Consider the following 278296-nt stretch of genomic DNA (forward strand, 5'->3'; position numbering starts at 1 on the left):
GTCCCCCCTCAGGGGATCCACCTGAGCGCCCCCATGAGCCCAGTGAGGCAGTATCTCCTCCCTTTGGGTTGCCGCCTATGGACCGGCCGCTGCAACGGCTGCCCACCACGGTGAATTCTAGGTTCTAAGAGGCAGAGTTCCCCGAGGAGAGGAGGGAAGAGAAAGGGAGGTGGGAGGAGGTGGGAAAGGGAGGAGAGGATCCTCCTCGCACTCCGCCCTGCCCCGCCTGAACTGCCCCGCGCGCACTGCCTGCGCTAACTGCCCAGCCGGTCCCGTTAGCGCGTCCTCTTGGCGGCGACCCTGGGTGGCAGCGCTCCCTAGGGCTTGCTTTTATAGCGCCAAGGGGTGGGTGGGCTGCCGTCACCCCTGGCTCCGCCCTCAGCACGTCAGCGCCCGCGGCGGCACAAGCACAGCTCTTGCCTGCTTGGGGTGGGGGTTGAGGCTGCGGCTCTGACCAAGCGGCTCTGTATCGCGTTATTGGGGGGGGGGGGGGGGGGGTTAGGGGTTGGCTCCGTCCGTCTCCCTGCCAGGAGCCCTCGCTGCAGCCGGTCCGTGCGAGGTCCTCGTTGAAATGGCCAATATATATTCTTATATTCTAATTTAGCAAGTTTCCCAACTTGCCCAAAACTTAGATCTTGCCTAGAAACAGGGATATTACCTCTAACACAGAGCCATAGAAACCCTGGTAAAAAAAGTAATAAAAAAAAATGATTTCTTGTACTGCGTCAGTAGAGGACAGGCTTTGCTTACATTAAAGATACCTGGGATCTATGTAGGTGGTATAGACCTGTATATATATTATATAGACTTGTATATTTTTATGTATATATATATATATATATATATATATTTCCTGGCTGCTCAACTAGCCTGAGAAGCGAATTTAACGAGATCCAGTGTTACATGTCAACCAGGAAAGCAGTTAAGAGACCTGAGGCTGGCTTAAGCTCAGGCTGCTCCGTAGAAGCCGTATCCCCTTGTACGCCGGCCTCTCCCCAGCATTCACACCAGGCACAGATGGGTGGCAACGATTTATTAGTTAGGCAAAGACAGTCTGGGCTCCCCCGGCGGGGCGGTGCGCGCTGCCAGGCACTGTGATCATCTTCGGTCGTGAAATTTTCGGCTGTGAGCGCCGCTTGCAGGGAGAATGGTACTTCTAGCTGGCTTGACAGGCATTATGTATGAGTTAGGCATCATATAATAAATGACAGCTTATTATTAACCGCAATTAAATTGTCGTCTATGCATTGTTTCTGCTCAGAGGGTGAAGAGGCGCTGGCCCTTTAAGGAGGGGGCGGGATCTAGCCTGGCGGGGAGCCGGAAGTCGGCGGCGGAAGCGGCGGAGCGGTGTCCGTGTGCGCGCTGTTGCCGTTGCTGGCCGCAGCAGCGGGGCGCGGGGGCGCCTGGCGGGGCGGAGCCATTGGATCAGGGGAGTGTGTCCGCCCTCCCCTCCCCTCCCCTCCCCTCCCCTCCCGGCCGGGCCGGGCCGGGCCGGGCCGGGCCGGGCCGGGCCCGGCCCATCCCGTCCGTCGGCCGAGACAGGTGGGACAGCGCGGCCCGGCCCCGGCCCCGGCGGTTCATTTGTTGTATGAAACCCGCGGCCTCTGTGCTGCAGCCCAACAGTCGCGGAGCGCTTTGTGGTTTTGCGAGGAGCTTTGAGCTGAGGGTGGAGCTGTGGGGTGCAGCCCTGGAAAGGGCTGCGGAGAGGTTCTAGGGAGTTGTAGGCTGTCTGAAGGCAGTACGCAGTGCTGCTTTGGGGTGTGCACAGGAATGGGCGTTAAGGGCTTGGGGGAAAGCCTGTGCCCTGTGAAACTTTAGCGTTTCTGGTACAAGCTTGCTTGCACCTGACCTAGTTGGTTTTGGGATCACAACTTTGGACTGGGAGGGCCGTAGAACTACAGAAACAGGGAGGCCAGAGTGCCTCATTCAGAGTACAAATTGCCCCTCAGGTACTCAACTCCCTTTTAAAAATGAGGAGGAAATGAGAAGTTTGCAATGTGTACGAGAGGTGGTAGCACAGTTTCTGAATCTGCTCAGAGAACCCCAGAGAATACCTCCATATCTCAAAGGTGCTAAGGGTCGTCTATTAAGAAGAGAGATTAATCATGTCTCTAAGGCACCTGGGCTGGAAGGAGAGTCTATGAACACTGCAAAGTGACATCAAAATAAAGCCAGTTGTGTCTTTAGTGTGATGGACTGAATAATCTCTTAAGCTGTCTTCCATCTGTAGGCATCTGTGAATCAAAAAATTGGATTTGTGTCCTAGTAGTTTGTTATACCAGTGTGACTCCTAGAAAACATACTGAGTGTGACTCATGTAATCATTTAGGTTTTGAAAAGACCTCTAAGATTATCTAGACCAACCTTTAATCTAGCATTGCCAAGCCCACCACTAAACCATGTCCCAAAGCACTACATCTGTGCATTTTTTGAAGACCTCCAGGGATGGTGACTCAACTGCTTCCATGGCAGCCTGTTCTAATGCTTCACAACCCTTTCAGTGAAGAAATTTTTCCTAATATCCAACCTAAACCTCCCTTGGCGCAACTTGAGGCCATTTCCTCTTGTTTTATAACATGGTGCTTGGGAGAAGAGACCGATCCTCAGTACTCACATATTTGTGCATTAGTTAAGATTTTTCCATTAGTACTTTTCCCTGCTCTGATTTTACCAATATAACACCTTGGAGGGACTGGTAGACGTATGCAAATGCGAAGATACCATATGTTGATTAATTTCCCTTGACTGGTCTAGTTCGCAAGGTGTACTGATACGAACGCAATTTTGTGACCATAACTAATGCTACATGAAGGTGTTACAATACTTTAGCTATGTCCTTATAATTAAAGTGATAAGAAATTAAATATATGTAAACAGAACTTAAGTCCTTCATGCTCCAAGATGGAATGTCAAATACATTGTTTTCCTCATGCATTAATTTCTGAGGTAAAGGGAGAAATTTGCTGGGCAAAGTAGCTGTTATAACAGAAGGATTACTTTATATCTCATCTCAAATACGGTAAGGATGTACATCTCTACAAATAAGGCAGAGTTGCATCATCAAGAACACTGGAGAATCCCCTGAAACTTCTACTCTGCACAGATAGAGCAACCTGGGGTTGCTTGGAGGTGTTCTGACTGAAGAAGGTTTTTATTTGATGGCAATAGTAGGAAAAGATTTCAGTTATCAACCTGACTTGGAATGGAGACTTGCTCCGCAGACTTGTTGAGGCACTAAACAGAAATAGTCTATACATTACCTTTGCGCTGGCCTTTTTGCTAAAGGAGAGTGTTAGCTGGCACAAAAATCAATGAACCAAAAAAGCTGAAATAAATGAACCAAAAAAGGCTGAAATTTTTTTTTTTTTTTTAACCCCCTCAACCAGTATAAATCATGAGTGGGGCAGTGATTGTTTTGTAATGTTCCTTTCCTCGATGCTTGTTGAAAAGAACCCTTTTTACCTATTCTTTCTGTTTTTTCCTTTTTATTGGCCAGCTGAACCATGAAACATGCTGCCTCGAATAAGGTCATCTTCTAACTACCTAATAATTCCCTGCTAAGCCTTCTTTCCCCTCCTATTACTTTTGTCATAATTTTTCTATTTCTCAGTTGTTACTAATTAAACACAGGTGTATGCATATGTGCGAAAAGGAAATGTGCGTTTAAATCTGTAACATAAACTTCACAGCATGCTTAAGTGGTATCTGTAGCTGTATCTGATACTTTTACAAACTCTTGACGTAAACATATGGCTTATAAAATTTCTATCAAGACACCATCAACTTTGCTACTTAACTAGCTCTACTCTGCAGTTCAAACTCTTCTCCTGGACCTCAGTGAGGTCTTAAGCCCCATTTACTTGTTGAACAAAGAGATCTGAAGGCAAAGAAAAGCTACTTAAATATTTATGGCTCATTGAGGTTGCTGCCAATTGTCATTGGATTTTTGAGCCTCTAGGGCAGCAAGACACAACTACCCTGATTTTGCACATCTGTTCTCCTTGCATATGACCCAGTAGGAGCAGACCATTCTGTTGTGGTGAATTCTAAGATCCGTGCACCTTCATCCACCGTGAGATTTGTCAGTGTGAAAAACCTGCCTCCTTCCTGTTTCACCTGTGATGAACAGAGCAGGAAATTTGTCCAAAAGAACTTCTGGAGGGGAAGAGCATAAGCGCGCATGCTTGGCTGACAGGCTGTGCAAAATACAGAACACACACACACAAAAAAAAACCAGACTGTCTATGGTAAAAGATGTCTCCCACTGTCTGATAACAAATATCATTTCTCTGTGTCTACAGAAAATCATGGAAGTGAGCCTTGATGTTTATTTAGTGAGAGTATCAGGTATTGAAAGAAACAAGTTCAGCCTTAGCTTCTGTACGTGTTTTTAGGCAAAGTAATCCAAGTAATGGTTGGAAGCAAAGTCTTTCAGAGAAGAGCAAAGGGACTAACTGGAAAACATGGTAAAAATTCATGGTGGTAGTGCCTGGCTGATTTCATGTTATTTCATATCGCTACATGTCAGGAAAAGAATTTACTACATGCATAAGTGAGGAAGGCTTGAAGCTGCCAGCTCATTTCTGAAGCTCTGATTTGCACTGTAATTGGAAAAAAAAGGAAGTTTTAGAGCTCCCACCAAGTACCCTGGAAAAGAAAACTTTCTAAGGGTTAAGTGGGAGTGGGCTTCATAGGGGACATCTCTCACTTTGTTGTTTTTTCTAATGCTTGCTGTTCACAACAGCTGGGACAACAAAACTCGAGGAATGCACCTCTCAGGGGAAGAGGATGTGCTTACAAGAAGGTGGGGGGGGGCTACGTGCATGAGAGTGTTGTGCATATAGTGGGGTCAGGACTTCATTCTGTATTCTCAAACTTTCTTGAAGCAGGCAGTATGTACCCCGTACCACCCCACCCCAACGGTTCTGTGTTTTCTTTTTAAAGGTTTTGCTTTTCTCCGTCACGAAGTCCTCACCTCATCGTCAGTCCTAACAAACAGAGAGCATCAGCTACATTTTACTGGAAAGAATTCTCTTCCCGTGGTATGTTAATGTGAACATTTTGCTGGTCACAGGAAAGCTGGCGCTGGCTGTCACAGTAAGGACACTGCAGCATGCAACCCCATGTAGTAGGGGATATTTCCTTCCAGTACCAACTTGGCTTTCTGCAGAGAGATAAATCACTGAAGCTATATTTAATTCTTTCAGGATTATGTCAAGTTGCAGTGTCTTATTTCCCAATACAGTTCCCTTCTCCTGCATTTCCACCAAATCTTAGTGCTCCTATTTTAGGCTATGTAGGAAAGTGTTGCACTAAGTTTAGATTATGCTTAACCATGCTGATACTTTCACTGGTACATGTGTGGCCCACTGTAACTTTTCTTAAAGGACAACTTAAAGGGAAGCATCATCACATATATTAGTAGAGCCTTACTACCTTCTTCTTCTTCCCCACTATGGATATTAATCTAACAAAGCTGTAATTGGGAGCAGCAGTTTGGAGGGAGGACAAAATCAGTTCAGGACTGGGTAGCCTATGGCTGTAGCATGCTTACTTATTCTGGTTACACCAGAAGGGAGATTTAATGAAATCAGACCTCAGGTCTGTTTTCCCTCTTTTGGCAAGGAATAGCTGTGATCCAGAAGTGGTGTTATATTAATTGTGTTCACCTCATTGTTTGGGTGTCCTATGTTACCTCGTCTCCACTAAGTCCCTGTAACTGCTGTGAGAAGAGAAACAAATTTCCTTGTCCTTCCTTTAATTAATTTCTAGGCCATTTTACTTATAGAATGGTTAGCATGGATGATAATGATGTGTGATAAGATTTGCACTCTGCTTAGGAAAGCCAGTTGGGAGAGTAGAAGAAAGAGTAGTGAGGGGAATTGAGCAAAAGAACAGAAGAGACCATAGATAATTTCAGGGCCCAAGGAGGGGAAGGAAAGGAAGAACTAATGACCCTGCAGTTCTCCCTCTTCAAGGTTGTTCTGCCACACAACAGAGGTCCACCACTCGCTGTGCTTCTGCAGACAGACATGGAGAGATGGCTTCTACCATGCGTGCTTGGGCAACTTGCCTTTATTTTATTCTAATTCACTCTCACTGCACAATCCACTTAGTGGGGCTTTTACATCTGAGTCACTTGTAACAGCTGGTTTGCTGAAAAAGGAATCCCCAGCAGCTACTAGCAGCAGTACAGCCAAGCAGCAGGGCTGTACAGTTCCAATGTGTCCACTAGAGGACAGTGGTATATACCCGATAATTGGTGCCGTGTTGCAGCATTCCTGAGTGAAGCTGTTAAATTCTCACCTAATTTGAAATTCTTTATTAAATGCGGTCTAATTCAGAGCTGGCTGGCTGCTATGTTCCAGTAAGGAGTAGTTGGGCCAGTTGTGTCGTGTTTCTTTTTTTTTGTTTAAGTGATGGTTTCTCAGCTTTGTTAAATCATGCATTTTATTAATAGGTGCCTTTTTGAGATTAATCTTATGTTCCTAAAACCTTTTTACATTAGGAATATTTTTGATTTGCTTGTCTATATTATTCCTTTCTTTCCTCTGACACACTTCCCTGTTCAAGCACTTCTCTCCAAGTGTTTAGAAAACATGCTTTCATATCTCTGGCCACCTCCAGGGCGAGCCCTATAATGTAGCCCCTGGCAGGGCTGTTTATCCTGCTGCCACAGGGAGCCCAGGCTAGCTGTCATTAAACAGCAGGGCTTGGGGCCTGCTAGAGGGAAGCCTGTGTCCTTCTGTGACATCAGTTCCTTCAGAGCAGAGGGAGCATAGCAGTACCAACACCAACCTCCTGGCCTGAAGGGAGAAGTTGCTGCAACAAGTCAAGGCTTAATTCAGTCAAGTGATCTTTGGGAGAGGTAATAAGAGTAGAAGTTCCAAATGGCCATGCTTGGTGAAATTGCATTCCTGGGCTAATTCCTTACCCTGAGCCCAAGGTAAGTCAACTCAGGAAGAGCAGGGAGGCAGCCAACAGGTGACCTAAACATGCCTTCAGGGCAATAACATGAAAGAACTAGGGGGAGAGAGCTGTTCACGCGGGGATTAACTAGCAGTAAGAAGGTTCTGCTGCTTCATCTGTTAGCTGGGCAATTGGGCTATAGATGATTTTTCTGAAGGAGGTGAGTGTATTCTTGGTGCTGAAGTGTATTTAAATTTATATCATGCCAAATGCTTCAGAATAACTTGGCATCAACCAGGCTATGAATTCAGTGGCTCCTAGCCTTCCAGCAGAGAGCACTCCTTCCCATTGAGGGTCAAGCTGTGAATATTTTAATAGGTCACCATCATCAACACTGGATATGGCAGGAAAATCTTGGCAGGAAGAAGAAACGGGTTTAATTGGAGAGGATTAAAGGTGTGTCAGTGTTGGTTTTATTTGACATCCCTTCCGACCAAAGTCTGTGTTTGTAAGCAGTTTGTTTCTTGCATAATTACTCTAGTTTATTGGTGATTCAGAAATACACAAGTCTCCTGTGGAGTATTAAGGGAGGCTTTAACCTTTGCATTGTAAAGACTTGTGCTAACGAGGTTTCAAGCAAAGAAAATCAGATTACTTATCTGTGCTGCTACTTTGCCACTGACCCTGACAATTTGGTGGTGATTTATTACTTCTGGCATGCCTTCCAGGCCTGTTAGCAGAATGCTCCAAGCAGAACTGCCCTGAAGTTTTTAGGAGTCCCTAGAGAACCGGACTGGGAGCCATTTCCTCCATCCATAGGATATCGTATATCAGTCACAGCATGGAGAAACACTGTTACAGCACTGCTGTCTAACCTGCACCTTTCTTTTACTGTAACTATTTCCTCAGTATGGCATTCAAATCTGTGTGCTTTACCTTTTGCCATGACACGTTGGCCAACCTCATGCGTCCTGCAGCATCCTGGGCTTGACTTGGCAGGTTTCTGCCGAGCATGCTAGTTCAGTGTTTGCTTCGTAATCAAGCGTGTGTGGGTAGCTGTTGTTCTTTTCAGAAGAGCTGTGCATGTGCTTCAAGTAAGTATGTGTTTAAGTACCTTGTGGCTTACAGCCAAAATGTCAAACCCTTGGCAGAATTTGGTTCTAAACAAGCTGTTCTTGAAGATTTTTTCGGTACATCCCAAACAGCTAGACATGTGACACGTTACTGGGACAACATGCTTCTTCAAAAATTCCCAAAGAAAACAGAAACATTTGGTGCCATTACTAGCAAAGATTCGAGTCACTTGAGGTCACAAATTTACCTGTCATGATTATAACAGGATTAGCGTCCTTGACTTTTACCTCCTCAAGAGATCCTTCATCCTGTAATTGGTATATACTTGTTGTCTGTCAGTGTCTGTCTATCTTGACTGTGGTTTTATCCCAGAATTGCTTTTGTGCATTTGTTGTCTGACATAAAAATACGGTTCTTTAATTGCAGATGAGCTTTTTGGAAGTACCAGAAGTTTTTTGTGAGTAGGATTTTTCTGCTTGCTGGTTTAGACTGAAGCTGTGAAGCACATGCATAAACTAAAAGTTTATTACATGTCATTAAAATTCTTTCTTCAGAAGGAGAATGGCTTTACTTTGTTATATAGCAAACTTTTCTTCCAAGTGGGAGCATTCACCCTGAAATCTTTGTGTGTTAATTTCACACCTTGAGTTAGTGACCTTAACTTTCCTAAGTGCTGCTGTGTAGACAAGCTCTCAGGACAAATGCCGTTCCCAATGAAATAAAACTTGGTACAGCTGTTACTAGTGACTTACAAGCTTGAAGTAAAATGGAAAGCGTCATAAATTCATCTGTGCCTTGCAGGCAGGATCATATGCTTTTCAATTGGCATAGCCAAAAATCTGTTTGTACATAGATATCATTCCTTCCCAGTGGTAGTCAGTGAATAGATTCTCTTCTACATTCCAGTGGTCTATAAGAGAGCAGGTGTCTCTGTATCCAACACACTTCAGCTCTGAAGCCAGGGCTGTTCTTTTGACTTGGAATAAGGACACATTCATTCCAAAGTCTGTGATACGAACTGCTATAAATATCCTTTTTTGTTTTTGTTTTTCTTAGCGTTTTGCTTTATTTTAACAAAACGATCACTGTGATGGTGTTCTCTATTTAATTCAAAAAACTTTCCATATTCTACCTCTATAGGGTTAATTATTTCCTCTTTAAAAAAAAAAAAGTCCAAAAATTGCATAGTGTGCTAGACTGAATTTCATTCAGACAGGTCTATGTCTTGGTATTGCTACTGACTGCCAACAAAAAAGGTAACTTTAGGTATGTTTGTGGGGCTTATGTTTTAAACCTAAAATGTAAGGGTCAAAAAGCAGGCTTCTTATTTGAATTTGTATAGTTTGAAGAATCACAGTTTTAATATACAGGGAGAAATATGTTATTATGTACACACTTTATATCTAACTGAAAAATCTGAAAGCACTTAGTTAAATTTTCTCCACATCCCTATGAGGTAGGTAAAATACATAATATCCAAGGTTTACATCACTTTGCAAAAAATGTAGTTGCCTTAGGTATTCAAGAGTTGTGTTTATTTATGAACCTAGTACCCAGCCCCATTTGTGTTACATTTGAAGAACTCCCTGTATCACAGAAATGCCAGGAATGGCAGTGGAAAGGCTGGTGGTAAAGGAATGACAAGGTAAGGGAGATTATTCACAAAGTTAAGTTTCAGGATTTAACTGGGTAGGACTTTATGAATTAAGTGTCTGTTATGAAGCCTCTGTAACCTCTGAGGATCTTGGGGCTCCCTGTTCTTCTGGAATATTACATGACAAGTAGTCACAGCTCTACTTCACCTTGCCCCCAAATCACCTTAGCAGCATATGTCTCTAAGGATTCAGTTTCACCACATAGGGTGAGCAGAAATAGCAGCTTACTGTCATTGAAAGGGGGAAATACAGGTCCCTCATCTCAGCCCTCCCCTTCTGGCAGTGTAGTTGTGCTTCTTATCTTCTACTACTGCTAGCAGTTGTTGGATTCCTCTGCAAGCCAATTTATCACACAGCAGGAAAAAAAAAAGGCATTGAGGGAAAAAAAAGGGTAGCTCTCTTATTTTTGACTACATTAGTAACTGGTGTGTTACAGTAAGTGAAACCATAGACTGAAGTATTTGATGCCAGGTATCAGCTGCCCACTCTGTATGTTTCAGGGTATTTCAAGTCCTGTCCTGTAGAGTGAATGCCCATTAGTTGGGTGTTCAGGTCAGGGTGTTCAGGTCAGGGTGTGTTAGGTGTGCTTTTGGAGCACATATTTCATGTGAGCTCTGTCTGAAACTGTCCGGTTTGTGTGCTTTAAGACTGCTCTGTGATGCAGACCAAGTGGGGGCAGTCAGGCAATTAATTCCCAAAGAACACCCCTGACCTAAGCTGAAATATAAATAGAGACACAGCCTTAGTGAACTGAATCAGCTCTGCAGGGGAAGGGTATGTATGGAAAGCTAAGAAGAGGGGGAATGACCTTCTGTCCTTAGGCAGCAGGGAGCTGGATGTCAGCTCAGCTGTGAGCATGGACAGTGTAACTGCTCAGATACTGTCCAAATCTGACTTCATAGCATCCACTTTTTGAACAGCTTGATGCCGGTGCTGATTCACTTGAAAAAAGATGAGAGGTTTATAGCTGAAAGCTGTATGCTGTGCAAGGCATGAGGGCATTAGCTAAAACTTGACTTTTCTTACTAGCTGCAGGGTGAAAGTGTCCATGCAAGATAATGGTGCAGGTGACCAAAGATACCTGATTTGCAAGCAAGTGAACATGTTTCATTCATGGATAGGTGCAAGTTTTGGTCACGGACGTGGTTAGCTGTGTTTGATCTGATCATGCATACACAAAAAAGTCAGTCCTAAAAGAATACGTGCCACACCACACTTTTTGAAAACTGCACAGTGTGACTCTCAGATAGTGGAATCAGTGAAGGCTAAGCTCCCAAATGGAAATCCATGGCCAAGATTTTAAACAAGTAGTATCATAAACACCAAAGCTGATGAAGCACAGCTTCTGATGTTTTCTGCCTCGTATTGATAAATACACCTTTGTAGTGGGTGACCGAAATCTTTCAGTCATCTCATTTCAATCTCTCATTTATAGAAATATACGGGTATCTTCAATGAAGGTAAAGCAGAGTCTCCTTCTTCTGCCTATTTTCATAAAAGGTATAGGACCCAAACATTTTTGAGAGTACCTTCTCCACTGTCCTGTGTGGTTTGAATGGGCCAGTATTCTACCTAGATACAGGGGGATTACACAGAGAATCAGTAGGGTTGGAAAAGACCTCCAAGATCATCTGGTTCAATCACCACCCTACCACCAATGTCACCCACTGAACCATGTCCCTAAGCACCAGGTCCAACCTTTCCTTGAACACCCCCAGGGACGGTGACTCCACCACCTCCCTGGGCAACCCGTCCCAGTGCCTGACTGCTCTTTCTGAGAAGAAATGTCTCCTCATTTCCAACCTGAACCTCCCCTGGCACAAGGCCTCCCCTGGCCTTGAGGCCATTCCCTCTAGTCCTATCACTAGTTACCTGTGAGAAGAGACTGACCCCCAGTTCCCCACACCTTCCTTTCAGGTAGTTGTAGACAGCAATGAGGTCTCCCCTGAGCCTCCTCTTCTCCAGACTGAACAACCCCACTTCCCTCAGCCGCTCCTCACAGGACTTGTGTTCCAGGCCCTTCACCAGATTGAAGTTCTAAGTGAATAGGTGAACTTTTATATTTAGACTCCTACTCTGTAATTTCTAAGCCTGTCTGAGGAATTTAGAAATTTAACTGGGACATAGGAAACCAACTTAGTTTGGGAGAAAAGATGTATTAACAAGGGTTTAAAATAGTCAATTTTCTGTTTAGTTGCAGGCATGTACTGCATTTTGGAGCTGTAAGATTTTTGCTTTTCTCGTAGGTGACTTAAAGATGGATTCTCCCAAAGAACCTCAGCCTACAGGAGAGTTCAAATGTCAGCTATGTGGCTTAACAGTTCCATACACGTACTATGGGCAGAAACCACCAAACACACGCTCTATCGAGTAAGTACAGTCTTTCACATTACAGACTTCATTTATGCTATGGGCATCAGAAGCCTTGTGCTGCGGAGTGATGTGCAATGTGTGAACCCAGTAATATGCCATACTGACCCTGAATAGGAGGTTTAGTACTTAGTAACCTCTTTTTTTCCAAAGGAAAAAAACAAAATAAAATTTACAGCATTGACAGCAAGGACAAATACCAACTTTATGATCCTGCTTCAGCGCCATGCAAAGATTTGTATTTAATGTATTTCCTAACCCTGCTGGCCACCCTACGATTTACCTGTGCCATAATTTACTTACTAGAATAATGTTGACTGTGTCAGCACAGCATTTCTGGAAATCACCCTTTCCTCGTGGCCATGTCATCTGGGCAAAACATAAACACTGTATGAATTAAATATGTATGGTAAATACAGTTTTTAAGAGCTGTTTGGCATGTGGAGTTTTGAACAGCAACGCTTTCTTGCATGAATTAGACAATTATTTGTCAGATTGTATGACATTAAAGAGTGGCAATTTAGTACATAGCTACATTTTAGGAGATTCAAGCCTTTTTCATCTCTGCCAAGTAGGGATAGGTTGACCAGAAAAAATGCAGTTACTACTTTGTCTGCAGACATCAAACTCTCCACAGAACAAAACAGCTTTAAATATGTGAGCAGCTCTGTTGAGGCCATCCCAGTCAACAAACCCATCAGGCAAACATGGTCAGGAACTCACTGGAACTGGAAGTCAGGCATGTACTCACCCCACTCAGTGTTTCACCCCACTAAGACTGCTCGCTTTTTTACAAAATGGAAACAGCTGTTGGTCACCACCTAGCTGGGCTGAGATCAGATGTGTTATCCTTAAGCAAATGTATTTTTATCATTCCAAATCCCATCGTGCTACTGTTTTTCCCCTCTTCCACTCAGAATAGCAATGGACCCCCTTTGATCAGGTCCTTTCATGGTGTGAATCAAAGCTGAACATGAACCTTAACTTTAAGTTATCCAAGCTCAGTTTTAGCATCTCGGCTTTATTTGAATTGCTGGGATTCAAAAAGCAAAAGAATAATGCTGAAGCATAACATTTTTGTATGTACATCGAAGAAATAGCTTTGCATTTTATCTTTATTGACTTATTTTCTGGTCCACTCATGAGGCCTAATTGCAGTGCTGCAGGAAACATATGCCAAACCTGAAGACTTGTAAAATGGCCTGGACTCTGCACTGATGATAACTAGATTAAGACTGAATCTTGCAAGGGGAGCTTTGTAAAGATAATCCAGTCTTTGTACACTAGAAGACTTGTTGAGAAAGTGATCTGCCATGTAAAGATCCCTGATCCTTCCTAACAGTGGAAGGCTTAAGCCCTGCCACTTTTTCTTTGAGTGGAGGGAAAAGGAGAAAGGAATGCACTTACAGATGCACGTGTACATACATGTGTGTGTGTACGTAGGCAATTAAAAGGTAGTATGAGTTAACAGAATACCTTTTAAATATATATTGTACTCCACATTACTACAGAATCCAAGCTTGATGCAAGAATAAGCCAGCCTTGCAGGGTGCCCTGTGCAGACAGACACCCAACAGATTTCTGCAGTGTTTTGCCTGGAGCTCCCAGGAAGAATAATGCCTTAGTCTTTCCCAAGCAGGTTGCCAAATTATTAATAAATGTGCTCCCTTGTTACCCTGAAGCAAACAGTACAGTCTCTGACATAAAGTAAGAATATTTCAGATCATTGTAATGTTCTGTGCTAGTAGGTCCTGCTAGCAAGAGGTGGGAACCATAGCTTTACAGCACCAACATAATTAAGAGCAGTAAAAGCTCTTTTTATTTTATACTCAGATGCAGACAGCTTCAGAAGAGAAATCCTACTTAAAGTTGTGCAATTGAGATGATAACTTGACATGGTACTGAATCCTTTGAAGGAGTGCCTGTCATAAAAATGGACTATAAGGAATACGTGAAGGTGAAACATCAAAAAAAACAAACCAACAACAAAACTAATAAGGCAATGTTGAGATTATCACCAGTTACCCTAATTCTGGAAGATATAAATTGCTGTATTATAGGACTGAAGGCAGTCACAGTGCTGATTGTGAAGTGGAAGGGAGTTGCATAGCTGCTACATTGCCTTGTGCAACACCAGGCCGTGCAAATCAAGAAGAGAGGGCTACCACCTTTTCAGCCTCCCCAGCTGCCTCCTTTCAACTCTTCCCATACTGCGAGATCTACCTTTAAAAACATGACATTCTTCTCTTATAGGCTTTTGGAAGACTGCTATGTCATGAAGGATCCTTTCACACCTGCCAAAGAAAAAATCCTCATCCTTGGGTCTCTGTGCAGTTTGTGTGGCCGATCAGTGTGCGTAGGTACAGTAAGTAGCAATCAAAACAAGCTTCTTCAATCACTTTTTGTTCCAGCACTGGTGATCTATCAGAGAAAGAGCAAGCAACAAAAACCCAGAGAGACTATTTTTAAGGCAGCCTAATTGTATGTTCTTGTTGATTCCCCCAAATAGAGCTTTTTGTATAAAATAGAAATGATCAGCAAATTTAAGTGCGCCATTTACAGAAGAGCACAGTCTAGCTTCACAAAAACAGTTCATGCTCTTTCTACTTTATTAGCACATGAAAATGAAGGGGAGTTCACATATTTCTTCAAGACCTTTAGGTTCCTTCTTAGAGTATATCGTACTATACCAATGGTAGATTTTTCTTCCTTAAAGGGGTTATAAACACCCATGGATTATTAGGTTTGCATTCACAACACAGGGTTGCCATCCAATTTGCAAAAGCGTGGATGTAGAAAGTGAGCAGGGAGGATAGTTGTGCAATGCTAGGATAGCTCTCTGAAGAAGAATGAATTTGAATAGCAGCCGGTAGGCAACCTTAAGCTATGGAATCTGAGTGCAGTCCAGAAAGGTGGTGTAAAATTACAGTTGTCTTAATAACTTCTCTTCAATGCCAAACTGGTCCCTTTGTTTGCTGTGAGTTCAAAGCAAAAATGAAGACAAGTTGTTACACAGTTATCAGTGTCTGGAGGCTGTACTGTGCTTCTTTGAGGCAGCCAATGAATTGGGAAAACTCAAGGTTCCACTCTTTTCCCTCATCAAGCCAGTTCTGTGGCTGAAAGAGACTTAGGACTCGTGCAATAGCCAGATGCATGTGTGATTCAACCCATGAGGACATGTCATCGGATTGTTTACTTGGACAACAGCATGCGTTTGTTCAACCAGACACCACTGTGTCAGCACAGATAGCAGCCAGATCCTGGCCTTCTCTACCAAAGTGGTTGTTCTTAACCTGGAGCAATGTGCTTAAATCACATGTGCCTTGGTGTCAGCTAACGTGTCATCTTTAGCAATTTTCAAATACAACCTTTTCAGCCCATTCTCTGGCTGCAGTTGCTAGGGGCCAGCTTCAGTGACATGATACTTGATGAAAGTAGTTGGCAGCATGAGTTTAAAACAAACAAAACAACAACAAAAAATCAGATGTGCACTTTGTAAAGGTGTGGAATTTTTTTTTATGGTTTCTGGGGGCCAGTTATAATTGGATGAAGGTAGGATGAAGAACACCTCTGACTTGATCAGAGCAAGAGGTGAGATGGTACGGACAACTGAGACAGTTCATATGCCAATGCCTGCCAATTTCTGTGTTCGGGCTAGTGGAAATTCTCTTGAGCAAAAAACAAAGGGTCAAATTACACTGACAAAATTTAGAGGGTTAGACAGACACAGCTGAAGAAAATTGGCACTCTTGAACAAGTTTAGGTGTTAACCTAACTTGCAGGGAGGTAGTACTAAGGATAGATTTGGTCCGCTGCACTAAGGAGAGCGTGCAATAGTACCTTTCTCCTGATCAGGTTTGTTTCCCTTTTCTGAAGTCACTTCTGTCATTTAAATGAATGAAAATCACCAAAAGGTCAGATTAGAGTTTGCAACTGAGACTTGTTTTTCTTTCTGGAACTACCTGAGGATTCCTGTGGGAATCAGATGAAGCCCCAGTGCTTTCTGGTTTTTGATAGCTGGGTCAAGTTTCCAGAGGCAACAAGCTTAGGGCAGTTGTGTGCGTGTGCACTGTGTGGAGGCAAAGCTGGTATGTGAACAAGATCTTCCTAGTGCCAATGTCCCTGTCTTGGCTGGTAGCTGCCTCACTCCCACACACAGCCAGAGGAGGAGCAAACATACAGGCAAGTACAGCTAGCCAGATAGTTTGGGCTTGTGAGGTTGATTCCTGCCGTAACAAGTCAGGTTTATCCCTCCTTTTTAGCAGCATGGAATTAGTATCTCAGGCACATTTGGGGCAAACTTGAGCTCATTTCGCTATTTGCATTCCCAAATTAAGGGTGTTGACTTTATGAAGGATTTAACAGATATTTTCAAGTCTGACAATTAAATCTGTCAGAAGTTCTGAGTTTCAGCCTCAGTATCTTCCCACACAGTGTGCCTTTTCTGAATGAAGGTGGGCCTTTTTCTTTTAAAAGATTTATTAAAACTTTCAGTTAATCTAGGGCATGACTGTATGGAGGACATTAGCAGTGAGCCAGTAAAAGTCTCTTTTAATATTTTTGGCATTCTTGCCTATTTCGGTTATGGTAGAAATATGTTGGTCATTTATTTGTTGTACCTGAGTCTTCGAGATTCCCCTGATGGTATCACTCAAGGCAAAACCTTGATTGTAAATTATTGAAAATAAATTCCTTACCAAACTGGCCAGGCCAGATAGTGATTCATGCATACAACTATGGTTTCAAAATCTATTTAGCAGTGCTGCTTAGGTAACATTGAAAGAGATCTGCATAAATGATAATTAATGCTTTAAACACCCACACCAAAGTAGGTAAACGCATACTATTCCTCTTTCATGTAGGGAAGATTAGAGTGCAGGGAAGTAAAAACTTTCCAAGGCAGTAGAAAGAGCCAAAGTCAGAATAATATCTCTGTGGGCTGTTTTTAGCTCCTTTTTGTGCTCGACCCAAGTACATCAACTCAGCCTTACCCTGAGCGTTTCCATAATGTTTTAACATAGGAATTAAAGTTAACGAAAATCGTTCTTTCTTGGGCCTCTGTTGCAAAGAAGCTGGACCAGTATGATGGAAAGCTTTCAGTGACAGATTGCTGTGATTTTTATGTTAATTCAAAATATTAGTAGGCTAACACGTGGTAAAAGTAAGACTTTTCTGACTATAGATTTGGCAAAGGGCTGGGATTAAATTTGCTAGCTTTTATATCAAAGGAGGCTGATCAGATTTTAGGCTTTTCTTGAGACGCTCTGTGCTATCTGAAGGGTCTTCCCTTACCGTTTCCATGTCAAAGTAACTCAAGACTTAGCAACTGTTCTGCATAATGGTCATAAGCTCACTTCAAATATTCTCTGAAGTTTCACCAAGTTCACTTACTTCAATCAGCTTGCAGCACCCATCACCCTGCTGAACCAATCTTTAGCATAATGTATTGGTAAGTGTATTTGGTCCAAGTGGAATAATTCTAATGATTATCTGTAATGTCTTAAAACATGCCAAAAATATAAAAAGGAGGATAATAAAAATACTGGTAAAAGTCCTTAGAAAGGTCAAGTGCCCTTTTCCTGTTTCAGAAAAGGGGAGAGGAAATGATACAACCTGCCCATATTAGTCATTTAAAACAGCTTTTTCTTTTTCTTGCAAAACTTACTTAACAGAGGTTTTAAACACCTAAAAGAAGTGGCTTTTAGAGAAGAAATATAGAAAGGGAGCAAATTTCATCCCTTGTTGCTCACCACAGCAGAAGCTGAGTAAACACTGATCCTGGACATGGTTGTAGGTATTAAATGATAAATGTAACACTACAGCTACTTTCCACTCAACTTTCAGTCACGTAAGGTCAGTCCTAGACACGGTTAGGCACAACCTTTCCTTTACATTAGAGTTTCCTTTACAAGTGTGGTTAAGATAATACCCCTATATATATATATAACTTTGAGATACGATCCTTGTGAAAGCAGGAATAAACTCTGGCAGTCAGCTTTGGCAGCTCAGTTTTGCCTGCACTGGACTATTAAGTTTGTAATGAAAATGCTCCCTCTTGCCTTGGTTGCAGAAGAGGTAAAACACATTAAAGAATTAAAGAGCTATCCAACTAAGGGCAGAGTCCTATCAGGATAATGATCAAAGAAGGGCTTGAGTATACGCAGTAAGTGTAATTAATCGGGCTTTAAAACAACAGGTAGCCTGAATTAGCCCATTACCGAGAGAGGAGGGGAGGATTAAAGGGGTGTGGACCCAGCATCCAGATGTGTATGGTTCATAGTGATAGTTTTGCATGAGTCCCATAGGTGGAAATCAGCATAAGTTGGCAACTCATTTCAGCTAAAAGACTGCAAGATGAGTGCCTGTATATCCGTGAGTGGCTGGGTCTTAACATATCAGTTTCCCATCTGCAGAGAGGGGGAAAAGCCTCTCCTCTCCTTTGCCACTGCTGAGCAGTAGCCTGTGGTGCAGTCTATCACTATGGAGCCATGAACTTAACTTGGGGGCAGGGGGAGCCAAATGCCATATTGTAACACAAACAACAATAGTAGGACTAACTTAAAGTCTAATCTTCCCTTTTTAATCGGCAGCTTAAAGTATTAAGGATACCAAGAGACAAAAAACAGTAGGCTGTGGAGGTTGGGCGACTGAAATCCGGCCTCAGACCATTCAGAGCGCTTTTTTGGAGACTGAGGTCTCACACTGCTGTGAATATGAAGGAGCCTGGCAGCCAGTGCAGAAAAGGACAATAGGTGAAGAGAAGTTGTTCCTCAGGACTGAAAGTCACAAAGAGACAGGGTGATTGTGATTTTGTTATAATCACGTGTTGCCTGCTGCTGAAGTGCAGGTAGAGGCGTGGGAAACAAAAGTGAGACCAGAAATGCGGAAAGATCCAAGCCAAGTCCCCAGAGAAAGACCAGACACAAATGACCATGGCAAGAGGAAAACTTTGCTATTTAGGCAAAACCCATGGAATCCATTACTCCCAAAAAGATGTCCTGATCCATCTGATGTCTTTATGCATAAAACCCCACGAATAAATCCATCAGCATCACCAGCCCAAGCTTACCCGTTATTCCTATTTGGAATTTAGTGATCGGCACAACAGAACCATGTGCAGGACAAAGAAATAACACTGTAATAAACTTCTCCTCCGGTTGTCCAAACTCTGCACTGCAAATAGATCAAAATATTCCAGCAATTTTACTTGTATAACTGTAGCATCTGGTTAGAGCTAACTGCATGAAAAATAAATTTGGGGTCTGTAACACTTGCTAACCAAATCGAATGTTAACTATGCCAGATCACAGTGTCACAGTGTTTGCCCTTAGGCCATTTTGTGGAAATTGGTGAGGAAGAACTTTCTGAGACTTTAAGTCTCAAATGCCAGTGCAGGAAGTCAAAAGATCCTCCCAGTAAGGAGAAATCTCAAAAAGCTAAATGAAGATTTAGCTTTAGAAGAATCTCTTACTCCCAGAAAGATGTTATGATCCATCTGAACTGATGTCTTTATTCTTGTTTAACTCTCCAGGGATAATCCATCAGCAACAGCAGCTCCCGCTAACCCATTAAATCCTGTTCAGAATTTAGTGATCACTCCTGGAGAATCATGGATGATGGCTGAAGGAAAAGCCAGTTGTAAGGAAATGAGTAACTGTTTTCTATAGTAGTAAGCTGATGAAGGTCACTTCTTTAAAATGAACAACGTGATAGTTCATTTGGTTAGCAATTGTTACAGTCCACTTTTTTATTTATCACACAGTTAGCTCTAACCAGATGTTAGAATTACTGAAAAGGAAGGAGCAAAATTGCTTTGTTCTTTAACCTAGAAGAATAATTTAATTCAGAAGAAGAATTCTAAATACAAACGTGGTTTAATGAGATTGGAATTTAAGCAGTTCCATTTTGTGTACCACTAACAATACCTTTTTTTTTTTTTTTAAACAGGAGTGTAGTCTGTTCTATTCCAAAAGGTTCTGTCTCCCCTGTGTGAATGAAAACCTACAGTCTTTTCCTTTGGAAATACAAGAAGATATGGATAAAAGAAAGTCCCAGCAAAAATCCTTCCCTGGTAAAAATATGGATACAAGAACTTAAATACTGAAGGACAAGAGAGAGAGACAGTTCTTTGGCTTAGCTTTCTGCTCTCTCCTTTTTAAGACTATCATGTTGCTCCTTTTAAAGAAGTGACCTTTATCAGCTCACTACTACAGAAAACAGTGACATATTTCCTTACAGCTGGCTTGGCTTCAAGCATCATCATGCAGCAGTTGCAGCACCAGCAGTAACACCTTAAGGTGTTGAAAAGTTAGAAAGGCAGACAAGCCTGTTGTCACATGTCAAATGCATGTAGTAAAAAACTAAACAGTGTTAAAGTATAGGAACTATGTCCAAATTTCTCATTTGTTATTTTACTGTTTTGTATTGTTCTTGACACTCCTACAGTGTTATGAAAAATCAGAGAGATTTATCCATTTGGTATATATAATTTGGTATATGTCCAAGAAAGTTAATATATACCAAGTGTTAACCTGACAATGCTAGCTTGGTAAGATTACAGTAGGAAATGAATTCAAAGCTTTATTTTTAAGTCTAAAATAAAACTGTTGGGAGAAAATGTCATAGATACCCACAGAAATACCTAGATTCAGGATCCTAATCTCAGTAGTATCACAGCATTAAGACTTCTGAGGGTGAGAGCATTTATAATGTAATAAAAAAATTTTAAATGTGATGCAAGTCTGCAGTCACTTTATACTCAATCTTCCAGCCCATGTCTGCACAGCAATAGGAGATGTTAAGGACCCTTACTACGTCTAGCTTAATCTGGAAATAGAAAGGTTCAGCTCCTAAGTTCAATTCTTTCCTAAACTGGGCAATTGAACAGCTACAGTAGGGATCTGAGGAACAGTTTCAGTCAAAAGAAGAAAAGAAAAAAGCATTAAAAAATTGTTAGGGAAAAAGCAATTTGTTTAGTTTAAATATTAGTTTCATGATTACCTGTGTTGACATTGACTTAATTACAAGGAAAATTTAAATTTAAAACTGTGTATCTGTTAAAAAGCAATCAACATAATGAGATATTTTAAGTTCTTTAAGACTTTCTAATGTCTTAAAATCCTTCATTCTCTTTTTACTGAGCCCAGGATATTGGTTTCCCCTGTTGGAGACTGGAATTTCTTGCAGTTAGTAAGAGTAGCAACGATGGACCTGTTAGTACATTTTTCAAGCTCTGGTTGCTTTAAGACATAAAAAACATGTGCATCATTAATTACCTAAAAAAGTTACATGTTAGAACTTAGTATTTCAGAGCCCTTTCTGTATTATTCTTTCAAAGAAAGTGATATAAAACTTGTTTAAAATGAATGGTATTAAACTTCAGTTTCATGTTAGACACCCCTCCTCCCCACTTTAAAAGTTGTAGTGTATCCTCTTTGTACAAATAACAGAGGCATATCCTATGCTCAAATCAGAATTCTGAAGAGTGAGGTGCTATAAATGGAATCATATTGCCTTTCCATCTTAAAATTGTAGGCATAAGCTGACAAAAACCAACATACTTACGTGAAATCATATCATGTGTTTATACCGGCAAATGGCTTTCTCAAACATTATCTAAGTGTTTATTTCCTTTATTTCACAATGTTTGCAACAGGTTGTATTTTAACTCTCAGCCTGAAAGTAGGTTTTAAAAGCTTGGCTAGAGCAGTTCACACCTCAGTAAGAATGTGCCTTTGGGTAGTATGGCGTGCAGGCATGCCACAGGCCTGGAAGGTGTACCCACTGTGTGCTGCGAAGGCTCTCTCTGGTCTCTGAGCTGTTTTCCCTCCCATTTAACCTTCTCCGTGCCTTTTAAGGAAAGTGCAATTAACTCATTTATTCATAATTATTATCTTTGCAATCACAATCTAAGAATCATTTAAATCCCTCAGAAATTACTCTACCTTTAAGTACTTAAGTTCAGCTGGAGGGAGGAGTAGAATCCGTATTAAAGGGGGCAAAAATCTGAAACTACACAATCTTTGATTTGGCCCTGTACACCTAGTTTGTTTAAGTACAGTACAACAGAAAATGCTACGTTAAGGATACCTCTGCTTCACAGTTACCTGGTTACACACACCTTTTAGGTGAAGAAAAACTTACTTCCAAGCAAGTACCACAAAATGGTGCAGTAGCCCAGATTTGTCAGATAAGTTGTCATCTGTGGTCCACGCATTAGGGAAAGAAGGCTGACCTACATATAATTCGGTAAAGGGTTATTACCTGTGCCCAACTATTAAAACTTGTGTATTCTGCATTCTAATATTCCCAACTGAACACGGGCATTATGGTCTCTCTATCATAATGTTTTAGTATGTATGTAATTTTACAGACCAAATGCCGTCATGTCTAAACTTACCAGCTATGAGGCCCTCTTTTCAAAATATGCAGAGCCTTTACAACTTGGTTTTATCAGGTTCCCCGAGTACTTTCTGCTGCTGAAAACCAGACCCTCAATGCTCCAACACACAGCTGATAAAAGAAAAAAAAAGTGATTCTTCACCCTCTACTGTAATTTTTCTTACCAATTCAGTAAATCCCCAGATTCTTGAAGGAAACAATGCATATATATTACATACATGTTCCTAACTTAAAGGAGTGTCTAACAGTTAATTTGCAAACATCAACACTTTAAAGACAGAATGATATTTGAAACATCTTTAAAGACCCTTGCAATACCCACATCTTATTTTATAGCAAATGTATATAGTATTTTTTTTTTTAAATACTTGATGGTAACCCCCCAAAATTTGGCACCGTGCCCACCAAAGCTTGATTTATCCGCTCTTGCTCACTACTAAAATTGCATGATTACTCCCTGGTATAAAGTTAAGCAGCTAAGTGTTTTCTGAAGGAGGGCCTTTATATCAAATTAAGGCAAAATCATTAGAATTCGTAATTACACTGGAAGCACACAAAACACCCATTCATGCCACTGGTATTCTCACAAGAAGAACGATGGGAGGGAGAAGTGAACCTGGGAGGATTCCCCAGGTCCGCCACCACCCAGCACTCCCCAGGTTCTGATTCTCCAAATATTTATACAAGCTATCAGTTGAGAACCTAAGTGGTTGTACATGAGTTCAGAACAGACTACTTGCTTGTTCATAAAAGCTATTCATGTGTGCATGTTCATCAAAAGAGGGATTCAGTTAAGACATGGCCACAGCTTTGGATAAAGTACAAGAGGCAGCCAGCAGAGGGTAACAATGATGTTTGTGTCAAAACCACACCACCACCACGAGTTATTTTCCTGGAAATAAAAGATTGGCACGTGTCATTAATATCATTTTAAAAATACTTTATTTTTTTAAACCATTAAGGCAAAAACATATTTCAAAGTAACTGTGTTTACATTCAGTCTTACAGGATGACATTTTTCTTTTTAAAGCACATAGGTTCCTACCAGTCTCTATACAAACACTGACTCCAACCTCTTATTTTTTAAGGAGAAGTGAAAAAAAAATCAGAATGTAAAAAAGAAGAAAAATGTTTAGTTCAAGTTTTTTCATTCTCGATCAGTAGGCTGGTAACATTTGAGAATCCATTATCATATTTAGCTATATGTAATTTTTACATACACAAGTGAGTGACTGTCTTTCCTACAAATCCCTGTGAGACCAGGGCTTCCATTCTTTCTTGAAAATGTCATTTGCATTGCTCTGACAGAAAGAAACTTGGGAACTCGGCTTGAATTAGTGGTATTTTACTGGAAACATGCATTCCATGAGAATTAGGTTTGACTACTCCCTGCAAGAACTGTCTGCTCTTTAAAACAAAACACACCCAAAAACTCCTATAAAAATAAAAAAGGTGGCTGGAAACAATGATTTTTTTTCTTTAATATCAATATCTTGATTGATATAAATAAACACTTGTTAGCTCTACTTATCAGAGTTTGGCAACACTAACCAAAATGTGCTTTTTTTGTGTCATATCAGATAACAGACAATTTAAGACATGATAAAGTGTTTTAACATCATGATGTAATTAAACTGTTGTTATATTCCTAAAGAAAGAGCAATTGTAAAAATTGTGAAATAGCAGGAGCAATATGAAATGCAGCTCATCTGAGAAGCTGATAAACCAGATGTCAAACAGTAAAAAGGGGTGTTCTTGTTAAAAGCTGTAACACTAAAACTTTGATTAGCTTTGTTATTACTAAAGAAATAACTAAAGCCATAAATGTTTGTCCACTTCTGAAATGAGAGGAAAATATTTGTGGATACATGGCTTCACACATCCCGCCATCCCACAGGATTCGTTTGTCTAGGGAGCAGGGTGAATGACTCAGAAGCAGCTTCCTCCCCTTCTCTGCACCACAGGACGCACATCATCAGTCTGCTCAGTGAAGAGCTGCCCAAGGGAGCTCGTGGTGAGCACCCGCACACAGCATCACTAACAGCCCTCAACGGTGCAGCAGTACTAAGAAGGAGGGCATGGAATCATAGAACAAGGGCAAAGGCACTGTGTTTTCATGAAGGCAATCCCTACACTAGCCAGCTATTATGTGGCAAAACATACCTGTAGTATGCGAATGTGCAGAGGTAGTAAGTCTGGATGTGAACAGCACTCGGCGTGGTTATTTGCATATGAATCACCGAGCAGTTTTGCTAATCTTACAATTCCTGCTGCACATCAATATTGAATGTTTACACTCCTACACAGTGGGAGGAGAATACACTATTTGCATGTTGCCAGTATTTTGGTTGGTTAATATTTTCCACCACCATTTTTTTTTCTTTCAGGGGTAAAGAATGCCATAAAACTTTTTGCATTGATTATGCTCTTTTCTTCCATAACAGGGATTACTGTACATGCATACCCAACCTGAGAAAATACACCAAAATACTTAAAAATGGCTTTAAGTACCTTACACCTGATCTTGCGGTCCAGTCCTTATTTAAAGCCGAGCCTGTAATGAGCTTAATCTCTTTTGTGCATGTAGCCTATCCCTCAAATTTCAGCTCATCTGAAATTGAGGTCCCTGCAGTAGAAATTCTGTTTTCAAACATCCTTGCAGAGGAATCTGACAAGATAGCACTAATACAATCAAGAAGATCAAGGGAAAGATGGAAAGGAAAAAAAAACAGCTTCAGAAGCTGAAAAAGCTTTAAGAACTGTAAGCACTTTAGGGAAAACAGAAGAGGAATACCCTTGCCCAGGACAGGCTTAGTTAACAGTGAATTTAGATCACATATTTGCAATGTAAAGTGATATATCTGATGGTACCTTTTACAGGTTGTGTTTTTTCCATTGCTGCTTAAGAAATTCAGAAAAGTAGCTGTAGGTTACCACAAGAAAGTTCAGTAGAGCTTTAAAAAATTTGACAAAAACATCGTAATAGACAACATACCTGCATGATCACGCTGACCAAGTAAAAATTTCAAGCTGCAGCAATTTGGGAAATACAATTTTATCTATTAAAAATAAGGTACAGTAAGTATAAATCATTGCAGGAACATTCCTGGTACATTTTGCTCCTACACCAGGATTCATTAGCGGGAGCACTGGAGGCACGTATTGTCACACCTGAATCACAGGACACAGAATACCCAAAGGCTCTGAATTCATCTCTACTTAAAACTGTAAAGGGAACACTCCTATTGAAATACCATTATTGGCTTTCCTGTGTTTTATTTTGCACTGCCAAATTACTTTTTAAAAACACATCTATAAGAACTGCAGATCAACCTCCATGCAGATAAAAGGAAATAATTATCAATATACATTGTTATTTCTAGTAAAATTTCTCAGAGAAAAAAATTTCTCAGAAAATAACAATAATGCAGTACTTAGAGAATCTACCTCTTTTTAGTTCTTTTCAGTCTTTTGAGGAAAATAAACTACTATACTGTGCTGTAAAGCAAAGATGAACTTATTTATCTTTACTGTTGGTGAACTTGAGTTAAAACATTGATAATATTAACTCTGTTTTGAAATTAGAGCTCTTCCTAACCTAGACTTACTTCTATTAAGATGAAATAAAACGAAGTCTGTGTTCTATGTGAAAGTACATTTTAAAATTTGGTTACAATTATCAATACCAATAATTGGTAAGTTGCAGAATTTCTGATACTTCACAAATGATAGAGGAATAAAGACTACACGGGAATAAACAGCTGTTTGTCTTTGACTTCAGGCCCACCATCCTTACCCATAAAAGTAAATCTTTCCTCACTGTACGAAACGGTTCACAAGATAAAGTACGAAACACATATTTAAATTAAATAATTTACATATTTTTCTTAAAGCACCTCTGTAATATAATTTAGTGAAAGTTTATACCTTGCAATTATATTCTGTTATTTTACAAATTGAAACATGAAGAAACAGTATTACATTAAATTAAAATATCCCACAGTACATAATATTATCAATACTCTTAGATCAAACCCACATATAATTTAAATCTCTAGTAAGAGGATAGCAAAGCTGATTCAATCTAGACTAAAAAAAACAAAAAGGCAACTTATTATCAAGAAAGCACTTGAGATATAAGCAAGTATCAGATACCATACTACACCTTACATATCAACACTTACTAAAGGATTAGGGTTTTCAGGGAAGGACCATTATTTATAAGAACTTATGCTTAAGTAATATCTCAACAGATGCAAATGCATTTGTTAAATGCAGTTGCAGATTTTCAACTAAGTAACATGGTTGCTTTTAAGGAGAGACAGAGCTGAAATTGTTCCTCTTCAGACAGAGTAGAGGCAGCTATGGTGTAACCTCCAGTTTCTCTGTCATAGATGCTAACTTGTCCAGGCTTTCCATTAGAAATAAGGAGGAAATTCAAATTTAATATTATGTGACCCAGCTCTCGTGATAAGTAAATCTCCAAAGCTTTAGCAGTTTGAATAAACAAACAAATGTTTAGATGCTTATTATAAGCTCTTTGATTTGCAAACTTGTGCTAGCTCTCTCATGAGAACGGACTTAGTGCAACTGCTGGTATTTCCTAAATCTGTGCAGTCCAGAAATAAAGCTAAAATATGCTCTTTGGCAACACTTCAGCTTTCTAGCAGCTGGCTAGAACCAAAGCACAAAGGCACATGGAAATGGCAATTAAATTAAAAAAAAAAAAAAAAAAAGAAAAGAAAAATTCTTTAAATGCCAAGAAAGATTCAATTTCTGTAAGTGGAAAGCATTCCTGCCTATTGCCAGACAATTAGTTTTTTAAAATGAAAGTGGACATCTGAAATTTAACAGGTACAATGTAATTTTTTTTTTTTTAAGGACAGCTGTGCACAGAAAATAGCACACCTTTAAACAAAATATTAGAGATGTAAAAATGAATATTAGATTTCCCTAATGTTTGACACAAATTGTTTTGTTTGTTTGTTTTCCCTCCCCTCTATCAAAGTACCTCTTGCATCCCAATAAAGCAAAAAAACAAACAACCCTAAAAATTGAATAGGTTGTAGGTTTGTTGAAAACGTTAAGTTGTACCATTGCTCCCTAGGATTTTTCTCTATCCACTTGTGGTCTCTTTTTCTAAGCTGTTTGTGGGTACCTGGTGCCTAACCAGGGCTCTTCAGTGCTCTGATATTAAAATAACTTAGTGTAGGTATGAATCTGATCAAAACTATACATAACAAGCCAGTAAGCCTTTAACAAATCTTTATCCTAAAATCTGATCATTTTATTTCCCTCCATAGATTAAAATATTAGACAATCTCTAAAAGGTGGAGATGCTGAAGGCTCCTCAGTAATACATCTAAAACTTGGCAGACTCCAAAATTCCAGAAAATGAACACAAATGGAGTCATTGTTGACATCTGGTTGGCAAATGCCTACTGCAGTCATGTACAGAAGTAGCCGATGTGTACTTTGTTAGTACGCTTTATTAGATGTGTAATGTTGCAATTAAGAACTTCTTTTGTACATTAACACTCAGGAAGTGAATTGTCTGCTCTGTGTCATTCTTCGAAGATACTGTGGATATGTGCACACTGCAACCCTGCAGACAGCGGAATTTATCCAGAATTTTAGGCTACATTAACATTTCATTCATATTTCTGTAATTCACAATGTGTTCTTTCCATATGTTTAAAGGTCCATGATTTAATTTAAAACAGAAATCAAATGCCGTTGTCCAAGGGATTATTAAAAATATGCATGCTTTTTTAAATAATAAAAAAAAAGAAAATGCATCCAGAATAGGAAAAACACAAATTACTCACTTTCCTAAAGCGTATGGTGGGATCCTTTTACAGAGCAGCTGCATTATGCTTTCTACTGAACAATGCTGTTTTCAATTCTTCATAATTTTGCCAAAGTTAAGTATTCATTATTAAATTTTCCATGTTTTTGAAAAGTTTCAGTAAAGTGTTTTAGCCAATTTTGAAAACAAGAACAGAGAAAATACATTTTGTCTGCAGTGATTGTGTCTGTTTGTTTGTTTGTTTTTAATGAGAAACTTCAGTACATGCAAACAATGGAACAGCACTTTCAAATTTGTGTTTTGCCCACATCTGAGTTTTGGGGAAAAAAATGCAGCTTGCATTTAAGACTCAGCTTAAGACAGTTTGCTATTAGTCTCCAAAGTTAGAATTTAGACTGCCATCAGCTGCGCTGAGTGTGCTAAGCACTGCACTACACACTTCCTATAGATGGATGCCATGCCACATGTACAGATCCTTAGTATGCCATTGTGACATTTTGACACTTTTTTTTTTTTTACTGGAGTAAGCAGTAGAGCATATCCATGGCCTAAAGCCCACAGCCCATAGTAAGGCAAGGCTGAATTGAAGAATCAAGCAGCATCATTGCTAAAATCCTCTTGTTGTTTCTGAGGGCATACTGTATGTTGCTGCAAGACAGACAACAACACATTTCTCATCCACTGTTTCCTGGTAAGACAAACAAACTTCTCTTGATTAAGTGTTAGAAGTACTTGTAACATAATGCTTATAAGACCCAGCTGGGGAGAGCAGAAGGTAGTTGACAGGGAAGGTGAGGGAGTTTTGTGCATATGCATCTATTGCTCCTATCCTGCCTTAGATGGTCACCAAATGTAAGGCTGATGCTTTAGTATTTCACACTAAGACCTGTGCTAATGGCCATCACCTAGATAAAGAACAAATTATTTTCAAATCTGTAATTTGACCAGTCAGTGTTTAGCCATGCCAGTGGGCCTTTAAAAAACAAATGTCGTGACAAAAATAAGCCTCATTTTATGATGCTCTCACTTTATCCAACTAACTTATTTGTTTCAGTAAAGGTTTAAGATTCTGAAGTCTTCGAACATGCTACAATAAAACAAGCACAATGTGTTCTCCTGTGCAACTGAAAGCTTAACTATTGTGAAAATACTAAGATTGGCTTCTGATTATTTTGTGTTATGAAACTGAGAGTAAAATAAGGGAATAATAAAAGGAAATTACCAGTATTATGTAGGAATTTATGTAGAAATACCAGGAAATTACCAATAAAAAGGAAATTAAAAAATGTCAAGAAAAAGAAATAGTACAGTGCTTTACATGCAACTAGTATTTGCTTTCACATTTTGTGCATTAATCTCTGATAAAGGACCCTGTAAATACCGAAGTCAAGCAGTTTCCTTTTGGCTTATGTTGCATCAAGAATAAGTACTCTTGTAAAACCACCATATGCCCTCAGGTACTCTCGACTGTACTCTCTTTCATATTACACAATTAACAAACTCCACTCTTGGTAATACCGTCACCTCATCCACTATGGTTGTAAGGACAAGGACAAAACTTGGTGAAATAATCTAGCTATTACCTGTATGGACAAGGCCTATGGAAGAATAGAAATATATCTGAGAGGATAACTGAAAAAAGAAAAAACATAATAGTGTACTCATCAGAAAAGTAAACAAGTTCCAAAGATTTTATACTGCCAAAATACAGGACAAGAAAGAAAGTGCTTTTCTTATATAATCTTTTCTTCAGAAATGATCACTGAAAAGCTATCACTGTACTGGAGTACTGTGCAGTTGAAATTATTTATTTCTGTACTAGGATCAGATTTTTTAGTCTCTCCAAAACTCAGATTAATTCAAAATTGTAACTTTAAGCCAAAACTGCATCTTGAGCTACTACAAGTTCTCCAAAATACACATAGTATGACATATTTTTCCCCAAGGACATTTTTGTATTTCCTTAAAACCCTTTCCAGACAAGGGTTCCTTTGCTTATCACATTTACTCTTCAAGAAACATCTGAACGGAGCATATCTGTTGTACTTTAGATACCACTTAGGATTTTATTTAATTTCTCAAAAGTACTTCTTTTCAACATGCCAATCCCAAGGTACACCAATGTCATACTATGAAGCTCTACTGCACTTCATGAAATTCAAACAGTGGCACATCAAAGTCTTTCAAAATTTTTAGAAGTGTATATGCAATAATAGCAAACCATTTGATACACCTAGACTGACTGCCTTTAAGAAAAATCATTAGTTGGTTCTCAGTAATTACCGTTAGCCAAGAATGTGTAATCTTCATGTATATATAGCTGGAAAGAATTTGCTGAATTTGTTATTTTAACTCTAAATGACTAAGCCAAGAGGAAATATATGTATTTTTTTTTCATTTCTGTTACTTAGCATTCTGATTTATTATACAAATATGAATTCCTTACCAATCTTCAGATTTCCAAATAAAAGAACCGCTGCAAGACACTTCATGAGCATTATAATCAGTGTTTTTCTGCAGAACTCTTTCAAAAGAGAAAAGAACCCAAACCAAAAGTGTAGCACTCCAGTTACCTAGCTTTTAAACTGTTCACGCACTGAACTGAGTGATCAGCCGATAACTGAGTAGTTTTGCTCCCATCTATTATTAATATTGCTGTTGTCTTTAAATATTGTGGAAAAAATACTAAAAATCCTTAATACATATCCCTGTAGATTTCCTGTAGTAAAGGGTGTAAATGTGCATCAGATTCAGTCTTCTTGATTATCTGAACAAGTTGAGCATGTTCTGTGACAAGTTGTCGGAGGTCAGCCATTTTTTGAAGAAGTTTTGGGAAGAGGAAGGTATCATCAGGATGGTTGGTTTGCAAATGAAGTTTCAGTACGTGCACAATGCTCTCTTGCATTTTTTCAATGTGTCCTACGTTTACAAGACCAGGACGATCTATTCTCAAAACAAACAGAAAAATACATGTCATAATTTTAAAAATATTCTTTATTATATGCTACTTCAAAGATTCTATGTTGTAGGCTACAGTGTAAATTTACATTATACACTAAGGGCAATGAAAATATTCTCATTAATTTCAACATGTTTGAAACAGGCTCAAAGTAAATCTTTATTACAGTAATAATAGTAATAGAAAAGTAGTCTGTTGTTACCCCTCAGGACAGATTGTTTTCAATGCCCACAGTTACTTGAGGAGAGAGTTCATAGTACTAAATACAACCCATGCTACAAAAGCAAGGAAAAGAAACATAAAACACCCTCCACCCTGGAAATGAACAATCAGCAAGAGTCAAAGATGAGCAAAGCTATAACCTGCATCTGCCTCCAATCTCTTTACAAACTGTTTTTCTGCCCATTTTGTAGATAAAAATACTGTGTTCTACCCAGTCCTAAACTCATAAAAAATCTGCCAAGCCCCAAACAAAAACACACCATCACACTTCACGTTCCATTTTTAAAAATGCAGAGTAATTAGACCCCTCTGTAACTTGAAAATTTGCTGCCTTGAAGAACAAATACGTAATGCTTACCTCCACAGCAAATGATGGCAGCGACAAAAAGGGATATATCGCTATCATCCAATTCCAGTGCATTGAATTTCATTGCAAAATCAAATTTTGGCTCCATTATATCACAGAATGGCTTTCTCAGACTTTTCAGGAACTCCCGTGTTATAAAACCATTTCCATAGGCTACCAGCATCCCATCCTTGTTCATTACAGATGCTAACATAGCAAAGATGGCTTCATAAACTCCGTATTTCAACAGCGTCACTTGATCATTCAAGTCAAGACTGGAGAAGCCAGGGATAGATTTGGCAAATTCAGTAAGTTCTGTGACAGTCTCTACAGAAGTACACTGGCAGCAGTGGAAGATTCGAACTTCTGCTTCCTTATTCTGAATTCCATTGGCTACCAGTTTTGCCACAAGGGTCTTCTCTGCCATGCACAAGGTATCCATATCGTGTATAACAAATGGCTACAGAGAAAACAGTATTAATTCATTGACAAAATCAAAGCTATTAATCATTGGTTTCCTAAACAACTGAATTTTGATGAACCTTATAAGTTTCATACTAATCAGTTTTCATCTATCAATAAACTTTGAGTTTTCATATTTCTGCATAAAGAGAAACCACACATTACTGAACTACAAAATGCAATGTGTTAGATCAAGTCTGCCCTGCAAATGACTCAGCAAAAAACAAAATGTAAATATGCATGACATATTCGCAATGAATATCCAGAAGTACTGTGTGTAGTATATATATATATCCATCTCAGAGTAAGACCCAGAAGGTTCTCAAAAGACGTGTATTACCTTCTCCAGAAGTCCAGGTTATTCTTCCTACTTTCCTATAAATTCCTAAACTAACTACACTTGATGCACATCATGATGCTTTCCTGAAGTATCCTAAGGGGAATACAGACAATCATTCGAATATAGGACAGCATGTTTACACAAGAACGTGACTCATCTATTACTCAGATTTTCATAGACTAGGTCTCAGCTGTTCTTCCACATAAATTCAGCTCACCTTTCTAGCTACTGTTAGAGCTAAGTCATCTTTAAACCCAGATCCCACTAGAATGTCAGACAACACTAAATTTCAGTCTTGATCACCATCTTTTCCATAAATAAAAACCCCTCTATTTAAAAAAGGTACGTGCATTACAATATGATGAGCTGGTCTCTTAAAAGCATCACATAAAGAAGCGTTCCCACTTTCTTAAGAATCAACCAGAACTCAAAAATATTTTGATATATATCTGAAGAGCAGTAATCAAAACAAAACAAAGGACTATTTATGAAAGAAAAACAAAGAAGCAAACAAACAAAACAAACAAACAAACAAACAAAAAACAACAATGCTTCCCAGTCTATCAAAGTCATGGCAATTGGCCTTGAACATAAATGTTATCTCCTTAAATGCTAAGCAAAGTACCATCCCTGTGCTGTTTTGCTTGTCTCAGATTTTTTTGTATTCCTTTATAAATAGAATTCACTTATTTTACTTAGAAAACCGTAAAACATTAATTTTTCCCTACAGTCCACTGAACCACTTTGAATGTTGTATACTTTTTCAAGTGCTTAGAACAATTCCATCACATTTCTGTACTTAGTACAGAACTTTTTATGTGCAGGTGGATATGTGAGAAAAGCAGCAGAACAATCAAACACCACTTTTTGAACTTTGTTAGATGTAATCTGTCATGTAAATTCTTTTGGAATTTATCATCATTTCAATATGCAGAAAACAGGTAATGCCAAGGTCTTGGGATCCAAATTTAAAAAGGACATCTCGTCATCATGAAAAATGCTAGTTTGTTCTGAGATGAGTTATAGTGATGCCAAGAATTAGTATTCTCTGAAATGAAATGTTAATGCATAGTTCAGAAACAGGTGGATTATTAATTACCAACAACCCCCTCAAAATTTGTTTTTCTTAAAAGATTTTTTTTCCCAGAAGAGATGATGAAATAGCTGAAAAACTCTCTCCTTTTTCCTGAAGATTGAAGAATAAAGGAACACCCTGTTTGCAATATATTAGCTCTGATTCCTCATCAATTTTTACTTGTAAATTCAATAGGATACATGCGAGCCACTATTACCTGGTTAATCAGATGACTATAATCTGAGAGCCATTACATCAACTTCATCCCATAAATACAAACACAAAAATTAAGATGTAGAGATCTAGGATCCCTGCATGTATATTAAATATTGCAATTTATGATTCTGACGTGGTAGCAAGCTTGAAAAGGGCTATGTGGAGATAGCTACTTGGTAAGGTGTTAAAGCATGGTATTTACTGTAGGCTTATGTCAGCTTGTACCCCCAAAAAGGTTTATGGCTTATGGTTGTTCTTAATTTTTAAGCACCTCATCAACCCAGAGAAAAAGACTGGCATTATTCATGTGTTTCTCTTTTAATATAGAAGCTTGTATGCTTGTCTAGACTAGACTATAATAGGCCAAATTCTGTAATTTCGAAGACAGGTTGCTTACAATTTTCATAATGCTTATTCCCAGAGTTACACAATTTTTATTATGTTATACTTAAAATATCTTCCCCCCCAGATTCATCCTGAAAGTAAGACTCCTATTTTACCACTGATTTTATCTTCTCTATATGATAAATCACAATAGAATTAAAGAAATTGTAGCTAAAGTGAAACAAGTCAGTCCTTACAATCTTGTGTGCTACAGAACAAAAAGCAGTTGATAGCAGAACCTAGACCAAGTTCTTCATTGTCCAATGTTGATTTCCTTGCTGTATTCAATCATTTCTAGGAAAGTTATGCATATTGTCAAAACAGTGTGGCTCACAGTTAAATCTCAAAGATGTTGTGCAACTGGTGAGTAAATATTGCATAATACATATTAATTAGTAATGACCAAAGTACTATAAGTAAAAATTCATAGAGAACATGTAACATATAACAGTTTGTTATATGAGAACATATAACAGTTTGTTATAAAATCTTGGATAAATTATCCTGTAAGAAAAATAAATGGTACAGCATACATGTCATCAGAAACTTGTTTGCTTCTCCTTTTCAAAATAACCATACATTTAAGACCAGGAAGGCTGCATGAGGAAGTGGGAAGAACTGTTAACAAAGAATTACAAACTCAAGTTCTCTTTCCTCTCCTACCATTTATACTGCTGTGATTAGAACAAGAGTCATTCAGAGCTTCTGTACGCCCTAGAAGATAACAGTATTTATCCTGGTATCTGTGGCTGAAAAGCATTTGAATTATTTTTTTCCCCGACTTTCACACTAGGAAATTAAATCTGAACCATTTTCCCCCACCCATAGCAAGAGGTATTCACATTCTGTTTCTTGATTAAGAACTAAATTTATTTCCCTTATCTCTCTACTATAATTTAAGGTTCCTAAAACTTTTTATTGTTCTTATAGTGGCTAAAAGCAATTACATTTACTACAGGTATTCTTTTTTGTATATTTCATTTCCATATTAGCATGTTATTTATTTTCTGAAAGATTTGCTTACAAGTTTAACAAATCATTGTACCACCTTACGTGCTTTCCAGCTTTACTTTAAAGTTACAGCAAAAGTACTTACTGGATTGTTATTAGTTTTCCCTGCAAGGATGACTCTGGCTTTAACCTTGTTCATATTGAAGTTTTTCAGGTAAGCATCATGAATTCTTTTAGCAAGTGATTTAAGATCTGCCATTTCTGAATCTTCAATATAACTTTCACCTGTTAGAATTTCTGCCTTCAACTTGGCCTTCTCAGACCTTGGCATTCGTCCAAAACGTATTGCTGATAGGAAGACATAATTGTAAAACAAACATGTTATACAAAAACCTATACCTTTTTCCATTGCTGAATAGAGCAGTAAGATTTTCCATCTAGAAAAACTGAGGTAGAAGTAGCAGACTTACTATGATAAATTCATGAGTGAAGTAGTCTTATCCTTTCCAACACAGACAGTGACTGAGACCCAACTAATGAAACCTGACTCATCAGGTTAGTGTACTACACTGAAAGTAATCAGACATTTCAAAACAAAATCTGGTATCTGCAATGATGTAGAATGCATGCCTTTTTCCTTCTACACTACCTAAGTAGTTGTATCTTTTTCTCTCCTCTTTGTGTTCTGCAATGCCCAACATGAAACTCAAAGCCCACCATGGGAATTCTAAAAAACTAAGTGAGGAAAGTTGTGTCAGGAGCTTAGCAGAGGGCACACACACTGACTGGAGAGATCACAGAATCAGAATTGTAGGGGTTGGAAGGGACCTCGAAAGATCATCAGGTCCAACCCCCCTGCCAAAGCAGGTTCCTTAGAGCAGGCTGCTCAGGTAGGCATCCAGATGGGCTTTGAATATCTCCAGAGAAGGAGACTTCACAACCTCCCTGGGCAGCCTGTTCCAGTGCTCTGTCAAAAGATGCCTGGGGGAACTCTGCAGGGAGCAGTGCAGGGAGGTAGGCCCAAATTTCAGTGCTGATTTTGAAATGGCTACGGCATTCAGTTCTTTAGGCACTGGATGTTCAGTTCAGTGTATCTGTACTGACTGGAGAGAACAAAACAGACCAGAAACTCTCATTTATGCACAAAGGTTATAGTCAGCAAAATCTCCTCCCAGACCCAGAATCAATAGATTAACTCTTCAAAACTGGAGAGGATGAGAATAGAGTTTGAATATGCAATCCAGTCATTAGTACATCCTTTTGAAAGGCAGATGTGAGTTTGAAACCCCACTGGACATGGTGGTCCTCCCATTTCTTGGGCCAGTGCTCTTGCCATTTAGCACTAAAATAGGCATGTCCACATGCTTCTTCAGTTTCATCTTAAAACTAAAATAACTCCATTTTATAGAGGGGCCTACCCTCTGATAGTAAGCAAGGTTTTGAGAATGCTAATAAAGCTGGTTACTCTTGCCTATTTCAGCGGCTAACCACTGGGAGGACAGAACCTCACTGCTTTGACTGAGCAATTCCAAGCCCGTGCAGAATTAGTGCTTCAACATGCCTAAGGAATCTTCTTATGACACAAGAGGTGATCTGCAGTGCAGTTTTGGACTTTAATGCAAGTCCTTCTGTGGATGGCCTGCTCTGAATCTGGCCATGGGTCTATCGGAAGAGTGGAAGAATATCTTCCCTAAACCGAAACTTAGAGGATAGAGGTCATAGGTGTAAATCTAGTTAAGGTTCTTTTCCTGAGAAGCACTGTCTACAAGTTAGCAGTCTTCTCATTCCCTTCAGCCTCCTATATGTTTTCTCCAGTGAAACTGCTGCTTCCTTCAGCTAGAGCACAGGTGCCCACAGTGCTTTAATAGCATGAAACAGCTTCAACTGAACACTAATCCCTGGCATCCAACACAGCTCCCTACTCAGTTCCTGCCCCTGAGATGTTACTTTGCTAGCTGGCACACTCTTCCCAAGTCTGTTGCTTCAGTAAGGTTATTACCAGTCCTGAATGCGACTCTCCAAATGCACTTTAATCTCAGTCAAGGCTGTGCACACAGGAACCAGGCTTCCCCCAGAACCAGAAAGTCAACTTTCCCAATGTCTCTTGCTAGGACTCTAGACTATGCTGCCATAGGCGGCTTTCCCAACCGGGTCCCCACCCCAACTATCTTGACTGCAATGTTTCCTCAGGAAGTTCGTCTCCCAGCCCCCAGCTTTTCATGTAGCCCAGCAACCTACTCCCAAATTGCACCTGCTCCCAAGTTCAGCCTTGACACCATAAGACTTACGCAGGGAAAGCAAACTGCTGTCATCCAACTACAATACGCTTTCTCGTGGGTTGGCCTCTCCCAGCTTTATCTTCTTTCTTCTCCCCTCTTTACCAAAGTTGCTTAGCAAGCTACATACTGTGCATAAAACTGCCTTGTGGGGGTAATATTGGCATGTAAGCCAGAGTTAAGCCATTAACACAAACAATAATCTAATTCTTAAACTGTATATCTAAATGCTCTGAATTTTTACCATTCCATTTAACAAGCAACGTACTTCTAACTCCTGCCCCACAGTCAGCACACAGTCAGCCCTCCCCCCAACACTCCCTGAACCATCTGCCCAAGAGCTGTTGCACTGTAATCTGCAAAATAATTAAGTCTGGTTTCCTACAGATTTCTTTCCCGTGTCATGCCCTCCCACAATGAGCTAGTTCTCCTGCTCCTCTAAAACTCCCCCAGCCAGAACTCTTCCAGTATTGGAACTTGCTTCAATGGCACCAATGGTGTCAAAGTTCTGGGTGAAAAAAAAAACAAACAACTACATTAACAATAATATGGACAAATGAACATTCAACACAATTGTGTAAAATTCACAAGAGTAGATTTAGCAGCTGTTTATCAATTACTTCTACTAGACATTAGGGAAATTGGTGTTGTCCCTCCACCCCCTCCAATCTATACCGTAAAAATCTGAGGTTCAACTCATACAAATAAGCATAAAAGTTATCCAAGTGTCTGCTTCCAGGAGCAGATCCTGGGTAGGAACAAGCAAATTATTAATGGCACTCTTACCTACCATTATGTGACATTCCAACTGAAAGGCACTTTTGAAAACGACAGTATTGGCACTTATTACGATTTTTTTTCTGAATTTTGCAGTTGCGATCACATTTATCGTAGATAAGTTTTAATCGAATTGTTCTCCTAAAAAAACCCTATAAGAAGTTTGAGAAGACAATATGTCATGTTAAAGAGTTGTGGCTACTAAACTTTATCATACATGTGATTTTTTAATTGTTTAGTGATATCAGTAGGAAAGCAATATGCAAAGCATAATCTGTCCGAAAGTAAGAATCTCCCACTCTACGTGGTGAAGTGGTGTGTCTGAAGGCATATACAGAACGGAAAACAAGATAGCAGGAAGTAGCTTTCAGCTCTTATTCTTGGAAGAGAACTAAGACCCCAGAGTACCAGAGTAAATTTGCTTTTAAGGATTAAGTAAAACAGTCACATCCTGGTTTTGCATACATTTTCTGTGTCCTCCGACAGAAGCAACCTTAATCTTTCATATGTGTAAGTTACACAAATGCAGAGATTTAACACATCTCTTCTCTATTCAGGAAACGTGAGGGGTATTAAAATGCAGCACAGTGTGTAGAAAGAGCCAAGGACACAAAAATGGGCATTACAGAAAAGGCTATACCTCAGCAGATCTTACCGTGATGTCTTGATACTGCAATGTAATACTAGTCTCATGCTAAGAAGTAATTAAAGGGTTAGCAAAGCTTTTTAAAGTCATTGCAACATTTTGCTTCACATGACATAGTAACAGATGTCATTTAGGCTCTGGGGCTTTCTGGCCACATCTGATTATGAACTGGCTCTCCATCTCTTCAAAGGCAAGTAGAGTTTCTAGGATTAATTTATAAGATTTATATTTGAATTATCACCTTCTGACATGGAGCGTGAGAGAAAAATATACACGTATAAAATTAATTCTCTTATCAGACATAATTCTAAAAAAAAAAAAGAAAAAGAAAAACTAACACATTAGAAGTAAAATAAAAGAATCTTTTAATTCCTGGGCCATATCACCCCCAAAATTATACATTAATGATAACATTACTTTGCCCCGCAGATATGCACTGGCTCCAAAACTACAAGAGGTACAATACTAAGTGATTTAAGCAGAATGGGGTGGAGATGAAATATTTGGGATTTGTTAGTGTTACAATGGAAATGTAGCAGGCTCGCATGCTTCTCACGGCTATACTCCCAACACAAATAAAACACTAGTGGAGCAAGTAGGCTTTGATTTTTGGTCACAGTTTAGTGTTTTAAGTTGTTTTAGTGTTTAACTAACTAGTTCCACAAAAGTAGCATTAAAATTGTCATTGTGCATTGCCTCTGCTTGATGAAGGTCTGGTATTGAGTTACGGTAGCCAGTTATGGTATCTGAACAAATTATTTCTCAAAAAAGATCACAGATATGTTTATCATTGAAATAATTTTAATGGCTAGAATTATATTAAACATTTATGAAACAAATGCTTATCTCCATATAACCCTGCAAATAAAGCAACATGATTTAGGCTCTTAAAAAGAAAATTACGACTGTACCTTACAACCTTCACAAGCATGTACTCCGTAATGGTAGCCTGAGGCTTTATCCCCACAAATTCTACATTCAATGTTTAATGCTCCACTGGGTGATTCATCTATGCTACCTGGAGCTGTGGCAAAATTAATGGATGAAGGACTGGATGCTGGTGAAAGGGTGTCTAAAAGAAAAAGGAACACTTCATAAATACTATACTAAACCCACAACAACAAAAAAAGAGCTTATTTTAAAAAATAATCGTGAGTCAGCAGTGAATAATCATAGCCATTAAGTGAATTTGGCATTAAGTGTTTGAAAATAATTCATATTTATATTAACATACAAACACATACAAAATACAAGGCATATCCTGCTAATTTTGATGAGATACAATGTCGACAGACAAAAAGCCTTACTAAGAAAGAAAGAGAAAATCAAGGTTTTTTGGACTTTCCCACATCTAATTTTTTACTTTGGATTTTTCAATTTGTTCTCAGTTTGATGTGAATATCAAATTGTTTAATCCCAAAACTTAAAATAAGTAACTAAGTATTCAAAGAATTTTTCATTTAAACCAAGGAAAATTTCATAAATATAAAAATACACATGTAACTGTCTTCAGGAATAACTAATTTGAAACCAAGAAACAATATTCAACATGTATCTACTACTCAAGACAAACAGTAAAAAAAATGAAAAAAAAAAATCTACATCAACAACAGAGACCTCCCCCATGGCTTCAAGTCTGTATCACAATATCCATTGAACCTGTCACTCACTCTTTCCAGAAAGGTTATTAAGAGCTCATCTCGCTGTTACCATCTCTTCTGCCAGCATTCAGAATGAGATCTATTACTATAGCATGACAAGAGATGTATTTGTAGCTCAAGCTGAATTAGTCCAGCGCTTGAAGACACACTTAAAAGTTCCGCTGACTGAAAAGCTATCATAGTTTTAAATGATCATCTAAACTGAGAATTAAAAGGCAGTTAAACACATCATTTTTCTAAAGAAAAGATTTTATCAAGTGAAAATATACTCCTTCACATCAGTAAAAAGGCTAAACAAATATTAAAAGGAAGGTAAGAAGAGTGTCTACTTCTAAAATAACCAGGCAATAAGTCTTGCTCAAATATTTTACCTTTTGAGTATAATGGGAAAATAATTTCTGGATTGCTATGCAATGAATGAAACAAACTCTCAATTTTACTACTAGATAACACGTTACAGAACCAACACCTTCCAACTTCAATTATTTCAATTAATATTTCCACCTTGTTTGAAGAAAATATTTTCTGAGGCCAGAATTTCTTTTATCTTCCATCTTGCAACTTGCACCACAAGACTTCAGCAAATTAATGGGTGTGTTATTTTAACAGAAAGATTAAGAAACACTTATGAATGTAGGTCAGCAAGTATTACATTGGAAAAAAAAACTTGGCATAGAATTCAGAGTCTTCATTGCCAGCACTGCCAAGCCCACAGGCAGTCATCAACAACAGCCTAAAACCCAGGATTTTTTTAAAGTATGATTTTCATTTCTTTTTACTTGTCTTATGGAATTTGAGCCTTAAACATTGTCATTTTCCATCTTCTGTAACAGCAAAACTAGGAGTTTTTGCAATGAACACTGAATACTGAAAATAAGAAGCTGATACTAGAAACTGATCCAAATTATCATAGGACTTGTACACATATACACACAAATAATTAAAAAAAAATCATACCACAGAAGAACTGTATTATAAAGCCAGTACATATAAACTTTTCCTGTATGAGGCATATCTCTAGCTGTGAAAGTCTGCAACCAAAAGGGACCCAAACCATATTCTAACAAGCATTTCTTTGGGCAAGAGTGCCAAGGGACAGCTCTCCTTTCTTCCAAAATTTACACTATTCATTTCAACCACTTGTAGCACAGAGGTGCACCTCAGTTTTATTGGTGCAATTTTTGTAAAGTAAAATAGTGATCTAGTGATCTCAGCCTAAGAATTAATTTACAGTAAAAAAATAAAAACACACAAAAGCAAAAACAAAACAATGCAAAACAACTAGAAGGTTAATCATAAACTTAATCTTAAAATGGTTGTACTGCTAAAAGGTTTGTAAAACCACAAATTCAGAAAGAATATCTTATTGATGTTATTGCAGTGCCCCACAACATTTCAACAATTTCCATTTTGAACCTTCAAAACAAATCTCACACAATGAAAGATCTTTTGACTAATGACTATGTACTATATAGCACTCTCAGATTAGTTAATTTTATCAGGGTAGAAACCATTAGTTGAATAATGCTACTCTTGAGAAGGGAGAGAAAACAGCAAGTTAAAAACACCAGTACATTAAAATATACTGGAATTCTGGGTGCACTTGCAGGAGCTTGATTATAAATATATTTTTGACTGATATTTCATAGTACATTTCAAATACTTGTGATTTAAAGAAACTAAAGAAATGGTATGTTTTAGTGCAATATCGTTACATCCTATATGACTAAAATACGTAACTTCTTTTCTAGAAATAGCGATTTTAAGAGTTATTTTGAAAAAGAAAACATTGATACTAATGATAACTTAAAAACCAGCAAGTTTATGTTACAATCTAATAAAGTAATTTTAGCCTTAAATATATTAAGATGAAGCTATTATCAGTTTATATATTTTTAGTGTCATTTAGTCATAAACAACAATTATTACATTGAAAAAAAAAAAAGCTTCTATAAATACATAATAATAGGAATGAAAAACAAGTTTCCTGGTAACCAAAAACTCTCTTACCTGTTATGACTGATCCGTCAGATCCTGGACCATTCCCCAGTGACTGGAACTCTGTTAAACTTAAAGCTCCAGAGCTATCATCACCTAGAGACTGAGAAATGTCTTGAATATTCTCCATCTCTTGTAGAAACTCTCCAGATAAAGGGCTACCTATATCATCCTCCTCCAAGGGAGTAAGCGGATAGAGCTGGTTTTCAGTGTCCACCATTTTGGTCAAGTAGAGCTGTCACTTAAACTTCTTTACACTGTTGGGAAAAAAAAAAAAGTCCTGTGCTTATAAATTCAGAATACATATATTTATATTCGATTCTGTTACACACAGAATATTGAATACACGAACTCTAATCTGATAATGAAATATTATACAATATTCTGTTTCTCCAGAAGCTTTATGCAACATGAATCATTGACAGGACAGGAAAAAAAGTCCAAAAAATATTTCAATATGATGAAAAGATATGACGAGATCAATGTATAGGTTGTTGTTTTTTCTCCTTTGCTGTTGAAGGTTACAAATTATGTTTCTATAGCATGCATTATGCACTTCCCACCAAATTTCACAGAAAAATAAGTATCAATATGATTACATATTATGTGAGAGCAGTCTTTTCTCACTTCATCTAACAAGTTTAGATATGTTGATTTGGTCCTCTGTTCTCATCTCTTAGATTTATTTGATAGGTCTTATGACACTGCAGAGAACAAAATACTGCCTTATACTATAATCTTTATAGAAGCAGGTAAAACTAATGGTTTTTGACCTACTTAGGTCAATGAACTTAACACCTTCATCACGAATGCTCCAGCATATGCAATCCAACATATCTATAATTCCTAGAGTTAGATTTATTTCCCACAGTGAAATGTTTTCAAAGCTGCCTTCCAAACTTGCCACCAGTGTAATCAACTTTAAGTAACGGTACAGATTCTTAAGAAAATTAAGTAGTTATTTCAACTAATAAATGTGCCGTAGAATGTTGCTGCTGCTGCCAAGACATACTGCTAAAAGAAACTAATTTTTTGCACTAACTGCTGTGTTATACTCCGCACACGTACAGACACGTCTTAATGCAGCATTGACCATTCAATGAATACACACTGGCTTGCAGGGAAGCTTTGACTGTTACTGTGGTTACTACTCAACGCTGAGCTTCGCAAAGAGTCATGTGTATACTGCAGTTGATCGTGGAGCTTGAATTTGCCAATAACTGGCTATATGGGGATATGCCAATACTGATTTTTCAATAAAAAGTACTAGGTTATGATAAAAACAAGTGAACAAACAGAAAACCCAACCTTCCTTGATGTTATTTAAAGTTTTATATAGAGCTAGTCTGGCTTCTATGACACTAAATGCTTTATATTAAGAAATCAATCCTTGTATCTGATAATTTTTAAATGACAGATTCATCCTATGAAAATTGGGTATTTATTCTGGTTAAAAAGTTTTTTTTTTTTTTTTTTTCTAAATAATTGCCCAAAAGATGACATCTATGAGTGATACAAAGAACTATTGCTTTACATACTAATGACAAAAGACAGCTGTCACTTGTATTTGGTTATATAAAAAACTTAAAAGGATTTAGACTAGCAAGATACCTGCCATCAAGCCTTTTCTCCCTAGACTGATGGCAAAAGTCTGCCTCCAATTATATCTGCACAGATGTAACTGAGGACAGAATGATCTGCTCTATGGAAGACTAAGAGTTACGCTTGCAACAACCTGCAAGGTACACACAGTTTTTAAGAGATTTATTTTCCAAGTGTACTTAGCAATGTGCTCTTTCCGCTATTTCATGGAAAACCAATGGTTCATATATATATCATTGCTATGGTGTTTTCCAATGTGTTCATTACATGATGTTAAAGCAAAACAAAAAAAAATAAATCTGTATAGCATAATAAGGCTTTCTATCCCACAATCTGGATCTTTCATAGCATTGACCAGCCAATCGATGTTATTTAAAATATATACACTAGTCTTCTCTAAATTTTCCTCTGATTTTAAGCCTACCCATTTTTTTAATATTTATACCCAAGGTCTATACTAGTACAGCCTATGTACCATTATGCATCACTCATTTTAGCCAAGTGAATGTTAACCCCTCAGGTACAAGAAGAAATTGAAATTGTATTGTAATCATAAACTCTGGTGATTAAAACAAAGCAATATGTTCTATATATCCTTCTTACAGCTCTATGCACCATTTTACCTGTTTTTCATAGAATCCTTAAGGTTGGAAAAGACCTCCAAGATCATCTGGTCCAACCATCCCCCAGCCACCAATATTACCCGCGGTAATGAATTCCTATTTGTAAACTATATTCAGGCTCCCTGAAGAAAAAAGTTATTTGAAACAGGATAGCTTTAACTAGAAATGGAAAAATAATTTGACTATAAAGAGGATTTTCTTGGCAATAAGTGCCTCTTAAATATCTGTTTTTGGCAAAATCCACTTTAAACAAAGTGTTATCAGGTTGCATGATGAACTACAGAGGAATATTGAAATAACAACAAAACATCTCTTTTAAATCAGTGTCTGGTAGTTACATTAATTTAAACATTCAAAAATTAGCAAAGAAGCAGTAGGAAATACAAATGTGTTTTGTATCACAAGGTAGCAAATAATATCTAGGAGACTAATAGGAATTTATCCATGATTTGTAAACCCAGTTACAACACTGTATGTCACTATTGATTTTACTCGGATATGCCACATTGCTACTCTATCACTATACACAGCTCAGTGTATTTAGAAATAACAGGTAAATTAACTATCCAATTTGATATATTAAGTACTCAGTAGGATATTGCCAGCACTGTACTAGAATATTTATCAGCAATGCAAGGATTTTCATCTGTATCTCAACCTCAAGAACATCCAAGAAACTGTGATTGTGATAATTATTTTGGAACACGACATTATACTGGAAAACTGAATCAGAATAACTCCTTCCACATAGAGTACTGAACTGTAATTGATATCCATTATAGTCACTACATGAATTCCATAATTTGAGACTATTTAGTAAAATCAGTTTCAAATATCTCTTTCTTTTAAAGCTCAACGGTTGTCCTGTCTCCAAGAACTACCTTTGTTTCTCTTATAAATCCTACTGGCTTGTGACATGACAAAATATTAACAAATATCTACATTTGATACTCATAAGGCTGACAGAAGACTCAAAATTAAAATCACTCCAACATACATGACCATAGTTATTTCTGGAAAAAAAAAAAAAAAAAGGCTCAGAAATTGTATGAATGATGACACTAAATAAAACACTCCCTAGCCTAACATTAGCCTAACATTTTAGGAGCATATGGTCACACATCAAAAGAAAATGCCACAGATTATTGTGCAAATTGATTATCTGACAAAGATTTTATTGCTAAACCATCTGCATGGATTCAGACCAATGCTTCCAATCTCATGAAGACTTAAGCTGCAAAATAACTTTGGAGATGCAAAGGCTGTTACAAAGCACTACTTTGACAAAGTAAGAAAAAGAAGCAACAGCAAACATTTCTGGTTAACATTGTTTGTTATTCTCTGCCAGTACCTTTAACTGTGAATATATTTCTACAATTTCTCTCTTGAGGCAGCATGAACCATCTCCATAAAACCTGGAACTAACTCTGCAGTTTGCTGTTAGTTATCTAGCACTGTCCAAATCTGGTGCCACCAGCATTTATTACACATCTTACTCTCCCCAGATTTAACTGGAAGATGTCAGACTTCAGTGGAGAAACAAGAAATCACTTATGCATTTATTTGTGAAACCAAAGTTAAATTACTATCGCTGTAAATTGTTTTGAGGGAAAGGAGTAAAAAAAACAAACCTTGATGTATATCATTTTTATAATGGTAGCTGAGAATACTAGCAACTGTTCTCTGGCAATCCAAAGTGGACTACCAAATTTGTCTCCCTAAGGAGCCATCAATAGAAAAAGGAAGAAAGGAATGGCAGAGATTATGATCAGCACTGCTCCTCCAGTGTGCTGAGTGTAACGGCATTGCTCATGGCACAGAAACATGATGTTCCTCTGTGGACGTGTAGCAAGAGTATCCCAGTATCGCTGGGGAAGTTTCAGGAAGCACCAGGCTCTGGGTAGCCAGCCCGGTGTTACTTGAAGCTACCTGCTGAATCACACCCGCCTCTACAAGCGCAACCTCTTAGTCCAGCACAAGTATTTTTAAAAGATTAAGTGAACACTGAAGTTCACCTTTCAATAAAGTAGGCCTTATTTGACAAGAAAGCAATGAAAAGACTTGATAGCTGAACTCTGAACATGGCAACAGCGTTTTCAACAGCACAATCAGTTTTGTCCAAATTGCGTCATACTTCTCCACATTTGCAGTAAATATTTAAAATTCACCAGACTGTTTAGCTGAATTTATATAACAGCTCAACAGCTAGTAAAATATAAATCAAGTAGTTTTTGTTTTTAACTATTAAATGACATACCCTTTTGTACTTTCAAACACTACCAGTAAATTACAGCTGCTTAATCATTATGGCTCATGTCAATGGTTAACTAGCTACTTTAGTGAGCACAGCTCTTACATAACCATTTCTGAAGACAAAACATACTAACCTTTCCATTACTGAAAAAAAAATATATATTTTTTTTTATCTTTTTTTTCAGAAGCACAGAAACAAGACATTAATGTAAACCACCTAGTATTCATGCAATGAACTCCTTGCATTTTGTCTTCTCTGTACTTGTGCATGTTTATACATGCATATGCTTTCATTGGCAGCTTTCACTTAATACGCATTGATACAGTTCATATGAAAATAAAACCTCCGCAGTAAAAAGAGTAATGAGTACAAAGTTTATTTAAATAACATTCTCAGAGAGTACTTTGCTTTACAAGAAAAGCTTTACATGTTACAAGAGTAGTTGGAGGTAGCTGCAGTGTCCACTCACATGCCTGTATAAGTCAACATTTCTTCTTATTCTGAAGACTTCAGAAAAATCCTGTGCTTGGGACATTGTCAGAGGATTTTCTCAGTGTCCCATACAATATTCTAGTCTCCATGCCACCTTTCCTACACCCGCATGCAAACACACATAAAGGAAACTGAAAACAAGAAAGACTGACATAGAAAAATGAGAACACTGTTTCACATAATTATTGTTTTAAAGATAAACAGATTTTACTGGTGCTCTCTCACAGTCTATTATCTCTGCAATATGCCTGCTTTTTGAATAAGTCCCCTTCTCCCACCACAACATTGCAAATAACCAATGAGTAACTTACCTATAAACTTGAGGCAGGTTTTAAAGAAATCACAGGCAGATTATCAAAGAAAAATGCCTATTCATGTAACAATCAGTAATTTGCTTCATTTTGGAAAGGGATGGTGGGAGACTAAACCCCTGGCTGTTTCACATTTAATACTTGCCAAACTAAGGATAATCCCTGTAAGGAGACAGATCTTTGAGATGCAAAGGTCTCTGAGAAACAGTAACAAAGTCTGGATTTACTGCATAAACAAATTGATCGTTTAAAGGGCTTGCTTGCAAATATCAAGGTTAAAGTTGAAACAATCATTACCTTCAGGTCACTGAGAATGTTGTAGCTGAATACAGAACATTTAGAACTAGCGGGTATAGTAGATGCTTTTAGAAAACTTAGGTGAATAGGAAGACAACAAATAAATAAGCTGAAGGATATTTCCAATATCCTGCTTCAACACATAAAAATCATCAACTGAAAATAAATTTTGGCACCTGAAAGTATTAAGTCCCACCTCCTATCTGGGAAAGGATGTATGTTTTCTCCTTTATCCTCTGACATTTAATAGTTTTGATACTTTGTAACCATCCACACCAGTAATATTTTGTATTTTCCATAGCATTAAGAACATAAGACAATTTACAACAAATGAAAATTTTTCATGTGCCACCTCTTCATCAAGGCTGCCATTTGCACGCGCGCATGTGCACACACACAGAGAAACTATGTTTTTTTCCCTTTTATACAGTTGTACTCCAAGATATCACACACAACTTACAAGCATCCTTGCCTTTAAATTAAATCAAAATTCACATACTTTAATTTTCAAAAATAATACTAAAATTGCAAAGTTAAGCTCTTATAAGTTACAAAATAAAAAAGTCTATCCAACCTCAGGTTTTTTAGGCACAGTAACAGAATGTACTTATATACTGCACAGTGTTCTTTCCCCAAATCATTACCCTTACAACTGGGCAATGTATTAAGCAGAAGTGGAATTATACAGCTCATAGGACAACACAGTCTATATTAGTCTGCAGCATTAAAAAAAAAAGCTGTTAATTTGTTGGTCAATCAAAAGGGAAAAATTGTTTGCTTAGGAAAAGTGGGAGAAAAGAAAATCCTCCTTCTCTGATCTGTAAGTATACTTGTAGAACTGAAGAAACAGTAGAGAGTTCTTGAAGGAGGAGCAGAGGCCACAGAGACAAGTCTACTGGCTTACAGAAGTGGGAAGCACGATGAGTTTTACTTTCCTCCCCTGAAAACACTTCTGTAATTGCACCAGGAGATGCAGAGATAACACACTTCTAATCTTACATGGGAAGTGTTGTTGAAGCTCTGACACACTTCAAATATTTTGCTGATTGATACTAAAAGTGGTAAAAACAATATGGGAGTATTTGTTTGTTTTTGTATTACTCAGCCAAACCCGAGCAGAACTTACTGAGCCAGGCAGCAGTGTTTCTTTGGTCCCAGGATTTTCTGTCCTGCTGAATTTTAAAAGACGTGATCCAAAAAGAGAGAGGAAAGGCAAGATTTTCTTACTGAAAATTAGCAATCTTTATCAACTTTTCCATACAAGTAATTTGCCAACACCAGAAGCAAACACTTGTAAAGACAGGACTAAAACAGATGAATTAACATGCTGCACAAGCGAGTCAACAGTAAGAAGATGCACACAAGCAGTGCTGACTAATGACAGGTTAGGTGTGAACAAAACCACATGAGCAACTGACTGCACATTACATTAAGCAGAAGCATTCTTTAACTAGATGTACTCTATCAGGCTGTCAGGGAAATACACAATACTTCTATGGTGCAGCACCAGCTATTAGCCCACCACGACTGGAAAAAATTTACTGATAAAGCCAACATGACTTATTTAGGCAAAGTGTTGAGATTTTAAAATTAAATCTATTTTGTGACATATGCAGATCAGAAGTTTTCCAACTCTGTAGCAAGGTACAACAATGTTGCCAGAAACTCTTATCATGCAATATACATGATATTTGGCATGCAGATGCAGGTTCCCACCAGTTAAAAAAAAAATAAATAAAAATCCTCAGTTCTTAACATGTAACCATATTGTTATTCAGTTATTTTTACTTTGAAATAGTAAGGAAATGTCTTAAGACATTTCTATAATGTCTTTAAAGTTTTATAGTTTAAAACTATAAAACAACATTTACATAACAGTGCTACAAATCCACACTTTTCCTGGTACAAACCACTTAAAAAATAAGAATATATATAAGGAGATATTAAAATAAGCAACACCTCTAATTTGGCAAAAAGAGTATTACCAACAGTAAAACATAACAGGATACAAACTCTGTAAAGAAAACTAACAAGGGTTGTCAAACAGGTAGCCATACTAAACATGAAAGATTCCTTACCTAATATCCAAGTGCATAGGAGCCACAATGCAGAATATTAATAGAAGTTTAAGGCTCTAGGAACATCTGTTTAACATTTATGTCCCTCTGTTTAACATTTATGTCCCTCCCAAGCAAAAATCTAAAGCCTCAACCTGTACGATTATAAAAACACTCAGTTAAAGGCAAAACATTCAAAGTCATCCTGGACCGCTAAATAAAATACTACCATATCTCCTTATAAAAGAGAACTTTGAATCACTTATAAGTGCAGTATATACAGAGGCACAGTTCAAAATTTAGCATTTGCAGCAATATCATAACCTTTAAAGACCAAAAAGCCTAAAATACCTATGGAAAAAATTCCTTAACACTGCTCAGCTATTAAAATTTGGGCAGACCCTATACAGAAAGAGGCAGGAAAAAAGTGACTAATCAGCAAGGCTGGTGGGGGGGGGTAGGCAGATTGAAAAAATACAGAGGCCAATGACATAATCCTTAGTGGTCACTATACAACTACTTTGCATTTACTGAGCCAGCTTCAATCCCTGTTGGCATCTCCCTGTAGCTTCTTTCCAAGATTTAGTGGCAAAGGGCAGAAGCTACTTCATGGGTCCTGCCTCTCTGAAGTGGAATCTCATTGCCTAGAATATATTAGAGAAGGATAAATGTCTTTGAACAGGGCAACTCATCTCCCTTTTTAATGCAACATTTCTGCTTTAAAACCATTTAGCAGCTTTCTGTACCTTCATGTTTATATATTCATTATTTCCTCAGATTTTTTAAGTTATGTAACACATTCATTTTATATAAAGTAGTTGCAACAATTTTTTGGTTTTGTCAAGATTGCTATTCAAGAAGTGACTAGTAACAGAACAGCAACAGCACTGTCCAGGAGGTAATTAAACTATTTCTTCCAAATTGAATACCCTCTCACAGGACAGAAGCAATTACTAAGGGAGAAATAAAAATACAAAGCAGGAATTAATTTTCAGCAAACAGGCATCTCACCTCACGTCAAGCACCTCACTTACACATCTGAGTAATGCAGAACTCAATGGACTTTCCAGAGTGTGACTGGTCTTTGAGACCACAATTACAAATTTAAAAGCAGGACTTTTCAACCAGATCACTTCCCCGATTCAGTTCACTGCAAAGCCTTACAAATATTTGTGCTGGCTCAACACAGGGAGGAGAAAAAGCAGTTGGGGAGAGGGACACATGTGCTGCACAGCCAACAAATGTATTTGTGGATGTGCAGACTGAATCCTCTCCGAAGAATCCAATGACTGTATCAACAGTCTAGGCTTCTAAATTAGGCTCTTGCATTGCCTGAAGTAAAGAAGCCCTGCCACTTAAGTGGCTGTTGGGAGCAGAAAATTGCTCTACAGATCAGACAGCCTCTGTATTAGACTAAGCAGTATCATCTTTTGATATGGCCATAGGACTTCCCTATAGGCTGGGGAGCTCATGCACATCCCAGTTATTCATCATTCTTCCAACAGTAAAAATCTCTCAGAAATCCAGTAAATGGAAGATACAGGCATTTACTCTCAGCTGAAACAACAACACTCCAGGCCTCCCACTCCTGAAGAAGAAAAAAAAAAAAAAAAGAAAAAAAGAATAGTTCCAGTGCTAGAAACTCTGAAAGATGTAATCTAGCTCAAAGAAAAAATAAAATAACATCTTATCAAATGGCTTCCTAACGGGAAATTTTAAATTCAACAAGCCCCTCAAGAACAGGGGAAATAGGAACTCAGTTGAGAACACTTTACATTTACATATATGACACCTACACTGACTAAATATTAGACCAGGAAATACATTTCATCTGAATTTTGTATTTGATCCACAACATTAGCCTAGTCAACCTCTAGCAGACAGATCTTGACTTATACTGTACAGAAATACCACAGCTCCAAGTTATCAGTATGATGAGATCTGAAGTCTGTCTTTAAATTAGCCACTGCTAACCCCTTGAACAACAGGAGCCAGATTTGACTTTGTCAGCAACAGGACATAAAGGTTTTGCAACTTTGTCTTCAGGCTCCAGAGACAAGACTTACAGGTCTATCACCTCAAGGTCTATCACATTTATCTGAAGCCATACTTGTTTTCTTCCACATAAATGGACATCAGATATATCAAATATGACAGTACTCAAATTTGCACCAAGGTCCTTCTGATAAAACAAAAATTCCATTTTTCTTAGTTCATTTCTTTAAAGAACGGAGATTGTGTTGTTGCTTGAACTGACACAAAGCTCAAACAGATTCACATCTGCATTTTTATATGGAATACCAACATGACATTCAGAGATTTTGCTTTGTTTTTTCCTCCTCTAAATGTGAATTTTCGTATCCAAAAGGTGAATACCTCACTCATTTCTGTAACTGGGAATACAAAGATCAGACTTTACTTTTCATCCCTAGTGAAGGCTAAGCAGAAACTTATATCAGAAGTAGCTATATGCCAAAGTAAAGCATTTAAATCTCTCTTTTAAATCTATGTCTGCTGAATCCTTTAAATTCTTCTAAGACTTGACTAGTCATGAATTCAGTACAAGTCAACAAACTACAGAATATTATATCAGGACTATTGGTAAGCAAGACTGTTAACCTTCACTTTACTATTTTCTTCAAAAAGTGCTTTGATGGGGTCTTTGCTTTAGTTTTTAATTGCAGTACAACCCAGTCTGATCTATAGATAATTCCTGACTCTAAAACAGGTAAGTACCAGCAAAGTCATAAGGGGGAAACTTTGTGGAAAAATCTTTCGTCTTCCTTTGACTTTTGCTGTCAAGATGCCCAGAAATCCTGAAAAAATGGCAATTTGTGATTTTTTGCCTTTCTCTATTTATCCTGGTTCTGGTTCCACTTTTACAGAAAATAATGAGCACTGACACATAGTTGAGAATTGACTACATGCTTAAAATTATAGAATAGGCATACTATAATTAACATGACATTAAAAAAACAAAAAACAGCCTAGACAACAGTATGTGGGAAGTTCATTCAATTTGCCATGAAAGCAATTATTCAGATTGGAATTAATAACATCCCATATTTTTGAGGCTTCAATACAGACATAAGTATATTTTATTAATACAAGAATCAAAAAAACAACAGGAATGTGCTTCAAGAAACCCACTGCAACATCTTAGTAATCACTATGTTACAGAGAACGTGGTGTTCTCTGATACGTGCTCTCTTTCAAGTCCCCACAACTACTTCTTACAGCTCATCACAGTTTCTAATAAAACCCCCACTTCACTGTTATATATACATCTATGCTTGCAGCACACTCTACCTTTTTTTCTTTTCCTCTCTCCAGACAATCACTGGCTTTGCTCTTTATTCAATGCTGTTTCAGTGTCCATGTCTCTTCAGGTCCCTGTTATATTCTACTCAAATTATTCCATACTTGAACGAGATTCAAATGATTATACATGTTAATCATAGCAGTCATAGCAATTTGCGCTTCAAGCTTTAACAGATTCTAAATCATTCATTGACAGCATCTTGTAGGCAATGCAGCTAAAATAATTTAGTGTTTTGCACAAAGGTGCTTTTTGTGTTTGCTGAACATGTGAAGACCATGACTACTGAGAACCAAAGATACGACACATCATTTAAGAGGCCATTTTTTGTACATGTACATTCAAATCTAGGATTAGATTTATGATTGATATTTGAACCAATGCAAGGTCACATTCAGACAAACATAACGTTTATGTATTTGCTATTTGATCCAAGACCAAGGTCACGTTCATACAAATGTGTCATTTGAGTACTTGCTATATTTTTATTACCACGTTAATGAACTCAAAGCTCTTTTACTTTGCCCATCTGTCCCCAAACTCCTTATTCATTTTTGGAAGTCATCTGGCTTTTTTAAGTTTTGCATTACTGTCCAAACATCTGACAAGCTAACTACCTAAGCCAGTATTTTGAATCAGTTAACAGCTAGGAACACCTGGACTTCCCAAGTCAGTGTGCTCAAACTGAGGGTACACCTACTTGCATAGTATGTCCAGAATTAAGAGAAGTTAAAAAAAAAAAAAAAAGTCTTATGAACTGCATGAACATATTAGATGTCATAAAACCATTATCGATGCTCTTTTCTAAAAATAGTATGTAAAAGTAAGTTTTAGTGGTTAAGTCAAAGTTGGTTCCTATGTGTACAGCATTTACCAACAGCCTACACATCTGTCTTAACATGCTGCTCACTGGGAAACAAGATCATTGAGACTAAATTGAAATGTTGTAATTGTTCCCTTACATGCATGAGTAATGCATCTCAGATTATGCAAAGTGACTTCTCTACAATTTTCTAACCATACCCTGACATTCTACAGAGATTTCCTTTGTTGAAGGATAAAGATATCTGAGGGTAAAAGGCAAATACAAATTGCATTTTAATGTGGTGACTAAATGATTATCTACAATATAATCAAATTTTGAGTAAATAAAATGTAAGTCTATTGCTAAGTTTCCTGCAGAATATATTTTTATTACATATGGTAAAAATAAACTTCAGAGGGTGAAACACTAAAGACATCTGTGCAAACAATATTGTCCATTAAAATTATAATCTGATACATATAGAAGAAGTGCCAGGCAGGTTTTTTGGTCATTTTCCATTAAACATATTGATGATGCTGTTACATAAACACCTATAACTCAGAAATTTTACTTGTTCCTGTGCTTGATTTAAAAAAAAAAAAATCACAACAAATCATTGTCCTATTCAAAAGGACATCATAACTTTTACAAGCAAAGATGTCTAGCAGCTCTTACTAACAAATGTGAGACTTTAGACAGACTATATTTATAAAAAGAAATAAAAAATCAATTGCCGTTAACTTATGGAATCAAGCAAAGACTTAGATGATTTAGTGAGAAACAATTCCTAAACCTCCAATAACATTGCAACAATCTTTAGGGTTCATGTATATGCATGGATGTCTTAAAATGTGTTCTTATAAAGTCGGATAAAAGAATTGTATTTGTTTTATCTCCTCAGACCCTTATGTGTGGTAGCAATTGGTATATATTGTCAATAATTTCTTCCTGGCAGGACTGGTAATAACATACTCTAAGAATTCTTGGTGTCTTGTAAATAGAAATACCTGCCTTAAGTATAAGTTCATAGTAAAACAAAGGCTGAGAAATAGTTAACTCATCATTTGTTTTGTGAGCATACTTATTATTCCTGTATGATTTCATCCTTGCTTATTCTTCAAAGCAAAGCAATGTTCCTACAACAAAAATACTTCAACTGAACACAAATGCTAGGCCTCAAATTCTGCAACACAATCTACAATACTTTAAGGATACCAAGTAGTTTTGTTACTTCGTAAAGAGATTTTTGAAGTTGTATATAACTGAGTTTAAACAACGTAATAAAAACGTGACAGCATTACGTTGTGACAGTAACTAAATATGGAAGGTAGAATTCATATTGGTATTCACTGTCAGTAACATTAAAACAGTGGAAAAGGGGTAACTGCTGTTAGAAGAAATAAGACACCTTAATTTCTATTGATTTGCTTCCCAAGACCTAACATTTTCATACCATTGCAACCCCACGTCATCCTATCGTGACTCCCTGATCTTTCCCTTCCTCACAATACTTCCCTCTCCCCACACGTCCCTGAACTACTGACTGGGCAAACAGTGTGCACACGCTGTAAGCTGGCTCAGAGCTGCATGTTGCAACCAGTGTTCCTGTGCTGATTGGCAATTAACAGGCCAAATAGAACAGAGAATTGTTGAATTCTTATTGCGTCATTTCCTCAGCTGGGTCAATAATGTGTTTTCCCTCCTTCTGTCAAGTTACCAACTTCCAAAAAAAATATGCGACTCCAATACCTTTGAAACCACCACTCCTCTGTCAAATTTGGCAAGACTTGCAGGTTCAAAGTTATTGGAAGAGGAAGGCAGACCGTACTGCATATACCTGACTTTTTGAAGTAGTAAGACTAAAGGAGATGAGAAAGTAATTCTGAAGACAGTTATCAATACATCAGTTTATGAGCATAACTCTTCTTTTGCACTTACTAAGGTTTGTAGAATACACAAATGGATGCCTGAAGTTATGTTAGTACTTGAAGTATTCTTCTAGGTTTCCAGGATCCCTCACTTTGACTCCTAATTGCATACTTTATTAAGAAAAAGACAATTGGCTGTCCTTGAAATAGTGGTTAAATATTCACTTTGGCTGAGGACTTCTGACCTGTAGGCAAAAATAGTAGTTCTTACGGAGATTCTAATGGCAACATCTTTCCTGAATAAAGAAAAGAGCTATTGTCTTAGAACAATACTTTTTAATCGAGAGAGAGAGATGGATTCAATTAAAATTACTCAATGCAGACAGGTGAAAGATGGTTTGGATTTTCTAGAATATTGGTTTAAGATCATTCCTTTTATCACTGAGATTATGCAAAGCTTCACTTGAATCTTCACTGTCCTTCAACCACAACCTGGGACCTGCAATCCCCCTTCTTTAGGAGCACCTAGTCAGATAAAACTTCTCCACCTGGTGAATTCCCAAATTTTGCAATTCTGATTTCATTACACAAGCCCCATCCTCAAAAATCAAAACAAAAAAAAAAAACAAACACGACTTTGTATCTGTATGTGTAAATACAATAGCTCTCCTACTTATGACCAGCATTCCTTTAAAAGGTACATGAAGCCCTTCAGTTTCCTCTTTTCATCTACTGCTTAAACTTCCATCTAGGGTTGGTCTCCTTGTTTTGGCCTGGGACAAAAGCAAAGTTACTTTGATATCTAATGCTGCAACTTCTGATTCAGAGATCAACAACAAGAAAAATCTTTTTTGCCTCAAGTATACATCCTTTTCAGTTTCCAGCACTCTCCCCATCCCCAAATCTCAGGTTTCAGTTTTTGGCTTTACCCCAGCATGCTCAGCTTCAATAGTCTTTCAGCTGTCTTATCCTTCTCTTTCATAAGCTGTGTCAACCCACCCTCAAATCACCTCCTTCATCCCCTCGGGTCCTCTAGTCTTCTATCTCAGCTCCTCTAGTATCTGCACAGCTGCACTCTTCTCACCATCTGCAACCCCCTGCATGATTCATCATCAAACGTAACAGACCATGATTATTCACTATTTAAAAAGCTACAGTGGAATTTACATCTGTTTCTGGAAGAGATTCAAGAAGCCTGAATTCGCCTTCTTAGTGGAAAAGAACACCACTGTGCATTTTCTGTGGTTTTATTTCACTGATAAACTTCATTCCCCTGCCCAGACAGACTAGCAAAGCGTATTTGATAACCTAAATTCAGCTTAGTAAGATTTACATCCAATAAAAGAGACTGACCTTCAGACAAGTTATTACAGATTAAGGTTCTTTCTTCTGGAAATTAATTAAGTAATCCCAATGAGGTAGCTTTTGTACTCTTCTACCAGTAGACTAACGCCTTCTATAAACAGCACCTGGAATTGCTTGGTTTACTTATTCTTCAGTGTATTACAATTTTACTCATTCCTTCAGAGTATTTTTTACATGCTCTCATTGCTCAATGATTACATTTAAATAATAAAAAAAACTGCTAAAAATAAACTAAGTTTGATTTAATGGCGTGCCACAACTCAGAGCACCCAGAGTGGAATGTGAATCAAAATTCTTTCACTTTTTGTTGTTGTTGTCAAGAAAAAGGTCTTCAGTTTTGTTCCAATAATTTAGAAATTCCTACCACAAGAAGCTTTTCTGCATGATAAATATATCACGCAGAAACAAAGTTTACATTGAATTAACATTGCAGACTGGAATCCTAGCAATAGGTATGAATGCAATGAATCTACATCTTTTGGCAAATGGACATCAAGTACTTGTGCTTCCAAGCTACTGACATGTCAGAGGATATACTTGGTTCACATGACTTCACAGTTCTAAATCAGGTCACTTGCTACAGTATAGAGATCACAAGCCTCACACTCCTGCATGATCAAAAACATCAAAATATAACCAATTATTTTCCTGACATCTAAGCTCTCTGCTCATCCTTCACATGATGTAAAGGGTATCTACTCACTGGTTTAACAGCACTGTATTAACAATAGTATCACCACTGCTGCCTGCCTGCTACTCCACCTCTCCTCCCCACTTTTTTTTTTTTTTTAAACCAAGGAAGAAACTGAATTACAGCAAGGTGGGAAAAAAAAGACAAAAACAACCAACAGACCAACGAAACAGTCAGGACAAGAAATTTTGTTTACAGAGTCCCACATATACTTTCATATATCAGTTTGAATTTAATTTGTAAGACATTTTAGCTGACAGAACAGAACTTTGAGAAAGCAGTTACAAGGGGGACAGCACTCACAGCCCTCTGCAGAGCCACACAGAAGTTTCGGGTTGCAAAATCAAGTTGCATTAAGGGTACAGCCAGCTTAAGTAACTAATAGCTCCATGACATCAAAAGGATATCCCTGCCATAGCTCTGATATTGTCAGTCCTGCGCCTTCGCTTTCCCCTCTTCATTTCCAGCCACGCAGCTCCAGCCTACCTTTGGGCTGGCTCCCACACTGTCTGACCTCTCTGGCCACATCTATAAGAGTAAATAAACCAGGGTCAGAGCTCAGGCTTGAGCCATATGTGTTAGCGTTCTCTCTGACACCATTTTGGCCCACATCAGCTTGGTATTCTCCCAGCCAAAGACCTGGTTAAGGAAACAGCTATCTGTTCTGGGAGGAAGGCTGCTAGGTGTGTGCGGTATTGCCACTTCGCTCTGGGTCCAGAGAACAATCCCCAGCATATTTTATTACCTAGTATAGACACAGACTCAGTGAAACAATCCGGCTCATTAAACTGGTAGAAACATAACACAAGAAAAATGTAAATAGCTTGAGATAGCTGAACGGACTCACTGAAGGGCAGCAAAAAGGAAGGAAGGCTGGCATCCACGTGGCTGGCAGGAAAGGAAAGAAGCACAAAGAGAGAGCATGCCTGATCTTTAACAACAGTTGCTGGATCAGATCAGGCCATGATGTGCAACCACACCTCTCACTGCAAGCCTCGTATTTGCAGAGCTATCAGCAACAACACAGAGAGGGGACAGCTGATTCTGTTTTTTTCATACCCACATATCAGGTAGAAGAGAAATAAAATGAGCGATTGCTGCAAACTAAACAATTCTATCTTCTTCAAGGATAATCACTGTTGAATTTCAACAGGATTTATAATCTTGAGAAAATGCAATTCCCTGTAACAGTTAGAATTATGGCAGCTCAGTACACTGAAAATCAGGTGCTCAAAACATACATTTAAAAGCTGAGAATTTGGCAGCTGTTTGAAAACATTGGCCTGTTTATGTACAGCCACATCTCTATGGAAGCACAGTACACAAAAAGTACAGCTGCTGTTTTTTTCAAAGCAGTATTCTGAGCTGCAAACTATTCTCGTCCCTTAGCTACATGTTTTCTAAAGCTGCTACCTGACTTGTTTCTAGTCAGTCTGGCCTGTGTAACTCCACACAGCAGTCTTTTGTTCCACGGTGGATAAGAATAATAACAAATAAAATATTAAAAAATATTTTCAGAGGTAAGAAACAGTTCAAAATTCTTACATGCTCTTCTCTCTGGGCAGCTACATGCAATACGAGTACACACACTGCACCATTTTTAAGTTTCAGGTATATACAGCTTAACAGTATAACTACGTTTTATGCCACTGAGCAAAATTTCCAATAACCACCGTGTCAGAAACTACCACAGATAGAACGTTCTCCTGTTTACATAGCTCTCTCCTAGTGAAACTGCATCCATACAGCATCTTCCATTTACAACAAATCTGCCTAGGAAAACCCAGTAATACAGCAAACGTACTCCAAACTGAATGTTTACCTACTGGCTAAGAAAAAGATTTGAAAAGTCACATTTAACCATTTCCAACTTTGCTGACTAAACATGACTGTCCGGTATTCTGTGCATACCTGTGCTGGTTTTTTTTCCATTTTTTTGTAGGACTACTAACATTCATCATTAATCTAATTCTAGCCTCCATGAGAAACATATTTTTAAGCTGGCAATGTGTAGCTCCTGTTGTCTTCCCCTGAAAACTGCCAACAAGCCCACAATACTCACTATGACCCGTGGGCTGCAACACATGAGAGTGGGTGAATTTGTGGACTGCTGTAATGGAGCATTCCTCAGCCCCATTGCAAAGAATGCCAGCAAGCACTGCCTGGCAATAAATCCAGGAGTCTTGAAACCAGCCATTCTTGACAAAACACTCATCTTCTCCCTCTTTCCACCCTCAAATCTAAGTTGTTTTATACTATATTTTTCAATTTAACTACTCCAGTTAATATTTTTCATACATGTTGAATAAACACATGAGGAGGCTCTGTTTTCTTTTATATGAGCCTGCACTATGACTCTAATGCCATGCACTTAATAACATCCTTGCTGAAGCAGTAACACTAACAGGCAAATGGAAAGTATCAACAGTAATTGAAGTCTTCACTTTCAAAGAGATTTTGCTAGTAGACAAAAGTTCTTACCATCTGAACACTCACGTTATGGTTTAAATTCAACAGTTTCTTCTGTGAATTGCTGTATCAGTAATTTCTAGTAAATAATTAAAATGAAACAGGCATGTACAGTCTTATTTATGTAACAAAAAAAGAACTGCAATACAAGTCTACATGCAGATATTAGAAATTTTTCAGACGGTAGAGCTGTGTTGGATGTGTAGATATAACCATTAAGACAGTAAGCCCTGCATCAAAACCTTGATAGAATAGTTTGAAATGATCCTTTTTTCTTTTTGGTTAAAACTAAATAACATTAGGATAGACCGTGATAATGTTTTTCCATGCAAAATACATCATACTCCAAGCTACTCAACAGTAAATGCTCTCACCTCCAGGATTTCATACACATTTGGATGAACAATAATTTACTCAGCCAGCAATTTACTTGCACACTGAACATCAGCTCTGGTTTCCTTTTACATACTTACCAACAAACTGGACTATTGAAATATGAAAATAGTGGACTAACTTGCTTTCACATGCATGTCAGCTGGAACAAAATGCCAAAAAACCTTACAACTTCAGTAGCTGCTAAGTGCCTAGTAGCAACTCTGAGTTTCTCAAGGCAGATGTATCTTTGACCAGGTTTCTTTCACCATTTGGAAAGTTTAAGTGAATAATTTTTTAGTTTATAAATACATAAATAAATAAAACCATATGATTGTATATCAACATTTCTAGAGAGGGATAGGTAATTTGCCAAATGCTTGCAAATACTCCTCATATTGTTAGTGTTTCCACATGTATGAGACAACTTGAACTTAAAACAATAAATTTAATGAATGTAGTACTGCAACAAACTATCCTGTTTGCTTGTTCTCATCTTTCAATCTGCAACGTACAAAAAAAAAAAAAAGCTCATGCTTACAGCACTTTAAAACACAGCAAGCAACCACACAAACCAGTGATGTAACAACTTAAGCCTTTATCAGGATTAGAATTACCAGTGAATTGTATTTTACAATTTGTATCCATCTGTGCAAAAGAAGCCCTTTGCTGGACACAGAAATTATACTTCCCAGATATTTAAAAGACACATGCAATGCACTTATAAATAAATACTGTTTCATAAGCAGAAACCATTAGAACTGGTATGAGGAAGCAGAATCACATTTGGCAACATCTCAATGCAACATACAATCTGGTCACACAACAATCTGCTTATATCCATTTAGTGTTTTAAAAACATGCCAGATATTATGCTTTTAAGAGAGAGAGATTTTAGTTTCTAACAATCACTTTTATTTTGAGTATAGAGATGATTTAGAGCCTCATCTTACAGGATAAGTACCTTTTCACTCAGTGTCTATTCAGCATTTTACAGACCTGTTCCTGTGAGATGCTGAACACTCTTGAACACTTTTAAAAACTTAAAAATATTAAGAATTCATCTAATTAAGAATTCTACTGGGTAGCGCCTTTACACAACTTACTTCTATGTAAACGTCCAACATAGCAACAGACACTACAACATAAGGAAATATTGCTTACACTGTTTTCCTGATTGTGCCACCTTTCGTGTCACCTACTTGTTTGTACATCTTGCTCAGATTTCTTTCCTTGTCAGTTGACTACATATTAATCACTCTTTACAGAAACTGTACCTCAGATTTTTTTCTTCTCTAGTTGTTCAAAAATATTGCCAAGGTAATTCTCAGTCCATGTATTTACTCACCACTTCACGCAGCATCTTGCAAGGTTGAAACCGAAGCTCTTTTCCATAATATGTTCCCTTTCCATTTCACGTGCACATTGGCGATAACGAGGGTCTCTTCATTAATAAAAAAGTGCCAACATTCTTTCTTTAAAATAAAAAAATAAACAGTCAACAAATTTTCCCATAGGTTACTAATCTAACTTTATAGTGATACCATATAATGTACTGCTTTTTTATATTCATGTCTCTTCAGAAAAAAACAACACTGTCACTTCACTTGAGATAAACCTGTTTTGTTTTTTTTTTTAAATGGCTGAGGTTGTAAATACAACACTTAGTTTTACAGAAGGACTACACTGACATCTAGCTAACTAGGCTCTGTGACAGGTACATGCCAATATCATTCCAAGCTTTTTTCTTCATGCTAAAAAAATAATAATAATAAAATAAAAAGCCCTCAGTTAAGACCACTTCAGTCAAAGCCCTGTGGTATTTTAATTATTTGTTATAAAACAAAATACTTTTACCCCTAAGAAGAGTTCTCACGGAAGTCAAAGTATTTATGTAGACAGACTGTTATGGATCCTGAGGTACACACACACGTCCCACAAGATGTCTTTGGGGTGTGGTTGGTACTTGAAAGGCCAATTGCACAGGGAGAGATTTTATTGTTACATACTTTACAAGGCCCGTATTGAAAAAAAAAAAAAAGCACATACATAGCTATATAAAAATAAATACTGCTTTGATTAAGTTGACTCCCCAGTCCACTCAACTCAAAAACAAACAAGTTAAATTTAGGGAGATTTTGCAAGAGCAGACAGATTAAATTAAAAATGTTAAAATTCATGAATGCTGTAAGAATGTTTGCATTTATAATAGATACAAATTCAACTTCGTTTATTCTCCCAGACAAGTAAGGCATTCTCTTCTTCATCTCATAACAAATATTCCAGTTGCAAGAGAAACAACTAGGAACTGAAATCACAGCAGGTAAGCCAAGGCAACATAAACAAGAAAAAAGCCCTATTTGCAATTTTGAAGAAAGCACTTCTTCTGAAAACTGAGAATTAAAAAAAAAATTACTTTGCCCTCCTTGACCACTTCAGGTAAAGAGCGAACACTGTAATCCAATTTCTAGAACAAGATGAATATCCTAGGCCACTTATCCTACTGTGCTGTAGGACACAATCTTCTCTAATGTTTTTGTAACACTCAACACAAAATATTAAAAACATAATGACACTAAATCACAACAGAAATGCAACCCCTATTCTTTGCTTTAAGTTTCATAATTCCCTGTGAGAGGACTACAGTTTTGAGGGGCATGAACAGAAAATGAAGACATTAAAAAAGCAACAACAACAAAACTGAACTGCAAGTGAGAAAAAGGCTTTCAGGACGTACAAGATTATCACAGGCAAGCAAAACCCTCTATGCTGCCTGAGTGTACAGGATGAGAGTCAATACAAGGCATCAGCAGATTGATAAGAACTTTTTTTTGGACTATGTCAAGTGCTCCTTCCAAACATGGGAAAAGCAAGAGAGCATGCTGGCCACGCAGTTGTACAAACCTCTGATAAGGTCTGGGCACACACTCATCCTTCTGAAACAATACCTTGTGCTACTTAAAATCCAACAAGTTGCCACGAAAAGTAACTGAGAGCCAAGGGCTGCTGGATGGACAGCTAATGCCAACTAACAAAGGTTATGATACTGGTTTAGCTTAGCGTAGGCTTGTGACCACATCACATGAACCACCACTGCCATCAGTTTCAGCATGAGACCAGGTATCTTCAGTGTTAGGGCAGCAATTCAGAGTTTATAAAGGAAACGCTTTTCAGTTTTGCTACCTGCAAAGATCACGTGAATCACAGCCCTACGATCTGTGTTCGATGCTATTAGGAAAGTCAGTGCATGTTCTATAACACAAGTACAGCTTGATTAAACCTTTCTGTCCCAGCAAAACTTATGCAATGTCTTTATTTGTGAAGTACTACTAAGGCATCCAATGCCACCGAAGTGCCAAACATCTTTAGTCCGGACAATCCTGGCTGACGATGCCTGTACTCATACGGCTTTCACCTGAGAGCTTAGGAGCAGCTACTCGTGCGAGTGAGACTGTGCTAATCTTAATATGAATACACAAGGCAAGACCTTGTAACACTCCTTTCCGTTTCTGTTTGAACATTATCTTTTCCACCTGCTTTACGGATGGCAAGCGGACAGCCTGGTAGGGACCATCAGGAACACGCACGTTTTGCTTGTCAAAACGCAGAAGTCGATACAGGGGGAGCTCCCATAGACTCACTCCTTGCTCCACAGGTATCCTGCTCTCCTCCAGCCAACTGATCATGAAAAAAGCACACCCTGACCAGCCAAGCCAAGGCAACCTCCAAGTGCAAATCCTCCATCTGGTTCCCAAACAGGACAGGCAATTCAAACGCACCACACCGAGGCGACAGGACAGCAGCAAGCTGGCACCTTGTGCAGCAGAAGAACATCATCTTCCATCTCTCCATTCCCTGAGCCCCAGCATCCTGACATCTCCCTGAAGTTTCTAGAATTGCTTTTTGGACTAGAAACACAAGCCTCGAACACCAGGGATGCGCCTGCTTGCCCTTGGACCCCCAGGATGCAGCCCAGCAGCAGAACATGGCAGTAACGTGAAGTAAAACCAAACTAAACCAAACCAAACCAATCAAAACCCAACCAACCCAAACCAAACCCATCCACAAAATCACAGGATCATAGGATCCCAGTATGGCCAGGGTTGGAAGGGACCTCTGAAGGTCACCCAGTCCAACCCCTCACCGAGCAGGATCACCTAGAGCACACTGCGCAGGATGGCACCCAGGCAGGTCTTGAATATCTCCAGAGAAGGAGACTCCACAGCCTCTCTGGGCAACCTGTGCCAGTGCTCTGTCACCCTCACTGTAAAGAAGTGTCCCCTCATATCTAAACTAAACCAATCCAAACTCAACCAAACTGATCAAACCTGCCCAAACCAACTCTCAAAAAACCAAACCAAATTAAACCAAACCAACCCAAACTAAACGAAACAAACCAAGCCAAACTCCCCCAAAACAAACCAAATTGAACCAAACCAACCCAAACTAAACCAAACCATCCCAAACGAAATGAAACCAAACCAAACTAAATCAAACCATCCCATACCAATCCAAACAAAAGTAAACCATCCCAACCCAACCCAAACTAACCCAAACCATCCCAAGCCAATCCAAACTAAACCAACACAAGTTAAACCAACCCAATCCAAATTGAACCAAACCAAATTAAACCCAAGCAACCCAAACTAACTCAACTCAGACCAGACCAGACCAGCCCAAGCCCACCCCCCGCCCCCGCCCCCGGCCGGGAGCCCCCCGCCGCCCCTTACCGTGCTCAGGCCCTGCCCGCAGCCGCCCGTGGAGGCGCTGCCACCGCCCGCGGCCGCTGGGCGCCCATGGGCGCGGGGGGCGGGGCCCGGCCGCGATCGCGGCACCTCCCAACGGCTGCTGCCCGAGGGAGGGAGGGGGGCTGGGGGCTGAGGGCAGGGCGCGGCGGCGCCGCGTCCCGCGCCCGGTCGGCGGCGGGGTGACAGGTACCGGAAGTGAGGTCGCGGCACACACCTCCCGCCGCGGCCGCGCGCCATTGGCTGGGCGCGGGGAGGGGAGAGCGGCGCGGGCGGGCGCGGCGCGGGCGACACGGTGTGCCGCCCCCCGGCACCGGCACCGGCACCGCCGCGGCCGCGGCTGCGGCCCCTGCCCCCTGCCCCCTGCCCGTGCTCACCGAGCCGGGCGGGAGCGCGGCGCCGAAGCTCCCCGTCAAGGGCAGATAAAGGCCGGCGGCGCGGGGGGCGAAGGCGGCCGTGTGGGGGCGAAGTCTGCGCTCGCCGCCCGCCTATACCCGCTCGCCCGAGCTGCTTGTGGCGCGGGGGGGCCCGGCGGGACCCCCACATCAGCGCCAGGTCCCCGAGGCCTTCTCTGGCCTGAGAGGGAGAAAAAGGGGGGCTGCTTCGGGGCGCCGCCGGGGCAGGACTCCTCTGGGGACGTCGGCGGTGCCTGGGCCCCCAGGGAGGGCGAGGAGGGCCCGCGAGGGGCTTGGTGTTCTGGGAGTTAATCCCAGGCAGCACTTAGTACACCTCCCCTCCTAAGTGAAACCCCAAGCAAAGCTCTGTGAGGGCCTTTGATTTCTTGAATCTTGTAAATCTTCAAAAGGTAACGCAAGCCACAAGCGCTGTGGTTTGGCTTTTTATCCCCCTTCTGCTCTTTCACTGCTCCATGCATACTGCGTTTCTCGATTATCCTCATAATTGTTGTGGTTATCACTACAGAAAAAAAATCACTAGATTACTTTTTAATAGTAAATTACATTTTTACTTTCATGTTCTCACTCATTACTGACTGTAGTAGCCAAGGACAGGGATGTCAGGTGGAGAGAACACGGCCTGTTCCATACATTTCCAATGGGAAGTTCATTTACTTGTATCACACATGCACACGGGGTTTCTGCTTATTTTTACTGCATGGAATCACACTTTATGATAGCTCAGAAAACAGAAACAGGACCAGAAGGGAAGGAAAGAGAGCTCTGCACTGAAGACACCCTACTTCAGCAAACACCATAGATCGTTAAGGTTGGAAGAGACCTCCAATATCATCTGGGCCATCTTCAGTTCCGTACATTTCTCAGCCACTAGGTTAAGCACTTGAACCTGGATGCTGGAGCATTCATTACAGAAACAGCAATGAAAAGAGGGTGGACAACAACCCAGAAGGCATGCCTCAGTGAAAAGCAGCAAAAGGCACTATTAACAGCAGAAAACTGAAGTTAAGGAAAGCTGACACATTTATAGTAAGTTAAGGCTTCTTCAAAGTGGTTTTGGTCACAGCCTGACTTCTCAACCAGTCGTGCTGCTCCAAGTTCCATCCCAAACCAGGCCAACGCCCAATGCTGCAAGAATCAGCTGGTTTAGAAAGTTAATTCCTAATTTTAACACCTACATATTTCCTCACAATGTGTGAGTAAGAGAGCTGAGCTGATAACGAGAATCAGGGACTATAAAAGATCTTATCCGAGCAGATGAGCTTTGCATTGTTTGCTTTTGTTTCTGTTTGTCCCTCCTGCCCCTACCTTCCCCCATCCCCCCAATATATCCAAACATAATGAGCTTCTGTACAATTACAAATATATATTGTTTAGATTGGGTACTTGATCAGCTCTTAAAAACAGAACTCTTTCCCCTTTTGTTCTGTTAAGGAAGCTGTGGAGAGTGAGGACACTAAGTATCTACATTGAACTAGCTTTAGGTGGTCTGTTCACATGGATGGGACTACTACTGGTCTTGGAGATGACAAGCACTAAGGTGAAATTCTCAAAAAGAAAGAAAGAAATCTTCATCTCGTACTGGGTCACACATTAATGTGATCCCCAATTCAGTAAAACTATGAAAATATTTATTGAAATTTAAAATGATCTGTGGGCCATTTTTTGTTGACAAACTACAGGTTCCCCACCCCATCCTTACTGACAGTCAAGCTCACAGCAGCCTCCATCTGCAGCACAGTCAGTGAAGAGGACCACGATATCCAAGACATGGAGGAGAACTCAGCCCTACACTGGAAATGTTTTCCTTTCAATAAGTTGTGTATGTTTTGTCCATGAAAATGGCTGGTGTTGCAGAACATACCTGCGGTAAAGAAGGAAAATGTATCCCACATTTCAAGTATTATCCAGGAGAGCAGATCGATTCCTTTGGTGCTGAAAGTGATTTTTGTGTGTACCTTGCTGATAGGATTGCATAAATCCGTATCGCAGTTTGAATCTTAATAACATACTAAATATCATAAACACCCATTAGCTATTTAAATGTGCAAGCTTTTAGAAATCTGAAATTAGATTATTTACCAGGCTTTTAGATGGAATAAGCTTTAATTACTGTTATATTCTATTAATATGCAATAACCATATTGGTGTTGCCTAACAGATTGACAGTTGTGAAACAAGCAGTCAGACTTGTGCAGTAGCTGATTTTCCATCTTTTCAGCATCCAGCTGGTTTTGTCAGAGGTCCTCACTGTCACACACAGCATTTCTGTAATAAAATGTTTTCATTTGTAAAACAAAAATGCCTTTTTGGTTGTAAAACAACAGGCAGGGAGTCTTGTAACAGCTATGTGGAAGGAGATGAGCAGATTCAGTCAGACCGTGGATCAGAATTTTGGGAAAGGGACGAGAACAGCAAAAGCTCGTTGTGCCTTCACCACCTCCTCCAGTTCCTGGTGACATGCAGGAAGTGGGCTGCCCCTGCGCTCAAATATTTGCTGTGGTTTCTCTTGCTGATCCAACGATAGGAATTTTAACAGACAATGTGCCTCAGTTTTGCTGTGTCATCACGAAAGACTTGACTTTCATAACAAGGTCAGGATGAGAAGTAAAATGGGGCCTTCCCGTTTAGATATTTATCTGAACAGAAAAACAGCATATCCAGCATTTCATAAGGTGGAATAGCACATACGTGGTTCAGTTTCTCTTTATATGACTACCAAAGTTTTACTGAACTACCGTTTACTCAATGGAAATTATTTTAATACTACTGAATTATTATTCTTAAAATAAGTGGCCAGACTCTCACAAGAACAAGCTTCATGAACAGAAGTCCCTACCAAGTATATAAAAACTTTTGAGTGTAATTTAAGACTTTCTATGCATATTTTTGTGCAGGCTGAATCCTGCCCCTTTGTGATCAGTCAGAATAGCTCAAAGACAAAAGTCCCAAGTGATGATGAATGGAAGATGATGCCGTGGTTTCTTTCAGTTAAATACATGGCTTATATGCATATATGGTAGGCAGATTACTGTTAAAAGAGCAGTTCTCTCTCCAGATCAACCCACTTAAACAAGCAAATGAACTGTTGAAACAGAGGAGAGCTGTGACATGCCCATCCTGACCTTTTCTGCTGAAGCCCTGTCCCAGCATAGCAGTTGTTTTACTGAAAGGTCTGTGCTGCTGGGTTTTGTTGCTGTTTTAGAGCACGCTGGTTGGTTTTAGATGCAGGTCTCTGGGCTGGATTAGAACAAAGTTCTATGAGAGGTAAATTAACAGGTTTAAGATAAATCATCTCAGGCTCACGTGCCTCATTTTAATATGACAGGTTCTGAAGAGAACCAGGGTGCAGGTTACAGGTTTACACAAGTCTAATTTTCCACAAGACTCTCTAGATATTGGATTATTTTTTAGCCTGAGCTAAGGCTTAATTTTTCAACAAAATAAGGGATTAAAGTTGTTATTTATATTTAATTTTCATTATGGATGTTTACCATGCCGTATCATCAATGTAAAGTGTGGACCCAGCCATTCAAATCATCTGTATCCATATTTGAAAGTGACTTTACCATTACCACTTATTTACTGGTGAAATATTTCATTATTTGTCAGAGTCTCAAGATCAGACATTCCAGATGTCAGTACATCTCTTCTGATGAGAAAATTGTGGAATTACCTTTTTTTTTTTTTAACATGATAGTTCTCCCATCATTATAACTGTAACTATTTCATTTCTCCATTTTAATGGAAAAAAGTTGTTTTTTTGAAGAAAAGCTGTTAGTGGTGAGCAAGCACCTCTCTTACAGTAACAAAGGATGCACACATTAAGGGTAAATGGAAAGAGAGGAGATAAACAGCCCCCTCCATGGTCTTCCTGAGGGAAAGCTCACACTTGACCCTTCTGCAGGGGAACCATAGGGGAAAGTATCAGCTTGAAAACAGTGTATGGGAGAAAACAATTACTCCTAACACTCAGCTGTTCTGTTCCTTCCCAAATCCACCCTACAATGTCATCTGAATCCCTTCTTCGTCCAGTGTAAGACTCCTTTTCTATGCATTTCGGTTTCATTTGACAATTTATTATCAGATTCAGCAGGCCTAAGCAGATTGAATACTATTTGAAGGTTTCCTGTTTCAAAGACAGTGTTTCTTTTCCTCTCCAGGCTTCTCACTTCTTCCAGCTTTTGCTCTGTTCTTTCAGTGTAGTCTTTGCTACCTCTTTTTCTCCAGTCTCTGTTTCACATTCAATGTTTTATCTGTCATGCTGAGATTCTCTTCTTGGGTGACATCTTTAAAATCTCTCTGTCATCACCACCGTAACTGTGATTCATATCTTATTCATTACTTGATTGTTGCAACATCTTTTTTTGGCCTCCATTCTTCCCACTCTCCAGTTAAAGCTATTCTTTACTGTCCCTCTCAAGCCTCTTTAGCATTTGCACCAGCTCTGTACCCCTTTCTGATGGCTGCATCCAATTCTCAACCCTTCTTTCCCATAAGACCATGTGTACTGCCTGCTGTCCTTTAATAATCATGCTAAAATCTACACTTTTCCTGAAGAGCAAGACAAAACACAGAAGCAAGAAAGAATGCATGGTGGAATTTGCTTCTCAATACAATTACTAGCAACTTATACCTAGTTTTGTTTAAAAAGTGTACTGCATTCATTTATATACCTCTGCAGCATGTGTGTATGCCCTTGCATGCCTAGATTAGTGTACACCCCAAGTGGTAAATTCTCCCAGCATACTTCAGTCAATACTTATTTATTCTCGTCTGGCTTTATTTGTAGCCTTAATCTAAGGTTCAATAGTTTCTATGCCTTTGCTCATGTATTATGCAGAGTTCAGGAAGGAATTACCATGTAAATGTCAGCTTTCCGTGATCTCAGCTCTTTGCAAGTAATTCAGTCCAGACACAGAAATTAGAACTGAACTTGGAAGTTATGTTTGCCTCCATACTAACTACATACACTTCATTCTTCACGCACCAAAGGTATAAATACATTTATTTAGCAAGCAGATGCTGTGATTTTAAAAGCTGTGTTATTGCCAGAGCACCCAAGGAGACTCAGTGTGAATCATGTGTACTTATGTTTGTTTAGGTGCAAAGTCCAGTGACTTGGCTTAAGCTCCTTTTGAAGGTGAGTTTAAAGCTAAGCTCCTGGATTTTTTTGTTTTGTTATTTAACTGAGGCAATTAAAGGGAAAGTACAGGTTGCATGCTGCTTTGAGATTGGCAGCACGTGGCAAGCAGGTTGAAAACACACCAGGCATTACTAGGACTTCCTATCCACTGCAGTGCATTTTCCAGAGCCCATCTAAACCACACTTTTACACTGCTCCAAGAACCTTAATGCAAGAGGTTTCTCTTCCTAGTCATTTCAAGTGTATCCTATCAAGTAAAAAATTTGAGTTTGGGTGCTAGGGTGTGTGAATCTGAGACTTACTCAAAGCAATTAGCTGAGTAACTATTCAGCTTAAATTGTTTTCCTACCTTGTTTTCAGGCCATGACTAACTCTCACCATGCTACACCCATCTTTTCCAGCATTCATGACTGATATTTTGAGCATATGCTAGAAGAACATTTTATGAAGAACAATCATATATTTCATTTTGGGGCCCTTTGCTCAATTATTACATATCTACTAGGTAGATTTTTAAGCAAAAGAAGCATACGTGCAGTTGGGCTGATGCTTTTCAGGTGCCACTTCTTGCTTCACACTTAAATTGTCCACGTCCTCATTCAGATATTTCTCACCGTTCTTTAAATTGGTCAGCTTTGTCATGTGAATATCATAATTAATTCCCAAATAGATTTTTGAAAGCAAGACAGTACTTCCAAAATTGCTTAAAATGTTTGACAAAATAATTTGCAAACATTCAGGGCAGGCTCATCTGAGGCCAGCAGCAGAAAGACCATAGTTTTCTGATATTGTGGCCTAAGGAACATCCCAGCACTGAATTCTACCTTTTCTTATCCTCATGCAATGCTGCATCACCCTTCCATTTTCCCACCGTCTCTTTGCTGGGCCATGCTGTGAACCAGATCAGGAGGCCTGGTCAGCTGAAAAATAATTTTTAAAAGCTGCAGGAAATAAAAATAATTTCCTGACCTAACTCCTGGCACATCCCCCATGTACCGGAGAGGTGTCATGCTGCGATGAAGGAATGCCAACTGATTCCTTCCATCTGTGGTACCTCTGAAACCTGCCTGGCACCAAACCACGGTCAGGCCTGACCAGAGAAACAGAGGAGAAGACAGCAGCGGGTAAGCTGAGGAATCAGGAAAGAGAGAAAAGAGCTTGTTTTGTTAGAAGGTGGCTACTGGGAATCCTGAAAAAGAAGGTGATTCTCAAATGGATGAAGAACAAAACCAGTAGAAGTCTGTAGGACCAGCACATAGGGTTGTCCTCTTTACTTGGATGTGAAGAATGTAAACAGCAGCAGGAGCTGTGATGTTCAAACCCTCTGAACTTAGAAACCAGGAAAGGAATTATTTCAGCAACACCAAAGCATCAACTGCTAACACTATATTTATCCAAACCGTAATGAACAACTTTAAATAAGAAGAGCTTATGGAGCCGTGTTTAGCTGGAAGATCTGTGTGGGAGAGGGGTGGATACCTTTGGACTTTGTTAATAATTAAGTGGAGGAGTGTGCTAAAGCCTATGGAATGGATAGTATGGCAGTAAAAATACAATGACTCACTGGTCTGAGGTTAGCAAACAGACAGAAGTAAACAATATCGCACATGACAGATCCTTGTGCAGCTAGACCTGTCTCTCTTTAGTGAAACCGTGTCTGAAACGCTTCCTTCACTTCTGGAAACCCTGTGGAAATAATCTGATACTGAACCTGAAAGAAATAAAAACTGTTGCATTCAGAGTTGGATTCAAATCTAGTGCAGGCTTTTTTTTTTTTTTTCGGTAATAATCCCTAAGGTAATATCTTGCCTGTTAAAAAAAAATACACAAAGAAACCTTATTTTCTCAGATCACTTAGCTCCAAATGCAGTGAGTGCCAGGATAAAAATCTGGATATATAGTTTAAAAAAGGCAACAGCAAAGCATTCTGTGAGCTGCAGGCCTTTCTAATCTGCTTTTCTATATATTAGTGTCACCAGATGCTCAGTTTTTCACTGAATTGTTTTAGGGGGTCTCTCCTATTTTTTAATTGTTATTAATTCTTACCTATATTAATATAATTATCTCCCTTTCACCTTCTGTTCATGCCTTGAGGTAACACTCAGTCCACTGCTACACTTGACTATAGGAACTGGCAGACCAAATTCATCCCATTAGTATGCAAAGGAGCAAATATTCAGAAGTCATTCTCCTATCAGCTACTTGCTGCTTGCAGAGTTTACGTGCAGTTCTTATTGGGGTTCCCTATTTTGACAACCATAGCTGGAGACCCCAGAGGTTCCCAAGCCACTGGGAAGCATCAAGAATGGGACATGACAAGTGCCATTCTACAAGAAACAAACTAAGTACAAGAAGCAGAATACAAGAGCATTTAATTAGAGACTTTGCATAGATTTCACATCTTTTTTAAGTCATGCTACCCAATTGCAGTTTCTTCGATTACCTAATCCATCTGCATGTATGCCTGCAAATATTTGCTAAAGAACTCAAAATATTTGCTGTTTATCCTGGGGGGCAGTACTACAAATACTTGTTTGATGTCCAGACTAGGATTTTCAAATGTATCAGCTAACTCAATATACCTTTAATTTATTTCCAATTAATCTAGAAAGAAAAAAATCTCTCTTCTGTATTCCTACCCTGTATGTCTCTTTTTGAAATGTTTACTGTCTAGGAGTTTACCTGTTGAAGATATGCAAAAGAAAAAGTGCCCTGGCAGTCTCATACATGTCAACAGGTCTGTCATCTTAAAAAAAAAAAAAAAAAAAAAGCCTTTAATGCAATATACCAATATACTTGCAGTGAGCTCCCTGCAGCACTGAGAAAATGGGGTGAAGACAAGGCACTGTTATGTTATCATAGGGTAAATGAGGCTAAGATTAACCAAGGGTGTGAGTGTGCTGACTTCACCTAATTGCGTGGCAGTAGAATTACCAGTGCTGTCTCTCCACTTAAGATTTTACAGTTAGATTAGCTATTACATATTACTGTGCTCTAAGACAAGTGCTTTGGTGTAAATAAAAACAAACAAGAACCTTTTTTTGATCCAAGAAAACTCTCATTTCAACACAGAGTAAAAATTCATTTTTTTCTTTTAAAGCGCCATGCCATAGCTTAATTTTAAGAGGGGAAACTGAGTCACGGAATCACAGAACAGCCGGGGTGGGAAGGGACCTCTGGAGGTCATCTGGCCCAGTCTCCTGCAGGGCCACCTCGAGAAGGCTGCACAGGACTGTGTCCAGACAGATTTGTAATTATCTCCAATGAGGGAGGCCCCAAAACAATTCCTCAAACCAAGGTGTCTCAGGCTCCAGAACTGTACTTTATGGCTATTAGGGCACCAGAGCAGTCTTTTGGAATAATGCCAACGTTGCCACTCAGCATTACTGAAAATAGAAAATCCCATTCCCTCCTCTTACTCTTCCTTCAGACCTATAGCTCTGCCATTTACCTTCTTTGGGCTTTGGTGGTTTTCAGCCCCCTTAGTGAATCAAAATTTGCTTCACTAAACTGGCAAAAAGTAATTTTCTGTAGGTTAGTGAGTTGGGCTGATTCATCCAGGAGGCAGCTAATACCAGAGCAGGCCCACAGAAGAGGAGAGGTCCTCAGGACCAGGCAAGAGGACACCAGATCCTCCCTGTCACAGCTGTAAGATATTACATCAGTTCAGATGTTTGTTAAACCACACCTTGGAGGAAGGTGGTAAAGGCCACTCATTGGGGATGTTTAAAAGTAGATCAAGGAGTGGTTAAAATCACTGTTGGGTGGCTTGGTTTCTGATACAACCAAGATCAGTTTTATTCCTCTTTTCTTCCCCCTTGTCTCCAAACCCCTTGACTGGGGCAACACCCCCTTTAGCAAACACCCAGTGTCCTTTCCTGTCCTCTTTAGATGCCCTTTTTAAAGCCCTTTTTATTTTGTAATTTTTGTTTTCTTTTTTATTAGTGTTTTCCATTGACTACCATCAACATAATTATACCAGAGTTCTTGCTCCTGTTAGCCTAAGCAACCATGCCAGTTTGGGGGGGCAAAAATGTTACACTTAACTCAGTTTTGTAGAGTGTTGTCTGTCTATCTTTAGTTTTGCCAAAGCAAAAGAGTCCAAGACACCTTAATAGCTTCCATTTGCACCTAGCTGGAGAAAAGACAATGATCTGAATTGGTCATTATCCCATGGTCAGTCCCCTGAATCATATACAGGAAAATTAATGTCATTAAGTAATAAAACTGAACTATACATTTAAAAAATGTTTGAGTCAAACACTGGAATCAAAGTATTCTTAATCCAAAAGCAATTAAATTCTGATTAAAAATAAAAGATTAATACAACAGTGAATTTTAAAAATCTGTGCAGTTCCTCGAGGAGCAGAGTTGGAACAACCAACCTCTTTTCATTATTTTTTTTTCTGTTTCTACCTCTTATGTTCACCTTTTTTTTCACTCCAGAAATAGAAACTTTACAGCTGGTATATATATTACACTAATGATGCTTTGATTTAGAAATATACCTACAGATGTTAAATTAATCTAGACAGATTTTATTTACCTTTGAGACCTAACTACAGTGTTTTCTTTTGGAAGGTATTCACATTTTATTTGGCTCTGTGGTTCATGAAAGTCTATCTGTCCCTGCATAAATTATGGTTGATTTCATGTTTTTCTCAGACCATGTCCATACATTTGAAAGATGTATATTATCTACCTAAGGATGTACTTCAACATCTGTTTTTAATTTAGTTGCTAATCTGGTGGCCCTGCTTTTTTCTTCTGTAAAAAAATTTAATGTCAAATGGGCCCAAGCCTATCAATTCTGTTCTCTAAATAGCCTCCAGTTATAGCTACTCCATGGTGAAAGGACAAACCATACATTAAAAGAGAAGTTTGATAATACAAATATATGAAAATCCACCCTGAATGTTTGCTGTGTCTGTTTGCAGCTCTCTGAACATGTGTGGCTGGACTCTATACAGCTCCAATGTGAAACACCAGGCTGTACCCAGAGCAGCCTGTACCAGATACCAGGTTTCTGATAAGCTCCTGGATACCAAAGATTATTGGACAAATATGTTTCATACAGTAGTGTACTATTAGTAGTGTACAGAGGGATATGGCCAACCTCTTTTCAGTGGTTTGTGGGGATAGGACAAGGGGTAACGGCCGCAAGATAGAGCACAGGAAGTTCTGCACCAACATGCGAAAGAACTTCTTCACAGTGAGGGTGACGGAGCACTGGAACAGGCTACCCAGGGAGGTTGTAGAGTCTCCTTCTCTGGAGATATTCAAGGTCCATCTGGACGCCTACCTGGGCAGCCTGCTGTAAGGAACCTGCTCTGTCAGGGGGGTTGGACCCGATGATCTTTCGAGGTCCCTTCCAACCCCTTCAATTCTGTGATTCTGTGATTCTGTGTTATTATATTGTTTTTTCCATTCCTGGTCACAAGTCATCATAGGGCTAGAAAAAATTTGATAATTCAATTCCAAGGCTTTGTGGTGCTTCAGCAAAATTAAAACTTACTTTTAAAATATTCATGTACCTTAACAAAAAAAAAAAAAAAGAGCAACAACAACAAAACGCTCTTTTTCCCCCACTGGATTAATCACTCAGAGCAATGTGCTAAATACACTGAGCTGTTCTTTGGGGGATCATGAGGATCAAGCCTCAGTTCTTGGCAGGCAAGTCCCTCATGCCATGCATGCTGCAACTCACCATTGTTATTTTTTATTCACAGCAGGAGAGCAGAATGCTCTACAGCAAGTAAAGGGATATCTCCTCCCCTAGGAGCTTATGCTATAGCAGGAGATAACACCCAGGAGGAGTGGGGGAACATGAGGGTCAAATTAAAGGTCATGATGAAAGCTTGACATGGCATGTATATTTGGCTAATACTGCTTTGAACTTCACATGCTCCATCAATTTTTATGGGTGCTATTCAGACTGGGGCTCAGCAATGGGCAGCTGGCATAAGGAAGGGGAAATGAACGTACTGCTGAGGTGTACCAGATGCAGAGACACTGTGGAAGAAACAGAGACTTTCATACTGTATGTTGTTGGCAGTGGAGAATTTTGAGTGGAGCCAGGAGACAGAAGGACACTGTAGACATTTTAGCCCTTTAGTCTCCACAACCTGTCCACCTCATGCCCCATGGGGACTTGGGCAAAATGACAGGGTTTTCTCTCTCTCTCTTTTTTTTTTTTTTGAGGGGGGGGGCTGTTCTGTGATTGTGTTGTGATTATTTTTGCCTTGCTGGAGTCACCGGTGTAGAAGAGATACAAACCCAGAAAATTAGTGGAAAAAAAAAAAAAAAAAAAGAGAAAAAAGAAAAACCCACAAACAAATAAACAGGAAAAATATATTCTCATCTTCCTCCAATATCATTACCAAAAAGTATCAGTGGTCAACAAGGTAAAAATATAGCCTGTAAGAGAGCTAATAAGAGGTCAGTTTTCATGCAGATTGTGTAACAAAGTCATAATCCCTGTCTCAGGAGTAACATGTATGGATGCATATATTTCTTGTATATACTCACCTTTTATTGATATGCCTCCAAAAATCTGTGTCAGAACTTAGAGAGATTAAGACAGAAGCAGAGAATACATAACACATCGCCTTATACTAACCTGAGAAGGTAGTATTAAATGTAAAAAAAACACCTTGCTTTTCAGGAAAAAAAGGATAATACCTAACAAACAAAAACACCTTTTGTTCACATCAGGCAGAACACAGCCTCAGATCTCACATGAGATGGTGCTGATCCTAAGGGATCAATTGGCATGTCTTTTTGGTCCTTCAGCACAAATGGAAATTACACCTAAAGCACAGCAAAAGAAATTTGTAGTATCATGCTGTAAGCACATTGATACACTCTCTACAATATCTAGCAAATGCCCTAAACAGGAGCTCTGAATGCTCTGTTAATTACAATACAGAGCTTCTCTTTACCTAATATTCACAAAGCTATACCTTCTGTTGTTTTTCAGAAGCTCACTACTTTTTGCTGTGCCTCTTTCCAGATGTGTTTGTCGTGCTTATCTATCTCACAGACTGAGTTTAACTGTAGTGTAAAAGCTGCAGCTCTTTCATATTTTTAATTTATATTACTGTTTTCTTTGCTCTGGCACCACAAATGAAGTTTCTTTTTGCAAGGTTTGTAGTACAGAAATAAAACTGACTTTCTCTTCCTCACTGCTCTTATGATTGAATGCAGAGATGTTGGTGGTGTCAAGAAACAAACTGCCAGGATAAGCATATCTCACTATAATAGTTCAGCATATACCAACATGCTTCTGAACAACAACAACAAAAAAAATCACTAATTAAAAAAGTAGTAAAAACCACACACAATACAAATTGCAGGGATTCCAGGCCCAGTGATAAATCGGGGAATTTGATATAACGAGTGATATTTTAGAATGACTTTCAAACATTTGAGAGAATTACATGACCATTTAGCAAGCACTGTCTGCACCAAATGAAGATCAGTGCATACCTAAATTATACCCAGATTTACTGGAAAGTAGACCATCACTTTTAGATTTAATAGAACCAGCTTCCTATCATTTAAAAATATTTCTCCTGTTCGTGTTACAGGATGACAAGAATACAAATAGGTGATTTCCCTTAAACTTTTTTTTTTTTCTAATAAGAATATATTGTCTCTACAAATAACAAAGTATACCTGCCCCAGAAATTATTTAAACCTAAAAAGAGATATTTTCTGTTTAAATTACTCTCTGGTAGGAATAAAACATTGCATTCCCTCTTCTGAGGATGTTCTCAGATGCAGACAAGGCAGGATCTGAGCAAATCAGTCATCAAAACCACTCAAGTAAACCCTAAATCCAGTTTTAGCATACCATAAGGTATGCTCTGTGAATAGTTTCACATTACCAACAGCTGGCTTAAAATAGTAACAGGACAATTGTGCCATCCTCGAAAATAATGATCCTATCAGAATAAAAATATTTGCATGAAGTAAATGGACATTGCATAACTGTGAACTTTTGTACCGGTGATTATGTTGCATCAAGCCATGTTAAAAACGAAGTAGAGATACTGGAAAAAAAATGGGCATACAACGGCTTGTATACTTTTTCTGATGTTTATAAGAATATCCATTTGTCCATTTGTCCTTTGAACAAAGACAAAAGGACTTTTACTACAAAACCAAACTAAAACAAAACAGAACCAAATAAGCTTGCAGCACCAATTCTTCCTTATTCCTAGTCCATTGGACTGATACTCAGAGCTTTGCAATTTTTATTACTTCACCAGAAATCATCTAGCAGAAAGTTCTGCAGCAGAAAGAGCAGCAATCCATTTTGGATATTGTTTGAGGTTTTCATATTGGGCCAAATTCTAAAAGACATTCTGAACCTATGGTGCACTCCGAGTTGTAACCCTTAACAAAAATTAAGCATCTCTCCATGTTGAGGACAGGGGAGACTGACACACGCCAACACACATAACCTTGGGGTACAGTCTCCCCATGTGCAGACCCTGAAGTTGGAGCCACGTGAATTTGATGTCTTGATTCATCTTCTGCAATTAAAAAAACATCCTTACATTCCTTTCCTTCCCTCTGCTCACTTGGAAACTGTTTTTTTTTTTTTTGTTTGTTTGTTTTTGTTTTATGAAAAATGTTTAAAACATCTCTAACAAAAGTCATAATTCACCTGTGGATGTGATTAATTTTACAGCTGGCTCTGAGGCTTACTGATTTCAGAGAACTGTGAAATACTGAAGCTCTCTAAATGTCCATTGTATTGTTCCATTTGAAAGCATAGTTCTGTGTAAAGCTAAAAAAGAAAAAACAGGCTTTCTTATACATTCAGTGCAGAATGAAATAATCGCAGTGAACCTTTCTGCAATAAAATAAAGTACTACTTTTTCTCCCACTGTAAAATACTAGCAAAAGCACAGGAATTCTTTTACCAAATGAAAAAAAAAAAGTTTTAAAATACAATCAGGTAACTTAGAAGGGTCTTGAGCCATCAGGGGAAATGGACAGAAGTGCATGTTCAGCTGTGTCATGAAGGTTAACAGCATGGTTACAGGTTTACCCTTTAACTAGCGGCAACCTGACTGATCTGTCACAGCTCCCACTGAACTCCAGATCAGCCCTGGGGTCAGAGTGATCCTCTGATGAAGATTTTTAAAACTACATGATGGTACCAGGTTTACAAAGAGATTCTGAAGTGGCCTGCATTTCTAATAAGAAAAGATTTATATATATATATATATATATATATATATATATATATATATATAAATTAATATATATTAATTATTGATTAATATATATTAATCAAAAATGATAACGTTTGGTTTAATTGCTGGCCTATGGCTTTACACCGTAATGTCAGTCTTATTGTTCTGGAGCTCAATTCTCTATTAATCAAAAAGAACATAAATCAGGAGAAATTCTAGGAAAGAGAAAAGGGTAACTCCTTGGAGAAGACAGCAAGGCCCTCTGCAAGGTGATTGCTAGGTCTCTAATCCATTACTGTGTTTATCCAATGATAACAAAGTTGTATCTCTTTCAAATTTGGAATCAGCACACTTTGAGTTATTCAGTGGTAAAATTTATACATCCCTCACCCTGTTGGGAAGCCAAAACATTGCACCAAAGATCCCCTGGAGCTTTGGGTGGAGGTACAAGGCTGGGTTGCAAATTAACATAATGTGTTTCAAGCACACCTGAAAAATAATTTTAAAATGCAGTGATGACAATGGATGAATGGCTGCATTCAGGGACATGGCTAATGACAGCTGTTCCTGGCAGAAACCTCTGTGAGAGAATTTACTGCATGCTGACAGAGAGTAAAAGAAAGAGTAAGCTTAGAAAATTGTCTCTGTTCGTGCAGTCTACATGAGGTAGTCTTCATATTGGGTGGGATACATTTTAAAGTGAAGCCGAATTCTCTCCAAAGTTTCCTGAGAAAATTTATGAAAATGAAAAGTGTCCCCAGTGACAAGCTACTAAAACCAGAAATTTGAAGTGCTGCGATACCTGGAACTGCTCAGAACACATTCAAAGAGCTATGTCAAGATGGCCTACAGATCTCATTTTACTACGGCACGTTTTCTGACAAAATGTGGAACCCAACATTTTACTTAACAAGGAAAGGATAGCAGAGATGATTTTTGTCTCTCTATAGAGAGCAAAAAAACAATGCTCTTGCTTAGATCTATATAATAGGGACGTGTCATGGAAATAGTTTCATGGAAGAGTTAGTTAAGTGAGAAGTATACTTTTGGTGAGCTGATGTGGTCCTTTAAGAAACACCATTAATCAGTTGGATGTCCTCTGCATGTGTTCGCAAATGACTGTGTGTTTACTAAATCCCTGTTGCACAGGCTATCGTATGCCATTGGTCTGTAGATGGCATTGTCATAAGATTATTTAACGACGTTCATAGGGAAACACGTGATGTTGGGAGAGAAATAGCACAGGTGGAATTCTCGAGAGCTAGATTGCAATTGTGGTGGTCACGCCCTCTTGCTGTTTTAGTTAATTGAATTAATTAATGTGTTATTTTAATAAATTAACTTCTTGATATTTCTTTGGCACTTCTGAGCCTAAAAATTATATTATTGTCCTGTATAAAAACATATGTGCATCTCCTGCAGTCTGGGAAAGACCAAACTCAATAAACTATGTTCTTTGTATTTTTAACCTTGTCTAAATGCAAGGAACATGAGTATCTGCCACCAAAAGAGAAGCACATTCATCTACTTTGGGCTGGCACGAATTACTACAAAAAACTGCCATACACGATTCAAAAAGTACAAATACTGCATCTAACAATTATTTTCATTACCATTACTAACATGAAAGCTATAATTTCTCTATTATGTCTAGTATATCAATAACTCACATTAATGCACTTATCTTCTTCACCTGTTTGGAAATTCCCTCTTCATACATAGCAAACTACAGCACATCTCACAAAATTTTATCAAGTGGCATTTCCAGGGAGACTGCTAAAATACTTAATAGTCCAGATTGGCTTGTGTTTTTTTGTTGGTGGTGGGTTTTTTTTGTTTGTTTGTTTGTTGGTCTGTGGCTTTTTGTTTGTTTGGTTGGTTTTTGTTTTTAGGACATCAGACTGAGACATGAATTACACAGCAACACTGGCTTTCAATGGAAATCAAACTACATTTTTTAATAAAAAATTCTAACTAAACAGTTGTAAGTGTTCTGCTTTCTAAATGGTGTAATTCACTGTTGCCTTTATATTTGCGTTGTAAATATATAAGAAAAAGAACAATTTTAACCAGTTTGCAGTAATTTTATTTTCCAAATATATAGTGCTAATGCTTATTAATGACAATAAAGATAATGATAAACATCTGACCTCTAGTGGCAGCTTTCTCAGAATATGCTTTAAATATGAGAAAGAAGTGAAGGAGTTTAAAAGGGGAAAATGGTTAAAAAATAAGCTGGAATTGTGAAAGGTAGCCTGAACTTTCATAAGTTGCTTTACTAGTTTTTGTCTAAATATCTTTGCCATCAAGATCACAGTTCGGAATCCAGGATAGTATTGCTTCTGAAGCTTTTATTCTTGAATCTTCTGAGTTGATTACTTCATTTAAGAAATGTGTAAACGATTTTCCAAAAAGAGGTTTTCCAAAAGAAATATAGCAACATTCTAGTAAGTTTTATAACTTCACATAGAAAGTTTTTAGTAAGTTTCTTGAGCTGGTTGATTCTCCCCTCCACGCACGCACAATTATTCAACAAGTGCATTTGGATCCTCACTAGACTTCATTCCTTCTCCCCAACTGACACATAACATTTTCGCAGTGAAAACACATGCTTAACTATCAGCACTCTGTACATCAAAATTTGTATTCCTGTTGGACTAAAAATACAGTAACTATTCCATAAACAAAGGTCATAGCCTTCCTAATTGTGTGGCTAATCTAAATATTAATCCCCTCAATGAGAACCAACAGTGTTGTTTTAACCCCTGCAGGATTAAATTTAAAGCACTAGTTTGCATCACTACAATACAAACTTTCTCCTAAGTCAAAAACATTAACTACAATCTAAATATACTTTTCCTTACAGCTTCACGAAGGCTTCAGGCCAGTGAAACAGTCTTGTTAATGTGATGATGACAAATCTGCAGACCGGCTGGAGCAATGTCAGATTCAAAGGTTCATTATTTTTAGAGTTCGAGTTAGAATAACTTATGCTTATTTCCTGAAGCCAGAATGAAAACTGAGTTATGTAAGACTCAAATCATTTTGTACATTAAAAACAAGTTGGTACAGCCATATGAAGATATGATTTCTGTAAAAACAGCCATGGTAGCAAATGTTGTAGCCCATTTAAATGATTAGTTATGACAAAATAGAGATAAGTTTATGTTTTTCTTATGGTTGACAAGCACTGATTTGAAAAAGGTGTAGACTAAGACTAAATTGTTTAATTTTAATGTTTCTCAACAACAACAAAAAAAGTTAAATTATCATAGTTATGTTTAAAAATATTTTTATGCTTGATCCACTTATATATTTTCTATTTAATAGAAAAAGTTGTGTAACATTTTTAATTTAGAAGCCTCTGAGAAACAGATTTTGTTCTGTCTGCTGAGACTAGTTCAAAATCTCCTTCCTTATCTTCAAGGTACTTTGGCAGAAGCCCAAGATATCCAATGGCTTGTCCTACACAAGATGTCAAAGTGAATTAACAGAAAAGATGTGAATTTAAAGTGAATATAACTAGTGCACATATAATTCCTCTATGGACACTCATTTAGGAGTCAGCTGGCCGTAATTACCTTAACTTAATTCACGCTCAGAATGAATTAAACTGAAATAAAGTGATGGTTTTTCAACATGGGAGAGACATTGTACAATAAGGTCAGTGTAAATTCACAATTCATCAGCTACTTTGCTTTGACTTCCCTTGTGGAAATATAGCATGCCCTCAAGGTGCCTTTGTATGAGATAACTTAAATTTTTTTAGGAAAAAAATAAAATAAAATGGAAGCTATATATGGAAGTGTAGGCTGATTGATAGCAGGTGCAGAAGTGATTGTATTTCAGTGGTTCTACATGTAGAAGGAAGGTCGTCATCTATCATCTGTTCAATTGAAGTCTCTCTACCATTTGGGGACCATAATGGCACTTTCTACACTGCAGGGTACAGTATGAACTAGAAAAAGCTATTTGAGGCGAAAGCATTTTTGGTGTTTCTATAGCAGGGGGTCAGGCAGCAGATGAATACATGTACCTGGGGTACCATAAATTCATATCTTCGTTTAGGAGTGTAGAGAAGACTTAACAATTTTTGAATGAAAACATACAAAAGTGGTTACATGCTTTAAATTCACACCATTAGCTAGCTTGGTTTAACTTTACTGAGCATTTTGGCATTAATTTTCCCCTAAATGATTTCCCACATTTCTTTATTCATTAGATTTAATGGCATTTTTTTCTGTTAGCATAAGCAAACCAATACAATAAGGAATATGGAGAAATATTCCTACTTGCAGTACTCTATTTAAATTTAATCAACCTAGTCAGGCAGCCTCTGACAGTTATGAAACATCCCTGGCCCTATTCATTCAGCCATTTCTGTTCATTTTTCCAGGCACAGCAAGTTTGCACTGTAGCATTCCTTGTCAGATTTGGAGCCCTTCCAATACCTGATGAGCATAGTAACAGTGCTCCCATTCACATATTACAGCCTGCCAGTTCTATCTAATTTTAGTTAAGTTGCTATTTATAGTTATATTGCTGTGTTTTCTCTTGTGAAGGTCTTGCAACTGCTCGGCACAGAGGGAATATATTTTTGTTCTATTTGGCACTCAAAAAGTTCACAGTTGTAAGTTACCTAAGTCCAAAATACTCTGCCATCCTCCCAAAGTAACAGTGATGCTCCATGTAATGATTTACACCAAAAAATTTACACAACCCTATAGTTGCCCATATAGAAGTCAGATAGTACAAAATCAAAGTCTTTGTTAATATTATTATATGCAAAAAGGTTTCAAGGTCCAAAGAACAGGGGACAGGGGTAAAAGGAGAATGAATGTATTGAGCATTTATGCTCTAGCATGAACTGATATTCCTGTGAAGATACATACATGCTTATGTACACACATATATATATGGGAAATTGAGAGACAAATGAGAGACAATCAACATTTCAGTGCATTTTATCTTGCAGCAAAACGTGTATGAAAAGTGAGCACTTTGCAACTATTTAATTTAGAAATATGATATTTAAATCAGTCTAGTGCTCTGAAGTAGTATAATGATCCTTGGGCAAATACAAGTTGGCCTCTTCTGGTGAAACACTTAATTACATTTTTTAGTAATTGGTAATTGGTTCACAGTTTTGTTGACCTGAGAGAAAAGTAGTTGAAAAATTAACTTTCATTTTGGAAGTTGAAATTTGGGTTCTTTTCATCCTGGAATTTCAAAATAAATTCGGGCTTTGGTAGGGGGAAGTTTGGGTCACAGAATTTCAGTCCAGATTGGAATGTTTAAGAGTCAGAATACCCAAAGCTAGTCATTTTTAATCTTGTTTTGTCTCTCATATTGGCAATATATACCTCCTTTATTTCTAAGTAGTATTGTAGGGGTTATTTAGTGTTTTTCTGATATCCTATCTGGCTTACAGAGAATACATACTCTGATGATGCCTCGTTCTTGCTCCAATAGTCATGAAAGCCTAAAAGCTGGAACAGATACAGCCATGCGAGTCCTAAAAAGTCAGAACATAATCTTAGTACTCAACTACCTTAATTGTCTTTTGAGTCCTAGACAATATGTTTATCACAACAAGAAAAGGGCATCGGACGAACATGGATTTTGATTGAGCTGAAATTCATATTCAGTCTGACTGGAATTATTCTGATGTTGAGCTGAACTGGAATTTAGGAACTACAGAAAAGTAGTTGGAGAAAGAAATAGTGCCATAATTCTGTGGATAACATGATTCAGAGGACAAAGAATAATTTTTCCTCTATTAACTTGTAGCTGACTGCTCCACTGGATGAAGTCCATATTCACCAATCCAGAGGTCACACAGCTACAGAGAATTGCCACGACTTCAACTTTTGGAGGCAGAAACTTGCTTTAGCTGTGTAGTTACATCAGTAAGACTGTGTTTCTCTCTCCCTCCCTTCCACCTCCTCCAGCTGAACACAGATGGTCCAGAAAAGCAACTAGTTTAGATGTTACTGCAGATATAAGCTGCAGTGTTGCCTAATGAGAATTACAGGTAGAGCTGTAACAGAGCTTTAAAAGGGCCCTATATTAACAAATATTTATATTAGTTTGAGTGTGATTTATGGCAGATGAAGATGTTCCTTGTGTGTAACTGGCAGGATAATATTGAGAAACCTTTGCAGATGCAGGTGTGTCTGTTTTATTTGAGGGGATGTAGAAAGAGGAGACACAGCAAAGAGAGGCAATGGCTTCAGCTGAGAGCCGGGAGCCTGGAGGGCTTCAAGCTCTGGTGTCACTGCCAGACCCTAACATCTGCATGGTGGGTAAAGCGTGTTTATGTGCTTTTGGACAACCCGTGGCTGGCATCGTAGCTATGTCTCACTGAAGTCCTCAAAACCTTACATGGGACTGTTCTGCCAGATGTCGACCGCACACCCCTTGCAGCCTGGCACAACAGCTGGGCCCTCACACTGCAGCTGGACCATGGCTGAGGATCTTTTGGCAAACCCACCCATCCTTTCAGCCCACGCACCAGGAAGCAGATGCCTGCTCTCAAGTCTGCTCCCAAGGCACACACGCTGCTTTTTCCCCTTCTACCTCCTTGCAACAGAAGACAGACCTTTTCTATAATCCAAGCAATATGTTTTTTTCAACAGGCTTATTTCCTAATGCTTTGATTTAGACACTTCTGGGAACCTACTCAAAGTATAGCTTTTGCCCCCCCTCAAACCAACAATTTACATTGAGACTCATTCTTACGTCACAGGCTGTCATGTCTCCCTCCTTGCACCACATCAAGCCATCTTGTTTGCTTGTCCTGCATTACTTAGTGGTGCCTACTAAGCAAATTAATTATACTCTTCTTCCTATTTGCATTACCCGACTTTACTTGAAAAAGCTAACACATTATTGCTGTTCATGCAACTTTTACTTTCTTTCACGTTTTCTTGGGACCCATGGAGTTATTATGCTATTTTTCATCGTTAGATTCAGGCCCAAGTGATTTCCCTTCATAAATGCTTCTAAATAAGCTAATCCATCACCACCTGTTGCTCTGCACTGGATTTTCTGTTCATTGTGAGCAGCCACTGCAGCTGCTCCTGCCGCCATCCAGTGGCTCGGGATGGATTTTGCAAGCACATGAGCACGTCTCCATCTTCTTTCTCGGATATTATCTGGCATCTCATCCTCTATTCATCCCAGGCCTTTAGGGTACTGATGAGCTTGATTACAGTAACTTTATAGAACAATTCTTAAATAATCGACCAGATCAAAATTGGTTGTATTTTTTTTTCCTATATTTGTGGCAGTTGCACTGCTGGCAAGATTTCTTTTGTGGTTTTTACCTGTGCACTGCAGTAAGACACTTTCAAGAAGCCCATTCTGTGAATTCCTAAGGATCACAGATACCATGCTTGTGGGAGCTACCCAGCCTCAAGCAGAAAAATTTATTGCCACTCTTGGCAATAAAAAGTATGGTACACACTGCTGGTACTAAACAAATGACCACAGAAGTTTATGACATGACAAAAAATAACTGTAATGCCTACAAGGTATTCAAGATCCTGCTCCTGCACAGAGCATTGCTAAAGATCACAACAGCAAGATGGCTAGTTCAACAGACTAGACGCTGGATGTGTTGCTTGGAAATCTGGGATTTTTGTTCTCCCTGTGCAGCATTTCTCATTCCAGTCTGCACATGTATATTTGACCTAACAGGCACACTACATGCCGATCTGCAGCCCTTTCTTTGTGCTGAAGCCTCTCTTTCCCATCTTGCTCACTCTTTTTTCTCTTCTTGAAAGCACATTGTCTTTTTAGACTAGGAGAACATCAGTTCTGTAATATTTTTCACAACCAAACTCATTATGCATTTTTTTTATGAGCATCTAACTGAAGCTTTTAAGATTTCATGCTGCGTAATTCATATGTGAATAAACTCTTCCCTTGAAATGTTAAAATTAAACCAAGAAGCTTACTGCTTACATCAAAGCCAATACAAATAGGCCTACACTGGGGACTGAAGTAAGCAGCTCTGCAACTCAGATCTTAGGGGGAAAGGAACAGAAAATTGAAACAGAAATAATCAGAAGTGCCAAAAGGGAAAGTAACTCTTCTTTCAAAGAGCAGCTTTATATTTAGGCAGTAACACTTGCTGCAAAAGAGTTGAGAAACTTTGTATAAAGGCACTATTGTACATGGAAAATATGTTAAATTCATATGAAGTGAAGAAGGAAGACGTTAAGACATTCATATTTGGGGATTGCAAGACACGATAACTAAGTTTCAATGCTTTTCTTTACAATTCCTATTGCTTCTTTACTGATTTTTGTAGATAATATTCCCTAGAATTTCAGGCATCTCAGTTTCTGTCTTTGCTAGGAAGCTTCACGTGCATATCCCAGAATCTCAGGTAAGACTAGCAGATGACTCTCAAAACCAGTTTCCTAGTGTTTGGAAGTTGAAGCCCTCATTTTATATTTCTGATGCCCTTGTAGGTGTCATACATCCACATCCTTGCTGTGACTGCTGATGACCTTGTCGGATTTTTCTCTAGCCTCTCTTCAGATCCACTTTATTTCAATGTGATGTATTAAACCAGTATTTCATTTTCCATCCTTGCCATCTTCATACGCTCACTGACAATTTTGACAGCACTGGAACATTATCTTTTTCAGCTTCTATGTTTCTTTTCTAGTCCTATTTGCCATTTCCCCCATATTTACTTCAATCTTCATTGGATATTTACACCTGCAAGTCAGTAACAGGGCTTCTAAAATTTCTTTTCCCTTGACTCTTTTTTCTGTGACACCCTCTTGCACACTAGGAACATAAAAGCTTTAACAGCTGTTGAATATTGAATTGCAGGAGATCCTTCTGGCTCTCACTTGGCTTGCAGAATCTCACACGCTTGAGAGTTCAAATACTGTTCTAGACAAACTTTTAGTTTCAAGACCATTTCAAACGGAGTTGTTTTAAGCTAATGTATACTCTGTTCATTAGATGGTGTCCTGTCGACTAAGAATAATTCATGTTTCGAAAAAATCAAAATGGATTGATCAGACTCATCTTCAGACTTCCTCCAGCATCAGATTTCTACCTCCCGACTAAAGTGACTTTTTCCACTACTAGTTCACCTTGCAGTCCTCCTAACAAATTATTTTTCCAACTTGATCATGTTGCATATATGCAATCTCACATTTTTGTCACCTCTTGAGTCATTCCCTATGTCCTTGCTTCCTCCTCCTTTTATTTTCCATTTTCAGGATTCGCCCCTCCTTTAGGAGAAAATGGACAAACATCATTATATTGGCTTTCAGCCTTATCTTTGCTTGCAGTACTTCTAGCCCACTAAACATTTGATTTCAACATCAGGATGGACAAATTTCAGGGTATTAATTACAAATACTAGTCCATTAGTGCATATCCAGACTTTATTCTGGTTTTCAGTAACTACTGTAGTTAGTTAATGCAGACATAAAAATAAAGACCAGTGCAACTTTAGTACATTGACTTTATTGTTCAATCAAAAAGTAAAAAATGTAAGAAGAGACAGGTAGAATTTTTCCCCAAAAATTTCCTTAGTTTTTGTATTTTAAACATCCTACTGTGCTTTGAATATTTGGATTGTATTATTATGCAGTTTGAATTCATTTTCCTCTTTTTTACCCTCCATGTCACTCTAACCGTGGCAAGACAACTGCCATGACTAAGATGAAACAGGCAAAATAAGTAAGATGAAAAAGACAAAATTTGGTTTAAGGCCTATGTTTTGATGAAGTAACTACTGTTCAGTGGTGTTTTTTATTGTTGTTTGTTTGTTTGTTTTGAGGTCTCACCTTTGTTCTAGTTTCTTGCAAAAGGCATGAGTTGAGCTGTGGTTCTGAACTTGTCTTTGTACACAAAGAATTTAATTCCGTGTTTCCAAGCTAAGTTTTAGATGTTTTAAGAACTGCAAGGTGATCTCTTTTAATCTCTTTTTCCATAAATTCTTGGTTTTGCTATTCCATATGAAAGCAAATTTGAAGCACAGCTAAAGCAAAATTCTGTAACTGCAGGCTGTATCTTCTGTTGTTTTGATTTGTGTATCTTTACTGCTGAAGACAGAGCTTCAGTTAATGCATACAAATTTTAGTGTTTTTTGTTGTTGTTGTTGTTTTAATTTTTTAAAAGCCTCCCTTTAGTGCAAAATGTGGTAGACTCTTTCAGTCTAACAGTAGCTGATTGGGATATCCTTAACTCAGTAAGCTTCTGGAGGTCTCTTAAAACATCCATGAATGAGAGATCTGTCTTTACTGATCCAGCCAGGTGCACATTGGCAACAAATGCATCACTGTATCTCCTCAAGAATGCAAGAAAAGTTTTGGCTATGAAGACTTCATGGTTCACTTTTATTTAGCAATGCAACGATAGATCGCATGCCAGCCAAAACACCATATGGATATAAATCTACAAAGACCACTATAAATAAAACAAGAGGAAGAGATTAATTTTTGTTCAAAGTTATAAGGCTTTGTGGTTTGGTCCCCAGTATAAATGAACTCTAATTCTTTGAGAGCTAGTTATTTGAGAACTAACCGTGTGTTTCATATAGTGTGAAAAGCTGTTTTGCCTCTGGAATATTGCTTTAATACACTTTATTCCAGAACTGTAGTGTCACGTATATTTTTAGATATTTTTAATTTCTGAGGAACAAGTGCTGAGAAAGCAAAGCCAACTAAGCCTCATTTTATTCCCAAGTCCCATAACAGTTGTCATCCTCCACCTTTTCTGTGTTTGGAAAAATTAGCATCAAAGTCTGTTCAAAGTCAGACAAACCACCAGTGTCTGAGATGGAGTCAGGCACAAGCGGATCTCAGCTGCACATTCTGATAAAAAAGGTGTGCTAGAGCTCTTGTTGTGTTTGCATGGGCGGCTGTCATGAAATCCCTTGCTACTGTCCTTCTTAGCAGGACCAGCAGCAACATCAATAATGTTGGAAGTCTGCTTTGGAGCTTCAGTGTCAACTGCATAAGCACTAAGACTAGCGTTTAACTAAACGCGATTTGTCAAGAAAATGTCCTTTCTTTATTATGCTGCCTGTTAGTCTTGTCTCATCCAAAATATTTTTAACATGGACATTTTCACGCGAATTTGTCGGGGTGGGGGGTGGGGGGGGGAGAAGGGTCTGCATTTGTTCAGTGAAACAGGAACTTTGTGTGTTTTGATGAAATGCCTCAAAATAGTGTTTCCACCAAAGGAATAGATTTTATGTAAACTGAAGAATTATGCATGTTGTTTGTCAATCCACATGAACATACTAACAGATCAGCCAATGTATTTATAGCTCTACCCAGGATTTCTTAGGCTGTACCTGGAACTTAATGTCCAGTTTTGGCCCTTAGCTCAAGAGAGACATTGGAAAAATGGAGAAGGTCCAGCTGAGGGTCACCAAGACGTTCAGAGGCTTGGAGAACTTGGGATACAAAGAAAAGTTAAAGGAATTGGATTTGTTCGGTCTGGAGAAGAAAAGGCTCAGGATGGATCTAATCAGTGCCTTGCAATACCCACAGAAGGTAGTGGTAGAAAAGATGGAGATGCTCACTTCAAAAGTATAGCGAGTGGCAGGATAAGAGGCTGTGGGCACAACTTGCTTTAGGGGAAACTCCTTCAATATAAGAAAAAGAGTAATTCTTCAGCCTGAGAACAACTGAGCATCATAACAGGCTTCCCAGAGAGGTTCTGGGTCCTTTCTCACTGAAAATATTCAAGACTTCGCTTGACAGTGCCCTGGATAACCTAATCTAAGTCCCTGTTTTCAACAGCAGTTTTTAACAGGTCCAGAGGTCCCACCTAACTCAGATTTCCCCATCAATCTGCAAAGCAGACATGGGATCTGCAGTGCCACATCCAGCAAACAACCAGAGCACACGGGGAAGGGGAGAAGGGGTAAGCTCAGGCCAAAGTGTGTGCAGAGCTAGGAAGAACTTAGGACACAAATCAACAAGGAACTGCATGTCATTAAACATTTATAGAACAGCTTGTCAAACATGGCTAGTATGAGCAGAGCTTGTCTGGAGCTAAAGCATCAGTGAGACATTTCCTCAAAACTTCTAAGCTTACTTATAGCTAAAATATAATACATTGCACTAGTGTTGTCATACCCATTAATTGCCAAATGTAGTTCCTCCTGAAAGTTCAGGGATGTCTGGCTATTTAGAGCACAGGAAAATGTTGCTGAGTCTTTGATTGGCTAATTTAAGCCATTTGGCTAATTTAAGCCAAATAACAGCTGATACACTAGGCATGTAAAACAATGGGAGATCAATGCACTTAGTTAACAGGATGTCTTTATGTAGTGTGCACAGAGAATCACTGGATAGTATTATCTGAGAGGCTTCTTAAGTGAAATTGAATTCTAAATCATCCACTGTCTCCAGGAAGAGACCTCTATATATTTCAGATGCAAGAGTGAGAGATTGCGTCAGCAGATTTATATATCAGAGAATCATAGAATCATAAAATATCCCGAGTTGGAAGGGACCCATAAGGATCATCAAGTCCAACTCCTGGCATCACACAGGTCTGCCCAAAAGTTTAGACCATGTGACTAAGTGCACAGTCCAATCTCTTCTTAAATTCAGACAGGCTTGGTGCAGTGACTACTTCACTGGGGAGCCTGTTCCAGTGTGCGACCACCCTCTCGGTGAAGAACCTCTTCCTGATGTCCAGCCTAAACTTCCCCTGCCTCAGCTTCACACCGTTCCTGCGAGTCCTATCACTGGTGATAACGGAGAATAGGTCACCTGCCTCTCCACTCCCCCTCGCGAGGAAGTTGTAGACTGCGATGAGGTCCCCCCTCAGCCTCCTCTTCTCCAGGCTGAACAGGCCCAGTGACCTCAGCCGCTCCTCATATGTCTTCCCCTCTAGGCCCTTCACCATCTTCGTCGCCCTCCTCTGGACACTCCCCAACACTTTAATGTCCTTTTTGTACTGTGGTGCCCAGAACTGCACACAGTACTCGAGGTGAGGCCGCACCAGCGCAGAGTAGAGCGGGACAATCACTTCCCTCGACCGACTAGCAATGCCGTGCTTGATGCACCCCAGGATGCAGTTGGCCCTCCTGGCTGCCAGGGCACACTGCTGGCTCATATTCAACTTGCTGTCAACCACAACCCCCAGATCCCTCTCTGCAGGGCTGCTCTCTAGCGTCTCGTCGCCCAGTCTGTACGTATAGCCAGGCTTGCCCCGTCCCAGGTGCAGGACCCAGCACTTGCTTTTGTTAAACTTCATGTGGCTGGTGATCGCCCAGCTCTCCAATCTGTCCAGATCTCTCTGCAAGGCCTTTCCACCCTCATCCGAGTCCACAACTCCTCCAAGTTTGGTGTCGTCGGCAAATTTGCCCAAAACACCTTCTAGTCCTACATCCAAATCATTTATAAAAACATTGAAGAGGACTGGCCCTGAAATGGAGCCTTGAGAGACCCCACTAGTGACCATCCGCCATCCTGATGTGGCCCCATTTACCACAACCCTTTGAGCCCTGCCCATCAGCCAATTGCTCACCCATCGCATGATGTTTTTGTTTAGCTGTATGCTGGACATTTTGTCCAGTAGGATCCTATGGGAAACCGTGTCAAAAGCTTTGCTGAAGTCCAAAAAGATCACATCAGCTGCTTTCCCTTGGTCGACTAGATGGGTGATCTTATCATAAAAAGAAATCAAATTTGTTAGGCAGGACCTACCCCTCATGAACCCATGTTGGCTGGGACCAATGACTGCATTGTCCCCCAGGTGCGCTTCAATAACTTCAGGGATCATCCTGTCCATAATTTTACCAGGCACTGACGTGAGACTGACAGGCCTGTAATTGCTAGGGTCTTCTTTCTTACCCTTCTTGAAAAAATTGGCACCTTCTTGAAAATTGGCACAACATTTGCCAGCTTCCAGTCCAATGGGACCTCACCAGATTCCCAAGATCGTTGAAAAATAATTGAGTGTATATATATATATACACGCACATATATATAATATATGTCAGTTTGCTTTTAATTAAACTTTGTGCTCAGCTCTGGAGCCTGCAGCATTTATTGCAGCTGGGAAATTGTGGTTTACTACAGCCCCTGGTTGACATTAAGTACACTATAGAGCCAGAAGAGTGTTTACAGGCCTCCATTATTGATTCATGGGTATTTTCTGCTTGTAGCTATGAAGTAGAAAACTAAAGCTATATTTAGGAGATGGGTTTTTGTTATTGTTGTTGTTTTTTTCCACATATAGAAGCCTGATCTAGAACTGCCACCAAAAGAAAAATGATCATTTTCAAAGTTTAGAACTGACCAGTAATTTATTTCATTACTTCAGCAGCAGCATGGTCTATATTAGAATCTTTTGTTTTACAGGAAACAAAAGGCTGCATTCATTTGAAACTTTTATGTGATCAGCAACACCAGGAATAAAAGGTTCACACACTCCCCTTTATCCCCCACCACTCCCCTAGTCACTGATAATTAACCTGTATCTGTCAGTTGTCACAATGTATTTTGGCCATACTAAAAATCTTCAGGTTTTGTGTCTCTAAATTTACAGCAAGTTTTGGCATATAAGCAAAGAACATTATCCCTATACTACAGATAAAGACATCATGAGCCCCTTTCTATGGTGGTGCAGTATTTTGACCTTTCTTTATTGAAATATGCATAACAGGCCAGCAAGAAGTGCTACTGCAATACAGTTTAAGCTATGACTTTGTACTTCCATTCTATTATAAAATCTAAGGTATGTATCCCACTGGAACAGCTATAATTGAGCACACAAATCAAGTGCAAGGACAAGAGGGTCCTGACAGAAAGAACAGAATCAGAGGAACAGCCTCATGACTCTTGCATAAACTGAGCACCTTATTTTTTAAAGGCACTGAAGCTTAATGCAAAAGTAACTAACTTTCACCCTTCACAAAATCTACTATGAAGTTGAGATGGCTTTCAACTGTAAGTCTACTTCCTGTCCAAAGTGGGAATGCCCCCACAGTTGCAGTAGCTTTGAGATTTATCTTCACCATGTTCATCTTTACAATCTTCTTTTCAAGCCAAGTCACTATTGCAAAACAAGCATGTCAAAGGGAAAACAATCTAAACAAAAGCAAGTTCAATAGTGCTTCTTGAAGAAGCTCATTTGAGCTAGTGCTCCTACCATGAGAGACACCTTTGACAACTTTTAACTAAAGTGAAAAAGCCATTTCACAAAATTAGGCTCTGCCCCTCCAAGGATCTATCCCGAGCTGAGACAGGAGTGCTACACCTGCTGTGGTCATCCACATACTTCTCTCGCTCATACTGTTCTTTGAGCTGCTGCTGTAGGCCTGCCAAGGGCACCATGGTACACTTAATAGAAAAGATCTCCACTGCTTAACCTCAACAGGCTGGGAAGAAGCATCTCTTTTTGATCATTTTGAACCTGGCATTCCCTAGGTCTCTTACCGCATAAGGCAGGACACTGTTGTTCCCTGCTTTCTCCACATCAACAATAATCAAAGACTAAGCCAACTGAAACTCCACTTAGAAAATACATAGGATCTTCAGATGAGGTAAGTCATCATAACATTGAAAAAACAGGAGATAGCATGTTCAGATTGTGAGAGGTTTGGGCATATGTTATATTTGTAATATAGTATATTCACAATACACAATCAGTATATTCAATGCCTGCTGCAGTGTTAATATTTGCAAAATCTATTGTTCTTGACATCATGATACACAGCATATACTGTGAGGAAACAAGCATAAGAAAATTAAGTAATCATTTGGAAAAAAAAGAGCTGGGGAACATAAGAATCCCAAGAGGGCACACATCTCCCCTTCCTACAAAGTTACATCACTCACCATTCTTTCAATGCTATTCTGGAGGAGACCATGCATCTCATGAGAAGACCTGAGCCACGACCTTCAAAGGCAAAGCCCAGGCTTCAAGGCTCTGCACAAAAGGATAAAAAAAAATGCCAAAAAGAATTACCAAAAAGCATCCAAGGCCTGGCCTATTTTGACTTTCCTTGCTTTAGGAAGAGCTTGCAGCATGATGTATCTGAGAATTAGAGACTGTTGCTCTGGAAGCTTGGAAGAGCAGATGCCCATTTGGATTGCTGGGTCCCTTTCAAAAACCAAGTGCCATAGGATCCTTGCTATAGCCCTAGACTAAGCAGAAGGGAGACAAATTTCATTCCTCAGATAGAGAAATAATGATAATAAATCTTTGATCGAGAGGGAGCTGTCCTATTAACAGAGAATGATGCTGTAGCTGGAGGGGATTATGACACTCACCTAGGAGGAAAAAAGCTCCTGTTCCTGGCTTCTGTTCTGAGGCCAGGGCCTCATCAGTAGGTGTTGGCTCAGGAGTCATTTGTTGGCTGTAATTACACCTTTCTTCCCGCTTTGCCAGCTGTTTCACTTTGCATCTTGACACAGAGTGTTCAGTGCAGGCTGTGGTCCTGCAGGTGACTCCATGCAGCTCTGCCCTTGTGCACGTGTCCTCGTGTGTGTGCTGCTCAGACTCACATTATCCATCTATACATTAAGAACAGTGCCTGCCTTTTTTCTATATGTTACTGTTTTCGTATAATTTATGACTACATGTAAAAAGTACTATAAAAGAAAATCACAGCTTTATTTTCCTTGTCACACCATCATATTGAGGAAATCAGGCATAGCTTTTGCTTCACTTCTCTGTGAAAGTCTATCACAATTTTTTTCCTTCAGCATCAAAAGCAGAGCTTTGCAGGACATGGTTAACGTAGAAAAACACAGGTAGGTGACGGAGTACAAGATGGCACTCATACTGTGAGATTCCTGCTTTCCTTGATGCTATGCATCTTTCTGGCACTCTGTGTGTAAATTGATTTAATTCACCAATGATATTTTGGGATTTCCTATGTGTGCTAAATCATAATAAAAGTCATCTGCTGATGGCAAAGCCTCTCAGCTCACCAGACTGCAGATTCCTCCCCATCTGTTGGCTAGGGCTGTCCAAGACAGCTGAAATCCACTTGAGATTGAAAAGGTGTGAGCAGTAAATAAAGGGAAATCCTGGATCACCACAGAGCGTTCAGCTCCCACACTTTGACCTCCCTTGGTCCCTTCTATGTTTTGTTAAGATCATATTTCTTCATGCACTGCTTGGCTTAAAAGCCACCATAAATCTGTGGCGTGTAGCAAGAATAACAGAGAAGGCACCGTGTAATACAAGGGGCTATAACTCCATCCGAGGCGCTCAGGAGCAGTCATAAATCAGCAAAGCAAAGCTTCATCTGGAGAAGTGGGCTGGAGGCTGGGGTGAGAGCAGTCTCCATCCTCCCCCTACCCTTTGCCCACCTGTGGTGGCCCCCAGCTGCTGGAGAGCGCCCACCTGCAGTGGCCTGGCCTTTCTGCTGCAAAGCAAGGAGCATCTCAGGGGAAAAAGAATAAATGAAATCACAGTTAAATGGAGTTCAGGGAAAGGGGTGAATTACAAGTGTGATGGTGGAGGTAGAGTAGTGAAAGAACAGGTATGTAGGAGGGACATGGACAGGCAGATGCCTGGAAGAGTTGTAGGGATTACCTGTGACATACATGAGGCAAGAGAAAAGAGGCCAGGTAAAAAGGCCTAAAAGGGATTAAAGGCATTTCTTACCACTCTTAGTTTCCTAGTATTTCTCTTAAAGTGGTGGTTTCCATGAAGTAATATCCTTTCAAAGTTGTTTGTCATCATGGTTGTGATTTTCAGTCATTTATGTTTTCTCTCTTTCTCCCTTTCTCTCTTTTGAGATGGGCTTTGCCATGTCCAGTTTGCTGACTGGAACTCATGTAAGCTTCAGTTGAAGTCACAGATGTACCTTGTTTGTTTAATTCTCCTCCAGCCTCAACTATATGAAATCAACTACCTAAAATTAAATAATTTTATTATTTGAAAGAATATTTGTCATATAGGGTTATCCTTGAAAGGAAGAAAAAAAATTAGAAAAATGTGCACATCTTCTAACAAAGTATTCATTCAATGTTTTTAATTTCTTTATAGGATTTTATTCTAAAAAAAAAAAAAAAAGAAAAAAGAAGAACTAATCAAATAGGCATGTGTAACATATAGGCAATAAATAGTCATATAAGCTATGACCTGATCATTAATTCTTTTCCTTACAAGGGGGAGTGGAGGGGCAGGCACCAACCCATTCTCTTTAGCGACCAGTGATAGGACTCAAGGGAATGGTGTCAAGCTGCAGCAGGGGAGGTTCAGGCTGAACATCAGGAAGAGGTTCTTCACTGAGAAGGTTGTAGTGCACTGGAGCAGGCTCCCCAGTGAAGCAGTCATGGCACCAAGCCTGTAGGAGTTCAAGTAGCGTTTGAACTGTGCACTTAAGTCATATGGTCTGAATTTTTGGGTGGACCTGTGTGGAGCCAGGAGTTGGACTCGATGATCCTTAAGGGCCCCTTGCAACTTGGGATATTCTATGATTCTATGATTCTATGTTTACATACACTCAGCATGGTGAAGCTTCGAAAAGACCCACCCAAGGCCAGGCAAGACCAGGGTAGCCACGGCCTAGGCATTGCCACCAGCAGCCAGATGGTGTTTGGTAAGGAGCTTTCTGCTTCTGGGCCTGCCCGCTTGGTATATTTAGGGACTAGGCTGTAGGCAGCCTCATGAGCAGACTGCTGTAAAAGCTGATAATGCAAACTTCTGGGTGGCATCTTCCTTCTTCTTCTTCTTCCTCCCCTACAAAAAAAAATTGTAACCTCAACACAACTCCCCGTAATCTTCTCCCACATCAGTAACAGTGGAATGCCATGCTGGCCTTCTCATCCTCTCCCTCAGTTGATCCCTCCCAGACTCATCAGGACAGCAGAGGAAAGACCTCATGAGGTGAGTTAAATTAGAAATTGCAAGTAGTAAACGACCAACACATTCTGCTTGTTTTTTTTTTTTTTCTTTTTTTTTTTTCTGTTTTCTTTCTTTAGTGATAGAAAGCACAGTCTGGGGTTAATCAGAACCAAAAACAAACAAAACAACCGGCCAAAAAAGGTTTCTAGGGTTCTTCAGGCCTGGCCAACAGAGATAAAAGTGCATTAAATATTGTTGAAAAATTGCACCTCATTCTGTTACTAACTTTGGTGGAAAACTGCTGAATGAGACCTGCCACTGCTTAACACGAGTGCTGTACTCAGTGGGCAACAGCAGGCTGAAGCAAACTCCAGCCCCTGCTCTCTTCAAGTACTCTGACGTGCTTACCTCTTGGCATTACCTGCACAAACTAAGTCATCGTGTGCTTTGGCTCACATACAGTCAAACCGCTTCTTTTCTTCCCGCTGCAGATGTTCGGCACAGTTAAAGTAGCTGTACACAGGAACACATGATCATCAGTTGAGGGCATTTTTCTTCTGCAGCTATTGTAGCTTAATGTTAGCAACAACTGTTCCTTATTTTGTGTTCACTTATTTACCCAAAGTAATGTAGATGCAGCTCCCCCATTAGAAACTTGGAAATAGCTTGAATAACAGACACAGTACCATATTGTGGATAATACAATCTCCTTTTCTTTGCTTTAATATGGAAAGTCTTTTAAGTGTGGGAACTTTCTAAAGAAGATTATTCTCATTCTATTTTTGCTCATATTTTAATAAAATTTGGGAATGATCATTTTTTTTATTACCTTTTCTGTCACTTGGTACAATGTGACAGAAATGAATGTCTAAGACTTAATATATTCAGAAGTTTTCTTTTTGCTATGACAGAAGATCTTAAAACTTAAACTTTGGAAAAAATACTGAACTGCAGAGGGGAATGAAGTGGAAACTAATTTGTCAATTCAAATTTCAAAACATTTCTGAGTTTTGATGAGAAGAGGAAATAAGAGTTTAATCTCTAAATTCTGGACCATTGACCATTAAATTTTACCTGTGGTAAATGGAAAAAAGAGAAAAAGAAAATATAACTGCAGGACATGTTGAAACTTGAGGGGAAAATGATTTTTTTTTACATTCTACCTTGTGTCATATGCCTAACTGTAGTGGAGGTCACTGTGATGTGACAGTAAGCCAAACCTAAACAAAAATGGGACCTCTGGGATTCCCTACCCGATTTTCAAATAGTTGCTTCTGGAACACCATTTAGCAAGTTCACAGGGTAGCTTTTTAGCAGATGTAAAAGACACAGTACCAAACTCGGGTGAAATGCAGAGAGGAGTGTGTGAATGCAGCCACATAGGAGTCATCTGCTCAGGAAGGACTATGAAGGCTGAGATAAGGTTGGAACCCGCCATGCCCTGGGGTGCAGCAAATGGGGGTTTTCTCTTCACAGTTGCACAAGAAGTGAGATGTTTTCATCACCAAAAGCGAGTCGGTTGAAAAACCTGTCTGGCAGTGTGAAAAAAAAAAAAAGAAAAAAAAAGACTAAGCTGCCATTTTCACAAAAGCTAAATGCCAGTTGCCTTCTGTGAGAGCAGGAATGATTTTATTTTCAGTTTAGATGTTTACATTGAGAATGTACAAAAGGCACTTTTATTTGTGTCACTCCTAATTGCATCAAGTATTTCTCTCTTCCAAGTGTTAATTAAAAACATGTGCTAATATGCAAACTGCTGCACACTTTCAGTTGATTGAGAGACCTTTTTAACACACTAATGCCTTTGTTTGTGTTATAAAATCTCACTTGGGCTCCTCAAGGACGGAAATATTATTGTTTACATTTGAATATGCAAGCTGGACAGGGAAAATCTCTAGTAAGAGCCTCAGGCCCTGGCTGGAATACAAAAATAAGCCACATCAGGCAACTTGGTTACAACTTGGTTGTCTCTTAACCTGGTTACTCATATGGTTTTGATTTGTGTTGGAGACTGGGCATAAACAGTATTCCACAACCAGACAAAAGTCTTATTATGATCAAATGCTGAGCATGACTGTTAATCATTATTGTTAATTGTAAAACAATTAAAAGTGCTAAAGTGACTTAGGAGCACAGATCTATTTGAAAATCAATGTACTTTTGGCCTAGTTTTTTTGATGCTGTTGTCCTGCTCTTTCAGCACTGCTGGCACAGGTTTTTTTTGGTAAGATCTGGACATCCAAGTCACTGAGTACCATACCCTTGCAGACATCTTCAAATCTGCTATCCACTGTAGTGTGCTAATGGAAGTTACCTTCATGGATTAACTAGAGCCACACTTATCAGAGCCATGCCAGGGCAGCTTTAAAATACGTTATTAATCCTCCCGTCTTTCAAATTTTGTATGCTGCTCTTAGGACAGGCCTAATTTTTTATTTTTATTTTTTCCCACTGATTCCACTTGCTGCATCTGCACTGCAGCCACAAAGACTTCTGCAGCTCAGTTGCCCACAGCTCACATCTCTCTGAAAAGCACATGGTGTGGGCGGTATCTAGCCCAGCAGCTCTCCTTCCTTGGCATCGCCCCCTGTGAAACACCGGCACAGCATGGTGAGAACAAGGCAGGCAGGCACAACCAAGCACTCCAGCCTCACTGCGGGCAGCTGTACTACCCATGAGCCTGGGCTGGAGGAGCTGGGCTGTGCTACAGCCCAAACCTGGCCACTGCGGGTTCCAGCACTATAGAAGACAGTGGCATTTGGGTGCAATCAGGGTCTATGGGCTGTGCTCGGAGGCCATGCAAGCACATCCTGGGTGTTGCTGGCAGACACCCCTCTCTGCCAAGAAGAGGCATGCCTGCCTTGATGGCAGTGCAGTGGTACCAAAGGACTGGCTGACAGTTGTAAGCAGGCACGCTCCTGGAGCTTATGCACGTGGTTAAATGGCCTTTTTCAGTGTTGTCTACTCCAACAGTGCAACTCTTGTTTTGCAGTATGTTGTGTCATAGTGAATCTGTATCAACACTGACTGGTGTACCAGCTATGGTTTTACTGCATTTTTGGATCCTCTCCCAGTATAAATCCCCCTTGTAATTTGCTCTTTCAGTGGACCTCCCAGTTAACTATTTCTGTGTTCAAGGCTTTTGTCTTCTCCAGAGTGGCTCCAGAGGAACAGCCCCACAGCGGGCACCTCATGGTACCTATGCACTGTAGCAGCACAGATTTTTGCAAGTGTGGCAGGTAGCACAGACTTTTGCTAGAGTTACCCAGCTTCTCTAAAAACATTTACATTTGTTTTAGTCTTTTAGCCAATGGAGTCAAAATTTTCATGCTGGGCATCCATTTTTAGAGAATAAGGAGGTTTGCACATGTTAAAACAAAACTCAAAAACTTACCTGCCTTGTGGAAGAAGTGTAAGGTTCCACACATACTTGCAGCAGAGATCTAAAATTTGTAAATGGTGGCCTTGATGGCAGGGAGCTGGTTGATGTTTATGTTGTATATATGTGTACTTTCTCCTGGGCAGAGAAGGGGAACAAACAACTGAAATCCTGGCCTCACAGAAAATTCTGTGCCCACTGCTTTTCGCTTAGTCTGTTATAACCAAATGCACAGGCTTTGTTCTAGCAAGAAATACTCAGCCTCTCTTCATTTAATGCTGTTGTTGGACTAAAAAACAATGTTTAAGCAGACACATTATAAAATTGCATGCTACGTAGCTCATGATCATGTGCTTTCCTCACACCTACTGAGTCTGCACAACAGAACAGTGCATGACCTCAAAAAAAAACACAAACCAAACCAAACCAACCAACCAAAACAACCCCACCCCCCCCCAAAAAAAAAAAAAAAAGCTGACTTGAATTTAAAAAAAACACAACACTTTCCATAACAATTCCAGCCCAGGCTACTAATGTTTTGGTACAACCTTTTTCTGTATACAACTCTGGAAAATATTTGGCACCACAGAGTTGTTCTTCCAAGTTTCTATTGCTGTTCCCATTAGCTGTAATGACACCTACTGCTAAGGACAAACCTGATTAACTGCAGGCTTGCACACTGCTAAATATAGGCACATGTTTTTGCATTTACTGTAGATCCCAGTGAAGAGAACGCTATGGATTTTTTTGGCCCTTTGTTTTAATGGGATTGCCAGGATGACTAGAATCTGAAAACTCACAGCTCATTACCAAGAATGAAATGCTGACCCAGACAGAGACGGAAGATTTTAAAATGACTTCAGAGACAAGATCTAAAAGGCTGTTGTAGAATGTGGAGAGTACTTTCCCTCTTTTCACCTCTTTCTCCAGTACAGAACGTTTGCTATGTATTTACTGAATGTAAAACTAAGCTAGAAATTTCCAGGCAGTTTTGCATCTTGGAGAGGAGCAGGATGTTTTAAGCTACACACAGTGCAATCACTACTCACGCTCATCTAAGATGTTTATGCTGCAGCTGTGAGTCTGAATTTTCAGCAGAAGAGTTCAGGATCTGCAACGCATGTCCTGGAGCCCTTGAACATGGCCAGCATGGTAAGTATCCTTACAGCAGTTTTAAATTAAGAGATCCTCTTTAAACAGCAAGAAGAAAAGAGAAGATTAAAACCAGCCTCAGTATTGCCTATTCTCCTACGTTTTTCAGACACGTAGTAATTTTTCCTCGTCTACCAACTGCATTTATTCCTATGAACAAGAGTCAAATAACATTCCTAGCCATTTATTAAAGGTATTAACAAATGGCCCTGTTTTGAAGTGTTGAGTGACCTCAAAAACCTTCCGAGTCCAGATATGTGTGATATTTTTGGATGAGAGAAGTAATAAAATACCCAGTTTTGCTGCTGAATGTAACATCAGGGTTTTTTTTTTTTTTCTCACCATGGATGTCTGAGCTTGCCTACGTATAGGTATGAGGGTAATGCTTTTTATGTGAGCAAGGCTTTCTTTTGTATAGCATGTGAGATAGGAATAAAGGATTACAACTAACTTAAATTTTCATTCCTCTTTACAGTAATCAGATGCTGTATAATCAAAATATACACAAATGGCTCTACATAACCAGCTTGATACCCCTGATCTTAAGGTAACCTTAAGTTTTACATGATTTGTATTTCCTGATACATTTTGCACGTGGAAGAATGATTTCAGTGCCTACAACTGAAACCAGCACCTTGTTGCTATATCCCCTTTTCTTCCAGAGATTTTTTTTTTTGGGTGTGTAAGACTATAGTTTGTATTCTCAAAACATCTTTATTGGATCTAATATTTTCTGTCCATGGTTTTCCAGGTGCAATTTGTTCCTTTTAGATAGTCAATGAATTCTCTTTTGGGACCATTTCAATGTCATGAAATGAGACTGCCTATGAGCAGCTGAGGGTAAAAAATCAATGTCTGTTTTTTTTTTTTTTTAATCTGGTCCTTGATTTTCATTGTTATAGCTTTTTATTTGTAATACAAAGCTGATCTGTTGAAGAGTGTTGTGTGAGTTAATCTGCTATTATTTGTGAAACATTGGAAGATTCCTGGGAGGGAGGGAGGGTTGAACAAGAACAGTGCTCTGCTAGTAAAATTTCTTGGACTCAAACTAAGATGTCAAGGAAACACGAACATCTTGAATGCAAGTTCACAGCATTTTTGGAATCATTTCCCACGATAACTTCATTCCACTGAAATGAACCAGAAACGAAACAGATTAAGGACAGACAAACTTTGGAATAAGCAAAATTTCTTTAATTCATTTTTTTCCCAATAGTTTAAAAAAGATCATTATTTTGCAGGCAGTTATTAAAAACAAAGCAAGACATGAAAATTAGAGCTATTAGGGACAGGGCAACAACAATTGTATGTAGACTTACTGTGCTGGTCACAGAAGTCTACTTCAGCCCTTGAATTTCTGTGAATTAAGACACTGATGTTATGCTGCTTATCAGGGAAGGCAGTAGGTTGTATAGTTATCTCCTGATTGGGGCAAAATCACTACCCTGAAACCACACAACCTACTACCTCATCCTGTTAAGAGCATCAAGTGGATCTTCTGAAGAATACTAGCATTTCATCATTTGCAAGTAAGATTTCCTGAACACCTTCTATCCCACGTGTATCTTAGTCTTAAAAAGACCATAATTATGTCCTGTCAACCCTTCCTCTGTGTTCTTCCTGGAAGTTCATCAGAATTGGTCGGGTGACTCCACAGACAGAAGAACTGCAGTGGAAAGCACATGCCCTCCCAAGTTAGCATTATGTAATATAAAAGTAAGTTAAATCAGTGTTCAATAACTGATTTTAAAAATCTCTTTACTTAGGATTTTGCTAAAGTTAGTTAAGAGACTTAGGGTCTTTTTACTTAGCATTTACTGGTTCCAGGGCAGAACATGAGCAACTGGAAGACATCCTCTTTGTTTTATTATCCAAGTCATCACTTAGTTTGTCAAACAGCGTATGCAAAGTGGATTTAAATAACTTCTCAATCAAAATTGGCATTTTCCATTGAGTATAAACACAAATGCCACAAAGTAATGAAGAAATGGGTCAGCTTTTTCCAAACAGCCACTCTCAAGAGCATGCTGGCAGTTGGAGAAAGCTGAGCATGAGCAAACCCATAGTAGACTGGGTTGTACCTCTGTGCCCTGTCACTTACACACCTCCTCTGAGAAGATGACAAAAAGGAAATTACTTTTGAATCTAAATGGCAGATCCAGGAATTTAAACAATATAAGGACGTTTGTGTTCTTTCATAACCCTGCTATAAGAACCAAATTCAACGTGTAGTCAGAGCCAGAGAATGTTACAATTGAAATATATTTACTTTGCCTTTTGAAGACATATCCAGCGATGATATCACAGCCACTTCAGGAAAGACAGTAGATTGTATAGTTATCTGACAGGCAGGGCATAACCCTAAAACTATACAACCTACTACCTCACCCCAAAGGACAGTCAGACTCTGATCAGACGAAAGACAAACTATATTCCCAGACAGCTGGATGACTTGGTGACAACCTAGAAGACAGAAAACTCTGGAGATAAATATTAACAGCGTACAGTCTGAAACAGTTTGCTACATACCAGCTGACATTTTGCTTAATGAGCTCTAGTTTCACATTTGAAATGTTTAATAGATTTGCAACTTGTGAAGTCATGTCAGTGACAAGACACACAAGGGGAAAGAGGATACAGCATTCATTTTTAATAAATGCACTTTTGTACTTCCAGCTCTGACATGACTGCATCTTATCAAACCAGTTTTGTCACTTTAAGAAAGGCATTGCAATGACTTAGAAAGTGGATGCTGATTTAGAGGGATTGTTTAACACTGCCTTCTAGATATTCCTCTATTACCCTAATGGGGAACAGCTGAGTTTCTCTGACTGACTTTCCCAAGTTCTGCATGGGTAAATCCATAAGACTGAATCAAGAATTTGTCCAGACTGTGAGAAAATGTTAAGGCTTACTTAAGCAACATGCTACTCCTCAAAGGACAGTAACCCAGCTCTGAATCAATGGCCAAACTAAACATACACTACTGTACTACACAGACTTTAGTTAACATGACTAGCAAAATTGCCACTATAGTATAATCTACTTTAATCTCACAACTATGCTAGAGTTTGAGCAGCTTGTTATTGCCTGCCGTCTGGTTTGATGTACCACAACACATCCCATTGAGGGAAAATCCAAAGAAGTGAAAAGAACCGTTATACCAGTCCATATTGTAATATAAATACTGCTTTAATAAATAAGCAGACTTTCAAAGCAAATACCCCAACTTCACAAGCTAACTTAGTCTTTGTTAACGGTAAGCTAAAGAAAGCAATAAATAATACACACAGAAACTAAAGCCATGCTTCACTATGAAGCAGATCTCACCCCAAAGGAGGCAGTTCACGTTTCAGGGCAACTGAAGTGATCTTTCACTGCTCTTAGCATAATCGATATGGGAACCTAAAAAGAGAGCAGCAAGAGAAAATGCATGTATCAACTTCATTTCTGTGCATACTAAAATAATTATAAGGTGAGTGACAGCAAGTGAAAAAGCAGAGAGCAGCTTCTCTGTACATTTTCTCAAAGACAACCATGCACAGCACCAGCTTTCTCTTTCACTTGTTACTACCCCAATCATACCACAGCCCGGGGGCACCCCCAATTTGAAAGAGACAGGCAAGAGACAAAGCACAGTGAAAAAAAGAAAAGGTATTTTTTTTAGATTGACTCAAATGTTAAGAGCACTGCAGAGACAGGCAGAGGTATTAGCTACTTCACCTTCAAGGAACAAGAGAATGCAAATGCCTAACCAAATTAGAGAGCAATGTGTTAATCTATAAAAAGCAATGTTACACTGACAACTTCAAAGATCACTTCACTGTAGTGGACTGTGACCACACGTAGAAAGAGGTTACTGATTGCTCCAAGCTGTACATGTTGCATATTTGTGGCACAAAACAGGAACGGTGCAACCTTGACTTCTCTGAGACCACTGCATGAGAGGGAATACTGTACAACCCCAGATTTTGCAACTTATAACATCGATGCCCTTGCAGGCCAAAGCAAATATTCATTAAAATATTCTTTGTATGTTATATAAAAAAGTGTAGCTGGAGAGATTTCAGCATCTCTTTAGCATAAACTGGTAACAACTAGTAACAAAGCTTTCTCTAACCTCAATTGACGATAGTCATTTGGAAACCTCTGCAGCAGAAAGCATGACAGTTTTCTCTATACACTTAAGTGTTTTAAATACCTGCATTTTCTGAGTGCCAGCTTTTGGGTAAAGTCAATTACTCTCTGAATAATCACTTGAAAAATAATAAAAAAAACTCCCCTGTGCCTGTTTTTTGTTTAAAAACAAGCATCTTCTTTATGTGCACAGCCAGAGATCTCAGTATTTTTCCTAGGAGCCTAGAATTTGTATTGGAGCCTTTTCTAAAATTCTGTGCAGAAGTTGGTAAATTTTAGAAACGCTGGGTGTGTACCTGTGTACTATGCAGTCACCTCACAGAAAGGGCTTTAGTTTAAAACAAACCCTATGCTTATATAAATATAAACCAGCACATAATAATTGGAGGAAAGCTGTGTACTGTGTGATTTACTTCAAAGTGAGACTTTTGGATAAGCATTTGTTTTAGAGTGAAAGAAGAAAAACAGCGTAATACTTCAGTGTAACTGCTCTTTATGCTGGATGGTCCAGTGAAAACAGTTCAAAGAACTAATTTCTGGCATTAAAAATGATGTGTTTACAGCATTGAAAAGCTCAGCCTACCCCACAGACCCAAACACTTCCAACCACCAGAAATTTCAGATGAAGATCCTTGCAGCTGATTCCAGTGACTCCAAGAGACAGACGTGAAAATACAGACCCAAACAATGGTAAAATTTTGGAAAACCTGATATGTTTTAATGATTTATACTGCCTGTCTATCTTTCACTCATGGGTGCAATGTCAGTTGGGAGATTGAAAAATGTTCATCCTTTTGAAAAAATTGTGAGCTTTTAAGAAACATTTCAAAAAAATTCACTTATCTTCTAGTGAATGCAGCTAAGCTTTTGATAATGATGTTTAAGATTCTTCTCCATACCTGAAGTTCTGACATAATGTTGCCTTAATGTATATTCTTCCACAAAAAAGGGAATAATTTGTTACTTCATAGATACTGAGATAATTATTTGTAAAGTAATATAAACCTTGTGTAGTTCTATTTTCTGTAAGATCAGTTATTATGGGCATTAGTAGTTTAAAGTATTCATTAGCAAACAAAAATGGAAAAGAATGTGCTTTATCCAACATTTAAAATTAATTATTCTCCTGCTCTCACAAGCTGCTCATTAACTTATTTTAATTGACTAGATCACCAAACAAGGATGAACTTTAAAATACCTAATGAAAGAAAAGTGCATGTTCACTTTCTTTCTATGAAGAAGACATGCATACAAAATAACTATCTGGCAAGAGTTATGTTTCTAGTTTAACAACTGCTTAATACTAGGAAAAATATGACATTTCCATATTCTAACTCTCACTGCTCAGTGAAAAATGTCTTGGAGCAGATGTTAATAAATATCTCAGCAGTCACTTTTAAAAAGGCACAGAGCCAACTCTGCTATTTTTATGATGTAATAGGAAAGATGACAGTTTTAGAGTTGGCTTGTTATATAATTAAAAGCCATAATAATTAACAGACTTTTAGGACAACACAGAACAAGCATTCTGCAATTTCAGAGCACCTTCCACCCCAAAACTCAGAACGATTTACAAATGCAAAACTTCACTAGGATCCCGGGGGGGAGGTAAATGCCCCAGGTGTGTGCTTGAGGAAGTGCACGTTGACTGCACTGGGGAAATGCACGGCTCAAAGGCAAGCCACAAGGTAGGGACATTCCCCAGCAAGGTTAAGGGTCTGGATGCAGGCCAGATCAGCGCTTTCCTGCTTGCTTCCATAGAACGAATATCTTCTGGCTTCCAAAGTGGTGTAGCCACCACTCTGTTCCTGCAGACTATTTGTTCACTATTATAGATGTCACAAACTTTTGCTGTTAAGAGTGGTTGTGGGGTAGATGGCTGAGGTTCTGCTGTGGTAGATGCTGAGACCAATGGTTGTGGGGTAGATGGCTGAGGTTCTGCTGTGGTAGATGCTGAGACCAAGGGAATCTTTCTGACTGAATCCAATAGACTCTGTGCAGGAAATTAAGCTGACACATCATCATGTCAGCTAGGGCTGTGACAGAGCAGTACCATCGCAGGTAACTTTTCTGAAGATTTCAGACAGAAACCAACAGGTGGAGGGAAGGATACAGTTTCCTAGGATCCACATATGACGAACTTCACACACAGTATTTCCAAATGCATTTTTAAGTAAATATAACATACATAATGCTTTCATATTGCTTGCATCCTTCAAGAAGTATTTTACAAACACAGATTCTGAGAATCTGTGACTCCTTGGAAATATGATGTATATGGTAATTTAACTCATTACTGAAATAAAGTTGCTTCTAAGATGGCAAACAACAGCTCTTTCACTGATTTTGAAACTTTACTGTAATTTAATAATCACAGAATCATAGACTCATAGAATGGTTTGGGTTAGAAGGGACCTTAAAGATCACCCAGTTCCAACCCTGCTGCCATGGGCAGGGATGCCACCCAGCAGATGAGGTTGCCCAGGGTCTCATCCAACCTCTGTTGCTGGAGGCCCCAGAGCTGGCTGCGGCACTCCAGGTGGGGCCTCACAAGGCAGAGCACAGGGGGACAATCCCCTCCCTCAACCTGCTGCTGGCTGCCCCTCTGTTGCTGCAGCGCAGGGTGCAGTTGGCCTTCTGGGCTGCAAGCACGCACTGCTGGCTCATGCCGAGCTTTTGGTCCACCAGAACCCTCAAGTCCTCTCGGCAGGGCTGCTCTCAATGAGTTCTTCTCCCAGTCTGTCCTCATGTCTGGGATTGCCCCTACCCAGGTGCAGCACCTTGCACTTGGCCTTGCTGAACCTCATTAGGTTCATGTGGGCCCACTTCTCAAGCTTGTCCAGGTCCCTTTGGATGGCATCCCTTCCTTCTCTTGTATTGACTGCACCACTCAGCTTGGTGTCACCTGCAAACTTGCTGAGGTGACTCAATCCCACTGTCTATGTTGTTGATAAAGATATTCACAGAATCACAGAATATTCAACAGTATCAGTCCCAGGACAGACCCCTGAGGGACACAGCTTGTCACCAGCCTTCACCTGGACACAGAGCCATTGTCCTTAATAAATTAAGACAGATTCTGCTGGAACTTCAGACAGGCACAATAGGAAATACTCAAAGCATCAAGTCTCTACAGCCTCCTTCTACATTCAGTTGTTTTTTTAAAATTTGTTTCAGTTAGGCCCTGCTCTCTGTAGTTCTCTGTACAAGCGTTTGTCTTTCTCAGCTGGCTACAGAAGAACATTAGCCTCCATACACTAAGTTCTTAATATCCGTAACTAGGCATTAGTATAGCGAAGCTATGACTACGAGACCAAACTTAGCTTTCTCTACCTTTTTGAGAATATCCAAATGGGTGATCAGCTCTGGTTATGATGGTTGTTCAGTAGTGAGGTTACTTGGTACTACAGTGTACAAGTGCGCTCTTCTGGTTTCTACAAACCCTGTTCACAGTTTTGCTCTGGAACAATCTCTTTGAAATCATCAGAAGACTTTTTAAAAGAAAAAATACTCAGTGGGCTTGGGGAGCAATTCATACACTGTTGAAATCAACAGTATGCTTTCACATGATCTCAGTGGCTTTGAAAATAGTCCTGATGATCCACTACAGCACAGATTATAAAAGCACAGATATTGAAGGTAACATTTCTGGATCCTCAGAAAACGTTCACATCATAATAGAATTTAGGAGCAACTGACTGCTTGTATTGAGTAGAAATTCCATTAAAATCAGTTATGTAATTGTTGTCCACCTTTGTTTACCTTCATTAATACACAGAACAGTATAGGTACTGTAATATGGTTCTATCTATTACATAATTTTACAAAGTCACAGAAACCATTGTCTTTATCAAACTCTTTGGAAATATTTGGCAAAAAGGAGCAGTCATGAAATGAAACAGAACTCTGTGGCTACATGTCTCTGAGCTCTGTAGTAACTTACTAGGTTCCTAAAATCTTGAACACTTTATGTATGGAAAAAAATGGCAACAGCATGTAAAAAAATACAAATGTAAATAATTCCATCTGACACATTGTATCTACTACAGACCTGCACAAGAGATTCCTTACTCTTACCTGGACCCTTCCTAAATTCAATGAAATTCCTCCATAGAAATGAATGCTCATGTAACATGTTTCAGAAAAGGTTTACAACACTGTACAAAAATGGGACATGCTTAGTAATTGCTACTGTAATATACTGAATGGGTGTATAGGAATCTGGCTAGCACTAAAGACAAGGAGCTGGTGCTGGGTGTACATCACAGGAGTTCTGCACCTTCACAGACATCTTCTATACATGTTTAAAATGCATTTCATAGCGTTAGTGCTGTAAAACGTCTTGAATGTTAAAAAGATGCTTCAAGGGGGAATGTAGTAGGAAAAAGACAGTTTTCCATCAAAATAACACCTTATTTTTCTAGGATGTTTGATCTTTTCTTCTGTTTATGCAAACTGAAGCACCTAGACTGCCATATATTTTACTTTTCTATAGCATTTATTTCTGAGTTTTGCTTATATAATACTCCAAATGCTAAAAAACTATATAAGTTAGTATTCATGAGACTGATGAAAACTCTCAGCATTTCTCAAAGCTTCCACAAAAAAAGAAATTAAACCAGGGCTAATCACCAGCTACTTTGTACGTTGCACTTGTATTCTTCAGCAAATAAAAATTTAAGGAGATACTTTTTTTTTTTAATATATAAAATAAACTCCATAAGGAAAGCAGAACTGTTTAGTGTATTACGAGCTATTTGCTTTGTACAACTTAAATATTTACCCTTGATGTTTTCCTAGCATAATCTTTCTGTCTGCTCACTTACCAGCCGATTTGCTGTGCTAGCTCTGGTGGGCTTTCTGCCCAGCCTAAGATGGCTGCCAGGCGTGACACGGACAGCTGCAGGAGCAGCAGCAGCAGCAGGAACTCACGGTTACCAGATCCCAATGCCCAGAAATCAGGGTGAGGCCAGCAGCCAGGGGAGATGAAACCTGTGTAGAAAGGGCAAATCCACCAAGGGCAAGTGAGACACGTCTTATGAAAAACAAATGTTACAGGTATTCTTCACCTCTTAGCAGGCATAAAAGCAGAAAAGCAAGGGAGGATTATCTGGGAGATGAGTATCTGCAGTAAGAGGAGGTGAAGCTGTGACAAATTAGGGATTGCTTCTTGTTAAGAAAAGAGCTAAGAAAGCATGTCCGTTTTATTTTCTCGTCAGAGATGGCTAAGAATAAAAGGTGCAAATAACACCTTTCTTACAGTAAGCATTTCCTAAACATTCATAATGAATCTCCGTGCTCTATATCAGATTGAATTCATGCAGATGGCACAAAAATGAAATATTAATTACTCCCCTTCCCCCAAATATTCGCTTATTTCAGGATGTTGAATATTGGACCTTTTTTTTTGAAAGAGCTGAACTCCCATAAGTCAGCTGACATCACCTGGATTTACTTAACATCTTTGAATATAAAATCTGATACTTAAACTGAGCACCCTTATCTTTGATTTTACATGTAATACCCAGTTCTTCAAAAATGCATCTTTCCCACTTCCCCTTGAGCCCTGTGAAAATAAAAAATCCAACAGGGCACAATCACTGATGCAGGGAACAGTCAGGATCAGCATTTTCCAACCCATCTTGCTACATACTTGGCCATCCCACAAGCAACTATTTGAATAATGTTTCCAAGCATTTTCTGATGGAAAACAAAAAAAAAAAAAAAAACAACCAAAAAACAAAAACAAACGCTCACTACATAGAGAATCTTAAATAAGCTATATGCTTTTAAGACAACCAGACTTGGCTTTTTTAATAGTTGCAATTCACATAGTGACACACCTAACCTATGTGCTACCACTGATAGGAAGCTTTATTAATTGCAGTCCCATACATAAGTTAGGTAAATAACATCAACCAGAGTCACAAGAAATTGTCAAAACAATATTAACTTGATGTCCTCTTGAAAACCGCCATCCCCGATCTCAACCTGCAAATTCCTTTCTTGGGAAAGCTCAATTTTCACTGTCAGAAGGATTTATATGCTTGGAATTATTTTCCTTTTTAAAACATGCAATAAACCAGTACATGCAAGTTCTGTCTTAATTAAGCATCAAGAGTGAATGTCAGACAGAATATGTTCTAAGCCTCAACAAAACTAAAATTCATTTTACAGAAATGCAGCTGCACTAATAACTCTGGTTGGTAGAAAAAATGTCTTTTGCTTTTTGCCCCACAACACTTCCATTTTAAATTTTAGCCCTTAGTGAGATCAGGCAGCTGACAAGTAGGACTGAGAAAGTTAGTAGACTGGGACCCAGGACTAGATCAGTCATCTGAATAACCCAGCACTGTGTGAATTTAGCCTAAAATTCTATATTTACATCAATGCACACTTACAGTTACTATCAGCACAAACACAATAAAGTTACTTGACTGCTAATAAAGAGTAAATTTTGTATTATGGCAGACAAACAAAATCTGTTCCATTTGCCATGATTACTTTAGACCTGTAGCATTTGGAATTATGAGTAGCATTATGTGAAAAACTGGCATATAATCAACAACTTATGTATTATGTTTTAAAACACTGTTAAAAGTTTAAAATTAATTTCCAGCTCAGAACAGTGTTCTGAGGTCTTGACTGTATGTTGGCTTGAGCCATTGGGCTTGGTTCAACCCAACAGTCACGAAGCCAAAGCCTGGAAGTTTACATACATTAACACAGAGAAAATACTTGTGCAGTCTGCAACTCTGGTTCACATCCTGCCTTTCATCCCCTTCCTCTGCCTTCCTTTTGGAGCCTGAAGTGTGCCCTACATGTTTCATGTCTACAGCTCCCAGGGACCTCAATGAATTTACCGCTAACACCACTGGTAACTACTGAGACGCATTTTTCCTTTTAGCTACTGTTTTTCTTTGGTTACCAGCAGATGACCTCTATGTACAGTAACAGCTTTGTTACTCTTTGATATTGTGACAAGTTGCGTTATGATTAAAAAAAGGTACACAGGTGGGTTTTGTCATGACTCTTCTGTTTCTGCTCTGATCCATTATTTTCCACTCAGAGTACTCCAAGCTGTGGGTATGACAAAGCAAAGAAGGCTTACATGTACTCTCACTGCACAACTTAATGAGATTACCGGTCTCATTAGCCATCCAACAAGAAGACTAGTCCATGACCCAGATCAGGTTTACATAATACAAGCCTTCAAAAAGTGAGGGAGAAATCACCAAAAAATGCTGTTCATTACCAGGGCACAATTTCACCATCACTCTCATGCTGCAGCACTCATTCAGAGGCCATGAGACCAGGTGTGCCACACTGTGACGGCCTGCAGCACCACTACCTTCAAGCACGGGCAGGATGAGGCTGAGTGCCAGGGAGGCAGCTCTTGCAGATGTGTGTGCTGAGAGAGCCGAAGAGGTGCACAGTGTTCGGAGTGCCCTGGGGTAGCGCGGCAGACACCAATATGGCACTTGTTTGCACGAGCGCTCTTCATGAATTGCAGGCAAGGAGCTCGGATAGCCAGACACACAGCGCTCACTGTTTTCAGCTCCCTCTGTGCAATCTTTTGTTTTCTCAGGTGACTGGGGCTCTCAACAGATTTACTCCTGTCTAAGTCTTTTTACTTGAGACTAAAGCTTTCACTAGTTAAACACTCATTAATGGACTCAAACCACGGCTTCAGGTGGTGGAGAGTAAGCAGATCTTTGCCAGCGTTCAATGATGTGTTAGATCCTTTGTGTCCATTATTCATGATGCTGTTGCTACAGGCTCGAATTTTACATAAACGAAAGTCACAAGAGAAATGTTACGATAAGCAACTGTGAAGAGTACAGGAAAAGAACACCACATCAGCTGGTATTAAAGACACAGTTTAGTATTACATTTTCTGATTTTGAAGCCTCTTAGGAGCAGAAATATTAAACATTTTCTCTGAAGAGTGACAAGCTAAAACCTAAAATCTTGAAGATGGTCTTTAAAATCAATTTCTTTATGCCCTCTGCACAACTCAATTCAAATTCCCCAAATATGAAAAATGCATAATCTCACAAATTCATGTACCTTGCATTCCTTTTAGCAACTTTTTAAGAACTAAAATTGTATCCTAGCTATCATGTAAGCTATTGTCCTGCATCTGCACTGGGACACCGGAAGATTTCAGAATTAAAAACCTGTTGGGCAAGTAGTATATTATACCTTCTGTGAAGTTAGAAACATGCTCACTGACAGTATCAACCCACCAATACAGCAAGCAGACTTGAGGCCACTGTCTACAAACACATCAATTCCCCTCCCTTTATCAACATAGAAGATAGAGTCATATGAAAATACCTGCCTTCCTATCTCACAGCTTTTGTAGCAAATACATGGGACAGTAATTCAACATCTTCCTGTTGGAGAAATGACTTTGAAACAAGCTTCAGGCTCAGAATCCATGACATGTAAATTAACATATACTTCATAAGATATATCTTGTGAAAGTAGGTCATGTGTTTAAGGCATTTCTAGACTGTTTCTTGATGGAAATATTCTAAATATATTATTGTGTTTATAGAACAATATTTTAATTATTTATCACATTTCATTCTCTAAGAACAGAAAAGGAATTGGATTTCTAATAGTCCTCATAAGGTAATAAGTCTAAGTACTTCTTTGTAACCTTTTATAAATTTATATGACATACGTTCAATCCCTAAGAGAACAGCATATTTGAAGCACAACACAAAAAAGTTGATGGAGTAGAAAAGGCTGATGTGTGAAGACCACACACTGCACATGTACAGATTCTGACTAAACGATATCATTAAAATTTCAAATGTTGGGATTCATGGAATTTCCTCAAACTGGTGCCGTGTATCTGTTCACCTAGTTATGAACAAGTCATTACAGGAGCAAAGTTAAAGAAAAAAATTAAAAAGGAGAAAGAGAGAAAGCAAGAAAGAAATAGAGTCTACGTGTTTGTAATGTGAATTGAGTTTTCAGGCCAGAACGTATATCAAGACAATCTAAAAAAAACAAACACAACAACAACAACAACAACAACAACAGGAAGGAAATTCAAATCGGCACTACTATCAATATATCCACTAGGTGTCACAAAATAATCATACAACCAGATGAAAAGCAATTATACGTAAAATGCGTCAGTGTACTACATCAATGAAGTGCTACTTTGAAATGAAATCTGTTATAAGAGCAGATGCAGGAAAATGTCATGAATCTCATGAATATACATACTGTCAGGAGTGTATGGGAACCTGAGCCATGATACACAAAAGCTGTTGCTAACCACGTTGCATGTCACGTAACGGATTCACATACAAGCATATAAATGCTCCATTAAAAAAATCTTAAATCATAAAAGCAGCATTACCAGTTCTCAGAATCACAAGTCTTATGTTACTTTTTTTTTTAATGCTACAGCTAATGGACTAATGTATTATGTCAGATTCTCTACAAGTATGTGGAATTCCCTCATGGCTATAGGGAAAACGTTTCAAAGAAACAAGTTCTGAAGGCTTGTCAAATAAGAATCAAAAAAATGTTGTTAATATTACTATAAAATCACAACAAATGCTAAACAGTGGAATTGGGTGTAACATACTAATAGACATTTCTTAGATCTCTACTTTTCTTATGGAAGGGTATATTATGAAGATGAATTCAGAAGATTGTAGAAGAATTACCAAATCGAGAAATTAACCTCTACACTGGAGGTATTTTGTTGTTTTTAAACATTCCTGGATCATTCTAACTTCATAATCATGCGTGCACCTGCACTCATCCAAAATACTGACTGCCTTGAAGGATCACACCCAGACTGCTGAAACAGGCACTTTCGTTTCCCAAATGGTTCTACAGTTGCAGTAACTTCTTACAGTTGCACAAAATTTTTATGGGCCATATAGACTGGCAGCATGAATTTATCACCATCCATACTCGCACATATTGCACCCAATTAAAAAATTGTAGTCAATACTATATGCAACATTATAAAGTACAATAGGTAAGAGTAGGAAACACACCCTTGACGTTTTTTATCATATGAACATACCAACAAGGCTACATACACTATGCTGACAAGTGCCATTTTAAAAAGACAGTCTAAGCAATGTTAAAAACTCTTTGCCCTCTTCCAGTAGTCCAAGTCTGCTATATCACTCTTGTTTTAGTACAAGTTATGACAGAATTCAAGAACCATAGAATAATTCAGCTTTGAAGGGACCTCTGGAAGCATCTAGTCCAACCTTCTACTCAAAGCAGGTCTAATTAGATCTGGTTTCTAAGGTCTGTATTCAACTGAGTCTTAGACATCTCCAAGGATGGAGATCCAATAACCAATCTGGGCTCCTGTCCCCATGTTTGACCACTCTTTGGTAAAAAGTTTTTCTTTATATCTGACTAGAATTTTTCATGTTCCAACTTGCGTCCATTAGCCCTCATTCTATTACTGTGCACCTTTCAGAAGAGTCTGGCATCATCTCCTTACCCGGCAATTAATCAGATATTTGTAGGCAGCAATAGGTCTCCCATTTGCCATTTCTTCTCCAGCCTGGGCAGACACAGCTCTCTCAGCTTCTCCTTGTTCACCATGTGCTCCAGCCCTGGTCAGCCTGGTGGCCCTCCACTGAACTCACGCTATGATGGTTGGCATCTAGTACTAGGGAGCCCAAAACTGGAGACAATACTCTAAATGGAGACTCATGAGTGCTAGAAAGTGGAGAGGATCGCTTCTCTAGAACTGCTGACTATAGTCTTGCTATTGCAGCTCTGGATGCAAGAAACCCCAGATACTTTTCTACAAAACTGCTTCCTACACAGGTGACCCCCAGCCTGTATCATTATTGTCTCACTGATGGCAGTATATACACCACTTCTCAAATTATCAAGATTACTTTTATTTATCTATCTAGTTATATATTTTTAAATTTGAAAGACCATCCTATCCTAGGCCTCTCTTGGCCTTGAAGTACCATGAGTAAAACAGCTTAGGAATGTGAATGTATAGCAAATATATGTCCTATTACCTTAGCTTTTAATGCTATACATCTAAAACCCTTCATATGGCTGGAACACTACTCCTAGGAAGACAGGCTGAGAATTCGGGTTGTTCAGCCTGGAGAAGAGAAGGCTCCGGGCAGACCTTATAGTAGTCTTCCAGTACCTAAAGGGGGCCTACAGGAAAGCAACTCTGTCAGAGAGCGTAATGATAGGGCAAGGGGTAATGGCTTTAAGAAGGTAGATTTATATCAGATATAGGGCAGAAATTCTTTACTCTGAAGGTGGCGAGGTGGCACAGGCTGCCCAGAGAAGCTGTGGATGTCCCATCCCTAGAAGTGCTCAAGGCCACACTGAATGGGGCTTTGAGCAACCAGGTCTAGTGGGAGGTGTCCCTGCCCATGGCAGGGGGGTTGGAATTAGATGGTCTTTAAGATCCCTTCTAACCCAAACCATTTTATGATAGTACTGCTAGAACAGTGTTTCCACTCAAATCTTAAAGAAGCTTTAGTTTATGACAAGCTAAGTCTCAACAGCAGCATAAAAAAACTTACTTTTGCATAGGACTGGCTTGTAAATGCACATGGTTCAGTGGTCCTACCCTTGTGCATCAGTATTTCACTTACAATGGAATAATTTTAAATTAAATCAAGAACTATAATCATATTTTACTATCATTTACTTCTTTATATCCTCTGCCACTAGAAATAACCTTGAAAAAAACATCCAGCCCCAACTGTACTATTCTGGGAAAGTTTAGATTTAGATGAGAACATTTAAGCTTGTAACTACATGATTTTTTTTAAGCTTAATTCAATATGAGTAACTGGTTCAACTTGGTTTCTGCTCATTAAAGAGCAGTTGGAAGGAACTGGTTAATCATTGTTTGCCATCTTCTTTAGAGAATCAACACTACAGACTCTTCTTTGCAGCCAACGTAAAACCACAATGCACAAAGAGAGCAAAAGGAAAATACTGTTTTCAGCTACATTTTTTTTCAGTGCACACTAAAATGGTAAATATTTTGTGGTTAACCCCCTCTCAGTCTCTGACAGCACTTTCCTCTGGATGGTGGTCTCTGTGGTACATATCACATCATTTAGCAGTCACTATAAAGGTATAGCAGTCGTGCTGTGGAGAACCATTAGTGGTCTGCTCAGTAACAGCTTACTCATGGACAGCTAACCTATTAAACCACAAGGCCACCTTTCAGAAGGAGGTCAAAAGGCTGCAAGCCACATAGAAGATGCCACCTGTGAACTTTGCTGCAATACACATTGTTAGAACACAAATTTGGAAAAATATTAGCAACGTTAGTAGTTTCAGCTTTTTGGCCATTTCTTTACTAGTAAACTGCTCATGTGCACTCCCCATCAGATTTCCTGGCCAAAAGCCCCTTTCTCTCAGTTCTTTCAGTTTTGCAGTTATCTCAGGTAAGCTCTGAATTCTCTAAAACTGTCCAGGCTATTTTATCAACACCAGCTCTAAGTTCTTCTAATCATAAAGGCCAAGACTTAAAATGCTGTATGAGTTAGGAAAATCTAAAAGAACTTGCCTCCTCACAGAGAAAGAGAAAATGGAAGAATAAAATTGGTGACTATCCATGCTACCTTCTGACTTATCTTCCCCAGCTGGTAGGACTGACAAGGGCTATGTCATAAAGAGGGAAGCAAGTTGCCATTTTTAGACTGATTTTGGAATCTGCAGTCTTCCACAAAAAATGTAATTGTTTTGAAATGAGGAAAAATATATGTGAATGATGTAAAAATATTCCACTTAAACATAGAAAGATTGCTGGGAAAAGACACTTCATAAATTGAAGTTTTATTAGAATACACACTGCTAACAAGTGGTAAAAATATCAGAAGAAATGCTGAGCATGAGGAAATCAACACTGCTAGACTCACACCCCTATCAAAGATTTAATACTGGGGGCCATAAGTCAGGTTATTAAAGTCTTTTTTCAAGAATGATTAAAGATCATTTTAGTAACATCAGCACGGAACCCTGGCTCAAACGATCTTAATATTGAGAGTGCTAAAGATTGCAGTCTTCTAGCAGAAAATAAAAGTGCGTTCCTCTAGGCCTTCTTGCAAATACGGAACTCACAGCACATTCAATCATTAGAAAGGCCTGTCAGTGGAAATATTTTTCCTTTAAAAATTCTCATAAAAAGAACACTGGGAAATGTTCCTCCTGACTTCCTCTTTCTCAAGCCATAAACTTTAATCATCCTCTTTCTCTTAGCTGATCTCCTGAGATATATAAAAACTGCAGAGACCTGCTCTTACAGATTTCTGAGACCTGCCAGTGTTTTGTAATTTGGGACAACTGGTACCGACAGAGATCTTAAAAGGCGATCATCCAGTAAGCCTTTGGAGACTTCAGGGCTCAGGACCCAGTATTATTTAATGTGCACTAGGGGATTTTCAAGAGAGCACTATTGGGAGTCCCCCTCTATTACAGCTTGTAGCAAGACAAAGGAAGGTTTAATGAGGACTGTTCACAGAAGAGATGTATGGTCTTCTAAGAATTTAGAAAAAAGTCTTCAGAATGGGGAAAAGAGTAAGGTGGGAGGAAGATATTCAGAAACTTGAGAGAGCTGTATTCATTTCACAACTGTACAACAAATTTTCTTCATCCTCTTGTGCAAATAACCTGATAAGGATTTTAGAAAAATGGTAGTACTCCTGTGTTCAGATGCTTCAGTAACTAGTTAGACTTTCAAAGGCAAACTACAAACCAGCTGTTGGTCTACCTGGAAATGTTACAAGATGAGCTGATCCATGCTGAATGCTTTTAAGTATCCAGCTTAGACTGTCCAGGCTATACATCTTAAAATATTCACATCTGTGTTTCACTTCCACACCTGTAAAATATTATGTCCCTACCTTTATGAACTGAGGAGAACAAATTCGTAATGTCCATGAACCAGCTTCAAGAATCTTCAGTGATAAGATCACATCAGTGTGTAGACTGATGGGGAGAACCTGTTTCCTGGGGACCCACATCCTACTTCTGGCTTTGAACTGTAATTCTATAAACCTTGAAAGCACAATCTTGACATGCAACGGTAGGATATGTTGTAAACTCTGCAGGGAGTCTAGCCTCTGGGCCAGCCACAGGAATGAGGCAGACACTTTTCACAGCTTTCTTTAAGTGAGAAAAGTGTCCCCTCCCACATGCGTCTGTGTTGAGTTCAACTGTTCACTGTGCATGTTGCTATTATACTGTATCTTATTATAAAGCAGAGGCATTTAGATCAAGATCTGATTTGTCTTCCTAAACTCAGCAATGCTCTTTGACAGCAACAGGATACTCAATCAAACAATTCAAATCCTTGTTTTGAGAGATTAAGATTCTATGTCTATATGGACATCCTAAACTATCTTTAAACTTCTAAAAATGTCTTAAAATTCCCTGCATCGACCTATAAAGGTCTGTAGCTTGCTTAAAACCTAACTAAAAGATTTGGGCTTGCGTGCTTTAGGAATAATGTATCAATTTTCAAGACCAAAGTCCTAGTACTCCAGATCACCCTGGGAACTTAAAAGTAGCATTCTAACAGAAGGAACACAGCATTTATTGAACACGTTTTTCCAGAGCCATGTGGAAACACTTTAATTCACTGCCCATAATGGTGATATTGGCACAGGTGGTGACCTGAAACACCTGCAAAAATCCTCTTTCATGCCTCAGCTGGATCCAGCAGAGGCTGCAAGTAAAAGGCCATGCCAATAGGAGTTTAACACCCGCTGACTCCACATTCTGCAGCCATTTTTTTCTGAGATATTGTTATATTTGTTAAGTTTGATTTAAAAGGCCCATCAGGAAGACCTTTCAACAGCTTTCTGCAGACATGTATGAGTAAAAGGAAATCAGATTATTAATGCTAGAATATTATCCTTAAACCAGGCAGGAATCAGGCACACTAAAACATAAGTTACATATTTTCAACCTTAATCTATGACAAGACACAGCTATATAGGGCTGCACTCTTGTAGACAACTCAAGGCACACATAAGAAGTCCATACTCGGATATTTTCTTATGGATAGATCCATGTGAACGTCTTTGGTTGATGATCATATATTTTATATATATTTCCCATTAAAAATAACAGCCATTTCTGTAGCATTCAACTCATTATCCATGCTCTCTACATCACCACATCAACATTTTATTTGAAGTATTAGTGATAGCATCCCATCAAAATTTAATAGCAACTGTCTACAGCTGAAGCATATTAACTCTTGCTTTCACCCGTGGTATGATTTATTTTTCTCCTTTTAAAATGCTAATGATATTAAAAATAAAGTACCTTTCTACAGCATGACTCAGAAATGCATAATATTCTTTTCTTCAACTCATGGTAAAGGAAACAGGTACAAGCAAAGGCAAAAGAATTCTCTATTCTAGTCTATAGCTTTATACCGAAATCTTAAGTGTCAAATGAACAGGGCTTTTAGGGAAATGTCAACAACTGTAACAGTTACATAAGATACAGTCAGAAAAATATTTTGCAAAGAAAAATGACAGTTTCTTTCACATGAGAAGATGATTTATACTTCAGTTTTAGAATGCAAGCAGTCAACATGTGACCTGACATTTGCTAAAGGAATTAAAGAAACGTTCAGCAAGATTACAAAAGGAAAAGCATTAATCATCCTACATCAGCAGTTCCTCTTTGTACTAGGGAAAGATCTCAGCATTAAGCAAATAAATAAATAAATAAATAAATAAAAATATATAAAAAAATAGAGAGGTCACAATAACAGATCTCCCTTTTGGCATTTTGTACTAACTTGCTCAATTTATGAAGGCCATCTGGTGCTGTTTATGCTGGCCTTTTTTGCATTGTGTCTTATTTTGTTCTTTATGGATGAGCATGATTCACAGTTCACATTAACTGTGTGTTTTAAGTTACTCTGCAAGAGAGTATGACTGTTAAAGCTGTGCGTAAAGAATGCATAACTGTTGATGTACACGCTCCACACCTGAAAGAATATGGTGAAAAGAACAACAAATGGGATTATTTTGGATGTCCAAATAAGAAAGACAGCAGGTCAGGTGAGCTGGCTTAGATTGCTAGCTCTATTATATACTTCCTGTATGACTTGAAATGATTACATGAGCCCTTTGGGGCTTAGTTTTATCACTTGTCAAATCAAGTTCATAATTCCCTATCTCACAGTGATACTGTAAGGCTTGTTCATTAATGGGTTCAATTCAATGCTGGGCAGATGGTCAATACAAATTTTATGCATCACTGAAGTACCATTTAACCTCAGATCTTAAGTAGCATATAGCCTTTTGCCAGCCTCTTAGCAGCCACTGTATAAATATTATATATTCACATTACTGAAAATATTTGAGGGATATGAGTTGTCAGTAGTGCTGATTTTGCATTCCTCAAGTTACAAATCTGCAGAACAACAAATGTAAGAGAACACACTCTTTAAAAGCAGTGCAAAACATGTGCTAGCACGTCTCTTTGTAGTGGTTATATACAGAAGAAAAGAGGAAATTGTGTAACTCCTGCACTGAGTGTCAAAGTGCAGTGATTTAAATGAATCCATAAAATGATTATTTTAAATAATCCTGAAAGCCTCAGGAATGACCATTGATAGTATCTGGAAGGATTTTATTCTGGTGTTGGGAGAAGGGTTGTTTTTCCTGGCCTCTGCCAAAAACACAATTCATGGATGTGACTGCCTCTTACCTCTAGAAATACAGCTACAATTCAACACAGTAATGACTTTAAAGATGTATCTTAAAGATACTTATAAAGATATATGCTTACTCTGGCAATCAAACAAAAGAAAAAAGTTATTTTCAAAACACCTTTTTCAAGGTTTCAGAGGACTATTTTTAAACTTTATTGCCAGAATTAATCTACCATGAAGACCTACATGCCGGCAAGAAATAACCTCCAGTGTGATTGCTACACACACCTTGTCATTTCCTTTGCATAGGTGACCAATCTTCACATCTTTCCTCTTCTAGCTTGGTTAGCGTTCATCTTACAACTTGGTTCCCCAGTAAGTCATTCTCTGTTTCAAAAAGGAAGAAAGAAAAAAAATGAAATATGTATGTTATCATTATGAGGGGAAAAAGTGAGAAACTGACATACAGATATTAAATGCAGGCCTTCCAAAGCCTTTTCTATATTCAAAGAACGTGCCTCAGTACAAGGCTGGTATCCCACTTCAAACTTATTTTGAAAGCCTTAATCGAGGGTAAGTGAGGTATTAATGGCACTTTGTAGATGGATGACTTTACCCTCAGGGAAGCACTATGAGTTAAGATTACCGAGACTATTCAATTTAGCTGCTACTAACCTTGAAAGCTTCAAGTAAAATAGCATCCCTTACTTTTACAGCCAGGTGATTTTAAAGAAAAGTTATCAGATACAATTTTTTCAACCTTTACTCCTGAATATTGGACTTGTTAGCAATCATTTGAAATTACTATGCCTACTGGTAGTAGAAAGATTAACTGTGCTCTGACTAATCAACCAGGCAAGGACATCAATACATCAGGTATAAATTAGTTATAACATGTAGTATTCAGTAGCTTAGTCTCAGTAGTGAGTGATACTAGTATTTTCTGGATAATGCATTTATATAATTAATACCTTTGAAAATACTTTGTAATCATACTTAAATACAGAAACCACTAATTACACATAAAAATACATATAATATAGTGAAATAACAATCTTTGTTTTCTTGTATTGTGATAGTGATAGCACTACTAGGAATGTGACACAACACTAGATAAATTATTCAAGGTCATCCCCAAAGAAGTGATGCTATGATTGTTCTCTGCCTGTTCACCAGATTGCATTCTAATTCTATTCACTTATTATTGATTCCTGTTTTCTTCAGCTAATTCTGCCACTTTTTTGAAGAAAGGTTACTTTTACCCACAATGTCCTTAAAATTTGTATACATACAACAGCCCACCAAATCTCCTTGAAAACTGATTTTTCTCCAAAGAGAGATTGGAATCCTCCCATTTTGGCATTTCTCTGCCTATGACCACCATAATATGCAAGTGCCTCACAACTCCTGCTGCACGTTACCCTCACAATTTCACAGCAGAAAAATTATTGTCTTTGCTCATGGAATAAGAAGATGAAGAGAGAGAAAGGACGTACCTCATCTAACTTTAAGCACTTAACTGTCTAATTTAAGAGGATAGAATTGTATATCATGTCAGTTGGTACAGGGTCCAGGGCAAAATCTGTAGTACATGTCTAACATAGGTAACCTGAATCAACCCCTTAGGAGTCTCTCTCTTTTTCTGTCTTCATACCAGCAGCTTAGGAGCTTAGGAACAGCAATTACCTATACATGCACCTAAGCTGTATCTAAACTCAAGTCAATATACCCTTCACTGCAAGGCAAAGAGCTAAGTCCCCTAATGACTTTATCACAGAATTACAGAATCACAGAATTGTAGGGGATTGAAAGGGACCTCGAAAGATCATCAGGTCCAACCCCCCTGACAAAGCAGGTTCCTTAGAGCAGGCTGCCCAGATAGGCGTCCAGACGGGCCTTGAATATTTCCAGGGGAGACTCCACAACCTCCCTGGGCAGCCCGTTCCAGTGCTCCATCACCCTCACTGTGAGGAAGTTCTTTCGCATGTTGGTGCGGAACTTCCTGTGCTCTATCTTTTGGCCATTACCCCTTGTCCTATCCCCACAAACCACTGAAAAGAGGTTGGCCAAATCCCTCTGTCTCCCACACCTCAGGTATTTATACACATTGACGAGATCCCCTCTCAGTCTTCTTTTCTCCAGGCTGAACAGACCCAGGTCTCTCAGCCTTTCCTCATAGGGAAGATGTTCCAGGCCCCATATCATCTTTGTGGCCCTCCACTGGACTCTTTCCAGGAGATCCCTGTCTTTTTTGTACCGGGGAGCCCAAAACTGGACACAGTACTCCAGGTGAAGCCTGACCAGGGCAGAGTAGAGGGGGAGGATCACCTCCCTTGACCTGCTGGCCATGCTCCTTTTAATGCACACCAGGATCCCATTGGCCCTCCTGGCCACCAGGGCACACTGCTGGCTCATGGTCAACCTGTCGTCCACCAGGACCCCCAGGTCCTTCTCCTCAGAGCTCCTCTCCAGCAGGTCGTCCCCCAGCCTGTACTGATACATGCGGTTGTTCCTTCCCAGGTGCAGGACTCTACACTTGCTCTTATTAAACCTCATTTGGTTTCTTCCTGCCCAGCTCTCCAGCTGGTCCAGGTCTCGCTGAATGGCAGCACAGCTTCCTGGTGTGTCAGCCACTCCTCCCAGCTTTACGTCATCAGTGTACTTGCTGAGGGCAGACACTATTCCCTCATCAAGGTTGTTGATGAAGATGCTGAACAAGACCAGACCCAGCACCGACCCCTGGGGAACACTGCTAGTCACAGGTCTCCAGCTGGACTCTGTGCCACCCATCACCACCCTCTGAGCTCGGCCAGTCAGCCAGCTCTCAACCCACCTTACTGTCCACTCATCTATCCCACACTTTTTCAGGTTTGCTAGCAGGATGTCGTGGGAGACAGTATCGAAAGCCTTGCTAAAGTCAAGGTAGACGACATCCACTGCTCTCCCCCCATCTACTCAGCTGGTGATGCCATCATAGAAGGCAACGAGGTTGGTCGAGCACGACTTCCCCTTGGTGAATCCATGTTGACTACTCCTCATAACCTTCTTCTCTTCCAGTTGCTTGGAGATGGCATCCAGAACAAGCTGTTCCAACACCTTTCCAGGGACAGAGGTGAGACTGACTGGCCTGTAGTTTCCCAGATCCTCCTTCTTGCCCTTCTTGAAGACCAGAGTGACATTGGCTATCCTCCAGTCTTCAGGCACCTCTCCTGTTCTCCAGGACCTTTCAAAGATGATAGAGAGCGGTTCGGCGATCACCTCTGCCAACTCCCTTAGCACACGTGGATGCATCCCATCGGGACCCATGGATTTGTGTGCGTTGAGCCCACACAGATGCTCCCAAACCACTCTCTCGTCAACCAGGGAGGAGCCCTCCATTTCCCAAGACCCCTTCTCCTCCCTCCAGGGTCCAGGAGTCCCAGGGGGGAGACCTTGAAGCAAAGACTGAAGCAAAGAAAGCATTCAGTATCTCCACCTTCTCGGCGTCTCCCGTTACCAGGACACCCACCCCCCTTAAGCATCCTAAAGATTAAGTTTGAGTTACCCACTGTCAGATACCTGGTCATGGAATGAAATATCAAGGCATCAGATTTCTCCGTACAATCTGCAGGGAGAGCTAAGGACTTCAGATTGGCATCCCCATTGTGGATATTAGACAGGTTTTCACACCAATGTCTATTCACTGTTCCAATCCTCTCTTTCCATGAAGATATCAATCATGTTAATGCTATGTTTCTATAATTTTTTTTTTTTTGCTTTTTGCATTATGTCCCACACTAATTTTCAATTTTATTTTGACCTGTATCATTATTACTCTTTCATTCCACAGTTTACCTTTATATGTCTCTCAAATTTTTCCTTTGGTAAGATTTTTATCTCTTTTATTGCTGCTTCCATAGTTCACCTAAGTACTAAAATAGTCTGGCTTATTTTTGTCAAAGCCAACATCATAGCAATGCTTAATTTTGCTTTTGTGATCAGAGATCAGCTCCTCTTCTTCTACTCTTTTGGTGACATAATACTTTGCTCTCTATTTAACTTACTCTGAAATGTGCTAGTACATCTGTGTGCCATTCTGCACAGCTGAAATAATTTATTTAAATTGTCACTCGGTTTATTAATAAAGAAGAAAAATGCATACATATATTTTTCCTTAAAAGAGAATACAGATACTATACAAAATGTATATGATATAGTCCTTACCCTCAGTCAAACCATAGAGCAAATGGGAACCCACAGACAGCAAACAGTCCAGACACAAGGTGGGACAGAAATACTGCAGATAAAGAAATGCTTCAAACTTGACTGCCTTAAAGCTTTATAAAGAGTATGTGTTGATATAGTGCCATGCTGAGATTTTATAGACGTGGTTTGCAGACTGTTCCATTATTACAGTACACTATAATCTTGCAGATGTTTAGACATGAAGAACTTAGTCATGTCAGTATTTTCATGACTGGGTCTTAAATTCGTTCTTGAGAGAGTTAATAAGAAACCACCTCACTCCTATATTCATAATCAAAGAGCAGCAGTTGCCAGACATTTCTTTTCTTGAAGCATGAGAACGTACAACAAGAAACACCATATTAAACTTCTGTCTGTTTTATGATAAAGCATTAAGTCTATGCTTCAAGGCCTTCAAGGACTTACTTATATATGCAATTCAAATTAAACGTTTCTATGTATTGTTCTGAATTGGGACATTACTGAACATCAGATATATTGCTCCCTGATCAAAAAATACTATGTTCTTTAGCAAGAACTGTATTACCCTTGCGAGTAAAAGCAAAAAAGAGAAGGCAAACAGCAGGAGTGTACAGTATTCGAGATAGTAAAGTGATACAGCCTGAGAGCCAGGAAACTCACAATAATGCGTATCTGGAAAAGAGAGTAAAATTGATTGTCCTTTGTACTTAATATCTGCACAAGGAGGTAGTTAAGCTACTCTACCGTTATTTTCACCTGAAGTCCCAGAGCTGCTGGTGGTTCCTCACTAATCCAAAGCACCAAAAAAGGGTGCTGAACACAACCTCATGGATTAGTGGCTGACAGTGGAAATCAGTGTACCTGTTTTAGCTTAAACTGAGAATATTTTTGAAGGTCATTGGGATAAGCCATCCTTTTAACATGGCAGATTTCAATAATGTGAGCTTCTGGCTTCCCTGCTGTGCCCAAACTTTTACATTTCCTGTCTTTTGTTTTTGTTTATTATGTGCTTAAATCCATATTTTAAAAATATCTGGGCTAATTTATCAGTTTGGTCACAAAGAGGTATTTTTAATAGTAGCTTATAGAAAAAGAAAAAAAGACTAAAATATTAGGGGGAGGGAAGGATTGTGTACAATCTGAAATACTGTGGATTTTATGTATGATGTAAAGAACAGTTTTTCTTTTTTAACTCTGCAAGGTTAATCCATACTTTCTTGATAACTGCTACTGTTTGTAACAAGGCATATGGCAAAAAAGAAGAAGAAAGCATCGTGCATGTTCAATATATTATAGAAATTAAGCCTGATGGTGGCCATTTTGTTCAGTTAATTAGCAAATTAAAGATGGCTAGTTTGTTCACAACAGCCTGAAATAGCAACCTACACCCAGAATAGGAACCCAGCAAAATGTGAGTCAGGAGAACAAAAACGCCATTGGATAATTGTACATATTGTAGTGAGTATAAAGTTTTAAAAATAAGTTTATATCCTTGACCCTGATGTGAACAGTTGCTTTAAAAGTCTACTTTAGGAGTATATGTTTTTTAAAACAGAAGAAGAAAATGCTCTGGTTTGTGACTTGAAGCATAGCTAGTCCATTTCAATGGACACATGCAGGTACATCAGAACATGCAGATACATGCAGAGCCACACTCAGCTCCTCCTTTTTAGTTCATGGTTTTGTTTATGTACTTTTCACGAATAATGATGGAAGTGCAATACGAAATGCCAAATATGTTGTATAACTAACACATACTGTCCACTAAAATGGAAAAGCCACAGTTCACAGCACAGTATTGGAAGATGTTCATTAATGGACAGAAAGGAGAGAGTATCTTTGCAATTGATTAAAAACAAACAACAACAACAAAACAAACAAACAAACAAAACACCACCACAAGACTGACCAGAACACCATTGTTATTTCTTTTTGTCTTCTTGAAGAGTAGCTTCCAAGCTTTTTTTTTTTTTTTTTGAGGACTTGACACCAAGAACAGAAAGTTTCAATTTACATTACCTCTCAGCTTACTTTCAGAAAGCAGAACTCCATTTCTTCACTTTTACTTGAATTATATCCTCCATGCAGCAGAACAATACTGAGCAGCAATTTAAAGTGAGCAGACTATTGCATTTCACAACTTTCACAGGTTCTTCTTTTCCCTTCTCCTTCTCCCTGTACGGGCCAGACTCCTGACTCACCTATTTTGAGGAATTTTAGAATTTTTCCTCTCCCATATCCAAGGCTCCCTGTGTATGCTACCTGATTAATGAACTGAAAATACTTGCTTTTCTAAAGTAGAAAATGCTAAGATTGATATGAACAACAAATTTGTACAAAGAACGTGCTCTGAGTGGTTCTCTTTAGGGAAATTTTTCTTTTCAGAAACATACAATGTCAACATAGCTTGTAGCAACTGGGTTTCAATTTAATCTAATACATCACATGAAAGTTTCACAGAGTCGCAGTTTGTTGATTATCTTCCCATAGAAAAACTCTTGCTTCAAATAAATAACTACTATTAAGAATATTAAAATTCTATTAAAAAGAAATTCCTGAACTTATACAACTAATAACACTCATGTAAAAGGATCAAAATGCTCATTTCTGTTTCATGTGGACTAAAGAATTTGTTCACTGAGACCAACTGTGGTTCACTTAACCAACAACCTAACCACAACTGGAAGTACAGATCTGCATTACCAATTACAAAGATGTTACCCCTACTGTCATGACCAGAATGGAGTTTATTGCTCTAAAATGGTTTACTAATACTTGCTATTTTGCGATAGGAGTCTGAGTAAACAAAAAGTGATTTGAGCTCTAAATGAGCCATTTGGTGACCTCAGTGTCAGGTTTCTGGATCTTATACTTTTGTTATTTAACTTTATGGAACATTATTCAGCTTTCAAGAAAAGCAAGGGTGATCTCCTAAATATATCTTGGGAAACTGTAACCCATTTCTAGTTAACCTGTTCAAGATAATCTCAGTGGAAGTAAGAAAATGTCTGAAAAGCAGAAAAGAGCGTTTGTGGTCAAATGCAGTCACATGACTGACATTTCAGATATGAACCCTACTAAAATGCAGTAGACAATACTCAAGTAGGACCTCCATGAAGTGGCACTGCTAATTCCATTTTAGGAAAGTGCTGGCTATGAATCTTTTTTGGAGTAAGCACTCTGATATTTGCTCAAAGACATAATGGGTGTGGTGACAGCTATAAGCTGCTTCCTATGCCTGTTAGCTCTACGGTCTGACGAAAAGTGTGCAACCTTACTAAAACACTTCACAAAAGGAAAATTTTTGTGACATACCATCCCTTCTATCAACAACAAAAAAAATGCTTCCACAGTCAAAGTCCACAAAACACCCAGAAATACTAAAAGAATTCCTGTACCTTGAGTACTGTGTTCAGTTCTGGGCCCCTCAATACAAGAAGGACATGGAGGTGCTGGAGCGTGTCCAGAGAAGGGCAACATAACTGGTGAGGGGTCTGGAGAACAAGTCTTAAGAGGAGCAGCTGAAGGAACTGGGGTTGTTTAGCCCAGAGAGGAGGAGGCTCAGGGGCAACGTTATCGCTCTCTACAGGTACCTTAAAGGAGGCTGTGGCGAGGTGAGGATTGGCCTATTCTCCCATGTGCTTGGTGACAGGATGAGGGAGAATGGGCTAAAATTGCACCAGGGGAGGTTTACGTTGGATATTAGGAAGAACTTCTTTACTGAAAGGGTTGTTAGGCATCGGAATAGGCTGCCCAGGGAAGTGGCTGAGTCACCATCCCTGGAGTTCTTTAGAAGACATTTAGATGTAGAGCTTAGCGATATGGTTTAGTGGAGGACTTGTTAGTGTTAGGTCAGAGGTTGGACTAATGATCTTGGAGGTCTCTTCCAACCTAGATGATTCTGTGATTCTGTGAAGAATGGGTCTTATTCTGACATAAAAAGGAAATAATCAAGACAAATCAAAACCATTACGTAAAGAAGCAGGTTACTAAAAATAATTAAGACAGTTATTGACTGTATTTGAGCAATCTTCTATTTACTGTCATTGAAGATGAAAGCTCATACAATTAGATCATTTGCAAACGGCTGGGATGTGTGGACTTAACCCCAGACACATTTAGCGTTTGACAAGACGCACTGTGCAGATCCATAGGCTAAAATAAGTTTTTAGCATAAGAATCCACTGGCCAATGGCAACTATAGACCAAGATGATTTCTAATATGCAGTGTGACTAACTTGAATAACCACACCACTTCTGCCTGTTTATTGCATATACATACAACTTTTAGTTTATCATACATATGCATTTCATACCACTTTTAATTTATGCTAACCACTGCTAGAAACATGTCAGTAGACCAGACAGACCTTTGGTCCATTCCAGACTGGGAATTTTTAAGTACTTAGGATTTTTAACTGAGGATACTGTGCTTCCCAAAATTGTGCTTAATATAAATGCATATCAAAATTGCCAGATATCTCTCAGGCTGTAATAATTCACAATCAACTACTGCAACGGAATACAAGCAAGACCATCACTGCAGATGGAGAAATGCTAAAACTGAAGTACAGGTAATTCAGTTCCTATAGTGCCTCTCTGATTCACCACAGAGCACATTTCACAGCAGAAATTGGTAGCCATCAATATCTAGTGCTAGGATTCATGCCCTATTGAAATTTTCTACAGAAAAGGCTTTGGAAACAAAAATAAAACAGACATTATCAAGTGTGCATTGTGAAAACAATTATGAAAAGTGTGAATGCAATAGCAGATGTGCCTGCTTACAGAAATGTCATTCTACACACGGTGTAACAAGGAGCCACACAACCACCAGAAGCGTGTCCCCTGTGACCAACCCCTGTGTGGCTAGGAGTGACTTGCTGGCTCCTGGGTGCGAGTACCAGAGCATCACTGTTTTGCAGCATCTTTGGATCTGCCTGGGGGACCACCATGCTTTCCTCAAGAGCTGTGTGAAGCAAACTTATTGCTCCTTTTGCAAAATATGGCAAGGACCTATCAGAGGTATTGACACAACTGATTCCCTGTGCACTGGTTGGGAAAACCAAGCTAGGCAGCCAGTGGGAACATGGCTCAGTGGGTTTTCTAAGGCTTTGTTCCTATGCTGAATCAGCAGTTGTATCTTATACCACTTTTGATCTTTTTTTTTTTTTTGGTCTTTAACAAAGAAGATATGTAACTTCTTGAGTTAAAGCCCTATTCTGGAATGTGCTGAACAAATAGTTCATAAAGAGGAAAAGTTCAGCTTACAGTAATTTTGCTGTCAAATGATTTTTTAGAACTCAGAGCCAAAACAGGTAACAGCCCTAAGGAAGTGCTGCATTTTTCAAAGAATTTAACTCTAAGAGGAGTTAAACTCCATACACAAAAAGGAGAGTTAGGGTTTGGGGATGAAGTTTTGGGAGCAGACTTTTGCCAATCAAATAAAAATTTCCCACGTTTGTCAACGCAATTTCCTTCATCGATACCTGATAAAGGAGTAGTTAAAGAAATGTATACTTAATGAGGCTAATTCTGTATTACAAAGTCTGGCTTAGTCAATCTTTCAAACTATCTAACTTGAAAAATAGTGTTTGGCAAAGTCCACTGACATCTGCCACAACTTTATTTAGCCTTCTGCATTCCCTGGAGGTACTGCATACGAGTTGCTCTGCAGTACCACACTGGAGCAACTGCAGACAGAAGGGAATGTAGACAGACATGCAAAGTGTTTAAAATAGGAAACACAGGCTCTGTGCTGGAGGCTAGCAAAACAGGTGTATATATATTGGGAGCTTACATTAATGAGGCTTCTGTTACACATGCACAAGGCTGCTGGCAGCCTTTTCAGAAGTAGATGGGTATTTTGGTTAAAGTCAGACAGAGTAACCTCATAGTAACCTCTAGTCTGGCTCACAGTCACTAGGGAGGATTCTAAAGGACTGTCCCTTGGTGCTGTATTGATTAGATTTCTTCCCATAATACATCCAGTGTTTTTGCTTAACAAACCTTACTGACAATTGAATCAAGAATAAAGAGTGAGGGGGGAAATAAAAGCTGATCTCCATGTGAAAACGGGCCATAAAATTAACAAGGTTCTCAACATGGAGTAATTCTGTCTGCTTTATTGTGGTCAGAAAATCAGAGCCAGTAAAATAAAACGCAAGCAAGCAAGGAGGAAAAAGCAAGCTAAAAAAATCCAGAATCCATGCAATGTCAAAGTTCAGCATTTAAACACATAATACCCAAGAAATCTAAAAACTTAACTTTCCCTACTATCATTTAAATGTTTCCTTGTCCACATACTGTACATGCATCATTTTTGTATACCAGTTATGTTGTCAAATGCACATCTTCCACAATCTTTTATGGTGCTGTGGAAAAGTTAAAATACAAATTTCCTAATTTCCATGTCTTGCAGCATCAACAGTGCACAGAGAAAGCACCTTCATCAAAACAAACAAAAATGCCACACATATTTAAATAAAATGTGGATGATAAGCTGGGACACAGCAAGTCTGCAGTGGAGTAATTTTTCTTCTAAGAACATTAGTACTTATATATGCTAGGGTATGATAATCCCTCACACCCAGAACACACTCTAATTGAGATGCTGGATACTGCAGGTGCACAGCTGTCCACTGGATGGACACTGACTTATTTCAGAGAAAGCTGACTGAACCTGTCCAGTAGGAGACATCTTGAATACACAATACTTTAATCACCACTGTAAACAGACTTTCACAGAACTTTTTCAAGTGAACGAGAATTTGTAAATGCAAAGATTCAGCACAGAAGTCTCTCAGACTTGCTGAATTCTTCAGTAACATTTTAGTCTTTTGCTTTCTGCAGCATGCTAATCTGACTCCTCCAAAGAGAGCTGATATTGTCTGTACAAAAGGTTAGGCTACTAGGAAACCAGGAACCTGCAAGGTTTGTTTGTGGCTTACCAACAATTTTTCCTAGAATGATCCTTAGCTGCTAAAAAAAGAAACCAAACCCCAAATCATCATCATTGGAAACACAGCTACAACACTGAATGTTGTAAATAAGCAGCCCATTCATTTAAGAAGGGAACACCGTATTCCATCACTAATGAATCATCTAAGCTGTGAATAAAAGTACAACACTCACCTACTTGGTAATTCATGGAAGAAAGAATATGATCTTTCTAATGTAAACATAACCTACTACAAAGTATTAAAGTAGGAAGGATGAATAGGATTGTCATGACTTCAACTATCCACAACGCATGAAGAATGATGAAGCAAGTAAATGAGGTATTTTATAATATCTAGAGTAAGATAGGAACATAATACATAGGATCGACTCAATAAGGCATAAGAAAATACACAAAGAAATCATTTATATCTTCTCTAATACGAAAAGTGCTCTCAGAACGATCTGTTATCCAGAAGCAATCCATATAGATAGGAAGACTGGTACAGCATACACAATAATTTTTGAAGTTTTATAGCTGTATCTGGATACCAGACCAGATCAAAATTCTATCTACTCAAGCTACAGACATTATTATAACTGGGACCTGATGAAGTAGAAGCTAAAAAAATGCTTCTTGCTACATGAAAACAGGTGTCTAATATCAAGGGGAAACAATGGTAATGGCTGGCATTTGTTCGGGGTTTTCTCCCTGAGATTTTTTAAATTAACGATTTCGGTAAAGTAATGCTGAGAAGCAAATAATCAGACAAAAAAATACCCAATTAAAAAATCATCACCACAGGAAACCTAACACAGCCAATGCAGAATGTTAGCAAGCTTTTTTACTTCTGGAAACATAGTCACTGCAATTTTTACAATTTTGTTTAAAAAACTGATGTGATCATCTCTGACCCTTTGACATTAACTATGGCAAAGGAATGAAAGCTAGCCATTCACCTGGCACTGGCTTACATTCCTAGCCACTGCTGATCTGTAGAGACCTGCTGAGTGTCCAAACACTGTGCAAGCTAATTGCTTGCAAAATCCTGGCAAAAACTTGCACTCTACATTCAAAAGGGGAAAGTTCTTACTTAACTTAAAAACAAAACAAAACAAAACAACAACAACAACAAAAAACAATCAATTACAAAATAAACCCAAGCGTCTTCATAAAAAAAAAAAATAATTTTGTGGAAGTTCTTTGTGTGTTTTGGAGCTTCAGACAATTGTTTAGTAAATATATTTTGCACAAACAGGACTTTGAATATTCAAATACAACTCAAACTTTTGAGTGTCATGCACCTTCATATCCAGCATCTCAGAAAACGCTCAGAAAAAAATCAGGACATTTGATTGACACTCCACCATGACAGGCTGTCCTCTACCACTCATGCAAGCAAAGCATGGAACTGTATGATGAATATCAGAACATATATTAACAGTATACCCTAGTATACCCCAGTCTTTCATTTATGCCATAGGTATTTTGGTATGATGAACTAAAAACATACAATTTTAGATTTATCTGACATACAAAGGTACAATCACATACAAAAGCATAATGAGCATCAAAACCAGCAAAAATAAAGTATTTCTGCAAACATCTGAGAAAGACATTTTCATATGGAAACACAGACTGTGAAATTTTGCAGGGAATCTACACAGTTTTTCATCCTTTCTGCTGCCCTGTCAGTTAGGGTAAGAAACTGTAGGCCTTTCTCTTCCTGCTTTGGGCAGAATAATAGTCAACAGTCCTTAGATTATCTAATGGACCTCAGCTGAGAGACCCAAACCCAGAGTTATCTACCTGTTCAGCTACCGTATGCATTGTTCTGTATGCATGCTCTGTTAAGAGTATATCATTTCTATTAATTCAGAACGGGCATATTCTGGCCAGCATTGTCCTCTGAAGTTTGTATGTGCTCCCACGTGCCATGAGGGTAACAAAAACGACAGTGCAAGTCCCACTTACATTTCAGTTTGTCAACAAAGAATACAGTTTGCGACATTATATTAATGAGAAGGAGGCAAGTCACAGAACATGTGGATAACTCACCCTTGAACACTTCAGCCACTGTGCAGACAGAAAGCCTGCATTCCCTTTTTGAGTGCCTGCCTACGAGCCACACTCTTGGTGGCTTACACACAGTAATGTGATGTAGTAGAGTTCAACTAAAAATAGATGGCAACAAAGTTCTGCCAAAAGAGGTGTCTGCTCTGGCTCGTTCCACCAGCAAATGGTGTTTGCAAAAACTATGTGTGGAACCCTGTATGGCTGCTTTCCAGATGTCAACATAGCAGACACATCTCAAGGAAGCAGAAGAACATGCTTGCTGCCTTTTAAAATGAAACATGCAATGGGAATGGATCGAGTGGATCCAGTCCCTTGCTGCCATAGACAAACAAGAAATACAGGCCCTCATTATTGCTACTTAAAAAAATTCTTCTGAGATACTGCCTGAGATATGAATTTTCAAAGCGGGAAATATTTTAAATAAGTCTTGGCATCAATTATCATATTCTGCTTGCTGGGACAGCTGTCCCTAGGAAGGATGACTTTATATGTAGAAATCATGAAAAATTACAGTTATAAAATCATAAGGCTAAGAAGTACTGTCATAAGCTGCCTTGCAGTTCCAAGGTGGCTATTTTGAATTAATGGAAAAAACACTTATTAATCCCCTAAGGAAGCTAATTTGAGACACTGCATAAAAAATGGCCTTCTGTAAGAGGAAAGCAAACCTTACTAACTCCTAGTTATACCTTCAGAGAATTGACTAGAAATCCAGATGTCTTATCTCTGTAACCTATGATCTGATTCCAGATCATTCATTCCTTTGTCGCTAACTTCACCTCAAGTGAACTTGCTTTGCACTGAGTTATTTTTTGTTATATAAATACCTATTTGTGGAAAATACTGTTCAGCTGAAACCTGAAATCTCTTTCAGAATTTCCCCCTTTACTGAAGAGGTAACAGAAATGCTTGAAATTAATTCATAATTCATGTGAGATGATTTTGGGCAGAGAGCGACTCAGAAGTTCTCAGACATTATGACTAGAATAAGGGGGAAGACACAGGTGTGCAGAAGTGCACAGGCATTTAAAGGAAGGTTTTAATGGAATTCAGGCACTCAAGTTAAAGAATGAGACCTGCAGAAGCTTGGAAGCCCTTTCCATACTTGGAACACCAAAGATGCTCCAAGTTTTGGACTCTTCTTTTACCTGCACAACCAGATCTACCACTATCCTGCAACCTAAGCCAATAAAGGATTCACAAACTGGGCAGCCTTGTGCCTGAGTCCGCAGAGAGGCTTGATCCAAACTACATGCGTTTGTTGTCCTTACTATTCATTGACAGCAGTGGGTTCAACACATCTTTCTTCAAAATCTAACATCAACACATTTTGACCTTCAGTGCAGTATTTAGGTGAGTACACCAGGACTGCAACATATAATGGATAAAACTCTCAAAGAAGGAGTATTTCATACATACAGAAAAAAATACCAAATGAAAAAAAATCAGAAATCAATATAAAATTTGACTCAAGTGCCACCAGATTTCCATTCTGTTCAACACAGACAATGAACAAAGACTAAAACAGTGGCAGACAAAAAACAGAGTGAGTTTGTGAAATGGAAGCTGGCTGAGATGCATGTGGAACATGTAAATGAAAACACTGGTAACAGTTGCTACCAACTCTTTTGTCATAATTGTATATAGTTAACTTTACTTAAGAAACTCCCCATAGTGACTGTGCAAAGCACACTACAGCCCTGACTTTGATTTAAGAAAAAAACCCACACCAACAAAACAGAGCAGCAATGGTAACTGTAAATGAGAAAAAGGCATATCATCTACATATCTTCTCTGCCTATGAGTGCTCTTCAGAAACAAACAAACAACAACAACAACAACAAAGAAAAACCCAAACCTGAAGAAGTACTCTCCTAGAGTACTTAAGAGAGAACTAATACAGACTGGCAATAACTTCTGCAGACATAGAGGCCTGCTGGCATGGAGAACTCTTGGCATGACAAGAACCTGAAGAGACAATGGAAAAATGAAGGATGGTCCAGCACAATGGTCCTATCAGTTCGATGACTGAAAACATCATTGTCTCTTGCTGATAGTTAAAAAACACAAAGCCTTTGATCAATACATTGGGTGAGGCTCAGTCTCAGAAAGTGAGTGACCGAAGAAAAGGCTCACTTTTGAGAGAAGCCACACGTGAGCAAAAATGTAGATAATACGCTTATATAAGTATGCTCTCATTGTAGTTGGTTATTCTCTGAATATGGGGCTGATACTTTTACATTCAAGTATTTAAAAATCCTCCCAGTTAATACACCACTAACATGACTGAGTCATGTAGTTCACATTTTTATCGCTAACAGTGATAGGTGATTTGGAGTGCATGGGAGGAACTTCAACCTAACTTATAAGCACTAATGATATGGAAGCATTAATCCTTATTTTGCACGTGAAGTACATATGCATAATCGAATACTGTGCTTTTGTGTGTATCACTGAGGCAGAGGCAGAAACTGAACTTAAATTACCTACAATCTCTATTACATCCATATGAACAACTTTCTGAAAGAGCATGGTAGACATAGGAAGTTGTCTTGAGAAAAAAAATGGAAAGAAGCAATTTTCAGTGTAATCCTCATAAAAGAAAGTCAAGCATCTGAATGTACCTCCTGCCCTACAAGCCAACGACAAAACCCAAGAAAGCCCAGCATATGCAGTTTTTCTAGAGAGATCTTCAGTCAGTCTGTGACCACATTCCTTACACGGCAACTGGTCTTGTTTGGAGGACTTAGTCACTATTATGTAATTCCAGATATTTCTTGCAGCTTTGAGATTTTACTGTACATATATGGGTGAGGAAGAAAGGAAGAATGATTCTATAGAAGCAGTTTCACATGCTTTATTTTCACTACTGTACACACTGCTTTCTGAGATGTTTGGCACTAAGGGCACAATGTATTAAAATGATTGATTGATTACATTTTAAAAATAGAAGTACTATTCTGATACTGGGATTAACTATTATCATTAAGATATGGCAGAATTTTAAACAGCTTTGAATATACACCCTACTGTGAATGTAAAGAGTCCTTCCCCATCCCTCCTTGCCCATGTTCTACACACAAAATGGAGTTTTTCATACAGGAAGCATGTAAATTCTGTTAACTGCACTCCTCACACAGTTAGCACCCTGTCCATAGGACCACAGTAACAATTCCATAGTATCCTTTCAATTTCCGTAGTGCATTTTCAGTTTGCTTTCAGCAAACTTGGAACCTCCCTTCCTCCCCTTTTTCTGAACATTATATGTTGCTCTATGGGAGAAGCTTAATGATAGCGATTTTGAAGGTCCTTATTTTTAAACATCCTATATATTCTAGATCAAATCTCTGTTATTGAAGGGGCTGTGAAAAATATTCAGAACAAATGGCATGATTTGGTGGCCTAGTGCAATGCAAGCAGGTTCTGATTCAGAGCCGGGTTAGTGACTGCAGCTACAGGGAGATCCTGCCAGCAGCACGTTCATGCCAATAGAAAAGAACAGTTGATGGCATCTACCCAAGGTCAGCTCCTCAAATTCGGGAGCTGGTCTTCTTCCAGACACTGTAAAGTCGCTTGTTTAAATGCAGCCAGTCGGCAACAATTAAGCGTCTAAATAAAACATGCAGATTTTGTACTCCTTTTGAAATCTCCTCCATGCCATGCTGTTTATTTTCTATTTCGCACAGTCTTCATTATCCAACAATCAGGCTACAAAATGGTGGTCAGAGTGAGGCAGACATTTTGTAACTGTCTCATTAAAAGCTAAACGCAACAATGGAAAAGCACTGAATGAAAAGAAGAAATTTGAGGAGCCAAAAGGAGCATGTAACATTACAGCTACTGAGCTTTTAAGCAGATCCTTTATCTTACTTTGCAGTAAAGTTGAAACAAAGCCACACTGAGATGCAACCCAACCATATTTAAGCCCCATGCAGGTAAAATATAGTCTAGCATGGCCCTTTTTTATCTTGAGTAGAGCTTTTCACCTATCGAAGCAAAGGCTCTTCTGTGTCCCTATCTACTGTGTACCATATGGATTCAAGACCACCCATTGACAGTGACTCAGTTGCTATAATCCTAACCACATTCTTCCCTTGAAAGTCCAGACACTAATGTTTTCTATTACAGCTCCAGGAACTTTAAAATGCTCAGCATAGCTTTTAAAGCATTTTCACCAAAACCAGCAAATGAACATTTAAAGGGAATCTACCTCTGTCTCTGCAGATAACTTTTCATTCTAATGTGTAATAAGCTAGGAATAGCAAAAGCAAAAGAAGGTAATACCATAGCGAATGAAAGCAAAAAAAATCCAAAATTTAATAAGCACCTTCCTTTTTTTTTTTTTTTTTTTTTTAAATTGTGTGCCTACCAGACTGTTCCTAGAAGTATTAGTGACTGATGCATCCTAGGAAACGAATATGCAAATCTTTAGGAAAAAACTGCAGAGCACATGCAACTTATTAAAGATTTAGGTACCTGCCAAATTTTAGGTTTAAAGATTCAGACATTTAGACATTTTTATACTGCTCCCTAAGGAAAAGAAACAACCCAACCCAACCCAACAACAAAAAACTCAAACTACAACTTTTAACAAAAAAAACTATGTTTTTGTCATCCTTCTATAAATCAAACATGGTTGAGGGGATTTTGCTTACATTTTTTCATGATAGAAAACAAGCAGACTGGACTAATGTTATGTTTGAAAATGGGGATATAGTTTAAAAAACACTCAAATTATATAACAAAAAGTTGTTATTCATTTTAGTGTATTTCTGACTTTGATGTATCTGTAATAGATGACAAAAAGAGCAGGTAAGGCATAACTACAGAGGCTTGCCAACATCACAGGCATTATACAGGTATATTGACATTAGAAGAGGCTAGGCTAAAGCAATATATCTATGTTTCTGCTTCTCTTTTCTTACAAAGACTTGCACTCCGGCATAACACTTGATATTAAACAAACCAAGTCACGAAGCAGGCAAGGAAGGAGGTCAACTGAATGGGAAGATATGGCCAGCACTCAAAAGCCACAAGTTAGGTCACCATATCTGGGATGCAGGCAGCAGAGTGAACCAGCTACCTGGATGAATAAATAAATAGTCTGGGGAGGCATATTTTGAAACATTGTCCCTTGGTGGTAAACAGGAGGAAGCTGGTGTGCCTGGCTGCATTGAAAGAAAACTACTCTGAACCCCCAGAGACAGGGAGGTAACATGTTCTCAGAAAAATGAAGAATTTGGCCTACAGTTTACATATGACTGTGACAAATCTACCAGTAACACTGTGTCTCTCTGTGCCTTTACATGTCAGAAATTTCCAACCTACACTGAACCTTCCCTTACAAGTAAGTAAGAGATAAAGCAAGTAAAAGGAGATTTGTTTGGGCTGGCTAGACCTGTAGTGTATGTAAGAGGACAGAAAGAGAATTATTACTGCAGTCTGTACCCTCAGCCAAGCCAGAGCCATCCGGGACGGGCATAAGTGCAATGCTGTTAACATGTGGTGGAGGTCCCACTCCAAACGGTGCTGCAGTCAGCCCTGTGAGAGATGCGTCTGAAGAGCCCAGCTGCTACACAACCCCCTCAGCACTCCAGTGAAGGCTGAGTCTTACAACACAATATAGCTCTCTGTGTTTTATGAGAGATGTTATTTCCCTGAGACATTTATTTTGCAGCGTCCCGTATCTTTGCAGTGGGGCCAGCAATCTGCCATACTGCTGGGACAACAGGTGGGACAGCTCTTTCAAAATTTGAACAAACCTGCCAAAATAAGGATGGCTGCCAAGCTTAGTACACACATGCTATGTTCAAAGGTTATGAACCATCTCTAAACCCATTGCTTTAAAAGCTACATGAATTACAGTTGTGCTTTATTTTTCTTACAAAACCCCAAAATCATGGAAAGAATTCTGAGTTTTGTTACAAGCTTGAAAACAGGCCAAAGTTCATGAAGAAGTTCCCTAAGGGTTGTGATCCTTCAGAGGATCTGAAATGAGAGAAAAAAGCTCCGAGTTAACATAAGGTTTCACACTGGAAGTGTGGGAAACTCGTGGTTTCACAAGATTTCCTTGCAAAGCCAGGTGAAGTTCAGTGGTTTCTGTGATATTTCAGAAAGAGTGTCTGGGTTCCTTTGAACTTGAGACTCAAAGCAGAATCCAGCAGCTGCAAACTTAAACACAGCAAGACAAAGATTAAGAAAAAAATGTTTGCATGAGCTACTGGGAAATAAATACACTGAGTTTCACCTGTTGACATTCAGAAAACCAGAAGTCTCCACACCCCACCGTTCAACTTTTGTTTAAATAAAAACATTAGGGAGGTATGATGGAGGCACAGTTGTATTACACTTTTGACTTACCTAAGTGAGGAATGTGTGGGTAGACTGTAGAGTCCTTGTTAACTTCCCTGCTTGCTCCTGTTTTTGCAATTACTTACATATTTCTAGAAATTATACAGTGCCATCCCCACAGGAAAACCTGATGTACTGCAGCCTACACCGAAGCTACCAAGGCTTACTTTCAGCAGTCAGGAGGGCATGAAAGAGAAGTTGGTGTTAGCCCTTAAATTTGGACAACTGTTAAAAAGGCAAAACAATTGCATGGGTTTAAGGTTTGAAGCAGTATTTATCGTAAAACAGCACTTTTCAGTTGTCTCCTCTGTAAATGCAAGTTTTCAAGGCTGATGAAACAAGTACTTTCAGCATTTCCGTGAGGTATATCTTATCAGTTCCTGACAGTGTGAATCTCTGTGATACTTGGTGTCAGTTAGCCAGCTGATGCTGAACTTTGCACAGCCCCAGTTTTCTGGTCACAGTAAAGAGCAGGCTGTAAGCCAGAGGGAAATGAGTGTGGAAGAATACCATTTGCATTGTGACCAGTGGTGTAAAGCCATATAACCTATCAGCTTTGGTTTGTTGTACATTAGAATAGGAATAATCATATACTGTAAAGTATTTATGGTATATTTTGAAAGGGTTTTTCTTACTAGTACTGTACTTACTAGTACAGGAAGATCTTACAGTTGTAAGAGAAAAACAGAAAATGAATTTAGGCATGCAGAAAAAAAAAGAAAAGTAAGGGACTTAAAGTGGAAAAATGAAAGGTAAAATATGAAAGGAAAAGAGAAATTATTGTGGACAGATGAGAATAGAGACTGAAAAATGACAGGCAAAAATTAGGACTGCAGATCAGAAATCATACTGAAAATCAAGTAATAGGGATAAAAATATTAAGGATGTTAATTGCAATATGTCATATTTCTTTGACACATCTTTTTAAGTGTAGTAAATGTTTTCAGCAGAAAAGAAATACTAATATTGTTTAAATTTGATTTTACTCTTAAATCACTAGAGAAAGAAAAAAATCCTAATTTTGTCAGCATTGTTTTGGGCTTTGGGGTTCCACTTCTTTGGTGAACTATTCCTTAATCACTTGTAAATGCTGGAAATCATATATGCTGATACTATAAAAACATCCCCCTCCAAGCCCTCCCTAGTCTCCAATTATCCTTTAACACAGCTGAGTTGTGAGAAAATTAAATATTTGTTAAAAAGTGCTTCAAACTGACAAGCTCAGGGTCACTACAGCATTCTCCCTCATGCTGTAGTTGCTGCCTATCTGACTGCCTATAAGTTTTGGAGAAGGGCATAGAAGTATTTTGCAGACAACCACAAAGTATCTTGTCTGGCTTTTTAGTATGTAGTTCTGCATTCATTTTTGATAAATCTGTTTCCTAATGGAGGAGCTTAATTGTTATATAGGCCAGAGAGAGCGAAACTGATACAACTGTGAGTATACAAGTGCTGTAATTTTGACTATGAACCTGGATAATATTCAAGTTGTAAAAATAATCTGGAATAAAATGAACTATAAAACCAAACCGTAGTGTGCCTCCTTGTTCGTTTAAAAAATAGTGGATTTATCACTATGACTGAATGTATCTCTCTATATACTTCCTCTTCATCATTTATGTAAGACCTGTTGCCGTGACAATTAAAAGCATTGTTTTAATAAAGCAATGTCCCGCTATATTTTATACTGTAGGTTCCTGTGACAAAGAAATCTACTCTCCAACTCCAAAGATACAAAATACAACACAAAAAGAAACCAAGAAGTAAAAAACAAAAGAACCCTGCACAGTGAATGAATTTTGCATGGAAGTGGTATGTCTAGTCCACAACTCCAAACACAAGCTTACTGCTTATTATAAGCTTTATTACCAACACCTACTACATCCATAACTACATTGTGTCCCCATGTTAAACTAGTCAAAATCGTGTCTATTAATTGAACTCCAATAAAATATGCATAACACAATGCACAATACAAGTGTTGTAATGCTACAGTCTTAAACACTAAGAGCTCTATACCTACTGTGAACAAGGCATCAGTTAAACTCTGATCTGAGGTAGTGATGAAAACTTTGTGAAGTGCCAAGGCAGAGCTGATCCTGAACATCTGACCAAACAGCTTTCAAACAAGACTACACAGATGAGCTAAAGGAGATGGGGTTTTGCAGGAAGAGGTCCTCATAGTTTAAGAAGGAATCCTAAAGTTTACTCACAGTTACAGAGGCATAGCAATGTATTGGTCAGTGACAAAAAACAAAGCCTGGTGGGAAATTATGAGAAGGAAAATGTGAACATCTTGTTCACTAGCTCACTAGAGCTAACTTTCCAAATTCTCCATGCATGTTGGCATTCTTCAGATAGAGACTTTTGTGTGCTTTGTGCTGGCCTGTAGTAACTGCTACCTATTCTACAAAGTTACACAGTCCACTAACAGTTAACAGAAAATTTACAAAAGAGAACAACCACACATTGTCGACGGAGATGAAACTAAATATCCCAACAGACATTCCTGTTCATATGACGTTCTAGCCAACAGGCTTCCTCAGATACACCAGTGATAACAATACAGCTACTTTTATTATTAATGCTAATTCAGTGGGAATTTAATGGAATAAATAGTTCAAATTACCAATTTCTTTTAGGAATTTTGGGATGGCAGCAGTAGCATCTGTCTCTCTGTAGAGCAACAACCGACAGCTTAAACTTCTTAACAGACAGCTTAAACTAAAGAGGTTTGCCTCTGCAATGTTAGGCATCACATTACTAACCTAGAGCTAGGTAATCATTCTCCTGCCAGCCTTAATGAGTTTAACAACCTGAGTGGCCTTCAAACTAGCAAGCATGGCCACTAATAGCAGCAGCACAGCCACTGCAGCATGGTGTTTGCAAGGGACTGGCTTATCTGTCTTAGAAGCTGATCCCTTGCACTGCCACATGCAGACAGTTTCTGGAACCCAGACTGGCCAGCCAGAAGCTGGTAAGTTTTGCTAAGACGCATTTTTGGCACAGACTTCAACCTAGTTCTTACTTGTGTGACAGTGACTACACTGGAAAACAGAGCTTGGACTACCAGAATGATTTGATTAGCAGCACAGCATGACTGGATTAGCAGCTGATGCACTGTGTTAACTCAAGTTTGAAGTCTCTCGCCACTTCTCTATTGCATTACCAATTTAAACATCAGTAGCACTTGTTCTTCCAAACAGGCTTCCGAAGCCGAAGGACTAGCTGACTCAAGTGAAAAGCACCACTTGACAAAACTGGAGGTTTTTGTGGGTGACTGACAATTAGTTACCAGTAATATTTGAATTGGGTCTCTAGTTAACACTTCAGTGAAGACTGATCCTTCAGATCAGGATTTATCCTGAGACTACATATGCAGACTCTGTGTAAGATTTTTAATGTTCCTTTTTTCCCCATAAAATATTTATTTTCTGAACTACTTTTATGAATGTGTAATTAACACCATGTTTCTAAGTTTACAAAAGAGGCTGCTTTTAAAGATATTTTGAAGGATACATTTTGCATAAACTATTCCATATATGTTTTTTTTTTTACTTTTAAAAGGTTCTTTCTCATACATTACACATTTCTGAGTAGGAATCACATACAGATTACCTAGGTTAGAATCCTTACTTGCAGGAATTTTATGTTCCAAATTTCAGTATTTTATTCCTTCGCAACAGTGAAAGAGTTAATCTCACATCTAAATGGGCGTTTGCTCTTAATAAGAAAGCATTAAAGCAAGCCAACAATAATAAGCTAAATGAAGGCCATTCTTTTGCCTTCTGTCAATATTTTCATAGCGATAAATAGATCAAACACAAGATATTTTTTAAGGCTCTTATTTTTTCCCTCTTTGTAAATCATAAATGCTTTGGTATAGTTAATTTCAAAATGAGTTCCCTGTGGATTTGGGTAACACGATGGATTAAAAACCTTCCCAAACCCTGTTACATCTTAGATGGAAAAGTACACAAAATGTTCTTGTGCTATTTCCCTCCACTCATTTGCTAGCTTGTTCCTCTTTCCCCCACACCTAAAAGAACCAAGGTGTCTGCATGAATCAAAATAGTTCCATAGTCCTGTCCTGAGACTTCAAAATGCTGTAATACATTTTTCTAAGTAAACAAAAGATTTTAGACTATATTCAGAGAAAAGTATTCCAGTGCTAAAGTATTTTCTATACCACACAGATATAGCTAGCATATTCATGTGGGAAGAGGAAGAAAATTCACTCCTGCCATATAAACTCAGGCCTTGAAAAGTACCATGAATACCTGCATTTTGTGACAGTCTGCACAAGCACTACTTGGTGTTTGTGGGGAGAAAGGCTTGAAATGTTCCTGAAGACCCAACAGCCTGTTACTCTTGAACCTCTACTAGATTTAAACCACCTTTCTAAGCAAGGTCAGAAGCTTCTGACCCCTGAGCAGCATTCATAAGACATGACTAACTTTTCCACGCAACCGCATAAAGACCAACAGCTTCCCGGCCAGACTTCGAAAAAGATCCCTCTTGCCTGTCAGAGGGATTTATTTAGTGGACTTGAACGTCCTTTCTCCTGTCCTTCTCTTCTTACTAGTTGGTTGTACACCACTGGAGAGCTTCTGAATGATCGGTACAGCCCTTAACAACAGGGAGCTGGGAATGGCTTTAACATGTGGCCACAAGCCTTCCGATAATGCAGTAGGTTAGGGGTTGTTTTTTCCCCCATCGTATCTGTTTAATGATAAGTTCTCCTGGAAAAGGCTTTTGTATGAACATGAACTCTGGTCCAATTGCAGACGGAAGTGAAGGCAGCAGTGGCAGCGGCAGCGATGAGACAGCCCAGAGGTCTCCTGGATGGGGTTACTGCCATGGCTGCAATCCAGAGGGCGGGCCTGCCTCCTCCCTCATGCAACTGCATCAGAGAACAGAGCTTTAAAACTAGAAGTAAAAGCGGCTGGAAAAGGTTTCTGCTTTATAAGCCGCCGACTCCTCCAGCTGGCCCTGGGCAGCAGCAATGCCCACCAGCATGAGAAGGCCCTGGGATTGCCACTTCCCTGCGTGATGTGAGTCTCACCCAACTCTCGTCCGAGGTGAAAGTGAATCCTCGGGAAACTTTGCAAGAGAGATAAGAATAGAAACAAATCACAGGCAAATGGCGCCCTAAGATCTAATGAATTTCTTTGGAAACAGTGACATGCAGTGTGAGCATAAAGTAATGCTAAGTCTCCGAGAAACAAAAGCTCCAAAAGCTTATGAATTCCAGCTTTAGGAAGGATGCAGTTTTGGTTATTTACCATGTATGTGAAACAATTGAAGTGGCTTTTTTGCTGTGTTTATTTTGGAACTGGCTATTTTTAAGGTCGCAGTCCCTGCTAAGGGAGGAAACTGTATCTCTAGGGTATTGGGAATTAAACAGAGGAAAGAAAAAGGCACAGAGAAAGTAGCTGCCTTACACAGAGAGCTCAAATGCTTTGTTTCCTTCCTTGTTCAGCCTGTAGTCAAAAAAGAACTTTACAGTAAACACTGACTCATGCTTTTTATAAAACAAATGTAATCCTGAGTTTCACAGGAATTCTGTTTTAACTTTTTCCCTCCCGGAATCCCTTCTGATAAACTGCAGTATAAAGGGACATTACCACTTGTCAAGCAGCTTTTACAACTTCAGAGGTTAGGCTTACCACTCTCCTCTGTAGTGCATACTGTAATGGGACCTCTGTCAAGCCAAAATTTTGTGCAGTATTTTGCTTTGGAGATACAAATGAGGAGGTGTGGAGAAGGCAGCAAATGTTTTCGGAGTCTTGAAAAAGCAGATTTTGAGACAGAAATCAGCTATTGCAGAGGACACACACTGCACTGACACCAAAGACTTCTGTGCCAGGAACCAGAGGAAACCAGTGCTGAAGGAATGGTGCAAGAGAGAAAGGGAGCAAGAGAATGGAGAGGATGTGAGGACAACCAAGGCACCTGCACTGTAAATAAGTGCAGAACTTATTACTCTTATTAGCCTGCAGTCTGCTCTGTCTGTGCTTGAGAAGGTCACAAAAGATGTTACCACAGCAAAGCTACGCTGCATGGCTGACAAAAGGAATTCACTCTGGAGTCTTTGGTGTTAAATAATGCAAAGCAGGATCAATGCCAGCAGCTATACAAAAATAAGCTTCATAATTGCTCATTTGCAAAATACCAATGTTATTTATTTAAGCAACTATGACCTTTTTGATGCAGTAGTAATGTAATGATTGTGTGTGGGTGTCAGAAGAACATCATGACAATACAATGTTAATATCTTAGATCAGGAGTTGCCCAATTTATTTTTGCTGGGGTAGCACCCCTATAGAAACAGAACTACAGCTTTACCTCACTGTACTACAGAGTAGTACTTACTGTGCTACTACAGCTGTACCTCACTGAGGCAGGGTTTACAGCTGTTTTCAGTTCTGTCCCAGGCTCTGCATTTGCACTGGATGCAATTCTCATATGTCTTTTTCTCATGTGTGAACCATGAGAAATACACCAATATTTTGGGAATTCTCTTATCTAGCCTCTATTCTTCTAGTTGCAACCCAGATTATGGTGCATGTCGGGTATGTTCTTTCAACTGCACTGCCAAGAAGCATAATTTTATGGTGCACAAGACGTCTTCCATGCTTCTATTTAGGCAGGTAAAGCACATACAGGGAAGGAAACACATGCACACAACAGTCCAGAGGACAACTAATGTCAACTAGAATAGGTTATGGAACAGTGTGACCAGAACAAAATCAGAAAGGCTAGAAAGTGTAGGAAGACACTTCCATGTCTGGTACACCAACAGACATCATCTGTTCTCCATTGCTTTTACAAAAATGTCATCAGTAAGATGTAATGATTAATGGAAAGTCTGTACTTGCTACTTGGGCCCAATGGGGGTAAAGAACACCAAGAAACTGCAGCAATTATCAAAATGGGAAATGAAAAGAAACTCTGGAAAAGGGTGGGGTGGGTAGATCCTTGTACAAGAGTTCTACAGAGTGGAAAAGTAAGGAAGAATTTATCCAGATGATTTTCAGACAGGGTTATTTTGCTTCAGAAACAGGGCTATCTCATTCTCAAGCATTATAGTAAGAAACTATCTATGTATACTCAATTTATCTTTAGGTGATTGCTGTATGTCCATATGCAGGCTGACTTGAGTACAGTACATACCTGTACCCTACTTTCCAGTGACATATAAAAGTTAAACAGCTTTTTCTTTTAATCACCTGTGTATACATGTTCTGCTATAAACATTAATGTAAGTTTGTAAAAATACAGATCAGAACTGACTGCTACTGGTGTAAAGGGAAACCATGTGACCTCTCAATCCCCTTTAAACACATTAGTAGGCTTTAATAAAGTCAAGCAACATTGTTAGATATATTAGCACAACTAAACAATCCTTAAGGTGTAAAGGAACTTGTGCATGATAGTATAAGAGTATTAGTAAATTTAAGAACTAATAGTATTACAAACCATATGGCTACCACATTAAAAATCAACCTTTTTAAGAGTTCAGGAAGGAGCTTAAAAGCCTGTGAAGCATATTTAGATAGTGAAGACCTAAGAATTAGGTGTGTGTTGTGGGAATAGCTTTATTTCAATTTTGCTGTATAGTAGTCAATACATAGGTCTAAAGTGAATGAGAAACTCCTTAAGCAGATGATATTATTCAATGGAGTTTGAATATGAAAATATTCCTTCTAAGATATAGAGTAATGTAGGCTGGCCAAGAAAGATATTGTAACAGAAATATGCAAATAATTAATTCTGAAAGAATGTGGAAGCTGCATAAATATGAAAAGCACTGTGTTACGCTTAAACAAAATCATAATGCAATGCTGAGGGGCTGTTAAGTTTTCTAGAAGTTTAGGCTTTGGCTAGATGTTCTAACTAAGCATACCTTGCAGGAATACGCCATTTTTCATTCGCCACCTATCTGAAAGCATAAACACTTTCCAAAAAGTGAATAGCCTACTATGTTTTTATCAATGTTTCTTAAAAGTATGCTTTAACTACAAGGCATTAGAAAAACAATCTGCTCATGTGAAAGATCATTTTCTCAACTTCTTAATGGACTTAGGTGACTGACTTACCAATGCTTCTCTTTGGAGTCATGCTACTTCTCAGTCTCCCTTGTTAGCTTTGACACTGTATTTGGAATAGACAATGGTAAGCAGATTCTGGTTTGCGTCTTATCAGTGGACCTAAAATAAATAAAATTATTTTGTTCAGAATTATTTTTATTCTCCATGCTTCCAGGAACATAAGCACTGTCAAACTTCAGCAGTGACATATTTGAAAATCTCACTGGGATACCGAAGACAACATCCCAAGCAACATCAGAAGTCAGTTCCAAATGAGTCTATACATGATGGAACTAAGCAGATTTTAAAGGAACTAAGGCAATTTTAAAATAAGGTCTCATCTACAAAAGCTTTTTAACCATAACACTTAGAGCTCAGCTTACTTCCAGGAGTAAGTCTGAAGCTCAGTTAATTTTCTTGTTAGACGTGCTTTCAGTGACATAGTGTTAAAAACATGACCATTGCTTAAAAAAAAAAAAAAAAGGAAAAATATCAATTTCTGAGTTTCAGATTGTGACTATTCCAAAAACTATCCCTCATTCCACATTTTTTATTTATGAACAGCATGGCTCATGCACTTTCACACCGACCAGCATACTTTAATAAAAGCAAAAAGCTTTGTTTTTTTGTGTCTGAATCAGTAAGCATGCAAGGCAGCAACCCTAAGTGTCAATCTACTTATGCAGTATGGTCTTGATTTGATATCTTAATAATTCGATCCACTGTTTTTAAATAAATCAAAAAAGAGAACATATAGAGTTGGTAATCAAATCACGAATCCCCTTCTCTGCACAGCAATATTGGACTCTGTAAAAAGAATAAAATATTCTGATGATCCCTTCAACAAGTATGTAATTTACACATTCTATTTTTCATCATCAACTGTTTTCTTAGTTGCTAGAATATCTGGCACAAGTATGTGAAGTAAAGAAATCCTGTTGCATTGCATGCAAGAAACTAGATTGTGGAAAAAAAAAATCACCTAACTTCTACAGTATGCTTTGTTACCTAGGAACAATCCCAAACTACCTCTCAGAACTGTTCAAAGGTTCTATCGTAACTGCTTGGTGCATTTAATGTTAGATCACTGAGCTGCAAAATCAAATCATAGAGACAAAAATGTTTGCTATGTTTGTAATTACTCCAAACATCCCAATACCAAAAACAAAAATACACCTTCTTCCTCTGCTAGAAAGTTGTTGTGAATGTAGTTTTAGCTTCAGAGAACCAGGACTGCTCTTGGTAAGTAAGGACACATTATAGTACTAGTCTTTTCTGTCATCCTCAGATCTGTAAACTTGTTAGGAAGAAAAGAAACAATAAACCTTCCTTCAAGAAAGACCTAGTGCCAAAATCTACACTGAAAAAAATATCTAACAATCTTCTGTACAGATTAAGTTATATTCAGGACATGATATCCTCCTTTTTCTGTGACTGAACTCTCACCTTATACCTCTTTAGAATGTTACACGGAAATACGTTTTCTCATTCTTCCTGTGTGAGAGCTGTTAAAAAAAAACCTGCTGCTAACAGAAGCAGCAGCAAATCCAACAGTGAAAAAGCCTGTAAATGTCATTGCTAAAATATTTTTTAATTAACAAGCAAAGCACACCCATGATGGAATGTGATTTGTGTTTTACTACTTTTAAAACTTCACAACTTACTAATTTCAAATAATGATGTGCTTACCATTTTGCTAAGGAATTACAGCTTTTTAACATATCATCATCTAGCTCTAGTTGCTGAATTATTCACATGTTCTTTCAACCTTTCCCAAGGTATGGCTCATAAAAAAATAATCTGATGGAGTTTGTTATCTTAAAGGAAAAGGTTTAAATAGCACTACAGCAACAAAACATAATAACTGCATTCATATTTCTTTTTCTCTTATTTCCTTGTTTCTAAAGACATGAAGTAGTATTAATACTCTAAATAGCAGCTGCTGTTATTATTCACCAGAACACCTGAAAAAAATGTCCTGATGCACCTTATAATGTATTAAAATTCACAATTAGTTTGAATATGTCCTTCACGTTAAAGGGAGTATACCAGGATCCTGAGTCCTAAGATATAATTTATGACACAGTTTTCATTAAGTACCTGCTGCTGCAGGTACTGAATAGGTAAAATATTTGTTATTGCTCAAAGTACTGCAGTGAAAACACGCATATGAATTTAAAAATCACACGAGGTTATGTATGTATCTAACTACATCTGTCTCATTCAGACAGAGATTTTTGTATATTCCTTGCCTAGACTCTGGTAGTTACCTACGAACAGTTATGGTTCGGCTACAAAAACCAAAACTCACTGCAGGGTGCTTTACTGTGATTTGATTTTTAAGGGAGGAGTAAGTAGTCTTACTAATGACATTTTCCAGAAACTGCTTCTGATACATTCTTTCCCTCCCAAAAATCATTTTTACGATTATCAGTACAAATTGGGCTCTCAAGAATAGACTGTTTTCTTAAACATACAATGTGAAGTTGAACAAATCAAAGTCTCATAAATTTTCTTCATACATTTTTTTCACAATGGATTCATAAGTATTTCTGTAAATCTATATTCTAAACATTATCTTTAATGAACAGTATTTTAAAAAGATACTGTAAAATAAAAATAAATAACAACTTTCTAAATTATAAATAATAAATTAAAAAGAGAACCGATACTTAGCATCCACCATCAAGCCTATCACCTCTAACTGCTCTGTTTCTATAAGGAAATTATAGTTTTATGCCACCAGTACTGAGAACCCAATATGAGCCTGATCCTTCGTACCTAAAATGCCTTGCCTTTTCTTGAGAATCTCAAAGCCAGCTTTGTTATGGTTATCACCTTCACCTGCCATATGTGTCCTGCAACCCCTTAAGTACAACAACTTCTTGCTTTTCCTAAAAAAGGGGGTGCTGGTGTTTACACTGTATTTTGCATGCCTACAAACAGCAAGTGCTCATTGCACAGATTAAACAGGTCTTCTCCAACTGTAATCATAATGTACATTTTGCAATGCTGCTGGAGATTTCTTTCTGCTTCACTCATTTACATCACAATCCATTATAACCAACGTACACTTATCTGTGCACATAAATATCCATAAAATACGGATATCCTCTGAAATACAAGTTAAGGAACTGTTGTTGGTGACAGTCCGCTCTTTTGTCTGTGCATTACTAGCAGAAGAACAGCAATGCTTAATGAATTTCAATCAGGAATTAACAAGAGGAATGAAAAGTATTTTATGTATTTCCCTTTTTTTCATATGTGTAACTAAATCATGTGTGTCTTCTTGGTATTCATGCAGACACGTTTTCATGGAGTTATAAATAATCACTGAGACTGTCATCACAAAAAGAAGTGAGTAGAGAGCAAACACATAAAAAGCCTTAATGTTTTTGTTTATTTATACACTGTATTTCACTGTACTTTTCCTATCATAAGTCAACCAGCTAGGCACTGCTGAAAGAAACCTTGTTCAATACCAGCAAGAAAAGAAAAGATGCCTTGAAATTATTCTCTCAAAGAAACTAAAAGCAAACCAAAACAGAGCATAATATTCAAATGACATTATATTAGAAATGATATTCCAGAATTTACCAGCTGGGGGGAAACGGCAAGTTAAGCATATCCTTTTAGCTCTTCCATTTTGTTAATTTTTCACTAGCACATCTACCTAATATGAGACTTAAAGTGAATTCCAGTTTAATTTCTCCCTAGACTGTTCTGGAGACATCCTATTTAAATATGTTCTCATTTTCTTCATGTCATGTTATGTGTTTCTTCCCTGGGAGTGCAGTGTGTTGTCTTGAGAGGGTAATGCAGGTAACATTTAATATGTAATATGTAATTGTACAATAGTAGTAGCATTTATCAACTCTCAATTCCACTGGCTCTATTAATTCTCACAGACTATACCCATATAACTGAGGCCACATACTCTGAGACTCTGAAACGCTGCTAACCATTTTTAACTCCAAGCAGCAGAGACGGAGAACGAACTCAAGAGCAGTCAAATTGCACAAAGACAAATGACTACAAGAAGTCTGTGTCCTGGTTCCAAGATCCACCCTTAGCATTTTCTCTCATCCTCCCCAAAATACAGTGTTTGTATAACCGCTAAGGACCAAGAAAAAAAGCAAAATATCCATTAAATACACTGGAGTTTCCCTTCCAGTGACATTTAATGTTTCAGTTGTAATTTTGCACAGAACATTCATTAATTCAACAGCAAAACAATAGAAGAATCACAAAGTGTAAGAGAAAATCTTGAATTTCTATTGTCTTTGTATGCTTTGGTGTTAAAAAAATCCTCTGAGTACACACTTACTAGACACTAACAGACCCTTATCTAGTTCCAGGGATGTAGATGAAATATGTAAACTAAATGATATATCAACTAATATGCACTACTAAATGCAGGTAGAAATCCAGGAAAATTCAGTTAACAAAAAGATCGCCCTCTGCTTTCTCCTAGCTAGTGGTAAACACTGCTTTACACAATATTGTTACATTTTCCAGAATATTACACTGAATTTAGCAACTGCTTTAACTGCATTCTGTATTCTAACTAATATTATTTCAGCAAGTGTCACTGAAGTAGTGCAATGCAAATTGAACTTTCATTCTCGATTGTACTTCTACATTCTCCTAAACTGTACCCCTGCCATGAAAAGTACAATGCAAATGATAAATTCAATAAACTCTGTACTGTTCACCACTCACACGACACAGGAATGACTCGAAAAGGTTAGGCATATGACTAAAATTATGCATGTGAGTGGTCCTCCACATCTCATAGAAGCAAGTCACCAGAAAGCCATTGAACCCTGGCCAAGAGAAAAATGAAAGTCCTTGCAACTAGTGTATCTGTTGCCCAAATCCAGTTTCAATTCCACCGCCAAGAAAAGCGAGCTGTGCTTGCCTACGTGCTGGTCTGTACAGAAGAGCTTAGAAAACTATGTCCTCCTGGCCTCTGTATCCCTCAGAGGCTGCTGAGACTCTTCCACTCTGCCTACTACATGCCTGGTGAGAGATCTGTGGCCCAAGGAGGAAACAGAATGAGTTCTATGGCAGGTGGCTCAGAGAGCAAGTTCATACACGCTGGGCAGAAATCTGGCCTTTCTAAAAACCTAGGAGGATCTTAGTATCCACTCCTCTTGGGGAATGTGTTTAGCAGGTACAAACTGAGAGAGTTTCTAAACTACTCCTTTAAACAAAAGCTAATCCACTGGCATGTGCCAGGTTTGGCGACTTCGTACTCTCAAGTTAAACAGCTTACCTGAGCCCTGACACCCAACGAAAAGACTCAAGAAAGACTTCCTGTAGTTGGACGCGTTTTCTTCCGATATTAACACATTAGCTCTCGAATACTGCAACGTGAATGAACATCTGAAAATAGTATGGCTTTGTGAAAATGGTATGTCTGCATTTTACACATTTTTACTTTAATTATCTAAGCAGAAAGAAGATTAAGTATCTAAATTTAGAAGTTTAAATTCATTAGATTTGTAAATTTATTTATCTAAGCAGAAAAAAATCAGCAACATAAAAATAATTAAGAATATTTTCAATAATCAAAGTGAGAGTAACTAACAGTAAGTGGGAAAGGGAAAATTTGTATTTTAATATGCAATATTAATATAATACCTGCTTAGGATGGTATTTGAGAGTTCACATAAATATTTCAACATTCTAAATTGCACCTTCTCTGAACTATATCATACTCACATTTATTATCTTTATCATTTTCATTAGAACAGAAAGCTAGTAAATATACATTCAATTTCAATATCCTTAAAGTAATAACAGAGCTGTACCTTTGCCTTCACCCTCTGTCCATCTCTGCAGTGCCCAGTACTATTTTCATCAGCAAATGATTCCCTTAAGCTATAAATGCACAGTAAGATACATAACTGGCTGCATGACTGAAATGGCTTCCGGAAGGAGGATGCAAAATCTGAACTGTCACCTCCAACTCTGTTTCTCAGTGACACCGAGGCAGAGTTCCACAAATAGCTGGGAAGTTAAATTAAGAGGTTGTGTGATGTCCTGCCAGGGTCTTTACTAGGCCTCTAGAGTACAAAGGTTATATACTATTTATTTATAGAGAAGGATGATACTGTACAAACCATTTGAGGTTTTAGTAAGCTTCAGCTTCTAACCTAAGTGGTGCTGTGATTCTGTGCAATAATGCAACGTACACTACTACATTTTCAAAAATGGTATTAAAGTACACCTATGACTGAAAGGTGTCCTCTTTAGCTAATGTATGATCTTGATTCAAGAAAAAAAAAAGAGACATATGCTTAAATCTCCCTCAATTTGTACAGAGCTTACCTTGTATTATGGTTTAAAAGAAATTTATAGGAGACTTCCATCTCTTTCATACAGTTAGACTGAGCAGAGCCGAGATTAGTATTACCTCTACATGTTTGTGCAATGCTTAGCACAGCTATATAGTTTTTCTCCAGACATAAAATGACTTACTCTTCTGCATTCACAAAGCACACTGATTGAGATGTTCTAAGTATAAACAACATGAGCCCACCCTCCTCAGTAGTAACATATATGACTTTATAATTCAAAAGTTGGTAAGATTTGATTCTCACGCCAGTTCTGCCATCCAGTAACTGCAGCCGCTTGGTCATAGCACTCCTGCTTTGCCTCTGTTCTCCTGGGACAGGGTAGCAGAGTGCTAATGTTTGCTAGACAGCTGTTGTGTGGCTTAATTATCTCCACAAAGGAAAACAGAATTACTGCAAATTGTTGTTCAGTGACTTGAAATGCATGCAATGTCTGTCAATAATATCAGCAAATCAATCGGTATTTTGAGTACATACAAATACAGGCTGTTCTCTAAAAAATAAACACCGTTTTTCCCTTTTTAGTTAAAGAAGGATCTAAGTAGACTTAAGTCATGCGGTGAACCCTGCTTCTCCTCCCACTCTTCGCAAATAACCAGGCTGGAAAACTAAAGCATATTGTGCCTCTCCCTCCAGACACTGTTTTTATTTTAACATTAGTGACTTTCAAACCTGACAGAGCCTTTAATAAGACATAATAGGAAAGCTGAATGTCAGTCCCAAGAGTCAGAAAAACACTCCATTTTAACCTGTCTGAAATGCAGCAAACTGCTTCAAGAAAGAAAATGAACAGACAGAAGTACATAAATATTCTGGGTTAAGATACTTTTATTGTATCTGTTCAGACCTTGAGTATACATGAGACATATATGCTCACTAGAAGATATATAAAGACACTGGTTTTAGAAGTTTGTATTAGAGATTTTTTGTGTAGGTTGCATTAATTGTGATAATAAAGAGTATTTTAACAATTCAACTTTGAAATAAACTCATTTCCTCTCTTATTTGAAAATAATACAGCTATTAGTGATCTTCCTTGTACAACAAATCTGGTCATTTCTGGCCCTAACCAAACTCACAATCATGTTTTTCATGGTGTCTTTTTACAGTGCCTTGATGGGCAGTAGCATTTTCTGAATCTATCGATCCTCACAGTTTCCTTCTGATTTCCCCTCAACAGGAACACATCGTAGGAATAATAATCCCCATCTTTTACCTCTCCTGGCATCTTTAGCTACTTTTGACATTTCTTTTGATGGTTTCCATCTTTCACTGCCAACAATGTACCTGCTCATGGCATTTTCTTACATTTTTTCTCCAGTTGTTTTTTTTTTTCCTTTCCATCTTTATGATAGTTTTCTATTCCTTCTGAGGTGTTTCCTTTCCCTTTACTGTTTGCTTCTTAAAAAACACACAACCAAAACCCCAGAAACTTGTATTGTTTAAAAATATGGGATTGAGTGTCTAGGTTCATTTCCTGCATTGAAGCATAGTTTTTGTGTTACCTGAGGAAATTTAATTGCAGGCAGATATTTCAGTGCTAAAAGCCCACCGCTGATGTCAGACTTTCAAGAGCTCTCAGCATTAACTTCTTCCAGCTTCAAATCTTATGATCAGACAGCGCCAATAGAGCTGAGCATTTTTGAAAGTTCAGCCTTTCGTTCTGCTGTCTAAATAGGATTTCAAATTTTTTGACACTCTGGTCCTAATCTTTCAGTGTTCCAGTATGCCGTATGAAAATAAAAACCGGTATTTGCCTTGTCCCAAGCTTTATCTTTGCATGAAAGGAATTTAGGATACAGATGATCAAATATTGTACTACACACAGCTTGTCTTGAGTTTCAGCCTGGAACTCTACTATAAGACTCATTTAAGAATACCACAGTTACATAATGTAATGTCATATGTTCTATTTACTATAATAATTTGCCAAAAAGAAGGCATTTGACATTTAAGACAGTTCAGTTTCAGTGCACTAAAACTTGTAAAGTCTGTTTGCATTAAGAAACCTTCTCAAAATGAAAAAAAAAAGGAGAAACTCCCATAGCCAGACAGACTTTACAGTGATTTAGTTAAAATCAGCCTCTCAATGTCATGATTTTGTAAGGATGTGTGTTTGGCTGGTCATTTGGTTTTGCAGGAGATATCTGAGCAGTCTGAAAAACCATATGAGTAAATAGTAATTTTAATACTTTGCTCTTTACACTGCTTTGCATTCAATGCTCTTAATAAGTTTCACAAACACAGCAAAGAGACATTCTTTTTATTTAGCAGAAGATGCCACAAAGGGGTGACTGCGTCTGAGAACAGAGAGCAGCTCTGGCAGTTGCAGCCTGCTCATTTCAAGCTCTGCACTATGCCCATTCTGAAGGACAGATAAACCTGCTCACTCATTCTTATCCATAACCTAAGAGTTCATTGATGGACAGAGGCAACATCGTTACACAGATTCTAATGTTATGCGCCAAAGAGCTTAAGAACAGTCTAACCTTAAACATGCCTTGTGACTTTTGGCAACGTCCTAACTCACTATCCATGAATATGTCTATAAAACATCTGCTTTACAAGGAAAGAGAAGCTACCACCAACATCTTAGAAAGTGGAAAAACTGTTAATTTAAAAGTCTCTCAGATCTTTGTCTACTTAAGTAGTTTTTAAGCATTTATTAGCACGTCCCAGGGAAATCTGGTCTCAATATTTAACAGACTGATGATTCCTGTCCTTCCTATCTTCTTCAAATGGCCGTGTTCAAGATGCACCCTTCCTCTCCTCTTCCCACTTCTCTCTCCTGGTTAGATCTCAATCACTAGAAAGCTGGAAATTACTAAATATGTTCTCAATAAGATTCTAATTGTTTGGGAGGAAGGGATGAAGGAAATCTAACACATCAGATGATAGCAAAGTTGAAAGTATATGGTGTTTATCAAGCAGGTATGAAGACGTAATTTTAATATACATGTTTCAGCAAAATTACATTTTAGAAATACAGAAATACCTCAAGAATAAGACCCAGATTCAGTAAACTACCCTAGCACATACTTAGTCTGAAACATAGCAATGGAACTAAGTGTGCTTAAATACTTCCTTTAACTAGCACCTATCATGAATTTTGCTGCTGTTTCCAAGCATGTCCATGCTTAGACTTGATATGGCAGCTAAGACAAATTTTCTTGGAGTGCAGACCTTGTAGGCTAGTAGTTATCTAATTTACAAGGCTACACTATCATGGATTACTTAGTTGTGCTTGATCTACACCACTAATCTAACATCTTCCAAGAATGAATCACATTTCAAAATATAATTTCAATAACACTATACCGGCTTTGCTGTCAGATTCCATAATGTATCCTTCCATCTTTAACTAGGAGGAGGTAGTTTCAAAATAAACAAAAAGGAAGTGGTTCTTCATAACATGTGTGTTAAGCTGTGGGACTCCTTGCTAACGCAGATGCTCAGAATTTACAGGGCTCAGAGGAAGACTGTACAAGTTTACAGAACAGAAATCCACTGCGGTTACTAAGTAGAAAGAAACTATGCCTGCCTGAGTACATCTCTGGGATGGCTGAACACTGAGGGATTACTTACTAGAAATATGATATATAATTTCCTCATTCTTACACGCTTCCTTAGGCAGTCAGTTTTGGCCAGTGCTGAGGACAGGTGACAGTCAGAAGGAGTGGATAGTCCACCTCTCTGCTGGATGAGTCCTGGGACTCAGCTCATGGGCTCATGCTTATGCTCACACCTTCCATCCCTTCCTAATGAGGTACCATAACATAAGCTCCTACTCTGCACACTGCTGTGAGAGAATGATGAGGAATAGATAAACAAAATGTAAAATACTAAAGATTAAAGCTTAACCAATCCTGTCTCAGCCTACTGGTTAAAATTAAGCAAAAATGTTTCAGCATTTTTAATTTTCCCGTTTTCAGAAAAAGACTATGATTTTTTTTCAGTTTCACCCAAAACTAAGTAGCTCCAGATGCAAATTTAGAATAATACATTTTCATGAATTTTAAATATAGTTCACTTTTATATTCAAAATGAAGATTAAAACAAAAAGTCAATGACATTTAAAAAAATCAAAACTGCTTTACTGACTACCTTCAGTCCTATGTGTCAGTTACTAAGTTTAATGAGTTTTAACTCAATCTGACCAGCAATACAGATGTCCCATAATATTCTTAGTGAAAACACAGAGAAAAAATGATTGAATCTGTGAAAATCACTCTTTTGCTTGCAAATTCCAATCTATTCCTATCAGAACTAGACATAAGAAGAAATTCTACCAGAAGTTTTCCTCATAAGACTGCCAGCTGATTCTGCAGATTCAGCTAAATAAGACTTCTGTGCACTTCTCTGAACAGATCCTCCTAATCACTCTTAACAGGATATGAGAATAAAATTAGAAAAAGGGGGGGGGGGGTTGTACGGGACTAAAGGAACACAGAAACTTGACAGATCTGTATGTGCCACTTAATACTTTGTAAGCAGCCAAGTATTTATTTTCATCTTTTAGGTTGAAATTTTAAGATGCTGAATCTTGAAATGGATTATAATTGTGCCAACTGAAATTTCATTCAAATAGACTTGGCAATCAATTCCACCACTTATAATCCATAAGAAATCCTTTGGCTGCAGTGTAACACACAGGACACAGTTACTTGGAAACATGCTTTCAGTTTCAGGAATGAAAGGCAAATTTTAACATTTTAAGAAATCTACTGTATTGTTTAGATTGAAGGCGAGAATTTTGCCTCCTATCTTTATTCTAAGCAATGCAGTACTTTCCTTAAAATGCTGAAAATTGCCTTTCATTACCAAAATTGAAAGCATGTTTATGAGATCTTAGCTAGGTGGGATTACCATCAAGGTGCACAGATTCCACATACTGCTTGAGGTTTAGGGTCATCCCAACTGTAATTTCTTCTTTTTTTTTTTTTTTTTTTTTTGTGTGTGTGTGTGTGTGTGTGTGTGTGTACTGAGAGAAAAATCAAGCCCCTCTGAGGTTTGGAATCTAACCCATCTTTATATCATTTTTCATATTGGTTTTCCTGTGGCTTAAATCAATCCTCCCACCATCCGTAAGAGGCTACTGGGATCTGTCCTGTGAACCCCCTTCTTTTCCCCTAGCATACTTCCCTGTGATGATCTCATTCTCCACTCGTATATTTTCACATTCCATCTGTAGGCCGATAACTCATAAATCTGCCCCTTCTTTCATGTCATCTCATTTCATCTCATCCTGTCTCATGTCTCTTCTTGGGTGTTTTGTTGTCAGTTATGAGTCATTATAATTCAGACTTAATTCACATCTGAAATTCTCTTCCATCCCCACATTATGCTTTACCGTTCAATAGATGATACTTAGGTCCAATGAATGCCCTGCCTCCCAGAAAAGAAAAAAAAAAAAAAAAAGGAGACGAGGCGAAATCAATTTATCTTTTTGAACATTACCAAGGAAAACAAACTGTTACACCACAAGTTCAGGAACTTGCAGCATGAAGGCACTCAACTAAATCATCTTTATACCTTAATTTTTATTTTCTTCTTCCCCAGTGTCTGTTGCATTTGGATTTTACAGCTGAAATTTAACTACCATTGCTACCTAGCCTTCATTTTGCAGTAGATCTGCTCATGCTTGGGCTGCATAATAGGTGCAAAGCTGTCATTTTAAAATAGAGATATCTGAACATCATCAGCAGCTTAACAGCACCCAGACATCTCTGTTACCATTCAACACTGAATCAATTTCAAAAAAAGTAACCAATACTCCCGCACTTTTTGAAACCATTGCCTTGGTTACAGGATACAGCAAGCAGGAATGAAAGCAGTAGTTAATACAATTAACTGGAATAATCCTGTATCACATCCTGTATTAGTACTTTCATACTAATTCTTTTTACACTCAATGCAGAGTGTTTTGAAATGGGATGGACATGGGCTTTAAGAGTTTCTTTCACAAAGTTTTCCACTTAGGAAAAGTTCCTTTTAAAATGCCATCATCTTCTAGAAATACTGTGATAATATACCGATTTCAAGTTGTTTAGGTCCCAAAATTACAGAAAATTTGTGAAATAGAAGTACTCCTTCTCTGAAAACCAAAAAGAATAAAAATTTCCATCTCTAGAATACAGGAACACTTGTGAGTAGCTTTGTTATACTATAATCACAATTTATTTAGAAAATAGTGTATTGGGGTACTGTTAGAAATAGAAAAGGGTTGCAATGAGTATTAAGTGTAATTTTTTCCTTAAAGAAAGAAAAAAAAATCTTCCTTTCTAAAGTAGCTTGTTACCTATAGTTATTTAAATTATATATATTTTGAGATTTCTAAAAGGAAAACCTGACTTTTAGATTTTTTTTTATTTTGAGGAAATCAGATGTGCTACAACGATCACAACCTGAAATTCAAAGTCAAGTCTATTTTCCCCATAACTATGAGTTTTTAGAACTAATAAGGTCAGTAATTCATGTCTAAAATACTGGATGTTTGATTTGACCACCAATTTTTCACCTTTGGTTACAGAATTATTTCAGGTTAAAGAATGTTCTCAGACATTATTCTTCCTATCTATTGTCAATAGAAATTGGATAAGGGTCATTTCTCCTGTTTTAGAGTGTTCACTCTTCTCAAGGAATTATGTAACCGAGTAGTTCAACATTTTTTAATCTTAAGTATACTTATTTTAAGAAGGTTTGAAAGTTAAAATTATTTAGATAAAATTAATCTTCTTATAGGAAAACAATATCACTGTTCAAAGTTGAAGAGAAACATTTTCTAAGTCTACATTAGGAGATTCTGACAGCAGTTTCCTGTTCTTACAGAGAAAACTGTAGCTCCAAAAACAGACTGAGGATGTTTCTGAAGGCCAGTGATCTGACTCAAGGTTCAAAAATACTTGGAAGAAAAACACAATTTTTCACCACTGACATTACATTTTAAGAAGCTGCTGCTAGCAACTGCTTGCACTGGAGGCCCAATGTTACAAAAACAGCCAGTACAGACAAAATAGTGAAACTAGAAGTGCTACTAACGCTGCACCATCGCTCACTAGTCCCTCATCTTACATCTGTAATATGCGTAGCAAGATCTGGTGCTCCAGGATTTAATACCAGTTTTGCATACAAGGCATTTGAGGCTCACTCAGATGAAATAAACTGTACAAAGTCAAACAAGCAGTTTAGTAACAAAATCCAAAAGAGTACATCCATATACTGTCTACCAACACACTGCCAAAACCACTGGAATGCACACATAATAAAATACAAACTTGAATAAATATCTGGAAGCTGATACAGTGTGTAGTTCAGGAATTAAAAAAAAAATATTTAGAGTGACTTTGCTATTTACTCATATTTACTTTTCAAACAGTCGCATATGGTATAACATTTAACAAGGATGATTTTTTACATATTAGTGACATAACTGTTAAATATATACCCTTAGGAGGTACCCTCTGCTTCTGTGGTTTTGTTTAAAGCATGTGATTATGAACAACAGTTTGCAATGTTCATTAAAATGATTTAATGATTGTACTGAGATAATATAAGACTGTAATGATTACAAAAGTAAAGCATTTTCTTTGAATGTACTTTGTATCGATGCATTCTGCAAACACAACTCTTACCTTTAAACCTGTTAGCAATCCCATTTGCTTCACTAAATTCATCAGTTATAAATGGACCTAGCTGTGTACAGGCAATATCTCTACACTATTATCATAATACAAAAATGTATGTAATTACTTGCTAGTGTTATCAGTTTGCACATCCATAGCACACCCGTCATCACTTGCTCACAAGGAGCTTTGAAAAGTAATCACACAATTGTTCTTGCTTTAGAGATGCGTAGCACAGACTAAACAGACACCTTTACTACTTTTCCCTGTATGTACTGATAAAAAAAAAATCTCTTCCTATAATCTAGAAATTCACAACCTTTCTGCAAATTGTCCTTCCTATCCAACTGCAAAGTCCAATTTCTACATTGGGAATAACTGCAAATGCCTTATTTCTTTCCAACTGTATATAATACATTTATGCTATTAAAACCTCAATAAAATCCTTGAGATACACAAGACCTTCTGGGCACCAAAAGCAATTTCACCTTTACTGTAGTCTACAATTTACGCAGTTCCCAGAATCTAATTCAGTACTCCCGAGATTAATGGGAGTTTGATAGTGCCTTCTTCAGGTGCTGAATGAGCCCATCAGCAGAGTAAGCCTGTTCACTTCGCTGCAGTGGGAGTCAGAAAACAGCCAGCTTTATCCACAGCTCCAAGGATGGCCATCAATTCTCTGGGTAGTAATGGGGTAAAATCTGACCTAGCTAACAGATTTGACGGAACATCCAGCAGCATAAATATGTACTGAATTTCAAGCTGCAACTCTTACACAGTACCTTTTAAATCATAGCTTCATCTTTAAGTTGCATGGGGGCATTCTGACTAAACAGTTTTAATGCTTCTTATAACTATTTCATTCATTTTATGTTATTTTATCATCACCTTTTGTGAGTCATCATGAACATTTTCCTTCAAGCCTTTAAGTGCATAAACTGCAGAGTACCCCACACTGTGCACCAATTACTGGTATACATAATGAAATCACAAATACCTGAACACCTTGCAGATCAGTCTCTGATGTCTTCTCTTTGTGCCTCTTGAGTTCACTTTGCCAGATTACTACTTCATCTTTTTAGGGGCAGCCTGAGATAGATACGCTGTAACAGCAGAAGAAAAAGCTGCCTGAGTATCAATTCAGTCAGAAAATGCAGAATAAACACAGCAAAAGCCAAAACATCATAAAATAAACATGTTATATATATACCGTTACCCCCTACAGTCTGTTTTACTGATAAATGTGACATATCATACAGAGCAGATAAACAAGAAACAGTAAACAAACCATGTCATTTCATAGAAAATGATGGAAAACATTTTCACTGTTCCTTTAAGCAGTGGTTTTAAACTTTTTGAACTGGGCTGCATTGAAGATTACTGGCAGTGCCTGATGCTTTGCTTGATCAGTGCTTCTTTGCCACCCCTTTTTTCCCCCCTCTTCAGTTGAACCAGAAAAGCATATTAGCTCAAGCACAACATCTTCCCTTTTATATACAGACACCTCCCTGGCTTCAGACTACTGACTCAGAGTATACACATTAGGGTGTAATTACACTTGAAAACAAATAAAAACTTTCCTCTGTTCAGGAATTGGGAGAAGCAGAAACCATTTGCTGTATGCCAAGGCCAAACTGTCTTCCACGTAAACTGGTGTAAGCTTGCGCTGAGTAGAATGATAGTCTGACAGTTCATACAAGCAGAGAACTTGGTCACTGAATGTATAAAAACCTCTGTGAAATACCTTTACATTTACCACCAAACACCACAAGACCAAAGAGAACGCTATTCTCTCCAGGACACTGAGAAAAATTTTGTGAAAGAGTCAGTTCCCTGACTTAAAGATAAATCAGCACACATCCAAATACTGGAACTTCACATAGATCTGGATGAGGATGAAAATGTTACAGTGTCCCAAGCAGATCTCAATTGTTCTTCTGTATTTTCCTTGCCTTCCGTCTTCTTTCAAAAACCCAATCCAAAACCTGTCTTCCCTTTCAACATCCCTGGGCCTCAGTCCACTGTGAGTTTTTCCCTGATGGAAGCAACTTGGGTATGACCTAGTCAAAACAAAATTTTGAACATCCAATAAAACACACTCCCCTTCTCACTGCTTCCTCCAAATCCTGCTAGCCTGTGGTATAGAGCAGTTAGTAGACATCACCTGGTGCAGAGCTGAAACACTCCTCCACCAGAGGTCAGCAGGCTAGACCAGTCATCATGTGTGTATCGTAATCACTTCCAGACCGCTTGTGTCGATTTACCTACACAAGCAGTTATTGCTGACATGCTCTATCAATTTAAGGTTCCTGTTCATCTGAAAAAATAGCAATCCACATGATCTTCATTTGAACATTCCTTACTCTCTTATCTTGTGCAAGTACATCGTTAAAAAACCATATATATTGCAATTACAACTACTAGTTGTGTATAATACTTGCTTTCTTCTACCTTCAAAAGTTAATTGTCACTGAAGCTAAGCAGCCTTCCATACCAGGCACTACCAGGGCCCATAACAGGCACAAGCCTAAGTCTCTACTACCTGCTGCTGCTTCAGGTCTCTGCGTCTCCTTGTCACTAGATACCGATTACAACAGATGGTAGACTGATGTCTTACATGCTCAAAGGTCACACAGCAACATGTAGGTCTAATTCAAACCCAGTTTCAGTACTAGATGACTGACATGTTAGTTCCCAGTTTCAAATGCTTCTGTTTGCTTATGTTGGCCTTTATGGTAACATCAGAATCTGCACATGGATTTCAAACAGGTTCTAAAATGCATACACCATGCAGGCAAAGGACTTTCCATACGAGTATTCTTTCATTAATATTGGTGAGTTTGAATTTCTCATGAATACTGCTGCAAGCCTAAAATTTTCAAAACCCAGGGCACTGTGATTTTGAAAAATGTAATCTCCATTAACAACAATTTCTGAAGATTTTAGAGCCTTCTGAGGATTCCTGAGGCTGACAACCAAAATTCACTAATTATTTTCCAATCTTAAGGCTAGATACATTGTGAAAAGTTCTGGAGCGGACCATATTTGGAAGAGATCTGATGATTTACACATCAATAACATCCCATGGAGTTCAAAACCCTATCCTTTCCTTGTAACCAAATTCTTCCATTAGCAGCAGGCATATAATCACATTAAAGTAAACTGTAAGGCTTGAGTAGAAAAGAATGGATAATGAAAACTCTGAGCACTGAGTAACTGCAGGGAGTCTAAAGCTGAAGATCTAATAATTGGTCTTATCTCTACCAAGGTGCAACAGAATAAGCTGAGAAGTGCAAGAACATCTGACAAGGCCCTAGGGCTCTTTGCAGCTTGCAGAGAAGCTTCATTGTTGTGAAAAATTTTAAGGATGATCCCATATGGAGAGAACAAGAGAAACTTCTTTCTCCTGCCATGCTGCTGATGTGGGTTTCTGGAAGGTGCACTTATCTACATGCTTTTCCCTTCATACGAGCCACAGCAATGCTGAAGTTTCACTGTTGGGTTCTCCTTTAAATCTCTTCTCAGGCACAGTAAGTGGTAGGTGCACAAAGAACAGCTGCTGATGGAGCCCAAGTTCTGCTGTCTCGTGGTAGAGAAGCCCATGGGAAAACTCTAAAGACAGATACCTCCTTCTTGAAGTTTCTGCATTTCAATCTGTGCTTTGCCCGAGCCTTACTCAGGATACATTAGTTCATTATTGCAAATGTTTAGATTTAGAGATTTATTTGTGATTATTACATACTGAATCAGTTCCTGACACCTCACCTTCCAAATTGAAGGAAACACCCAATTTTGTACAGTGGGAAGAGAAGGTGGTCCTTCCTTCCCTAAACTCTAATACAAACTCAGAACACCAACAGGTGGAAATGCAGACACGCTTCATGTCTTTCTCTGGATGATGTGTAAGTGCCTGAGTAACAGGTTTATGAGACTCTTCCTCCAAACACAGAGCAGCTTCTCTCTGAAATATGCAAATGATATGGCACCAAGACATACAGAAGTCCACACTGCATCAGAAATATCAAAAGATCCTTCTTCATCTTCCAAAAGAGTTTCAGTATATCTACTTCACAAACAATTGCACTCTCTTCTGATCCAGACATTCAGGAAACAGTTTGCCTTCTAAGGAGGAATGCATGGAGAAGGCCAAGGGAGAAGCAGAGCAGTAAGATAACAGGACTTTAACTGGCAAAAGCTGAGTAACAGTGCTCATTGCTCACAGTGAGATACAGCTATTGCCATGTGATCTGTTACCTCTTCAGAGCATCAATTCTTTCTGGGTAACCTGGAGTTTACATATAAAAAGGCATTTGAGTGAGCAGGCTGTAGTTGATCGAAGTCACACATGGTAACAGAGTGGAGATTACTTTGAGAATGCTCTTCATGCCCACCCTCTGCCCAGACCTGAACAGTACACAAGATTTGTCAGAGAAGGTGCCAAAAGCAGACTCGTTTATGTTTTCTGTTACAATATCTAGTTTAGAGAAGAACTGTAAGCTTTGCTTATGGGGATCGTATATTTCTATAGGTAAAATTTGCATCAATGTCTTTCCATTTTAAGACATGGTAATAAATAGAATAGACATGACATGATTGCTTCTTCTTTCTCCATCAATGTTTTACTGAACAGGCATGGCTTTCTAGAAAGAGCAAATTCTTGTTTTACAGACCATCCCTTCATCTGTCTGGAGAAATAGGGATGCTTCACCAAATCCTTGTTATAGCTGTTTTCAGTGACCAACCACTTCCACATTCCCTGAAACATATATCAAAGAACTAGTTCTACTAAAACCAGAAGGGAATGTATGCATTATTTCATTTGCGTGGTATTATGGATTTGCAGCTTTCTTTTACTCTGAGAGAAACTACAGCATGTGTCTCTTGCAAATTCCCATTGAAAATAGGTGGAGTTTTATCACTGGAATGAGTTTTGTGCTATTCTAAGTGCACCAAACAATATCCTTTTCCTTGGGCAGCATAAAATACTGCGCTTGGGATATAGAAATTTGTCTGTCTATGAAAAAGGAACCAAAGCTTGTATTTTTAATGCCCCAACCCTTTCACTGCCTACAGCCCTTAAGCCCGCTGTACTTACTACTTTAACAGAACAGTGGTGGAAGAGAAACTGGAAAAAAATGTAATTGAAATATAAGCAAATGACCTCATCTACAACATGGATCTGTGGCAAGCCTGATTCCACCACCGGTGAAGTCCAAGAGAAGTTTCATCTTCAAAGAAAGTAGCAGCAGATCTTTACTCAGTATAACAAAACATTAGCAGTCTGTAATTTTGTATAGTTAAAACTTGTTGACTATAGCTAGGTCAAGTGAATGGTTATGTCACATGATACTGCTTTCAAGTTTCCTGATGCTCTCACACAGTCCTCAGCTTTCTTCTTCTTCTTTTTTTTTTTTTTTTCCATTTTCTAATAGAAACTAGAAAGAAACAGGGTCAGAGGGGATATTAATGGGAGGTTTGGGTTACCCTGCACCTTCCTTTTATAGCCGATGACAGATTTTATCATTCTTACCTTATGATTAAGTTTTACTAGCGAAGGTATTGTCAAGGCTTTCAAGTCTAACTTAAATCACTCCAACATAAACTGACAAAGCAAAATCAGGACTTTATTTACACAGCCTGAAAGAAATTATTACTGGCAGGCCAAAGCACCCAGACAAAAATGGATACCTTTGTTTCATGACTTGTAAAAACACACCCTTTGCAACCTCTAGTGCACACCTAGCAGTTCTCAAAACCCAATAGCTGTATGGTACTACTGATACTTATCCTAGACTGGGTGATGAAATCTACAAAGAATACCATTTAAATATAAAATCTGAGCCATAATGTGACTGTCTGAATCCATAGATCTGTTCTCCGCCAAACCCAGCGAGTCCAAGTCTGCCATCATTCGTCCCGTCTGCCCTTCCAGTGACACTGTACCAGCAACCTCACACCGATAAACCACCTAAGGAGCTTGTTCCAGGAAGGGCCTCCAACACTACATGCAGAGAGGGCAGATGGGATTTGCAGCAAGCCACAGCTTGAGCATCCTGAGAAAATGGCACTTCCTAGGCAGCCCCTTCCTTGCCTGTCATGGTAATGCATGGAAGGGAGCTAACCGTAGCCAGTTGTCTCCAATCCATTAAACAGAGTAACTGCACTGTCCTGCCTCACAAGGCACTTCCAGTGCTTGACATGAGTAAGGTTTCAAGGGCTGTGAAAAACTCAAATACTACAGGAACGGCATCCAAGAGCCACAGGCACAGTCTTTATTACTGCTGAATGCAATTATTATTACTTGAAAAAGCCAACCTTACCATTTAGAATCTGACCAAAGGGATTAGGACTTGACCGGAGACCTGCAAGTTAGAAAATGCACCTTACAATAACACAATCTGTACAACAGGTACATCTAGTTCAGTGAGATGGTCTATATCAAATCCAAATTGCTATTTTTATTTCCCCACTTGAGATGGCCACTGAATAATCACGTTAGCAAAAATCCCTCAGAAATAATTTTAGCCATATGAAATGCCTGTGCATGTTCCCTCAAGAAACAGTTCACAACATTTTGCCTTGTAGGTTATGTTTATTACTCACAAGTTTAGAAAACAGGACTTAAGACATACCATTTGTATTTTAAATATAGCGGACTGAAGCATGGAATAAGAAAAATGTTCATTCTGTCCTGAGAAATATTGCAAAGGACTGTCCAAAGTACATTTTGTGAAATGTACAATTTGTGAAATGTTATGCATAGGATTTTTTTTTTTTCCAGTTAAACATTTCTCTCTTAATCCTTTTAGGACTAGAATATCATTAGTCTAATTCAAGACTACGTGCCTTATTTCCTCCTTCCCCCTTAGAATAAGGCTGTATCAATCAGTATGTGTTCATCTTGCAAATCAGCTTCTGCAAGTGGCTTGCTTTTCTCTGCAGCTGTATGCTAGCTTCATCATGGAGTTGAAGTCAGCTGCTCTAATACTTGCCACTAAAACACAGAATGTCAATCACTTACACTACTCATGAGAATTAGCGCAACACAAGTCTAATTAGAAACTAAACACTGTGTTATCTGCAATGATTGGGAGATGGAGTAAGCTGATGCATGTTTTAGGAACCTTTCTTGCTGCACAGTAGTTCATGATAACACCCACCTCACAGCTCATTAGCAAATCAAAATATTATACTGTATAAATACTACTTTGCTCTTTTACATTTTACAGAAGCCTCAGGTCTCAGAAGCCTCCGTTACAGCGTATATGTGATTTAGTTATATTGGAACATTGTAGGAAATGGAAAGCAGCCCTGACTGTCCAAAAACAGCAAAATGGCAGCCAATATACTGTATACTTTGGTCCTCACTCCATAGAAATAGAACCAACCAGCCTCAAGACATTTTAAACTGAAATACATATTGGCAGAACACAAAGAAACCATATACTATATGACGCTGTACATGAATTCTCAATACTTCTGCACTGGATTTCTTTCTTTCTCTTGTTCTTTGTTGAAGAAAACAGTGTAACCCAGTGTAAATCTAGACAGCACTACTTCAAGATTCAACTAGAAATTCAAACGCAAGGAGGAAGAAACCCAGCAAAGAACTGAAATCAAAGATATAAATGTTTAATAGCAAGAGAAGGACATGAAAGGCTATGCAGCTGGTTTTCAGCACAGCTTCTCAAAATGGGAATTGGAGAGCACAAATGTAGACCACATTCTCACTTCTAGTTGAGATAAACATTTACAAGCTATTCATTTTAAACAGGAAGACATAACATTAGGACATGACCTTTAATTTCACTGAGTCTGTGAAGCCAAACCACCACAGCTCTACTGCAATGCAGTTAAACATCCAGGAAGAGATGCATAGTATTCCCCTGCTTTGTTATTACAGGTGTACTTGATTTTACATTCAATGAGGAAGGTGCAATTTTATGGCTGTGTGGAAAAATCTTTAAAATGCTTGCGGGTAGATGTCTAATGATGCCAGAGTGGTGTTGCAGAACATAATATGAAGATAAAGTATTGAAGAAATTGTCTACATGCCAATGAACAAGCATTTAGGTAAATAATACTAAACTGTACGTGCATAAATTTGGTGTCATTACACTGTTATTACAGATGTGTACCCTTCTTTTGTTGGTTTAAAAGGGTGCAATTCTGATGCTTTATGATTAGCTTTCTAGCTGGAAGCTGATAGAACTTGAAAGTTACTAACAAAAGATAGCAAAAGATTAATTTATAGAGAAAATCTGCACATTTTGAAAAGCCATAATCTACACGTAGCTTGAAAGATGAAACATTTCTTGTTTGTATAACATTTCCCACATTTCCCATGCAAAAATGTACGCGGACTATTTTTTAATGTGAAAAACAAACATAGAAGACATTGCTTTTTGTTAATGAGCAAGTATACATTTATGGAACTTTCTTATAAAAAGTGAACGGAGGCCAAAAGCTGGGAAGTGACAAGTTCGGACTTTTGTATCCCAACTTGAGACACCTCATCAGTGAAACTCCTAGGAAGAGCTGAATGCTTTGAAACCTCTGGAAGGCTCCCCAACACTGATGTTTCCAGAACTGCTAGTCATTTTTAAACCTTGGCTCACTATCTTTAAAGAAAAGTCTCCTAATACCCATGACAACCCAGGAGAGAATCTGTTAATTACTTAGGGAAATAATATCGTAAGCATGTATTAAGGGCAAAATTCTTCCCCATTGTGTAACTGACTTCTCATCATTAAGGCCCTTAAATAGAGCCTCTGATTTAGCTTACTTTTCCTTTCCATCAGGAGAGAACTGAGGATCTCTTCAAGAGCTGTATTTTAGGCTTAGAACACAGCTAGTTCCACCACAGGTTGCCGAGAGAGTACCAAAGCTACGGAACCGGCAACTCCAAAAGCTTGGGATTTTTTTTAAAGAAGTACTAAACACAAAGATGCCTTGGAAATATGAATTAACTGTACTGAAAAAAAAAAAAAAGTCGTTTGCATTATTTAATAACCTGGTAAAATGCTAATGCTTTATTTTAATTACAGAAAATACTATTTATTGAAAGGCAAATACATTTTTTTCTGTGAGATAAACATGCAGTCTTTTGTAAGGTTCTAGAATTTTCAGATAGGCCAATTGTATGAAAAATGATTTTTACTGGAAATTTTTTCCTGTTCTAGTATACTTTTACTGACATTTATTTTTCCTCAATAATAAAATGTGCAAAACAAAGATTGCCTGTAACTCTAGCAAGTATTCTGGACATTGAGACTGGAATTGCAGTCCACAGCAGTCACGCACTGGGCTGAGAGCTCAGATCCTATAACACACACTAACTTGATGAAAATCAAAATAATGTTTCTCTCTCATTACATAAATCGCAAATGGACTTCTTGCATGTGATTTCTCAGTGCATTGCAGGCAGAAAAGAACACCCAGGAATGGTATTTTACATTTCTACAGCTCTCCACCTGAAAACGTCCATGTGCTCAACAAACGCTAACAATGAGATCTTCCACAAACTAGTAGTGTAGCATGATGGTGAAACCAAGGTACAGAGAGATGAGTGGCCACACAAGGCTGTGCAGGAAGTCTGTAGTACTGCTGGGAGCACAGCCTTCGCCACCCCAGCCCAAGCCCATTGCTTTAACCTCAGAATCAGTTTCCCTGTTTGGAGAAGAGCACAGGACGTGTGACAGAGAAGTCTTTTACCTCACCACTCAGGAGGCCAACTGTTCAAAATCTTACAAAGAGGAAAACATATCCAGCTGTTACCAGGTTTGGTTATCCATCTAACACTTGACAAGATACTTGAGGAATAGCAATTTTTTTTAGAGTACCTGGACTGCACCTCATTGAAAGCTGGGGTTCAGGTTTCTAACTACAAATATAACTCAGTTTTACATGATTCTAAGCAGGCACATGAATTATGTGAAGGTTTCTGCTAATTTTCAGGTGAGTCTCAAGTGAGAATAACTGAAATTACCTAGCTTGCCGTATCACAGAATGGTTGGGCTTGGGTTGGAAGGAAGCCCTATAGTCCAACAGTATGAATATTTGAACACAGTGTATTTCTTTGGCCCAGGCCTATTAAGGGACAAAACAAAGAATCCAAATTTAAAGCAACACTTGCATGCTAGAAATCCATATCTAAGTATTATTACAGCACATATATTAGCATTTTTTTTATCTTAGAAATTCAGGAAAAAGCAGGAAAAATATGACGCTGAGAAAAACACAAGTCCCTGAACTTGCCTTACTCCAGTAAGAATGGTCCTGGTTGGCATTTCTAGGCTCAGTAAATTCTGATTTCATTCTTGTTTTATGAAATACTGTCCTTGGTTAAAAGTTTTTGTTTGTTTTTCCCGTAAGGGATTCATCTTCAATTTATACGCAGATGAAAAGCATCTAGCTTGAGATAAGTTAGTCTTATGAACAGGACCCAGAGATATTGAAAAAAATAAAAGGTGCGTATGGGGGGTCCGTTTTGTGCAGAAAGAATAGTACGGTCCATTTGCAGTTTAACAAAACACTAGGATCTTTTCTCCAGTGTCTAAAGCTAGATGTTCTTCTTTTTGTTCCAGGACTGCTTTTGGGTTATAAATATTATGTGCTGTTTTTTTCTGAAAATTAATTGCTATGGATCTAGGCCAGTGTGGTCAGGTAAAAAGCAGCATGGTGCAAGACTGAGTAATTAGAATTTCAGTGAAGCCTCAAAACACTTTAATAAAGGCAACATCTTAAAAAGATATGTACATACATACATAATGTATATACGTTTTAGATAGTTCTGTATTTCTGGTAATAAGTGTGGTTATTACTAGGAGAACAGTAATTTCTCCAAACCAAACCATAAATAATTAAGGCCAGGATTTGGAAATCAGATCTGTGTGGGTGGACTTTTGCACCCCTGCGGATTCAATGGCAGGATCAAAGATTAGGAAAGCCAGAAATAAATTCATAATCTGAATGTTGCTTAAGTAAAGCACCTGGCATTTCCAGTACAGGGAAGGGTCTGTTTTCACTGACACCCTCCCACTCAAATGCCTGACTAACAGAACACATTCAAAGCAGCAAAAAATCATATTATTTTCCCACCCTTTCCACAGTAGCCAACTTCTACTACATCCAGTTCTTTGAGTTATGAGTTTGAGCTAAGGGAATGACAAAGCTGGCATCTTGAGCTTCACTCTTCCTTCCTATTCCAATTAAAACTAGTTTAGCTTAACCCTCTCCCCCCTCAAGCTATGTATCAAGCACTGATTTCTTTCTCCTTTCCAAGAGGTAAAGTGTTTATTGTAATTTCAGATGTTCTGAAAGTAATCAGAGAATAACTACACCCATTACTAGCAATGACAGCACAGAAAAGAGGCAGATCTGCTGGCTCCTACTGAGGAAATTGTTGACAGCTGTCACACAAGAAGTCACTTGATGCTGACAACCAGGCAGTAACTGCCCACAAACAACTACTTTTGGTCAAAAGTGCTGAGAATGCTGTGACAAGTCAGGTTCAAGCATCTGAGTAGATTCACTCTACTTACCCGAGTTCTTCACAGGACAGACATGGAGAGATCTCAGCTCTGTGTGATCACTGTGGTATGTTCCTGAGAACTTGGGACAGTTGGGTATTACCTGATCGTGTCACATCCATCAACTTTTAACCCAGGTGATCAGGATAAATTGTGGATCCTGTCCCCCCACAAATCCTAAAATTGCTGGCTGGCTTTTTCTCTTCTAGAAAACTGAAAGATTTTTTTTTTTTTGTCACGTCTTGATCACATGTTGCTTTTCCTCTTGCTCAGTATATCAGGAAGGTAACTAGACAGGTTTATGTCCAGCAAGCATCCAGTCAGTCCCTTTCAATTCAAACGTGTCTCTGAAATATGCTAACAGTCTCTGGAACAGAAAAAGGATATGATCTGCAACTCAGTCTCACTAAAAATGAGGTTGATTGGTAGTAGAAACTTAAAAGATAAATTGTGATGATGACTGCAACTGTCCATGTTATTTTTTTTTTCCCTCTGACTTTGTGTATGTTGCCAGGATGTTAAGCATGTGTGTACGTGTATATTCACTCTACTTTTGGTAAATTCGTCTCTCTTGGTACAAGAGAATTTGTTAGAGATGCATTTGGGAAGATAGACATATATTGTCCTTAGAAAAAAGCTCTCATTTGTATGCCATAACAGATTAATACTGTGGCCAATATTATGGACAGAATCAGTCTAGATGATGTCCCCCATTGCCTTGATTTCTGGGAGAAATCCAAAGCTGATCAACAATTCAGCTGATTTCCATGGAAACAGGATTTCAACTTATGAATCAAAATTGCATGAGGACCAAAAATGCCAAACAGAGATTATAAAAATATTTTTCCACAGTGAGATTCTCACAATAAAAGGCTAATAGTTAAGCAGAATAGGAATAATAAATTCACAAGGGACTTGTTTTTCATCATCCACACTATCTTTCCATTCTGTATAGCGCACATCTACCTTGTATCCACACGGTTATATTTGAACATTTCATTAGATGCCCTAAGTATCAACATTCTCATGTGTTTTTTTTTTTTATTTTTTTTTAATATCTTTAATAATTTAAAGAGCAGAATGTGCCTATATTTGGAAAAGACTTATCAATGGTTAAATTTAGTTCAGCACCTCACCCCAGGCCACCTCAAGATGTGGACATAAAACTCTGGTGTTTTAGGGAAATACCTAAATACATTTTTACAGTGTTTCCCAGTAAAAACATTATCAATAGCATTCTCTATTTAAAAATTATCGCTTCTCTTGAATAACCACAAATAACACACGATTATTCTTCTGGAACACATTTGTAGTATCTGATTTCCCTAAGCAAACAGGGCTCACTGTTATAGTTTTGTCTTAGTAGTAACTGAGGTTCTTGCAATAAAAACTCGCAGTAATATTTAACATTGGCAGAGACAAAACTGAGTGAGAATTAGATTATTTCATAAATTTTAAGTATTTTACTGAAGGAGGTTTTACAGTCCCCTTTCACTTTACATCCATTTCTTACGATCTGCACAATAAATCTGCAAATATCCACTTCAGCTCCAAGGATACATAAGAGCACGTGGTATTCTGCATAATACCCAAACTGATTAATTTGTTAACATCGTACTGTCTATGAAGAACTTTTTCAGAGCACATACATTTGGAGAAATTGTACCACCTCTGGAAGACTCTGTAGATTTATGTACATGACAGAACTCAGATTTTAAATTTGTGGAAAAAAGGAAAAGATTTTAAACTTTGTTTTGCAGGTTGTGAAATAAACTGATTCCTTTACATATCAAGTAATATCAAATAGCTTCTAGAAATGTGCAGGCTGATGAATGAATTCAATAGCTTTAACTGAAAGTAATGGGAGCCCTTCCATCCCATTCAATGAAAATTTTATCCGGCACGTGGTGGTTTGTTTGTTTGTTTATTCTTCCAAATATCTTTATTATTTGGTCAGAGCTTTAAGATGTCTGAATATTTTTCCATTAACTTTTCAGTTTTATGCACAATTTTCTTTTTGAAAATACCACAGGTACTGCAGATATATAATGAAAGCTAGCAGAATACTTCAGAAATGTGTATTTGTTCTGCTATGGTTTATTTATTCTTTCTACATATTCCTAGGTTAAAAAAAACTTCATAGCACTACCCAAAATCAAACTCCAATATTACATACAACTCTCTAAACTCAAGAAATCGGGGTTTCCTAAAGATATCTTCTAACGAAGCTCAGGGTGATTTTTTTTTTTTAATTATATTTTTTAAACAACACCTCTATTGATGCAATTATATTTAATCACTGTTAACAGTCAAGGTTTTTAGCAGCTAGATGAAGTATACTGTATTAGCTTAATAGCCATGCCTTTCTCAGACTTTTTAAAACTTGTTTTTCTTTCCTATTAGAGCAGAGAGCTCTGGGGCTGAAAACTCCCAGTGATCCTTTCATAGACTGAGGTGGCTTAATTGTGTCTGCTCACCTAAGAAGTCAATTCCAATTCTCACTGCTCAAGAAAGAGAACAAACAAAAACTACATTACCCTTCTACATTAGCCAGAAGCACATTCTCAGAAAGATAACTTGACAGAAAACATTAGATGCTGTACCAAAAATTTACAGGCACAAAATAAAGTCATTATGGAAATTTGAGACATATCTGCTCAAAATTTTAAGGAAAAGAAAGCACACGCATTTAGAGCTAAACTGGATGAATCTATCACTTGACTCAATACCCCAAAGAAAATGTGGCACACAGTATATTAAGCTAATAAAAAATAAACAAATGTACAGCTAATAAGTCTGGAAATTCAAACCTTAAGTTCCTCATTATAAAAGCCACAAGTGACTTTCTAAGCAGAACTACTCAAACCACTATGCTGCATCCCTTGAGACAATCATTTTTCCTTCTCATCTTCTTTGCTCCTTTTGTACTGAGGTATAAAAGTTTAGTTGTCTGGGGCCCTACTATTTTCAGGCAGCTTTGAGCAGTCACCAGTCTAGGGATTAAGATGACCGTATGTGATGAAAGGACAAGGTTAACTCTCAATTTCTGGTTGTTGTTAGTGTTTCATGTACCACATGATGAATAACAACATGAGAGGCATCTATTCTTCCAAGATATAATTGGCTTTTCTTTAGAGAACGGCGTGCAGAAACACAGCAAATGGGGGTAACATTCAGGTCATGCTCAAACAGATTAAACTTCCTGGTGCCTCTTTCAAACACTATCCTTCCTACTTGTCCTCTCCAAGCTGTAGGCAGGTCACCACAACTTCCCTTCTGACAGCTGCTGTTGTAACTTTCAAGCAAGCATTTGGTTACTAGCCAGGCCAGGGGCTGCTAACCAAAAGACACCTACAAACTGGCCTTTACCACCAGCCTACCTCAACCAGTTTGATTTTATACTCCTTCATACATGCCGAACTCCAAAACTATCATCTGTATCCCACTGAAATGCCCTTTGGCTTTGCTCTTGACCTCCTTGTCTTTGACTGAGGGTGGAAGAGCCCACGAGGTGTCAGCCATACATGCGCCACAGTCCTGCTGCTCACTGCCGAGTTACACTCTTGTGAATCTGTTCCCACAAACCTTTCCCATACCATTCACTGCCTTCATTTCCCCACTGACTCACCATGTCGTGGTGGCACTTGTCGTGCTCTCTGCTCTTCAGCACAGAGGAGCAGTGCTGTGACTTGCAGCAGCAGTGCTGCAAGCTCCATGCTCCTACTGCTGTCGAGTGGCTGCTGATCAAGTAACACAGCGCAAATGCAGTTGCTGCAATCAGTAGCTGAAAAAATATGAGGCAGCTTGCCCTTTCTGCAGTGGACATGTGCTACAAGATGTTGAATTTACTTACGTCTTGCTTTAGATATTCTCCCGTATCTTGGCAATCTCTCCATAACTGCACATGCAGCTGCTTTTTCACAGAAAAGGCTGCATGCAGCACTAAGGCCTGAGTAGGGATGGTTTCCACACTCCTTCCAGTATCTGTTCAAAAGACAGTACCTGTGCACTACCACAGTGGCATCTTCCATGTGCCTCTCTCTGTCATGTCTCCTGGTTTCACTTTGAGTGTATGTAGCGCATTGCAGGAGTAGCTGTCATTGTTTTATTCCCTTCCCTGGACAGTTAAGCTGCTCTTGTTTTTTGATTCATTCCTCTAGGGTTAGATGTCTTTTTCTCTGCAATTCCTTCCATAAACTGGAATCACATGTCCCACAAATAATGCTGTCTCTAATTAGGAGATCTTTTATGTCTCTAAAGTTACATGTGGATGCCAGAATTCTCAGCTCCATGATGCAAGTATCTATCCTTTCCTCTGCTTCAGGCTTTTGGGATTTAGAGAAAAGTATCCCGCTGCTACCTTGCTGTATATTTTCCTCAAATATTTTTCTCAGCTGTTCCAGAGTTTGTGTATTCACTCCCAATGATTTTATTTTACTCCTTCATTTTATCCTATGGAAATATATATAAAAAAAGCCATACCTGCATTTTGCCACTTTTATTCCCATTGTTGGTGTCATGTAACAGCCACAGTTCTCCCATATACGTATGAAGTCTTCTTGGTCTGAAAGTTTAGTGTTCCCAATGGTCCAGTTCCTTGCAGGGGATTCGTTAGCCCACTTCTAGGTGCTGTTAATCAGATTTTTCTTCTCTGTGGGTCTTTCGTAGCTTGCCTGATGCTAACCATCCTCCCGTGCACAGCATGGTAGGTAAATAACATGAGGACTCCATATCTTTGCAGCCTCTCTCTAATACAGATATTTTGAGAGCTTTAATACATAGAATACATAGGTATATCACTCAGGTGCAATGAGAATAAAATTTCCACGTTTTCTAACTGGCAAACTGCGCTCCTCTTTCCAAGTTCCAGTGGGGTTGCCACAGCAACAGTGGCAGGAGGTTGTTTTGACAAGCTTGGCAAAAACTTCCAAATCTTCTGAAGTCTCCCTCACCTCCCTCCTCTCTAAGTAAAACATTAGAAGTCTATGAAAAGAAACATAATGACCACGTTTAAGGAAACTTTAATATTGTCTAATGGAGAGTTTCCTAAGAAAATGTGACAGTCTGTCCCAATTGCAGGTAAACATCCTTTCTTGAAAATTTCTGGAAGCATTTCTTAAGCCTAACAAATCACCTAGCTAAATGATTTTCCTTTCTGCAGCACAGCTCCTCAACTCTGCAGCAGACAACCTATATCCCCATTAATTTGTGCCTCTAAGAGCATCTGAGCTCCATAAGCAGAAGGCAAATTACATTTCAATCAAGTATATAAGTTCTGAAAAACAGTAAGAAGCTCTGCTCAGAGAAGATGGTAAAACCCATAAGGAAGAGGGCTCCCCTTCAGTCCCTCCTACTGGGCTGAGTCGCTCCACAGGTGCTGAGCACCTCACCTCCTCCAGCTAAGAAGCTCTGCTGAACCAAGTGTGCACCTGTCAGGCACAGCCTCACAGCACTCTTGGGCTCTGGTTTCAGATGTGGAGGTGGCCATTACCATTCCCGTGACACCCAGCACATCAAAATGTGCCACACTTAACCCCCCAAAAGGCATGACATAGTACAGCAAATACAGCATTCTTAGGTCAGTAAACATGCTACGTTTCAAAGGAAAAAAAACTCTGATTAATGTTCTTTAGAGAGTAAGTTGAAATACTGAAAACAAAGATGGAGAATGGATATGGTTTTGAGAGGCTACTGTATGCTTAATTTGACTTAGCCACTGAGAAATATCATCAAGCCAAAACAAGAAAAAGCTCACATCTAACTGGCCTTTTCTGAGAACAAAGGTGTTGGATTCAACCCTTCAGTGTCTCTCCTATATATGTGACAGCAAATTTTAAGGGCTAAGATTTGAGATTGATGCAGGCCTTTCATTTTGCAAATGCAATTTGAAGGCTCAAAATAATTGTTGCTAAAAATATGATAATAGAAGGGTTCCGGTCTTGCACTATAATGAACTGCAGACTCAATTGTTTGAAGGATTAAAATTGCACTGATGAGATGGGATCAAAGACAAACGAAATATCAGACATTTCCTCTAGAGGGGAAAAATTTTAGGAGGGTCATGCTTTTTCAAGCAGTCCCTACTTCAGTTTAATGACAGAGAGAGCTTGTAGTCAGATTTATTTTATTATCAAAAGAACAACAAAAGAAGCGGGCACATGAAAACTCCAGTGTCAGAAGACACTTGAAAAAAACAAATACAGTAGTTCTTATTACCAAGTAGAATGTGTGACCAATATTTCTTTGTTTTAGAAATTAGCTGCAACACAGCCAACAGAATGGCATTAGTAACAGCTCAAATGTTTACCATCTCCAGGCAGTATACTTCCTCCAAAACTTCAGAGGCACCACCATTTTTTGTTCCTTGCCAACATACACACTTGTCATTGTTGTTGATATTCCAGCCATTTCATGACAGAATCCAAACAGCAAGAATTTTAAATCCAGTGAATACTCAGAGCAACTTATGTCAGTTCCAGTGCCTCATTCTAGAGTCTTGGAAAAAATTGTTGCAATTAATTCTAGTATGAATGTAAAAATGTTTAATATTTCATTATTTTATTTATAAATAATTTTTATTGTGGCCAGTTTACTGAATCTGATCTTTGTAGACACATAATTTCATTGCCCAACAATGCCCACCTCAAGAGAACTGAAATCAGAAAAACAGCAGAAAAGCCAGATAATTCCTTGATCCTGGGTTGTAAAAAATCAGATTTATAGATGTACCTTCTGATTATGTCAACCATTTTAGCAGACTCACTTCCTATTTGTGAAGCTCGTCCACAAATGGCATTAATTTCATTTCTAGCCGCTAAACTGTATCTAAAAATGGGAAAAGAACATGCTGCACTTTCTTTACACTATTATCCTATAATCAGTATTTGTAGTCAGAGCAGTAGTGCTGCATGAACCTGTGAATTTAGAGCAGTCTGTGCATCTCTGACCATGGCAGTTCCACATTTACTTCAGAAATAACATGCCCTTAAGTTTACTTTCCAGCAATGTCATGCAGTCTGGAGCCTTCACTTAGCAAGAGCAGCTCTCAACCATTAAAAACAAATTCATTAAAAATATACACAAAGCATATCCTGAAAATCACATCTAGATCTAATCAAAGAAAACCAGATACCACCTGCAAAAAGGCTCCAATATCTTCAACATAACCACCCCCTCTTAGCATCCTCTCAATCTCAAGAATTGCTACAGTCCCCCATAAGTCACATCAGGCTGGAATGGTCTAGCGTCTTCAAAAACAAGACAGCAGAATGATAATGACCTCAATATAGTTAGAGCCCTACCCAGCATCTAAAGCTGGTTTCTTAAAAGCATATTTAAACTGTCCCCGTTTCTCAGGCCAGCTGAAGACAGATTACTTTTCATCTTATCAAAGCTTGAAAGTAAAGGAAAAATTAAAGACTAGCTTCTGGGTGGTTCTTATGAGCCAGATTATCTGAAGTAAGTGTCAGTGCTAGACACTGATAGGTAAATGAGAGCAAAGATAAAGTTCCTAGTAAACCATCTACAACTGCTTTTTGAGGTAGGTGGCAAAAAATCACCTACCTCACCTCATTCCATACACAGAAATTTTATCTAGTGCTTTAAATATAAATATACACGTTTGATTTTTATCTACCTCATATTCCTCTTTAGGTTGATATGTAGTTTCCAATGATGAGAATTCATATATGCTAATCATTGTTTGTTTAATAATTCCATTTCATTAATTACTAATATAAACAAATTATTGGAAGTACTCAAGTAATATTTTCAGTCTCTCAGTACTGTTTGATAATTTATAAAAAGATAAGTTTTAAGGAAAATGAAAGAAGGAATATGACTTATACCAAAATACTTCAAAGCAAACTGCCTTTCTTCTTTTCTTCTGGTTATGTAGCGAATTTAATTACCTTTTTACTTTACATCTTGCGAGCTCCTTTTGTTCCTTGAATCTTCAACATAAATCTCTTATTTTAAAAGTTAACTATAGCTCAGCCACTTTTTCTTAAGGGTCCTCTTTCACTGGCACAATGTACAGAAAAAGTAGCTATATATTGGAGACCACTGCTGCCTTTATTTCAGTCAGCCTTTCTCTTCTCCTGGTTTGAGCATTTAAGAACATTGTGCTCCCTCAGTAAAAAACCTGAGAAATTAGAGTAAGCAAACAAACTGAATCTGTGTTTGCATCTGTTTTCAAAATGCCTCATTTCTCACTTTGCAACAGGTGAGATAAGACTGGACTTACTGACTTTGCTTTCTATTTTCATATGGAGCAATGCAGTATCAGCAGTACTGCTGACAGAGTCAACTGCACCCAACCAGGAAACCTGGAGTGTGGAGAACAGTTTCCCCTCCCCTGAGAGTATCCAGCAGAAGTGTGTTTGAAGAAAGTTCATTGGACATTAAAAGACTTTTGAGCTATGTTCCAAAAAATAAAATAAAATCAGGAGAACCAACAGAATGAGAAAGTAACAAGAGTATTGATTGTCAGATAGTTAACCAAATATACAGTAGTTAGTTTTCAGGAAGAAACTAGATTATTACTAAGAAATTTGTGATACAAAATAACCACAAAGAGAGAGAGTGTTACTCTACTGCTCAACAAGTTAGCATCTGTTGTAGCAATTGCGGATGGTTTGCTGGTAAATTTATTTTAATTATTTGTGGCAATATCACTGGGCTTTACCTCCTTTCAGCATTAGGTACATTTCTTCCTCAGAGAATGAACCTTAATCTGCAGACACTAACAAAACTTCATGCCATTAGAGTTCTTGTAATAGATCACTTCATTATAAACATATAAGGATCAAGTTTTAAAAGACTGCAATCTAGTTTCTGATATTCCAATTTATTCTGAGGTTTATTTCTGAAGAGATGCATATATTACTAGACTTATGTACATCACAGGTGTCAGTAATACCTATTTTTTTTAATAAGAACAATGAACCTCTTAATTGGACTGTTTTTCCTCTCTATCCTTTTTTTTTTTTTTTTGTTTATAATCATGCACTTATGGTGAGCTATTTATATATTAAATTCTGTGTAAAATATAGGGGGACACAAATCTGTTTAACATCACTGGCACAAAACTGTTTAATATCACTGGCACATAATTCAGGACACAGACCGAGAGAAATCATCAAACTGATAACATTTCATCAACAGAAGTCACTACTCTGTCCAAATATTTCCAAGCCTTGAAACTCAACCCCACAGTGCCTTTCCAGTAGAGATCCAAGCCCCAAAAAACATCCCTAGGTTTTGCAGAGACACATGATCCTCACAGCCAACAAATACATGCTGTTTAGGGCCAAGCAGTGGTGGAATCAAATCATAGACTCAAATGGCCCTTAGAGAAACGGCATTGCTAGCAACCCTCTTTCTTGCACACCAGTGACAATCCAGGACCAGTATTTCTACTGACCTCTGTGTCAGTACTGACGCAAAAGATGCACAACCCATTAAGGTACAAGGCCTGTTACATATAGGGTTTTGTCCTCAGACACCATGAATCCAAACCATTATATATTTATACACACATGGGCATGCACAGACATGTATTCACCTACCTATATCTCCTGTACTAAACAAAGTGTGTCAAGATTCCTGTTCACTTCCAGTTTTATTCTGTTCTTGATTTAATCTATAGTTGGACCATACAGGCAACAATCAGTGCAACAAATTCATAAGCAAAAGAGAAATTCACACCACACTTTTCTAAAAAATCAGACACTGTTGTAATGGTCATGTAAGTCTTTTAATATAATGTGCTTTTATATAAGCACATTTTCCTTAATATCTCTGGTGGTCTGGGGTGTGCCCAGAACGTGGTACCGGTATACAGCTATCATTTTTATCTACAGCATTTGGAATGATAACAAAAATGCAAGCATGCTTTTCCTTCATTGTAGGCATACAGATGGTAGGTGGTAGAGGATAACCAGATTACAAGAAAGGATCCTCACACTATTGATTCTCCCACAAACACTTATTACCAACTGCAATGTCTTCTACCACAAATATTCCCTTTGATGTCAGCAAGAAAGATGAGATGCAAAGGCTGCAGGAATGTGTATGCCCACTACTGTCTTAATTATAAACTTGTCTGACTACAAACAAATGAAAAATAAATTGTTTGTATGCCCTAGCCAAACTCCTAAAGCTACAAAGTGAGCATTCCATTATTTGTTATACTGCCATGAATGTAAATGCCTGCAGTATTAAGAACTGTATACATTTAGACAACAAAGTATTTGGCATGAATTTTATTGTTTTATATATATGTATGTGATCTGAAACAGAAGCAGAAGAAAGATTCATGTATATGAGAAAGTACTACTATCCTTTGGAAAATATTTTGCATGTGATGTACTACAGTCATAGAGAAGGTATCCTGATGACACCTCAAACTGATATTGCAATAAGCAAATAAACCAGAAGAATTATCATATGATTCTATCATAATTTAATTCACCAAATGTAAGATAATGGATATTATCACTGAATACAAAACAAAAACGCTAAGAATGAGACTGATGTTAACTGCATGAAATGCAAAAATTTCAGCTATTTCTCAGGAGCTAAGCAAGCCAAAATTTACAGTATTATTTAGAGATTCGTGCTCTCCATACTTACACTAAAAGTTGTATTTTGTAGTTCAGTATTTCTGTACTTTGAAATATACCATAAAAATAGAGAAAACACAATGTATATTTTCATTTTTGAATAGCAAATAAAACACTTATTCAAATATATATATGTAATCCTGGTAATAAACTTGGACTTATTGTTATTTCTGTTTTCACCATACGAAGAAATACCACGTGAAAATTTTCTTACATGGAATTGCTCTGAAAGACATTTCAGTACAAAGGTCAATCTACAAACAGTATCTTCTTCTCTGCCCTAGATTATACCTTCACACTTCCTATCAGCTTCTACTTTACAACTAAGTTGTTTTGTTTTGTTTATAATCTTACCCCAAGTTGCAGAATAATTTTCTGGGAGTCCTGCAGATGATGTAATAGGAAACTTCTCTTCAGATACTTTGTTCCTGCATGTTGAATGAAGATTCTGATGAGGAAGAGCTTTTTCAGTTCAGAACTGTCGTTCTGCTGCTGTAGATTTCACACAGACAGGGGAGCTACATCCAGGCACTGAAAAAAAATAAAATTTCACCATGCATAAACATGGAAATATGTATCAACTGAATCAGCAAATGTCTATAAGGGTTTTCTTCTTCCTGCTTTTGTGTTAGCCATAAAAAGGATACCTGTGCGCTGCATTTATATCTCAAATATATGAAGAGATAAGTACAAAATGCAAATCTAAGAATGAAAGTTTTACAGAAACACCCATTTTTAAAAACTGAATGTATCAGAGTGTAGGCAGGAAAGCACAAAACGTTCTCCAGCGCACACATTTGAACTGTGCAAGGGAAGCAATTCTCAAACAGCTCCCTGTACAAAGATTTTATTCTTTTTGTGTCCTTTTTATCATCACACTGCTAGATATTTCTCTATCTTAATCCATTAGCTTCGTGATCGCACTGCTCAGAATGACAGCCTTTGTCAGGAGGCTGCCCTGCACCACTGAGGAAAATGCAACAGATCAATCAGTGCGCACATGTATTTCAAACTGCTCTCTATACAGTGAGGCAAACTGTAAAAGAAAAGAAGTTATCTGCATTGTAAAGCAGGACAGCAGAATTGTTTTGAACTGTATGCCCCACGCATTTCAGCGACGTGAAAAGGATAGACACCTGCTTTTTGACTTACAAGTCACGTAGTCTGAGAAATAACAGTAAATCTGATCTGATGAATTGTCCAGCATAGGAGTAACATAACCATTTCTCAGACATGCCATGGATTATTTCTTACAGGGCTGTTTTCCAGCATGGAGAGCAGCTGTGTTTCAGACAGTGCCAGTACCTCGCTCGGTAACCATGCAGTCCGTAAATTCAGACTGGAGATATCCTAAGGACGCAGCGTTCAGGAAGCCAGAGATGGAATCAACATCACAGGCTTGAATCTAGCTCCAGATAAAACTAATTAACGGCTGAAGAATGATCATGCTTTTTAACGAGAGAAAGGCCTCCTCCACAAGGCTACTATCTAGGTAAAAATCCAAAATCCATTCTGCAGTTTGCCAGAGAGGGGCCAAGCCTTGCGTGCTGTGGGAGACTCATCCCCATCTGCAGTGTGTATGTGGAAACTCATCATCTCAGATGATTCAAACCTTGCAGAGAAAGGAATTCCTGTCCCACTGCTCACACAGATGCATGTGGACAACTGAGGGACCCACATATATTTGATAAAATTAAATGCATTCTTATATTTAAATTATATGTTTAAAATATAAAATATTAAATTTAATGGTACCTACACATAATACAGAAACATATAACTTTCTATAGAAACATACTTTTCTATAGAAACTAGATGCTGCTATTCTTGCCACGCAATTTATATAGTGGCAGGGTGACTAATTTCAATTCATATTTCCAAATTTGTGTCCCTGAGTATTACTGTATACCTCAACTACTGTGCCAAGAAGATAAGCACATAACAGCAGCTACCATTTTAGAAATTTAGACATAGTTCATGATTTGAAAAAATCCTCATTAGATGAATATTTGCCTTACAAAAGTTTTAACTAAACAGAAAAGCATCAGACCCTTGATCTTATAAGTGTTGCTTAATTTTATAATGAAACAAACTTCATGGTATTTGGTATTGTTCTTAAAGACCTGTCTCCTGCAGTTATGCAATTACAAAACACGGCAATTTTTAAGGCTAAATATATCTCTAACCCTCACTGTTATGGGTACATGCTTAAACCATGCATCTCAGCCACTCAAAAACCATCCAGCAAATTAAAAGAAATGTTAACATCTTACAGCATTTAAACTATGTCATGATTTTTGAATCCGACCTGAAATCAGTAAAGCTACATTGTTAACCCAGGAACCTAATGTGAAGACCAAGACGAGGCCAGGCAATAGTGCCAGGTCCTGTTAGTGCTTCCAGCAGATGGTCAGCAAAAATACCCATATAGTTTAGGCACGCAGGGCGAGAACAGCATCTTTGTCTTGCAGCCTCTAACCCTCTCTTGGCTACAACAATCACATGGACCTGCATGTGAGAGGCCCAGCAATGCCCCGATAGGCCTCCTGTCACTCCTCAGCTTGCTCAACTAGAGGCCTCCTGAGGTCCCTCCATGCCTGAAGGATCCTGTCATCATTTTGTGTTGCTCATTACCACTGCCCACCTGGCATCTTTTCTGGAGTTAACCTCTACCGAGGAGATTTCAATTGCTCTATTCACTCCTTAGAGCTCCTGCACTGACACTCCAAATGAGAGTCTTATCTGACACCGCTGCATTTTTTCTGGAGAGAACTATTCTTTCAGGCACTTGAATCCCAAAGTATTTCAGCAAACGCTCTGAAATCCATGAGTTGATTCTGAACTGTAGTTGTTACTATCTAATGAGTAATCCTACAGCATCAAGATGCAAAACAGAGAAGGAACAAAATACCTGTAAAATGTTTTGCCTCATCACAATCCAACTTAGTTCTGGTCGTTTTTCCCTATCTTTTCAAGAAATACTATCCTATACAATCATTTCCTGTAGAGGTCAAATCAGCTGCTAAAACTACTGGTTTAAATGTATTACCATTATTTTTTCCTGCATGCATTCTACATTTTCAGCTCCCAGAGCACACTGCTTTGCAGGCAGGCAGGCAGCTTCCACACAACAGAAAATCACAGCATATGAACAGCAAGACCTATTAAATAGATCGCTACACAAGTACCTGTTTGCATGACTATTATAATACAGAGACTGAAAATGCAAATATGACAATATACAAACAAGCTGGGAACGAAGACTGTTGAGCTGCAACCACCTGACATTCGAAAATGCTCTGGTTTGGCTCTTACCTAAAGATCTGGGTAGATCTTGATTCATAGCTTATTATTGAAGTCTAAACATAGTGCAGAGTGGAACTCAAAAAAAAAAAAAGTCAGAATACCCAACTCCTACTACAAAATACAAAATCCAAGCAGGCTACCCCTAAGTATTTCTAAACACAGTAAGCTCAAACCTGCTGTACTTTTATTAGAAGACACCTTCCAAACTCAAATGATTTTCATCAGTTCCTGGACTGCTTTTGTTTTGTTTCTTTTTCTTTGTCTATCTGTGCCCCAGCTTCATTTTGCTAATGTGTATATTTTTCCCTAAGAAAAAAATCAAGTGGACAAAACAGGTTTCTACCTTTGGCACCAAGATGCTACTGAGCTCCATAAACTATTAAGAAGTCCCGAACAAGTCTCCCAAGGCTCACTTAGAAAAAAATACAGAAACACAAGTCTAAGCTAGACAGAGTGCCTGCTTCTTACATTTATGGAAGCCTGCCTCAGAAGAAAAACTCTTTATTATGTATAAGGTACAGACCATCTGCACTGGGCTCCAAGAGCCAGATTCAAAAAAGTTGGAGGGAGGCCGTGTTCCCAGCTGTATTCACAGTCAGTGAGGATCCTGAGACCAAGGAGCTGCCTGTAAGCAGGAGAGCCGGTGGATTGGGATGAGGAATGATGTACAAGACCTGTCATTGTAAAGGGTGCAAAAAATGTTGTTGCGTACACAGTGTGCATGGGGGAAAAGGGTACATGGAGCAGAGAAACACGAACAAAGAAAACATGGCCAAGACAAAAAGATCAGCTCATAAAAAGTTTTCTAGAAGATCTCTCTCCCTGTTACTGGTTACTGTGGTGGGAGGTAAGAAAGGATGATATTATTATACTGGTTGTAACACAGAGCGCTGAACCCTTAACAAAAGAGGTAAGAATGGCAATGGCGGTAGACTGGTAGCAATGGAGAATTTGGGGAGGCTTTCTTTTTTACTTTTAAAGAACTCAATACATCTTTCTAGTTTAGTCCTATAAATTTTCTTAATGCTCTTGACAACTCTCCTCACTTCTGCCACAAAACACATCCCTATTAACTATTTGCTACTATGCGTGCCATAAAGGTTAATAACATTTCATTTCTGAAAAGGAAAAAAATAACCATTTTATGTTTTCAATTTTAACCACTGAAACTTGAGTCACATTTAACCCTCGCACCAAAAAGTAACAGCTTCTAACTTCAAGCAGTCTGCCATGCATGTATGTTTTCGCATTTCAATAAACAGGTAAGAGAGAGTTACGTTGAATATAAATGAATGGTGACTAGGCAAACATGAATAAACCTTTGTAAGCGACTGTTGCTGATTCTGACAGAAAGCAAAACTGTTTAAGTCCCTATTCAAGCCAAAATCATCACAAGTGTTTGTCCTGTTACATAAAAATGTGTTGGCTTTTTAAACACTGCAAATGAAACTATGGTTTCACCAATATCCCTGGCTAAAACATTGTTCATCCCTCTGGGGACAGAATTTCACTTAGAATTTGAGTCTCTGTACGGATTGATCCTGTAAATACTTGCACGTGAAAGAAGGGACACTGACATTTGTGCTGTGGTGAATCTTAGATGTGGTCACACATCTAAGTCACTTTTCCCAGTGGTATGCTCCTCCTAGCTGCTGGAGATTATGGCTCTCCATGCTGAATCAGCAAGCGCAGACCGATGCATGCTCCAGCAGCATAAAGCCATGAATTTTGCAGGGTTTCAGCTGAACCTGTGGGTTTTGCAACGAGGCAGCTAAGGTGTGGGCTCATACTCCCTTCTGCAAATTCTGCTGAGGAAGCACTAATCCCTAGTGAAAGGGTGGAGTAGGGAGTCTAGGTCAGGAACAACTTAAACCACTTCAAGGTTTGCCAGAGCCTGTCTGTCAGCACCCCAGCTTTGCTCCTGTAAAGAATCCTATCGACATCAAAGGGACTGTGTGCACTGGTGCAATTACTGACATCCGCGTTTGCAGAGGAGACCGAAGCCCAACTAAAACACGGATTTTTTTAAAATGTGTGCTATGACATCACTTTCACTTTACTAAAACATTACACATTTGCTAGGAGAAATTACTGCTCATTTATTTAAAATATGGTCAATGCTGCATGCATATACCAACATCCACACAAAACTTCCTAACTGTATTCATACAAATCGATGCTAATCTGTATAGACCAGCATAAATTAAGACAAAACCTTGCTATAAAAATGCCTTTATACCCACATATCTAGGAATACGCTTATGCCTAAACAGGAATTTTAAGTTGTTTCCCAGATTGTTCCTGTATCCAATGCAACCTGTTTATTTTGACCTCAGTTCTTAGAAACTGTTGATGCCACGGTAGAAATATGCTGTGTGTTCCAACCGGCAACAAACAGTCCTAATGACAGAATACTCCATCTGTGCTGCCAGCGTGTACAGCCTCATATAGCTTGTATATGCTCCGAGCATGAATACTCGAAGCACAGAGAGAGCAGGAATGTAAACAGCACCATAGCTCATGTTGCAATGTGCGTTCTGACATAACAAAACTAGCCAAAATAGGCCTTTCTAGAGAGTCCTAAATTAGCTACTCTACATCAATATAACCCAAATGCACCAGCAGCACTTTTAAGCAACCCTCCCTATTCTGATTTTATTAAGTACAGGCTTCTTAGTTTTTAAATGTTTCAAAATACAAAGTCAAGAAAGCTGACTTAAAATTATCCAGTGCTATCAAAAGGTAAGAGTTAAAGTGTGCAGAACATATGGCTCTATTTACTGCAGGAACAAACTGAATTCAAGGGAATTTTCCACCAACCTTGTACTCTGGAAAAGGTATATTACACAAAAATGCATGTGGGGATCCTTTAATTTTTCTTGCATCTTCTCATCTTATATGATGCAGCTGTGGAGCAATACCCACTGGTATTGGTAGCATGAAAGGGTGATCCTTTTCTTTTACCAAGGTCTGGTACCAATTACCATGGATTTAGAGGCACTATATAAAAGACAGTGCTGATTTGTTTCTAAATTTGTATCTTGATTAAACTGTCAGACTATAGCACAAAAGCAGAGCTTACCTGACTTTAAAATGCTACTACAATAAATTATCCAAGAAGTGCAGTACAATTTTAAAACCTTATGAACAGATCAATACTACACTATGTTTAAATTTTAAATTTTGGTCATGCCAAATCAAATAGAATAGAAGCAGCATTTTATATTCAAACTGTAAACTCAGTATGTTCCAAATAAAAGCTGTATGTGAGAGAGACTGTGAAGCAGGATTTTAAAAATCAGCAAGTTGGCCAAGAGAGTAACAACTGCATTACTATTTTCAAAATGATTTCAAAATGTATTTTGGAAAAAAAAAAAAAAAAAAAGAAAAAAAAAAGGCAGAACTAATTTCTTAGGAACTCAGATGTAAACCTCCATGGGTTGGAATAGTGTTGTTCAGGATTTACCCCTGTAAACAGAGCAGAATTTGGTCTCATCCTGTTAAAGCTAAGTCATTTCACCCAAAAGTGCTTCAATGATACTGAATATCTTTTAACTATCTAGAATTTCAACATCTAGGATTAGTGCTGTAAACATGCATAGTGATTGTGGTCTAATGAAAGAAAAAGTCAACATAAACATGGTGAAGCAAAAGCAAGATCAGCCATGCAGAACTTCCAAAAAGTACTTTAGGAATTAAACTACTGTTATTAAAGCTACTGTTATTAAAGCTTTATAGTATACTAAACCATTCTGTATAACGTAAATATTACCCAAAACTAGCTATTAGTTTTCAATCATGATTAGAAGACCTCACTTTCCCTAAAGCTCCTGCTTCCACCACCCCCCCCCCGTTATTTTACTGTGTTCTAACAGAACTTTTTGTACTTACTTTTACACAGCCTCTGTGTAAGAAAACAGCTATTCTACCTCAATTAATTGGCAAGCACCCTTCCAGAGAGGGAATATATGATAAAAGTATTACACTGTGAAGATCACGCATATTTTTATACCCTCAAAAGAGGGTAATTGATCCTCCCCTCTCCCCAGTTTCAAATGTGGAATTTGGCTGCTATGGGTTCTTTCCCACACAAATCGAGCCTTAGCTCTTTTGAATTGAAACAATATGGGATGATTATTGTGGGAAATTTTTTACCGTTACTGTAATTTAAAACTTTCTGTACCCAATTTTGCACTTTCTATAAATCAAAAAACCATTTCACTTAGGGCTACAATTAAACAGAGGAAATCAAAGACTAACTTCTAAGCAAGTCTTGCTATTAATCATAGGATGAACTAGTAGTACAACTACTTTTACTGCAGTTTCTTTCTGCCTGAGAAATACATTTTAATCTAAAGCTTGAACTCTTCAGAAGAGCCTGTCACATAAGAGACAAATTAAATAAAGGTATAGTAAATGGTACAGCACTGCATGCTATTTAAGACGTAGGAAAAAAAAACAAAGCATGCTGACTTCTGTAGTAACTCCAAAAAAATCACTAGTGACAATATAATCAATCAAGGTTATTTATGGAAGCCTCTCTCACCTTCTGACACAACAGAAGCCTGCTAAAAAGTATAGCTTCGTCAATGTTTGCCCTAATGCAATGCTACTGGAGAGACAACTACTTAGGGTCTGATGCTGCAATTACAGAGGTTATTGTACTTTTTCCTTCACCACAAGAAGCCATGGAGTCATGTCTTTTACTTTATGTCTCTGAACACAAGAATATATTTTTATCCTTTCTAAAGAATAATTTACAAGAGCAATTGATTTCAACATCAAAATTTAAATATAAATTATAATTTTCAAATGCAAAAATTAAACACTGGGGAAAATATTCTACTCTGTGGAATATGTAAATGTAGGGCTTCTATTTTTTCAAACTTGAAGCCAAAAAGATAATTTTTTATTTCCTAAAAAGAAAAAATGCATCCTGATTTCATATTTCATTTTGTCTAGCACTCTTAAATCACAGACAAACGTTTCACAAAGCCACCTTGATTTTTTTCCCCATGTCTCTCTTTCCAAAAAAATTAATGTCTTTACTGTTTGAGTATCTTCAGTGCCCAGATATCTCTGGGGAGAGGTTTAATGCCGTAACAGACAAAATCCCTCATGATGCTACTCCTTGCAAAGTCCTTGTAAGTCACCACATTATCTGCAGCAGTATATCATCGTAAGACTAAAAAATAAAAGCAATTTTTCACAAAATATACACTCAAAATAAAAGTTGACTTCTAGTTAAACACATTTTGTATTGTGTGCATCCCATGCTAAAGAGGAACCCTTTTACTGATTGTGAGGTAGAATTAAAATGTATCCTGTAAAAATTCCTATATTTTTAAATCAGATACAAAGAAAGTAGCTGTGAAGAGTTTGGGGAGGTATTGGAAAGGCTTCTTACCAAAATAAAATCCTTCCCAGCACTAAATTAATATTCAAATGTTGAGCTTCAATGAAGTACTGATAGAAAAGTTGTCACCTTTGAGAAGAATTACATCAAAGTAAGTAAATGACTTACAGAGACCACAGATTGAAACCCTTTTACTGTTGATTTTCTCCCCAGCTAAGATTTCTTTCTAATGTACTTGCAGAACTCATTAACTCTGACAATAAGCTCCTGGAGCAATCAACATCTCTGTTCCTCAAAAAGTGCATTCAAAACACATCAGATGGCCTGCGATACAGTGAGTACCCAGGTCTTTGCTTCACTGTGGTGAAACTTGCTCATCATTTTAAGCATACCATTTGCCTAACTGAAGGAAAAGGGAACTTCTAATTCTGTCTTCCTTTCTGATCTGAGCATCAGGCAAAGGCAGGCACTGACTACAGAGGAGATGCACAACCCCAAAACAATTACAGCAGCCATAATAGCCTTGCCTACCAGTAATTTTGGGAAGATTGGATATGTGAATTGACATAAAGAGTAAAGAAAGGAGAGAAGAAAGAAAGGAGAGAAGAAAGAAAGGAGAGAAGAAAGAAAGGAGAGAAGAAAGAAAGGAGAGAAGAAAGAAAGGAGAGAAGAAAGAAAGGAGAGAAGAAAGAAAGGAGAGAAGAAAGAAAGGAGAGAAGAAAGAAAGGAGAGAAGAAAGAAAGGAGAGAAGAAAGAAAGGAGAGAAAGAAAGAAGGAGAGAAGAAAGAAAGGAGAGAAGAAAGAAAGGAGAGAAGAAAGAAAGGAGAGAAGAAAGAAAGGAGAGAAGAAAGAAAGGAGAGAAGAAAGAAAGGGGAGAAGAAAGAAAGGAGAGAAGAAAGAAAGGAGAGAAGAAAGAAAGGAGAGAAGAAAGAAAGGAGATAAGAAAGAAAGGAGAGAAGAAAGAAAGGAGAGAAGAAAGAAAGGAGAGAAGAAAGAAAGGAGAGAAGAAAGAAAGGAGAGAAGAAAGAAAGGAGAGAAGAAAGAAAGGAGAGAAGAAAGAAAGGAGAGAAGAAAGAAAGGAGAGAGAAAGAAAGGAGAGAAGAAAGAAAGGAGAGAAGAAAGAAAGGAGAGAAGAAAGAAAGGAGAGAAGAAAGAAAGGAGAGAAGAAAGAAAGGAGAGAAGAAAGAAAGGAGAGAAGAAAGAAAGGAGAGAAGAAAGAAAGGAGAGAAGAAAGAAAGGAGAGAAGAAAGAAAGGAGAGAAGAAAGAAAGGAGAGAAGAAAGAAAGGAGAGAAGAAAGAAAGGAGAGAAGAAAGAAAGGAGAGAGAAGAAAGAAAGGAGAGAAGAAAGAAAGGAGAGAAGAAAGAAAGGAGAGAAGAAAGAAAGGAGAGAAGAAAGAAAGGAGAGAAGAAAGAAAGGAGAGAAGAAAGAAAGGAGAGAAGAAAGGAGAGAAAGGGTGGTGGAAAAAAAAAGTTTAAAAATTTCGTGTGAACAGCACAAACAAACTGGAGCGCTTGCAGAGGATTACTAGGGAACATTTCAGAAAACTCTGGCTATAAGTACTTTGAGCCAGAAGTCAAAATACAGGAGACTGTTTTTTATACCCTCCTTACCAGCTGCAGATGGAAGAAGAGGGGAAGCAGTGGTAGGAGAGGGAGAGGACAAACAAGCTCTACAGTCTGGGAAATGCGATGATAATTCTGCTGAAGATCTCCACCAGACTACCAGTGGGTGCAGAAGTAGGTCCTATACATCCATATACATCTGCAGTAGGTCCATATACATCTGCAGGATGTGATTGTCTCAGACACACTTATTAGAAACGTAGAGGAAAAGATCCATTTTTACAGTACTGATTAAAACAGAGTTGGCCTTCTGCAGCGACTGAAGCAGCACAGCTTTAGCTGGCTTGAAGCTGTCCACGTGGCAGAACCAGCGCAGCTCCCTGCACTCCGTCCAGTTGCCATCTGGTTCCCAACACTGTGCATCGTGTGTGTCCAGGGCACTCCCAGGTGTAGCAGTGCCTTGATGAGAATGAAAATTTAGGCAGAGTGATTGAGAAAGCCTGCTCACTTGAGCTGAGAGTCATTTGCTACACAACGCCAATACAGCAGAAGCTAGGGACGCTTAGTCTTCTGTAAACTAAACACTCACAGTACCAACAGAGCAGAAGTTGCAGTAAAAAATAAATCCTAAACTACACTGAGGTAAGCAGTAGGATAAAAATAACGGAATTATTAGAGAAGAACAGTCAGCAAATAGAAGATTTAAAATATATGTTATTATTTTTAAAAAAGTTTCCTCCCAGTTTGCTGTTCTGTAGGGAGCACATAAAATGTTATAATTTGTAAGTTTTCACTTCCATGATTTTTTTTTTAGCAGTCTGTAAGGTTATTTTTCCGTTTTGTTTTGACTTAAACAAAACCAACAACAACAACAAAATGACCTAATTAATTTCTCCATACAATCTTAAGATGTGCTAGATTTTAATTACTTGTACAGCAGAATCCTAAACTGGAAAGCCAGGCCATTTCACAGCATCTTCCTATGAGCTGTTCTGATCAGACTGAGGCTTGGATTTGGGGTATTTCTATGCAGATTTCTGTGCACGTTACAACCTCTCCTACTACTTACAAACGCATAAAACAGAGCAATTAACATACAAGACAGTGGTGATGAGAAAAATGCCGTGACAAGTAAGTGCAGCACATAACCTTCCACTTTGGTAAAGAAGACTACTGAATTTTGGGAGGCAGAGGAGTCTCCTCCTGAAGTCTCCATTCAAAGGAGTGGAGGACTCGAACAGCAGCTGCAGCGCAGACCAAGACTAGAGATGCAGCCTCGTGCAAAGCAGTATTTAACCCCTCAAATTCTGTAAGCACCGCCTTTCAAAAACAGGGCACAACTTAGCCCCTCTCAATCTGGTATTCTCCACGCTTATGTCATACTTGGTATATTCAGACTTCAGCCACCATTTCTCAAGAAGAAATCTTGTGCTCAATGTCAGAGTTATCTTCAACTTACAAGTGGAGGTGCTTAGCCAGAGGAAGCTTGAAGAGGCTCTCACTGTTGGACCCAAGACAGTGTAAAAGCATCTCCCAACTTCTTACCCATTCTCACCCATTCTTCCAGACAAGGGCACTACAACTCACATGTATTAATATTTCAAGCAGCCTAGTTTCTAGACCACAACATATTTAAGAAACGTATTTTACAAAATAAGCAATACTACATATAGAAGAGTAAATAGAGAATCTCTGGGCACTGCAGCTTCTGTTGATCATAAACATAAAGTTAACCCCATTGAAATCAATGGCACAACAAAAATTGTTCTTTGTGCTTTCTCCCAGTGGCTTCTCCAGAAATATTGCACAGCTTTATTTGTTCTTTATGTTATGTACTGTGAACTATCTGAAGTTGTCTTGAGTGGGACTTCAATACTATGCTGGCCTTGAACTAATCATCTGCAAAAAGTTGAAATTCAAACTGCAAAGAATGGCTTTACTTTTTTTAAACTGCTATTAGAAGTAATAGCCACTAGAAAGCAATGTAAGATGTAGCCATTGATCACCTGGATAAAACTTCATTATGAACATTTTTCAAAAATACGCATACAGAGCTGAAACAAACTCTGCAAGTGCACTGCCAAAGTAATTTTCCAGCTTGATCTCTCAATGCTAATTGAATTGTGAGACTTTCTATTTGTTCCTCCGCTATCTGCACCGTTAGGCCTGAATTTTCACACATTTTCACTGATCTTCAGAACGCTTGCTAGTGCTTCTTCCTGAACCCTTAATTAATCTGTATTTTGGGTTAGATGGCATCTCAGGAGGAAGAGAGATGACAACCAAAGTTACAAAATTCAGGAATTTGATACTCACTACCTCACCTCCTTCTCCATGTGAATTTTGGTGCACCACCACAGAGGTATGTGCCCTTTAATATATTCAGCTTAGCAGGTTTCAAAAGCTAAAAGGACTATAGCAATTATTTTGACAATAATGGAATTGTAGCGCTTCTGTGTCCAACCCAGAACCTTATATAGGTGCAAGGCAGCCATATCCAACCAACAGTATAAATAAATCTATTTGGGGAAGAGAATTATGTGCACACCAAGTCCCTTCTAACTTGCTAAAATTGTGAGGTGTGGGCTGCAATGGCACAGACTGATGAAATATTCACCAGCAAATACATGCCTGTACATACATTATCTTCTATATGCCTGAAAATTTCTTCATGAAGTTAAAGCTGATTTTTTTTTTTTAAAAAATCCTTTGATGAGACAAAGTAGCTCAGCCACCTTCTGTGGTCACTCAATTGGTTTGCTCTTAGTAACAGGTACAACCACCTTTCAATTTGCTTTTCTTCCCCACATCAGGCCTTTTTCTGTACTCAGGAAAAAACCCTAGACCACCGCGTTCTCTTTTGGCTGTATCTGCAGTCAAGTGCTATTCCTTATCTGGTTGCCTTCAGCTGCACTAAGTCTTGACTCCTGTAAGCACTTTGGGGCAAGAAACACAAGCACTTGATGGCTACTGTTTTTATCCTGTTAAATAGACCGCCTGAGAGCACTTTGTGTTATACAGAAGAAAGTAAACACCACTCTAGATAACTACTAAATAACATCTTAAATGTGTACACCTGAATATTGTATGTTCAACTTCAGTTTTATTTACACCAAGTAAGAGAGCATCCATACAAAAACACACCAGTCTCATAGGTTAAACAGACATATATTGTAGAGCAGGTTATATTTTAAATGAAATAATTTTACAAATACATTCAGAAGGCACCAAGGAGACAGTAGAAATAATTGTTTTAGTATCATTTAAAATGTAAATGTCATGTAATATGTAATTTAAATGTAAATCTGCACCTTAAACCTTCAATCCATCAATGTAAATCTCCAGTTAAGAAACAAAATTTCCATGCGATTGTGTTAATTCCTCCTTCTATAATAATTATAGAATGAGAAATGTATAACCTTCCATTAAAAAACTGGTATCTTCATAACAGACTGAATTGGAAAACTATTTAAAAAAAAAGTTACTAATAAAAGTAGATTTTAAAATGTAAATGGTTTTTTCCTACATCCAAGCAACAGAGAAACACCATATTTCACACTGCATTAAAAATAAAAACAAAACCCATGATGAACCCTTGCAGCAGAATTTCTATGTGCATGCCCCTTGGGTTTCTTACAGAGTTTCCATCCATTTTGAGATAACATGATCAATTCCTTCCCATGAATCCTGAAATTTATAAATGCACATTGGAGGAGGGACAATACCAATTTTGTGTCCCTTAAAATAGGAAAGCAAGACTTTGACACTCCTCAGTTTAAACTAGACAAAGAAAGAAGGAAAAAAGCTAACTGCATAAGTCTACAAGGTCATGCAGAATTTAGCATTCTTTAAATGTACTTTAAGAGTCATTCAAGTTCAGGCTTCCTGTATCAGGTTTTTAAATTAGTGTTACTTTGGTGTAAGAGTAAAATCCAAAACTCTGATATCTGTGGGAGACTTTCCACTGACTCAAAACTGAACAGACTTATTTTGTTTCCTATAGACAAATAAGACAATAAATCTCATCTGCCAAAGGTAACAAAAATAATCATGAGAACAGTTTTCTTTCTTAAAAAAATGAAACAACAACACACCAACAAAAACCCTGCCACCAGATGCAAAAATAAATATTAAAAAACCAGAATGACTTATCAAAGAGTACATTGTTTTTTTCAAAATAATGCTTTTTGGATATAGAAATGTAGAAGTAAATACACTACAGTTGTTTGTGTATGAGTAGCAAAACAAATACAGTGAGCAGAAAAAAACAGAACAAAATCTCTTGAATATAATCAAATAGCTTTCCTACCCTTCTGCATACTGAATTCCAACAACAATCAAGACCAATTCTGAAAAGACTGAGAATGCATTTAAAAATGTATGCCAAAGCTTTGTGCTTTTCCTGAACTGAAAAAAGTAACTGCCCATATACCGTAAATATTTGTGACTTTATCACATCTTACAGATGAAAACATAAATGAATACTTCTATGTTTTTATCTTCCAGCCAAAGTCCCTTCTATCACCTTGCCTATTGCAATTCCGTAATACTAGTTACTGTGAACAATATTTTAGAAAAAATAATATAACTCATATCAAAAATATCGGTATTAAGTGTATCTCCTATAGAAGAAAAAAAAAAAAAGACATTTCTCTCTGATGAATTTAACTTAGGTGTGAAGTATCTTGGCCTTTATCATGACTGTAAATCACAAAAACACTACCATATCTTTCTCTAAGCTACTCCACATCACACACACACACCCTTAGCCGACATTAATATACAGACTTGATGGTGCTGCTTCTGGTTTTCTAGTCTCTAGATAAACTGTGTCCTTTCCATTTCGGAAATTACCTAAGACAAGGAGAAATAAAATAAAGAAAAATAAAGAAAACAAGGCCACTTTTAAATAATTCATTTTTCCAGTTTTGCATTCTAAAAATATTTGTGTTTATAAAAGCACGTGAACTCTTATTATTAAAATTGAAGATGTGTTCTCCTTTTGGAAATGTCCACTTACATTGACAAAAGAATTTCAGGAGCTGACTGAATGCCACTGTAAACTTATCTGCATGCAGGTATCTGAATACATGGGCAACATGCTGAGTATACATCAGCAAAATATCAGTGAGCAATTCAGACACAATCAGTCAATGACTATAGAATATGATTTAATTAATATTTAAAAAGGTATAATGGTTATTATAGTAACAAATTCATTTTTTGTTAGCTCCTCTTCCTTCCCCTTTGCAAAATCTTTAATGAGCATCTGAAGCAATTTATTTTTCTATTTTTGCTTTAACAAGTTTAACAAGAAGGGCAAATCACTTTAAAACTCCAGAGAAACTGGACAGGAGCTAAACATTTTCCTTGGCAGGTAAGAGGACATGACAGTAGAGGTAAATTTAAACTTACAGATATAAAAATAAATTAGTACATTGCCACCTTAAACCTACACACCCCTTTAAAAACACTGCCTTAACTTAAATAATGCAAAAGGTAATATAACTACACACCTAACATGAAGTCAATATTAATTCTTCTTTCATTCATATAACTCTCATTTGGTGCATCAGTGAGAAGCAGCTCTTTGGAGGCTCTTCCTGCCTGCCGCCCCCCCCCCCCCCCCTTTTTTTTTTAAATTAAAAAAAAATCATCTGTGCTTTGACATGTATCTGAGTATTGTTCCTGGACAATTTTTATAAGAGTTTTGAAAAGTTTTATGAAAGACCCAGAAAACCACTGCAGCAGTCAGATCATTATTGCTAACTATTATGTATATAGGCTTAATCCAAATCCCGTTTGAAGTTGATGGAAAAACCCCCATCGCCTTCAGAGGCCTTTGGATCAGACCCTTTGTTTCCAGAGGTACGGCATAGCAAATTTCAAACGCATGCAAGAGGGAAGAGCACGCAACAACGGCTAACACTAATCTTCCATGAAAAAAAGAAGACCGTTCTTACAAAGGGCAACTTAGAATGATGAGAGCTTACATTTGATGGTATGTATTTCTAAAATCCAGGCTGCAAAGGGCCCAATTCTGGGTGTTTTATTCCTGCACATACACCTAGGAATTGAGGCATCATAAACAGAACTATGTTCAATTTTAGAGATCACACAGCAAATTTTCATGAAAACCTGATAGTACTGGGATCACTACGAGATTTAAAGTATTCCACATGAATGCAGTGATAGCTGTGGACATATTTCTGCAGCATTCTTCGGAAAATAAGAAACTGGTTCGCTTGCTAGTGGTAAGTTACAGGCCAGATTTACTATGGATCCCCCCGAAACACACATACTATGTTAGTGAATATCCAAGTAGAGAGAGATTGATCCCAAATCCATCAAACTCAACCAAATTCACCCAGGCATGGGGTTAAATGCATAAACAAGTACAGATTTACACAGTCGGTATGGTTTACAGTAGTATAAACTTAGGACTTGCAAAAGTGTGTGTGCACTTGAAAAAATCTACCCCGCCATTTTACATGTACTGGGATCACTCTCCTCATGAACATCTATTGTGCTAGCTACAGTGATTTCTACTTTCTGTCTTCTGGCTGCCATCCTAATTCTAGCTAGCTGCACACATACTGAATAAACGAATACCTATCTTCGCAAAAATCAAATGCATTGTGTGACTATGCACACTATATGAACACATAGCTATGATGAAACATGTTCTACAATGTGTCTTATTTTGACAAAGACATGCAATCATATTTCTAAATTTATTTTGTTTTCAGCCTGGTACAGGCTCTACAAACCAAAATTAAAACCGTATCACAGTATTGCTTTGTTATATATATTAAACCCCCACAATAACAACCATTGCAGGGGGAGAAGGAGAGAGTGCTGATTACCTGCACCTGTTTCAAGCTGAGAACAACTGATGCAGTTAGCAGGAAAAATGCCTAATTAGAGAGCATTTCCATTTTCTTGAGGGAAGGTGTCGCGATCACAGGCCTGCCTGTGCCAGGAGCACCCGTGTGCACAGGAGACCCTGAGCACTGCTGCACAGGGTGGAGGACCCTGCCGAGGTTTGTTACGCCATAGGAATATGCCTCACATGGAACCAGGGCCAAATGCAGTGAAGCCAGGCTGTCTGCAAGGGAGCTGCTGAAACACTTTGTGGATGTGAATTACACACACACATATATACACACACACAAAAAATATATCAAAAGAAATCTGGATGAAACAAGGCATTTCTTTCACTTCTCCTTTTATTTCTCTTTTGCTGCTATGAAACATTTAGGAATACTTGGCACACACCAGGAGAAGGCAGTGCCGTACCAACGCATCTGTACAAAATATGATCCAGCCTTATGTTACCTCCTATATTCAATGAAGACAACAACTCAGGACTGCACCTACATTTGAAAGCGGGAACTCCTGCTCCATTCCCTTTCTTCACTCCACCTCCTCCTTTCTCCCTCCCATCTGCGCACAATACAATCTCCCTTAACCTGATCCAAACCTTGCAGTCTTCACCCAGGCAAAATTCCAATTCATTTCAGAAATTTTAGCCTGAATAAAGATGCCCCACATCCAATTTAGTATCTCTGGAAGTAACCAACACATCGTAATCTATCAACTTGTGTAAAACCTTGTGGGCTGTGCTCAGTCTATTGCAAGCTGCTCTCTCCCTTTCACGTAACTGTGCTCTCTGTAGAGCACTTTGTCTTACAGGCCTAGAAGATACGCACCTCTCTCCTGTGTTCCCTGCTTCGCCTGCGTTAGTATCATCTGGGAATAGCCATCCTTTTAGTCAAGAGAGCTTAAGAATATAATGCTCATTTACCACCAACACCTTAAACACCCTTTTGGAGGCTAAAAATCCATCTGGAGGAAGAGGGAGGGGGGGGGAGATTTTGGAGCAAAACCAGCTTCCTCCTGTAACAGTGCATCTTAAATTATTTTCACCATCTTTCACTGTATTATTAACTGAAAATATGCTATAAATCACCTATAAAAATCACCTATAAAATCACCTATAAAATTCTTCAAATTTGGGAACTATTGCCTATGGTTTTAATTTTTCATTCCATACACCAAACTTTTTTTTTTAAAAAAAAAAAAAACAGAACACTTGGCAGTTCAACACAAAACACTTTCAAAATGCAAATACTTTAGCTCACATGCATAATTCCTGAAGTCATTCATCTGAGGGGCTGAACATTTCTATCAGAAGATATATTTCACGTTCTATACTAAAATAATTTTAAATTCAAAAAACAGAATTCCCCTAATTAAACTAATGAACAGATTTTAATCCCTCTTCTTTAATTAACATACACATGTTCTTTATGCACTGCTACGTCCATATTCAGCACGCTTAAAGAAATTCTCAAAGTGAAACAACCCAGTAATAAGTCAGTTCTGCTTCTTTTACTTTCACAGTAACCATTTCTGGCAAGCCACCACAAAATAATGAACTAATACATCAGAAGCTATTTTATATTCCTTGAAGTGCTACCACTCAGCAACAAAACAACCCCAGCAAGTGTTACAACCTAAGAAAAAAATCCTCTTTAGATATACAGCATCATTAGGGGCAATATCATTGAGTACTCTGAAATTTCTCAGTGAACAGTGTTTAGGAGTTTCTGATTTTATAACAAGTACTACAAGTTAAAAACCTTGACTAATACCCAATTTGCATTGTCCTGTGGAGCTACTACAGGCCTCTAAAAGGTACTTTGAAGAAATTAATTTTAGTTCAGCTATCACCAAGCCATACGTTCCTAAATTTCTTTCTTAATCTGCACAGTTCACCAAAACATTCTCTACTTGGAGCTTGATCAGCCAATAAATACTACTTTACTGCTTAAAGTTATGAGTTGTTTTTTGGTTTATGTTGCCATAAAACAGCTCAAATGCAATGCCAATACAGAGACAGTTTTGATATAACACTGTCAGTGGCCTGAATTTCTGCACAGGCCACTAGGTATTTTCTAGTTATTGGGGGGGGTTGGGGGGGGGGAAGGGGGTCATCTGGATTTGTTTTCTTATTTACTTAACTTCGTGGATATAAATAAAATTAAAGGAAAAGATTCAAATATTTTATGTAAGTGTTCAGATTTTTAAGTGTAGAGGAAAGCATTCTGTTTTACAAATACATATAAAAGGACTAGATTTCTCATAGAGGGTCTTTAAAATATATTTTTTCTAGCTACTTTAATTTGCACATGCACTTGTCTAAATAAAGCATACAGAGTTAAGTATTACAGGTCTGCCAATTTCAGAGTAGTTATAAATCTTAAACGTGCAACCCTCTGCCAGATTGTACCTAACTCAGAACATACATAACCGTATGCTACTTTGCTCTATAAATGGCATTATTCAAATATTGAAGCAATATACTTAAATAAATTCCTTCGTTAACACCCGAAAAGCAAGAGAAAGAGAGTGGGAGTGAGTGTGAGCATGTGCCCATGCGCGCACACAGGAGATAAAGGAGAAAATACACTTACGACACTTACGGACCTTTAAAGGCTATCCAAAATAGTACTTTAAAAACAAATGATAAAAATGGCAATTATAAACTCATCCTGAACGATTCCAGGTACTACAAGAATTTAAATACGAACCCTGGAAATCTTCACGTCCAAATTCACGTTGCTAAGACAGTCAGGAAAGGCAATTGCAACGAGCTACAGTTACTGAAGATCATCACATAGTTACCTCAGGAATATTAGTCAAGTAGGGTGAGCGTGTACACTGATGCACAGGCGTAGGAGTTGCAAAAAAACCCACGGCCGTGTTACCAGCTGCGCTGTAACTGCCCTGCAGTAACTGTAACTGCTCTTTAACAACGCTGCAAGCACGCTGAAATATAAAATAGATGTAAAAAAAAACTTGCACCGCCCAACTTTGTTTGTATCTTTCCTTGAGCTTCCTTCTATTAAAAAAGAAAAAAAAAAAAAAGAGGTGGGGGGGGAGAATTGCCATTGAAGCACGAAGCTACATTGCAATCAATGAAGGCGCGACTGGCACAAGTCCTAGAACATTTGCATTCAGAAATAAAAGCTGTGATCGACCTTTGTCTGCGCAGAAAACGAAGCTTCGCCGGCTTTCGACAGCCGAGCGAAGGGAGGGGCCGGCTTGGCAGGGAGGGCGAATAACCCCCACCGAAAATAAATAAATAAATAAATCCCAAACCCACCGGGGGCAGGGAGCCCCGGGGGCGTCGAGCCCCGCGTCCCTCCGGCAGGCGGCTGGAGGCGAGGGGCAGCGCGGTGCACGCCGACTTTCCCAAACTTGCTGCTGCCGCCCCGCGAGGCTCGGGCAGGGGGCAGCCCAGGGCCGGCTCCGGCTTCACCTCGCAGGGAAGGGGAGGCAGCCAGGCAGGAGGGCAGGCGGCGAGCCGGCGGCTCCCCCCGGGCACACGCAGGCCTGCGAGGAAGAGCAGGCGGTCCTTACCTCGGCGGCTCCTCCGCACGCTGCCCCTGCCACAAGTGCCCCTGCTGCCAGCTCCCTGCGACAACAATGGGAGGCTGCGAGGGGTGGCATGGAGGGGAAAGGAAGGGAGAGAGGAGGGAGAAGGGGAGGGAGGGAGAAGGGGAGGGAGGGGAAAGAGAGAAGCGTGTTAAGCTTGTCTGGTAGTTAACAAGTCTTGAATGAAGAATGTTAGCAAACAGACAAACAGCATGTCTGATGCATGCTAATAGTCCTGGCTTCACCGCTGACACTATGAATAATTCAGCAGAGAGGAAGGAGGAAAGGAGGAAAAAAAAAAAAAAAAAGCACCCTCCACCCTGCCTTCACGCTTTCAAACGTCTGCAGAGAAAACGAGAATAAAAGTATGCCGCAACTCTCCCCTTTCAACCCACAGCTACGGAAATATTCCGAAAAAAAAGGCCGGCTAGGCACCACCACTCTCGCCAGGGCTGCCTCTCAGAGATCTGCGACTCCTATTTTTGTTGGCTATTAATTTCCCCCCCCTCCCTCTTTACCGCCTATTTTACTTCTTTTGTCTAGGAGCTGGCACCTGTCCCAGAGACGGCATTTTACTGCACATCCCCTCTTCTCTCCTCAGCAGGGAGAGGCTCGCAGGGACGAGGCAGCCTTTGTACCCCCCGTCTCCACAGCAGCCCCCCCCCCACGTTTCTATTTCAGATTGCAAGGGGCTTGGAGGGACATCAGCCGCCCTATTTCATGTGGTAGAGATACCTAAAGCCACTAAAAATATATTCGTACCAAAGAGAAAGAGAAAGCCAGAGAACTAGCGGCTTGTTCTGTAGGCAGCGCGGTGCACTGATGCCCGGGGAGGGGGGGGGGGAAATCACAAGTAAAAGGCTTCGTTCTCACAGCATACAAACTAGCAAAGCCCGATTCATCGCTCAGTCAAAGAAATCAATTTCTTTAACAAGGAAAAAGAGAGGGAGAGGAGAGGGAGAGAGAGAAAAGGATCAGCGGAGGGGAAAATACTTGGAGCTTTAACCTCCACATTGCGACGTACAGTACAGCCAAGCAAAGCCCAGAAGAGATGGAAAATTAGCCCAGCTCTTACACAGTGAAAGAGGAGGGTTAAATAAAGCAGAGGGAGGGAGGGAAAGAAGAAAAAAAAAAAAGCTCCTATTTGCAGCATTTTTAAAAGTTCTGCTCTGGCAAAGGCCGTCTGAAGGGGAGGCCCTTGCAGCAGGAATGCGAGTAGCAGCAGCAGTAGCCTTTTTTCAGAGTCCAGCCTCCCCCTTGCGAGCGACTGGAGCAATCTGGCTCGGCGAGAGGAAGAGGAGGACGTGAGCTAGCGAAACGCAGAGGGCCAGAGCTGATGATGAAAGAGAGGCACGGCCCTGCGTGAGCAGGCTCGGCCTCAGCGCCCGCGGCCCGGGTCCAGGCCCGGAGCCGGGCCGCGGGGTGGGCCCGGGCCCCGGGAAGAAACGAAGCGGCATCGCGCCGGAATCCACGGCGATGCAGCCCGGCTAATGAAGCTTTTAATTGGGGGTTGGGATAGAAGGGAAGGCCCTACGAAAATATCTTCAAGGATTTAGAGAGGGGAGCACCGGGTTCCTCTGATTTGCCCCACCTAGGTATGGTAAAGCACTACGTGAGGACCGCCAAATTGCGGCACGAAAAGCGCACCGAGCTCTCGCAAATGGAGGAGAGAAAGAGAGGTGAAAAAAAAAAAAAAGTAAATGCTGTATGTGACAGAAAAGCTCGGTGATTTTGTTTTCTCATGCCCTTACTTCTAAACCAGCTGCACAGCCAAGCTCCGGCTGCTTGGCCCTTATAACTATCTTGGCACAGAGTCAAAAGCTGATAAGCATTTGGGCGAGACAGCTCAACTGCTGTGCTGGAAGAAAAACAGCTGCCATGATTGCTGTTTGATTGAGAGCGCTTACACATACTCACAAAAAAACATATCGGACTGCAAAGACGGGCCACAAATGCCTGAGGATTCAGCTTCAGAGGAGCAACGCACATTTCCCTTTAAAAAAAAAAAAAAAAAAAAAAAAAAGTTTTATATAGTTTTTCCTCCATTTGCCCTCCCCTTTTTTTAAAGAAAACATACTGCGTAGACTTGCTTTTCTTCCTCCCATCCCCCCTCCATAACCTCAAGCAAACTCAAGGAATTGTGCCAAAAGTCCCGTTGCTAGTTACCAAGTGCATTTTTTTAAACGTCCCTTTGATACTTCTTTCCCTCATGCTTGCCATGGAATATGCAAGTAAGATAATCTTTCCATTACTTACAAAAAATAATTAAAAAAGGAAATGAACTTCTAGAGAAACCTTCCTTTTTCTGCCTTTTTTTTTTCTTTCTCTGAAGGGGTAAAAGAAGGGAAGCAAGGGGGAGAAGAATATTTTTTCTCTTTGCAGAGTCCAACATTTGGCTTTTTCCATTTGTGGCAGATCACTGTAACGCTATTGTAAAACAACTTCCTGCCCCTTTTGGCTCCAGTTCCAGAAGCTGCTAGGCTAAGTTCATAGCACAAACTTTTTTCCCCCTTGCCGAAGAAGAGAGACAAAAAAAAAATCCTGCAAATTATTTTCCCCCTTTTCTGGCTAATGGACTCATAAGGTGAACTCATGGCAGCTCTTTAAGAATGTTACACAAGAGACGTCGCTATCTCAGCTGGATAATTCAAGCTGAAAAGGTGGGGTCATTATAACTGTACATGTGTCTGTGTATGTCTATGCATTTTAATTCTGTAATTTTAAGTTGCAAGTCTTAATACCATCAGGTGGATAATGAGCTAAGCTGCTTCATCTGTTGTACTAATTTGTGTATCTATCATAGCACAGATCATTGGTTTAGCATATACAGTCTCCTACTTTCCAATTGCTTTCGTTCTCTAAGGTGGCCTGCCTCTCTCTCTCCTCCCTCCCCTCCTCTAAATGCTTAGTCCAATGACAATACCCACCTAAGGCTTCTAAACCCTTCCTGCTAGAAACTGGAGATGTTGCAGTCTCTATGCTATGAGCCAAAAAGGAGAAAATAAGGCCTCCACAACTTGCTCTCTCACGATCTCTCTCTCTCTCTCTCTCTCCCTCTGTTTCTCTCATAGCAACAGCATTTCTTGGTACGCCTGCTTTGGCATACATCAGCATTTCTACCCGTCCAAGTGTCCTTTTGCGTCACATCTCGCCATTTCACTCAACCAATGAGATCTCTGTGTTGCAGTAAAAATATATATACTTTTTCTGTTATTGGTATATTCAAAAATTTTTATGTGCTTTCCTAACAAAAAATGTTCTTCAGCATTTGATTTGCCCTGTGTGAAGAAAAAAAAAAAGAGAGAGAGAGAGAGAGAGACTGTACAGGATTCAACCTTGAAGAGTCTTCTTTGTGGAAAATATGTTACCATAAGAAAAAAGGGATTGCATGGTTACTTAAGGAAAGTCATAATTGTCCCCCTGATTTAATATTTATTTTGCTTATGCTATCCCTTATTGCTTCCCTGATGTTCTTTTAAAACAGTTAGGCAGTTTCAACTAACTGGAAAAGTCAATACCATGTGTTTCTAAGACTTTGTAAAATACTCTGAGGAAAAAAAAGAAAAAGATATTGATGTTTTATTCCTCTAAATATTGATCAAGAGATGATAAAAAAAATGGAGTTTCTATTTCTCGCAACTCTCAGATCCCATCCAGAGAGACTGCTCTCCAACCTTCTGCTTAGAAATGCACGATCCTGCAAAATGGAGCAGAGGTCTTCACAGGTTTTTTCTACGATGTATTTCCCTCTTACATAAACTCACTGTCTTCTAAAAATAAAGTATTTAAATGATCAGCTGTGGTAATGACAGTGACAAAGCCTCAATGCTATTTACAATAGCTTGTAAAGCAGCCATCCCAAGAGCTGCATGCACCCTGCCTAACTGATAAGACTGGCAAAAGCAAGAATTACTAAGAACAGTGTATCCTGCATTTGACGGGACACACTTCCCACCTATACATCATAAAGTATATTAAAACCCTTTTCATTGTTTTCAGACATGACACAGTAACTGTGAATACATTCTATTAAAACACACAATATTAGCTAAGTGTAGAAAGTATAGTGTGGCACATGTGGGTTTCTCCGAACTGGCTGGCTGTGCCACATCTTGAATGGCTATTGCAGTGACATATTTAGGGAACCTCTGTTGCACATTTTTATCCAGCCTCAAATCTCAAGAAAATGCACAACCACTGGCATTCTGAGGAGAATAAACATTTCTTTTGTAAGCCAAATATATGTTTTATGGTTTACCCTTACCATCTTTTCTCTCTCCCTCCCCCCCCCCTTTTTTTTAATAGTGTGAAACCACAAAATGTTTTTAATATTTATTTTTTGAGAATTACAGTAAAAACAGACTCAAGATTATCAGGATGTAGCTGACAAGATATTTAAACAGCAACTTTCCCACAAAGTTTTATGTCACACCTAGTAATTCTGAATTCTTCTTCTAATAACTGAGGTACCTGTTGTGTACAGGCTGTGGAGGATATGTATTCATACATTCTGGGTGGTTAAAAAGTAAAAGCAAGCAGAACTTCTGGATAACTTCTGGATAACAGACTTAGCAACAGATAGCCGTAGTGTCCAGCTAAAACTCTTATCATTTTTGTTTAAAAATAATGACATGACATTCGTGATAGTATTTATTTTAACAGACATGCACAGATGAGAATGTTAACCCTGCACAGAGAGAAGAGATTACATGGGATAGTGCATTCAACAACTTTTGATGCCGATGTAATATAGAAGACAGACCTATTTTTTAAGGAAGGATTAGACTCAAGTATATAAATAACTTAGCTGGCAGTGTTTTACTTGCATCTAATAGGATTTCTGAATGACTCTTCACCCTTTCTCTCGGACACTATTTTCAGCAAGATTGCAAGTCATCTAATTTTAGGTTACTACAGTACTAAAAAATAAGGACTCAGAAAAGCAATTAAGTGAAGTCTAACTTGCAAGCTTCACTTAAGAGAAATGGAATTCCAAAAAAGAAAGTGGAGGAATTATTTCAACATTAATTATCCATGAATAAATTGAAATTACATAAATGGTAATATGGTGAGAGTTTTGCACTGAAGTTTGTTTATACTATTACATAATTTTATAACCCTTTTCTTTCCTCTTATCACAAGTTCTGTCTATTGGAAACTCATTAATAGATACTTCTGCTAATACACTATTTCGTCTTCTTGTATTTTAACAAGAAAAATAGTCTACGTTTTATGCAATACAAGCAACAAACTATCTCTGAAGAGATTTGTGATTTTTTCTTTCTAAATAATATATATCATTTCCAAGATTGGATGTTTTCCAATCTAACAACCTCCAGAAATGTTTAATAAAAAATTAGCAGGTATGTATTTTTTTAGAAAAATAATCCTATCAAACATGTTAGACTTTTAGGATAAAGTTATCCATAGGAGTGCAAACTCACATTTTTGAATTTTTACTTGTCATATCATTAAAATAATTCCAGTATATGTTATAAGCATTATCACTAAGAATAGCTATACTTAACATTTGGAGAGCATTTCTTTTTAAAGACACTTTCCACAGATGAAATAAATAAATAAAATAAAAGCAGTCTTGCCTATTGTTCTCTAAAGGGATCGAAGGTGCTCTGCGGGATTATGCCTGTACTTCATAGAAAGGAAGTAATTACATATTGTATAGGTTGGGAAAGTTCTACTCTACTGTTGAATTAACTCACATTAATTCCAGTGGATCAGTGCTGGAAATTTAAGGGGGAAAACATTCAAATACCAAATAAAGACAATTTTGAAGTAAGCAATTCCAAACTGTAAAGGCATTGCTGAAGAAGGATGTATTTCCAACATCCTTCCCTACAAAAACATAATGAAGCATTTTGCAAAAACATTTCTTTCAGTACACTGTATTTTAACAGTAATGTTTTACAGCAAACTTGGCATTAAACTGGTATCAACACAAATGAAAATCTGGCAGTAGGACAATTTTTTTTATTTTTATTTATTTTTATTTTTTCAAGGAAAGGAGGCATTAAACAGCGCATGGCATTAGCAGTTTTTTAAAGAGTGTTACCAACACAATTTTGTTTATCTTGCAACTATTTATTTATTTTTTACTATACAAAGCTGTATGCCTGAAACTGATGGTATTAATATTTTGCTTATATACCATGCTTACTGATGAAAATTTACATCACAAGCAACAAATCAAAGCCCAAGATAAGATTTTATTTGCTGGCTTCTACTTATTTATCATAAATATGCTACAAAGTTCCCGGGGGCTAATGTAACTGCAGCATGTATTTGTGAAGGAGGTGCAGGCTGGAAACTAAGCAGCGGTACACTCACATCTAGTTTTATCGTCAGATAAGAAGAAAGCTCCTCAGCTGTAAAGCATCACTATTTTGTTTTATTACGATGTAACTAAGCTTTAAAAATACATCCAGTTTCCCCTGGTCATACCAATTCATGCTCTGACAGACTGCAGCCTATTCTTCACGCCGAGCACTGACGGTGCAGCTCCACGCTGCAGATCGCTGTCTCCTGCTCTTTTTTGGGAGCCCACAGCACTCCTGGCCCCCCAGCCCTGCTCACCTGGGCCGGCCAGCAGCCCCTGCAGGTGTGAATGCCTCGAAGCCCCGGCTCCCCGCGCCACTCAGAGGGTGCCCAGGGGCCCTTGGTCCCGGCTACCACTCGCGGCAGGCATCGGCCAGCCCAGGAGTCAGAAATGGCCACCAAGGGTTTGTGACTCCGACAGAAAAAGCAGAGACTTCCCTCATCTGCAGGACCTCCAGCTATGCTCAGAGGGAAGACAGACAGCACTCTTCCTAGGAAATGCCACATTTCACATGCAAAGCTCGCAACCTAGAAATGTCAAAAGACTCTTACCATCCACTATTACTGCACCTTCGGCAGTGACTGACATCTCCAGTTCCCCAACTACAAATATTCTGTTCTGTCAATACTTTTCTCCTGAATTCACTACGAACGTGGAGTTAAAATGAGCAATTGGATTTTAAAACACACCACCCCTCTGTTTATTTAAATGGGCAGGTCTGCTTAAAGTTGGATGCCCTGCAGAAACAGCTACTGTGGAGGGTTGGGGCGGAGGAGAATTAAAAAAAAAAAAAAAGAGGAAGAAGAAAGAAAGAAAGAAAGAAAAAGAAAAATGGTAAATATCTTATTGAAAAATAATAATATGCTATTTTTTAGAGAAGGATAAGCTGCAAAAAGTAAGCAAATGCACACAATGACATCTGTAATGAAAATTTAAAATTTCTTAGGTCTACAAAAAAAGGGATTAAAATACTTTCAATATTGTAAATTACTCACAGGCTTTTCAACTAGGCAAGAACTCTCAACCGACCAAGTTTTGTGACATGTTAAGAGTATCTGATTTTTAATTGCAATAGGGTGCTTCAGTGCTGAACAAAGTAAATTGCAGTGGGAACAAAAAAGGGAACATACGACAGAAATTGCCATGTGCTTTTTTGTATTGAAATATTAGTAAGGGTGAAAATTATGCATATGTTGGAAGAAAATAAAAAGGGTTGTCCATTGTGATAACATATTCATAGCATAGTTGCAATTTAGTACATACAAAAATACTTAATCCAGAATGGTTATAGACAGAGAATTCACAGGTACATTATCACTTTATGAGCTGAATATTAGTATATCTATTTTATATAGGCAACTTTATTTTTACAGTTAAATTAAATATTTCTCTTTAACCCTTTAAAACTAAAATATATGGTGCGCGAGGTGCATCTTAGATTCATCTGTCTCACTTGGTTATCTAAAATATTACTGGAGTCTCAGAGTGTAGCAGAGTATATTGGCACTGGTAAATTTAAATCCCTCTTAGAAAAAAATCTCATAACATGAACGATATTGACACATTACTGTTATTACCATAAAATATGTCGATGGTGTAATAGTCCCATTGAAAGTATTAATGTATTTATCTGTGCAGATAATACAGGCTTTACATTCTTTATTGCAAGCATAGATTACAGTTGTGAAAAAAAAACCACCATCTTCGATTCAGTACTTTATAAAACTTGTGTTCCATGAACTGTCTTCCTGGGAATCATTTTTTTCCCCTCTGTCATGTTACACATGTAATAAAGTTGTCACACTTGTATTCATTATCAAACTTCTTACACTTTGAAAGGATGTCTAAATTTACATATTCAGCTTTAACAGTATTCTGCAATTTTTCAGTTTTAGTAAACAAAATGTCACACACATATGCGATTCTGTATTTCCTTTGTCTAGAAATATGTATTCCCATACAGAGATACATTTAAGCATTCTGTGATATATATACACAGGCATTTCACATTTGACAAAAATGACAGAATACATATAAAGATTCTTAGAAGATTTGAATGGGCTACCACCCCACTCCCAAATACATGCTGTGAACAACGCACACCATTATGAAACTTGCAGAAGTGGAAGTTCAAGTGAACTCCACTAACACCAGCTGCAGTGGTGCATTTTCGGCTGTGGAGCTCAAAAGCAGATGTAGCAGCAAGGCCGCAGTTTGGAATACCACCGTCTCGATTGAACCATTTATGTTTGTATGGAAAGAAGAGACCTTTGCATTCTGTTACCTTGGCATTAGATATCGTGTAAAATATTTTTAAAAAGAGAGTGTCATTTCGGTATTGCCAGCAAACCAGGAATTTATGGCAAAAAATATTTCTTTGTAATTTCTCATTTTACTTTGTAAAAGATTAATCAGCATCCATTGGGATTAAATGTATGCCATAATTTAATATGCATTATTTTAATGAAGCTTATTGCAACCTGACAAAGCTTCTACAAACACTCTTATAAGCAAAATATTTACTTGGGTTTTTACTATGCTATCTACGCTAATAAAGTGCAATACAAATGATAACACTGGCATCACCAAAAAAATTAAAGGAGAAAATTACGAAAAACTGCTTCCAGACTTTCCTAGTGAGCTATTTTTTGAGTTGTTTCAAAACACTTCCTTTCCAAAACACTGAAAATTCTCAGGGGTTATCAGTGACTAATCCATGGAAATTTTAAGTTACAAACTTAACCATTTTTTGCCAGGGCATAAATACGTGTTACTGGAGATTTTAGGTGGATGATAAAAGCATTGAGATCTTAAAAGGTCAGCTCTTGATTTTATATTCCCAGAACACATTATTAACAGAAACATCATGCAATCAACTTTTCTTGGTGCATCAAAAAAATTCAAGAAAACTGTACAGTGTTTTTTTCTAGTGCAAACAAGCAACTTAATAAGAAAATCATGGAAGAAAAAAAAATAGACAGACACCTTTTGTCTCCTGGCAACAAGACAGTGAGACTCTCCCTGACTCAATTAGAAATACATCTGCTTTTCAAAAACTTTTAAAGCCAAATACCAAAATCAAAGTTGTCATCCAAAGCCTAAATAGCTTCCATCATTTAGCTGTAAGAACAGGAAACAATTCCCCCTCCACCCAATACCTGTTTTAAAAAAATGTCATACTTCATTCTCTTCTGTATGTGCATACATGTATGTGTGCTGTGTGTAACATGGTAGACCTACTCATGAGATATGTATGTATTTGTATATGTGCTTGTATAGTCTCGTGTTACAATGGGCCAGTAAGTGTAAAGACTATTAGAGTAAGACTGTTCTGTTTATATGATATTGCTCAGTATAAATCACACTAATTTAATAATACAGCCTAAAGGTTACTAATAAAGGGTTAAATTTGAATTTTAACAGGAAAATGGTGGGAGACATGGTTTAGGACTAATTGTTTTTTTCTAGTTACACAAATAAACGAGGCATTTAGAGAATGTCAAAATATCTAAAATGTAGCATAAGAACTATACAAAAAAAGTTGGTACTATATCCGCACTAATTTTATCCCTTCAACATTACCATAACAGCTCACCCCACTACATTCAGGGAACATGTACAACCAACTAACTGTTCTGTAACTACCTGAATTTAAGACCTCAATCCCTTAATAGACCTGAAACAATTAGGGAAACTGTCATAAAGATCAGGTATTTCATCGACTAATGCACTGCATACACAAACCAGAATTTTGTTCCAGCACTCAGCTGGCAGTGCTGTGAGCTTTCAGCACAGAGGGTAGAGCAAAACAGATACTTGAGATTCATTGTGGGGATTTGCAAAACACAATTTTGCTTTAATACTGTACTTACACACATGCTCAGATAGCAAATGGCTATCCCATTCATACAGAGGAAAATTTTTATAGGAATATCAGATTTACTGTATTAGTGTTCACCTTTTACTGGCCAGCAAGTGGCCAAAACCTTAACCAGGGTAAGAAATTTAATCCATTGGAAAAGACCATTTTGTGCTGGAACTACTGTATTATTCTAGCTTTTGTCTTTGCATTTCCCTAGCAGGGAACGCCATTTTGAGGCTGTCATACATTTTTCTGTCCAAAGCGGATAATGCCTGTGGAAAGCGTAAGGATGGTATTCTCGTACTGCAGAAAAATGTAACACAGCAGTATCACAGGGAAGAAGCATTTTTATTTTTACAGGTGCAACTGAAGTCTCTTTTATTTTCTGTTCACCCCAATATTAATTTTAAACCCCACATACATAACTGTATGATACGTAGCTATCTATACATGCAGCATTTTGAAACTTTAACATAATATACTTTAACATATATATTTTTAATTCTAGTACTTAAAGGAAAGAGGTAGAAGAAGAGACTTTACCTAAAGACAAGACGGGCAAATAAGCATTTACTTCAAATGAATTTTACTAAGTTACAATGGGCCTAAATATGTTATCTGATAGTCCAGTATTTAGAAAAAGGTAAAAAAAAAAAAAAAAAAAAAAAAAAAGTAAAGAGCAGACTCAGGAATTGCTACAATACATCTGAAGCCTGACCAAACTCATGTTCTACTAGACAATTTTTTAATTTTTAATTTTTCTTTCCTTAGAAATATAGCAAATCATTGTCCAAAGGATCAAAAAATAATAAAAAATCAATGGGTAATAGAAATGGCTTAATATTAAAGGCAGAACAGACAGGTGTACAACAGTTGCTTACAGAGGATACTGTTTAATACGAATAGTTTTTACTTAGTTTTCACTGCAGGGGTCACATTTGGAAACAATTTTGATAAAGTAAGTTTAGAAAAAATAATGTAGGAGTTCACATCTCTAATTTCAGTAACGTTTTTGTCTAGGAAATAAGAAAGGTCTTGAAAAGACAAAGATACTGTTAAGCTTTATAAGGTAGAGAAGGAGGGAAAAGATAACTTTACCACAAATATCTTGAGAGTTTTTACTCAGGTGTATCCAAAGCAGAAAAACTCCAAAAAGCTCCACTCATTAAGAAGCTTTTGGAAGAAGCACTTTTACTACCACATCTTAGTGTATTATCATACATATGTTGAGATATTTAATGCACTCAGAAAAAAATTTGCTTTCTTTTCAAGCAGGCACATATGATATTTATTCTAGGGTTCCAATATATTTTGAGGAAAAAAAAAAAGTGTTTTAAAATTTGAATACTGGTGAAATGTTTTCTTTATTTTCATTTTACTCTAAGCAGCTGTCCACATTAAAATTCTCCTACAAATCTTCAACTCCATACTAAACACAATCCCACCAGTGCTTTAAGGCAAAACAAACAAATGAACAACAACAACAACAAACACACAAAAAACAACCCCATAACAAAAATAAATGCAACTGACACTGCCTTGACACTTTCTTTAGTCTTTAAAATCCTGCAGATAACAGAAAAGCAACACCACTACTGAAGAACACATGGTGAGAGCAGGTGGACCTTGTATTTTCATTAGTAAACACATTAATTTTAACTAATGAACATAAGTGAAGAATATACGCATGCTAACCTGACAATATTATTTTTATTGGACAATGGGTACAGTAAGCATAGCTTTCCCCTCTAGCTTCCATTAAAATCTAAAGCTGTGAGTCTCGGGGAATTTCAAGTAACGAATAAAGGAAACAGAAGGGTTGGTTTCAGTATTGCTGTATTCAGCGTCACTTGCTACTTACATACTAACTCTGTGCTGTTCACATTTGGCTCAGCTTTGAATGTAAGTTTTCATTAAAAGGGAATGATATTTGAGTTGCTTGGCCACTTTTTTGTTTACATAGCTTATTTTGCTGTATTTCAGAATAAATGTAAGAGCAGACAATTGGAAGTGTTTGCTAAAATAACAAAACTTCAAGAAAAGTAAGGGAAATATGTTACCATTTTACTTGAAATGACTGGAATGCCAAGAAAATGATTAAAACGAGGAGAGAGAAAGAATGACAGAAAGAGAAAAAAATGTCTCATACAAGAGGGAGTTACACTACTCTGTATTGGGCAAATCCATATTGCAGCACATAATCTGAAGGAGGAGCAAAAAGAAAAAAAGAAGGCTTGGAAGTCTGCAACAGTTAAAGACAGCGGTGTGCTCCCTTCTCCAGAGAGGAGCATGGTAGAGAAGGTAGATCTGCACAGCAAACACAGCAGCACTACCGCAGGTTCTCTGTTCAGCCCTGCCCTGTGAAGAGCCAGTGGAGCGGGATGCTCTGGGCAAGGCAGCGGTGCTGTGGACATCCAACGTGGCTAAAGCCTCCTGCTCCACCAACATGGTATGTGTCCAAAACTATAGAGAAGAGGCAGACGAAGAAGCATCTATTGCGTGCCTTCCCGCTTGTTGCTCAAGTAGCCTAAAAAGAGTCAGGAGAAACACAACTGCAGACACCACAGCAGCTAGTATCAGCAGCAACATCCCCAAAGCCAGCAATATCAGGTAAACCCATCCTGCAGTGCGTTATGCCAACACGGCAGCCTGTCAGGGATTTACAGCAACATAAAAAGAAAAAAGGCCAGTAAGCCCTGAAATGCCTGAGTCTAAGAGGTAACACATACTATAATGCACATTTTTACTGTGATGGTATGTTTAGATAGAGTTGTGTCCACAGTTGTACGAGCATCAAAGCTTATTACTGTAGTATTACTTATTTTTGTGACGGCAACATTTTAATTTCACCCCATGCACACACATCCCTTTCGTGCTCAGTGCTAACCCTGCTAGGCTTTAGACAACTTGCCTGTCATCAGCAATTAAGGGCTTTTTTTTTTTTTTTGATAAAAGAAAGGAATGTGGAAAAGAAGTATTTCAACTGAAGGTGTATCTGAAGATATATGTGCAGGTTATTTTTATGATCTATCCTTTTATTTCACAGATATTACTGCTGAAGAAGAAAAGCATATAGAGGTGAAAAATAAATATCTTCCAGTGAAAGGTGATGGTTTTCTGTGCAAATTTTCCAGATAATTTATCTCAGCTACTATTTTTATGTATGTCCACTGGTCACAGCAATTAAAATTGAGATGAATCACGTTCTGCCACCAATTGCTTTTGAAGCCAACAACTAAAACAAAACAGAACAAAGAACAGTATTTTTTTGCATAAAATTAATGATAAATGTGAGGAATCCTTAGTTCACTTTGGCTTAGTATCCTACACTTAACTAAGCTTGGTTTCACAAACCTCTGTGCGTGTATTTATGTCACACAACACAAAAAAGTGTCATGCGAAAGGTGATGAGTACAATCTGATAGGACACAGCATCACATTTCCTTGCAAACTGAATAACAATGTTTGAAAACAGTAATAGTTTGAGATGCGGCTCTGACCTTGGAGGCCTAAGTTCAATGCTGCAACTGCCATGCAGTTTTTTTCTTAAAAGAAAGAAATTTTGCATTTTTCCCCTCACCTAACACACCTTCCCTTGGAAAAGGCTGGTGGGGGGAACAACTGAAAGGGTAAAAAAACAAAAGGGAAGGAAAAAGAGCGAAGGCCCCAAGCAGCGCGACTGAGTCTCTGGCAGCGGGGTGGCAGGCCTCAGCGACGGAGAGCCGCGGCGTCTCTGCAGCACGGCCCGGTACGCTGCCATTCCCCGCCAGCACGCGCCGAAATTAGTTCTCGATTTTGTGGTGGCCCTCGGAGAGCAATTCCCATTGAGCGTGGAACAAAGGCCGCGACCCCGGGGTCAGAGTGTAATGCAGGAAGCATGACCTCCCCTTTGTTCACAACAGCACTGTTTACTCTGCCTAAGTAAAGATCACCAATACATTAACTAAAGAGGATTTAAAAGGTCATATCCCCAGGGATGGAGCTCACGCCAAGTGGCAACTCTCTTCAATCACTAAATCATTCCACTTTTTTTTTTTCTTCCCTCCACTCCTTCAAAATAGAGACACCTTCAGCCGCCAAGGCTCAATGGCGTATTATTTCCTGGGCAAAAATACATACAAAATTCATGCGGTCTTCCTTCCAAATCCAGGCTTCTTTCTGCACAGTTAAGCGAGCTGTTTTGAAATTGTTTTTAAAGTTAGGAAAATATTTTAAGTGAAAACGACCACCTCAGTACGCTTTGTTTTCACACCTCCTTTTGAAAAGGAGAGTTGATTTATGAAACTGTTTGGGTCTTAAAACAGTTACTAAAAAGTGTAATTTTTGTACCTATCATAAACGTGAATTTTAAAATAAGCTGCAGTATACAAATCAAAAAAAAATGCCTGATGCAGGGGAAAGGGGAAAGGGGAAAGGGGAGAAGGGGAAAGGGGAAAGGGGAAAGGGGAAAAGGGGAAAGGGAAGGGGAAAAGGGGAAAGGGAAGGGGAGAAGGGGAAGGGGGAAAGGGGAAGGGGAAAGGGGAAGGGGAAAGGGGAAGGGAAGGGGAGAAGGGGAAAGGGAAGGGGAAAAGGGGAAAGGGGAAATACACTGCCTATGAGAAATCATGTATGCTGCTAGCTAGGCTTCATCAGGCTATATAAGCACTTTTTGCTGTTGAGCTGTTACTAACTTGTTTATAATATCTTAGAACAATATTGTTAAATTTGGGATAGATCAACAGAAGCATCTCCTGGAGCAGCTGCATTAATGCTGTGTTGGTAACACACAGGAGCCAACATGGACAGTTAGCACACTGGACTGTCACCTTCCCATTCTCACCTCTAATGCTCTGGCCTGTTGGACTATCCCAGATTTCTGCTTTGTGTCTTGGCTTCCTCATCTGTGGTGATACCGCTCACCAGGATGCGGTTGTTGCCATCAGTTACTCAGCCAGGATGGGAGAAAGAAGACATGGAAGGGAGTGGTTTAGACTAAGGTATTTTCCCCTTGACTGTCACAGAGAAACACTTCTGATGAAGCTAAACATTGCTAAAGTCTCCAGAAGAAACTTACTCCAGGAGTAAGGCCAGGCATGGGGATATGCTGGTCAAAGTCTTTAGAGCAGGGAGCTCAGCACCACAGACAGACCCCACAGGGGCCAAATGCAGGTGGAATGAGCACTACATTACCCACCGTGCCAGCAGATTCTGCAAGGAGGCCCAGGAATGCCAGGCTCCAAAACAAGGTCCTGCAGCAGAACAATACAAGACTTATCTACATGAACTATATGAGACAGGAGTAAGGGTGTCCTTCAGTTCTCAGATACTTTGTGCAAAAGAGCTATTTTTGAATCCACCACAACACATGCAGCTTTCTAGTCTCTAGCAACATGAATTAACGCATGAAGCGTCTCATTCCAGATGTAGCAAGCTGGGGTCTCATTATATCCAGCCTGCATGTACACTCTGCCCCTTCCACTCTCTTACTAGCCCTGCATCCTCAAGAACCGGGCAGGATGAAGAAGGAAGATTCTTTGCACTCCTCCTCAGGATATTTGAGAAGTAACTTCTCCTGTTTGCAGGCTTCTTCATAGCAGGAACCCATGCATTTCAAATTGTTTTATAAGGATCTGAAGAGAGAAATGAAATCAAGAATCCAATAAAAATAACATTACATTTGCTTTATCGTATTTTCTGTTCATGAAAACTTGCCACCACTGTTCCTCACTCCTGCTGTTTCTGGTCTTTCCTTACCCCAGTAGAAAGAGAGTGAAAATTACTGTCATCAAGAAAACTGAAAGGAAAAAGCCTTTGTAGCATGCATGTCACACTGGAACGCACAAGGCTCACCAATGAGACAGATGGCTCACAACTAATTCCAAAGTGGCCAAACATAAAAGGAAAAACTTCCAGACCATGTGTTTGCATCAAGACTGGTGACATTCCCACCGCAGGTGGGTTAAAGACTGGCACTCCTATACATTTTCTTACCTCTCCACTTCTGTGTCTGGAATCTCTGTATCTATTCATGCAATTTCCAGTGACTGCTGTTCCCCAAAATCTAGTATAAAATTACTAGATTTATATTGGGCTTTTTATTACACCAGGGGTCAAAGAAAAAACAGTGGAGTCAGAAAACCTTGACAGACAAGTTTAGAAAAGTCAGTGTCCGTAGCAAAACAAGCACCTCAAGAAAAACAAAAGTATACAACGGGTATTTAAAATAAACTACTTGGAAATCCACTACCATATTGTCATGTTGTATGTTTATCAGATCTTCCCATTGACTTACACGGAAACACTCTGCTTTTATGCATGAAAGATTATACAGGCATAGCATATCAGTCAGAAATAAAGGCTAACAAAATCTCTAAACACAGAAGTAGTAGGTGAATAAGGGCAAACTGTACCGAGAAAAGCTCTGTAATAGGCTGAGACAAAGAGGTACCTTTTCCCAAAACCAAACAGCACTGAACTGAAACTAGTAGGACAAAGAATATACTTAGAAAGTGATATTTCAAATCGAGATTAGGAGGATAAGGACTGAACCAAAGAATCAAAGACATAAGGACAACTTGTTGACATATATTAGAAGCAGGAAGACTGCACAACAATTGTCTGGTAGGTTTGAAATAGTACTGGGAAACAAAGGGAACGAATAAAGAGGAGGAAAAACACTGCAGAAGAGATAATAGCTGATTATGACCCTGAGATGTTTAGTCATGCAAGAGAGTAAACTCACCTTTTCTCACTCTGTATGACCATGTTAGCATTTCTTGATAGCTGGGTTCTTGATCAAGAGTATTAGAAAAAAAAGAAAAAAAAAAACTCTATAACCACCAATTCTCCCAAGGAAACTCAAGACTATACCTCCTTCAGCCTGTATGTCCTTCATTTTCCACTTCTTTCTCCTTCACACCAGCTAACAGCACTATCTATATCCAAAAAGGGAAGTAAAACTACACTCTAAGAAGTTATGGAATAAGATGTTCCTTCTCTAGGACAGGAAGAGAGTTGGAGGAAATGTGACTCAGTGATGTGGAGTTCTTGCACAGTCCACTTTTTCTGGGTGGAGCAATCGACCCTACCTCTCTCAATGCCCAGAAATCCAGGCAGACCCAGAGGCAGCCTTTAATTTAGAAAGTTGTCAGGCCTAACATAGGAGGAAACAGTTAAAAAAAAAAAAAAAGTGATATTAAAGTGATCATATTTTCTGAACCCTCTAGACCACAAATCCCATTAATCTGTTCTTCTGCAAGTAAAGGCTGAGAGGCAGCTGATAAAATAGAAAGTGCTGAAATAACTGGATAAACTAAAAGACGAGACATTCTGAGGAGTAACATACACATGAAGGAACTCTGAGGCAGCTCAAGGTTGAGGCCAGCATTTCCAAAAAAATTCACTCTCCTATCTGGAATGAAAGGGTAGCACTCCTTAAAAATAGTCACAAATAATGGTCCAGATTACATGCCAATGAATTCTAGTATTTAGTAAAATGGCTGGAAGGCTACTTTAAAATATTATAACCTGAATGTCTAAACCGAGATTACCTAATGGAGAGAAAAACAACATTGCTAACATAATGAAAAATGTCTTTTTAAAATTGGAGTGGATCCGCAGAAGAAATTATTATTTATTTGGCCTTTCAAAAGGGCTTTGATAACATGACTTGTATAGACCTTAAAGAAAACAGAGTAATCATAAGCGAAAGTTAGACTCATGATTAAAAATGAGCCAAGCAGTCAAAAGCAAGATGTGGGAATAAAAAGACATTTTAGAAGGAAAAAGTTAACAGTTGTTGCATGCAGAAGCCACACTTGCATCAGCTTTTAACATCTATTTAGAGGCCTGGAAAAATCAGCTGTAAAACATAGTGGCAAAATTGACACGGAGCGTATTTGGGTTACTGAAGAGGTTTAAGAAAGTTGAGCAAATGCAAAACACTATGATAAATATGTATTTTATAATTACTAAGCAAGTCATATTGCAACATTCTTGACAAAGGGGAAAGACCTGGGTGCCATCAAAACAAGTTAGCAAAAGCTTTCATGTACATGCAGCACTGTCAAAAAAATAAAATAAAAAGAAAAAGAAATTTACAATGCATGCAAAAAAGCTCAGAAAACTAAACTGAAAATACCACCTTTCCAGTATATATGTGCCAGGAAAATACCTTCAAGGAGAACACTGTCTACAGTTCTTTTTAGCTTACCTCATTAAAGCTACATAACTAACAGGAGTGTAAGGGCGAGTGACAAAAATGATTTGTCTCTCAAGAAGACAGCCATAAAACAAGAGGAGGTGACTAAACTGTTATCAAGCATGCAAGCAACTGGGAACACAGAGATGCGCACTTTCGAAGCCAGAACTGTACACTGACTTTTTTTAAACCTATTTCCCGTCTTGGACAGGAGACCATTCAAGGAAATGAAACAAGCAGCAAGTTTAAACTACAGGTCTATATGATCTTACAAAGTGCAGGCTGAGCATGTGGAAATCAGTGCCATGGTACATTATGAAGGGACATTGGTGTGACTTTGAAAGAATACAGTTCTATGTATAGCCTTCAAAAATATAGCGTTCAACGGGACTGTTTGCTGGAAAGACACTTGTGCAAAGCCATAACAAAGCCATTGGCCAAGGTATCCAGCTGGCATGCTTTCTGACAAGGACAGGGTATTCCAGAAGGATCAGATGTTGGTCCTTTTTGCCTTGCATTCTCTTACCAACAACCCCCTATAAGAACTGTCAGGGTAGACTTAGCATTAATTAGACTGTGAATCTGATCCAATGCAGTAACTTCTACATTTAAATGTTTTGTATGCCCAAAAGCAGTAACAACAACAACAAAAAATCTCAAGAAATACACCGTAATAAAAATGAAATAATTAATCCTCTAAGATAGCTACTGTGCCTGATGCAATTCTACAAATGTATTGCCCAAACTTCACAAAAATACTTAAAAAGTACATATGTTGAGTTAGCCACCTGCTTTTCCTCTCTCTCAATAATTAGCAAGAACTTAAATTATAAAATACTGTTTTACCATACAAATGTGCTTCCTTGTTTATTTTATTATCTTTTTTTCCCCATGCACACATCATTACATGCAAATAAACATTTAGTAATTATTCCAAGATGTGTGTCAGGTGCTGGCATATTGCCACTTGTACGGTGGTTTGCTACACTTAGCCTTCAGTCTTGTGGCTAACAATTCACCATAAATGTGATACTTCACCACAACCCACATGCTGCTGGTCTTCAAAGGAAAACAAGGATATATAATTAAGAGATGATGAGCTCAAACATAAGACATGAGATGACGGAACAGATTCTGTAACCACACCTGAGTGGTTATACTACCAAAGAAGTTTCTGCAGCACCACCTTCACTCATAGTATCAGTAAGTCACACATTTTCAAAATACTTGAATAACATTTGATGCAGCAGAGGAAGAAGTAGAGTGGTAATACCACACCACTGCAGAAAAATAACTCTAACATCTATTACATAAAATTAAGAATGTAAGTAAGCATTATTAACAAATGGCCCTTGTACACAGCATGACCCAAGTCTTAAAACATATACTATTACTAGAAATACTGTCGACAAATCTCATCCCTCAAGATTTTTTTGCTTTAAAATATTCTCTAAATCTCATTCCAACCTTTCATGATCATGTAGTTTCAGTACTAATATAAAAAACCACAGAGGAAACTATCTGTGCATATACGTGCCAGTTTAGGGGCTAATGCTGCAGCATTGTGCATGGAAATAAAAATTAAGAACTAGCTACAGATCCACTTTAGAGTCTACAAGATCAGTCCCTTGGTGGATATTTGCAATAAACAAAACATCAAACCATTTTCCTTATTGGCCTGAAAATGTTGGAATTATTTTTTGGGGGGTTTGCCGTGATTAGTGAAAGAGTCGAGAAATCTGGGGCAAAATGAAACACAAATAAAGCTGCTGAACTCGAGTAAGAGCCGACCATCCTTTATAAATATGCATTAATATAGGATTAATGAATAAGGATTAAGAAATAACAGGATTACATGCTTACTTGGTTTCTCATTAAAAAAAAAAAAAAACAAAAAACTGTTTTACCTAAAAGAATTCTTCATTTTGTAACGACGAAGGACCGCAACTTCAAAGCCAATCCCTGTCTGCATGGCCAGACCCTCTAAAAGCAGCAGCCACACCCTCGTCTTCCTCATTTTTTTCCACTGACCATGAAATACGTTCTAAGCCAGGCACTGAAAAAAAAAAAAAAAAAAAACCTTAAATACATTTTTAATGGACACCAGATACCACATGGCTGATTTAATTAAGCAGGTTAAAAACAATTAAGTATATTTTCACACATATATTTGTATTTTCTGTTTCATTTCAAACAAATTTGGTAGGCCTGATTTGGCTCTCTAGTCAAATCACAAGAAACACCATTAAGAAGTGTTCCGTACTGATGGCACATTCAAGCCATCTTGCTCTTCCAGAATTTAATATAGCACTTATTTCACTGGTTCTGGAAAAAAAAAAATCACAGATTTGAGGCTTTTCAGAGTATCTTGGGACAAGCCTACTGACTTTGCAATAGAAACCAACACAAGACAAGCTTTGAAAAATGTTCCAGAGGTGCTCTCTTCAGTCAGTGGGGTTGCATGGATTTTAATCTGGGAAGATCTGTTTAACTTGGACTTTATCACAGGAAAAAAAAAAAAGTAATATTTGAATAAAACTTTCTCAGCTTACATATCACTCAACCTCACCCAGACTATTAAACTATTTGGATCACTGTACCTTTAACAGAGTCAGTATAATACTGCAGAGAGAGTATCACCCAACACATACTTACTGTTGTTGTATTTCATACAATTTATTTCATCAATAATTCTACAGTACATAGAACATTATAGAAATTGATTGTTGCTATAAACTGTTTTGCATATTGTACCATCTGCTGGCTTTAATTTATTATTTAAATGACACTAATTATACATTTCATATTCTATTTAACCACACAGAACAGAAATGCATAGTAATAAACAACTTTTTCCAGTATTTTAAAAACAAAACAAACAAACAAAAAAACAATTATTTTCAAATAACCAGCTCCATCATTCAACAACAAAGCAAAAATACATATTTAGGGGTAAATATGCACAAAGATATTATTGTTCAATTACTATTAGGACTGTGAAAATAATATTAAAATAAGCTGCCTGTTTATTTAAATTTAGAACTAAATATGTGACCAGAATCTGCAAGTTAATGCTATATTTCCCGAAAGAGCAAATTGATATTAAAATAAAAATGTTATATTAAGATGTGTTAGTGGGATAACAAGATGTATTATAGGTAGTGTACGATGCCAAATGCAAAAGAATTTTGTAATCCCATTACCTACTACTTTTTTATTCATGTATGATTCCCCAGAAAAATACTTTTATGAACAAATTATGTACTTTCAGTATCAGTAAGGCTGTTCACAGAGGCATTTACAGTTCTACATCCTAATAGGTTACAAATATACAATTTTGAAATCTTGAAGCCTGCATAATACAAGGTTAGATACAGTACACTTGCTGTATATACACTTGTGCATATAGTAAAATACAATTAACTTGAAGAATAACATCAATACTATAGTGTTTATAGACATGCTTATTCATGCAGATTTTTTTTTCCCCCTCTTAACTGCAGAGTATTAGGTGATACATGAACCTTTCACCATACTGGAATGCTCTGGTACACAACACTGACTTTTAAATCCAAATACAGCACACAAAATGTTAGCATGTCAGTATTTTACTGGTCTGTAACAGTGACCCCCAGCTAAGCCCTCCCATCCACATATTCTGTGTCAGAAAAACTCACTTACTCCAGACTGCTTGCATTCATATATTCGAAGGTGCTCTGCATGAAAGGAAGCAGCAATCCACGGGTTAACCAACAAACAAACAAACAAACAAAAAAGGAAAACCACAAAACCCCCAAACCAACACAATACCAAAATCCCCAGCCATACTAAAGACCTTGCAGGAAAAACAAAACGTTCAGCAGATAACAGCCCAACAAAAAGAGAACAGAGAATTTAGTGTCCCAGCATTGCCTGGATACCAGTTTGGGATTTAGGCAGCCTTGGATTACAAGGACTATTCCCTTGAAAATCTAGCCCACAGTTCCTGTACTGTTTTCTACCAATACTGCATCCAAACTGTGACTAAACACCTCATTATGCTTCTCTGGCACTATCCGAAGCAAATGTATTGTACACTTTTATGTGGCACCTAAAAGCAGGGTTAAAAAGAGGCTATTTTCCTTCCAGAACTGCACTGAAATGACAGACAGCAAATTCTGTGCACAAGCTTGCGTGATCACTGAATGCCCCCCCTTCTTTCTGCAATAGGCAACAGGTGACAAGACAGCCCCCAAACTTCAACTTTAAAATACGAAAAAATTTACCTCATCTACAAGATATCTACAATAAAGCTTTTTTTTTTTAATTATTATTATTAAAATTGGGAGAAGAGGTTTAACTGGGCCCCTACATTGGCTTCACAAATTAAATGCCTTTCGTAATATTCATTTGCAGATTGTAGATGTTTTATTTAAAGAAAATCCAGTCCTCCCAGTTACAAATAATAACCAGTGACTTTAGGTAACAATCCAGTACTGACAAATCTTACAAGAGAAAAAAGCAAACTGGTAAAGCATTTTCAAAGCAGCCGTATGCCTCAAATACTTGACTACAATCTCTTTATCCGTTAACTTGCTAATTGATCTTAAATACATAGATGAATTATGAGGCAATAACCTCCAATTTTCTTAACTCTTACTTGAAATAAACATTATACCCTGATTTAAGAATATTTGAAATATTTCATTTGCTGCTTATGGCACTTAAACAGTTAATCTAATTTATGAGAAGAATACCACATTAAAGATTCCTGCTATTTTCTTCTTGAAGCTTCACCACTTCAAAAGCATTTCTTCCATCTGTTATTATTTAGAAGTGGTCTTCCTTTGTGAACTGGACATATCACTGCAGCTCACGAGGCCATGTTCGCAGCCGGGTTTCCTTGCCCGTCTCCATGTTACTCATTAAATAATTTCACTCTGCTACGTACATAAGCAGCTGGTCAAGTGCAAGAGATGACTTTGCATTCAGTCGCCCCACACACTTCAACCTGAAAGCCTTTAAGAAATAAAAATCACGAGGCTAGACAAACGATCAGTTTCTACCACTGGCCATTTCTTGAGGCTTACATCGTTCCCGGCGACAGCCTTTCTCAAGCAGCAGCACACTGTGCTCTAGCAGTACACCTGTGCCCCTTTTAGGCAAACCCCCACCACTGGTGTCTCGAACTGTTAAGGGCAGGCTGCTGATTAAAACCACTTCTATTCTGCTAAAACCTATTTCGCAATTAAAAACGAGCTGCCTTTAAGGGCACTAGTTCATGAAATATTTAAACGCTTACATATAGCTTTGTAATTTGAATGCTCTGCAGGTCTTCTCTCTACAAAAATACAGATTTGCAGCACCAGGGAAGAGTACCCAGTGCAGCAGATAGTTAAAACCCTGCATCATTTTTAATAGCCTTAAGAGCAAGCACTGCCTTTTTTTGGTCGGGGGGGCTGGGGGTGGAGGAGAGGAGAGGAGAGGAGAGGAGAGGAGAAAAAAGCTGAGAACAGCAATTTGCAGACTTCTTTTTTTCCTTGACAGCAGCTAGCCCCGCCTTAGTCCGGCCCTTCCTCCAACCTCTGCTAACCTAAAAACCAGCGCCAACCTGGCAGCAGGCCATATATTCAAAAGTAAACATTATTCTCCTGCCATTTTTCAATGTTGTTTATCATAGCCTGATCTTCCTGCCTTTTTTTTTTTCCTCCTTTCCCTCCCTCCCCGTAGCTTAAATCCCTGACTTTGCCCCGGTTTGTTTCGCTTTCTATCTCCATCAAGACATCAAAGTCACGCTCTTATCTAACATGGCAAACTCGCAGAAAACGCGTTGTAGGGATTTTACCTGCGCCCAGAGAAGCAGCAGCCTATTTTGGAGTGCAAAAAAAAGCAAAAGCAAGCCAGGCATATCTTCAAATACTGCTGTCCCACAGAACTAGGTGGTACATCCTTCTCCATCACTACAGTAATGGGCTCTTTCTGACAAAACACATATACTCCCTGCAGAGCCCGTAACTACCACTAGAAATCTGCCTTGCTCTCGCAACGCCTTTCTATTTTCCTGTTTAATCGCACCGGGAATGCTTCGAAACCAGAGAGCCCGAGCACGCCGGCGCCGCACCCGCCACTGCACCTGACTCTTTGTTAGCCCTCGCCGCTCTCTCCCTGTCCCTTCCGCTCCTCGCTGCCTCCTCCCACCTTTGGCTGAAAAATAAATAAATAAATAAAGACTACTAAAAACTAGTTGCCTATTGCTGATTTTTTTTTAACCTAGTCATCCGCTGCATCGAATGGACAGAAGGCAGAAAAAAAGGGGCAGGGAAAAAAAGGGTTAAACATAAAATGATAATAAAAAGAGGAGAAAGAAGAGGAGCAATTAAAAAAATAATGGGGGGGGGTAAAAAGAGGAGCACGGGAGGGAGGGAGGGGACGCTGCGGCGTGTCCCCCGTGCCGTCGCCTTGTGCGCCGCGGGGCCCCGCTGCCCGCCATCGGCCATGTTGTGCGGGCTGGTGGCGGGCACGGGCAAAATTCATTGTTCGGCCTGCCTGCCCTCACCGACTCCACACACACACCAACCCCCACGCGGGCCCCTTTCATCGATTTTATTTGGCACCCCAACCCCAACCGCCCCTCGCCCTTGCGCCCGCCCCGCAGCGGAGATGCAGGTGGAGACAAGCCGGGGGGGGGCAGGTAGCGCTGGTCTGGGGACGTGCCAACCCCTCCTCCTCCTCCTCCTCCTCCTCCTCCTCCTCCTCCTCCTCCTCCTCCTCTTCATCCTCGCTACAGCAAGGTGCGCGCCGCTCGGCGCACAAAAGCCCGTATTTATTTATTTAGCGTGCGCAGAGTTAAGGAGGAGCCTTTGTGCACATCAATTTCACACCCAGCAGCCAGGATATGCCATGCTGCTGCTGCTGCTGCTGCTGCTCCCCGCCGGCTGACACAGCTCGGCTGCAAGCGCCACAGGACAGCCTGGAGGCTCATTAATAATTGCGAGCGGCTCGCCATTTCCATATTTAAATTGGGAAGCAGCGTATGATTAATTAAGAAGAAAAAGGCCAGGAAAAAAAAAAAAAAAAAAAGGCCTGCGCTTTCTGCCCAATCTGACTTGCCAGGAGCCTGCACGCTTTAACCCCTTCCTCCCCGCAGCCCTGGGCCAGCGGGGGTGGCCGGAGTCCTCCGTCCAGCTGGTTCCTGGGCACTCCCCGTGAATATTAATTATGACAGTTTCGAGTCGGTAGGCGACCACGTGAGGTCTTTTGCAAGGCCCTGAATAACCGCAAACTAATGAAGGGAAATTACTGCAATCCACTCATCATTAGCTTTTCGTTTTGAGGAGGAAAAAAAAAAAAAAAGTCTTATAGCCGGTAGCGTGATGGTAATATAACGCGTTTTCACGCAGTTAATATTCGCGAAGTTATTTATATCGAGAAATTTTGCAACGAAGATGCAAAGACACAGTTGCAGCTCAGCGGGCAGGAGCAGGGGGCAGCGGGCCCTCAAAGTGCAGGAGCCACTGCAGGGCTCGGTGACAAGGGGACAGATCCCGGTTCCCCCCGCCCTGGGACCTGCCAGCTCTGCCGGTGGCGTTTGGTGTCGGGTCGGGCCGGGAGGGCGAGCTCTGCTCTGCTCCTCGCAGTTTTCACAGGGGGTGTGATCTCTGTCCCCTCGGCTGCTTGCAGTTTGCTTGCATCCCTGTGTAACTGTCAATAAAAATAAAAATAAAAATAAAAATAAATACCACCTTAACAGATCTAAATGTATGGTCTGATGAATATGAAAAGTGATTTGTTACACCCAAATGTTTGGCGTTTATGGCTGTCAGCTAAAAGCAAACAGAAGGCACACCGAGCACCTCCTTGCCTACAGAGGAAGGCAGGACCTTCGTAAGAAGGCAGGCCCAAACTCCTTAGATACGTATTTGATTTTAGAGGCCATGTGATTATTTGGAGGACTCTATAGCTATAAAAAATAATGATAAATCCTTGGTTAAAAATGAGTTAAAAGCCTGCTGTTCTCTCTTAGTACTTTTGCTAGGTGTAGTCACCATGACAAACCCCAAATACTTTGTTAAGAGGAGCTGCACACCTATGAATGCTGCTCATCAGCAGCGCTCCTATATATTTATTGCTTTTGTCTTGTTTAAAGCAACATGAGGCTGTCAGAGCCAGTGCAACCCAACCAGCCAAACACACCTGGATGAAAATATCACTTAGACTTTAGTTTCTGGTTTCTAAAATAATTTTTAGAACACATGAGAATACATTTTTAAAATAATTCAAGGTATAGCATGGGTATTGAAACTGACAAAGTCAATGACGATTTTAGTGTACTTTCTCTCATTTCTTACACACATGTTCATCACAGACTTCCTAGTATTATGAAGTCTATGTTAATTGGCTAGCAATTACAAACTCAACATGCTCACTTAAAATGATCTCTCTATGCTCTGTAGCTCAAAGGAGCATGAGGAAGCTGCATAGCTGTATCTTGCTGAATTTTAATGGAAAAAAAATACTCCTTTAAAAACCTTAACTGCATTATTAAACGATCCAAAAATATTATAGGTGGGGCTGGCGCAACTGCCAACTGTTCCTGTTGCCAGATCCCTCCTGTTATAAGAGTACATTATCAATTGCTAATAAACTTTGCGAAACTTAAACTGTTTGGCTGAAAATTTCTCTCACCAGGTGTGTGCCTCAGGGATAACTTATCTGAAAATCTGTAGCCAAATGGCTTAGACCTTTCCAAGAACAAGCCTATCGAAGCACTGATTTCTTGGTCCATGTTGCAAATCACAGAATCCTTTTCTCTGCATCTCCGTGCTTGGCGCAGAGATGAGAAGGGAGGGAGCCTGGTGGGGAAGCACGTTTTGCCACTTCGTTCCAGTTAGCTTGTAAAGGTTTCAAAATGCCAGTTCATACATACTTGCTAGGGACTTGCTGAAGTTTAATAGGAAGAATTCCCAAAGATTCCACCTGCACTAAACATGCTGCTTCCTCTCACAGAGAAACTAGGCTTCGTGGCTGCAGGAGCAAGTGGAGCAGGCAGAAAGGAGACAGTGCCAAGACGCCCGGACATTATCAAGAGAAAAGCAGGAATCGCCGATATCTGTACATGGTTTCTCTATGTAAGTGCTTTAAATAGAGAATTATCTTCTGACTGCCATCAGTTGGCTCGAGCCACAGTGCACTGTGGGATGGCTCAGGATATTCCACTCCTGGTGACTCATTTGGGTGTCAGTAGACTGCTACAAGATATAATCTCTGTTTATGCAATTTGCTCTTAACCCCCCTTCACTTGCAAAAAAATTACATGCACAAACGCGCATTCACACAAATGCGTGCGTGCATACACGTGTTAAAACTGTATTAAAACAAGGGTCAATCTTGTTCAAACAGATTAAAAGGCGCAGAATCAAACAGAAAAAGTAGGAATAAAATCTGCTGTGTAGCAACACTTCTTGTATACAGCTCTTGTACAATACAGTCCTCAATCACAAGCCTGTATTACATCTTTTCTGCTGGCTCCTGGCTTCATTTAATGCATGAAATGGGAAAATATCAGTACTAGCAGCTTCTCGATGTTTCATATTCTCATCACTAAATGATGTGAAGCCCCACATCTTGTTTACTGACTGCTTCTCAAACTCTCCTCTGCAGCCTGAATTACAAGCTTTTTCTGTGGCACTTTTTGCCATTGTGGTCCTTGAATGCTTCCCAGAGACCTATTGCTTTATCTTCCCCCAAATCCCTTGAGCTGAAGGAGAGGTACTACCCACATTTCAAAGAGTAAGGATTTGACCCAAATATCCATCCACTGTGGGTGCTCAAACGGAGAGATGAAGAACCTGGCTTTTCGAGTTACTCAGCTGCATACAGTACTGTATATATATTGGCATTGGATGTTGAAAACACCTTTCCCCCAGATTTCACTGGCAGTGGCAAATGCTTGCCATAATTCACAACCAAATGAGAAAATGAGGAACCAAACCTAACAGATTTATAATTTAAGTGTGTTAAAAAACAAAAGTAAAATACCTGACCTAGTGTATTTCTGCCAAATACACACACCTGTTTCTTTACAAGACAAAGCTTTAACCCCATAACGCATGGTATGATTTGCTTTATGTAGTGTTTTTCATTCCCCCAGTTTAATAAAACTATTCTTAGCATTACACTATCAGAACACAACATAAGCCCAGTTTTAAAAAATATATTTTCTGTCCTCTAAGATCTTCATTTTAAGCAAATATTAAGATCTGGGGGAGGTTTGACTTGCAAGTTTTCAATTGTAGACTTGGCAATACTAGTGATGCCTTAGGGGGAGGTGTAACGGGCTGCTGAGCCTTCCACTTTTTTGTTTCCAAGCTAAATACAATGCACACTGGTTATGACTCACAGTTGCTGTAACTGATGAGTGGTCCACATAAACCAAGTGCTCAGACTACACAGTGACCATGAAATATACTTGCCAGGCCAAAGCACCATCAACTTCACTAGTAAGTTCCCCCAAAAGATGACTGAAAGACTGCAGAGAATGCACATTTTTTTTATACTCCCAGAGGTGAGAGGATATGTTGTCAGGGCAGCAGGGGAAACCCATAAGACTCTTACTGGAAAGTCAGCTGCTACCAGTTTGTTGTTAGTTCAGACAAATATTATTTTAATAGTATTTTGTTGAATTTGTTCTGCATCTTCTGAATCTTTATCCTCTTTCTTGAATATTTAGAGTATTTTGAAGTGTCCCTAGAGCTGAAAATCACTACGTAGAGAAATCTCTATTAACCTGAATGCCAATGTTAACTTTCACAGATATCTTTGAGATATTCCAATTGCAGTAGTGTTTTAACCTGGTGCTGGAAAGAAAACTATTAAGTGGGATGAACCCCCAAATCGTGGATAACATGTTGTGGAGTTAAATGTGAGGGCATGGGAAAAGAAAACTGTTTTGCAAGGTGAGTGACCCGGTAAATATTCACTGCAAAGAGTATGGTTAGATCATTAGTACCTTTTTCATAGTGACAGGTAATCTTGAACACCAAAAGGCAGGTTGGGTCTTTGGAAGAATGAGCTTCTACATCATGGTATAATGATGCCAACACCAAAGATCGTGAACTGAAGTGTGGTCAGGTGACAGTTTCCAGTAAGAGTCATAGTGTGCTATAGTGAAGCAGAGAACAGTTGTCTGAAGGTATGCTAGACATTAATTATTCTCAAACTGTGGTGATAATGGGCAAAATTTTGATAACATAATTTCCAATACAACGACCAGCATCTTCTCAATGGAATAGTGGTGACTGCTTGGGGTTAAATGTCTTTAGTACAGTGCTATAATGTGAAACCAACCTTACTCAGGGCAAATTTGACAAGGCTAAAAAAAATAAATAAATTTACAAGAGAGAAACAGTTCAAGTAGCCCAAAGAGACTCAAGGCTTGTAAAGGACTCAAGTGTATTTTTGAAGGGACTGTTCTGATCTACAGAAATCAAAATGTAAGCTCTTCCCTACAAAATGGTGGTTTTTTTTTGTTTGATTGTTTTTTCCATTCTTTTTTCACCACAGGTTAAAACTACAGGTTAAAACCTAGGTTAAAATTACATTCTTGAATCCTAGCTGTCATATATCAGAATAGCTAACTTACATGGAAGAAATGCTCCAAACCAATCCAAACTGCTGGCTAGTGAACATTTCAATGAAAAAATAAACCTGATTATGAAAACGCTTTATTACAGAATGTTAGGATACTTCTGATAATATTTTTCATTTTTAAAAGTCTATATTTGAAAAAGGTACAAAGCAACTCTCTGCACTCTCATTATTAGGGAAAAGTTAATCTGGTAAGTGATCTAATGAAGAAGATGTAGGAAAAGTAAGAGTTAAAGATGTTATGTTTACAAAGCACACTGTTAATTTTGAAAGGTTAAAAGGCAAGTGAAAAAAAATGTGTGTAGGAGATGAGAAAGTGCTGGAGCTTCCTTCTTAATGTGGTTCCCAACCACACAACTGTGGTTTAAACTCTGAATAAAAGTCATATTATTCTTATCTTAACCATCTAAGAGCAGCCTTCACATATTCTGGAACAAGCCATACACTACTGAGAAGTAAGGCTGGTACCTATGTGGAAAAAAAAAACACACAGTCCTCTGTTTACTGAATCAAAGAAGTCAAAATCAGCCAACCAGAAATTTAAACTAATCTAGTTAAGTGTTAACTTACTTTCTAGCATTTGTCTTTTTCTCACAACATTGATTGTTATTGAAACATGGCTTTTTGTTTATGAATTTACTTCTAGCACAGGACTGCTTGACAAGCAATGTTTATGCATTTTGTCGTATGTTATTAGTTTCTTCCACATAACTATGCATGCTGACACTATAAAGGTACCTCTCACATTTTTTTAGTCTAAACAGATTAATTTTTGAATTATTTTAAAGTAAGATAAGTAATGAAAAGTGTAGTGGAGTAATGAAATCAATGCTAATTCAATTCCATTTTTAAGGTTATTCTGGCATTTGAAAAAGTGGCCAAACACATTCTGCCTGCTTGTTTTTATATAGACACATCTGTCAGAAACTCATGCACAAGCTTGTATGGGATTCCTAGTATTGTGTGTGCTGTAAAATAAATCTGTATTGGTCTGTTCGCAACCTAAATATACTCGTGACTAAAGCTCTCACATGCAGATATAAATCTAGCAAATCAAAAACTGTTTCCAGGAGCTGTAACTTACTTAATTTATATACAAAAACTAACAGGTGATGAAAAAATTACATCAAAGATTACTTTAGCTCCACCATAATACACTTCTACCATTAGATTTTATTTTATTGAATGATTCACGCCTTATTGGTTTTTCTGGATTTTCTTTCACATTTCTGCTTCACAATTTCAAGAGATACAATTTTTCATCCCCAAGCTGTCATCCTACCTAAATCAACATAGAATTTTCTATGATGAAATCTCATTGAATGGAGATATGTGAGAATTACAGATCTTTCATGGGGCAGTCTGAGGAAACATACCAGCACAGTATAACCTCAGAATGTTTTACCCACCTTTCAATTTTGTAATATCAAGATTTAAAGCTACAAAATAGGAGGGATTTTTTTTTTCTTTATAGAGCAAAAATAATACAAGAAAATGCTTTGTGTTCAGCTTTGTGTAGCAGAGGGTGTACTTCATAGCATTATTTGTGCTATGGGCAGAACCTCTGAAATGGTGAGTTGCTTCTATAGAAAGATGCTAATAGGGATTCAAATCTCAGAGTGGAAGGGAGCTTACAACAGGACAAAACTCATCTGGAACTTGACTGCTTTGTAGGAAATTCACCTATTTAGAGCCACCACAGATGTTTTGCCTGAATCTGTCTGCACATGCAATTAGTAGAAAATGAACAGAAAATTGCAATCATTTAGGAAAGGCCAGTGCAATTATTTTAAAAAATAAGTCAAAGCTTTTATATCCAGTACTTTCTGTTCAGTCAAGATACACCACCACTCCCCATTTAAAAATTAAAAGAAGGTTGTTGGTTTTTTCCCCCTCTGTCATTTAAAGGACACTGGATTATACTGTGCAGTCTGAAGTTTTCAGAATCACTGACAATTTACATTGCAGCAGTGTACAGGGACTATAACTTTGGGGCTGACCGCGTGCCGAACAAAGATGAGGACAGATTCTCAAGCCTTCAGGGCAATTGTGCATTTTACAGAATAAGTAGAAAAAGCAATCTTACAGATTTGCAACAAACACTTCTCAACTTTTACTTGAAGAAATAAGACAATACAGGTATTTTTGTGCAATTCAAAGTACTTAGCAGCTGTAAACAATTAGGTATGAATTTGAAAAGCACTAACTTCAGCACCTTATTGATTGACTAAATTAAACATTTTCTTTTTTTTTTTTTAATATTGGTTGCTCTGAAATTTTCCTCCCAAATTCTTAGTGCATTATATTTTTAATAGAAAATCTCAATAAGACTTTTCTGCAATAAAAAGTTTAAAAGATAAAAGTATTTTAAAGTATCTTTTCTTACATTGGTAACTGCAACAAATAACAACAAGGTACTTGGGTTTGGTGCTTTTATTTTATATTCTCACACTCACCATATTAAGTTCAGCATTTTTTACATAGAAAATCTTAAAGGAAAAAAATCAGCATGTTTGTGTTTTGTTTACAAAAAGTAATCCAGTTATTACTTGTAGTTATTCTTTATATGTGTAGCCAGGGAACAAGTTCAAGTTCCTTTGAAACAATGGATTTTTTTTTTTCTGGAGATGTATTTTAGAGGCAGAAAATACTGCAGCACTAGGAGCTCTTGATATATTGAACAGTAGAGAAAATAGTCTCAGAAATTATGTAAACTGCGTCCAGCCTGAACTTAGCAGGCCGCTTTTGCCAATATTTCAAAACAAGTTTAGCTGAATAAGCATATTTTAGACATTACGACAGGGTGTAATCACTTTTTCATCTGATCTGCTCTTCGTGTATGCCTTATTACAAAAAGGTGGAAAGTTATACATGATGAAAAAGCAGGCATAAAGAAAGAAATTTAAAATAATAAATTACTCTAAAACATTTTCCATTTCCCCCTGGCACTCTCCCCACTAAAGTACATGAAAAAAACTCATGTAAATAATGAAGTGTATGACTCGCGGCGGAGTTTCATGTAACTTCCACATCTACCATAAGCTTTCATGGGATTCTTTCTCTCACCGGCACTAGCCACCACATGGTAGAGGATGCTATTTGATATGTTTTCTTTCACCCGAAGTGAGCTAAATGGCTTGAGCAGCACTTGAGAATTTGCCTCTTTCCCTTCCCCCCCCCTCCCCCCAGTTTGGGGAGTGAGGGTGTGAAAGCTTGGGCTTCCTCGAAGAGGAGAGGCAGGGAGAGGTGCTGGCACACAGCTCTCCGTGAGGATGCTTCGTGCCAAGACAGCCCAAACACTCTGCCCAACGTAGCCAACCTGAGAGGACACTGTGAGGACCATTTTTTTCCTGAGGCTCAGAAGAATACTGAAGGTTGTGAACAGGACACAAAACAAACACATGCCAGTATCTAAATGCCACAGGTCTACAGGTCTCATTCCCCTTTCCAGGCAATAGGCTTACTCCTTAAGACTTGAGAGGACTGAAGATTTCACACAGTGCAACACTTGTTTGGCTGTAAAGGGGAAGGCTTCTAAAATGGCAAAGCAGAACCCATGTCTGTATGAAGCAAGCTGCAGAAAACAGCTTCCCCACTGTTCTCCTTCCAGGCTTCAGAGGAGATGCCTTGGTTGGCGTAAGCACCTGTAATTCGATCACAGTAAGATCGTTTCACATCAGCCTGGGACCTTGGCTGTACATGGAAAGGTAGGAGGCAAATACCACTGTGAGGGCAGCTTTGATGTCATCAAGTTACCTTGCTGGAGAAAGACAGTTTCTGGGCTGGAAATGTCATCGAGTTTAGTCATCTGGTATGGAACAGCAGAGCATGTGGTTAAGAAACGCAAGCTCATGCTTGTTTCTTAGTGATCGCTGGCTAATACCTCAATTCAAGCTCAGTGATGAGTATTTGAACACTTACACATGCCTTGTGCAAAAGAAAGAGATGGCTTAATGGAAATACATCTGTGTGTATAGATTATGGGTTAAAATTTTTCAGAATGAAAAGGTACGAAATACAGGATTGCAGAGTGTAGTACATTACAGAGCTTTTCAACTTCTGGTCACTTTTTGAAAAAAAAAAAGTGTTTAGTTGGAAGTAACTGACTATTACCCGCTCTCCAGAATATCCTATTGATAATACTTAGCGCTATGGGAGTAGTTCAGATCCCATCTTCATTTTAGAGGACTGATGTGGGAGGCTGTGCTCTGGAAAAAAAAAAAAAAATTCTAGCCCAGGAGCTGGCAGGGCTCGTTGAGAGGGCTTTAAACTAGGAAAGAAGGGGAATGGGGCTGAAATTAGGCTTGTTGGAGCTGTACCAGGGGGAACAATGGCAAAGCTGGGGAAGAAGGCAATGGCCCGACTGAAGTGCATCTACACTAATGCACGCAGCATGGGTAACAAACAAGAGGAGCTGGAAGCCATCGTGCAGCAGGAAGGCTATGACTTGGTTGCCATCACGGAAACGTGGTGGGACCACTCTCATGACTGGAGTGCTGCAATGCCTGGCTATCGGCTCTTCAGGAGGGACAGGCAGCACAGAAGGGGTGGTGGTGTGGCTCTCTATATTAGAGAGTGTTTTGATGTTGAGGAACTTGAGGCTGGGAATTATAAGGTTGAGTCCCTATGGGTTAAGATCAGAGGGAAGGCCAACAAGGCAAGCATCCTGGTGGGGGTCTGTTACAGACCGCCGAACCAGGATGAGGAGACAGATGAGGAGTTCTACAGGCAGCTGGCAGAAGCCACGAAATCGTCAGCGCTTGTTCTCGTGGGGGACTTCAACTTCCCAGACATATCCTGGAAGCACAACACAGCCCAGAGAAAGCAGTCTAAGAGGTTTCTGGAGAGTGTGGAAGATAGCTTCCTGACGCAGCTGGTTAGAGAGCCTACCAGGGTAGGTGCCCCGCTAGACCTTCTGTTCACAAACCGTGACGGACTGGTGGGAGATGTGGTGGTCGAGAGCTGTCTTGGGCAGAGTGACCACGAAATGGTTCAGTTCTCTATTCTTGGCAAAGTCAGGAAGGGGACCGGTAAAACCGCTGTCTTGGACTTCCGGAGGGCTGACTTTGGGCTGTTCAGGACACTGGTTGGCAGAGTCCCTTGGGAGGAGGTTCTGAAGGGCAAAGGAGTCCAGGAAGGCTGGGCACTCTTCAAGAAGGAAATCTTAATGGCTCAGGAGCAGTCTGTCCCCACATTCCCAAAGACAAGCCGGCGCGGAACTAGACCGGCCTGGCTGAACAGAGAGCTGTGGCTCGAGCTTAGGAGAAAAAGGAAGGTTTATAATCTTTGGAAAAGAGGGTGGGCTACTCAAGAGGACTATAAGGATGTTGCGAGGCTGTGCAGGGACAAAATTAGAAAGGCCAAAGCTCATCTGGAGCTCAATCTGGCTACTGCTGTTAAAGATAACAAAAAACGTTTTTACAAATACATCGACACAAAAAGGAGGACTAAGGAGAATCTCCATCCTTTACTGGATGCGGGGGGAAACTTAGTTACAAAAGATGAGGAAAAGGCTGAGGTGCTCAATGCCTTCTTTGCCTCAGTCTTTAGCGGCAAGACCAGTTGTTCTCTGGATACCCGGTACCCTGAGCTGGTGGAAGGGGATGGGGAACAGGATGTGGCCCTCACTATCCACGAGGAAATGGTTGGCGACCTGCTACAGCACTTGGATGTGCGCAAGTTGATGGGGCCGGATGGGATCCACCTGAGGGTACTGAGCGAACTGGCGGAGGAGCTGGCCAAGCCGCTTTCCATCATTTATTGGCAGTCCTGGCTTTCAGGAGAGGTCCCAGTTGACTGGCGGCTAGCAAATGTGACGCCCATCTACAAGAAGGGCCGGAGGATAGACCCGGGGAACTATAGGCCTGTTAGTTTGACACCAGTGCCAGGGAAGCTCATGGAGCAGATTATCTTGAATGTCATCACGCGGCACTTGCAGGGCAACCAGGCGATCAGGCCCAGTCAGCATGGGTTTATGAAAGGCAGGTCCTGCTTGACGCACCTGATCTCCTTCTATGACCAAGTGACGCGCTTGGTGGATGAGGGGAAGGCTGTGGATGTGATCTACCTTGACTTCAGTAAGGCTTTTGACACCGTTTCCCACAACATTCTCCTCAAGAAACTGGCTGCTCTTGGCTTGGACTGGCGTACACTTTGTTGGGTTAAAAACTGGCTGGATGGCCGGGCCCAAAGAGTTGTGGTGAATGGAGTCAAATCCAGTTGGAGGCCGGTTACTAGTGGAGTCCCCCAGGGCTCAATGCTGGGGCCAGTCCTTTTTAATATCTTTATCGATGACCTGGATGAGGGGATTGAGTGCACCCTCAGTAAGTTTGCAGATGACACCAAGTTAGATGCGTGTGTCGATCTGCTTGAGGGAAGGAAGGCTCTGCAGGAGGATCTGGATAGGCTGGACCGATGGGCTGAGGTCAACTGCATGAAGTTCAACAAGGCCAAGTGCCGGGTCCTGCATCTGGGGCGCAACAACCCCAAGCAGCGCTACAGGCTGGGAGATGAGTGGTTGGAAAGCTGCCTGGCCAAGAAGGACCTGGGAATACTGGTTGATAGGCAGCTGAATATGAGCCAGCAGTGTGCTCAGGTGGCCAAGAAGGCCAACAGCATCCTGGCTTGTATAAGAAGCAGTGTGGCCAGCAGGTCTAGGGAGGTGATTGTCCTCCTGTACTTGGCTCTGGTGAGGCCGCACCTTGAGTACTGTGTTCAGTTTTGGGCCCCTCGCTACAAGAAGGACATGGAGGTGCTCGAGAGAGTCCAGAGAAGGGCAACGAAGCTGGTGTGGGGTCTGGAGATCAAGTCTTACGAGGAGCGGCTGAGGGAGCTGGCGTTGTTTAGCCTGGAGAAGAGGAGGCTCAGGGGAGACCTCATCGCTCTCTATAGGTACCTTAAAGGAGGCTGTAGAGAGGTGGGGGTTGGTCTATTCTCCCACATGCCTGGTGACAGGACGAGGGGGAATGGGCTAAAGCTGCGCCAGGGGAGGTTTAGGTTGGATATTAGGAAGAACTTCTTTACTGAAAGGGTTGTTAGGCATTGGAATGGACTGCCCAGGGAAGTGGTTGAGTCGCCATCCCTGGAGGTCTTTAAAAGACGTTTAGATGTAGCCCTTAGTGATATGGTTTAGTGGAGGTCTTGTTAGTGTTAGGACAGAGGTTGGACTAGATGATCTTGGAGGTCTCTTCCAACCTAGACGATTCTGTGATTCTGTGAAACCTTACAGCACTAATACAGATATTAAAGAGGAGAAATATAATGCAGAGAAAGGCTGGGAGCCAGAATAATCATTTGTGGATGTTAATAGCTGGTCCTAGGCAGCAGTAATAGTGCCGCATGGAAGCATGAGGAGTATGGGGTGGGGGTGAAAAGAGGAGAGAAAATCTGCATTGTGATTGTGCACCAAGTCAAAGAAAATAATCCATTTATTCTCAAAGTAGGACTCATGTAAAAGCTGTTCATGTAGGTATTAAAAAGAACAATCAACTTGCTGCAGTTTCACCACCTCTTTGGTAGGAGCTGAGAGGAAGGTGGGGTGGGGGCATATGTCCTAGGTCAAGGATTTAAATGCCTGGATATAAAGCAAACTGGAAAACTTGCCCATATGTTGTCAGTAATTGTCTCTGAGATCAAGAGCATGGTCATCACCCAGTAGTACCTCCTTGAATACTTGTTGAGCAATACAATCAACTTTGCAGACAGCTAGTCATCTTTCCTCGTTTTCTCAGATCATATTTAGTGCCGATGGATGTAATAGAGCAGAAGAGTACAATTGCCTTTGCTCCAGTATAGCAATACCTGCCCAGCTGGGTTTACACTTATACATAGATTCAATTTATTGCATTTAGTTGTCTGTGTTACTGTCGCTGTTTTGCATTCCTATTGTTTCATGCTCGGTATAGTAAATACCAAGGATGTCAGCCTGATTAATGATGACAAGACTGAATTAGGGATGTGAGGAAGGGCTGTGTGATCTTACAGATTCAATGATTTTACATCAGCAAAATGGGAAAGTAGAGACTAAGAAGTAAACACATGAAAATGCTATCTTTAAAACAAGCTCTGTAGTCCAGCAATGCAAATATGGAAATGAAGTCGAATTACTGATCTCAGGGCTCCTTTTAATTCTAGAGCTGTAAGTTACATTTTATTGCCATCTGTTGTTATTTCAACTTTAAGATTTCCAAATATTTGTAAATACAAATTAAAATGGGAGAGGAGGGACAGAAGAGCTAAAAAAATAATACAGCTAATCAAAGACTGCTCTCCCAAAATGTGGAGGCTGTTCTTTACAAAACTTAAGTCAAAACTAACCATGAGACCATGACATATGGCGCGCTCAGCACAGTTGGGCAAATAATGCTAATAATGCTCTTTTCTGCTCATTGTATGAGGTCATGTTGAGATTTGGAACCATCATTACAGCAACGGAGTTTGGTTAGGATGACCAGGAGCAATTAAAAATGTTTCACTTGAAAGAAAACTCATGCAACTCTTATTAGTTAAATAATGGGAGGGGCTGTCATCTATAAATCTTCATCTATTATTTCAAAAGGAAAATTCAGTACAGTGTTTTCCTTCATATATCAGACTATTTCCTTAGCTGTGAAGGCTGAATATTACCATTTAAAAAATGACAAAAATAGCTTTTGAAGGATATTATGGTATTTTCCAAGTTACAAACTGTCTCTGTAAAAAATGCATTATGCCCCTAAGCTCTCCTCTCTAAAATACAAGACAGTAAATAAATAACAATGTTTCACATGGGGAAGTTATGATGTTGAATCTGTAAACATCTCCATCTGCTGCTTATAAATACACTGTGTGGAAGACTTAGCCTGAATCACCAGCTTTGTGCACCTCCTCAGAACCATCTCGATCCAGAAGAACTAGAGTATCAGGCTAATATGCTTTACCGTGATAATAATGTTATATGACTTCAGCTCTGGAAAAAGTTGGATTTTCTCCTACGCTACCTGGATACTAATTAAGCTTCCCTCCCATATTACTTTTTAATCAACTGAAACTCAGTCTCTTTGCCCTCTGATGCATCAAAAACTACGGAACTAAAGGCAATTTCTACACTGGTCATTCTGTTCAAATACTGTCACCCATTACATCAACATGTTATTTCTTGTCTAGATTTCAACTACAGTGCCTATCTGCGTAAGTGTACAATAGAAGAGCCAGTCCTCAGATGGCCCCAAACTTTGCAAAACAAAAACCAAATATACATAGTTATTGCTTTCCTTAGAAGAGTTCTGCAAGCCTCAGGTTTCTTTAACTTCCTTAGAGGCTGAACCAGGGGTGAGCCCTCTATATTTGAGTCATTTCTTCCTCGTTTTCCACCTGTCCTTTGCTAAGCCAAACTCAAACATGCTGAAGGATGTTTGAGAGATTCATGCAGAGGATTCATGCCGAGCTTTTGCAGAGAAGCCTGCTTGAGAAGGAACCATCAAGCATTCCCTCTGAAGAGGCTCAGAGTTCTCCCTGCCAACTAGTAGTTGGAAGGCAGAAATCAGCTGAGATACAAAAGTTTTAAAGGCACATCAGAAGGCTAAGAGCATACCTTGTATTTATAACATTTCATTCAGGAGGTTGATTTACCAATTTTCAAGAAGATACTTAAAGCATCTTCTGCCTTTAGGTGGCTCCAAAGGCAGTACACACCATAAACATAGTCCAGTCCACTTCTATCAAGATTACCTTTATAAATCCATAAATATTTATAGTACAAACACTTCCAATACAGCCCCTGGTAATTTTGCCTGAACTCCATCAATTATATTATTATATGCAAAGACTGTAGCCAACAGCTATTCAGAAGCATTTGGAGAATGTGTTAGCAGTTAGTAAGTGAATTCATTTTTCTGTTTTAAAATCCTTTCAAGAAACGAATAAACTACAATGACAGTAGAATCTTTAACAATATTACTCAGACAAATGTTTGGACATCTGACACACTAGAGTGAAGCGTGATAGCATCTATCATCAGCCGATGCTGTACAATTATACAGCATTTCCCTGCAATCAGGAACTGCGTCGGAATAAAACGCTGTGCTAGAGAGGCAGACAAAGAACATCCTTGCAGAAACACAGTCCTTACAGCTTTCCCATACAAACATCAGGAATGGACATTAAATGAGAATTTCAGGTATGTAACTGGGGGCACTGAGCAACTGGCCTTCACTGACTATCCATAGGAGTTAGACCTGTGAAATAGCTTTTTAGATATTTAAACACACCGTATATTTAAACACAAGACAGTTGTGGCATAGACGAATTTATGGGTATGAGTTTCCTTAAGTGAGTTATGCAATGCTGACAGAAATGCTGATACAAACTAGCATAAAACTTTATCTTCCTAATACAAAGTGGAAAACAAAACAAAACAAAACAAAAACACAAAACAACAACAACAAAAAATACTTTAAGACAACATTAGGGCATTCAGCATTTTCACTGGGCACTACTTTAGCCCCTGTGTTTTAAAACCAGTTCGTTGAGCTACCCAAAGTATTGCTGTGCAAAGATGAGAGATCTGGAAAGTGTTAAACTCCCTAAAAATATTCTAAATGTTTCTTACGCAATGGAATGCCACAATTTTCCAAAGTCTGATATCTGGAGACATTTAAAGGCTTGAAGCCATAATTTTCACTCAGGCGAGTGCCACTTGAAGAATAAAACTCCCTGTTTCTATTCCACCAAATTATCGTATCTTAAAACTCTGCCACTGATCTGAGACTGAATACCGCAACTACTGTACTTCTTTATTTAGGTAATAAAACACATTTGTGGTAGATGTTTATTTCTGTTAGATTTCTGTCTTTCTGAAGTAAAAGAGAGTTCTGGATGTTAAAGAAAGCTATTAAATAGACGTATGAATGAAAAAAATGCATGAAAAACAGTTTATCACATGGGTATTGCTAGACAGGATAGTACACAATAAATCCATGGCATGCATATAATACAGACATGTATACCTAGAAGCTTACATTATCTGTATATAAAAGTTCATGTTCTTCAGAAAAGATCAAACTACATTTTTTTTCATTCATTTTCACTTGGTTTGGAAGTATACATTTTGAGGTGAAGCATTATAAAATGCCTCCGAGAGTAAAGCATTTTGTTCACCTTCTTCCCTTTTGCAACTTACAATTTTCTAGCAATGTATGCAGGCACAGAAAGAAAGAAAATGGCTGCAGAATGAGACTCACCATCATTAAAGTAATTAAAACACAGTACTAATCTTTAATAGCAATTATTATTTTAATAGCCCCTCCAAATTATAAGAAGCAGATACCTAGAGCTTTCCCTCCAGCAACAGCACTCTAACCCCACCAAGGGAAGAAAAGCACTCCTTGCGAGGCCTGCCAGAAGGAGCCCCAACCAAGCATTGCATCTTCCCTTTCACAGACACCCAAAATTTACACAAAGCGGTCAGAACTGGCCCCACTCCAGGCCAACATTCCCTGCAAAGTGAAAATCCTTTGGTTATGTCAAACAAAATCCCAGAGGTACTATATACAATACCTAACTCAGCTTCATGTCTGGCAAACACAAGCCTGCTAAATGCAACAAGTGCAAATCCTTCTTTTTGTAAGAAATGAAATTTTTATGGCTGGCAATGCCCTCACTGACTTTTCAGCCTACTTCTATACCATGAATTTATCTACTTGTTTTCGGTCCGTGCTTACACCTTCTCACAGCCTGGGTGGAAGGTGCAGTAACTGGTATTAACACGGTTACGACAGGAAGGACAAGGAGAGATCAGGCTGCTGCAGATCTCGAGACAAGGCAAGTTGCATTTTATCCTCTGCCTCACCAGTTTTCTGCCCTGGGATCTCCTCCAGGCCTTGACCAGTGACCAACCCTTCGGTACCCCCTCCCACCCATTCCATAGCAGCTTCCAGCTCTTCCATGCAACTGCCCCATTCAGATCTGAGTGGCACGTTCCACAAAACAGTGCACTGGGACAGGAGGACCATCTTCACAATTAGCACCCATTATATTTAATTTTTTATTTGAACTACACAACACATTTCCTTATTACAGCAGGAAATTTGGTGTGAAATACCACAGAACAATAGTATTAGCAAGGAAGATATTTCTTATATGGGATATATCAGGGCTCCCTTTGGTTACCTTTAATGTGGTAACGTAATTCAAGATGTTATTTTTCAGATTTAACTATCACTGCATCTGCTTTAGACTTAAATTTCATAGAAATGGACGCAGGTCTCACGCTGGCATTCATAAGGCAACTGTTCTCTCCAGACATTCCTCAAAAGAACCTTTGCTTTAATTACTTGTATCTACACAAGAAATACCCTTAAAATTCTACTGCATGTAGCAGAAATAAAAGAGGATTATCAAACAGTGCCATGATTATTGCTTTAATAAAAATATATTTAAAAAAGTGTTGAGTTGTGTAGGGTACCCACCTACTTAAAAGTCACACTTCATTATGCAAGTAGGCCACATAAACATGCACCATACAGTAAAATACTATGAAAAATTCTGCCGAAGTTTAGGTTTTAGATTGCTAAAAGTTGAGACTGATGCTTTTTAAACATCATTCAATTTTAAACTTAATTATGTTCTTAGAAAATTAAACTGCAAAAAATAAAATAAATTCAGTATTCACTTTCTAGAGCATGTGGATTCAGTGAAAGCAAGTGCTCAAGATTTCCTATTTTAATAGGTCAATGAAATACTATTGAGATAAAATAATAGTGCGGGGGTGAGATGAGTAAAACTACACTTAACTGCACAGCACATTTTTGTTGAGGCCCACATGCACAGAAACTGTGACTAAAACTTTTCATAATGAAAAGTAGTCCCTATATAACTGGAATCTTCATTAACTTCAGGCCTGTTCCTTGCTTATTCAACATAATTTTCTTCTCGGTATGTGCGGAGTACTCTCAGCGTGCCCAGAAGCAGGGGATATAAGAGGGTACACTAAATTTAATCGGAGTTTTTTCTGATCTTTCCAGGATTTGACAGGGGAGAATATGTCTCCTTTGCAGGGATCCAAATTTTGTTTGTCAACTGAATTTGTCCTTTAAGTTTCCCACGTGCCTTAGTCATCGCAAGAGGTGAATGGAGAAGATGAGACTTCCTGACAATTCTTCTGTCACAACGAAAATCTGTCATTAGGTCCTCTACTATCCACCACTGAGAAATTCTAGCAATGATACCTTTGCAGACTCTAGCTCATGAACTGTACTGCATGCTTCTGGATTTGCCCTGGGCAGGAAACACAAAGAAAAGAGTTTAAAAAAAAAAAGGCCTTGGGATCAGCCAGCATCCCTGTGAGCAAATTGCAACTGTAATATCCGGAGGGACAGACAATGACAGGCTGTCACAGCTCTACAAGGAAACTGGGGAGAGGCAGGACACACGGCTGAGGAAGAAGCACCGCAGTGGTGGGGATGAGGGCCTCTCCCAAGAAGGGGGTAGCGTGCCTGGAGAAAATGAAGCTCAGTAGGCTGCTGGCAGCATCAGGGCATGTAAATACTTGTCACATTCAGTGGCTTTTCTTAATGTCTATGAAATGTGTAATGACACAATGAGGAAAATAGCCATTTGTTCTAATGGTAAAATATCAAAAGGATCCTACCTCCTCAAAGCAAGGGTATACATATTGCTGGACTCTGGACATAGCCATCAATCTGCTTGCAGAGCTAGCAGGAAAAAAAACGCAATGTGAGAATCTCTCAGAGACAAAATCAGCATTTAAAAAAAAAAAAAAAAAGCAAGTAGAATAAAACTGAAGAACCAGACAAGAAAATCCCATCTCCCTTTCTTTTCCTACCTTAAAACAAACTGTTGAAGGTTGATTTGTTAAGGTTTTTAAATTTTTCTTTCTGGAAAACTGAAAGCTCACAACAACCTCAACTATGGGATCTCTGCAAATGTCCTCACACTGCATGTACCTAATTAAAATATTTGTCTTCATCCAAAATTACTGCAGTACATCAGTATTGTACTTGCTCCTTTTTGTGGCACAGAAACCTCAATAAGAAATTTCTGTCTTTTCCCTCCCCTATTCACAACCAATTCCATAAAAACAAACAAAAAAATCCCTCTATTGGACAGGGTTGCAACTCTCAAATAATACACAAAATTGCAGGATACCCAACGGCAACACAGGCATCCAAACTGTGCCTGCAACTTTTGCTTTCACTTGCCACAAATCCAAGGGGTTTAGCAACTCACAGAACCCACCTGAATAAAAGCATGTACTAACACAACAATGTAGTTTGTACTACATTAGAGTCCTTACAAATACAGTGTCTTTCACACTAGGTAAGAAAGCAGTGTGCATTTTTATAAAAATAAATCTCTATTCTACAATGAGTGAACCAGTACAGAAAGTAAAACTAACCAGCCTGTGTTTAAGGAGGAGCTTCTCAGCTCCTTAAAATTCTAGACACAACCGAAGAGCACATACACATACACACACGTGAGTGACTTAAACAAAAAGAATGATGCCAAGAAATAGTTCCATAAATCTGATGTACTATGCAGGAACTACTGAGTTTTTAAGAGTAAAGTAACTGACAAAAGAAAGCTACTCTGAAAGTGTATGTTGGACTGATACAGTCAACAGGATTTGAGAGAAAAATATGATTTCTTTCTTAGTCTAAAATCAGGACATATTTACATGTTTGTAATGTAGTCTATAGTTTTGCTATCTGTCAGTTTTCAGAACTAGATATCAGGAGCTTCCCATGTGCTGAACTGCATCTGTGATTATGAAAATACTTAAAACCACAGAAAGGACTCGTGACCATGCAGATGTGCTTTCTGACTTACCAAATTACCCTTTTATTATGCTCAGTGCTTCACAGATAGGTCACTACTTGCATGCATCCAGGAGTTAATGCTAAATGAAATGATTAGTGAATGAAAGAACTGTTTCGACGCATGCAGAGTACTTTATGCCTTGCAAATGGTTAAGAAAAAAAGTGGGGAAGTGTAATAACAACAAAAAAAACACATAATTCCAATATGATTTAATGCAGCTATTAACAAAGATTATCTATGTATCAAATAGTGTCATAACTGAGATGCTTGTCAGTATGAAGCATTGGAGGGGAATATTCAGCAAGTTAGAAAAATATGTTTGATCAGCATAAGGGCTACAGATAATAAACTTCATAATTGCATTTGCAAGTTTCTTTGTCTATACCCAAACCTAAGCAGTGAATGGAGTTGATGGGATTCTGCCTGCTTCCACTGCATGAACGGTAGTCACCCACATCACTGTATTAAATATTTGCCCATTTTGAAGCTCAGATTCAAATTTGATTTCAGAGCATGCCTACAATTGCAGTTAGTTTATTATTGCTGCTTTACTAAATATTAAAGCCATAAAGCAATAATGTATCTAAGTACTGAAAACATTCTTAATAACTCAATCATGGTTCTGTTCTAAAAATGATTTTCTATGTGTGGCAAAATATTTTGCCTATGAAAATAGTCAGAAATGAAGTATGTATTTGCTAAAGCAATCTTTTGATAGAACTGATATTTTAAGAGTTAAAATATATATATATATACATATATATGTATATATAAAAGTTATTCCCAGATGAATTTCCAACTCCTGGCAATTTTATGTTGTTTGCACCGGGTTAGTAGTTGAACACTTGCCGCAGGCTAAAAAGCCAGGCTCCTAAACAATTACTTTTTTGCTTGTTGGTATATTCTTTCCAACTGTGAAACCTTTTTAAATGATTCATCTGTTAAACAGCGTATCTTCCCAGTAATATATTATGTGATCTTGAAAATGTTTATTTTTAAGAGTATTTTTTCATATTAAGCTTTAATATTTGTAAACATTTCAATTTAAAACTTGCTTTTGCTATTTGCATGTGTCTTACCCAACACAGCATTTTAAAATAGCATTCTCAGCTGTATTTCTAAAAGGTCAGATGCAACTTGGCATGGATAAGACAATGAACCGATTACACCTAACCATTTGTTTTGGGGTAATTGTTTGCAGCTAGTGCAGCTGAAGAGTTAAAGCCATGTGCTGAATTTAAATCTATAAACATGAAAGATGGTGCCAACTTGGCAGCGAATCTTGCATTCAAAAGTAAACGGGTCTCCCTGGCTGTTTCAAATGGAGGCATCAATACGAGGTTTAGCTGCAGCCTCTCTAGTTTACAGATGCAACCTTCCTTGTCTCTGTCGCCTGTTAAAACAGGCCATATTTTGCAGAAAGTCTCTTTAAAACAGACCAAGAAAGGTCACAGTTTTCATTTCAATGAGAATAGTAAAAGGAGATCTGGCATAGTTTATGACTTCTATAAGAAAAATATCAAAACTCAAGCTACAACTATAAGAACAATTTATTTATTTTTTTAACTGATTTTTAAATAAATCAAACTCAAGTAGGGCTTACTGGTTTCAGAGCGATGGGATACTGTAAGCTAGCCTGGAAGTGAGATGTCAGCTCCTAGCAGACCTGCAATAGTATCTCTCACAATGTAGTCAGACATACCATTTAAAATTCAAAATGCAGTTTGGAAGGAATCTAACTACAATGGATAAATCTATATTTCATTTTAATAACTGCAAAAGGCCAAATCTCTTCTAAAATTAGAAGCTGAAAAACAAAGCTAAGGAAATATGTGTTCTTTGTGGAACACATTCTTTTTTTATAGAGATTTTAAGCTTGGCATACAAGTTGTCAAAAGACCAGGTTATCAGTGATATCCCTGGATTGTGTCCCTAACGTATCTTTATATGTGACTGTTACAGCTATATCAACAGCTTCTAAAGTCCTGAATCCTGAAACATGCCTATTCTTTGTCAGTCCATGTATAAATGATGATGTCCACCTAGTCTTTGCTTGTAGCTAAGCAGGAAATATTTCAGGATGTAACCTAAAAGTATCTAAATAAAAACTGGGAACACACACACACACACACACACGAAAAAAAAAAACAAAAACAGAAGGGAGATTAAGCTAATGCAATGTTTTCTATGAAAGGACAAATGTCATCTTTTATTCAGCTGGACTCTTTTTCATAGAAGAGAAAAAAAATAGCAGCAATACAGTGCACTGGTGAGCACTGCCCTCTCACTGTCTCCAGATGTACTGACATTTGATTTGCTGCTGATTAGTATGGGCAAAAGAAGAGAGGGAAAAAAAAAAGCTGGCATCAAGTCACGTCCTCCATCTTAGTCCCAGCTGGTACCAAGCTCCAAAGAAACAAAGCGACTTCAGACTGTGCTATCATATATTCATGACCAAGAAGAAATATAAAAACCAGCACGTTTGAATTCCTGACAACCATAGAAGAATAGTGCATTGGCATGTTGAATTTTTCCAGCCAGCCTTTGCTGACCTATAAACCTTTGTGACTGGAACAAATGCAAATAGAGCTGACTTGCCTCACAAACTACTGAAGGGTATTCAAACTGAGTTGTGTCTAACAGGCTAACAATAACCCACTGTCCCACCCATGCAAAACACACAGTCTGGGAAAAACAGCTTTAGAAAAGCACTTGACGGAGACATAAAACACAGACCATGCCAGAAAAAAAGCCATCTTTCTTCATATTTCTTTACCTAAAATGCCATAATAATAATTAAAAATAAAAAAATAAAAAAAAATTTGGAGTAAAATTATCTAACTATATAACTAAAGTGACCAATTTTAAAAACAGGCTGGGATATAGGAATAAAAAGTATCAAGGACAGCTTCATTTAATGTCATTATCTGGCTACAACCACCAAATTTCACGCCCTTTAAAAAGAAAACCTACAGTAAATAGCAAAGTCTAAATAATGGTTGTATGCTAATGAATCACATATTAGTACTGAGCTAAATTACACTTTGGAAAAGCATGTATCCAGAGTAAAAGGTCTGCTCCACTGCAAAGTCCCTGGATTACATTTCTCCTTGAACGACCGTACTTCATGCATTTTTACTCATGGAAGTGAGCTATCTGAAGGTTACCAGCTTTGATATGACCCCAGTAATAGCTACAGACAAGGAAGATCAAACTCATATAGTAATTCAGCAAAATCCTTTTTCATCAGAGAAAGGAAAGAAGGCACCACTGTAGGGCATTTATTCAGTGAAACAAATAATTTCTTTTTGTGAGGGAGCTAAAACAGGAAAGAAGTGGATAGCTCTTTTCTTAAGCATCTGCATGCCCTTGCTGTCCTTTTATTTTACTCTGCACAGTCCTGTGACTGAATGGGCCCAAGCAGCCATCCCTTGGTCTGCTTCCAGCAAAGGCCAATTAAAGCAGCCTCCCTCTCTGTGTAGAAAGGAAGGGATGAATGAGAGCAAAGTAACATAAGGGAAAATGTGGTGCTACCTTAGTGGTCCTGCTGTTTGTTCAGTAGTCATTAGTGCTCTAGTCTGACCCTTGGCTTTATCCTGCACTTGCACTGCTCAAACATTCATTAGGTAAGTTGTATCATTTTCATGTTAAAGCTACCAGATAAGTTCAGGTATCTGATTTCTCCCACTTAGACTCAGGAATCTGGATGTCTAATTTTCTGAAGCTGTGTATGTAAGCACTGCAGAAAAATGGGCACCTGCTGATGAGAACTCAGATCACTGACTGCCTGTGCTGGAAGCCTGGTCTGAGCAAGCTCCTAATCTGCTACTTTAATTTAGTCCCTAAATCTGACCTCCCTAAAGCAGGAAGAATCAGGCCACAGCACCAGTCCCAGAAGCAGTCACTACTAGCCTTTTGCATTCAGCAAACTACATGCATGTATAAAATTGCTTGTGTGTAAGTTTATAGATTCTGATCACGACAGACACATTTTTAAACCTTTTCAATATCTGGCCTTTAAGAACAGAGCGTTAAGGGTAGTTGCGAAAATTTGTCTCAGTTTCCATTAAAGTGGCTATGATGTACAAGCGATTCATAAACATCCCCCCATGTTCACATAAATGTGGAGGCAACTAGCACTCCACATAGCTTAAAAGAGAGCACAAAAATAGAACTTTGTATTTCTATTTCCTAATAGCAAAATGTAAGCCATAACCCTTGTGAGAATGTGAACAAGAAGGTTGGAATCCCTTCTGGACCAAACTGCTATGTATGCATACATTAGAAGTGTTAAAATGGAGCTTAGTAGCATGCAGAAGCACTTCAGAGTAACTGATTTATATGCAGTGACAGATGCAAAAAAATGCCTAAAATGTCAAAAAAAAAAAGTATCTGTGAGGAATTCCCAATGATAGACTAAAACCCTGCCATTATGCCATGTTCATTAAGAAAGGTGACACGTATCCTCAACTCTGTTGGACATTTGTGAGATTTGGGCCTGTAGTAGTCTACAGGCTTATTTATCCTGGAATTCATCCTACAAGTTGCCTATGTTAGGTACCAGGTATAACTTGTCTTTTTGGCTGCAAGTACAGTTAGTGGAACAAAGCAAGATAATGGGAGTTGTCTTCGGAGATGACAGAAGGCCCCTCTGCCTCTACAGCTATTACAGGAGGATCCCTGATGACCTCAAGAGAAAAGATAGTCAGCATCTAGAGGCTGAGGTTTTCCCTCCTTGGTCATCTGTTATAAAGCAACCATACATCCCCAAAATAAATTAAATTCCACTAGGATGAAATTACTTAAACAAAATCAGGTATTTCATTAAAACTCTTTGATACTCACCTCTTCATGGCATTTCTACATAAATTTTGAATCTTCTAATTTAATTTTGTTCTTAAATAATTTTTCAGTGGCATTAGTATTGATTACAATATTGATTCTAATTTGTCTGGATATGCAGTTTTTATAATCATTACTGGGCTAAAGCATGCAGAAAGGCAAATAAGAGAATAGGAAAGACAGTGACTAGCCTCCTTTTGCTTCTCTATATCAATAGAATATAACTGTTAGAACAGTGTTAGTGTTGCACTTGGTTGGAAATATTCTGCCACGTGATGAAATGGAGGATGAAGAATGAAGCCAAATTACTTATATTCTAGCAGAGAAACAACGAGCACACAGTTTTGCAGAATTATAAAGGTATGTAAAAAGTCTTTTTTAGATTTAATGTAAATGCAGCAAAGTCATTTTATGGATTAAAAAAAGTTTACAATTTAAGTGTACAGTAAAATGCACAGAGATAAATTTGATGGACTTGTTCCAATGCAAAAAACAGGATTGTCTTTTTTTTTTTTTCCTATAAAAATTCAAGAACTCACAGGGACAAATAGGTTTTAAAAGCACACAAAATAACTTCTCTAGAACTCCCATCTTATCCTGCGAAACTCTGAAAAAATTAAAACAGGCAAAGTATGTAAATAATTGAAAGCTGAGTTCATAATTCTGGTTTCTAGCTATGATGTTGTCCTGGTATGACATCTCACACAGTTTTTAAAAGGCTATCATAAATACGCAGACTGTGTTTATCCAAAACAATAATATCAGGTACAGAATAACCTCCTTTAGTTTTCCTAAGTCCAGGGTATTGCTCGGTTAATGTAACTGATGCACTGGTTTTAAGATCACACAACCTCCAGCTATTTAATATTATATCTTACTATAAAGTGTAGAGTACAATATATTTTCCAAAAGGTCTGCTATATTTAACAGCTCCATCAGCCAGCTAATTACAAATACAACTGCTGATTTGGTAGTCATAAACAACACAATTCTCTGCACTCTATTTCTTCTGCCCTTGCTCTTTATAAAAAGCACAGAACATTTTTCCTGCTGGCAAAGAAAGATATGACACACTCATGTAGGCTTTCATTAATGATGACAGGATAGGCTTGTGTATTCACTGGATAGTAAAAACACCCAGCCAAAGGAGTGTAACTTACGTGGTACTTCATACACCATGTCTGACAGAAAACTCATGAAAGGATTTAAAAAAAAAAATAATAAATTCATAGCATTTTTGTAAGCAGTAGATTTTTTTTTTTTTGGCAGGTGTTTCAGAACATTTAACTTTGAATCCAGACTAAATGGCCTTTTCAGTCCAAAGGTTCTTTGAATAAATTGCTTTAGTTCAGATGGGGATATCATCAACAACAGAGATTAGATATAATAGAAAAAGGTAAAAAACAGAATGGTTTGAATAATATTAAAACATCACGAAGCTAAAAGGGCCATAGGTGAGAAGCAAGACTAGAGCATTTTCAAAAGGACACCCATGCAGAAGGTGAGCTTACATACCTATAGGCTTAAGAATGCCCTCAGAAAGCCTATCTTTTAAGTTTGCTGTTCTGAAATTCTTGGCCAGTGGTTCTCTATTTCTATCAGGCCCTTGCCTTTTTTAGCTACAAAAGCAGCACAGAATTTTACTCACATAGCCATAGGAACCCCAGGTTTGCTTCAACCAGCTCCCTAGTGAAGCGCTCTCCAAGGCTAAAACAGGGCACAGAGTCATTAGACAGGCATTGATCGCTGCTTTCCTGAAAAGCACTTCATATTAGAAATGCTAATGGATAGAAGCTTGAAAAACATCATTTCTGGAGAATGAAAAAGAGTGTTGTTGGCAAGGCAAGGCAAGATTGATTGGGAGTAACATACTAAATAGTTAACAGGGAAAAAAAAAAACAAACCAAACGCAAAAAACACAAAACCACAAGTTTTTTTGGCATGTAAGCTCTTTTTCTGGCTTTAAAGCTACAACCATACTGCTATTTCTTGGTTAAAGACAGCAGAATGGGCCCTAGGACCTTAATTCAGAATCAGATTGACTCAAATCAAGTTCACGAGCCTTTGAAAACCAAGACAAGTGCTTCTCAGAGCTAAAATTGGGACAACGCTGCTGCCATTTTCCAAGGCTGCTCATCGAGTGTGGTCTCTCAGCACACATGGGCCCTGCCCGTGGGTGGCCTGGCTGCCACGCAGTCAGAGCTGGCATAATGCAGCCAGGTGCTCGCGTTACACACCTGCGTGTCCCAGGCTTCAGGGACGGAGCTGGAGGGGCTGACGTACACACCATACACACCACACCGTACTGCCAAGCAGGAGGGAGAGCCTCCTCAGGGCTTTTGAAGCAAGAGATGCATGCCCACGGCTAAACACCTTCAGGGGCCGCCCACCCAGATCTGCCTGTACGTCCCTAAGGCTCCAGAGTTTTTAACCTCTTTGGGCAATCCAGGACCGTATCAGTAAGGCTGGAGAATGCTGCGTGATCTCTACTGCCAAGGCAGATTACACATAGACAATACAACAGCCAGAAGCTTCTCTTTATTTTCCATAATATACCAAGGCACAATTTAGTCCTTTTTATGCATTTTTGGATCACTAGTTTTTTGTTGCGTAGCATAATCAGAATCATTACAGATTGTGCTTGAACGCCCTTTTAAACCACTTACCCTCCTCATCTCCTTCTTTGCATGTTACCACCTTGCCTTTCTCACTCGATTAAAGTAACGCCTGGTAATAGTAATACCATGCTTATGAATGCTTAGAATACCATAGTAATATAGTAGTAATACCGTGGTAGGTATGCGTAGAAATAGTTCCTTTTAGGAGTACTTCTGGGCTGCGATTATGGAAGAGAAGGATCCTTTCTTTACAAATAAAGTTATCATTGCTAAAAAATTTAAATATGTCTGATTAGATAATGTGAGAAAATAGCTGTGTTCTTGTGTTACTGTGAGCTGGCAAATTTTGTCACACACTGTTCAGTTCTAGCTTAACTTACCACTATTTGAACATAGGAACATTACCCCACATGGGCACAGAACGAGTAAATCTTGCTCTCAATACACTATTTTGTCCCAGGATATATAAACAAACAAACAAACAAACAAACCAACCAACCCAATAATACATCTCTGAAATCAGGAAGTAGTAGTCTGATATTGCTGCTTACAACAAATAAGTTTGGAATTCAGCATCTAAATTTATGCAGACAGGCTTATTGAGACAAGGAGTAAAGAAAAAGCTAAACAAATAAACAGGGACTGTAGAGAGGATTTTGTTCAAACTCGGCAATAGAAATGGCCTAAAATTCCCAAAGGAAGCTTCTGGTTGTGTTGCTAGCAGCAACATAGTTAGGATTTAATTCCCTTCCTAAAAAACACAGTCTATTTGTATGAATTTATCCTGGAGAATGGTCACCTCCCCACATAAAATCATATGAATTTTGTAAATCTTAAAAAAAATGTAAGATGTAAATCTTTTGCATAAAAAGGACAATCATCTTTCTTGACATCATCTTTATGAGGATATTATAAACAACCAATGGATAGAAGTATAAGTGACTTAAATCATTTTAATTTTAAAAGGGTAGTAAAGAAGGTATTCTTTCAGGATGACTGCTATAGAAGGCTTTTGCTATGGGATTTGGGTTGCGCACATGTTTTGGAGCAAGCAGTGTCAGTTAAGTTCTGTCATATCAAGCCACACAGTTATAGATAAAAAAAAAAAGGGTGTTTATATATATATAAAAGAACCTTACCAAGTGCAGCTGGCTTAAATGCAATAAGGACCCACGACTTTAAACAATAAAACTTTAGGAAAATATTAATGTCAAGAATTCTAATAATCAAATTTTAAACCTTCAGCAGTTCAAATAGATTCTAGTAAAAAGTCTGCTTTGGACTTGTTTTGAGTTTGCATTTGAGTGAATTCCTGTGGGTTTTGCTGTGTCATAGTCAATACTTTAAGAAAAATAAAACTTGTCAATTTTTATTTTAGTTCAGTGTATTAATCTCCAGGAAACACTTTTCCCAGTTACATTTGCTAATACTTTTCTAAGAATATTCTTCATATTCTTCATGGCATTATACACTGTTTCCCTTGGGCTGTTTGTCCTCTTTTGTGAGCCAAAGGGGACAATAGAATTCTTTAGGAAAAAAAAAAAAAATACCGTGTCTCCCTGGAACAATTTTACAGCTCATTTTCTTATTTTCAACACAGCAGCATGGGCAGGAGCACAGAGATCCTGTGGCACTTCAAAAAGCTCACAAAAAAATTTAAAGGATCTTCCTTTTTAACTATACATTCTGAATGTAACCTAAGAACCCTTAATTAGTCAACCCAAAAGTCAAGTTTGGGGATGGTGCTGCAGCATAGACTTGTGAGTGGTGGACCTAGGATCCATGCAGGGCCCAGACCTATTATGATAATTGACCAAAATGTATTTAACTATTATTATTACACTGATGCCACCACTGCTACAGTTCACTACTAGAATCACACTATATTGGAAGAAAAGACAAGAAAAATGGTTTATGCTGAAAATACTGGCACATCCTGAGGAATACTATGTTGTCCTGTAACAGTGAAATCAGTTAAACTTTTGCTGTTACTTTTGGTGAAAGTAGGACCCATCCTCTTAATTTCTGGTCTTTGCTGTAAATCAGGTTGTTGTCATGAATTATAGATCAGAGCTTTAGGAACTTATGGGTAAATGTTAAGAGACTTGCACAATTAGCATGAGACTCACATATGTCTGACTAGGGAGACAAGTCTTTCTGATTATTCATTCTGTTAATTTAAGATGCTTTCTTGTGCTCAGATACTTTCTCTAATATCCCCATAAGTAAGTTTAAGATTGAAGTAAAAGACTGATCCACATTATTTTTAGAAACAGAGTCCAAAACGGTGTAACAAGAATACTATCTGTAATACCACAAAATGGGAAGCAACACAGGGTTATATACCTAGTTGTACAAAACGGTTGCGTGGCCAAAACGTTTGAAATGGATCATTAGGAAGTCTCCAAATGCTGAGTTTAACAGTCAAGCAATACAATTACATCAATCGTTCTGCACTGAGGCAGTTTGTAGCATGCCTGTGAAGTGGGAGGCATTTCCCACGCCTACTTTGGGCTGCAGTAGATCACCTAGGTTGTTCCACAACACTGTAAGCTTACAGTTTGTCACAGCGTGCTGTAGATGCCATGATGGAGAGGGGGGAGGGAGTGTGTGTCATATATGCCTCATTTCCTTGACAGAGATGGCTATTAAAATATTGTAAATTAATCACATGTTTAAGGTAAGCATTTTCATTTTTAGGCCGTTCTCTAACAGATTATAATGTAGAATAAATTCAAGTTACTTTATTTGAGATTGTGGCAGACCACACTAGAAACAACTGCATCAGGAGAAAAAAACCAAATACTTCATATACTGTCACAAACTGAATCCCAGAGTAAATACAAGGAGTTACACACTTATTTATTGCAAGAAAGAAATTATTTAGTTATTGCCATCACTGAAGAAGCTAGCACAATAATATGTTTATGCTGCAGACAATGTTCTTGATTGTTTTACATGCAGACTTGCAGACATGCATAGCCGTATTTATTCCAAAAATGAATCTACCTACTTATTTCATTTATTTGGGAATCTGATAGAAGAATGGTATGCTCTTGCTGTAGAAGATCTTCTGCATGGTTATAACTGCAGACTTCTACCTGCCTTTTAAATTAATACTTCTGTATGCTGCATCAAGATCATTTAAAAAGAAAGCTAATTAGCTAAATTGGGAACTACAGAAATGATCAGAAATTGAAACTGAAGTTCTCCAATACTCTCAAAAACTACAGTAGTCTCAAAAATCGTTCTACATTGATGTCAACATACTCTCTTTGACAACTTTCTCTTCTAGAAGGGATATTCATCCTGTCATTGCTTCTCTTTTGTGTAGCATAATAGCAACAAAGCATTGCCTTCTCTCTGACTGCTGATCATTTTAGTTTATTCTGCTTTTTTTGTGGTTTGATTTCATGTTACTACATTTATGTTTTGTCACATTTTTATTTCTAGCACAACTACATAAAAACTCATGGATATATAAGGCAATTCAAAGTTGTGCTTCAGGAACATCAAAATGGGCTTTGGATCAGACACTTTGTTTATATATCTGAAATCACTGCATACGGATTTCAGGTCTATGCATGCTGGTAAGAGTTTTCCAGATGTAGTCTCTCTCACATATCTAGACTGAATATCTGATAGCTGGATAACAGTCATTTAATAGTAAAAGCCTACAAAAAGAAATATAAATTCTGTTCACTGTACAAGTAATGGTATTTAAAATAAACTGCCACGATATTCTAATGTCATTAATGCACTGCGGTATCCTTTGTCTTGGAATGCTCTTTTTATTGATCTGAGAGAAAGTAGCATGGCTAACTTTATCTCAGACAGTACTACTACAAAAAGTATGTCGGCAAAAAGTGTACACGGCAAATATTATTTTGTTATATTCTCTTTGTGAACTACAGGCTCAATCTGAAGGCATTATAATAGCCTTATATCCCATATGCACATATCATGCTACTTGTGAACTTCATTCTTTGGTCTAAAACAGATGAGGAAAAGGAAGGCAAACAAGGTAAATGTCTAACGTGCTTCTACAGCATAATTTCTTCCAGCAAAAAGCAGCATCAGTTTAGGCCAGAAATATTTTTATCTGCCCTTTTTTCAGATCATGGAATGCACTTTATTTTTATTATCTGAATGCTCTTTTTGTCAGGCCATGCTCCCTCGGGTAGGAGGGGCTGTATCCCAACACAAGAACAGACAACTCAAGAATTTGGAGCTCTACTCTGTAAGTGGAATAGATACTGCCAAGCCCTTTAGGGTCACATTTTTTGAAGGAGATCATCTCTCTCAGTCAAGGCCAGCTGTGCAGAAGCACCCAGCTCTCACACACACACGAAACAGAGGGGCCATGTTTTCTAAAGGGCTGAGCTTCTGGGTCTTGATCTATTTGGAAAATCCTGCTCCAGCTCCAGGTTTTGAATACTGTGGATACTTAGCTCTAAGTTTTTTGGCTTTAGCACACATATGCCATCAAATCTCAGAAACCTGGAACATAGGTGAGGACTGATCACATGGGACTAAACACACCAGTGGAAAAAAATGAGGAACTGAGCCCTTGCTGTCAAGGATATAGCTGTTACTGTTAAACGAGCATACATCCCAGATTTAAAGAATATAGATACATGACTTTGAAAGACATAAATTAACATGCATGCATCAGTACAACTACACAAACTGGTTTTATACCGGCACAAATTATTCACAAGTTTTGTGAAAACCTCCAGGGACAAAGGGGAGGGATGCACAGGGAATACTTTATTAAATGTAACAATGGCCTTTCTTTGCATTTATTACTTTCATACAAAAATATATATCTTCTTCATTAGTCATAAAGCAGATTTCAAAGATCTGCATTATTTTTCTTGAAGCTGGAAATCACCATAAAGGTGAATATGTGCTTGACGCCTACAAGAAGGACTGAACTCTGGCTTAAAAGGAAAAGACAAAGGGAAGCGCAAGACTGAGGGAAGCAGCACCGGATAAATGTAAGACTGGCTAAGTCAGTTGTGTTCATCAGCAAATGCTACTGATCTGCAACTTCTGTTCCATTTTTCACAAGTTTCCACAACAAATACCTTCATTATATTTAAGTAACATGCATTAAGGTATTTAGAAGTCTGTTGCTGGAACTAAGTGAAATTTGTTTTGACTTGGAGAAAAGATCTCGTAACTGAAACACAACATTTAAAATGGTTTGTAAGAGACACCATCAAATGTGAAAAACATGCATTTAATGCATGGTGGATAATTCAGTACTTATATGGAATTTCTGTTCAGGCCTATAGTAAGAAAGTACACACAAGCAAATTTAGATAATGTAAGTATTTGGGGTCTTGGAAGAAGAAAGAAGATGCACTCTTATGAGAAAAGAGAAATTGTTCATATTTATTGCTCTGAAATTGCCTCTTATAAAATAATTCATATACAAAAGATACCAAGGTTCATCTGGCACAGTATATGTGCGCTACAGTTTATACCGTGATATTTATATTTTGATACTTGACTTGAGCAGCCACTTCTTAAATTTCACTACATGAGTGTCCCTTCACCCCACTTACACTTCCTGGTTTTTCCTCCTCATTTTAAAATGCAGACATCCGAGGATGGAGGAGAACATTCCGTTTCACGTTATCTTTAATAAAAAGTCAGTTTCATGGCCTTGCTAGTTTAATACAGGATTTAATACAGGATTTTTTCACTGCAGGCAGATTTCACTAAATATAATGAAATGCCTTACTTCTGTAAGGCAGTTCCCTTCATATACTTCACCTTCATGCAGCTCTTGTGCCATCTTATTGCAACTTCGGAGTGTTTTACTGTCCATTACAAGTTTGAGACACTTTGTAGTGCATTACTAAAAGGAGTTCCACGGGCCAAAATCTTCTGCTGTGTGTAGAGGAAGAAAAGCTGTTCCAAGACACAGACACTTACAAGTCTTCATTCCTGCCTTGTTAGTATAAAGCTCCACATACAACTGACTTCTTAGTTGAGGCATTTAGGAAAAGAATCATCATCTGCGTTGGACTGTCATCTCTATTTCAATTATTAATTTTTAACCCTTTACTTCTAATTAAGCAAGTAAAAAAGCTGCCTTCATGAAAAATGTTGTGCATATTTATAATCCAGTTTATAAATAAATCTTTTTCATTGCTCTTTGTGCTTAAGGTTGGAAGAGATGTGATGTATACAGTGAGTTCTACCTGCACACTGTAAATATACTGCAGAAGTTACAAAGAATGCAAATGCTGTGGAATAGCAGCTTTATCTCTATTATCCTGCTAACCGCAAGACCCCTAAACTGTAAAGCCAAGAGCAATACATCAGGAAGCCTCAGATCATCAGGAATGAGTGCCAATAAAACATTAATGCCACACATCATATCATCATATATTCTGCATATGCAATGAAAATATCAAGAGAGTCGTTTTTTCTCTCTCTGCTTTCCTACAATGTAGTATGTCTGCCACTAAAACCTTCAGAGGCAAAAGGAAAAATAGAAGTAATATATTTAAAAATAACTAACTATAACCTAGTATATATTTTTTATATGCAGAACTCATAATCTTAAAGCTCTGTTTCTCTTGAGAGAACTAGTAACAAGTGCCACATGTCCCCAAAACTGTGACTTTCTCCTTTCCAACAGCATAAAGACTTGTTTCATGCAGATCTTAAATATGCCACTGAGCCATTGACTGTTGTGAACTCCTGGGCACTAGGCCAAAGTAATTTGGGGGAGAAATTCCACATATGCAAGGGGGAAAAATGAAATACTTCCCTGGCAGAGATATATGTGTGGGTATGCATACATGTCTTGTTAAGAATAGCTTTAAGTTATTAAAGGAGATTATGGAAGCTCTTCCAGAGATCATGTCTTGATAAGCCACCTACTCAGTCAAAGGTCTATGACCAATAACACTTTATTTACAGACACTGTCCAAACGTATATACATATGTATGTGAGGACATTACATACACACACACAAGAGTAAACCATCATTCTAAACCTACTGAGGAAAGTAGATGTTGCCTTTACTATGGCTCAGGAAATAATGGATGTTGCCCTTATTTCTCTAGACAACGAAATTCTTAACTTGGGAACAATGAAGGCCTGATGACATTCAGCAAAACAGTCATCTGCCTAGAGCCTTAGCTGCCAAAAAACCAGAAGTGCTGAGACTGAAAAATATAAGCAAATTTCCTAAATTGAGTTGGTGAGTCTCACACACCCTGTCCACACTGAGGGATAGTTCCCTGATCATCCAAGCCAGAGGAACGCTGCTGATGTGCTCTGCAGCTCCCTCGCCACTTATATGCCCAGGGTTTTCATCAAGGAAAGCAGGGTCACAACATGCAGTCAGCTTCCAGCAAGGACATACAACTGGGAGCCAGGGTACAAAGCAAAGGACATCTGCCCCTTAGAAAACAACCTGGAAAAATCTCTTGGCAGCAGCGGACAACAGACTCAGTTGCAGTGGTGCTAGACAACTCCAAGTTCTATTTAAACCTACTATTTCTAAATTAACTCCTACCATCTCCATGCCCATACAATATATTTTCACACAAACTTAAGAAAGCTAGTCAGACAAACCTGATTGGTTTCTTTTCTTATGCTCATAAGAGGAAGATTCAGTGAAAATCATGAATGCCATGTAAATTTGCCGTAAACATCATATCAATCACAAAACATAGACAAGTACTAGAGGAAAAAAACGATGTAAGATTTTTAAAGCAGATCGTCTTTTTTCCTTTTGCACAGTACCTAGCATCATAAAATAATGACTTCAGTTATCAGTATGAAAAATATAGAAATAGCTCTAAAATCTTTATTAGACCAAGAGGGGAAGTTCTGTTTCTGAACATTAGGCTGTGTTATCATTCAAGAAACACAAACTGCTACACATAACATTATGAATGCTTTTGTTTCCCGTGTTTCTTTAGAAATGTTTAAATTAGAAAAATGCAAGAAAAATGCAGAAGGAATAATTTTGAGAATTAAATATTTCTTTTAGCTTTCCAAACAACTACAGATAATATTGTTCTAACATTTATTTTCAAAGGCAGTCTCACAATAAGTGATGTAAATGATTAATTTATCATCGACAATGTCAGGGATGGTGGATTTCTATTAGATGAGCAGAATATAATACAGTGCTAATACCCACTCCAAGCATGTATCAGAAAAGACATCACTAGCTCCTCCAACTCTGCCAGGCTAACTAAACTCTTCTATTGTTATGAGAAGTTCGCACAGCTCTGATTTTGCAGAAGTTATAACCATGGACATCCATTCTCAGATTGGAAAAGTTTACATACTAAGAATAGAGAATGAGATAAATCTAACAATGTGCTGATTCTTGCCTTTGTCTGAGTAGTGTGGTTGATCAAAAGATCCTGCTCTCTAGCACTTACACTCTCAGGACACTGCAAAACAGCTTTAAGAGGGGCTGAAAAGGTCTGAATGGACGTACCTGATTTTGTCTGAGTCAGAAAATGCAAACCTTTGATATTCAAAAGTACGAAAATATCTATGTTTTAGTGGGTGAGAAAGAAAAAGTTGACAAAATACTACTCATGGCTAACTTATTTGCTATGTTCCCTCAGCTCCACATACCCTTAGGACCACATGTTTAAACTGAATAACCTGTACTGTTATGGAAAAAAGGAAAATGCTAGAAAAAAATCTAAGAAATCCTTTACAGAAAGAATTATACACTCACAAAAGGGAAATCAAATGTTAAAACAAAAAAATGCACGAGTTACCTAATTCAAACTCTTCGACAACTCCTTCTTCCTTCCAGTTGATGAGAAAGAATGACGATTACATTTTTACCTTCCTGTGCTGTGTTTGTTACATGCTTGTGCACAGCTTGCTTTACTTCTGGAAGACATCAGACCATGTAAAAAGTCAATGCAGTGATTTCCTGACTTGCCTGATACTGTGGTAAGTTTTTCTCCTGCCCTAATCTAATTCAAAATATTTTCTAATACTGAAAAAAACAAAGCTGAGAAAATGTGTTGACCCTTTTAGATTATCACCACAATGGAAATCATGTTCCGAAAAGGTTAAGCATGCACCAAATACAAAATACATGTATTAGCTATAAGTTGAAAAAAAAATGGTGCAGGAGCTCTTGTAATCTTTTCTTTGGTTTAAATAGGTTGCTAAATGGAATTATGTTCATCAATCTCCTATAGAATATATTTAATTTTATAAGCAGCAATAAAAATTAGATTTGCCTCCAGCTGAAAGCTCTTACCTACCTTTTTGTTCTCATTAACTTCAGTTTAAGGACAATTCACATGAGAAAGGCTTTGCCAGACTGGGTCTAAGTTTGGCAACAGGATATATACTGAAGAATGTAAAAGATGGAAAGTACAGAAACAGAGGGAAAGTACAGTACAGAGGGAAATCAGCTAAAGATTTTCCATTCAAAGGCAGAATCCTCCTTTGAGAGCGTGGCCTTGTGTGACCTTCTCCACCTTGTCCATCTCGAGGCAGTTTACTGCAGAAGGAGCAAAGGAAAGGGAGGATAATTATCAGTAGACGAGAGTGCTAGAGAGAAGGAAAGGTTGGGACTGTCTATTCTGGCAGCTACTAAGCAAGGGCAGAAGTTGGGTGGGTATGTTTGGAGAACTCATAGGTTTTGTGCACACATGGCAGGGTAGCTGTGCCACTTCCAGAATGATGTTCATGGCAGTTTATTACATGAACATACTGTCAAATAAAGGTAGCGATGTTTGTGCAGCACTCCAAACTTGCAGCACAGGCATGTGTCTTTTGGGAGGCCTGTTCATTCAGGTCAGGTAGGTGCAGTGCACACGTGAACGTGAGAGCTACCCCGTTATCTCACTCTCAGGAGCAGAACAAACCCTCTCCTTATTGCCATTGTGCTGCAGGTTGCTACATTCCCAGAGTAACACGTATCTCTGGAAAACTTCATACAGCGCTGGCTGACAGCTAAGCCTTTACAACATGAACTCCGTTCCACAGTACCACGTTCACACAGAACCCTGGGAGGTTCAAATAGGAACCTCCAACTTGCCTTCCAAGTTGGCCTCAAGCTGCTTTTTGCCTGAATTTTCATCTTCATGAAACACAGAGAAAATATTTTTCTGTCAAAAAGACTTGTACAACCTGCCAATTACTACTTTGAAATCCTCATATGCTAAGGTCATGTATCATTGCAAAAACTCTGATGGTGCTCATACATGTTTAATGGTTCCCATCAGCTCAACAGGATGGCTCATATGAGTAAAGTGAGTCAGAAGTAAGAGTTTGCAAGACCAAAGGCCTATGATTCTATCTTCTTTGTAGTTTACAGTAAAGGCAGAGAGGGACGGGCTCCTAACAATCAATCCGAGCATTTCTTGATGAGATGGATTAATGATCTTCTATCCAACAAATGCCGCCAGGAAAGTGGAGAGTTGTGGCTGCTGCAAACTCCACTTATTTTCTCAGACTGTGCTCCTCAAGCTGTCCATGCTTACTTCTGTTGGCTTACATTTGCCTGGACCTTTTTCATGTACCAGCTGGTATTTACCCCAGTGTGACACATTGTAGATAAACTGACACAGAGTGTGCCCTCTCCCCATTTTACACTGATTACAGACACTTCTTTTTATAAACAAATAAGCAAAACCATGCTATGCAACTGATGTTCATCGTTTTTAGGACTGTCTTTGCAGGAAAAAGGAGTTCTTTAAATAAAAACAGGGGATTTAAAAGTGTTTCTTTCGGTAGTTGCTGAATTTATTCAATAATGTTACAGCTTTTTTGCATGCTGACTTGTGATGTAATTCTGGTTTCTGTGTCAGTAATATTTTGTTTCCAGAATTCAGGTTAAATTTCTCCTTAGGTTAAAATGAACCTTAGCTAGAAAGGGAGGATCGGCCAAAGCCCTGCATCCTCCAGAATGATCTGAATGCCAGTACCCAGCCACCTCCAGCTTTGCCTCAGCACCTCTCTCTTACTGCCTTCTGCAATCTTCTCCTCCCTTTAGCGAGAATGTTTTTAAACTTGAGCTCTTCATTTCCAGTTCCAGTGTTGAGGGACTATATTTGAAAGAGCTTTGGCTTTCATTAGCAAATCATCAGTACCGACAAAATCACAAGCAACAAAAAAAGCACATCAGCATGCTTTTCAGTGCTGTCGCTAACTGACGTCTTCTCCTTCCCCGAGCTTTTTGTGTTTTGGGGGATTTTTTGTTGTTGTTGTTGTTTTAATCAGTGAAACTAGACTATTGAGCTTTGAGAAGGAAAAGAGAAACGGTCCTTTCATTTTATAATTAGTGGAAATTCAGTAGTAGCATTAACAGCTGTCTCTTTCAAAGAAGTGCTTAGCATCATCAATGCACGAGCTGTAGCACAGACTGGGAAGAAACACTCACAGCAACGTGTTTCGCATCCACACCGGTGACACACCAGCAAATGGTTTTGAGTAAGGGACAGCCCAAACTAGTTGTTCAGCAGGCTAATGGCTTTGTTTTTCTCTTTTCTCGAATTCAACTTTTCATTTTTTACTTTTTGATTAACAATGTGGAGAAAAGAAGGCGCGAGAGAAGCAGACAGAAAGACAGACAGAGTGTCCCACATGATGAGATCAATTAGGCAATCATTTTGGACATGTTCAGACAAAGAAGGTGGTCTCCTTGGAAACTGCAATCACATGCACACACACTCAGAATAACTTCTCCCACATTCTATTCTCTGTTCCGTACAACAAACTTGGATGTAAGCTCCGAGGGACAATCGCACATCCAGTGTCTACAGGCCTGTCAGCATTTCAAATTCCACAAAACAGGTCTCCTAGGCTCCACTCCAACAAATTCGGCAAAGGTTGGCTTATTAAAAGGTGTATCAGGAGTGTGGCAAGGAGGCGGCAGGCATAGCTTCCAGTACTTAAAGACCAAAATTGCAACTTTCTGGAAAACGAAATGATATGAAAGTACCACTTAAATTATTGAAAGGCTTCAGAAAACTCTCAGACAGAAAATAAAAGTTGGAGAACGTTACATGTCTAAAATGAAATAGTAACTTTACTACTGGAACATGGAAAAATCCCACGTACTTAGTAGCTGTATTTTTTTTTTTTTTTGCAATTTGAAAAATAAAGGGAACAACAATTTATATCCACCTTTGCAAAAAATACTTCTTCAGAGCACGGTGTGCTTTTTCACCAAAAGTATTTTACTACTTAAGCAAAAAAAATCCCAGCCCTTTCTTCAAAACAGTGATATAACCTTCAGTGTTATGAGTGATAAAGTGAGATGTTACAAAAATTGGTATGAACTGTATTAACTATTATACTGACAAAAGGTGGCAATTTAAAACAGATGTGAGCAAACTTAATGTCTTTTTCAAGTAAGTACAATCACATAAAGCTAGACTCTCTAAAAATAAAATGTTTCTGAGCCTTCAGTAACATTAGACACGTAGTAGACTTTTTACCATTTTAATAGCCTTCATTATATTAAGTCCTTTGTATTAAACATATATCTTACAAGATTGTAGTATAGCTTAATTAATATAACAGAGACTTAGTACACAGTACTCAGATGAGACACAAACTGGAATGTAGTTTTATGTAAAATTAGGTGAAATCTCTTCCTTAGAAATCTATTTATAGGCTTCAATTAACCTTAAAATGAACTTTGCTTTTTCAGGCAAAAAGACAAAATCTTCTAATTGGAAGCTTTTACAACCACACAGTGCCAATATAAGCACTGAAAGGGCCAACTAACCATAGAAGTAAAAAGGTAATTTACCAGAGCTCCCATTTTACCTTGTACAAAAGTTCCACACTGCAACTCCCTGGCAGGACTTTGGCAGCAGCTTAAAAGTTAACGTAAAATAACATGTCATGGCACACATATCAGGACTGTAACCATTGGTGGAGACCAAACATACAATCTCATACTACTTGAGTAACATGGAACTCTTCAGCTGTTCAATAATAAAGGTGTTATTAGTTTTGGAATGGTAATGGAAGATGAAGGAATCCTTCCCCCCCCCCACTGCACCACTGGTTAGACTGATAAGGACATCGCTTTTTCAGATGCTGTAGTAAGTTTTTCCTTTGCCACCTGAAAGCAGTTGCAAATTGGAGCACACAATAAATCATTACAAATGCTTAAAAAAGGACAAAATAGAGACAAAGGGGATCCAAATTTAAATTTTGAGCTGAAAACATATTTCACAGTAAATAGCTCCAATGGAAAGGTTTACATAGGTTTCTCTTACAATTTTGTTTCCCAAAGGAAAATCAAAAAAGAAGCACACTTGTAATCTCCTTCTGCCAAAAAAACTTTTTTGCAAAGGGTACATTTTGCAATGTATTTTTTAAACTTAGCCTAAGACCCAGAATAAGCACTTTTTCTTGCAAGAAACATAATCAGACCACAAAAGCTCTACTTCTTTAAAATTTCAACTTCATGACTTCATCTATTTAGTTTTGCAACTACAACACATTCTGCCTCTAAACTATAATTGGACAGGTTTAAAAGCATAAATTCCTAAGTTCATAAAACCAGAAAGAAAGCATTTTCATTAAAGTAAAAAAAAGTCCAGAGTTACAGAGCTGCTGCAGACTTCAATGTGAGTCTTAAGGGCTTCAGAGATAACTCATTTCTGCAACAGTCCCCGAGCCGTCCTTTGCACACACTTGATATGTGTTATTAGTAATCTCAGATTAAGTACAGAGCATTGCTCTGTGAGAATACATAGAAGGGGATTCTTGGACCAATTTTCAAAGTTAAACAGCTAGCCCTGCTAGCAGAAGGTAAAATGTCATATGAAGTACTTAAGTTTTGTACAAGCGTGACCCACCCATTTTAGAGATTCTTTGGTTCAACCTACTGCATAGAAATGTTCACAAGCCTAGTCACACAGGCAGTCAAAAATATCTAGGGTTTTAAGAGTTCTTCTTGGCAATCTGTTACCCTATATTAATACAGCATGTTCACATTTTGATTCTATATCCTTGCGTAAGGGTGAGCCTACAGGGCATTTTAAAACAACAACATCTCTTTTTCAGGGACTGTTTCTGATGTCTCTCAGAGCCAGAACAGGTGTTTCTTCCACCCCCTGTTATACAGGAGTCTCTGCTGCCAGGCTTTCTTAGGGATCTGCTGGCCAGGTGAAATGGTAGAGTGGTAAGAAGCTGGTTGAGTGCGTGCAGAAGTCAGACATTCATCCACAATCATCTGCTTTCTCCCTTTGCAGACTCACATGGTTGGATTGCTGGGAGAGTAAGGGAAGGAAGATGATGGGTGAGAATAATTAACTCATTTCCAGTTCCTGTTTCCTCGCTCGCTCTATCACCAGCTTTCCTAGACATCCTGAGAACTCTCTGCTGAGATTTCACTTTTCCCTGTTGAAATCTCACTATCCTAATCCATTTCAAGGGGGTATATTGCTTGTTGTTGCCATTGTTCTAAGTACTGAAGAGTCTTCCACTTGGATGCAATTTTTAAGAATGTTTTATGTGCTACATAATCACACTACCTTCATTTCTATTTCAGATTACTAGAAAGGACACATCATACACTTGTTGCAAACCAGAATACCATCCGCCCACTTTTCCAAGATGAATATAGTTCTCTTTTTAAGAACTAGGTATTGACCTGAAATAAAAGCACTCTGTAAATATCTTGTGACACAACTGGTTTTACTTTACCATGTGCAGCCAGGAGAGAGCATGACTTTCTAATACAAGATGCAAAGTCCCACAACAAAAACAATGAACTTCTACCTGAAATAGTATTTGACAGGTTTGTTTGTTTGTTTGTTTGTTTTTCCCAAGACTTGGAAACCTCACGTTTAAATTTTTTCTTCTGTAGCATAGAAAACCACCATTGTGGAAATACTGATAAAGAACAGACTGGCACTTGCAGAAGCGTGGATAGTATTTCTGTCCATTCTTAAGTCTGCTTTGCAGGCTACCATCAAAGTCCTCACTATGCTCAACAGAGTTCCTTTGGAGGAATTATTTACAGAAGAATGTAATATACCCTTAATGTAATACACCTTTATATGAAAAGTAGATGTATGCCACTGTGAATAGGAGACAGTATGCATGGGACTGCATAAGCCACACTGGGGAGGTTAGCAGAGAGCAGACTGAGCTGCAGAACCCTTGATAGATCTATGGTAGCTCACAGGGCTTTCCTCAGGCACATCTCAGAGCAGACTTCAGTTTTGCACCAGAATACTTACATGCTTTACAACAGGTTTCATGCATATTTTACAGATTATTAAACCAAAATTGATACTGATATAAATTACAGATAAGTAATTTCATTATGCACACAGAGGTCTGTGAAAAAGCTGAGAATGGAATTCTTTCCTCTTACTCTCTTAAACTCAGGTCCTCCCAGTCATCACAGTCTCCCAAAGACCAAAGTTAAGCCTTCTCTAAATGTGTGTAAATCCTTCAAAATGGATCCTCACATATCAGGTATGATTTGGTGCATTTCTCCTGTCATAGCTCATAAACATAGCATTAAAAGAAATTTTAAAAATATCACTCTACTGTTAAAGGCAAATTTTTAATACATTTGATTAAGATATTAGAAATTCACACTCAGTACTCCTGTCTCAAAGAACGGAATAGTAGGCAACAACATGCAATATTATGTTTTTGATTAGGTAAACAGTGTCACCTAGAAGTTTGCACAGAGCCAGGAATCCCATGATAGAAAATTCCTGCTGCTGTTCAACATTGAAAAAGTAGTTCAATAATCAGGTGAAAATCGCTCCTCCTTTACAATGTCGTCTATGTGCTACTGTACTGACTTGTTCAGAGAAGCTCTTGAATAAAGGAAGTCAAACTGAAACCAAGCTACAAGCAATTGGCCTAATATAAGCTTTACTGTAAATTCAGTAAAAGCAATGAAAAAATCCATCGATCAAATCATAATATTAATGGCTACAGGTCTGTTGCCTAGGAAATTACAATATATCACCTATTCTCTCATGACCCCATACCCATATGTTTAGGTACTCTAGTTTTGTACATATGGAAAAAATAAAGAACTCTTTTTTATTGCCTCAAATTTCTGCACACTTTCCATTCTCTCCTACACTGTTGACTCACACAGATGAAAGGATGACATAGATACCGTGGTGGGATCACTGCTTTTTCTAATTACACTGCAGACAAATGGAGGAATGCTAAACGGGGCTTAACAGTCTCTTGGTGTTGCCAAAGTGCCAATCAGGTGCTTTCTTGGTAGATGAACTCTGAAGTCTGGGATGACTCTGTGATGAGTCATCTGGACATAGTTCCACTCCTAACCTCTAATGTGAGCCTGCTAAGAATTTCACAGTACTGGCCCAAGTAACCTGACCAGGTTGCTTTCTGCTATTTTCATTTTCTTGGATAGAAAGATGAAGACTGTCCTGATTTATGTCTGAAAAATATTTTGTGTTTTCCAAAACAAAACAACAAAAAAAATGTAACGTGCTTCAGTCTGGATTACTGATAAGGTGAGCCTATGTTCACTGAAGTCAATGAAAAAAATAATTCCAGAGGTATCAGTGAGTCTTCAGTGAGTTCAGTAATCAGGCCCTTGAAGCCTTCCTAAATGACAGATCAAACCAGAAACATACGAGGTGGCATTTTTCTTGTAAAACAGTTAGGCTGCGAGTTAAAAAATATACTGACAACTTTCAGTTACAGAAAGTCACTTAGCAATGAACTTGGACAAATAAAAAGACAGAAGTTGAATCCCAGAAGAGCTGCGTACTTTTCATTCTAAAGAGATATAGAAAAAGTATACCTAATATTAAGGAAACTGCATCTGAACTAAAAATGA

General features: G+C 38.6%; 2 protein-coding genes and 2 long non-coding RNA genes across 18 annotated transcripts; 2 read left to right on the forward strand and 2 right to left on the reverse strand.

Annotated features, from left to right (window-relative positions):
- Positions 1-1316: 1316 nt before the first annotated feature.
- On the forward strand, positions 1317-27801 carry CDPF1 (cysteine rich DPF motif domain containing 1). Of its 3 annotated transcripts, XM_040564524.1 has the most exons (6): positions 1317-1459; positions 1500-1542; positions 4945-5042; positions 11885-12008; positions 14262-14373; positions 19956-20739. In XM_040564524.1, exons 4-6 carry the CDS (start codon positions 11896-11898, stop codon positions 20103-20105), a joined length of 375 nt encoding a protein of 124 aa, XP_040420458.1. In that variant the 5' UTR covers positions 1317-1459; positions 1500-1542; positions 4945-5042; positions 11885-11895; the 3' UTR covers positions 20106-20739. The 3 variants fall into 3 exon arrangements, with proteins under 3 accessions (XP_040420458.1, XP_040420442.1, XP_040420448.1); XM_040564508.1 differs by lacking the exon at positions 4945-5042 and having other exon boundaries at positions 11883-12008; XM_040564514.1 differs by lacking the exons at positions 1317-1459; positions 19956-20739 and adding an exon at positions 27713-27801 and having other exon boundaries at positions 1506-1542.
- Positions 23347-65898, reverse strand: PPARA (peroxisome proliferator activated receptor alpha). 2 transcript variants are annotated; one of them, XM_040564489.1, is made up of 8 exons: positions 65787-65898; positions 62405-62531; positions 42544-42788; positions 39784-39944; positions 38240-38378; positions 35319-35521; positions 31758-32205; positions 23347-31161 (listed from the first exon to the last, which is right to left on the reverse strand). In XM_040564489.1, the coding sequence occupies exons 3-8, from the start codon at positions 42749-42751 to the stop codon at positions 30914-30916; spliced, it is 1407 nt and encodes a 468-aa protein (XP_040420423.1). In that variant the 5' UTR covers positions 42752-42788; positions 62405-62531; positions 65787-65898; the 3' UTR covers positions 23347-30913. The 2 variants fall into 2 exon arrangements, with proteins under 2 accessions (XP_040420423.1, XP_040420433.1); XM_040564499.1 differs by lacking the exons at positions 62405-62531; positions 65787-65898 and adding an exon at positions 57159-57262.
- A 36450-nt stretch (positions 65899-102348) lies between these two features.
- LOC121073548 lies at positions 102349-233898 on the reverse strand. 11 transcript variants are annotated; one of them, XR_005821795.1, is made up of 14 exons: positions 233390-233898; positions 231247-231281; positions 229473-229621; positions 212118-221913; positions 211108-211183; positions 208438-208581; positions 187467-189053; positions 182380-182645; positions 167364-167469; positions 152392-152502; positions 125005-125103; positions 112871-113036; positions 103805-107312; positions 102349-102893 (listed from the first exon to the last, which is right to left on the reverse strand). It is a non-coding gene; the product is annotated as an uncharacterized LOC121073548 (long non-coding RNA). The 11 variants fall into 11 exon arrangements; XR_005821784.1 differs by lacking the exon at positions 102349-102893 and having other exon boundaries at positions 105080-107312; positions 187467-187540; positions 188877-189053; XR_005821789.1 differs by lacking the exon at positions 102349-102893 and having other exon boundaries at positions 105080-107312; positions 187467-188747; positions 188877-189053.
- On the forward strand, positions 210857-229451 carry LOC121073565. Of its 2 annotated transcripts, none has more exons than XR_005821797.1 (3): positions 210857-210869; positions 212491-222492; positions 224075-229451. It is a non-coding gene; the product is annotated as an uncharacterized LOC121073565 (long non-coding RNA). The 2 variants fall into 2 exon arrangements; XR_005821803.1 differs by lacking the exon at positions 210857-210869 and adding an exon at positions 211507-211850 and having other exon boundaries at positions 215668-222492.
- Positions 233899-278296: the final 44398 nt, after the last annotated feature.

This window comes from Cygnus olor, chromosome 1 (assembly GCF_009769625.2).
Source record: "Cygnus olor isolate bCygOlo1 chromosome 1, bCygOlo1.pri.v2, whole genome shotgun sequence".
NCBI classification, from domain to species: Eukaryota; Metazoa; Chordata; class Aves; order Anseriformes; family Anatidae; genus Cygnus; species Cygnus olor.

Bases quoted from the DNA above. Each gene is read 5' to 3' on its own strand.
- CDPF1 (XM_040564524.1), top strand. From the start codon at position 11,896: ATGGATTCTCCCAAAGAACCTCAGCCTACAGGAGAGTTCAAATGTCAG. The intron at 12,009-14,261 runs GTAAGTACAGTC...CTTCTCTTATAG, and splicing joins CCAAACACACGCTCTATCGA to GCTTTTGGAAGACTGCTATG. The intron at 14,374-19,955 runs GTAAGTAGCAAT...TTTTTTAAACAG, and splicing joins GATCAGTGTGCGTAGGTACA to GAGTGTAGTCTGTTCTATTC.
- PPARA (XM_040564489.1), bottom strand. From the start codon at position 42,751: ATGGTGGACACTGAAAACCAGCTCTATCCGCTTACTCCCTTGGAGGAG. The intron at 35,522-38,239 runs GTAGGTAAGAGT...TCTTCCTATCAG, and splicing joins AGTTGGAATGTCACATAATG to CAATACGTTTTGGACGAATG. The intron at 31,162-31,757 runs GTAAGCATTACG...TTTTGAGAATAG, and splicing joins TGCCATCATTTGCTGTGGAG to ATCGTCCTGGTCTTGTAAAC.